The 277,069-nt window shown below is 39.8% G+C and overlaps 14 protein-coding genes, 2 long non-coding RNA genes and 2 other non-coding genes across 33 annotated transcripts; 6 read left to right on the top strand and 12 right to left on the bottom strand.

Moving 5' to 3' along the window:
- Nucleotides 1-3,481: 3,481 nt before the first annotated feature.
- Nucleotides 3,482-8,940, top strand: LOC135239937 (prostaglandin E2 receptor EP4 subtype-like). Its single transcript, XM_064308941.1, has 2 exons — nucleotides 3,482-4,720; nucleotides 7,110-8,940. Exons 1-2 carry the CDS (start codon nucleotides 3,914-3,916, stop codon nucleotides 7,701-7,703), a joined length of 1,401 nt encoding a protein of 466 aa, XP_064165011.1. The 5' UTR covers nucleotides 3,482-3,913; the 3' UTR covers nucleotides 7,704-8,940.
- Nucleotides 8,941-12,155: 3,215 nt separating this feature from the next.
- Nucleotides 12,156-30,910, bottom strand: ttc33 (tetratricopeptide repeat domain 33). Of its 3 annotated transcripts, none has more exons than XM_064308950.1 (5): nucleotides 30,791-30,910; nucleotides 29,336-29,566; nucleotides 20,511-20,592; nucleotides 15,775-15,906; nucleotides 12,156-13,187 (listed from the first exon to the last, which is right to left on the bottom strand). In XM_064308950.1, exons 2-5 carry the CDS (start codon nucleotides 29,560-29,562, stop codon nucleotides 12,828-12,830), a joined length of 801 nt encoding a protein of 266 aa, XP_064165020.1. In that variant the 5' UTR covers nucleotides 29,563-29,566; nucleotides 30,791-30,910; the 3' UTR covers nucleotides 12,156-12,827. The 3 variants fall into 3 exon arrangements, with proteins under 3 accessions (XP_064165020.1, XP_064165021.1, XP_064165022.1); XM_064308951.1 differs by having other exon boundaries at nucleotides 29,336-29,563; nucleotides 30,791-30,855; XM_064308952.1 differs by lacking the exon at nucleotides 30,791-30,910 and adding an exon at nucleotides 30,054-30,561.
- Nucleotides 30,911-32,223: 1,313 nt separating this feature from the next.
- prkaa1 (protein kinase, AMP-activated, alpha 1 catalytic subunit) lies at nucleotides 32,224-43,622 on the bottom strand. Of its 2 annotated transcripts, none has more exons than XM_064308940.1 (9): nucleotides 43,500-43,622; nucleotides 40,021-40,162; nucleotides 39,211-39,304; nucleotides 38,782-38,926; nucleotides 37,627-37,714; nucleotides 36,893-37,117; nucleotides 36,057-36,552; nucleotides 35,447-35,573; nucleotides 32,224-35,120 (listed from the first exon to the last, which is right to left on the bottom strand). In XM_064308940.1, exons 3-9 carry the CDS (start codon nucleotides 39,268-39,270, stop codon nucleotides 34,858-34,860), a joined length of 1,404 nt encoding a protein of 467 aa, XP_064165010.1. In that variant the 5' UTR covers nucleotides 39,271-39,304; nucleotides 40,021-40,162; nucleotides 43,500-43,622; the 3' UTR covers nucleotides 32,224-34,857. The 2 variants fall into 2 exon arrangements, with proteins under 2 accessions (XP_064165010.1, XP_064165009.1); XM_064308939.1 differs by having other exon boundaries at nucleotides 43,384-43,545.
- A 2,198-nt stretch (nucleotides 43,623-45,820) lies between these two features.
- On the bottom strand, nucleotides 45,821-49,134 carry LOC135239372 (uncharacterized). The gene is made up of 2 exons (XM_064307983.1): nucleotides 47,763-49,134; nucleotides 45,821-46,985 (listed from the first exon to the last, which is right to left on the bottom strand). The coding sequence occupies exons 1-2, from the start codon at nucleotides 48,228-48,230 to the stop codon at nucleotides 46,068-46,070; spliced, it is 1,386 nt and encodes a 461-aa protein (XP_064164053.1). The 5' UTR covers nucleotides 48,231-49,134; the 3' UTR covers nucleotides 45,821-46,067.
- Nucleotides 49,135-49,284: 150 nt separating this feature from the next.
- Nucleotides 49,285-53,081, bottom strand: rpl37 (ribosomal protein L37). The gene is made up of 4 exons (XM_064307984.1): nucleotides 52,922-53,081; nucleotides 51,861-51,996; nucleotides 51,479-51,563; nucleotides 49,285-49,388 (listed from the first exon to the last, which is right to left on the bottom strand). The coding sequence occupies exons 1-4, from the start codon at nucleotides 52,922-52,924 to the stop codon at nucleotides 49,319-49,321; spliced, it is 294 nt and encodes a 97-aa protein (XP_064164054.1). The 5' UTR covers nucleotides 52,925-53,081; the 3' UTR covers nucleotides 49,285-49,318.
- On the bottom strand, nucleotides 50,230-50,309 carry LOC135240252 (small nucleolar RNA SNORD72). Its single transcript, XR_010325640.1, has one exon. It is a non-coding gene; the product is annotated as a small nucleolar RNA SNORD72 (small nucleolar RNA).
- LOC135240251 (small nucleolar RNA SNORD72) lies at nucleotides 52,084-52,163 on the bottom strand. Its single transcript, XR_010325639.1, has one exon. It is a non-coding gene; the product is annotated as a small nucleolar RNA SNORD72 (small nucleolar RNA).
- Nucleotides 53,082-57,689: 4,608 nt separating the features above from the next.
- st8sia5 (ST8 alpha-N-acetyl-neuraminide alpha-2,8-sialyltransferase 5) lies at nucleotides 57,690-82,770 on the top strand. Of its 5 annotated transcripts, XM_064307761.1 has the most exons (10): nucleotides 57,690-58,651; nucleotides 62,869-62,922; nucleotides 66,705-66,812; nucleotides 67,272-67,373; nucleotides 72,312-72,404; nucleotides 73,123-73,209; nucleotides 73,443-73,587; nucleotides 74,826-74,938; nucleotides 75,153-75,245; nucleotides 78,689-82,770. In XM_064307761.1, the coding sequence occupies exons 1-10, from the start codon at nucleotides 58,524-58,526 to the stop codon at nucleotides 79,149-79,151; spliced, it is 1,386 nt and encodes a 461-aa protein (XP_064163831.1). In that variant the 5' UTR covers nucleotides 57,690-58,523; the 3' UTR covers nucleotides 79,152-82,770. The 5 variants fall into 5 exon arrangements, with proteins under 5 accessions (XP_064163831.1, XP_064163832.1, XP_064163833.1 ...); XM_064307762.1 differs by lacking the exon at nucleotides 62,869-62,922; XM_064307763.1 differs by lacking the exon at nucleotides 67,272-67,373 and having other exon boundaries at nucleotides 57,694-58,651.
- Nucleotides 82,771-83,914: 1,144 nt separating this feature from the next.
- LOC135239639 (lipoxygenase homology domain-containing protein 1-like) lies at nucleotides 83,915-139,797 on the top strand. Its single transcript, XM_064308456.1, has 46 exons — nucleotides 83,915-83,975; nucleotides 86,237-86,374; nucleotides 87,037-87,188; nucleotides 87,384-87,521; nucleotides 87,635-87,799; nucleotides 88,289-88,487; nucleotides 96,018-96,132; nucleotides 98,762-98,842; nucleotides 99,394-99,578; nucleotides 100,125-100,223; nucleotides 100,716-100,864; nucleotides 103,596-103,719; nucleotides 104,439-104,689; nucleotides 105,117-105,252; nucleotides 106,069-106,229; nucleotides 106,365-106,451; nucleotides 106,924-107,059; nucleotides 107,491-107,645; nucleotides 108,167-108,327; nucleotides 108,666-108,742; nucleotides 108,980-109,176; nucleotides 109,365-109,557; nucleotides 110,066-110,226; nucleotides 110,632-110,956; nucleotides 111,810-111,961; nucleotides 112,759-112,892; nucleotides 113,620-113,768; nucleotides 113,957-114,061; nucleotides 114,391-114,519; nucleotides 114,854-115,018; nucleotides 116,058-116,239; nucleotides 116,472-116,588; nucleotides 117,285-117,447; nucleotides 118,062-118,216; nucleotides 120,098-120,307; nucleotides 120,470-120,611; nucleotides 121,019-121,227; nucleotides 123,291-123,476; nucleotides 124,181-124,308; nucleotides 124,621-124,738; nucleotides 126,891-127,068; nucleotides 134,144-134,329; nucleotides 135,575-135,745; nucleotides 136,027-136,165; nucleotides 136,469-136,624; nucleotides 137,259-139,797. The coding sequence occupies exons 2-46, from the start codon at nucleotides 86,341-86,343 to the stop codon at nucleotides 137,737-137,739; spliced, it is 7,236 nt and encodes a 2,411-aa protein (XP_064164526.1). The 5' UTR covers nucleotides 83,915-83,975; nucleotides 86,237-86,340; the 3' UTR covers nucleotides 137,740-139,797.
- Nucleotides 139,798-144,456: 4,659 nt separating this feature from the next.
- LOC135239885 (E3 ubiquitin-protein ligase ARK2C-like) lies at nucleotides 144,457-172,604 on the bottom strand. The gene is made up of 8 exons (XM_064308871.1): nucleotides 172,279-172,604; nucleotides 154,796-155,105; nucleotides 154,006-154,131; nucleotides 153,263-153,392; nucleotides 152,805-152,909; nucleotides 151,649-151,756; nucleotides 149,246-149,406; nucleotides 144,457-147,517 (listed from the first exon to the last, which is right to left on the bottom strand). Exons 1-8 carry the CDS (start codon nucleotides 172,337-172,339, stop codon nucleotides 147,400-147,402), a joined length of 1,119 nt encoding a protein of 372 aa, XP_064164941.1. The 5' UTR covers nucleotides 172,340-172,604; the 3' UTR covers nucleotides 144,457-147,399.
- Nucleotides 172,605-183,355: 10,751 nt separating this feature from the next.
- On the bottom strand, nucleotides 183,356-205,037 carry ark2n (arkadia (rnf111) N-terminal like PKA signaling regulator 2n). 7 transcript variants are annotated; one of them, XM_064308943.1, is made up of 6 exons: nucleotides 204,766-205,037; nucleotides 200,930-201,802; nucleotides 189,143-189,322; nucleotides 186,810-186,936; nucleotides 186,339-186,563; nucleotides 183,356-185,325 (listed from the first exon to the last, which is right to left on the bottom strand). In XM_064308943.1, the coding sequence occupies exons 2-5, from the start codon at nucleotides 201,711-201,713 to the stop codon at nucleotides 186,374-186,376; spliced, it is 1,281 nt and encodes a 426-aa protein (XP_064165013.1). In that variant the 5' UTR covers nucleotides 201,714-201,802; nucleotides 204,766-205,037; the 3' UTR covers nucleotides 183,356-185,325; nucleotides 186,339-186,373. The 7 variants fall into 7 exon arrangements, with proteins under 7 accessions (XP_064165013.1, XP_064165016.1, XP_064165012.1 ...); XM_064308946.1 differs by having other exon boundaries at nucleotides 183,356-186,563; nucleotides 189,143-189,238; XM_064308942.1 differs by having other exon boundaries at nucleotides 183,356-186,563.
- A 137-nt stretch (nucleotides 205,038-205,174) lies between these two features.
- On the bottom strand, nucleotides 205,175-211,188 carry haus1 (HAUS augmin-like complex, subunit 1). Its single transcript, XM_064308949.1, has 9 exons — nucleotides 210,936-211,188; nucleotides 210,519-210,693; nucleotides 210,192-210,327; nucleotides 209,855-209,989; nucleotides 209,238-209,361; nucleotides 208,063-208,128; nucleotides 207,849-207,920; nucleotides 205,949-205,996; nucleotides 205,175-205,846 (listed from the first exon to the last, which is right to left on the bottom strand). Exons 1-9 carry the CDS (start codon nucleotides 210,954-210,956, stop codon nucleotides 205,763-205,765), a joined length of 861 nt encoding a protein of 286 aa, XP_064165019.1. The 5' UTR covers nucleotides 210,957-211,188; the 3' UTR covers nucleotides 205,175-205,762.
- A 961-nt stretch (nucleotides 211,189-212,149) lies between these two features.
- atp5fa1 (ATP synthase F1 subunit alpha) lies at nucleotides 212,150-217,645 on the top strand. The gene is made up of 11 exons (XM_064308938.1): nucleotides 212,150-212,286; nucleotides 213,297-213,372; nucleotides 213,648-213,817; nucleotides 213,997-214,170; nucleotides 214,370-214,536; nucleotides 214,832-215,132; nucleotides 215,244-215,468; nucleotides 215,560-215,667; nucleotides 216,549-216,693; nucleotides 216,783-216,933; nucleotides 217,423-217,645. The coding sequence occupies exons 1-11, from the start codon at nucleotides 212,227-212,229 to the stop codon at nucleotides 217,502-217,504; spliced, it is 1,659 nt and encodes a 552-aa protein (XP_064165008.1). The 5' UTR covers nucleotides 212,150-212,226; the 3' UTR covers nucleotides 217,505-217,645.
- A 2,342-nt stretch (nucleotides 217,646-219,987) lies between these two features.
- pstpip2 (proline-serine-threonine phosphatase interacting protein 2) lies at nucleotides 219,988-233,189 on the top strand. The gene is made up of 15 exons (XM_064307989.1): nucleotides 219,988-220,145; nucleotides 221,384-221,484; nucleotides 223,634-223,708; nucleotides 224,748-224,782; nucleotides 225,099-225,205; nucleotides 225,815-225,877; nucleotides 226,826-226,924; nucleotides 227,097-227,142; nucleotides 227,293-227,372; nucleotides 228,363-228,461; nucleotides 228,990-229,086; nucleotides 230,248-230,335; nucleotides 230,433-230,467; nucleotides 230,945-231,007; nucleotides 232,522-233,189. Exons 1-14 carry the CDS (start codon nucleotides 220,113-220,115, stop codon nucleotides 230,998-231,000), a joined length of 1,014 nt encoding a protein of 337 aa, XP_064164059.1. The 5' UTR covers nucleotides 219,988-220,112; the 3' UTR covers nucleotides 231,001-231,007; nucleotides 232,522-233,189.
- A 142-nt stretch (nucleotides 233,190-233,331) lies between these two features.
- Nucleotides 233,332-236,498, bottom strand: mcidas (multiciliate differentiation and DNA synthesis associated cell cycle protein). Its single transcript, XM_064307990.1, has 5 exons — nucleotides 236,115-236,498; nucleotides 235,956-236,013; nucleotides 235,376-235,623; nucleotides 234,594-234,704; nucleotides 233,332-234,257 (listed from the first exon to the last, which is right to left on the bottom strand). Exons 1-5 carry the CDS (start codon nucleotides 236,169-236,171, stop codon nucleotides 233,844-233,846), a joined length of 888 nt encoding a protein of 295 aa, XP_064164060.1. The 5' UTR covers nucleotides 236,172-236,498; the 3' UTR covers nucleotides 233,332-233,843.
- Nucleotides 236,499-239,448: 2,950 nt separating this feature from the next.
- On the bottom strand, nucleotides 239,449-253,047 carry dhx29 (DEAH (Asp-Glu-Ala-His) box polypeptide 29). 2 transcript variants are annotated; one of them, XM_064308792.1, is made up of 27 exons: nucleotides 252,436-253,047; nucleotides 252,066-252,145; nucleotides 251,836-251,949; nucleotides 251,504-251,633; nucleotides 251,130-251,269; nucleotides 250,696-250,836; nucleotides 250,244-250,370; nucleotides 249,694-249,849; nucleotides 249,396-249,561; nucleotides 248,865-248,985; nucleotides 247,789-248,400; nucleotides 247,219-247,362; nucleotides 246,697-246,873; nucleotides 245,795-245,935; nucleotides 245,550-245,694; nucleotides 245,123-245,243; nucleotides 244,863-244,947; nucleotides 244,636-244,724; nucleotides 244,293-244,421; nucleotides 243,982-244,057; nucleotides 243,111-243,335; nucleotides 242,705-242,841; nucleotides 242,478-242,568; nucleotides 241,852-242,169; nucleotides 241,018-241,149; nucleotides 239,994-240,090; nucleotides 239,449-239,699 (listed from the first exon to the last, which is right to left on the bottom strand). In XM_064308792.1, exons 1-27 carry the CDS (start codon nucleotides 252,605-252,607, stop codon nucleotides 239,644-239,646), a joined length of 4,122 nt encoding a protein of 1,373 aa, XP_064164862.1. In that variant the 5' UTR covers nucleotides 252,608-253,047; the 3' UTR covers nucleotides 239,449-239,643. The 2 variants fall into 2 exon arrangements, with proteins under 2 accessions (XP_064164862.1, XP_064164861.1); XM_064308791.1 differs by having other exon boundaries at nucleotides 249,396-249,564; nucleotides 252,436-253,033.
- On the top strand, nucleotides 252,705-258,053 carry LOC135239821 (uncharacterized). 2 transcript variants are annotated; one of them, XR_010325503.1, is made up of 3 exons: nucleotides 252,707-252,842; nucleotides 253,215-253,330; nucleotides 257,055-258,053. It is a non-coding gene; the product is annotated as an uncharacterized LOC135239821 (long non-coding RNA). The 2 variants fall into 2 exon arrangements; XR_010325504.1 differs by lacking the exon at nucleotides 253,215-253,330 and having other exon boundaries at nucleotides 252,705-252,842.
- Nucleotides 258,054-266,240: 8,187 nt separating this feature from the next.
- On the bottom strand, nucleotides 266,241-272,078 carry LOC135239847 (uncharacterized). Its single transcript, XR_010325514.1, has 3 exons — nucleotides 271,690-272,078; nucleotides 267,883-268,069; nucleotides 266,241-267,635 (listed from the first exon to the last, which is right to left on the bottom strand). It is a non-coding gene; the product is annotated as an uncharacterized LOC135239847 (long non-coding RNA).
- Between the last annotated feature and the right edge of the window lie 4,991 nt (nucleotides 272,079-277,069).

Below are 277,069 nucleotides of genomic sequence, written 5' to 3' on the forward strand. Positions count from 1 at the left end.
TTAAGACTGAAACGCAAGCAGGTTATGTAACACATCACGTACATTTCATTGTTTCTAATTCAGTATGCTTAGTTTTACATATATTTGAATTACATATCTCAGGCGTAAATGATACACAACGAGCCAATAATAATTATACAAAGAGAAATTATCCTGTACGCTCACATTCAAATTGGTTGGTGTAATGCTACCCTACTTCTTTTTTATTTCATTTGAATATAATTTTATTTTCTCATCTTTGGGTGTTACCCAGGTAACCCCATATTAATTTGTGGATATATTGTATGACATGTAATATTCCACTGTGCTAGACTGTGAGATTGTGTTATTGGTTTAGCCTTATCTAGTAGAATTCAGCAAGCGTTTGAAAATGAAATTCAGGAAATATGGTTAATTTCACTTTTCAAGCACACATGATACCAGTAGCCTCACAAGGCTGGGTTCTACATGCTTGGCATATCCAGGCAATCTCCCTGCAACCGAAGGTTCAGTCAACAAGATATTAACTTTGACTTTAATTTTCAGACAGCCTTAAATGAGGTGGGTCTCTATATATCTTTAAGAGTTTTACATTTAGGTTAATCTGCATTTTTTAAATTCAGAATTTGCTCTATAATCTCAAATTCTGTGAATATCTCCATGGATAACACACTGTGCCAAAAAGGAAATAAACAAAAGGGTGTCAAACACAATAGCTGGCAGGGTTTGTTTATGGGGTGCAATCATACAATAAAACAGACCTGAATGTTTCCTTTCAATACAATTAAAGTGTGATTAATTAAATTATAAAACTTACTTCAGGTAGTCAAAAATAAATGCATCAGTGGACTACGATAATTCTGAACATGCACCTAAATTAAATATTTATACACATGCAAACACCTTAGTGACCTTTTCCCATTATCGTCAGGTTTCTGATGGTCTTCTCAACTTGAGAACCATTTTGCAGAAGTGCATGTGGTTTAATGAGCTGTCAGAAACCACATTGTTCTCAGTGTAATTTCATTTCTTGTGAACTGTTGTTTTCAAGTCAGACATTGTGCAGTTTCATTTGTGCACTGCCCTAAGTGAAGACTGATATATGGCTGTCTAAAGCACTGTGGCTTGCTCTACAGACCTCAATTGCGTCAATGTGCATCAGTGACTTCAGTAGAGAAATAAATCCCTTTGAAGTATCAGATGGTATCTGCTGTCAACATTTTGACTGAAAGCTGCAATGATTCAGTCAACCTGTCCAGTTGTTTTCAAAACATTGCATCTTGCAAACTGCATTATAAGATTTACATCAGATGGAAGCTTGATATCTGATTAAACAACCACGATAGCATATTTAAATTTTTATTTTGATTGTGGAGAGTTACGTTCTTTTGAAATGAATTTTTCACCTATGTAGTCATGAAGGAGAGCGCGTGAGTGACGGTTTTAAAAGAGGGAAGTGTGAGTCACAAAAGCTGCAACTATGGGTCAATGTGATTTTTGGCTAAAACATTACAATCTCAAACCCAGAACTCACATAGACCAGAGCAGCAACTTCTAAACAGTGGGTTTAAAATTCTGTAAAGTATCATGATGAAAATCATTCTTTTTTCGACTATGCAAGTACAGTTTCATGTTGATCCAAACAGCAATAACGATACCATAGTGTCACAGGTTGCATACTGTATGATGAGACACAAGGCCAAGAAGTCCCCAGCATATACAGACTATACATGGTTTGTTAGCTGCATTGTGTTGTACTTGAGATGTGCTTTTTAAAACTGGTGATGTGGTCTGTGAGCGTCATTGTGGTTTGCAGGTGCTGTTTACAAGGATAAGTTGTTTGTTGTAAAGCATTTCCTGCAAGCTGCAGAAACGCTATTGAACATTTAAACTTCCTGGGTGCCTTCCACCAGAAGTCAGCACGTCATAAACCCAACATTTCCAACACATTTTCTCACTTGTTTGCTTACCTAAAATTGTTCATGCATCATGTGCACTCAAAAATCATATGGGAATGTTGACAACAAAGGCTCTAACTGTAAGAAACTCATTTTAAGGTTAGTTTATGTAGATTGTTCTTTTAGAAACCTCACTCTCTTTTGAAACAGACAGTGATTCTTAAATAGCATTTATCTTAAAATGCATTAGAGACCACATTCATATTTAATGATGGGTCAACCTCACTCATTCAAAATGTGACTGCTGATTTAAAAAATTAAAAAAATTAAACATTTTTAAAAGGCCTGAAAGTAGACGACTTAAATAAAATCAGGTTGCAGCAGAACATAGCTAGCAATTAGATAATCATCACAAAGCTGCAATTCACACTGATACTAGGAAGCATCTCATAAAAGATAAGTTAATGCATTGAATACCTTGCCAGAATTAATCATAGAGGGCGGGAACCTTGACGTGTTCAACACCTGACCTGATGCAGTGCAGAACACAATTCAGAGTGTGGCCAAAGATGCATTGAATAAATTGCCGTGTTCGTATCATCATGTAATAGGTTTGATCTTAAATTTCAACTTTTCGTTGTTTAATAATTATACTGCCAAGAAAAAACATGGGTCTGGTCTCCTTGGAAATAAGAGGCAGATTAACATTAGCAAAAAATTAACACACACAGTTGCCTTTATTTGAAGCTTTTTCACAGAGCTGCAAAAACTCTGCAATACATCACTGAACATACTATTCCTTCAGGTAATTCATCATGACATGTGCTCCCTGTTCAGCCTCTGATAAAGAATCCAAATTATGAACACTTGAAAGCACTGAAATGCAGTCTTGTTTTTGTATCAGACGGATTGCCTCGTTTGTTCTCTCGGCGATTTGTGTTCAGTTGGTGCGTGCATCCCAAGTTTTCTTTTTCATCACGTACGATAAGGGCAGAATTCTGTAATTCTGCACGCCTTTGTGAAGTTATCAGCGGACTTCCAATTTACCTTAATTTGTGTTGGCATGCACCTATGAGATGTACCGTTTGTCTGACTTGGAACTGTGCTGAGGAGAAACGCGTTATCTATGCTTGAAATAATACAGTTGACCTTGTCCTTGTGTTGTTGTTTTTTATGAGATTATATTACTAAAACCAACAGAGTGGTAATTGCCTTCAAAGACATTATAGAATTCAGTTTGCTTCACTCAGAACTTGATGCAAGCATTTTCACTTGACAACCAAGCACTCACCATTCCTATGAGGGGAAAGGAAGGGGGGAGTGTTCCGTGAGTGATGATAAAATATATTAGAAATCAGTTCATCAAATGTAGTTAACATACTGTAGAGTAATAGGCCTACCACAAGAGTAAAACAAATGTCAATAAATAATAAATAATTACATAAAATCAAACAAGAAAAAAAATCTGGTTGAATAGTTTAATCTTTTATACCACTTACGGTTGCTCACATTTAAGCACAATATAGATTTTCACTGGCAGGCGATCATATTACTGTTAATAATGACCATTTTGCAGACGTGACCTATGACGAAATTGGAAGATACGTGTCTGTCTCCGGGGGTTATTTAGCGGGCGGTGAAGAGACGTTAGTGGTTAGAGAAACCAAAGAGGCGGAGTCGGACACAAACTCAGAGGGGAAACTTCCACTGACAAGTCAATGTGTCGCAAATGGGAATGAGCAAGAAGACGCGCAACACCTTGCAAGTGGAAAAAATCAAACTTTGCAAATAGTATGAAGAGGAACATGATTATCTCGTGGGAAGCAAGTTAACTTTTTTTCGCATGGTAATCTGTTGTTGAATTTTTTTTTCGAGGGATTAAATTAAGAACGAAAAATTGGTACCCTATGGATTATTTATTTGAATTGATTTTAATGAGTCGCCTATCTACCCAAGCGAGGATGTTGAGCACGACCACCGCAGGATACATGCAAGTTAACAACCTGTGCTGATTTGTCAAGAACACCTCATTGAAAATGAATATAACAGACCAGTTTAACATGACAAATAATACTACGGGAATTCCGCCCAAGATCCCAACTATCCCCGTTATAATGTTTATATTCGGGGTGGTTGGCAACGCGATAGCCATCGTTGTGCTTTGTAAATCAAGAAAAGAGCAGAAGGAGACAACATTCTACACGCTGGTTTGTGGACTCGCCGTAACCGACCTTCTGGGAACCTTGCTTGTTAGCCCTGTCACCATCGCCACCTACGTAAAAGGATCGTGGCCAGATCGTGGCGAAGTATTGTGTCAGTATTCTGGATTCATCCTTCTTTTCTTCTCTGTGGCGGGCCTCAGTATAATATGTGCCATGTCAATCGAAAGGTACATGGCTATTAACCACGCGTACTTCTACAGCCATTATGTTGATCAAAAACTTGCAGGCTTGACTCTTTTTGCCATTTATTTCTCAAACATCATGTTCTGTGCCTTACCGACCATGGGACTGGGACAGGTAAAGATGCAGTACCCAGATACTTGGTGTTTTATTGACTGGAGAAGTAATGTGAGTAAGCACGCAGCGTTCTCATACATGTACGCTGGTTTCAGTTCTTTTCTGATCCTTGCAACGGTCATCTGTAACATACTGGTGTGCGGGGCACTGATCATGATGCACAGAAGGTTTGTCCGCAGAACATCGCTCGGCACCGATCAGAGAAGGATTGCAGAACTCCGAAGGAGACGGAGTTTCAGACGTATGGCTGGGGCAGAAATTCAAATGGTCATTTTGCTAATAGCTACATCCGTGGTGGTCCTTATTTGTTCAATACCCCTAGTGGTAAGTAGAACAACTTTATTTTGCAACTTTTTCATGCTCGTATCATGATTTAGAATAGGCTAGGCATGTTCCTTAAAGTTAGGTTAATTTTTTTTTTGACTTTTAGATTTTAGACTTTAAAATTTTCCACAAATTCTCATTAATGTACATTCTTTAAGGTGTATCTTACAGCTGAAAGTTTAAATATTTGAACTCCAGTACAGTAAAGTGTTCAATGTTAAATCAGCACGTACATAGTAGGGTACATGGTGGGTTCATATAGGTACTCTTTTTGAGTTGGAGATTTTACTGTATATAAATGATCTTAAAATAATATTTGTTTTATATATGACGAATAAATACCATAATATGTTATTTATAACAAATAGCTCAGTGAAACATTTCATTTAACCATCCTGATATTTAGCCTACGCATTAATGAAAAGACCCCTATTATTTACTCGAGTAACGACATATTTCGGATGACTTGCCAAAGAAAGCGTTATCTAATGTGGCCAACTTCCCTAAACGTCATATAAAACATGTTTATGCTAGATATAACAAATTACTGAAGCAAGTTATTGACAACAGTAATTTTCATTTTGATGCATTGCATAGTCGTTAGGTTTGTTTATAACTGTTGTAATTGCTACAGATAACACAAATAACAAGCTATTTTAATACCGTTAAGGTGTAGCCTGTAATGCACAGTAGCCTACAACTGTCTCAGGGCTATTCATTTACAAAAAGGAAGGCAGCTTCTAAGTATGTTAATGGTATTAAAAGTTTTAAAAGGTAACAATGTACAAACAGACTAATATGTATATCACACATTTAGCATAGATTGTAGGCGTAAGTATACGATTACAGTAGTAGTTAAGTACAAAGTGTTCGCATTAGCAAGGCAGTGTCGCCTAGCACTGTTAAATGAAATGCATTTGCATTTCTGTCCTCATTTACTCTTTTAGACCAAATGAAATACCTCCACCTTAATTAATAAAATAACTAAAATAAGGGTGGATGGTTAAGCTCCTCAGAGGAGGTAATGCACCACACTGCAAGTAGTGAGTCATTATAATACAGTCTTTATATTTTCAAACAGGGGATGTGCCAGTTCCACTGATGACACTGTCACTCTTAGTTCAAATACACATAGAATAAATATAATAGAAGGTACTGGGGCCTAGTCACAAGATTCCATTGTCTGTGATTCCTTCAAGGGAAGAGTAGTACACAGACAAACCAAGGTAGCCTATAAAGTAATCGGCTCTTGGACTTGTGCTGTCTAAAAGGTATTTTACTGGTCAGCTAGCTCATGATTCCTTGTGAAAGTAAGTCTGACATCAGAAGTTTGTCTGTAATTAAGTACTATTAAGAACATTGCTTTGAAAACACAACTGGTCCAAAAATACAGTACGCTGGAAGAGGAATCTTACATTTGAATCGATTCCCCTAACTCAGCTCGGCTGTTCTGCAAGGATATGGTCTTGGGCCAATTCTTTTTGAATGATATATGTAGCTGTTTAAAAATATCACTGATAGATATGGTTTAAGTGTCAAAATTTATCTGATAAGCTAGCAGCCAGGTTTTGAATTTGATGTGCAGTTGTGCACTGAAATGGGTAGCCAGGTATATAGGTAGTGACATAGCTGAGCCTGGGGCGGTTACAGATTAGGCAAGAAGCAGTGGGGTAAGGCGTGAGAGGTCTAATGGCAGACCGGGAGACAAAACAGGACAGAGCTGCAGTAGTCCAGATGGGGAATGACCAGCGCCTTGACTAAGAGCTGGGTTTGAGTAGCTGGTGAGGAAGGGTGGATTCTCCAGATATTGTACTTGAGTTTAAGACAATGATTTGCCATCCAGCTTGAGCCTTGTAAGCAAGCTGAGATGCATACAGAGACCAGTGTATCAGATGGGGGAGGGGGAAAAAAAACTGTCATCAGCATAACAGTGATGAGGCACACTATGGGAGGAGATGACAACTAGGACCAGGGACCATAAACCATAGGGGATATCTGTAGAGAGGTTATGAGGTCTCAAAACTGTGAATCCCCCCACCCCCCACCACCATGGACCATGGAAACAGCATCTGTCTGGGTAGGAAGTAAATCAGTTGAGAGCTCTGCCACAGATCTCCAAGGTAGTCAGAGAATACAGGAGGCAGCGGCGGTCAACTGTTTGATATTCTGCAGACGTCAAGGAGGACTAGTATGGACGAGAAAGAAGCTGCCTTTGCAGAGTGTAGCTCCTCCCGGACTGTAAGCAGGTCTGCAGTCTGGTTATCAAGCACAGTGATCATAGTCAAAAATGGGATAGTATTTGGCATCCCTGTCTTTTCATCAACTGTTCACATTCATAGGATACATGATTTTCAGTTGGCGTAAGAAGTTGTTCACTCTGTTCCTTCAGGTGCGAGTGTTTGTTAACCAGCTCTACAGAACCCCGGTTGAGATGAGGAGAGAAAACCCTGACCTCCAGGCCATTCGCATTGCCTCAGTCAACCCCATCCTGGACCCCTGGATCTATATCCTGCTCCGCAAGGCTGTGCTCCTCAAGCTCATTGAGAAGGTGAAGTGCCTGTTCTGCAGGATCGGGGGTCAGCGGCAGCAGAGGCCAGGGAACTTCCGCTGTATCGATGGCCAGCGATCATCTTCTGTCATCTCCCGCGACTCCCCTTCCCTGGTCTGCCGGGAGCTGAGGGAGGTCACCAGCACCTCTCAAACATTCTTGTACTTGCCTGAGACAAGTGACAGCTTTTCTGGCAGCTTTCAGATGGGGCAGGCGGGGCTGGGGCCGGGGCCCTCTTTGGAGCGTGGTTCTCTCAAAGACTTTGCAGGATCTATGTCCTCAAATGTAAACTCTTTAGACTGCAGGACTTCAGAAGGGCAGCATGCTCATGTGAGCCTCTCCAACCCCAACAGGCCTTCTTCATATTCAAAGGACCAGCCTCTACATGTGATTTTCACGGGAGAAACATTGAACTTGGCAGAGAAATGCATATAGCTCCCCTCAGAGTTCGACACATCGGTAACGACAGGGATGAATCTTTGGCAGCTGACAAGGATGATGCAATCATGACATGTGACTTCAGTGCTTTTGGGCCACACAGGCTGAATTGACAAAAGGTTACTGAAGCTTTTCTTTGTGGTGCCAATAAATCAGAGGTTTAAATGGAATTGCATTTGCCAAAATTTCACCAGATTTCAGTTTTGTTTGAAATTAGGATTCCACCTTGGAATTTACATAGACTGAACAAAGTTGTGTGTGAATGATGAGAATGAGAATTGGTACTAATTACTATTTTCCATTTCTCAAAGCGAAAACATATTGAAGATATTCATAACATTAGGATTCTTCTACATCAGAAATATTTTATGTTTTAGATTCTCATATATATTTTTTGTACCTGACACACACACACTCACACACACGTAAGGTACAGAATGAATGTACTATGTACTACGAATCCAAGGGAGTGAATATGTCAGATGGGAGACATGAAAATCATCTTATAGTTTCGTGTCATTTCATGAAAACATTGCACTTTTATATAACCACTGAATTGTTAGGCAATGTGTTTGTCGGAAAGTATTTGGAGCCAAGTTTCAATCATCACTTTCCAAACAACCTGTTGTTTAAACATATTGTACTGGGGTTAAAATGTGAACTTCATCCAGTTAGCTTAAATTATTTCTACATTTAAATTCTTCTCTATGAGAAGGTGTAAACCAAGTATTTGTCTGTACGTTTCAAATAGGATAAATCGCCATTTTATTCAACATTTTCACACGTTTCAACTTTTACGCCACCAATTCTTAGCAAATATACACCACATCTCTGTCCATAAACAGAGATCCAGTAAAACTAGAATATACAGTAATCATTTACAGAACTTATTCCCTAAGAATACTGTAGAGTGACCATAATACATAATAAAATAGTTTCACTTGATCAATTTACAAATAAGTGCTATAAACATTCCTTTCCAGTTTCCTCAGTATATAATAACTGTTATTTCCATAAGACTGAAGCATTTCACGGTTGCTTCATATGAGAAGGAGGAAATTCAATGACAGATATTCTGTTATCACACCTTGTACAGAGAATTCATAAGCTGATGTACTAAAATGGTTGCTGCTTCTGTGCATGTCAGTTGCTCATTGTAAATCGGTAGATTACCTGATAAATGAAAGCCAAACCATTATGTGGTGAAATAAAGATCAATTTTGAAGAAATTAAAGTGCCTTTTAATTCTGGTCTTTTAACATGCTGTAGATCAGGGCAGCCAATGGCAGGGTAGGCCTCTCTTGCTCTAAAGAATGAAAGTCTTTTATTAGCTTTTATAAGCTAATTAAATATAAAATGTGCACATTTTGCACCAGTATTTAAAGTTGATTTTAAGGTCTTTATTTGCAACAAACGTGCCACCCAGCTAGGCAAATATTGTTCTAAAAATGTTTTTAGAGCAATTGGTGAAAAAGATGATTCTGTTGGTGTCGCCTATTCCCAAAGGTGGAATGGTATGGTTTGTGGTGGTAAATAAAAAAGGAAACAGAAGTGTTGCTACAGTACAATGTTATTATTCATCAGTCTTATTTTCAACATTTGAAAAAGTTGAAAAGAAGACTGTCGGCACTTACATGGACTTCCATTTAAGTTTGAGGAATTTAGCAGAAGCTCTCATCCAGGAGTAACAGAGCTTAAATTTTTGCATACTGTACAATCCTGTTACACATTTGTAAACACAATTCAGGTTAAGTGCCTTGCTCAAGGATACACTGGCTGTGCCCTGCCTAAAAACTCACTAGAGTTACAAGCAGTTACCCGCCCATTATGCAACACTTGGCCCCTGCCTACTGTATGGAGCAGAGACAGAGAACATTTCCTTACATTTTACTCAATTCTCATAGGGAAGTCATATGTTTTCAGAGGGATTATTAACTGCCAAAGAAATACAAAGTACAATCACGTGAAATCAATCCTTGATGTTGATTTGGATTTCAATCACTGTAAAATGGGATTAGAGAAATATTATTCATCATGAATACAAACATGAGTTCAAACTACATTAAATCCATATACAGATCAGTACTATTTAACACAATAAATACACTTATATGAGATATAGAACTCATCTCTAGTTATTATCTGCTTCCCTTTTCTGCTTATGTATCACTGACAATGATTTTTGTATTATTTAATGAAATCAGAATTTGAACACAGCTGGCCTGTCTCAGCATAACACTGTGTTAATGCTGCCATATTCAAATGCACCCAGCATGCATTGCATCAACATGATCACATGCACTATGATTGCTTGTGGCTTTTTTGGCAGATATATGCAGAACTGCATCTCGTCAAGCAGTATCAGTGGTAACTCTTGCCCCTACATAGCAACTCTTAATATAACAACAATGTAGGGTTTCAGAAATGACATAAATGGTATATACTTTGCATAGTTTTTTGTGCGGAAGTTAGCTTCAATCTATGGAAATTTGAGACAGTGAGATATATCTGTCTTCATCTGCCATTTTACATAGATTTCTTGTTGCTTTATCGGCAATGATTACAAGCTTACATCATTAAAGCTTGGAACAATGGAATTACATTTAATCAGCGCTTAAATGTAACCTGATAATGAGTTGTCTTGCAGTGTCTTGAATTAGCATTTTAGAGGACCAAAATTTTATTTGCTATATTAATAATAATAAATTCAGTGTATACTTCTGTCAGTTTTATAAATTTGTTCACAGTCTGCTAATCCTACAGCAATGCACCAGTAGAATAGCTGCTTAATTCAGGACCTCCACATAGGCAAAGTCATTGCAGTTCAGTTTGTTCTCAAGCAGTAGGAGAAGTGGCATTAATTAAATGTCAATAAAAACATGTCCGATTTAGCCACATTGTGCATCATATCAGAAACTACTGAGGGAGCCATTCTGACCTGGGCTGAAGAATACCTGGATATACCACAATAACATTAAAAAATCCAACATATCTTTTTATGAAATTAAAGGTTCATGCTAGCGATTAACTACAGAAGCCGGTTGTAAAGTGGACACGGGATTGTACTTTTGTTTCTACTACTGTACCAACGTCTTAAAGTAATTAGGCATGGCAATTGGATCCCAGGCGGTCCACATCTGGACATGACCACATTTCCTCCCAACCAGATGGTTACATCTTAAGTCATTCTATCATTTCAGTTTCATCTGTCCTGTAGGCGATGTTTTATGTTCCAAAAAAAGGCATCAGTATTCAGGATCATCACAAATGCAATCCAATCCAGACTGTAATACTTTCGCTTAACAGTACATTACGGCAATAGCATGATGTGCATTTTCGCTCAAACCTAAATGCATTTTGATTGACTGCAAAATATCCTATCATTTTAAGAGGGGTTAAATTTGTGACAAGCGGAAACAGAATAAATGTTCAATGTTTCATCTGATAACTATTTCCTTTTTTTCTATCCCAGGAATTCACAGGCCATGAAGCATTTATGGTAATAGTTATGACCTGATGGCATGATGCTTCTTTCAGGCTTTTTGCAATTCCCAGCAGCCCTTCCAAAAGCCCTCCCTTAATGGCTTTCTCCTCTCTCCATTGGTGTTGCTATGGATGCCAAATATATTAATGACCTTACATATCAAAGTCTTTTAATAGGACACATATCAGAATTACATTTTTAATATTGTAATACACAGTGAGCCACAAATAATCTATCCAGGGGTTAGATCTCTTTACCAGAAACATAGTTAGAATAATTAGGCATCAGTTCATCTTGTATTATTTTATATTAATGTATTACAATTATGCAGCCTATGCAGAGAGGACCCTGACTGTGTAACTACACAGATGCTTACTGAAGCAACAAGGGGATCTGACTCATTTTCTCAATATTCAAAACAAATTAGAAGCTGTTGATGGCCACGGTGGTTAAAGCTAGGATCATTTTCCTATGCTCCAGGCGCAGAACTAATGAAATCCTTTCACTTTTAAGTCTTACAAAAACTGTTTTGAGATCTCACGGTCCAATCTAATTTGAGAGCTAAAAGCATCAAATTGTCCCTTTTGATTCCCATGAACTCCCCCATAAATCGCCTGTGGGTATGGTCTTTCGTCATCTCTCATGTGGAACACTTCCAACTGCTACTTAATTTGTTGCATTAGAATTTAAATGAGTCACTTTAATAATTTTCAAGTTAAAAACTTTCTCCATCAATTGGAGGGTGTGGGTTCAACATCCTGGTAATGTACCAAGGCCCGAGTCTTTCATGCGATACTCCCATTCTGCAATTATACTGCCGAGTGGAAGAAATTACGTGAGAATTTAAACAGTCAGGCACGGAAATGGACAAAGCACCACCATAAATGCCAGATATACTAATAAACTGAAGTACCCGGAATCCCATTCAGTCGTTAAATGTGTTTTCAATGCCAGGTACAATGATAAAGTTTTATGTTTCGTTTTTATAGTTTATGTCATAATAAACGCAATAAGGTAAACGTCCACTGAATTCAAAGGGAGGTCATCTCACAGTTCCAGGACAGTAATACATTTACCATTTGGGTTTCAATAACATGTGCTTTTAGTTTTTAAACATATAAAAATTGATTTTGAAATAATGTTGACACTGTTTATCTGAAAAAATCCATGATATTCATAATACCCTGAACATTAACCTTGAAGTGGCATGTCTAACATAACACTTTATCCTTTAGCACAAATGGATTGTTTAAACTGAATCATTCACACCCAAGATGTTTTGAGTACTTCATCCCATTTACCAAGACTGTTCAAACAAGACACAGAGCTAGGTTTCATGCTTGGAGCACTGAAAAAAATATCTCTGTGTAATAAATATCGAAGTTTTAAATGCACATTGTTTTCTGATAGTGGAACAGACGTGTATTCTTTGACAATAAAACATGCATATTCAAATGAAAGAACACAGAATACATCACAAGAGGAACACAAAAGCCATGGCCGGATATGAGAACACGAACATTTTCTCTTGAGAAAGGCCAGGATACAGCATCCCACAAGAAGCACTGGAAAACCTCACCGAACAAAAAATATCTACAGCTAAGACCATTAAATCCCACTGATGTCAGCCAATCGCGTCACAGGCACCGCGCTTTGACAAACTGGTCCTGGGGCACCGTTGCATCGTCCTCGTTGCTCACGGTTACCAGGGCGCCGCTAGAATCCACGAGCACGGTGCTCTTTCTGAGGCTGTCGTAGCGCTTCTGTCTCTCTGCGATGGTCACGCAGGCAGCCACCACCTCGCTGCTCTCAAAGTCATAGTCCGGAATAAGCTCAGGGGCATGGAGCAGCTGCTGCTTCACCTCCTCTTCCTCCTCTTCCTTCTCCCGCGCTGCTCTGCTCTGACGCTGCAGCTTCTGAGCCCAGCACAGGTCTTCTTCCCATAGGGGGCGCTCCGTCGGACACAAGTGAATTGCCACCTGGAAGCTCCTCACAGCCTGAAAAATTAGAAGTTGAAAACTTTGTCTTCTATGTTCGATGAACAATGCCGAAGTTTACATCTGATGAGATTATGAACTCATATTTGGTTTTGAGTCTAGCCATTGAGTGATTAAATCTCATAAGGATGTACTTTGTAGACTACAGAAAAGGTGTTTCTGACAAAACAAATGGAATAAGGAAAATGGCAGCATGATTTATTTTCCCCCTCCAGAACGTAAACTAAAAATCAAAACATAAGGAACACTCCATTTTCATTTTCTTTTGAGAATGCAAATCACAGGCAGGATCCAATAAAATAAATATTTAGAAGTCATAAAATAACACCATAAATGTCTGACTAAATGAATCGAAAAAGAGCCAAATGCTATTAAATTGCTAAATTTTTGAATCTGTGATTTGCAAAGGGCAGTGATCGCTTTTATGGTATAGCCAGCAGCCATCCAGCCAGTCTCAGTAAGAAAAAGTGAAAATAACCGGTCCATGCAGACCAATCACAGCTCCTCTGATTGCTAAGACTGGATGTAATGACTGGAGGTCAGGCAAACCTGCAATCTAAATCCTCATTTTACCCACTGTATTAAACCACTTCACCTGAAACTGCTCTGGCTGCTAAGTGCCAGCAACATGGAGCAGCTGAGAGCTAAATGCTTTACTAGCAACAGGGCTAAATAACAAATCCACTCAAACACCAGATCAGATGTTACCTTTAAGCACAGGGCTTTATAGAGATACTGACATCTCAAGGAACCACTAAACCCTCCAATTAAGGCCTGTGCCAAAACTGGTCACTGGTGAACAGACACATCTTCAAATCCAGTGATTTTTCCCGTTTGCCTCCACCATCCTCATCACAATGCATCTGAACAATGCAACACATTTAGCAAGTTTTTGAGGTGGTTTTGCACAGTAAAATCTGTTTGCTAAACCCCAGCATGTCTTTAAACATTATACATATATACATTCACCGGACCCTGCAACTAGTCAGCACTTTAGACAGATTATCCTGTCATGAGACAAGACCCTTTAAAATCATTTGCATCATTCTTTGTGCCATATTGTACCAGATTTTCTGTGGGCTCAGAAATAGTGCTGCAAAGCTCAAGGACAACAAGAAAATCCAATTCATAAACTCTACCCTCCTTCAGCTGCTTTCAGTTGAAAGGACTGCACATGAAGACACATTATTAAACTTGCCTGAGGAAATGCACAGTAAACTTGAAAAAATCCACAGTCTGGTGTAAACCTTGGCACCTTACCGTTTAAGAGCTTACAGGTCAAAAGCATATGTACAGAAAATGTACACTTAAACTTAAAACTATCTAAAAAAATAAATAAATAAGTAACCCACACAAAAATGAATTCAGAGAACAATTAATCATTCGCTTTATGTTATTTCATGTATATACTCGATATGCTACATCAACATCATGCACTCCCATATTTTCCAATGAGCCCCAAGACACAAATAAGCATGAAGCATGCACTAGAATCACAAAGCCATAAAGAACAAATAGTCACTGGGCTGTGTTGAGCCTTTCGCCCCTTGCTGAATACCTGCTGCATGAACACGCACGTCCAGGCCTGCACCACACACACTTACAGAGGTCTCTGAGCTTCCAGGGCTTAGGAGTGCTGAAACAGCATTCATCTCTGACACAAAGGCACGTGAAATGGAGTTATAGATAAAAGCCAGAAACTCACTTATGCATGCCAAATTATTGAGCAAAATGAGAATGTACTTTATTAAATATATAAGTTTATTCTTAATATATAAATTAAGTCAATGTATTTATGTATGAATCTCTATTCCAACATACTTAAGAGCATATTAGAAATGCTATGGAAGACACTTGCAATATATAATAATATAAACATGAGTCATGTATATATGAACTAGCCACATATACATGGAATGCCACCAGTATTGATGAAGAAAGCTGACATGTTGGGCTACAGTGATGATAAAAAAAAGTATTATGTTGTTTTTATGCTTACGATTCATATCTTCCATATTTTATATTAGATATATTATGAATATACGATAAGATATACTATAAAATCATATAACTAGCTAGAACTACATACCAGTATATATAAAACTTGAGTTGCAGAGGGCATTATGGTAATGCCAGGCACATGTAACTCTGTATATACTCTGATACATCAGCCAATAGGACCATTAATGAAGTTTGCTTAATGAAGTACCTTTCTCGTGGGAACAGCAAACCATAACCACCACAATATTAGGACGCTATATTAGTATGCAAAGAAAGATATTTAAAGCTGGGGAATCCATTTTCTGTCAATAAACCTCCTAATCCAAGTAGGGATTCTTTGGTATCGTACTACTGCAAATGTTTACGCTGATAACTCTGTCTGGATGTCTGAGAGTTAAGTCTGTTGAGAAAAGAAATGATAAAAACGCATGCCTGAATGCAGTGTTCTTAAACAGAAGTACAGTACGCAGGGAAGGTCTTGAATTCGTGGCAGGTTGGATAATGGAATTTGGAGCGTGCGTAAACAGCGCGGAGGACAGTACTGCGAGGAACAGCGATCACTCATATGTATCGTTAAGACGCTCACCAGATCCACCTCCCCCAGGCCGAGCTGAGCCCTCCCAAGGGTCTGCCAGGCCTCCCACCAGAGTGGGCGGAACTTCACCGCCATCTCAGCCGCTTGAACCGCCTGGAATACCTCCTGCAGACTAGTCAGAACCTGGTGGGAGAGGACCGAAGGGTCAAGGGTCATGGAAGGCTCAGATAGCCTAAGTTCAGCAACAGCAGGGAGACACAATAGCAGATTTTGGGCCCTTCACTGTGTCCCAAGCATGCATGGCCTTATTCAGAACCGTTTTTGCTGGCTGCTTAGATTTACACTTTGCTCCTGTGTGTTACACAAATGTTTAGAAAGTAGGTTGGCAAACAAAAGAACATACATTATTTTAATACAACCCACGCAAATTACTGTGTATTGCCATTCTTTCTGCACCACTAGCCAATTTCAGATGGGTTTTTAAAAAAACAAAAAAACATTTATATTCAATTACAGTCTTTACAGTTACACTGCACTTGGCATGGCAGTGTCTACTCTACCAAGGAATGATTCCCAGTATCCCATAGACCCATCCCAAAATTTCATACACTGCATGACTGTAGCATGCAAAGATAATGCAACAATTGTGACTATGATACATGAATTGTCATGGGAAATGTTTGTCTTTTAGAAACCCCTTCTTCTCTTATTACAGTATTTATTTATTTAATATAATGACTAAATGTCCGATGTGCACCTGGATTTTTAACTGGACGGGTTTAAGCACTTTGCCAAGCGCATTAGGAATTCAAGGGCCTACCACCTCAGAATACTGAGCACGGGACCATAGGCAGGTGACACATTCATTAAATACTATGCATGCTGGCATCAACACAAAGTACAACAAAGACAATGTGAGCTGATGTGCACCTGTCCAGAACATAAAGCGCCATGAAAAGTATGTGCCCCCTTCCTTTTTTCTTCTATTATTGCATATTTGTCACACAGAATGGTTTCAGATCCTTAGACAAAATGTCATATTTAGACAAAGTGAAACTGAGTAAACACAAAACATTTTTTACAATATAATTTCATTTATTTAATGAAAACGTTGGACAAACACACATATCACCCATGAGAAAAAGTTTTTCCACATGGGTGATATTGGGTGGGTACGATAACTTTTCATTAAATAAAATAATAATTTTATTGTGTTTTGTGTTGACTCAGGTTCCCTTCGTCTAATACTAAACTTTGTCTAAAGATCTGAAACCATGCAGTGTGACAAATGCAATAAAAAGAAATCACTGTATACGCAGCTGTCGGATTATCCAGACTAGTGCTGTACTAAACTACTACAATAGGGTCCGTGAAACAAACACTGTAAGAAAACGTACATGTTACAAATGCAATCATTTTCAAATGATGCCATTATAACTCACATTTATAATGCAATTAACAGAAGCCTCAGGTCAATAAAGACATGTGGAAAGTTAAATGAGTATATGCTTTTGCTGATTCTGTAACGTGAAGTGTAAAATGAGAAAGAAGAAAAGAGAAGTGCTGTCCTTGTGTACAAAAACTGGTGTACGTGAATAAATACATGTACAAATGGTGTTTATACTAATGAGCGTAACTTCTCTGGTTTATCCACCTACTCTAACCACAACTGCCCTTTTGAATTATCTGTGACACTCTTGTTTTTGACTGTCTCAATTCAGGGGGATTTTTTCATATATTCAGAAGTACTGTGTTCATCCCCTTCCTCTCCATGCATTCATGTAACAAAGAAGCCTTACAGCCCTAAACAGAGAGAGGTGATTTTCCACAACAGACCTGAAAATTCAATTTATGAGGCAGAGAATCTACGTAATGAGCAGTATGCCTATAAATAACATATCCAAAGGACTCTGGGAAATGACGATACCAAAAAGCCTCTGACGTCAAGTCACTGCATTCATCAGGATTGGAGTACTGTTGAAGATGATATGAAAGAACAGCTATCACATCACACGTCTTCCTTGATCTAAGCAACGGAATGCCTGTAGCACATCCCGCAAATTCTACAACCAAAACATTATTCCTGCCCATAAATGGCTCATACTCCACACTTTCTGTACAATGTAAAAATGCCTTCCATGGTCCTACAAAAAAGAATTTCTGATAATCGTGACTTTTTTAAATTTGATTTGTGTTTCTTTTCTTTCGGTACACAGAGAGAGGGAGGGCAATATGGGCAGTGACAGATATCTGCCAAATTACTATGCTCACATCAGATTATTAATCTGGATCCATTTCAGCTCCAATAAAATACAATCCTCTACACAGTTCACCTGGAGTTTTTGCTGCCTCTTCATTCCTTGTCACAGCTCGATTAAGGTAGTTATGGCTCACCTTAAATGTAACTCTCATTACAAGGGAGCTCTACTGGCTTTCTTTCACAGGAAGCAATTTCCCACTTAACAATAACTGCATTATATTCCATTCAAAGTGTGAAAAATATTCAGTCAAATTGAGACAGGATATAACAGCCATAAATCAAGGAGCAATTCTGTTTACTCTTTTTGTGTCCTCTGAAAAGAACCCTAAGCTTAAAGGAATAGTGTAACTTTGTGGGCACTGGGCAGTTTTGTTTTTTTGCTATCTTACCAATAGCAAGCTACACAAACATACTGACATTCCGTTATTTTATGTAGCCATTGAACTGAGTTCTGATAAATGGGCTTAGCAATCAGTTTCTCAGCAACAAACCTCTCCCTGTGACATTCCTGCAATATCAGAATTTACCACCTAAATGCTGCTGTGCTGGTGACCCCTCAGCAGCTACGACTGCGTTATTCATATATCATGTAAAGTATACTGACTACAAATTCTAAAACACATCTTCCTGGGCCACAAAGGAAGGGTTTTGCTTGAAGGTCAAAATGAGGAATCCTGACGGCCTTAACTAACATCTGCAGGGGATTGCCTTCCTTAGATTACCAGTCAAATGCTTCCAACGTCCATCATACAATGATATATTTACAAATAAGTGCTATCATCACTCCATCCATAAGTCCAATGTTATTGTTAGCCCATGATAGGGCATGCAGTCATACATTGTTCAGTATATAGCAGTTATAACACTGCAGACGTTCACAGGAACTTTCAGTGGAGTATATGCCTTGTTATAGTCAAGACAACTTAACAATAGCTTTAGCACTGTGATTCCATCTCTGACTCATTGAGCACCCTTTGTACCAGTGCATGCAATAAGGTACGCTGATTTTCTTTTGACTGTACAGACAGTACTGTATATGAACAGGCTTAGCTAACATAAACAATGGGTGAGCACAGGCCTTAGCAGCACCTCAAGCTCTTATTTCTGTGAGCAAAGGTTTCGCAATAACAGACACTTGTGAATTAATACAATAAATAAAACATTCTAAGACCATTACATTCACAACACAAAAAACTAATAAAATAATGCCAGGATATATGCTAATGATTAGAAAACAGCAGGCATGCTTTAGCTCTCAACTTCCTCTGCGACTAATGTGTCATTATTTAATTTTCATTATTTAATAATGTATTTCAGATGGACTGTGGCGAATCCAGAATGCAGATTGTAATTCAGATTGACTGTGCTGAATCCAGAGAGCAGTCTGTAATTCACCCCAATATTACAAAACAGGCCAAATAACCCCACCAATATTATAGCGTGAGGACGAGAAAAATAATTTAATACAATAAAGATTGCACGGGGGATTGCATGATGTGATTGCAATATAGGCAACCAGTCACTAAGGCTGGCCATAAGTCACGGAATTTCCTCAATTCTAGCTATTTTTGTGATTTTTCGGCACTGTGATTCCATGACTCATTGAGCACCCTTTGTACTAGTGCATGCAATAAGGTATGCTAATGTTCTTTTGACTGTACAGACAGTACTGTATATGAACAGGCTTAGCTAACATAAACAATGGGCGAGCACAGGCCTTAGCAGCACCTCAAGCTCTTATTTCTGTGAGCAAAGGTTTCACAATAACGGACACTCGTGAATTAATACAATAAATAAAAAATGTGACCCATTACCTTCACAACACAAAGTTGTTCAGTGCAGTTCAAGGACAGAGCAACACAAGTACTTCCTGATAATGTTCTTATGTACATCCTAAAATGATACAATATTCAAATGGCCTATTAAAATTAGTTTTAACAGGGTAATTAACACTACCTTTTCGTCATAAATATTTTTCAGTAGTGCACATCCATGCTAGATCCAGCTCAATGTCGTTCAGCTCAATCTCCATCACACAACATTAGGAAGATACCGTATCTGCAGAAGTACTCTGTTGCTATTTAAAATTTAAAAATAAAACCTTACTGTGCAATCATAAAAATAAATTCATTAATTAATAAATTAAGGAATAACAAGGCACTCTATGAATTTGTTTTTCAAGTTGTGTTACTGGTTATTGCTGCAAGAGGTTTTAAAAAAGAAACAAGTACAATGGCAATTATCAATTAAACCATAGTAACTACGTAAAACATTGCTAAAACAAGATCATCTGTGCTTGTGTTTGTTTTTGATAGGCCTATATGTTGACCCACGTGCAAGACAGATTTAGAGATGCGTGGCAGACGTGTGCTTAAACTCACTAAGTCTGTTATCTGGAATTTAGAGTGATGTTCCTGTCAGACACTAGAAACATGTTGATCATTTGCCAGGCTAAGAAATGCAATCATAAAATGTAATGCAATGAAATGTAATCACTCACTGATACAACACTGATCAGTTGGCATACCTGTGCCTTCATCTCATACAGAACAGCATCTTCTGGAGTCAACTGTATGGCTTCATCCCATCTCTTTATTGCTTCCCATTGCCTGTAGACGAACAAATGGCTGTCATTTACAACTGTAAGGTATTCCAGACCCTAGACAGGAAGAGACTGATACTCCAGGTATCACACCCGTACACACGCGCGCACACATGCACACGCACGCACACTTCACATGTAAAAGAGCACAATAGACTGACTAGGCCTCTGGATGATATCTGAGTATCAGATCCTCCACTGATCATCGGGCAGGTCATGGCTAGGGTAAGATTAACTGATTATGGCAACTAGACACATTAATACACATGGTGAAAATACAGTCCTTTTTTGGGGGTAAAATAAAGACCCCGGAACTTAATCTAGACCCTGGTCCCTGCGGTGGAAACGCAGCTTTTAAGAAAGGACGTGCGCTCTTCCCTTACACCACATATCTCAAATTGTGATCCATGGCATTGTGGTCACGTATTGCTGATAACAGCAAGTATCTGCTAGCAAACACAGATAATCCTCAACCTCAATAAGCTTCAGAAGCAGAAGAGATGCTTGTTCAGTCATGCTGGTAAGGAACAAAGCCTTTGTTGGCGCTGTTCAATCTTTAAAAATTTGAACTCCACGGGCATCACATAGCCAGATCTGAGAAGAGGCCTTGGTTTTTCATAACCCTGCTAAGCCAGCCTGTTTCACACACAAGACAAACAAAAAGCCCAGAAAGAGACTTTGGAGACAGTCAGTAGGTGCTGACTAACACATGGGGTGTCAGTTTTCAAAAGCCTGACAGCTACCCGAGTGGCTGAGTCCAGTTTGCAGGACTTTGACAGCCCTGGCATTCAATCTCCTTCCCCCCTTGGGTGAAGGTGGCCAGGAGGGTTGAAGCCTGGCAGAAGGTCAGGTCATTTTATGTGCAGCAGTCCCAAGAAAATCTGTCAGAACACTTCCTTAATAAACATGACTATTCCTGTAGGGTTTAAGTAGTGCTTGAACCCTGAATAAATGAATGAATGAATGAATCATTGCATTTATATAGCACTTTTCCAAACACTCAAAGTGCTTGACCTTGAAACATCTCTGCTTCCTGAGAGGCTGCTGGAGACAAGCCAGTTCTACTGGGGCAACTCCCCTCAAAATCCTCCATTAACACAACACCCCTAACTATCTGGCAAAATGGCACAATCTCTTTTAAATTTTTAAATCAGAAATACTATTTTATTTAAACTGGTGAACATTTTAATTTAGTGAAGCTCATATCATAAGTAGTCAACATTAGAGAGGTTATAATATAATCTACAGTTGCAAGACAGGGAAAAACACAATGAACATAATGGAGGGGTTTTGTCTGAAAGCTGCAGAATTGCCATTAAAACTCACATGTTACAGAGACATGGAAAATGAAACAGAGAAGAAATGGGCATGTGCAATGGGAAGACTACACAGCAAAAAAGATACACCAACAGGGCAAGGCATTTTTTTTTATCCATCTGAGCATCTTATGTGGGAATGAATGAGCGGGACAAAGTGTGTATCATCCCCAAAATCAGCCCAAAGTCACCGCCCAGTCAAGAAATGGATTTCTGCTGCAGACTGAATTCCTTCCTTCAGGTTGACTGCAAACTAAAAATACTTAGTGGAGTAGAGACCTTACTGGATAATCACACAGGTCTGCTTCCTCATCAGGGTCCGCGGATGCCACCACCACTGCCCATTGGTGAGCCCTCTGTAGAGCACAGACACCTCACTTCCGTTACGCATTCTGAAGTGTGGGTGTCTGTTTGTTTGTGTCTAGTCTGAGTGCAGCATGCAATAACACTGGTTAACCTCGTTTTGCCTGCTTGGCATCATGGGAAAACCTACAAGGATGTAACAAGCTAAGACGACAGACATCTACACAGAAGTTCCAGACTGCTGTGGTTAGCAAATTGGCCTGCGACCCACTGCCGTGTGATAAGGATTTTCAGATAAGAGTTTACCGTTTCATCACACCCATTCCGTCCAGTAATATTTGTTATATGACAGCATTGACATATGTACACAAAAGTGAAAAAAACATAAGACTGATTCAGTGCATCATAAAGTAGTTCAGAGTATGCCAACCAATGAGTGCATGAAGGCATTTCGCTCATAGATAGATAAGATTTATATTATCATGAATCAACACCCATACTGATAATTTAATTACGAGAAATCCCAAGCCCAACCAGTTTTTAGTGCAGGAAGAAAAGTTATATATTCACAAAGCAAATGTAATACCACCTATGACAATATTGGGAAATTTCATGTTTCGTCTTTGATGCAATGATAATGGTAGATAACAGGATATGAAGCAATAGTAGACCAGGAGTAAAGTACATGCAGGATTTTTTTTCTCCAATCTTCCTGGCGCCTGGTGGAGTTCTCCTCCAATGAAACGGGTACGCAGCAGGTGGACCGTAAAGTGAAGAGGGCGGAGCCATCGCCACATTCTTCAGAGAGGAGCACATGCCTCTCTGCACTCCACCTGACTCATGCTGCAGTTAAGGGACGGGACAAATGCAAAAACAAAAAGAAAAAAACATTTGGGGGCATTACATATTTGGGGGGTGGTGGGGGGGGGGGTGGTGGTGGAACAGGAGGGTAAGAACTGGTAGTCCAACACTCATTTTTCCCTGTGAGTACGTGTCAAGACCAAGACACAGGCAGGGCTGTGGAGTGGACAGTTAGAAGCGTGACCATAGACGGTCTGTCAATCAGCACATTCTGGAACCGTGCTAATGCCTGAGACAGCATTGTGTATTTCCCCTCAGCCACAGGGTGAAAATAAACATGAAAAAGGTGCCAAAGCCAACGTGTGAAAATAAATGAGTGGCTTAGCTAAACCTTTCCCACAGACTGAATTAAGGACACAGGAAAGGGGAGGCCTTGCTTACTTCAAATGGGGAGACAGAAGTGAGTCAACCCTGGTTTTGGTAGTCAGGCATTTCCAAGAAAAACTAGTTCCTCTGAGTGAGGTAATGAACCTGCTACCTGTTTACCTGGAACACTTTAATGATTGACGAGCATTACACAGACGTATTTGCCCCCTTTCTAATTTCCACTATTATTGCATATTTGTTTCAGATATTTAGATACAATGTAATATCAGACAAAATATTAGACTAATAATGTAACAAATAATTTTTTTTTCACGGCACTGTATTTCTCACAGTTTCTTATGGTTCTTAAGAGGCGTATGAAGCTAATCGGTACTCTGTAAAGTTAAGCAGTGTCTCCACCATGTGGAAAGGAGGCCTGTTCTGTGTCTGCAGACAATGCTCTCTGCACCTGAAGAGCAAGCACCCAGTGAGAAATAGTGAAAATATCAATAACTGCAGGCCTTAACAGACAAGCGCAATCCTTAACGCCGAACAAAAAATACTATCAGTACAAGCCGCAAATCCTGCAGGTACATCTGCATAATGTCAAAGTTGAAAAAACTACATTTGCATGCAGGTGTGCCACATTCAAATATGCCCATTAAATAGTAAGTTGAACTGCAGGATTACGCAAGAGTGATATACTATTTTGAAAAGTTGGCCTGAACACAAGTGATTTCCTTGCCTAATTTACTTGACACAGATACTACAGTAGCGGTTCCTATCCCTGTTCCTGGAGATCTAACATCCTTCTGGTTTTCACTCCAACCCTAACAAAGCACACATTCAACACTGCCAGATAACCCACTATGCTGCCAATTAGTAGAACTAGGTGTTGGGGTTGAAATTAATTAGGGTTGAAATGAAAACGTACAGGATGGTCGATCTCTAGAAAAAGAGTTGGGAACCACTGCACTACAGTACATAAGGAAAATATGGCAATATTATTCCCTTGTCGATGCACTCTGGGGTCTCCTTTAGCCGAGAGTACTGCCTAGGATGTTCAAGCCTAGAAAGTCCCAGAATGAGGAAACTAGTACGACACATTTTCACACTTAAATATTTTATGTGTTTAAAATCCATAACCACTACGGCCTCCACGTACTGTATCAAAATGCCCATCAGAAACAATCCCTATAGCTCTTATGAAAACAGTAAGTTTGTATGTAATACACATACTGCTGATATCAGAGTAATATACTTATAGGAGCCAAACCAAATTACATTCAAGTCCAGATGCTGTGTAACTCATAACCACACTGTAGCTCACTGGACCAGAAATGCATCATTTCCTTGTCTGAATTCAGTTACTTGAGGAAAATTTCATTAGACTGGGTTATCGAAAGCAATGACTATCCACAGCGTAAAGCTTGGGTACTCTGTGAGCTCTAGTACAGTGAAGTAGAGAAAATGTCAGGTGGAAAGAAAGTGTACACTCATGAAAGGATTCCATCAAAGATATGCTTGCGTGTGTGTGTGTGTGTGCGTGTGTGCGCGTGTGTTTCCGGCACTTTTACTGACAGTGTGATTTATATGTAAGCACAATCCATATCCATAAACCCACCACATTTATTCTACCAATCACTGGATCCAGGATGACACCAAGAAGCAACAACCTCCCTACCACCAAAAAATGGAGAAGTTTAAAAAGGTGTATATCTGCTATTCTGATATTATCTTCACATCCAACATGAGAGACACAAACAGACCATAAAAGTCATTCAAAAGGACCTGGTAAGAATGAATTCGTTGTGTTCAGAGTATTTAAGTGACTCGTTACATCAGATACTGAAATGACTCAAGCTCTTCTAGTAAAACAGTGGCATTGCACGGTGGTTTCCCTAGTCAACAGCAAAATGGCTGCATTCATGAGGAAGAAAATTATTTTGGCCCAGTGAGAATAACATATGTCTCATCTGAAACTGTGAGTGTAAGCTTTTCTTTTTATTATTTAATACTACTGTAAGGAACTGAAAAAAATACTTGTGAGTACAGCATGCCCTTTTTTGGTTTATATATAAAGGAACATGGGAGAAATATTTTAATCAGACAACCAAAGTTCTTTCTGTAGGGGAAATCAAATGCTTAGAAACTGTGTGACAAAATTTCCACAGAGATGAAAGTGCTTGGATAAAGAGGAAGTGTGAAGGAGAGGGATTTCCCAAAAGCAGTCCAAAACAAGACACAGTCAGCAACATGGATAGAACTTCAGTTTTAGAGATGCATAAAGATTAGATGAAAGCAAAACTCACTGGAGTGAAAACCCTTTGGAAAGTTGTGCAATAACTCATTCAATGTTAACCTGTTATTTTGGTTCAATTTCATATTAAGCTGTCCACACAACAGCACTGAAAAGAAAAACAGTAGGCTATATGCTTGCTATATTCACCATTTTAAACAAAGTTAAACTAATCACTTACATAGTTCAATTGCCATACTACCTGAAATAAGCCAAAACCAACTACTCAAGTCCATTATCAGTCATATTTCTGAGAGAAAAAAAAATTCCCAAAACACAGCGATCAGTATGCACTGGCAGAATGATTACGCTATAACAGCTCCCCTCAACAATTGATTATGTGGTTCTCAAAATATTCATCAATACATCAAAATTTAAGATGTTAAACAGAATGTCCCTGCTAGAGTTCCATGAATTATGCGGCAGCCATTAACAAGCATATAACATTTCTGCAGCTTAGGACTGGCCCAATCATTCACTGGCAACAAGGAAACGTTCAAATGTGATAAACTTATCTTCATTTGCAGTAAAGATATTTAGCCGGTACTCTTTTCCAGGACAACTTAGGCAGTTAGAATTTTCAGGATACAATTCATTTATACGGGCGGATATTTATTAACATTTATTAGGGAAAGTAGGATGTGGACAATGACACACTTGATAACCTCTGTTAGAAGTCAAGTTCCCTAACCGTTGTACCATACTGCTACCGCACTTTCGTAATTATATGCCGAAATATTTCCCCCAAAGGCATTGTGGGTTACAATGCCTTGGCCAATGTGGGTTACAAATGTGGTTTAGTACAGATTATGCAATGGGAAAACAAAGATTTATGAAGAGAATTTTTTTAATTGGAAGATTATTGGAAAGTTGCACATGTGGTGGTGGGAGAGTACTGTGGGTTCACACCCCAGGTAGAAGGTAGAACACTTTTACTGCACCCATAAGAAAATCTCTGTCGATTGCTTTATTCAGGGACAATCCACCTATGTTACAACATGTGGATGATACGAGGACGAGGACGAGGACGAGGACTACGACTACGACTACGACTACGACTACTATGCAAACAAAATGAGAATAACACAAATACAAAAGCTGTTAACGACTGCAGAGGTAGCACGCCAGCTGCAGAGGTAGCACGCTGGCCGTAGAGGTAGCACACTGGCTGCAGAGGTAGCACGCTGGCTGCAGAGGTAGCACGCTGGCTGCAGAGGTAGCACGCTGGCTGCAGAGGTAGCATGCTGGCCGTAGAGGTAGCACGCTGGCTGCAGAGGTAGCACGCCGTCTGCAGAGGTAGCACGTCGGCCACAGCCTCAGCAGCACAGGACGTGCTGCAAACCCACATGGTTCCCACCCTCATCCTGCACTGCTTCCTGTCAACAGCTCCGTGGTATTCTCTGTTGTCCACGGCTTGGAGTAAATAAGCCTGATAAACTATACAAGGGGGAGTTGAATGGCTGATAAACTATACAAGGGGGAGCTGAATGGCAATTCTTCAAAACAGACATTCAACATGGAAAAATCATGGAATATGATTTTCTTTTATAAAAGCATGATTTAGAGTGCATATTTATAGACTTGAGGATCTGCTCTGGTAAGCCAGCATTGATAGTTGATTGTTTTCAGCATACGGTAAAAATATTATTTTGAGATTATGTTGAAAAGTATTAAAGCATTTTAAAAATTATTTTACATACTTTAATTATAACATTTGAATATTTCCAGGCAAGACAGGCTGGTAAAGGACAACATGTCACAAAAATGAAGGGGGAAACCACCCCTTTAAATGTGGGTGTATTGTAACACTTACACACAGAAACACTTTCTTTTTGTGTCTGCACACAAAAGTCCATTAAGCCTGTAGCTGGTGTGGGTCACCTCATTCAAATAAATCAGAATCAAATCCAGCTCTGCCACTGCAGAATCTGCCTAGCAAACACGTGCTTTTGTAGAGGATGCACCTTTTCTGTTCCCATTCACACACAGCAGACTTTAGTTTGTACATCCTTTTTAGACCTGATAGGACATCCTTTATGCTAGATTAATAGCTTTGTTTGTGCTCTCAGCAAAACGCAGTAAAAATATTCCTGCACACAGTTTCTCCCTGAAGACATCTTGTGTTTAGCATATACTGAGGTTACAGAGCTCAGTATAGCCTAAACACATTTAACAAGAGCAACACCGGAAACTACTATTCTTCCTCATCCAGACAGCTTTGGTCAATGCTACAAGTGTTCAGCTGACGAGTCCCAAAGATGAAACGTGTAATTCTGGGATACAGAGTGAGAACTCTACACTAACGACTGCACCACCATGCTACCCTTGTATCATTATGTTAGAAATATACAATTATAGCTGATTATAACTGGTGCCGGAGGTTAGACGGCAATTGTATGTGCATTAATATCAACCTACAGGTCTTACGTTATAAAATAAACTAAGCAATTACTCCCTCTGCTGGAAGGAGAGCACATTGCTTTCTGTGTACAGATATGCTAATCTAAGGCTGAGGACAAATTTACAACCTCACCGGGTTTGCTCCTTGAGTAATGGCTTGTCATGCGGTTGCAGAATACAATCTGAGCAGCCAGATAATCAATTATGAAATGTTCAAACACATTATAGCAAAATTCCAAAATGACTCTTTTTACTGTGGTTTACAGGAAATATCGTGACAAACTCGAAAAGTTTTCCCTTGCTTCAAATCTACCGGAAAACAAGTTGGCAAGTAATTTCACTGGCTCTTGTTACAATCTGGTAGCAATCACACATCATTTACGGGCACTGAAGCCACTTCTGCAACTGATTTCACAAATGTCTCTCGCCAAGAAGAGATTAGGTGAGTTAAGCCTTCTGCACAGCGTACATGCCTCAAACTCCTTTTGGCAGTAAAGCCGAGTAGCTCCTTCCCCTATTATGAAGTGACAGCGACCGTTTCTTGTACCAAGCGAGGGAAAAACCCTTGCCTAACACATTCTGAGAAATTACAGTAGCAGCTGCTCTGAAAGTGGTTAATGAGGTCAAGCACCAGTGTGTGATTCCATCTAACTACACAAACTGAATGCGAAACGCTCCTGTAAAACCCCTGTAAATAGTCTATGCCCATTTTTCTGGTTGTGACACAAAACTAAATCTGACAAATTAATGTAGAGGCTGAGTTTTGTTTCTATTTTTTGGCTCTATAACAGATTATGTTCTTATGTTTCATATCTTGTGTTGAATTAACTTTTTTTTTTTTAAACAAGAGAGATTAGCATGGTCACATTATTATTACCTCCGAACATACTGTATCAGAGCATGCACAGGATCTTGGTAACCTAGATTGTGCATGTCAGCATTATAATTAGGTCTATATAGACATTAGAAAATAGATTTGACTTCTGCTTAAAATAATGACTTTAACAATCAAACCTCTGGTCATTCAGATTAATTTACACTTATATTATTCTAAAATATATATATTATTGAGCAGAAGTACACATCAGATTAGAAATATAATTACAAATTAGAAATCATTGAAAGAGACAAAAGTCTGTCACTTGAGTGCCATGTATCACCCTGGTGGGTGAGATAGATAGATAGATGGTGGTGTAGGTTGAGATGAGATTAATACCGCTTGACTGAATAGCACTTTGAGCTGAATGAGCCAAACTGTCACTGACCTGCCTTGCTCAGCTAGCAGGGCCCCTTCATCCTTCAGTCTCTTGCTTTTAGTCGCACAGTCGTCCAGCAGCACCTCCCTTCGCCGCTTGATGGCATGGAGCCAGTCCACCTCGTCCTCGCCCTCCCCACGGCCCGCCCCCTCCGCCTCTGCCTCTGCCTCAAACAGCTGGACCGTTGCCTTGGAGACCTTGTCACCGGCTTTCCGCTTCCAGCCAAAGGACGCCATCCTGCTGAGATGAAAATTGCCCCATGTTTACATGTAAATTCAAGGAGTCCCTCCAAAACTAATTTACATGGTACAGTAACATGTGACATGATTCAGGTTAAGCACAGATCAAAGCTCCTTGCACAGGCACTTCCACCAAACACCGGCACTATCTTCTATTATCTTTACTTGCACTAGCATAAGCTGTGTAGTTCACTAGGTGCAGCAATTTCTACACAATTACACCAGCATCATGCTCTCTTAAGTACATTAATGTAGTGAACCTATAATATATAGCTATTTGGACAGGCCTAGACAACTCAATTTGGAACACCACAGTCCAAATGCTTCTACAAGTTCTTTTCAAATCATAAACACTCTTAATGATCTGCAAAGAGGAGCTGAAGGAACCTAAACTGGTCCAAATGAGACCCCAACCATAGACATGAGTTACAGATGCATAGTTAGGTTGGCAGACCAAGGTTTCCAATAAAAAGGCAGCTCATTTTTACATTTTATTCTGACTGTCACCCTCTGTAACAAGCTTGGAGATCTTCACACCATAAGCTTCAGGCAGCAATGAAACTCAGTGGAGAATGCAGACAAGGGAACAATGTGGGGAAACTGTTCATATTTTATGTAAAAATGTAGCTAGAAATTTAGTTCAGTAATATTTTTCCTTCTTACTACAGTTAAAATGAGACTAAACTACAAGGATTCAAAAAGTGCATTTTGTGCTTAACTGTTTAAATGTGACAAATGTTACCCGGGAGATCATAAAGAAGTGTCGACAACTGCATTACTCAACCAGATATTGATAACACTTCACACCACACATCTGCTTATTTTATTGCACGTCGGTCAGGGTGGATTTCTGCTAGAAATAATGTAGCTAACGCACTTAAATATCAGACAGTATGCAGTAAGTTTGTGCACTGTACCCACCGTTCGCAACGAACTAAAATATTTGATTTGCAAAATACTGCCTACTGACATTTGCTAATTCTAAAGCGGACAACACGGCCATTTTATGCACTGGTGATATTGAATTTTGTCTGCGTTACGTTGTAGCTAGCTAGCCAGAGCTAGCCACGATCTGGAGACTGCCAAAGACAGTTTGCACAAACGGCCCAAGTGTGCTCTCACAGACGTAGACAGTGAAAGCACGTTAATCTCTACTGTGATAAGATACTAGCTATGACCAAAACCACAGTTCTGTGATCAAAACCAGCAGTATCGATATACTCACAAAATGCAGACGTTTGTCAACCTTTCAACTTTGCCCTACAAACCCGGAAATAAAACTTAGAATATTTTCTGCCCCATTTAAAGGAGCAGTGTTCATTGAACTGTCACCAATCAATGTGACAAAGCGGGGCTGTTTTGTGCGTTCATGCCACATGTAAAAGAAATACAAATACGTTATATTATCAAATTATAATAAACACCTTGGCTATGCCAAAGTCCATTTACAGGAAAATGAAGTCACACAATTTAAGCGAAGACCCCATGCTCTCAATGTGCAATAGTGGTTAACATGATTTGAAAATAAATTAAATGAAATCCAAGCATCTCCGTAAGGACCCAGAGCCAGAGACTCAACCACGAAGACAAGGTAGCTTCCTTTATAACTTGGGGGATAAATTTGCAAGGCACAGATCAGGAGAAGGGTATGACAAAATATCACAGAATATCCTTGAGTACAGTCTAGTCAATTATTTAGAAGTAAAAGGCATATTGTAGATCAGGGTATCCCTCCTAATTATGCAGCCGTAAAGAAAGTAATCAAAGTAAATCTACCATGAGGTAAACAGTGATATTCATGCACAGGATGTTCGTAAGTCAGGAACACTTGGGTCACTCTACATAATTGGCGTGTATGGAGGCTGCAAACCATGACTGAAAAAAAAACAGATTCCAAAAAAGAATATATATATAACTCTGACTTTGTGTAAATGCAAAACACTATGTCAAGTAGAGTCAGTCTCAACACAGTGCATCTGTCAACATACATACTTTTTCAGTGGCAGCATCATGCCGTGGAGATGCTTATCAGAAGCAGGGGCTGGAAATGTAATGTAATAAACATAATGTAATGGGATGTTTGTCAGGACTGATAGAAAAATAGATGGAGAAAACTACAGGAAAATCCTAGAGGAAACCCTAAATCAGTTGGCAAAAGATCCAAGATTGGAATCACAATACACCTTTCAGCAGGACAGTGACCCACATCTCAAGACGCACTTCTGTCCACCTCTTGATGCCACCAGATGATTTGTGGCATGACGTGAGAATGGATGAACGGGTTTGCAAACAATTTGTTTAACATTAAACTCATTACAGTGCCGACTCCATTCATTTTTGATCATACTTTTGGCAGTCTTTGCAGTCCTACCATTGCCTGGGTCAACTCAATCACCACATAAGGGATCCGAAGAAGTGATTTTTTTAACCCTTTCCATGATAAATGGCTTATTTTCCTAGTTCTGAGGGAAAGCAGATACTGAGCACAACATTGTATTATTTAAAATGATGATGCTTCATAGCTAGCTAGCTAACACTAAACCCAACATTACAGAGAAAGAATTGAAAAACAGAATATAATCATGATTGGAATGTCAGTTAGCTAACTATTGAAGTAACATGTGCTAGTATAACAGAAATCTAGTACAAATCTGGGAGGCTTGTGCAATGTAGCTGTTTATTAGGCATTTCTGTGTACATATGATTTCAAATATACATTTGTCATCAAGTAGGGTCCCATTACAAAAGAAAAAAGTTTAGACAATGAGACAAATGATTCTATGACTGATCCCCTTCGTATGTTCACTAATCATGTAATACTGGCATACCAAGTGAAAAGTTTAAAATGCACCATTCTGAAGGAAAACAACTGAATTACTGTCTGATATTTTTAGAACCCAGATAAGTCAGTGACTAAGGAATTTTAGATCAGGACAAAGACCAAATCAAAAAATGTCCTCCCTTGAAACTTGACAAAATTACTGCTGAATACAGCACATCTTCCATTGTGACAGCTGTAACAAAATTCTGATATTTTGGTAACAGGTGTGGCATAGCCTGGACAAGAATACTTCCACACTACCAGCCATATACAAACAGTGGGGATCTCTTCCCATTGCTTTAAATAAAATTTTAAAAAAAGAAAAGAAAAAAAAACAGTATTGGTAAGGCAGCAGAAATATTGAGGGAGCGGCTTCTGAAAACTTTATAAATGGTCATCCAGGGCAGCCGTGTTTGGATTAATGCATCCTACCCCTCCCAACGGGGTCGTTTGTCGTTGAAGAGGACATGACTTGGGTAATATACGCTGGGCGTATGCAAACACATCACTGGAGAATAACACTAATAGATTTAACCAATTTCACCAGTTTCAGGCAGTTTAGCTCGCATGAATATCTACTCGCATCACAGTTTGCATATGCATATTATGTTTTGTCCTTAAACTGGACTCAAAAAATAATGCAAGTGCTACATTTCTTGAACTCTTTATGCACATCAGCAACAGCCCCATGAGACAGAACTCACGAGATTCTGTTAAAAAAGTGACATTTCCTTACATTCCCTATTCAAAGTTAAAGGCAGAAAGCATTGTGGATGGACTTAATAGGGGCCTTAGTTTACAAATGGGTTTGAAGAATAAAAAATATTTTAAAAAATTAAATAAAAAAAAATTAAAAAAAAAAAAACACATACCCACAAAAGGCATGGAATGTTACAATATAAAATTAGAGATGCTGAATTAAATTAAAAATGAAATGTTGTGCACAGCATACTCCATTTTCTCTGCATACTCCATAATGCTCCCTCTTAACATCTGAAGTGTCTTGCTAGTCCACTGGCAGACACATCAATCAAAGATATTTTAGGGTCCAGGGACATAAATCAGCATTCCTCATTTCAACTATTTTCAAATTTAAAAAAACAAAACAAACATGGGGTCATCTGTATATACACCATATCTCTTCATTATGCACTCTCAATTAAAATATGTTTCATAAACAAACATTTGAATTTGGTCACGTGTCAAAATATCTAAATAGGCCCAAAGACCCTAACTATTTCTACTCAACACTAGAGTGAGTTGAACTAAGAAATTCATGGGTTCTGCAATACTGATAGGACACCAAATCCCCAGAACATAAGAAAATTAAACTCGGGGAAGCCAATTATAAACCCCCATTTAAGAAACACATTTTCTGCATGACCACAGTACAGCAGGTTTTTCAGCACAATCTCAAAATAACTTGAACGGTCTGAATAGTTTGCTATGTTTCATTAAGACAATCGTTAGCCCACATCATCCTGGGCCAGATCTGTGAACTGATATTGTCAAGCTGCTTTGCAAATCTCATTTTGGTTAAAATGTAATAATTTGTTCTTTAATTTTGTTACAAAATATTTATTTATGTTCACTCACATTGAGGCAGCTTTTGACTAATGAAGACATTGGAGCAATCAAGTGTAGCACAATAACTGTGCAATTAAAATGAAAAAGCACTAATGATTCAGGAAACATTAACATAGTCAAGAATAAAATGTCATCCAGCGATATAACTTGGGGGAAAAAAATCCACATTTATAGAATATGATCTAGGATCCCCTTTAAAGCATTGATAAATATATCCAGATTCAAATATTTATTCTTTATATATAAAACGCATCAGGACAAATGAATTGAAAATAAACATTTTACAAATTGGAAAAGCCATGGACAGCTAATCTTTAAAATGATTGATATTCACACAAAATGAAAATGCAACACTAACTGGAGAGATGTACAGGATCAGTGTACTTCCTTGGAATGATGATCATATCTGCATTGTGCAGCTTGTTATACAAGTTCTGCAATGGTACTCAGATCATCAAATTTTAAAATCAGAGCAGCAAGTACAAGAAAACTGTGCAAAAGTGCTTCCTGCATCCATTTCCATAACGCATGCAGGTAAACTTTGCTTTGTTTTCTCTACAAGACAAGGATGACACATCACTGAATACAGTACAGGAAATTCAGTGTATCACTCTGATGACAAATACGTAGGATGATTAAATGTGTCCTGGGGACCTTCAGATATATGATCTAGAAGTATGTAAAATAACCTAAAAATATTCTACTTACTATAAAGTGGCTTAGCAATTATCGATCGAGAAACCTTCCCAACCCGAGTTCGCCCAAATCGCAGGGAGCGAGACTGCATCAGTGCCATGGAACTAGCTCATCCAAGATGGGAGGAATTGAGCCATGAATCAATTGCATGCTTATTGCTATAGACACTCAAAGGCTAATACGGAAAATTATCGTGCAAGTAGTTTGATGAGGTTCGCGCACATCTCGAAGAACTCTATTGTGTGGCTTCCTGGTCGGGGGAAGGAGTCGCCGCTGGCCGAGTCGACCGAGGACGTCAGCGAGGACGCCAAGGAGCCGTCCGACCCCTTGACGGACGCCTCGGCCTTGGCCTCGCCCCCCTCCCCCTCGTTCTTCAGAGAGGCTCGGTAGTTCCCCACCGAGCCTGACCTGCGAGGGGTGGCAGTCCCAGATTTGGCCTCTACCATTTCATCTGAGGTACAGAGGGGGAGAGAAAGGTTAGCGTCCTTAGCTGTTCATGTGACCTCCTGCACAAGCAAATCAGACGTTACCCATTTGTAAATATTAAAATTTACTCTCTTCAGTAGTATATTTATGTATATTATGTGTAAGCCACAGGGTTTGTTCTATTTTTTACATTTTTTTATATATAAAGCAATTCATATTACTGCATTATTGTTGCATCATAATTGTCCCAAGGTTTGTAAGTCTCTGCTTCACATTCACACTACATTTCAGGCTTAATAAACTACTGGTTCTGAACATCATTTCCAGGAGGGGTGTCGGCACTGGACATACCGTCTATGCTACGAAAGTCTAGGAGGTAGGTCCTGCTGTCAACCTGATAGAGCTGCAGACTCATCTTGGTCTGCATACCAGTCACCGGGTTCTTCCTCCGCACACGCAGGTAGTATGGATTCACAACCTGGAAAATCAGAGAGTGTGAGAGCGAGAGAGCACTGCCCTGACTCTTCAGAAAACCAGAACAACTCAAATGAAATGCACGCAAGGACACTTTTTTGTTGCCTTTAGTTCTGCGTGTTAATAAACTGCCTTCTTTACAACCACCACAGCATGCAGCACACCAGTAATGTGAAGGTTAGAGGTTGTCTGCATATGGAAAACAACCATTAAGGGAGGTTTATAAATAACAGATGCTTGTAAACCTTGAGAGGAGGAAACTGACGTGGCAAGAAATGCAAACAGTAAGAGAAGCTGCCTAGTTAATATTTATTGGATTGTGGATGAACCACTCACTTTGTCTTTAACCAAGTTAAACAGATACTGCACCCCACCACGCCCCACCCTCTCACCTTCCACTCCACTCCACCCCACCCAACCCAATCCCACCACCTCACCTTCCACCTCACCCCACCCCACACCCTCACCTTCCACCCCACCCTCTCACCTTCCACTCGTATCCCAGCTGCTTCATGGCGCGGCACACCTCGGACATGATGTCGTTGGGCCGGCTCTGGCTGCGGATGCCCAGGTGCCACTTGGCCCGGCGCACGCCCTGGTGCTTGGACTTCTGGGGGTTGAGCTCGTCCAGGGTGTGGCGCGGCCGGGGGGGCGTCTCGGCCACCAGGAAGGGCACCCGTTCGGGGTGCGGCTTGGCGGCCGCCAGCTGGTGCTCGTCCAGGAAGGACTCGGGCGGGCTGCTGGCCAGGTAGAAGTCCTTGGCCTCGTCCATGATGCGCCGGTTGTCGATGATGAGGTGGTAGGCCACCGCCAGCGGGTCCTGGTGGTTGCGGCTGTACAGGCAGGTCAGGACCTCCTCCTCGGTGCACTCAAACTTCTCACACACCTCCTTCAGGGCCTCGTCGTCGATCATAGAGTTGCTGTAGGAGGGGTCTTCAGGGAACAGGTACTTGGGAAGGCCTTCTTTGAACCACTCATCCTCTCTGCAGAGGCCAACAAGGAAAGTTGTGATTCCCTCCAGGAGAGTCAGACTGATGACAGCACTCAGAACTACTTTATCATTTTAATGGATATAAGTGTGTGAGCACCGAAGCAAAATCATTCTGGGTTTAGCGATATCACTAGGACCAAGGACCAAGCTAAAATACTACTAAAACCACACAATAATTTTAAACAGATAAACAAAACACACACATTTTAGTGAAAAGGCTTCTGTTAAATAAAGGTTCAGTACTAAAATCAGATTTATGGGAGTGCACAGAAGAGCACAGGACCATTATAAGACCCCAGCGATGGGACGTGTGCAGGCCTGCCGAGACTCACTTGATTTCCTTAATGGTGGCCCTCTTCATGGGGTCCACCTGCAGCATGTGTTTCAGGAGGCTGATCACCGTGGGGTTCAGGTACTGCGGCGTGAAGAAGATGCCGTCGCAGATCTTCTTGAACAGCGTCGGCACGTGGTCGTCGTCGAACGGGAGGGTCCCGCACAGCAAGGCGTACAGAATTACGCCACTGCTCCAGATGTCCACCTCTGGACCGGCGTACAACCTGGCAGCAGGACGGCACATCTCAGGGCAGGCTCACAAAACGCTATTTCTCTACACTGGTATCCATGTTCTCTCTCATACTCGCACACCAGTATTGTATTTGCATTGATTCACTCAGCAGGTGCTCACACCCAAAGCAACTTACGAGGTGACTGGTAAAAAAAAACACGTGTGTCCCAGGAGCAAGTAATGCATCAAGAACATGGGTGAAGGACAGCACTTAAAATTCACAACTGAAAAATATCAGCGCTGTACTGTTATCCGTTCATTTTAATTACACATTTTTCACCATTCATAGATATTTATGGGAATGAAATATAGCTGTTCATGTAGATTGCGGAAGAGGCAAAATGGAGATGGTCAGTGTTCAGTTTAATGAACAAAGCACGTGAAAGAATGACTGCAAAGCAAATGGTCTTCACCAGCTTGATGTGATTTTCCATCAAGCCTGGGACCGCAGAAAAGATGATGATGCTGTTATGCAAACAATACAAAGAAAAAATGAAATACCTTCCTGAAATTACTTCAGGGGCAGCATAGTTTGGAGAGCCACAGCTCGTTCGCAAAAATTCCCCATCTGACATCATGTTTGACAGACCTGCAAAAACCAAACGAGGCAAAAGGCCGACAGAATAAGTCTCATTGTTTTGACATCTCACACACAGTACCCAGGAGATCAGGCCTATTTTAGTGAACAAGGCTCAGGTATGATTGGTATCATCTGAGGTTCAGATGACACGGTTTCCAGCTTCCACAGGGTCTAGACTTTTACCGCAAACTGTAAGCGTAATAATTGTGGAGCAATTATGTGCTGTTAGTACTGCCTGTCTGCAATAAAGTCAAAGTAAAATGTCAACAACATGAGATCAAATGTAATTGTGTTCTCGAGCAGAGGTTTCGATTGCACAGAACCACCGTAAAGGTCACAGTAGCGCCACCTGGTGGCCATACAGGGATGATGAGCGGGGTGTACCCCGTGAACTGGCCAAAACTGGTTCCACATACAGAACCTTACTGCAGTCAACACATCAGACAATTTCTAAATGTATTGGTAAGCAATGTGGTAAATTCAGACGTTGACCACTGACAGGTATGGTATTTTTGACTCAGTGCTTCCATTCATAAAGGTCCATTCTGAATTTTTATATGACAACACAAATATTTACTAATTCCATATGGCAGCCCAATATCGTACTAGAATTGCATGCTTGCCTGTGTAAGTGCTTTGTATTACTGTTTTGATCAGATTTTATACCAGTATTTATAGGGTATAAACAGTATTATTACCTTTATTGACTAACGTAGCCAGAACATGCTTCTTCCCAGTGCCCTCAAACAGCCTTTTAGTGCTGCTATCCTTCCCATTAGAAGTGCAATTAAGTGAACACAAGGCATGAGTTAAGATTTAAAAGCCATTTTAAAAGCAAAGAATGGAATATGTTTCATACTGATGCACAAGAAGGGTACATTACACATTATCACTAGGAAGGAAGGGGAAAGGGCCAATGGGATGCCATTAAGAGATGGCCTGCTTTTACTATTGGGAGGTGTGCCAGTAAAATAGTTCTGAAAATGCTTTGCCGGTAATGTGTTCCGGCAAGCCCCATTCCATAAACCCATGCCGCGGGAACCGAGGAAGCAGCCCTCGCGGGGGAGGTCGCTCACCGAAGTCGGCGATCTTGGCGTTCATGTGCGCGTCCAGCAGCACGTTCTCGGGCTTGAGGTCTCTGTGCACCACCATGTGTCTGTGGCAGTAGTCCACCGCCGAGATGATCTGCTGGAACAGCCTCCTGCTCTCCTTCTCATCCAGCTGAGGGCACAGAGGCGGAGGGAGCGGTTACAGCACACAGGGCCCTACCGAGACCCCGGGCAAGCTGAAGCTCTGTGCTTCTCCGGTAAAGAGTCACACGGCTTCAATGCAAGCGTCTCCACTACAGTGTCAAACAATACGGCAGGTTCTAACACTAGACAGAGATAAGAAACACAGACCTGCTGTGGGCAACTTATTCAATACAAGTAAAATTCTTCATTTCTATAAATTCTGAGACATCTGAAACCATTTTGTAGGTTGCAAGACGAGGATTGCCATCTTACCTTCCCATTTTTACAGATATAGTCAAAGAGCTCTCCACCAGAGACATATTCCATCACCATGAAGATATCTGTAGGTGTGCTGATCACCTGATAACTGCAGCCATTTAAAAAGAGAAAATCGTTACTCATTTCATATGAAGAGGCAGTTAAATTACTCACCATAAAGACTAACTCAATATTTAGACTAGTTCCTGTAGGTTAACGGTCGCAATCATATTCTGTTCATAAATGGGAAGCGACTCGGGGAAATCAAAAATAATAATAGCCAGTACTCACCGTTTTCTGTGGTCATTTTTTTCAAAGAATAAAAATGACTTTAACCTAAACATATTCTGAGAACTAAATGACAAACAGCTGAATGTCAGGACATGGATGACACTGAAAATATGATGAAACTCAAGAGGCCCAATTAGACCAGTAATATTTCACTGATCTGACAAGAGTTTATTGTGGTTTCCTTGTAAAGTAGCATTTCAAGCATCCCAAAATAAAATGATTGGTATGCAACTGGAGATTGTTCCCAGGAAATACCAAAAAGCCAGTGATATTTTAAGAGTCCTCTCTGTAAGGTTCCCTATAAACTCAAAGAATTCCTATAAAGTTAATGATAACTGAGAACACATGATTAAAAACAGTGGGGGAATAGCCTTTAATTTAATTACCAGGAAAGAACCCTAAAGACTGTAACAGAACAGGCTTTGGGTTTGTTTACTTCACATAGGAAAGTAATCAGCAGGAGCATCGGAGAATAATTGCGTGCCTTTAATCTTAAAGTGATGGGCAGGCTGCATGTAGTAATCACGGACTCACAGCTTAATTATATGAGGATGCCTGAAGAGCTTGAGATTCTGAATTTCCCTGCGGATCTTTCCCACGACATCCAGGCTACGGATCTTCTGTCTGTTCAGGATCTTCACGGCTACTTGGTGCTTGGTCAGTTCATGCTGTCCAACTGGGGGAAGGGAGGTGTTCGTTAGAATTAAGACAAGTAATTTCACAAAAATCCACAGCAAGTAGCCAAGGTCTTAGCTCTTTGTTATAGGCCTATATATATACACATGGCCATAAATTCATATCATGGGTCTACATTTTTTTTTCTGCCACCAAAAAAGGAAATAAAAACTGAACTACACAGTAGTGTGCTTATGACTCTCTCTTTCTCCTCCTCTCTCTCTCTCACAGACTCAGATACACGCAGTCATAACAAGCGCTTGCCTTCATTCCCTTTGCTATTTTCACAGTATACATGGGTAATACCTACTTAATATGCCTGGCACCTACCAATATGCATGAGGATAACATGATCTCTGTAGACCTTTAAGGGCCATATCATAGAACTGTCAAGATCACTTTGCAATACCAAACATCACAAGATGTGCAAGATCACAGCATTCTGGAAATTTGCTGCTTTACTTGGATCTGCTGGTGCAGAAAATATCAGAGTGGATTCCTAACCTACAAAGTCCTTTACAGCAATGATGCAGTTTAAACTAAATAACAAGGATATAAACCTACATTTTTGCAACTTATTTCCTATAGCCTAATATGGTCTTGCAATTCACCAAATTTGGAACGCATTCAAGCACGACTCTGGTATTCGCATCTCTGGAGAACATCGCCGAAAACGGGAAAGGCATCACGTACAGGGAGCAGGGGAGCCGCGGTGAGGTGAAGCGGTTTACAGGCCTCGCATGCAGGCTGGCAGAGGCTGCACTTTATCTGCTTTAAGAGCCGTCAGCGCTAACGCTGCGCTAAGCGTGTTCTTGACGCTAACCCAAACATCATGCCAGTGTAGCGGCCGCAAACGTATCACACACTCCAGCGGCCCAGGTCCTTTCTGGCGGATTGCAACAGAAAGCGCGAACCCAAGAGGCGGTATGTTTTTTCCGCCACTGTACCCTGCGTGGAGGTCACCGGAGAGGGACAAGTTCACAAATAACTGAGACTGAGTCTGCAGCGCCACTGGTAACACATTAATGGAGCTCATTATCAACAGAAAAATCTTTCGTGCAGAAAATCGCCGTGGCTGTGTTTTGAAACCGCCTTGAGCAATAGTACTGCTATGTGGGTGCGATGGCAAAGGGTTCATTTCCCTGTGCAAGGGACATACTGGTGGTGAGACAACAGTTTTCTGAATGGCAGGATTATTCCAGGGTAGGGCTAGGCTGAAAACAACTGAAAACAATAATTCACCACCCTGACAGAGCGGTTTATGGTTTAACAGACAGCAGGAGGTACAGCATCAGCTAAGAATGCAGCTTGATCGGAAGACCACAGCAAAGTTTCAGGTGGTGACATGTTCTGTTCCAGGGCAGCAGCACTGATGACACAGATAAGGCATTGTGAGAATCTGGCATGTTCAGGCCTGTCCATTTACACTAATTGTTAACTGGTACAGGGATAAGTAGCTCTTAAGACAACAAATAGGCCCGGATATAGTCCCTTAAGCCATAGGCTATATAACTTTTTAACACATAGCATGAACAAATGTTATGGAAAACAATGCGTGCGATCCATAAGATACTATCACCACTTTCAAAATCACAACTTTCCCTTAATCATCAGCACTGCTGCTCTACGTAATGGAATGGAAAGTTTAGCAGTTTTTGCACTGAATACCTCCCTTCAGTTGTGCAGTCTAACGCAGAACTTAAAGCCGTCTAAATACTCAGGTGGTTTCAAATGAGTTTACATGCAGCAATTCTCACAGTTCACTCAGGCTCAGGGTGCATATTACAGGCCTCAAGAATGACCACATAACAGAAATACACTTGCCATAGTGATTCAGTATTAATCATCATTTAGGTGAAAACCAATGCCTGACTACACAAGTGTAAATTCACTTTTACTGTCTGCTAGTTAGATGTTATCACCGAATGCCATATACCACCATACAAAGAATGTCATTATCACTCCTAGCACAGTAAACATGTAACAACAGACACAAAATAAACACAAGGCAGTGTCACAAATTGTAAACTGAAGGGATTGACATTCTGTAATAATTTTCCAAAGTGTTTCCTTTAAATGTTTTCAGGAATGATGACAGCATATGGTGAGTGTTAGCAAACAGATGACGGCAATACTTTTATATTAACAATTTCTACACCACATTGATGCATTGAGAAAACAGAAAACATATGCACGGTTATATCCACAAAACAAGCTCAGCTAGTACAATTTCTATCTGTCAAGAAATGTCGATAATACAACATTCTGCACAGTGTGGATATAGTAAATCCACACCAGTGCTTCTTGAAATCCAATACCGAGACCCCCAGCCATAGTGTATAGTGAACCTGAGTTCAATGTCACCATCCCTAAATTATACAGAAATACAAATGAAGCATCTTGACAGTCTCGGTGTGAGATTATTAACAAAGCTTATTAATGATTATTAATGGGTTAAACACTGTGTATGAACAGTCAACCATGTTCATGGGTCTCTCCATACCTCAGCTTTAGTATGTCTAACACCAAGCTCCTGAATGGGTCATGTTCTTCTCCATGACTCACAGAACAGAATAGGCTATATACAACTGGAAAAACATGGGTGCACATTTTAAATTAACTGCGTACCACAGTTCAAAAGTTCCCACTTGGAAACACATAGGACATTTCACCGACATAAAAACAAGCTAACTAACGTTAGCCAGGTAACCCATTCTAAAAACATTACCATTACTAGATAGCAAGTTAACGTTATTGCCAGAGCATGGTTCGTTGGTCCATCAGTAAGTTAGGTGCTAGCTAGCTAAGTTAGTCGGCTCTATAGCTGACTAGCTATATACGCCAGTCAGCCAGCCAGCCAAATAGCTAATTTGACTAACTCCAATTCATAGAAAATCAAATCAGTTGGCTAAAAAGCTACCAAAGTTAGCCAACTAACGTTAGCAAATTAGATGCAAAGTAATCTAGCGGTCTCCAACTCGCACACGGCTGTAAATTATTGTGCCGCAACAGTCCCCATAGCTAACGTTAACGATATTCTTCTTGGCAGATCAACGTGTTGCTGTGTTGAAAAGAAATGTCGAATTTAATAAGGACACGTGTAGTCTAGACAGCGAGAAACGACATATCTGCTGAAGCTACTTCTAGCAGCTATCTTCGTCAAGGCTGTCTTTTTCTGGCACTAAACACACATGTTCCGATCTAAAACGTTTCAACTCTTACCTTTAACTTTCCCAAAGGTTCCTACCCCAAGCGTATCCCCGAGAATGTAGTGTCCTATCTTCACCCTTCCTTCATGTTTCTGTTTATCCGTCGCCATCTTCCCGCAGGAGACCTACCTGCAGCAGCTGCAGGCTGACGGAGATGATGTTGCACAAACAGGAAGCAGAATATCTGTTGCGACGGAAGCGCGCTACAGAGCCAAGAAATCTACCTAGGCGGTGGTTGATAGATTATATAGCCTACCTAAAGAAAAAAAAAACCCGAGATGGGTAATAATTGTACTGTAGCAATACGGTGGTGCTGACCAGCAACCACGGTTCATTGGTCACTCCGTGGGTCCCTTCAGGACGTGAAAAATGCGTTATTCTGGCATGTGAAGAGAGACCACATGCAAGAGAGTGTTAATCCATTAATTATTATGCAAGCCATGAAGGCCTTAGTGAGTAGACAACGTGACATCACCACGATATAAAACCGTTGCTTGCTGGAGCAGTGCACTGATCAAATTTTGTGTACATAACACAAATGGAAACATTTTATTTCAAACTCAGCAGTAGTCCTGGGAGAAAAAAACGATTGAGTAATTGCTGGAAGGTGACCTGCGCAAGGAACTTTACCAGGGTGACTGCTCCTCCAAAAATGTATGCAGATTAGTACTGGCTTTTTCATTCTACCAACTGAGAAGCTGTTGTCCCACGTGACTTTAAAACTGATGCAGCTGCCATAGACTAGCTAAGCTCCTAACTGACCAGAGGAGCCACTGCAGGATAATGAGTCTAATGCCATAGTCAGCACAGACACATCACTGCATTAAGTACAAGAGGCACAACTAGGTTTCGGGATAATTTGTACCGTGATTCATTATCCAACAGTAGCTCCTCTGGTCAATTAGGTGCTTCTGGGCAAACTTAGATATGTTCAAGACAATTACGTTCTTATAACATTTCAATATATTTTTCCAAGAAAACTCCATCATCACACACAACTCTACACAGACACTAATGAAATGTTTACTGTAAATGATCTTTTTACTCTCCTATACTTGAATACTGAGTCTGTTTTAAAGCCAAAATGTATGGCTCCTATGAGAATCATAGGCCTTTGTATTTAATGTGTTATGCAATCTGTCCTGTGCAACATGAATGAGCATTGAAATGTTCAGATTCACTGAGGTTGTTTTTGTTTTTTGTTCATCTTTTTGTGATGTATTCATATCTTTTAATGAACCACATATTACTAAAAACTGAGTGCATATCGAATCACACTAGGCTGTCATCATCTGTGATTCATTAACAGCACTGCGACTGCTAATGGAACACTGATGCATGCACAGCACTCTTCCTAATGCTTTCACCTCTTGACTGTACGTTAATATGGAAAAATATTACTGAAACCACCAACCCAAATGCCAAACTAAATCAGGGATCCGATCTTTGTCATTGCACATTTGGCCAGCAGAGGTCATTAAAACAATGAATACAATACCAGATTGTGCTTGTGGGTACATTCTCACCAGTTCAGACCCAGCAACTCCACCAATAGTACCTGTGGTTACCCCAATACAGCAACATCAGCAAGTATATTACTTTGATTCATGTCAAATCCTGTGGTGTGTCTGTGCTAAAAAAAAAATATTGAATGCTCTTTACAGTAATAAATTCCTTTTCATTGTGGAAGGGAAACACCACTGCATGCTCTGTGTGGCGGGGCACCAGATAAATGTTAAGATCATTGACCACCACACCTGGGTTTGGCACATGCAGAGGGCACTGAAACATACAAGTTGAAACAGCTGTTGAAACCTCCCAGTGGCAATTAGGCATGAGCGCTTACCTTCAACTGAGCCTGACTCCCATTGAAACTGGCTGTGTCTCAGAGGTGCTGCACAAGAGCTGTTAACCTGGAACTTGAAGGATAGTGCTCACAAAGCCATAAAGCATGAACAGCTGGCACCACATGCGGAGAGAATATCAGACTAAAACCCACAACATCCCCTTTGAAGCCAGACATAACAGAGCTCAAACACTTGAACATGGCACCCCCTTTATGGGCAAGTATATCCGGACACCCAAAGCACTGACTGCAATGACAGTACTTCTGTAGTTGTTTTATTCTGTGTGCCACTGTTGTCATTGTTATTGTTTTGTATGCTGTTTTATACTGCTTTGGCCCTGTCTTGGCTAGGCCTCACTTGCAAAAGAGGTTCTAATCTCAATGTGACTTCCTAGTCAAATAAAGGTTTATACTTCTACTGTCCCTGCAGGGCAGCAGTGTGCCTCCACACATAAGATTCTTGAAACCACTCACTTTTCTGGGAATTCCAACACCTCAATGAAACTGTCAGAGCCAGGATAAACAGAGCTTAAGTCACCACGCAAGCAAATTTAGTTTCAGGACAGTCGGGTAATACTTTTAATGAAAAGGCCTGCGTAAGTAGTGTCAATCTCAGCAAATTTTATTTTATTAACAAAATCCTGAGAAAAAACTTTCAAACTGACTGCATTTTCCAACAATTATTCAGACAATCTGGAAAAACTAAAATGCATACCATAATCTATCTACAAAATTCAAACTGTAAATGTGTTAATCACAGCTTCAGTTCATGGTTGACACAGAGACATGGAATCACAGGAATGAAGAGCACAGGCAGAACTCCTGACAATGATCTGAAGTCTACCAGGCCCTTAAACAGTAGGATACAGAATCCGATGAGATGCTGACAATATTGGAACCCTGGTCCCTAAAAGGACAGGTAGACAGGGTTCTGTCTGTGTTGTTCTGTGGCCCTGACGGCTCTTCGTGGATATTCTGTGCTGATTGTCATACTTTGCTTTTCTGCCCAACAAGCTTGCTGCATGTGGCAGTGCGTCAGAGGAAGTGACATATCTCCTAGGGATGCCGATACTGAAAGCAGAAAGCAAATTTTTGCTGGAATGGCAAGAGCGGTACTTTGGGGTAAGACGTCCGTAGTTGTCCTCTGAGATCTTCATGTCCATGCGAGAGGCTGGTATGGCTTCCTCTCCCTCATCACACATCTCCACTGTGGCTGGAATGCCATATGATCCATTCTCAGCCGTCAAGCTGTCTGTTGTGGTTAGGCTGCAGGTTCCCATACTTCTCACTGTTAATCCCACAGTGCGCCACGGAAAATGTGCAGGGGGAAATACGATGAGGTTTTCCATAACTTCTTTTCCTTTGCCCAGTGGACGCTGCTCAGGCACGTTTGTAGCTAGCCTGGACATCGTTTCTTCAAATGCATTGGTCATTTTATCACCAAATTCCGCCTGACTCGTTGCTTTCTCTCTGGCTTTGTGCCCATGTAGCTCTGTGTTTGGACAGCAGATTGCAGATGGGGAAGTGGATGGTCTCCTCTGGTACTTAGTGTGGACTGCAATGCCTTTGTTTTCACGTGCCTCTGCTAAGCAGCAATTTGCTTCTGAAGACTCAGAACTTGCTGCAAAATCAGGCTCAGCATTCTGTGAAAGCTTCACATCAATGCAGAGGAGACAGTGGTAGTCATTGTCTCCAGTCCTCGCCTTCTTACATTTCTTCTGCAACTGAAATAAGCAAAACATCGGGGCACACCTACTCCAGCCCTGGACCTGTTGATACATTAAACGATGGATAAGGGCTACAAACCTACTGCATTGTAAAAAGCACATTAAATCTATGTTGTATGACTGCTCATGAGCTAATCTGATCATAAACCTTTTCTGATATGCTACTGGATGCAATGGGGATGATGGACTCCCTTTCCCTACAGGATACATAATACCAAAACATAGTTAATATGTTTGGAATATATTATAAGAGGAACATAGTGATTACTGGTCATATAAGGTATTATACTACTCAGTACAGGTACAGTAAATTCATACAGCAAATTGCATCCTCAATGTCCCCAAGTAACTGTGCAATGTAAAATAATAATGAATGAATGAATGAATGAATGAATGAATGAATGAATAAATAAATAAATAAATAAATAAATAAATAAAACACCTTTAACAACGTATAGTCAAGGTCAGGCCAACATTTAAGAACATTTATATGGTATTTACACATGGATTAATGTTTTATCCAAGAATTCATGTTCTGGAATTATTCACACACGTTCCAACAGGCTATACAAAACAACAAATAACTAATCGCTATTTTAGTAAACAAAATAATTTTAAAAGTAATTTGTAGGACATAGTACCACATTTTATTTGGTACGTTTTTCCCTTCGCACAAAAATGGGCAACGTGTGGCACGTAAACTAACGCTATTTAGAGATGCAACATAAAGGAGAATAACCCTATAGACGATAACTAGTCATACAAATGGGGGGAGAAAGTTACTTAAACTAATGCGGCACGGCAATAGTCATTACTCACCGCTTCTTCCCAACCTGACTCAACATGCAGCTGGCTGGAAAACTCTTTTGAAAAGCTGGCATCGCTATGATCTATAAGCCTATTGACATGTTTTCTGTCCAGCGTTCTGCAAATGAGCGCCTTCCATTGTGTATCATCCTCGGTCACCCCATTATTATCATCAGGAGTTACCGAATTGCTTTCTTCCCTCGCGTCCATTGTGGGAAAGGCCTGCGAATAGCGTGCAACCAGCATCTTTAAGTTAGCGTTGCACATTGACGTCACAGAGGTCTTCGTGATGTGGAGATAACGTAGCAAGCTTCCCTGGTGCCTTTGCCTCACTATGTAAAATACTGATTGGTTCACTTGCCTCAATATCAGAAAATAAAACCGGAAAAAAACTTGAGCGAGTATGGTATGTGCACAGATCAGTATACAATTACGTATATAGGTATAGGAAAGGATTCGATAGTTAACCACCATGTGCATTTAAAAAAATGTGTATACCTTTCAGTAAACCTCACATTTTCAATGTTGATGTTTTAATACAGGAAATAATGTAAAAATCACACGTAGCAACGTGGCGTAGTCTGACACAAAACAATGAGTTAGCTGGGAAAATACTGTAGAAATCAAATCAACCAGGTGACCTTCCATCCATAGGATAAGCTTTATCAGGAAACACTTTAATTCTGCCACTGGGCTCAGTCTATCGGAGATGCAGTGATCATGCAGCCATGTGGAGCAGGGATCCTATACCTGCCGAAAGCTCACCTTCTTGAAAAATACCCACTTGTTACATTGGTGGCTAGTGGGATATGTCCTTCTGAGTCTGCAGACATTATTTAATTGAAACAATCAATTCTGATGCAGCAAACCAAAACTGGTTTCTGTATTCCAGGTGTGTCACACGCACCAAGTACAGCACAGGTGTCAGTGGCCAGTCCTGGAGGGCCTCAGTGTTCGAAGCTAATTAATGCCTTGAGGACAAGGCAAGTACATTCTTTAGCCAATCAATTACTTCAATGAATCACGGGCACTGAAATACCCCGAAAACCAGCAGACACTGCAGCCCAACTGGGATACTGACTTCTGTGCTGTACTTGGTGCGGAATGCAAGTTGTTGAATATGTTGAGGATTTTGTTGAACCCTCTAACAATGTTGACTGAATCCAACATTAAAATCAAATGCATCCATTCATCTCTATAGACCCTGGTTGTTCGTATGATGCTAGATGTATTCATTCTAAGGGAACAAAGCCTTAATCATCAATCAAACTGCTAGCTTGTCAGGCCACACACCATAATCCACTTACAAGTATTATAAAATAAATAATTCATGCCATGAATTTGCTAATCACAATGAAAATCACAAATATGTTGCTGCCTTGTGCTAACTGGAAAGATGTACCAAGATACAAGTTCCACAAAGTTTTACTAATTTAAGAATGTCTAACCAAATGAAGTTTAACCGAATGATTATCACTTCTTGATTAATAAAACATCTTTAAGGCTGGCACAAAGACCAAGTCAAATCCAAAAATAATTTAACAGCACATTTATTTTAAACAAAGTGTCTATGATGAGCCAGAGGCCGCCACCGCTGCTCTTTTGGGCTTGGGGGCTGTTCCTTCTCGGAATCCGTTTCTGAGGTTAAGAAAAGAAAAAAGAAAAAAAAATGCGTCTGACATATGCACCAACAATCAGTATACTTGACATATTACAATAACACCTGTAATTTACCCCAAAATAAAACAAAAGTAAACAATTAGTTCACACATTTCGGTTGTGTTAAAAGGCTTTCCTTCTTTCATGTGTACTGCACCAAAGGAAACATGTACAAGCATAAATTACAACATATACACAGAACACACAATGATAATAAGCAATTAAATATGAAATTACCATATGATAAATTACTGCAAGTCCAACAGCCTTTAAATGTTATACCACCAAGTCTATGCCGTACTCTACTTGGACAACTGAATTAATTTCAGGTTTGAATGCCTAATAAAAATTAGGCCAAATATGCAGACTACCACCTGAACGGTTGTTTATTAAAGAAAAGACTCAATGAGTCAATAATTCATATTCAATAGCCAGCGTCTTGAGATACAAGGACGAGAACCTTTTACCCAAAACAAATAGCGGGGCGAAATTAACTTGAGCCCTAAAAGGTTAATCGGATATTATATCCAAAATCTAGCACGTGTGACGACATCATACAAAGGGAATGGTGAAACTACAAGCTAAGGACAATTTGAGGTCCACGTATCATAAAGAATGTAACATGTAGGATGTAACAGAAGACTTTCACCAATTGACAGATGTTACACTAACACTTTTGAAGTCACGCTTGGAACAAAACGAAAGTTACCGCAAAAATTATTCTTACAATCAGCATTACCATAAGATAATCCATAAACTAAGCATCCAGTATGATACAGGGATAATACAGAATGAATAGGGACATGCGATGGGGTATTAGGTCTTGTCTCAGTTAAATCCTAGAATCACTGCAACTCATATGTTCAGACATTTGATTTTGGATAACATCACTGACAAGACAGGTACACCAATTTTACAATAAATTGAAATCATGTCATGAAATTAAGGTAGAGGCATGAAACATCACTGTGGGACAGCAGTGTGAAGTTAAACTCATGCCTGCAGAAAGCATTCCAAATCACCTGAATCGCATCAGGACCCAAGTATGTAAAATGTGTAACATACAAAATGCAGAAAACTTAAGAGATCCGAGAAAAGGGCTTCTGCAAATTAGTGTAAACAATTTATTTAAGAGGCATCTCACCGGCTGCAAAAAAAACAAAGTTTGGCAACTTTCTAGGACACAGGGTCATAGTACAATACATAGCTATATGAAGTGCAGCTAGTCAATGTCAAACATCTAGCCAATTTTCACGAGGCACTTGGAACTGGCTAGCAACACAGAGCACAAGCTTCCCCCACTATTTTCTGCCATTCTCTCAATTCATTCTCAATAGGTTGTTTACACCAATGGCTTATTTTCCTCACCTAAATCAACATGACTCATAGAAACTAATTTCTGATGGCAGAAAATATTCCACAAAATCTTGGTTCCTCTACACCAAAAATCTCACACTAAAAGCTTGCAGGCTGCAGCATCTGAAGGTATGAGACATTTCAGCACTTGTTTAATTTCAGTAACTAACTGGCTGCATTGTCCATACACCTTGGTTCCAAGGCCTAAACTGGCTGCTGAATCCAAGGAAACCAGACATTGCAGCCCTCCTGGACCTTAAGACCCATGCTCGATACAAAATTCATCACCAATGTGTTACTTCAATAGCAACTCCGACACCTTCAAGTAGATGTAAAATGTCTGATAGCTTATCACTCTTTCATAGAATTAAATTCAAACAAACAGTTTGTACTTCTAGGCAAGCTCCTAAAGTCGACAAATGTCTCCAAGACACAGGTAGGCATTACACTAAATATAAGCCGGCTCACTTTATGTGCTGTGTGGTTTTAATAATGTGCATATAATATGCTCAGGTTAAAGCATATCAATCACTGCTAATGTTTATGTGGCACATTTTGGGTATCAATGTAAACTGAGCTGATATGATTTGAATTTAGATTTTTTTTTTTTTTTAAACACAGTTAAGAAAACCAAACCTGAAATATTTGGAATGTTCTGAAACACTGTGATTGGACAGAAACCCCGTGCCTGATTTCACCAGCCGAGTGCTCACCTGAATCTGCGGTACACAACCTTCAGATGCCTCATGCGACCTGTTCCAGTGGTGCTGCGCCTCATGGCCTTCACGCTCCAGTTGTCTGGAGAGTGAGAAGTTCAATTAACATCCAATATGCCAAAAACACGAAAACTGTTATCAATGACTGGTTTAACTTTTGGGAAAAAAAGAACAAGCTGTAATGCATTAAGAATAATTGAAAACTACTCAACGTATAAATATTTCACAAACTATAATAGAGAAAAAAAAGCAGCGTTTCTGAAATGGCAAAACGTTGTCAACTGGCGGTTGCTGACAAACCTCACTGCAGCCATTAGCATCACTTCAAACATAGGCTACTGTATTCCTGGTTACTTGTGGTTTGCCTGACTATACTCACACTTTCTCTTGCGTTTTGCGGGGTATCCACACTTTCCACAGGTACACTTTTGAAGGTGGTAAGCCTTGGAGCCACAGCGACGACACAGTGTGTGCGTCTTGTTGCGACGCTTTCCGAACGACGATGTTCCCTTCGTCTGCAATGATGAAAAACCGTAAGCTAAGCATCCAGAAGGATATAGGGACAATACAGAATTAATAGGGACACGTGAATGGGGTATTAGGTCTTGTCTCAGTCAAATCCTAGAATCACTGCAACTCATATGTTCAGACATTTGTTTTTGAATAACATCACTGACAAGACAGGTACACCATATGGCAATGTTGCAATAAATGGAAATCATGTCATGACATTAAGGTAGAGGTATGAAACATCACTGTGGGACAGCAGTGTGAAGTTAAAGGCTAAATTCATGCCTGCAGAAAGCATTCCAAATCACCTGAATCGCATCAGGACCCAAGTATGTAAAATGTGTAACATACAAAATGCAGCAAACTTAAGTGATCCGAGAAAAGGGCTTCTGCAAACTAGTGTAACCAATTTATTTAACAGAGGTATCTAACCGGCTGCAAATAAACATCATGTTTGGCAACTGTCTAGGGCACAGGGTCATAGTACAATACATATATGAAGTGCGCCTAGTCAATGTTGAATATCTAGCTAATTTGACGAGGTACTTGGAACGCAGAGCATAAGCTACCTACACTACCTTCTGCCTGTCACTCAATCAATTCTCAATAGGTTGTTTATCCCCAATGGATTATTTTCCTCACATTAAAATTTTTTAAATAAAAACGGACCGAGAAACGAACACATCAGTTACAAATGTTTATCAGGTTGGTTTTAGCAAGACAACAAAACAAGCGATGGCATGACAGCTAACCAAGGTACTTGCAACTTAATGGGTTTAAAAAGAAAAACTAAAATATAAATGTTCACAAATATCGGGAAGGTTTACATAACCTTACTTAAAACTTGGCTCGTGTTACATTAGCGGTATTCATGTATACCGCTAAGCTTCGATGTATTGTGATTTTCCCAAACATCTTTCTCAAACTCACCATCTCCCTCCTAAGCCCGACACGACAGAGACCGGAAGACGGCTCGGTGCAGCACAAAATCAACGCCGGGTTTTCCGGTGTAACAGACAAAGAAGTCGTACTGTGTTTTCCACAATGCGCATTACGCACGATTAGGCTAGGTAGTTCATAGCGTAAGAAAATCAGACGAAATAAGCACCACTCGGACGACACCGAGGTGTCTTCATGTTCCACGTTGTTTGTTTACTTTTTTAAATTTCATATTTGATATGAAATTAACTTCGTCCTCAGAGTAACTTTATACCAATCACTGACACATTGAGGCAGAATTCTCGTTCTTTATCATGCAAGTTTATTCAGAAAAAAACGTACCTACAATAAAGAAATGGAATGATTTGAAAGATAACCCATTCATGTTTCTGAAACTCCCTTCAGTCGGTGGTGTCAAGGGAGTACTACAACGTGCAGGTATTGGAACAGGCACACATTGCGGACTATTGCGATTGCGGCCATTTGCAGTCGTATGGAACCAAAACTACATTAAAAAAGTAATAATGAAAAAAGAAACAAGCAATGAAATAAATGGATAATTTAATAAATAAATACATAAATAAGCAATTAATTTACAGGAGCGCAGCACATTGTTCACCCCCCTGGGGGCGTGGCCTGTAAATGTACTGTCTCAGCGATCATTGCTGCCCTCGCCCCTTCTATGTTGAGCGACAGGCCAAGTCGTTTTGAACTAAACACATATAAATAAATACGAATAGAAATATATACGCGTAGAAATAAATACGCAAGGAAATGCCAATGTGCAAAGTGTCCGTCGGAAATGAAAACGTCGTGAAATAAATGAGACATAAAATTAAATGTTTATACATATGGAACTTAGCTTTTGTAAAGCCAAATCCACAAGTATTTCTCAGAATACTGTTTCTACACAATTGCCATTAAACGTATTCAAGTCAGTATTAGGGGAATGAGGCCTGCATTTAGTTTTGAAGTTGAAGGAATACTGACTGTATATAGATAAATAAATTCTGGAGACCATGGAAAGCTGTGGTAAGGGACACAGAGCCACACATCTCTACCAACCTGTTCGTTGAACTGTACAACATCGGAACATTACTTCCAAACAGTAATCTAGAGACACATTTCATCAATTTAAAATTTGTTTTTATTTAAATTCCGTTTTATTGTGTGGTGGACTGTTCACTGCACCCTTTGTGACTCAACATTCCACCAGATGTCTCCCTAGCTTCTATTTTGTGTTCTGCCTCATGGAGTTAATGTAGTTGCCAGATATGCAAAATTTGTTGTACTGTATGTAGTTCAAAAATCCATGGTATATGTTTGTGTGGAAACATAAATGAGTAACTAGTAGATGGGGAATTTTAAATAGGGATATGAGCAGGAAACCTCAACATTTTATACCAGAGTCAATTGCTGTTGCAGTATTTTGGGACATTTGGGGGGAGTGAGTGTGAAATAATAATGGAAGATCATGCATTAAAAACACTAGTTGTGGAATCTCATTGAGTGTTTTTGTTTCTCTGAATCCTAAGTTGTGCGCACAGTAATCCATTCTCACTTCCTGCTTTCGAGAGAGAAGCATCTGGAACAGCTTCCATTATATAACTTTGAAAGGCCTACAACTGGATGGCTAACAACTGCAATGATTCAGTCCCTTGAGATAAAGAAAGTGCAAAACTCATTCAAAATATGAATTTCATTTTTTACTACACTGTTAACTTACTTTTGCACAGCTGAAAATGGGGGGACTCAACACAAAAACAGCTGTTTCTGAAAAATAGTAAAACATATACCCATGTAAATACCATGACAAACTGATTGTCTGTACTTTTATCTCACAGTCATCTTCCTATCTTAAGTCCAAATGCCTTATAGCAAAAACAACAAATTTCACTCTTATACCTTATATAGCATGCTCCGTAATGTTTTGGACTATTTTTTATTCTTGATTTAGATTTGTAATCAAACAATTCACACTTTTGATTAAGGTGCATGTTCACAGCTTTTATTTAAGGATATTTTTATACACTTTGGTTTTTACCGTGTATAAATTACTGCACTTTTTACATATAGCCCCCCATTTAAAGGCACCATGATGTTTGGGACATAACAATGTTACGTAAATGAAAGTAGTCATGTTTAGTACTTTGTTGCATGTCCTTTGTATTCAATGGCTGTGGCCAAAGTTTGTGGCCCACAGACAACACCAGGTGCTGAGCATCTTCTCTGGCCTGTACTGTAGCCATCTTCAGCTCTTGTTTGTCTTTATGGATAGTTGCCTTCAGTTTTCTCTTCGACATACAGAAATGCACGTTCAATCGGATTCAGATCGGGTGAATGACTTGGTCAGTCAAGAACTTTCCAGTTTTTGCCTTTGAATGACTTTGTTACTTACTTACTTAATCCTCTTCGTTCCCTGTGGAACATAAGGCCGCGACTATCTACTTCCATCTGGTCCTATCCTGTGCAGCATGTTGTGCTTCGCCCCAAGTTAGGTTTGCCGTTTTCAGTTCCGAAGTCACAGTTTTCCGCCAAGTTGATTTTGGTCTCCCTGGTTTCCTCTTTCCAGGTGGGGTCCATCTCAAGGCTACTTTAGGAATGCGGTCCCGGTCCATTCTGAGGACATACTGCTGAAGCAACACCTTCTTTGTTGCTTCAGCAGTATGTTTCTGATCATTTACATCACATGCTGTATGATGAAGCACTGCCCAATGAGTTTGGGAGCATTTTCTTGAACTTGAGCAGATAAGATGTTTCTGTGCACATCAGAATTCATTCTGCTGCTATCAACAGTTACATTGCAGATGAAGACAAGTGAGCCAGTACCTGTAGCTGCTATACATTCCCAAACCACAATACCCCCACCACACAGGCGAGGGTGCTTTGGATCTTGGCCAGTTTATTATGACCTGCACATTTTACATTTTACCCTTGCCATCACTCTGATACAAGTCAGTCTTTGTCTTTATCTTTCCACAAGAACTTTTTCCAGAACTCTGCAGGCTCTTTTAGTCTTAGCAAACTGTGATCTGGCCATCCTGTTTTTGCAGCTAACTATTGGTTTGTATCTTGCAATGTAGCCTCTGTAGTTTTGTTTGTGAAGTCTTACTTAGACTGTAGTCACTGACACATCCATGCCTACCTCCTGAAAAATGTTTCTTCATTATGTTGAGAATTCTTCTGTCATCATCATTATTTTGGTGAGCCTAAGATTTGGCCTATGTCACTGACAGTTTTGTTCTTATTTCTCAGCATCACAGTGGCTTTTTTTCTTCATTTTTTTTTTTGGGGGGGGCAAATACCAAAGAAAGAACATGCATTAAACAGTACTAGTTGTCTCATTGGGACCTCATTGAGTGGTTTTTCCCTGGATCATAAGCTGCACGCACAATAAGCCATTGTCTCACTTCCTGCTTTCCACAAAGAAGCATCTGAAACAGCCTCTGTTATGTAACTTTGACAGGCCATTTTTCCTGACACTTAAATTCCTTTCTGGCTGTGGCCAAGATAGTAAGTTCCTATATTTCATGATAGAAATTTATGCCAAACAGCACCAAGCTAGGCACAGTGCTAATGATGTAACACACATAAAGAAAACAGGGTTCTTTATGTGTGTTGCATCATTAGCACTGTGCCTAGTTAAGGTAGTTCTTTTTATTTAAGTTTTATGCTATGCTATGCTCCATAATGTTGGGGACAATGACATATTTTTTCTTGATTTGGCTCTATACTTCACAATTTTAGATTTTTAATCCAAACAATTCACATGTGTTTAAAGTTCAAATTCTCAGGTTTTATTAAAGCGTTGTCAGTGTCTAGTCTTGATTCTAGGCTTTTGATTGGCTTTGGAGTCTGTTGTTTGCATCTGTCAACACGAGGACCAGAGTGTGCCAATGGGATATGCCATTATGAGGCTGTAAGAGATGTATAAAAAAATAAAAATAAAAAGCTGTTTAGAACATAATTTAGAAGAAAGAGAGTACCATGTAATCATAACAACTTGTTAGGCCAAGGAAGACCACTAAAGTTGATGACTGAAGAATTCTCAACATAATGAAGAAAAAACCCCAAACACCTGTCCAACAGATCAGAAACACTCTTTTTGAATGTGTCAGTGACTACTGTCTGCAGAAGACTTCACGTTCAGAACTACAGAGGCTACACTGCAAGATTCAAACCACTAGTTAGCCATAAAAATAGGATGGCCAGGTTACAGTTTGCTAAGTATTACATAAGAGCCTGCGGAGTTCTGGAAAAAGGTGGACAGATGAGACCAAGATTGACTTGCATCAGAGTGATGGCAAGAGCAGTGTGGAGGCCAAAAGGAACTGTCTATGAACCAAAGCCCTCCCCCCCAATCTGTGAAACATGGTGGCAGGTGTGTTATTGTTTGATTGTTTGGGCATGTATGGCTGCTACATGTACTGGCTCACTTGTTTATTCTGATGATGTAAAGGCTGATAGCAGCAGCAGAATGAATATATATGGAATTTTGCTTACAGGACAGAATCCTGTCACACAAAGACAGTTGTTTAAAAATGGCTCCAGCATTCTACAAATTATTTTAATACAATTATTCTTGGGCTGGTGGTCGAGCAGACTGCATTCCTTTGAATACCCTTTCCGGAAAGTCCATTTTTACTGTATGACAGATCCCTTCGTTGGCATCTATTCATAGTATAGTCAGCTAGTCTGAAATAGGCTACTGCGCCTGCAGTCTATATAGCCCTTCTTTGGATCGGAAAGGAAATGTCGGCACAGATGACTGCATTTACATAAGCAATCGCGATTTCCACTGTGCACAGCCCAGCTCCTTTAAATATACATCAGCATGCTGGGTGTGTTCAAAGCTGTCCTTGAGAGATGCTGTTGCGACCTTGGTTTTTGCGCTGAATCGTAGATGTGCCTGAATGAACTGCGCTGAGCCACCCGCAGTACTAGGCTACAACGCTTTTAAAAATCTCACAAACGAATAATTCGATTGGACCCAATTCATGCCGTGGAACTCTTCACAAACCAGAATGTAGCAGGTTTTGCCTCTGGCAATTTTGAAAATGCGATACCGAATTCCGGTCATGTCTGGCACCTAATAGGCTCACAGTTTGGATCACTGAACAAAATTGGACAGTGAGGACTGCGTCGTCCGTTTGAGTGGCGAGAACAACGCAGTCATCGACTAGCTTATAGTCACTACGGTTTGCCAGAAACTAACGTTAGTGCATGATGTTGGTGAGCTGTCAGGTACTTTTTTAAAAGCCATTTTTTTTGTATTTGGGGACAATTCCGTTGTTTTTCTTAGCCGAATTTCACACTCGCAGCGGGGTTTTACATTACAGATTATGTAATTTTCGCTGTGCATGTTCAGACCGTCTTCTCCACGCTGTCTCCAAAGAGAGGGGCAATGCTGCACGACCGAAAATATTAGGATCAGTGTTGCGGTCAAAGATAAAGAAAATAGCATAGAGACGTCGGGCGATGACCATTTAACTGCAGTAAAGATGTGCGACCGAGTCTGAGACGGTCGTGTTCGAGATCTGGGAGAACGAGCTGTGATTTGGGGTTTTTTATTTAGTGGATGCTACACTAAAGAATGGGCTACTCCGACCCGTCGGGTAGAGATTTGCTCGGAAACAGATCTCTTTGTTTTATATTTATTTGTGCTTTTGGACTAGTTACTCTTTTACAACAGATTCTTTATGGCAAAAACTACATTAAAAGGTAAGTGTTTTTATATTTGTTTTCTGCACGTAGACTATGGAAATGATGTGTGCTAGATTATTATTTAATACAGACTATGCAATTTAATGCCATTTGAAAACTGTTACATTTTTTTTGTAATTTACATTCAGTGACCATAGGCTATTTAACATTCTAATCCCTTGGTGCAGTGAAATAACGAACTGTTTTGCCTTGTTTATGGCACTATTAGCATTATTATTATTAGCATTATTTTATGGTGTAGCAGAAGTAGTAGTAACAGTAGCTGTAGTAATAGTTTAGTAACCTAAATAATTCATGAATCCTGGTTTTTCATCCAGGTGTATATTGAAATGATAGTGTATGTCAATCAATTTCAATATTTTGAATATTTCAGTATTATGGAAATCTGGTTGACATCAACAGTAGATGTGTAATAATGTATAACTAAGGGTAATCCTGTAAATAAATGACTATTGGCATTCTTGTTTTTACCACCAGCAATTTTATCATCTGCCTTACCGGCCAAATACTATTTCTAATGGTATTATAGTATTTTTAATGGTATATTTAATAAGTTGTTTTATTAGAGATCCATGGCAACAGATATAGCCCTGCAAACACAGAACCTAATTGACATCTACTATAAAACTGGATTCTGCATATGTTATTGTAAATTACTGTTGGTCATCCTTCATCAAGATGTTTTGTAACTGAATACAACATTTTCACATTTGGGGGTATTCCTCCATGATGCTACACATCCATCACTATTCATTTAGATTCTGAGCCCCAGAGATGCTTCAACCATTTTATTTTATCTCTAAGAATCAGTTCATCTTCTTTAAGAGAGCATTGACTGCACATGGTTTCCTTGATAACGCAAAATTATCTCTTGCCCCAAATGGGTCCTTTTGCATCGGGACCTGAGTGCATTTTTCTAATTTCATGATCCGGTACCATGAGTCCAATTTCAGGTTCGCGGTTGCCCTTCCCTAGCTCTACATATGTCTGATAGGCAAGAGCTGGGGGAATTGATTGTGCAAGCCGCTGAGCAGGCAGGAGGAGCTTCTGCTTTGCGGGAGCCATTTTCCCCCTCTGCGTCTGCACACCTCAGGTTTTTCCAAGGGGAACCATGAATGAGGTCACAATCGGAAGTGTACACGGTGCGGATCTCCTTGCCAATGCCCAAAATAACAGCAGGACCATGCTACGCTGTCTGCGTGTTCTTGACCTACACGTTGGGCACACCCATCCAGATCTCGCATTTGAGGAGAAAATCTGCAACAGAGAGAAGCTCCCCGTGTACAATGCGTGACTCCAATACACACTCCCGTGAAAAGGGTTGCAGCTCAAGCTTTTCTAGAATGCTCCCAAGCTTTTAAAGCTAACCATTAGCCTAACTATTCAGGATGCCGAGATGTCATTCATGTGTTACGACCGTAGATTTTCATAGTTGTTGCATATCTGTCAGGTGCATGTATAATCAATTTTCAGCCTCTTTGATCATGTAATGAATTATGCTATGATATTATCTGTAAATAATGGAACATACTGTGTTGTTGCTTAGTAGTATTTTGAAGACAATTTTGGACTCACTGTTTTGTTTTTCTGGATTTAAGGGAACATGACATGTCACTTGATTTATATTATAGTGCCATTTCAAGGCAAAAACCAAGATATAGCCTTTTTATTGTAAAAACAGAAGATATTCTGCAATTCATGTTGTTAACTGGTCCATATTAGGTTTTAATTCCATAAAATAGTTGAGTTGTGAGAACCTTGGAAAGAGTGTAACTTCTGATTAGTGTATACACATGTGTTGTACACATATTCTACTACAGTATGACCTGTAGTCACCCTTTCTAAGGAATGGCCGTTGGTATATATACAATGCCAAAGAGCAGGTCTTCACAAACTGGCATTGCTGCATTATAACAGAGTAACAGAGTTCCCAGTGCCAAGCAGAGTTCCCAGTGCCAAGCTTAAAATATATTAGATGTGATAGGATTAAAGAAGCCCTGCTTTTATGCTGTTGAACCCACAATAGATATTAAAGAAGATAATAATAAATAGTAGATTACATTGCTGGGAGAGTGTGTGAAATTGGCTGGATTATTTATTTTTGTGTCTCCAGCATATGAATGGATTACGGATCTAAAATATTCGAGAAGGAGCTGCAAGAACACGTCTGACAGGTTGTTCTGTTTCAGTATAATCTTCTTCCTATTCTGTAGGTATAGTGAACTATCTGCCGATTTCTCTGTTGTTTATAAAGCCTGATGGGCGTCGATTTTTTGGCTGTTTGACCATAGTCTTCAGTTTCTTTGGGGCATGTTTTCATGGATCTAATTACCTTTTTACCCTCTTATTAGATCTCTTCAGCAATGTTGTTAGGGCGATATAGCTCAGGAGGTAGCCGATGTCTGGCGTCGGGTTGTTTATAAAGCCCTGGGCTGTCGAAGTCGAATCTTTGGGCAAGTACCATACCTAAACTTAATTCTGATCTTGGGGGAGGCATCATGATGTAAAGCCTTTATAACGCTATATAATGCATCCCAATTTATATTTCGCGCTGTCAGTGAATTCCATATTCCCTGGTGAGGTATTGCATAGATTTGGATGGTTTTAGTTCTGTTAACCAGTGCTGTTGCTGAATTGGTTGTCACCTCATTGGCTTGCAAGATAACACCTGCAAGTTGATCACTTTTGTTGTTTGTTTTGTTGCTCAGTATAACTGTTTATGGAGTCATCTTTCGTGGAACAATGATACAGCGAACTAGGAAAAGGAAAAAAAAAGTGAGCTGTGATTTACCTGAGTTATTTGCATTTGGTGGTTAAGAGTAGTGCACTAGTCATTACAAACATCCTTTGAACATTTTGTGTTGCACTACTGTAATTTTCTGTGTCAGCTCTAGCATTAGTTATTTAGTGTGTTCATAGTTCTACAGGATGTCTGACAGGATGAGACAGGTAATATCTAAGGCAGAAACAGCAGGTGGAACTATACCTGCCTGTGCTGTTTTTGTTATCCTGGTGTCTGTGTAACAAGTAATCATTTTGTGGGGCTTTTCCTTATATAGAGAATTGAAACCAGGCATAGTTAAGGATATGAGATGAATGCTAAGTGCCTATGTGATTTTTTTTTTCTTCATGTTCCCTTCCATCTTATGTTTTAGACATAAAGATATTCAGTCTGCTGTTGAAAAACTCTGCAAGGAGCAATGATAAATGTATTCATAAATCATGCATTCCTGCATATTGAATTTAATCTTTGCATAGACGTTCCACTTATGAAATGTTAGTACATCCAGTTATTATCTGGAAGGGATCATATAAAATGTATGAGGCTATATAACTCATATATAAAAGCTGATATAGACATAATTATACTTTAAAAAAAGTTAAAATAGCGGACAGAGATACATGCTTAATATCTTTAGGCATAGCTTTGTTGTGTGAACAGATAAGCATGAAATTAATGTGGGCAGGAAAGGCCGAAGGTTGAAACGCTCTATATTGTGGTCATGGTTTCTGTTGCTAATGAGTTTTGTTATTCAATGTGACACAGTCACTTCAGATCACAAACACAGGTTCAATCACATTTTCGGCTTCAGATATGCAGAGGAGGGCATATTGCTTATTATGTAGCCACTCAATGTCTTCAGCAGAATGTCAAGTGTAAGTGACATTACGAGTGAGCAACAGATACTATTAGTTGAGAAAGACTGGATAGTCAGGCAACAATCTCTGCCTCAACCTTTATTTTCTCTTTCTTTTCTCCTCTCTTCCTTTTCTCTTCCTCCTCTGCCACTCATATTGTCTACCCTAGCAGTGTACAGAGTCACAAACTTGATTAGCTAGTCAAGAAAATGCAAGGTATGTTTCAAAATCCCCCACAAAGCATCTCATTTATATAGGGGAAATGCATTATCTTTTTCATGAGGGTGAAGAGGGTGAGGATCTATTCAGAACACTAGTCTCTCAGTGAAAGAATAGTGATATTTCTAAATGGAAATAGGAATAAATATGAGCATGGGTATGAATGATTTGGAAAAGCAAAGCTGTACTCTGTTTATGGGTTCAGGTACTGGCAGGAGCTGTTGGAGTTTTGAACAATATGCATTCTTAGGCACTGGGTTTTTATATTAAAGGGCAACTTTTTATCATTTAAGATGTGTTTTCAACTTTTCACAGCGCTCAATCTGCAGAGTGAAAATTTATCTTTTTTTTCTCAGAGAAATGCGTCAGGACCAAATATTTACATACACCTTGTCTGGAATGAAGACAAGGTAGAGTAATCTCCTTCAGTGTTTGTTTGGGGCATTCCTGCTTGAGTGCTTTTATTTTTACTGAAGTTAATTAGCACTCAGGATGTCTAAACAGATGTACTGTGTTGATAAGGATTTTGCCCCTCTGTTGATGGACATGCCCAGGAGTCTTGGGTTGGCAGGGTATGAGGGTCGCTTTTAAGATGCTATGCTGTGCCTCCAGTTCTAAATGAACATTGGAGGCAGGATGTGTGTCAGAACATGAAGGTGGCTGATAGTGACATGATGAAAGAAAAGGTGGAACAAAAGCGGAACGTTTCAAAGATGCAGAACATGAGGAAAAGTATCCATATATGTATTCTTCCTACCCCCCTAACCACCAGTGGCATCGCGTTTATCCATTTAACTTCAATATAATATTTAGGCAAATAAGGAAACAGACACATGAGTGAATAGTAAGAGAGTAGTTTTCTTGTAACTATATTTCAGTTATCTGTGTAGCATTTGAGAAAAAAGGCATTACATTGGCACAATGCAGATTTATATTGAATTATATTGTAGCATATAAGGAGAAATTAAGTCTTTTTTTTAAATCAAGGATGATGTACAATTGTTTGATTAGCTTGGTTTCATGTACGTTGATTCATATGCTTGCCCCATTTGATTTAAATAAATTGACTATAAACAATAATAAACATAGCCTATACAAATTCATAAGCCAGGTATATAATTCTGAAGAGTCAAACAATTGTAAAGCACTGCCAGAATTTCAGAATAAGACATTATCATATATTTACAAATTGTAATTATGATTTACTTTCAGAATGTTTTTTAAACAGATTGTTCTCATTTAGTACATGGATATTGAAATAAGAGAAAACAATGTCTAACTTGTGTCATTGATATAATTGTTGGCTTGAAATATTTATGCAGCATTTACCTTTATCCATTCAATTTATTTATTCCTTTTCACATAAATGTCAATTTACTATAAAATTATGAATGATATTTCTTAAAAAAAAAAAAAAAAAGATCATTAAGAAGTTAAATATTTGGAATGTTATGTGATATCCAATAAAATGTTCAGTGATTAATATTGGTTTATCATACTGTTTGTTGCTGGTTGTGAAACAGGGTAAAATTACCTTTTAAGGCTTTGTGAAGAGCATTCTGAAGCCTTGAACACACATTATGATTTCTGCACCATAGCCCTGAAAATAGGAATTTTGTATGCTACTAGTTAAAATTCTACACATACCCACAGTTTAGGTATTAAAGCATGTCAGATGCTTTTGTGCTACAATAACTGTCCTTGAGTCAGTTAATAGCACCCCAGAGGTTTTCTACGGAATCATGTTTTGCATTGGTTTTTACAATGTGGCAAAGAGACTACAAACAACTATTAAAAAAGCACCAATTAATATAGACTGTAGAAGGCCTACATTCAGTCAGCATGGATTCTTAACTTTCAGCTGTGAGTCACAATTATATACACATGCTTGCTTTCAAGTGTTTTTTTCACAAGCACAAATATGTAGAATGGATTCACAAATCTGTAAATTAATATGAGAATTCAGGCAAGAACTGTTGCAAACTTGTACAGCAGGAGCAAAGACAACCCAGTAATTGGTTTCAAATCTGAATTCAAAATGAGTACGTTAGCCGTGCCACACCATACCGCATTATACCACTGTAGCTATCTTGTATAGTGTGTCAGGTGTAGTTTCAAAAGTGCAAGTAGCACAAAATTATATTGTGTGTCCTAGGCATCAAAATGAAAATGCAAGAACTGCTTTTTTATGATGTGACAAATATAATATAATGTTGAAGATGAACCTGATTTATATATGTTTCATTACTTTAATTGTTTAATGAAACCGAATGGTAAGTTATTACTGAAATCATATCGTATGTCAAAAACATTGTGTGCGCTTCTGATGATTAACTCTGACTTGCGATAGTGATAACTTCACTTTCTCTACGTAATCTCAGAGCATGTTTTGACATGTTTGTAAAGAACACCTTTGTAACCTCGGATTAATTTGGCATACATATAAAAAATACATTAATCGTAATATAATTATTTTCCTGATTTCATTCAAATGGCAGTCTGTGACGGCCATTTCCTGCAGTGAATAATTTGAATACTAAATGAGTATGTTGAGTTGTTATTGAATTTAGTTTTAGGTTGATAGATCTTATACTGTTTGAAAAATGTGGATTACAGTCGGCCTATAAAAAGCGCATTTCCTGAATTCCCAATCTGCTCAGTCATGTAGAACCTGTCCTCACCAGTAGGGGGGTGCTGGCTTTGACTCACAAATGCTATTGACCCTGGATAAGATGCCAGTCGGTCAAAGTTATGGTAACCCACTAAGGGCCATATTTACTAAGCATGCGGGCTGCAAAATTGTGCGTCACCGCATGTTTTCACATGTACATTTATGGAGTCTCTTCCCGACTCTAACATGCTGACGATGTCTCCTCTTAAAAAAACAGACGCCAATACCTTCACCACCAGGGCCACCTGCCGTGATAAATCACAGGCAGCAGGTCATGTGCATGCATTTCCATTCTCTCCTCCCATAATTTTGTGGTCTACTGCCAGAGTGCCATAAAATACATATGCATTAACAAAAACACAAATTTTAGGGATGCCACATTTCTCTCATTTTACCAGTGCGAACCTCCAGCTTAGTATATATGGGGGAAAAAAGCTATTTGTCTCATTAGCATCCATGAAAGCCCTGCAAATCCTTAGTAATTGTGACCCTAAGAATTTATATTGTATTTATTATTCTGTAGATTAACTAACAATTTGTAATAACAGGCAGGTATACAATCATGTGAGTGATTGCATTAACTTTATGTAGCATGACCTGATGCACAAATGATAATTGAATAAATATATAGAGCATTTTTTATAATGCATTGCTACTTGTATAAAAAAATATTTAAAAAATAGCTAGTAATAAAAAGACCTAAATGCCCTCATTTTAAATAATGTGTACATCTATGTAAATGTAACTGTTATAAGTAAATATACATTTTAATTAGGTTTTATTTTGTGTATCTTACAAAGTTACAGCACATGCTTTAAACACAGACAAGAAAATGTAAATAATTAAATGTTAAATTAATGACTGTATTGTTTCCACAAGGCTTACAATAGATTACTTATTTAGTTACTCTAAAAATGAATAAAATAAAATGTATTTCTAATCACGAAGTGATCTTTTAAATACAGTGTGATTACACAGCTTGTAAACAGATTTTACCCATTTGTTGTGTCTGTTGTATTTCCATAGCTGCAGCAAATGTGACTTGCATACTTATTTAGTGTTCAAAAACTCAGTATTATAGAATATTAAATCTCTAACAGTTTTACACTGGTAATTGTGTGTTAAAAACATGTCTATGCATGATCGGGCTGAATTTCTCTCTTACTATTCACTCTCTGATGATAATCTGCTCCTCTGTCTTTACCACTATTTGCTATAGTCACTGTAGAGGGAAAATTAAATGGATAATCTTTGCATTACATGCAACCACTTTCAGATGTGAAATGGAAGGGTTACACTGCGCTCTTATTTTGTTGCTTGGTTTTCTTGGACACATGGGCAAAAATTACAATTCATTCATATTGTATTTTCTAAGCCCTTGCATCTTTCTTTCATCTTTCACGTTCCTTATTTATTTGAAATAAACAGGGGTCCGATTATGTGCTGAATCACTGTCTGTGTGGAGTTCTGAACACACTGAAGTAAGTCAATCGCAAATAAACTGACTCATTTTCTTATTAGTGGGCAACAGTTTAGCCGAGTCAAAGGAGACGAAACAGCCAATTGGACGGGGCCAGTTAATTTCTCGGATGATGGATCACTGAAGCCTGCCAGAAATGGGAAGAAAAGGTACATTTCCAAAGTGATTGACTGTACAAACTCATTAAAAAAGTTAAAAAGAAAAAAACGGGATAGAGGGACAGCATGAGATTTGGTGACTATTATTATTATCATTATTATTATTATTATTATTATTATTATTATTAATTATTATTTTGAGGGGGGGAGGGTCTTCCTTCTAATGTATCAAATCCATGCATGCTTGTATGCATTAAACCAAACCCCTCTGAACAGTAAGTGTACAGATATGTGTGATGCACAATATTTTTTTCTCAAGGATTCATTTTCTTTCAGAGAAAATGAGCTAGCGACAGGGAAACGCTCATTCATCACAGGTTGTTTTTATTGTTTGTTTTTTTTTTTTTCCAAAGGCAAGGCTCTGTACACATTTTCAAGGTGACAGGGGGTGATGGTATCACAAGGCAAATGATCCATTTAATGCTAATTTACCTGTCTGCATGTTGACAGATGTGTCCGTCAGAATTTTCAGCGTCAGAGCGAGTCACAGAACTCTGTTATTATCACTCCCTGCCTAGCCGATATTCAGAAGAAAAAAAAACGCAATCAAAGGTAGGAGAGTCTGGAGGGATTTTAAGTCTTCACAAACAGGAATGCCTTTCTTTTTCATTGCTCTGAAAATTCCCAACTCTCATGATTTCAGTGATCGTTGCACACAAAAAATCCTTCTTTGCATGTCTTTTAATTTCTTCCCCCTCTCCCCCTCTGTCCCTCCCCCACCCCTGGATTCTTTTCCCATGTTTGGAGAGGCTAGGATGGAAAGAGGTTTCCTGTGGATTGTTCTGGCTTTCTTGTACTGTATCTCTGTCTCATTCAGCCACCCATTTGTACATTTCAGGAACACCTTGTGTCTCAGTTGTGTCTCTTCTGTGTGATCTTGCCTCCTGCTATTGCATCAGCATCGTTTCACTCTAACCAGAAAGATGAGGGCAGAGGTTTCTTTCATTAAGGACTTCTGCAACCCAGCAGATACTAGTTTAGCATCTGACAGGGCTATGGAGACTGGATTAGGACCTACACTCATAAATTCATACATAAATATACACACACATATGTGCACACGCATGCAGCACACACGCACACACACACACACACACGCGGATTGCTAGTGTTCTTTTCAGGACCAGCACGGTAAAAGCATTTCTGAGTAATCTATTCTTGACAGCTTAAATTGATTGAAGATACAGTATGATTGAGTTTTATGGATATTAACCATCACACTGTAATTTAGAATATACTTTTTTTCCTGGTTCTTAACTGTTTTAGAATAGTCTTATGTGAGATACTAATATGGGAGATATGTGGCTATTCTTTTGATAATTTATAGTCTACTAGCATGTATTTCTCAAGAAGCAAAATACTGTCTCTTGCCAATAATAAAAAATCTTACTGTAATACTGCAAGCTGTTTTCCAAAACTTTATTAAAATAGATGGTTTATCACAGGCAAGGCCCAAACATAAATATGTTTTGTTAATTTGGTTTCTGGGAACATGCTGTTAAAAGGCCCCTGATCATTTGTTCCACATTTAGAATTTGTTCTTTGTTTCACTTCATTCTGCTTTCACCTGAATGTCAGCTATTTTCTCAATCAATTCTGTTCTGTACAAAACACCAGCATTGTCCATTTTTATGTAAACATTCCCTACTCTTTTGAACTGATCTTATCTTGTTTTATTTTCGCTTGAAAGGTCTGTGAATTATCTAACTATTCTTTATTCCCTGTTTGGCAGTGTTGTCTGAATGCAAATATGTGTTGTACATCTCATAGAACTGAGAGGGAATGGATAATAAGCTATTCAGAAATTCAATTAATCAAAATCTCAATTCAGGCATAAAACAGAGGTTGTAATGTATCCCTTGGGGAATCAATGTATTGGTGCATGTGTTCGAAGATTTTGTCCCACACCAAATCCAATCATTGACCAACTGTTTATAGTAGACTGCAATTCATTTCTAATTTATAAAAAAAAATCTGCTTTGTATGTAGAAGAAGACCCGTGATCCAGTCTGGCAACCTGCTTCTCTGGTCTTGATCCGTTTTGAGCAATTTGTTGTAACTACAACAATATTATGCACAGAGAGGAAGACATATCACATGTACAAAATGGTAATCATAGACAATTTTTCCATCAACTGTAAATATACGAGATGGATTTACCCTTCCACCAATAATAACTGCAATGTATAATCTGTGAAACATAGAGAGGATTCACACCTCCCCCCTCCCCCTTGGAATCTTGCAGTTGTTCCAGGAGCTACATTGCTGTCATGTGATTACCTCCCGTCTTCTCTGTGTGGGAGGAAGATACCTAAGTGCCTGCAGTAAAGATGCTACAAGCCAGGCCTTGGACATTCCATTTAATTAATGGAAGAGGCTAGCTTGTTACTATCACAATTATACTCTCAGATGCTGCTGGACCCTGGAAAATAAGGTTTGGGTCCTGGTCACAGGAGCATTATCTGAATTATTTAAGGACTGGTTTTGTGTCCATGCCAAAATTCTCTGAGGACCATCCACAGAATATTTTCGGCAATGATGGTAGCGGTTTTCAACTATATTCCTTTGTAAATGACTGTGATGTTCACTCTGACATGTCCAACCATGTTTTCAACCACTACTCCAGTGTGAGCCTGTACTGGTCTCACTGATAGCAGGCACTGGCTGAGATGTAGCAGGTATAATTTATATTCCATAATATAATAATAATTTCATCCCTCTGCAAAGTATGGCAGGTGAAACAGTGTTGCTTGAGGGACGAGAAACCTGCAAGCTGGCCGCTCTGCTATGACCACCACCCTCAGAAAGTCGATTTCATGGGGTTATGATTGTTGCAAAGTATATATTTCTAAAAAGCCTTAAAAATCCACTCTACTTCAACTGAGTTTGGTTGGAGTCATTTTGATAGCCCTTCTTTGGGGAACAACCTATAGAGTTGACTGCTGCTAGAATTCAAGTGAAAATTATTACACAGCTATACCACAAAAATAATCAACATATTCAAGTGAATATGATATTGTTCTTTTAAAGAAGGACTCCATCCAAAAGCTGTGCATGAAGTGTTCATTCATACTTAAAGAGTGGCCTATATCATTTGCTGTGTGTTTTGAATGGATCATGAATCAATCTATGAATTGATGATGAATTCATCACTGTTAGAAGGTGGATTGATCTTAGCTCTACAGTAGGGCAACGGAAGAGTCGTCTCTTTCCAGGTTGCCATTAATTGAGTGATAATGGCCTGTAGAGATTGGTTCTGACAGTGTTTATGTAGAGGACTTTTTACAATTATGATTCTAATACAAAAGCTCAATCCTAATGTAAAAATTCAACAAATCCTTCTACCTTGTTTACATATCCATTTTCACAAAACAAGTTTTTCACTTCTACATAGGCAAAAGAATGTTCCAGAATTTAAACTGGGTTGAGTTTAATAGATGTATACATTTTTTTTTACTGAACCATTTATATTTCAGTAATATTAGTATATCTCAGCTACAGAAACTCCCTTGGCCCATTTTGCTGTGAGATAAATATTTTTTTTGCCATACATGTGGCATGTACATAAATACTAAACAAACAGTTGTCATGCCTCTTAAGCTGCCATTGTTGGTCTACTTATAGGCATCAAAAACAGGAGAACATATTTAACTCTTTTACAGGCAATAAATGCATATTTTGTATTCCTGTTGTTTAAACCAGTCCAAGGCAGAAAGGCTGATATACTGTACTTGTAAGGTGCAGTGTTAAAACTCCCACTGCCCCAATGTCTGACCCCTTGTCTGTGGTGAATGGGAGGAGTGATAGTTATTTCCCCATGGATAGTGCACTAGGGTAAGAGAAACTGGTCACCTGCCAAATAGATTCCAGAAATAACCTGTCAGGGCACCAGGCAGCCCTGGCACATATTAATAGACCAAGCCAATTAAAATTCACAACACTGCAGGCCGTGTCCCTCTCCCTCTCTTTTAATTTTTTTTTTTTACATCTGCACATCTGGGTTTCTTCCGGCCCTTGGAAAACGTGCAGTTTTTAGTGAAAAGTCGCAATATATGGTTCAATAAAAAAGGAGCATTTTCAAAATTGAATGGTGCACTTTCTTTGCAAAGATGACTTCATTGATTTTCTCTGATTTAAATGTACATCGTAGAATACCCAGTAGGTGAGTAGAGAATTATAAAATTGATGCTGAAAAAAACATTTCCCAGCTTTCCTCTATTTTTTTCCAAGTTTTCTTTATTGCTGATTGATTCAATGCATTTTCTGGCATGAGACACATTTACAACCTAACCTCCTACCCTGATGTTTTTATTTTGTTAATGTCATCCCTTTGAAGTGGTTTGTTATTGATTTGTTTGACCATTGAAGCCATTTCAGTATGAAGATGCTGCAGCCCCTCAAGCATGTTGAGATTGTCTCTCACCACACAGGATACTGTAACTATATAGAAGCATAAGAATGATAATTTAATTTATTAGAATGCATTTTGCAAGGTTGAAGGCTAAATGTGTAACAGATGAACGTGTGTATGCATGTGCATGTGTGTGTGTGCATGCTGTTTCAGAATGATAAAAAGCTTTCAGAAGCCATTGCTGGTTCTATAAAAATATATATGTACATTATACAGACAAATCAGTTGATGACAGATGTAATTTTTGAGGAAATGTCACCATTAGCTGTGGGGTAAAACATGCATTTGCTTTAGTCAACAAAAGAAAATACTGGGTGTGAAGAGGCATTTTTCCATATGTATATGAGACAGCTATGAATCAGCTTTTGGTCAAATATGCAATAATATGCTAAGCACTGTTTTGATATATCCTATTGTTGTACTGTATTACAACAATAATTAAATGATTAACATGTACAGTAACAGTCTTCCATGCTGGCTATAGTTGGATGTCTTCCACCATTTGCCTTTTCCACTTTGTATTTCCATCTCTTTATTCATTTTGTTTGTCTTTGTAGAGTCTTACCTGTGTGTTACCAACAGTCTGTTATTGCTATTTATGTATTAGCCATTTATGTATGAGTCCTTGACACTATCTTTTCCCCTTAAATAGCAGGCAGGAAAAATAAAGCAAATTGGATGCAAGTGATAAGACAATATTTTATAAACATTTGCATTAGATCTTTTCAGAGCGTTATTGAGAATTTTGTTCTATATTCAAATTTGACCTCTTGAAACTTGTGATGTTCATAACCCTTTGATCCCATAAACCCTAATGTAATATGAGTTTAATTAGTATTATCTACGATTATAATATTTTAACATGATCTTCTGTGCTTCTTCTAACTAGGATATAAAAAAATAACCTTGATTATTGGTATGTCTGTTGAAGATGGCCCAGTGGTTTAAAAATGAATGCTTATATTAACCATTAGATAAATATTGTATATGCATTGATGACAAGTCATCTAACTTGTATTCTGTTTTAAATGTAGAACACAGAATGTACAGTGTTAAACTGAATTTCAATTTCCCTGCAGGTATCTTGAGATGTATGATGGTTCTTATGAATTCAACTCCACAACATGCAAGGAATTCAGACAGGAGATCATGGACGTGAAAGTCCTCACAATGTGAGTAGCAGGCACTTTGGAAGGCAGACCCATTCACTCCCTCCACCACAAGGAACACAAATGCATTTGCTGGTGTCATTTTTCACTTCTTTTGAGTTTTCTTGTCCGACCTGTTGTCCTTGCATGGATTCACTTCTCTTGTGTTCTTCACGCAATGAATTTGCGGGTTGTTTTATCATTCACTCATCGTTCTGAGTGGTCTTTATTTGTTCTGTTTGTATGTGTTGTCACAACCTTTCCTGTGTTCGTTTTTTAGCGTGTTAGTCCCAGGTCTCTGTGTTTCTCTCATTCTCTTGAATTTTGAGGTAATGCTCATTCTATGTCTCCTTTGTCCTACAGCAATATGATCACCCAATTAGAAGTCCTATTTCCTTGTGCTGTCTGAGTTTGTGAGATCATTGGATGGCTGCAATTGGATAGGAGTGGAAACTGCTGAGGGGCACAGAGCTGAGTGCCTCGGCCCGAGTGTCCTCTGGCAGCCTTTGCCAGAGAACAATGCATTACACAGCCAGCAGTACCAACGCCATTACATTAGAGCGATCCTCTCCCCCCAGTGGGAATCACATTGCCCAATTAATTGAAGGAAATGTCAATTCAAGGAGACCTATTCAGAGCTGATCTATTTCTGGGTGCCCAAGTCATTTGTTCCTCCAAGGCGAAACCGAAAGCACAATGGCACTGAAACAAATGTGGATGACCGACCTTTGGGTGTCCTCAGGGTGAAGACGGCCGACCTCTTCGATCGATGGAGGAATCTGCAGATCTGCAAGTGGGAGCAGAGCAAGGCGGAGACCAACGCTTTCAAGTGAGTATCGTCAGACGGCGCCCCTTGTTGTCTTGGGCATTGATCAGGCCCTGAAGTGGCTCACACAGGAAGGAACAATCAATGGTGTTCTCCCATATTGCTTTTCAGCATTATGAGTATGCGTATGCATTTCCACATACCCCGTGACAGTCTACATAGTTACAGCACGCAGCACTGAAGGGGGTGCTACCTGCAATGGCTAACACTTTGTCTGGTTTCCTTTCTTCATCCAGGAGTTCCTTGTCCCATTGTTGCAATGCGCCCTCATTCCTCTTCACCACCAAGAGGAACACACCCTCAGGGACCAAGCTGAGGTATGAGGTCGACACCAGTGGAATCCTACACATCAGCTCTGAAATCTTCAAGATGTTCCCAGACGTAAGTTCTGATGCCCTCTTCAATCCAAAGCCAAGGGAGTGATATTATTATATTACGCATATTACGTCATTGCTAAAGCTGGCTCCTTACACTGTTTTACATATCGGGTAATAAAAACAATCACGTCCTTTTGTAAAATCACCTTTGAAAAACCTGGTCACAAAATTATTTGACGATAAGTAATGCGCTTCTCAGTGAGTTACTTTGGATTTTAATCTTTCTTTTGGATAAAGTAGATTTTTCTGTTTGTCAGAATCTCAAAAGTTTAAAAAGCATATTAATTTACATTTCGAAAATGTAAGGGTTGTAATTTTTTTAATCCCTTGTTTTTATCTGCATTGACAAATCATCATTCATGTTTGCAATATCATACTATTATCAAAGGCCACCCGACTGATATACTGCAACTGAGAGATTTGTTTCTGCTGAGTTGGTATGAGATCAAGGACTCACAAGGGCTTAATTCACCTTCAGACTGTAAGGGCAGGGCAGGAAGCCTTGTGGTTTTTAATTTCACGGCTCTGATTAGCCCCTGTCAGCTGATGAATTACACGTGTAGTAAGGGCAGCAGAAAGCTGGCAGTGCAGTGAGCAGGTGTACTTGCCTATTTTTTATGCTTCAGGGACACCGAGAGACTTCTCCACGCTGCTGCTGATTAGTGAAAGACAAACACCGTTCAGTTCATCAAGTGTTCAGTTTCATCTACAGCAAGTGTTAATTTAGAGAAAAAAGATTATCAACTCCTAACAGATCACTGACCATCAAGGCTGTAAAATATTTGTAAATATCACTGGCTTTTTCCAAGGATGTTTACCCAAGAAAGCCTGTGCTTGAATGAAATCTGTAAAATATAGTCAAGGGCAGACCGAGCACCATAAAACAGCATAATAAAATGTACCTGTGTAAGTACCCTAACTGAATAACTGAATGTTGACAGGCATAAACATATTTCACATATCAAATTTGTTGATAACATGACCAATTTGTAATTTCCTTGAGTGCCCACTGCAGTGATCCTTAGGGAAACACAGGTTATAGACTGCAGAACTCTCTGAACATTTACTTTGAAAGAGCTTTCAGAAAACCCAAAACAGCAGCATGCACATTATGAAATGATTTAACCTTCAAAACTAAAAAGAGATGCTTAGGGTATGAGCACCATGATGAGAAAATACCGAGGGGTTCAAAGTTGTAATGCTTCCTTAAGCAATAATGTTGTTTTTTTGCCTCTTTTGAAGGACATGCCATACACCAAGTCCCAATTCAAAAAATGTGCAGTGATTGGCAATGGAGGAATCATCAAGAACAGCAAATGTGGGAAAGAGATTGATTCTGCTGACTTTGTCTTTAGGTGATGATCATTTTTAATTTACAAAATTGCACTTTAACATACAGTACTGTTTATACCACAGTATAGATATGGGGGATCATCACATACTGTGATATCCATCTGTAACATTTCATATTGCAATTTAACAACTATTTTAACAATTATTAAAACAAACATTTTCTGCTTTACTATACAAGCTTGATTCTTTTGTATTTTCCCCAATTTTATTCCAAAGATGCAACATACCTCCCATCTCTGACAAATATGCTGAAGACGTAGGGTACAGGACCGACATCGTGACAATTAATCCGAGTATTATCACTGAAAGGTAATGCCACTATTTTTGTATTTACGTGGATGAAAAGGTTCACTTGATCAGTGCTTTCTGTATTAAACATGAGTGTATGACAAAAAAAATCATAATATGAAATATTAAAGACCAGTATTAAAATGGGTCATTATGGTGTGATAAGCTTATTAGAGGATGACTCATTAATATTCCGGTTCCTAAGTAGTTAAGTAAAGCTTCTTTATTGAGACTACAGTAGCTTTTAAATAACCCAAAAATGGTAGCTTGTTTGGTTTCATTATTTAGTGTTGTGCATCAAGAGCATCCATTATTGGTCGTCTCATACATTTGAAAGGGTCAGAGCAGAACTCTGTCTTCATGTAAGCTTAGGGTTGTAACTAGGTAGCTGTTTCATAGGTGACTTAGTTAATGCAATTGTCTTAACTACTGCTTGTATTTTTGCATAGACTGCGTTGTTGCTGTTCTCGTTTGTGTTAGTGTTAATCAGTTTAACCTTCAGGGTCCAAGTTGAACTATGCGGTTGTTCCCTGCACTTGGAACGGTACTTCTCTCTAGGGTTTTCGACATACTTGTTCCTGGTTATGGTTATACACTTTGTTGTACGTCGCTCTGGATAAGAGCGTCTGCCAAATGCCTGTAATGTAATGTAATGTAATGTGTGACTCATTCTGATCCTTTCCAAGCTCCTACAGGGCAGCTTATGATTGGCCAGGATCCACCTGAAGAACAGGGAACCCTGCATCACTGTTACTGTTAGAGATTTTGTGTTTTAATCTATTGCTATACGAAAACTCAACAAGCATTCCTACCCGAATCTTTATGTAGACTCTTCAGTGATTTTTCCTTTGTTAAAATCTACCTCTTTCTGCTCTTATCTCATATTTAATATTCTGATTGTTGGATTGCCCATTGTTGGAGTGGAATGAAACAATGCTGCTATGGAAACCAAAAGCAAGCTTTTACATGTAAATGGGTTTCAAAAGCAATTTCCAACTTTTTCTTATTTCAGTTCACTGGTTCATAAACATTTCCTGTGGGTGTGCAGGAAACATTTAGTTTTGAAATTTTAAATGACCACAATACATATAATATCAAATTCATTTTTTACACAATGGTGCTATCGAATCATATGTATGATTTTGCTTTTATAAATGGGTAAAATACATATTAACAATACAATAGCTATTTTTTGCTGTGGCATATTGGTGGACATGTGTTCCCGGTATGCAACCGTGTTGGAATCACTCCAGCAAAGTCAGTGTGGAGCGGACTCCCCACTGAACTGGAAAACAGTGGACTTGACTGCCTTAATGGCTGTTTCACTGTGTTGCATTTTCCTTTTTCTAGGCCACTAAATAAATAGGTCTATAAATAATATGTAAGAGACAGCCTATATATCTCCATGTGTGTTCTGTCTTGGTTGGTTTGAAGTGCAAAGAGTACTGAATAGGTCCATACACTCTTCAGGGGTTCCTGAGCGACAGTCTCTAAAGAGTATCCCTTTGTTTGTGTGTGGGCCTCCTGCATCACTGCCCCTGCTGTAGCAGAAGGGCAATTCATGCTAAAGAGAACCTCAAGGCTTCACTGTTACCTTTTGACACCGCTGAAGAGAGTTTTTATATGCTCTCAAGTTTGGTGTCACAGGTCTCCAAACAGATGTAGTCACACAGTTAAAAAAAATAACAAGAAGTGTTAAACGCAGCCTTACTTTAAATGGCGGCAGCTCATTCCACTATTCAAAGTGAGTGATTCTGGATGCAACAGTAGAGGCGGTTTATTTCTGTAACCTTTCATGCGGTGTCATTAAGAGATCACTTATGCACTGCAGACACAATATAAATCAATATTTTGCTTTGGTTTTTTTCAGTTGTGCCAGAAGCTTATGTTAGAAATGGAAATGCTCTGCTGACATGTAGTGCCTAGCCCTGTTGACAGTAAGTGGGCTGGTGTAAAGCACAGGTGACCTTCACTCTGCATTGTACAAGCTCACAAAGACACGAGCTCAGAGACCTACCCGTCCTCCAACAGCAGGCAGGTCATGGGTCTGAAATCGGAGCAGTTGAAACTCAGTAGTCTGCTCAGGCGTCAGAAGAGACACAATGATAATGCAGTATGAAAGCACATTTTATGCTGTTAAAACTGGGTTTCGCACTGAGCACTGTGTTCTACTCTAAATGTGGTACAACGCAAGTAATTAATCTGTGGAAGTAATTTCAGTCCTCAAGGGCCTAGAAAGTCATCAATCCGTGCATTGATATAATTACATTTTTTCTTTCTTTTTTTTTTGGCGAGGGTGGGGGGCGGTTCTCAAGGAAGACACCCACACAATTCGGCCAAGTGCCATTTTCATAGCACATGCAGATCAAGGGCTCCAATGTTAGTTCATATTCTATATTTGTACGGTTGTTTATGGAGCATGAGTATCTCACTGTCTGAAGGTCATTCTATTTGCAACGCCACTTGGCTTATTTTAAGAGCTTCTCAACCTTCAGAACCAAACAGTAGTGATCAAATGACAGTTCCGAAAATGTTCCAAAACCACGGGAGAACAAAGTCACCTTGTTTCTCTATAACAAAATATTCATGAACATCATACAGATAGCTAAATTAATATTGCAAGTATGATTATATAAACCATGTGCTTATATAAAGGAGGAGGCAGATAGGGAGACATGTGCATGTGACTCACTGCACTTAATCTTGTTTTCTGTATGTGGAGTTTTAAAGCTAGCCTCACCTCATCTATCAGCATTATGCATATTAACTGACATTTTCAAGCATGCTTTTTAAAGCATTTGCAGAACTCCGTAAGGGGTTCTTGGTCAGGTAATGACAGAGGAGTCAAGTAGATAATCCGTTGATAATTCACTGTGGCAAATTAAACAAATAAATAATTAATAATGTCTCTTGCGAAATCAAAGTTTCTGCTGTGCACTGTTTGAGTGCTGGTAGAGGACACCCCACTGCAGATTCTGGCTCAGGGAGACACATGGTAGTTGACAATCTCCCACAGACAAAAACACTGCCATTACTCTATACAGATCATGTCTGCATAATTATGATCACCAGCAACCCCTTTGTCTACTGGAAGGCTTTTCTGGGCTATACCATGTGAGCACCCAGTTATTTTTAGCACATAACCTAATATGTAGCCCAATTACCAGATGAAAGATTCAGACGTGGTTTAACATGTTTAAGTCTATTTAATGATTGGTGTTTGCTGAATTTACAGAAGAGATCACTGTATGTATACACTTTGAGTTACTAATGTTAACTTCTCATGTTCTCCGGAAATATTTAACATTTTTTTTCTTAGGTTCTGAGAAGTTCAGTGTTGGTGTTCTATTTTATTAGATCTTTAGTGCTGGTCAAATTTAAGACATCTATGTCCCTTCTTAAAAGCAGGGACTGTGGTTAAAATAAAGCTTGAAGCTTGTTAAATTTAGTCTCCCTTGTTGTAGGTTTCAGAAGCTGGAGAAATGGAGGAAGCCATTTTACGAGGTGCTGCAGAACTACGAGAACTCCTCTGTAGTTCTGCCGGCCTTCTACAACACGCGCAACACCGATGTCTCCTTCCGCGTCAAGTACATGCTGGACGACTTTGACTCACAGAAAGGCGTATACTTTTTTCACCCACAGTACCTGCTAAATGTGCAGCGGTTCTGGTCGCTCCAGGGTGTCCGGGCGAAAAGACTGAGCAGCGGCCTTATGCTCGTGACGGCAGCAATGGAACTCTGTGAGGAGGTCCATCTTTACGGCTTCTGGGCATTTCCCATGAACCCCGCGGGAATTTTTATCACGCACCACTACTACGACAACGTCAAGCCCCGGCCAGGCTTCCATGCCATGCCCCACGAGATTTTCAACTTTCTGCATTTGCACAGCAGGGGAATCCTCCACGTCCACACCAATCCATGCAGGTGATGATGTGCGCGCTTCTGACTTTGCAGCGCGTTAGTTCAGTTAAGTTATCGGTTCGCCACTTTTGCATAAAACTAAACGATGCGTGGATATTTCTTTTTTTTCTTTCTGTCCGATTCCCTCTAGACACTTTGTTTAGACACAAGCGCGAGACTTTAGGTACTCTTCTGCTAATTGCCTTTTATTTATTTCTGCGGTCGCTTGCTTTCAAGCCAAATATGTTTTCTACTTTGAGTTTATTTGTTGCCTGCATATGAAGCAAGAAGATTTTCGCTGGGACAAAGAAAATTTAAATGTGAATTCATTGTCTAAATGTAAGTGGTTTTATGAGTGACGTCGTGTTTGTGCTATTTCTTAGTGATACTGCTGTAAATAAGTTACTATCCATTTAACTTTGCACGAAGCCATTGTTCAGCTTAGATTTTCTTCAAATTCCTCTCGTGCATTTTCTGAGACTAAATGTGCATTTAAGTTGTGTTGCCAGTTTGAATTTAGAAGTTTATAAACATGTACATTTTAATTTGTAGTAACCTCCGCCAGTTTAGTCTTTACTCTTGTCATTCACCTTTTAATTTTAAATTGGTCCATCCATGTTAATTAGATGCACCATTTAGTCCCTTCTGAATTTTCATTCATTATAAGTGCACATGCTTAATGCTTTACTAAGCATAGGAATTATGTCACATCACATGGACGTGTTCCTAATTAAACAGGCCACTTTGAGTTACGTTTGTTTATAGACTAATATAGAACAATATCTGACTGAAGGCCTGTTTCAAAAAGCTGTTTACATCAAAGCACACAGTAAAATGTCCAGTGTTAATTCAACTCTAAGAGTAGGCTACATATTGCTCTACTCTGGACCTGAGCAAGACCATATGTACTCTATAAGAATTGATTTAACACTATACATTTTACTGTGCAAGAACCAAATTTTATATGTATTGTATGAAATCCAGAAAATAGCCTACTTTCGCTTTCTTTCATATATTAAACCATACTGCCTTATATTAAAAATGTCCAAGGTAATAGTGTGCAGAGACCTACTGTTTTTAAATAAGAGCAGTACAAATTATGCTACATGTATGCAGTGTAGTATCACATTTATACACATTAACTAACATAATGCATTTTCATACAGGCACCTTGCTAATGATTTGCTGAAAGCTATTATCAAAGTTGCTTGACTAACACCTGTCTTGTAGTTCCACAGATTGTATTCCCGAGGGATAAAATATCAATAGTAAAAAATGAAAAACAGATATGAAGTGAAATGTTCCTGACATGACTATGAAATATGACTTTAAGGACAATGTTGCCTTTAAATTACAGCTTCAGAATGCACATTGCACAGATGCTAGGTTATTGAAGCCAAAGTGTATTCGCTCAATTATGAAGAATAATCTTTGTAATGATTATAGGCTTTCAGGGGACAGTGCTTCTAAATGGTTTTATGGTCTGCTGAAGAATAATCATCCTTATCTGATGGTACTTGCAATGTATAGTATTTCATTTATTTTGTAATATACCCATTGTCACCTCAGTAATGTTTGCATGCATTCCCTTTTGATACTTGGCTTTGAGTGTACTGTGGCCTCTTGATGAACAACTGACCAAGTTTACACATTTTATTTCAGTTTCTGCTGGATACAAACCGATATTTGTAGTGAAATGTCCTTGTCATTTGAAGACATAAGAACAATATTTTAACATGTTTTTAATTGAGTTCTGCATTTTAGAAAATGCAGTCGGATGGCTTTCGTGTTGTACCCCATCCTGATTTTTCACATTTCTAGATGTGTATTTTATTACTGTAGTACTGTACACAGTTGTCTTTTTTAACTGAGAGTGTTTTTAATTGTTTGAAATCTACTTCTGATCATAACAGTGTATCTGCGTTTGAGAGATTCAGATCAGATGACCTTTAATAATTGAAGTTGTGCTTTAATAGGGGAATCTGTACTTATCTGTACTGTCTTCTATAGAGAGGAGCATCAGATGAACAAATACAGGCCCCAATATTTTAAGGGGCATGCACTCAGATTGAGGCTGTGGTGGGCTAGGAACCAGAGTAGCTTGGAAATATGGTCTGTCTCCATTTAGGAGGCTATAATTCACCAATACTTAAACACTAGGTCTTATTGGTATTTTTCCAAAATTATGGAAAAATACAAATAACCAACAGAAGTAAATTGACATGTTAAAAGTAAACATATGCAAAGTGTTTTTCTTTGTCCTCCTCAGTGTGCAAAGTTGACTTGTATAAATAAATTACTCCAAAGGGAATTTACTGGTAGTTGTATTTACATGCTGAAAGTGCTTGAGAATTTGCTAATATTAAGTGATCATTTTGATCCACACACAGACAGACACACCATAGAAAATAAAGATATCAATAGTTGTTTGAACATTTATGATGTTAATAATATCGAGGTCTAATTTCAGCCTTATTTGCTCAGTCCACCGGAACTTAGAAAGACATTTCTGACCATTTATAAAAAGTGTGAAAAACTGGATATGCACCCAGAACCACATACTGTATCTATAGTCACACAAATGGTGTGAAACACTTCTTAATCATAAAAAAGATTTTTCCAGACAAACCATTCTGTCATCCTTTGTAATGTAATTAATTATTTAAATTCTGTCATGCCTCTGTTCAAGAACAAAACATTTGAGGAAATTGAATCTGCTCTGCCAGTCTTGTTACAGTATTAGTTGATTCGAGACGCAGAACCAAACAGACTGCATAATGAAATTTAGCACATATTTTCATGTTAAAAAATGTAAAAAATTATCATGCATGACCCTCATATAAACTGATAAAGCCAGCTGCAGGTATGAAATGCTGGTCATCACTGTCAAAAACTAGCACCTGCACTGAATAAGTATGTTACTTCCGGATGATGCCTGTACATTCCAGTGATAGCAGCTTGTACCAGTAAACTTTCCCGCTGACGTTTCTAGGTACTGTTTCTGTAAATAAATATTTTTGTCTGCATTTATTTAAATGATGTGGACACATATCACACTTATGAAAACCAATGGAAGAATCGCATTACAGACTTTGTGTCAAGAAGTTCCAGATTCAGGTCCATATTCAGAGGCATGGGCTATGAAATACAGGTTTAGATTGATTTTAAAAAAAATAAAATAAGTTACACAATTAAAAAATATTTCAGGGATTAAAAAGAAACAGATACGGACAATATCATTTGAGTTTACTCATTTTGACACTGAATTAAAATTATTTGAACAATTGCAATTGACATGCAGTGTCACAAGTTCTCTCTGTACTCCTGAGGTCTGCAAACACATTATGTATAATATTTGACAATGCATACACTGATTATTGTTTATGCTTGTAATTAACAGAACCATGTAAGCAAATCATAAACTACATCAGTATGCATTGTATAAAGCTCCAGTTTGACTGCTTAAACTGACTTCACCTTCCTTTTCATGTGGAATTTGGGGAGCTTTATAAAACGTGTAATTTTAAGCAGCAGAATTTGAGTTGCATAGGAATTGATAGTGGAAATAGGCAGGGAATTCAACTGGACTTCTTTCGTGGAACTGAAAAACTGTGGGTCATTTTGTAAATAAATTTGGATTTTGCCTATTTTGTCTTCTCTTTATTTGATTAGGCTATACTCTTGTCAATGTTTTTGTCAATAATCCGATTTGAATACTACCGAAATAAACATTTATTATAACAATTCTACACAGATTTTTATGGTTTAATATTCATGAAAAATTGTACTGTCCTCACTGTCATTTTACACAGACTTACCCAAATAAAAGAATATTCTGCATCTAATTACATTATACTACATAATAATCATGCAATAATACTAACACTCCAATCATTTTTATGGTGCTAACCCATTTTTGAGGCAGTTGAGATCCTGGTAAATAACAAGAACAGGTCATTGCTTGTATCTGCATAACAGCCGTGGGTGCTGTTGACAACCTGGCCTGATACTTGGCTTGTGTTCTGACTCATATTCCTCACAGCTGACTGTTAAGTGGGCATGACAGCAGCTGTTGATATGTCTGCTTTTTTGAGTGTTAATCAGTTTCACAATCTAGACTCTAGAGAACAACATTTTAATAGTTCTATCATTAAAATCACAGTTTCAAAATCCCTAGTTTAACTGGTTAATATGACCCAATTATTGTATAGGCTAAATATTTTCAATGAATATTAAGGATATTTAAAGACGCTGATCAGCTACATGGCTGAACAGTTATTGGCTACAGGACTTCACATACGAGGTCCCTTTTTAATTCCTGCAAATGCAGCAAAAGATAAATATCTCAGTGGTCTCATTTGTAGGACTATGCGCAGGTTGCTGTATTTGGTATTGCAATTTGTAATGAAACTGGTAAGGCATTTCTGGGCTGTTTTATACATGATGCCTAGGCGCAAACATCAGCTCTAAATGTCATTTAACCGAATGCAAACACCGTTGCGTTTACCTCGGAGAATTTCAACATGTGTTCATGTGAAATAGTAGCTGATAAATTATATGACGCACTGGCAAAAATCAGGAGTTGATTTGTCAATTTTTGGAAGCGATACGCATGGCATGCCTATGCGTATTATCTCAATTGTGTTAAAATCGTTAAAATCACTTGAACATATCTGACAAATTATCCTGACTAGAACATTTATGTAATATGAAATCAACACGAATGCAAAACAGCTATGGTAGCGTGGTAGGCTACAAGTACACACCCAGTTTACTAGGTGACCGGAGAAACAACAAAGAAGAGTAGCCTACAAGCAACGCATAACAATCGCTACGCATGAAAAAACAAACGGTAACTTCATAAAACAAATGATATGGTACAGTTTGGGGAAAAGATTGATTAAGATGGTCGCGCAGACTGCAGGTTTGGACACGAATATTTTGAAATCTAGTTATGTTAATCAATTTAACAGTATTTAACGAGATCTAACTAAATGAATCAAAACATAAAACGTTGCACCGTTCTAGACCCAATGCTAGCTAGGCTTGTGTCTAGTTCAAGCAATATTGTAACGTGAAATAGGCAACACGAAAAGGAAAAAGTGGACGTCTCCAAACGAGGTTAAACGGTTAACAAGCCTGCTCCAGTTGCTTATCTGGTCCTCCATAGGCTGCTTCACCTACAGCGTTATTCAGTTTCGAATGTACACCTTCTATCAGAAATCCATCAATATGTTAATAAAGGCCATGGGTGCAGAGTTCTGTCTAAAGGTCTGCTAGGTTCATAGCTCTCCGTTAAATTTTTTATAGACCCATAATAAGAATTCGTATATGACGATTTTTAAGTTGATGCAATTTAATGCCACGTATAGATTTACCTGTTGTACCTCCGAAATTTCCTTCTACAGCCTACGGTGGCCTATTCATGTTGAAATGGTGGACGCAAATTCTTAATATTAACACAGAAGATATTTGACACTGTGGTTTAGAATTGATCTGTAGTCTGACGTTATCTCTATGGGTTTTACAGAGTTTTTAAAGTGATAAAATGTCACAGAGCCGACGTCCACATTCTTCCCAATTAATGAGTGGAATTCTTCAGCCTCAGACAAACTTTAATGTGCCCGTTCCCAAAATTTCCCCTGCAACAGGTTGGTACCAGATTATAAATTTACAAGTTTTGGAATTCTCAAAGTGTAAAATGTATGTAGGGATATTTAGCAATAGGCCTAGACCTACAATTTACTATTCAAATTTGCAGACATGCAGCAATAAGACCTTTTTTTTATTTATTTATTTTGAGCCATTTCTTGTGCAAAGCAATCGTAGTGAAGGTGCAAATGACATGCTTTGATTTTGGTCCCCAGTTTAACATTTACCGTTATTTAAAAAGAACCACTCGAAGTATAGTGAAAACAAAACGATCTGGAACATGTTCTGTGGAATATATCACCACAGATGTGCTACATTTCAGCACAATTATATTGTAGTTCTGTGCCAGAGACATCTGTTAAAATTGCTGTTCAAACCTTTTCTTTTTGGAAGTCAGCACTGCCTTGTGATATGCATACTAAAGACGAGGCGATGATTTGCTTCCTTCAGTTGCATATGCATACTTTCAGTTTTACCAGCACTGCCTTTAAGGTTATTTTTAGAGCTGATTTTCAACCTGCAGCCAGAAGTCCCTACTCTTGGGTGCAAGGGCTTTGGTGAGCAATCACGTGTTGCTATGGTGATTCATTTGGCTTAAAATAAGTAAGCCTGGATTGATTTTTTTAAAGTGATAACTACTGTGCACAAGATAGGATCATTAATGAAGCAAAAGCAGGGGCATAGGCTATGATTGCGAATCCTGTCAGACTATACATCCATTTATGAATTTACTAAGGTATTCGTCATGGCTATCATGACCAACCTCTGGGTCTTTATTCAAAATTCTACTTGAGGTTTTCATGATTAATTTACAACCTTGTAATGGTATTGTCATTTTGTTTACCAAGCAGCATTTTGTCTTTGGTTTACAAACAAGCTTATACCTTCCTATTTACTTGGCTTCTGATCTCATTGGGAATATGTCCAACTCCTTCTATTTCCTCCTTATGGCCAGAAGATGTGATGGCTTTAAAAATGAAAAAGGAAAAACAATTACACTCTAAACATGTAAGTTGACCTCTGAAAGATATGTAAAATAAAATAAAATAAAATAAAAAAATAAAAAAAGGTTTTACCCCAATAGTAGTCATTTGGGTAATCTCTTACTTCTGCCTGAAGATTGAAGCTGGTCAGGGTTCAATAGCATTGTAGGTAAGAGGGAAGGGACTTTTTTTTCATAAGGGAGGTTTTAGATTTGATGGAACTAAGTTGTGATATTGGGTTTGTGGGAAAGGTAATGGCTTGGTCAAAGTTAGAGGACTGGATTATGCTTTATGTCTTTTATCATGAATATCTGAACAAATGTATTCTCTGATAAACAGTTATCCACATCTAGGCTCTAAAGTGCAATCAGACTTTAAATAGTGTGACTTGAAACTACATTAATGGAACAGTAAGGCTAGCAGACCAAAAAAACTTAAAATGCTAAACATAGACGTCTTAAATCTTCTTCTTGTGTAGGCTTCCAGTTTAGAGAACTGTCACATCCTCAGAGAAACACCTCAAGGCCATCTTCTAAACCTGCTCGAAAGTTCAGGGTGAGCCTCAATGCCAAACGTCCTAGGATGTCTTTTGTGGGCAAGAAGGCTCCTTTTGCAGGTAAGAAATGATCTAGATAGTACCACGTTTAGCCTAATCATTTAGCAGAGAACTGCCAATAGGAACAGCTTCCTGAACTTCACATGTCCGAAAAAAAAAATATCTGCACAGGAGATTCCTAAAGGGATAGTCAGAATTCTGTGAGCAATAACTGACTTTGTAATATAATCACACAAAATGCAATGTTTAATTAGGTGATCTCTGGCCTGTTTTATGATATATTGTATGTGGACATGTATATTATGAGCTTCCTGCATAGTTGGAAGCCACGTTTTCTTTCTATTTGCAATATGAACCACTCTTTCTTTCATTGCACGGCAGTCTCTTATTGCTTACGTACAGTATACAGAGAATGTGACAATATGGTCGATTACTCTCACATTCTAAATGTGTTTAAGACTGAGGAGACAGACTGGGATGGTCACATATCAAAGAAAAAACCAACAAGAAATCAACCGTTTGCTTCCTAATGATTTCAGTGATGCTCAGTGATTTCAATGATCGGGCCTGTGAGTCAGTCATCAAGATGTCTTTCCAGCAAATTAGGAATTAATTAATCCATGTATTCCATTATATTTTGACCTGAAGCGCCCCTTTAAAATTTTACCTACAGCAAGAAAGGAATAATAACGTGTCTGTTGTTGTGGCTGTGTTCTAACCAGAACGAACAAAAACTCTAAGTGAGGGAGGACCCCGTGGGAAACCTGGACCAAGGGACTCTTTTCCCAGATACAACTCGTTTAATGACCCACACTTATTGCGTTATTATGCACGGAAGTTTGGGTTTGAATTAAGCCCCCCATCCACCCATTCTGTAAGTATCACATTGTGTAACCGGTGGTAATGAGTGGGCTGACAAACAAAATGATGATTAAATATGATAAAATATCCTTACGCCTAACCATTGCACCTCCAAGAAGTACATTAGTGCATTGGCATACTTTGCTGTTTGTCTCTGTTACAAGACTTGTTTTATTTATTTATTTATTTATCTATTTTTGCATTGAAGGCAAGCCGTGTGAAGCATGTACTTAATAAAAGAAATGGTGGCAACCTGTCAGGAAAAGGGCCAAGAAAGGAGACGAAAGGAATTTACAAAGTTAAAGTGAAGACAGGAGACAAGATAAATGCAGGGACACTTGCCAAGGTGCTGTATGAATACATCATATTGTGCAATGAACTGTATAAATGCTTTATGCTGTTGCACATATGGAGAGATGTAGAGACCCTATGGAGATTTCAACATTAACCTTCTTCTAGGTGTTTTTGATGGTGAACGGATCTAAAGGAAGGATAAACAAACAAAGACTATGTGAGGTCTCAGGGTCGGACCCGTCCACAACTTTCCAGTTCAGCCCTGGATCTTGTCACACTTTTGATGTGGATGGACCAGACATTGGTGATATTAAGAGCATATATCTAGAGGTACCTAGTTATTCATATTTTCACTTCAGTTGCATCAAACATTACGCTGTTTCAATAGCTGATGAATGTTCCTTATTTTTTGGATTAGTTTACAGGCATGGAGTTAAAAAATGTGTTTACCTTTCTTTTTTTCCTACATATATGTCCATTCACTTTTTCAGTTACTGTTAATTCTAAGTTCTACCCTTGATTACATTTTAACAAGAGCTGGCCACAGAATTTCTGTTCAGTTGACCCCAATTTACAATTACTGTAGCTCCTGTTGCAGTTAGCTCCTTAAGCAAAGTGACTGTCACCATTTCAATAATTAATCCAGCAGCGGTGTCAATATCCTGTCATTGTATCCCTGAAGAAAGTCCTGCAGTTTTGTACCATTTTCTTTAATCTAACGTTTTACTGTGTTACTTTTCACTATAACTGCTTGGGGGGAAAAAAGTGCAACCCCACTTTTGTTTGCCAGCTGTGAAGTTGACTACCCTTTCGTTACAGCATGATGGCCTACTGGAGAAACACGCCTGGTTTGTGGAGGAAGTCTCTATTTATAGTGTGACGAAGGAAAAAAGTTGGCAGTTCACGTGTCATAAATGGCTGTCCCTTTTCCATAACGACTGCCAGATTGGGCGTACCTTCTACCCGGCATCCACCACCGACCTCCAGACCCTTTCGGGCACCCATACAAAAAATGCAGGTGAGTCTCCACCTTCTGTCTCCCCCTGTAATAGCTATGCTTTCGGAGTCAGCCATGTTCAAAGTGAATGGTGGACAAGCCTTTTTTGTGCTCTCCACCGCATGCACTATTAATGGAAAACCAAAGTGCTTTCAGCTACGGTACCTAGAAAGCAGTTGTCTTTAATATACAGTTTTTTAAAAATCTTTTTTGTTTAGAATCACGGAAACACAATTGCTTTTAGTTTCTGGTATTGCCATGGATCCTCCTCTTAATCTATATTGTCTTGGCCTTATATCAATGATATTTATATATATATGGTGAAAAACACTCTTTTGTCTGACAGTATTGCACATTTTATTATCTGTGCTTTGTCTACTACACCATCATATGGGTGTCCCATATTCTGTTTGGGGCTGAACTCATTTGGAGTTGACAGAATGTGTCTTGAATGCAAAACTAACATTACATGTATTGCAATACTAAAGATGCAACAATTCAAATCCATGAATGACAATCAAATATAATTTTTTTACCAGTGTGAACTTTACCAAATTCACTATCTTTGATTTCAATACAGTACACGGGAACAATACACACAAAATGCAAATGGTCACATGTTGTTTTTTAACTTCTATTCTTACAGTGATCGTTCTCAGTTTTCACATTTTACATTTGTGTCCAAGTTCCTTTAATACTACTTGATGGTTTCATGCCTTTTTAAACAGGGCCGATTACAATGAAGGGCTGTCTATTGGCCAGGATTAAGTGGTGGAGCAATGGTGCATGGCCTTCGCAGGGTATCTGCCTTTGAGAACCAGTCAGGAAGCCACAGGGCAGGGCATCAGTTGCAGATTAATGTAGATCATATGTAGATAAATCAGTGTGGATAATCTTTAGATAAATCAGTGTGGATCATTTGCAGTTAAATCAATGTATATTACCTGTAGATAACTCAGTTTTACATCATCTATAGATAAATCGGGGTAGATCATCTGTCCGTCAATCTGTGTGGATGATCTGTAGATAAATCAGTGTGGATGATCTGTCCATAAATCAGTGTAGATCATCTGTAGATTATCCATGATTATAAGTATTGATCAGTGAAACTCAACTGTACTGGCGTAAGTCACTAATATGTGGCGGTGGAGACAAATCAAGTCATCCAGTGCTGATACTGGTAAGTGTTCAGGTTTGAACTGTTACTGATTGGTTTGATTTGCCTTTAGCAATGGCTCCACTCAAGCAGTAATCTCACTTGTTTTCCACCGATTTGGAATAGAAAGACATTGTTATTCAGTGAAATATATTTTTTGTGAGCATCCTGATGCCAGCATGTGTGAAAGCAGCCATTTGCTTATAATTGCTGGAAGTTTGACACATTTGACAAGTGTATCTTTGTGATTTCAAGCTCTGAAAGTTTGTGTGAACATTTAGCTTCTGGAATGTATCCAGCGACTTTTTTTTTTTTTTTTTTCTGTGTACTTGTGAACTCGTGAAGATCTAAAATCCCACACACTGATTGCATTGCTTTAGAATTAGAAGAGGGACAAGATATCATCAGATGAAAGCTGTCTTTACATGTTAGACACTTTCATTGTTTTATGACTATGAGACAAGACTGATATCATGTCATACATAAACCAGTCTTTTAATTAAACAACACTAATTGAATTAATGAATTATAGTAACTTTACTGTCAACAGGGTAAATGACAAACCTTTTTAAAATGATTTAATACAGGCACTGTATTCATATTAGTCTAGATGAAGTCACATTTAGTAAGTATTTTTTGTTCCACCTACCAAAGCTGAATCGGGTAACATTGTTCCTGACTCTTTTTACTGCTATTTAGTTCTCTAGTCCTGTTCATTTAAATCTTAGTTAGGTGACACAGTTACCAGGTACAGTGCTGTGAAAAGGTATTGTCCCCCTTCCTGATTTCCTCAGCTCACGGACAGATGAGTGAACATTCTCCTTAAGTTTAACTTTCTGGTACAGCGCAGACTTATGATGGCAGGTCATCCAGGTCCCAAGGCAGCAAAGCATCCTCACACAATCACACTAGCACCACCATGTTTGACTGTTGGTATGATGTTCTTACCATGAAATGCTGTATTTGCTTTACGCCGGACATAATGTGACCTGTACCATCCAAAAATTTCCACTTTTGACTAATCAGGATCGGGGCAACTATTTTCATTGTAGGTCTTTACAGACAATTTCTATGTCCTCTAGGTAAACTACTGGGAAATTGAAACCATTTGCACTCTCCTGTCAGTTTTTTTCTTTTTCAAGTGTCTGCTATCTATCTTCAAAATGCTTTTTCTTTTATTTTAAATTACACTCAGATGATTACTTCAGAATGAGATTTGCTTCATTTGGGAAATTAGCTCTATTAAAAAAAAAAATAATAATAAAAATTGGTAGTAATAGATGGATTTTGTCTCTAATTCTCTTGAAATCTCTCATCAACGATACAATGACCAGTATTACTTCAGGGAGCAGATTTATTTTTACTCTAGTGTGAATAGCCCTCTGTATATGATTTAGTATAGCTTCATTTTCCCAGCAGGTTTGCTATTGAAAAGGGATACCATAGCATATTGCATGTTGAGAAGGAGATACAGTATAAGACACTCAAAGCTTTTGTTTGTATTTTTCAGTTTTTTATAAGATAAAACTGGCAGTATGAAAACTACCTATGTCTGAAGTGAATATGCTTGGATATGCATTAAAATGTATATAGAGGACATATATCTTGGCATAGCCTCCTTAAGACCTGACACATTAGTTTCTGTCCTCTGCATGGGGGCATGCTCTGGTCTTAATATCAAGAACCTTATTCCACTATGCTGAAACCTACACTACCTGGGTCATTCATTACAAATAAACAATATTTGCACTGCAACATGTTTTTTTCATTCAAGATACTTGTATTATCTCAAAACATGTAAACACGTAAGCTTTACTTTGGCTGAGTCTCAAGAGGATTTAAGATTTCTAACTATAACCAGTTCCTTTGGCTGACATAAAACATTAGATCATGGGTTCCATAATTGTGCACTGTGACATGCAGCTTGATTTTTTAAAAACAAAATAGGTATTTTGTACTACATATTACCGTACCAGGCTACTATATTAATGCAGCATCACAAGATTCTCTTTAATAATACAGTTTACTATTAAAGATAATTGATAGTTCTTGCTACCATAAATAATAGGACTTCCGAATCTCTGTAGATGTAGATAATTTTTTGATTTGAGAAGTAGTCTGTGACTTTGCAATGGACTTTTTGTATATTTTATGCTAGGGAAATCACTCTGAAACAGTATTCTGAAATGTAATTGTGGTAAATGTAAAATGTAATTGTGATTTTGATTATTTATGCAAATTTGCAGTTATCTTTAAACTTTGATTTCACCTGTGAAATATGCTACTTATGCTTTTGTGTTTTAATATCCACAGTTACCAGAACATTGTGTTTACTGTACATTAAAAACAGTAAGCGCATATAAGGTAATGTCTGTTATTATGGAAGACCCGACTCTAAAGGTTTGTAAAAGCTTTTCAGAGCTCCAGTAATAAATATAAAATGTACTTATTTTTCTCTCTAAAAGCTCCAGTGTCACCAGTGTTGACTTCATCATGCTCAACATTTATTTGTTGTGGCAGAAAATCTTTGCTTTTGAAACATAATTTGTGGGTAGCTGCCATTAACAAAGGGAGATACCATTGCTTCCCCCATTTCAGGGCACTGAAATACCACGTTAGAGTTCTAGCCCAATCAATGTAAAATGGCCTCCTCATGATTCACAATAGTTTCATTTTTTATTTTAGTTATTTTTATTTTGCATTATCATGACAGATGAGAATATGAGAGTAAAACTGAGACATCCCTTCTACGTAAAGCGATCCTAACACTATGAATAATGAAGGGCTGCACAGCCTGTAAGATAAGTTCGCCCAGCAAGTCTCCTTTTTCACTGGGCTTTCTCTTCTGGTCACATGGCTCATGCAAGTGTAGTAATTTTTCATGAGCTTGCAGTGACTGCTGCAGCCGCAGGTGGAGAGCTTAGGAGACAGTTAGCCCTGGCTATCCCGACTTGCTCTGGTTCACCAGGGCCATACCCAGAGGCCCATGCGCGCCCGTTTACCCACTCTTGGTGCTTGGCAGCCATGGTGTCACAGGTCAAATGAATTGTCTTACACTTAGAAAAACAGGAATTGGTTACGAAACTGAGGCCAAGGAAGTAAATGAATAAAAGATGGCCCAGAAAAAGAAAAAAACAGCGAGAACTGAGGAAACTGAGGAGGCGGATGATGACGTTGAGGAGAAGGTGCTGAAGGAAAAGGGCAAGTCGGCTGCAAACGGAGAAGTCGCTGAGGAGAAGAGGAAGAAGAAGTCCAAAAGCTCAGAGCAGCCAGATACTGAGATCCCGGAATCTGGTGAGAAAAAAAGCAGGAGAAAAAGAGAAACCAACGGAAAAGTAAAAGACAAAAAAAAGAAGGAACAACAAGAAGAACAAGAGGTAGAGGACCAAGGAGAGGACAATGATGTGATTGAACATGCAGCAGAGGACCAAGAAGAACAGAATAACAATGACACCAAAGCCAAGAACAAGAAAAAGAAAGCAGAGAAGCTTCCCGAGGAAGAAGAGGTGACTGGACTTATCAAAGAAGACAAGAAGAAGAAAAAAAAGAAGAAGCCATCAACTAGTGAAGACCAAGGAGAGGACATGGGCTCTAAAGACAAGAAGTCCAAGGATGGCAAGAAGCATAAGAAGAAGCCTGCTGATGAGGAGGAACTTATCCCAGAGGAACAGGAAGAGGAGGATGACTCAAAGAAGAAGAAGAAGGCCAAGAAGTCCAAGAGAGGGTCAGCGGGTAGCGATGAGGACAAGAAGAAGGGCAAAGGCAAGAAGTCCAAATCCAAACAGGTTAACTATGCGGAAATCTATGAGAACGAGCTGTTGAACTACCACACTGATTCTTCAGATGGATATGAGGACGAGTACCACAAGAAAAAAGGTAATGCTATGCCATTATGTTCATGCGTGAGGCCCCCTGGCAGCTGCCGGACGAGCCTGGCCGAGTCTGTATGACTGCATTTGAATAACATCTTAATATGCCCCACATGGATAGCAGACTATAAAGGCATTGGTGGCTACAGGTGATGGGAGCAGTGGTGCAATCCACTAGAAATCTGTGCATCGTGTGTTTCCATTGCCTTGCTTGTCCTCTTTGATGCAAATAATTATTTTCCTTGATTTAAATTGCTAAAAGAATCTATGTCTTGTGGCATTTTATATTGCACTTTCGCAGCACCCTTTGTATATTCAAAGGTGGTGATTATAGCTTTTGTACTGTGTAAATATCTACTTGTTCCTCTTGCTTTTTTAGGAGAGGTGGCATGTAAATGGTGGTGTAATCTTGTGCAGCAGCAGTGAATTTGTCTTGTTTGTAAAGGGATTAAGGGTGGTGCTTTAGAATGTGGTACATGCTGTGAGACTGGCATTATAGTAGGCATTGCTGATAACTTAAATCACTTCAGTTTGATTTTTCGTTATGTTGAGAAATTAAGGAATGAAGCTCCCCACTGAGTTAAATGTTGATAAAAGGCTTTACTGGAACAAGTCTGATTACACTTTGAAGTATGCAAATATAGTAATCCTTTATTTCATGTTTTTGATTATTAGCGAACAAGCCATTCAATATGACAACAGCTAACTCTTGCTCAGGAATAGCTAGCCGATTACATTGATACATGCACTTTGCAATTGAAGCTGTTGTGATATTTATGCTGGGGAAGGCAGATCAAATGAACATGTGTATTTTGATATGAGGGAAACTTTTGTCCTTCATCTCTTCTCCGGCTGTGCTGGTGTACTGTAGCTTTGTGCCCATCTGTGCCCGACTCTCTGAACGTCTGGTTTTATAAACTGAACTTGTGAACTTAGACCACAGGCTGTTTCCTTTCTTCCTCTTGAGATTCTGGCCACTTCTCTTAAGAGGGCAGTTTAGTGTAACTTAATGAACATCCAAGATCATTTTGTTTTCTCCACCTGGAAAACACTGCATTTGGGATGTAGATTCTTGTATGTTGCTTTCTATAGTCAGTAGTCAGTAACCAGTGGTTGGTTTAGTCCTAAAATAAGTCATCTGACTCTTTCCTCTGAACACCTGGTTTTGAGGCTAGTGATTGGCAACTAGGTATGGTGATCGCCATATTATTTACAATCCAATTTTAATGTGAATTTGTACCAAAAAAAGCCACAGAATTATCTCTGCATGTGTTTACATGTTTGCCTTCCTCCCTCTTGCAACCTGGATATTGTAAAATAGTGCTCACACAGTGAGCTTGCATGTCAACTGAAAAAATAAAACATTTAAAGAAGTGTAAGCAACTTCTGCCTGTAAGAAGAAACCTAAGAACCTATTAACTTCTAAACACTCACACACACAAACACACACACACACACACACACACACACACACACACACACACACACATACACACACTCACGCACGCATACACACACAGACACAAACACACACATGCACACATGCATAGAGCTAGAGGTCATGCTTATATAATACAATTGTACTGTATATGCAGCATGCAATTCCTCAGTTCACAGATGTGAAGTACATTAAGCGGAACAAAATATTTTTTGGCCCGCTTTCTGCTCTGAGCTGAAATTCAGCTGTTACATTGACAGAATGTATAGCCTGTGTGTCCTGCTGGTGTGCTCTTGTGAAACTGCTCAGATTGGCCAGCACCCATTTCGTAAATCAGCTGTAATTGCATTACATGAGGCAAAGCTGTTCCTGCTGTCATTAGACTACACGACTGTCCACCACTCTTCTTTCAGACCAGTCTTTTCTGTCAGTTTAGCGACTGTCAGTGACAAATCCTGTCCTCAGACAGAACAGTGATGACAGCTGGCTGGTGGCCACTGTGTGGATTTGTTGCAGATGCGCTGCATTGAGTTCCCTGGCACTGCTCTATGGAATGAAACATAATGCTTCTATTGTTACATGCTGAAAATGACCAAGTATATTTGGATTATTCGAGCCTGCCTTTATTACTTAGGTGTTCTGACAGTGTCAATTCCATTTGTATGAACCACTACTGATTTGTAACTGAACTGTGGATTGAAACAGAATGAATAAAGTTACAGATTATTCATTAGATGTAATTTATGCTACTTCATGCTATGCACAGGTCTCTAAAGTCTTTCTTTGAATACTGTATGCAAATATTGATAATAATTGTTTCAGTTATAAAGCAGCTGTCATAAACGACTGTCATACCATAACAAAGCTATGGTATTACTGAAACGCACGTGTTAGCTATATAATACAAAAACTAAGCCCGTGTCAGCATAATATGAATAGGACAACCATGACTCATATTGCCAAAGCGACACATGCTACACACAGGAACATGGAAACCACATATACAACATGTAAACAAGTATGACCGGCAACACTTATCAGAAGCATATTAAAATAAACATCTCTCTATCTCTCTCTCTCTCCCACAGTGTATGAGGTGGTGACCATCACTGGCGATGTTAGAGGGGCAGGGACAGATGCTAATGTTTTTGTCACTCTGTTTGGAGAATATGGCACCACTCCCAAGGTGCACCTGGCCAGCAAGTGAGTCTAATTATATTTTATCAAAGTACTGCGACTGAATGTAATCATAAGTAATGCATTGAAATGTTGACACACAATTACCGTGTGTCTATATAGCTTAAACTTGCATTAGTCTGGAGAAAAAGACAGAAGCTACCCACCTACAGTGGTAATGGTGTATGAATTATTACATATACTGTAGGTGTACTGTAACTTACTCTGGTAAGCAATTGATTTGCTCTTATTGAAAATTTTTTACTTCAAGAAACATTTTTGACATATAATAAATTTTAAATCCAGTCTAATGAAAGGAAGGTAGACTTCTAAACGAACTGAATTCTAGATTGCTCAACTGGATTGTATTATGTAAAGATATTGAATTAATGGACTTACTGAATTAGTCTATAAACCTTATGACCACATGTGAATGTGTATAATGTATTCTTGCTACATTCTTACTTTCATGTAGGAAACTTGAGAGTACATTGTCTCTGCCAGACTTTATACATGACATTGTCTCTTGTTCACTGTCATTATCAGGAATGTTTATGATAAACCTTTGAATGGATTGTGAATCTTTTCATCCTTTGTTTTGGTATGAGTATTATAAAACCTGCAGATGCTCTGCAGTGATCATATGAATTTTAATTTTGAATAAATATGGACATGTGAAGTGAAATTAAGGTCATAATTATGTTCTTGTAAAATGTAACTTGTGGACTTTGCATTTCTCCCCCAATTCTACAGCACAGAAAAGAGGTATTCTAATATCACTCTGGGGTGGACTGTGGGGGCAGGGAAAGTGGTCAAGGATTACCTCCAGTGTTGAGTTTCTGCAATCATGCGTTATAAGAGTAAATGGCATTCAACAACCTTTTACCATGGTGTGAACAGACTATACTATTCTTATTACAAACATGGCCAAGCATGTGAAAAACTGCCAAAGCCAGTTGGTCCTCCAGTTAAAACATCTAGGCCTATCTTTCTTTGATCTTAGTTATTATCTAAACCATCATTCTGTGGCTAAATTCACAATTACCCAAAAGACAACTTCATACACTGAGTTAGGTTTTGTAGCTAGCGTATTCATTTTCAAATGAAAAAACCTTTTTTAACGTGGCACTTAAATCTTTATGGTTCCAAGTGATTTTATAAATAAAACAAATGTATACATTTTTTCAGTCAGAATACTGCACTGCACAGCAGAAAAGTATTTCAGTAACATGGTAAAAGGACAGAATAGGCATGCACCTATATGCATTAAAAAGATATCATATTTGGGGTAGTATGGAAATGCATTGCGTTGATGGTCTTTTTGCATTCAAGATGGATGAAAAAAGAGCACAATTTTATGCAATTTCCAGACACTTGTGTTTATCTCTTGAGACCTAAATGAAGATGTCATACATGTCATTTCATACTGGTGTTGCGTGTTGCCAACTGCACTGGAAAAACCGATTAAATGACATGTGTAACTCCCCAGCGTACCCAGTATAGTTCAAAATTCATACTAATACATGAAAATTTATCCCTGTTTATTGTATTATTTTCTAAAGGCTTATTTGATAGTATGTATATGTGCTTTACATATAATATATATAAAAATTTATGATATGTTTAAAATGCAATCTGACCCTGTATGTTTGAGTCACAAGCAACAGGCTGCTCTGCAGTTCTAACACATATCCAATAGTTTTATGATAAACAGGATAAAATTTCATGAATTTTCTCAAATGGTACATGATCGATTTCATTTGATTGGTTTTGTTCTGGGGTATGTCAAAATGAAGGCCTTTTGGAAAAGAAGGTGACAAAACTCTTCTTGTTTTGATCTAAATCCCAGAAATGAAATGATTCAGATATACTAATCAGAATGTGGATAGCATTTGCTCTCAATGGAAACTTCTATCTTGAAGAGTTTTGTCTTACTCAGATGAATGTTCAATATATCTGTATAATAGATAGATAACTGTTGACAATTGCATTTGCTGGATGATACAGGTAAGTAGGGGTTCTGTGCTCAGTTTTGTCTGGGTGAACTGGTTGTCTGAATGCAACATTTTGGAACTTAAATGGAATTAGACACATGGTTGTCTAAATTGCATTATTTCCAAAGTTTGCTTGTGGGTTGACTACATGTTTTACATAAACATTTTTTTTCTTCTGCTGTGCCTTTCATATTATTTTTAGGCATATGTTTTGTGCAGTCATTTATAGCTATGGACTTTTTAATTCATGTATATGGCCCTTAATTAGCAAGTGTGCCCTGGCATTGTTAGATGGAATCCAATATCATCCTTAATTGTAAGAGGAGGGACACAGAGAGATATGTCGAATCAGTGACAATGGCAGGCTTGCCTCCCATTGTTGAGTCAGGATATCTAATTCATGGCATGCAGAAGGCTTCCCTGGATGATATGCAGTAATGTAGTTCTCTGCTGCACATGCAGAGCAGAGTTTTCACCATAGAGGTTTCACCACAGAGTCACCAGATGCCTGTGCAGGGGTTTGTGTAGGATTCCATCACACGCTCAGACCCCTGCACTTCCAGGGTTCCTTGCACACGCTGTGTTCCAGCTCAGGAGGAATTTCCTCCATGTTCCCAAGCTTGGTGCTCACACACCTTGTCACTCCTCTGTCTCCTTTGCAGAAGCAGAACGGCGTTCGAGAAAAACAAAACCGACGTGTTCCGAATCAAAACGCACAATGTGGGACCCATTAAAAAGCTGAGGTGCGCCATACAGACATTTCACACCCACCATTAGAGTGGCTGTGCTATACACACAGTGTTCACACCATAGCAGATCATTTCTAGCACTCCTTTCCCATCAAACCAAAAATAACTTTACTTTCACACACAAAATTATTTTGACATTATCACCATCTGTACACAGGGAACTGGCTGTCAGTGCAATGCAGCAGATTCTTTTTTAAGAAGTGCCAGTTTCCTTATATGCATTGTGAAGTAGGAAGTCACTGAGTGCTCAACTCCCCATATCTCTCTGTGTAAGAGGCGAGAGTATCCTACCTGCTTGTTCATAGAAAGCTTTGATTGGAACCAAAATTAAAAAAAAACAGATGCATCGGGAATGGTTTACACCAGTCGTGAAAAATGAAGTTCCCCAAGGCTTTTGTAGTAAAATTACTAATTTATTCATGAATTAGTATCCTATCAAATAAAAGGTTTTAATTTACTATATACACATTTTCCACAAATACCCACAAGGCTGCATGTTATTTCTTGCACCGGTAATGACACTGACAGTGGTGCCTATGTTCCAGGATTGAGCACGACAACACTGGCATGAGCGCCAGCTGGTTCCTGGACCGGGTTGTGGTGACTGACATGAACAGGCCCCACCTCCGCTTCTACTTCCCCTGCAACAACTGGCTGAGCAAAGAGGAGGGTGACGGGCTGTATGTGCGCGACCTCCTGGGGAGCCTCAACCCCATGGATGTCCCCAAATGTAGGCCCCGCCCCTCCCCTCTAAGATCAAAACAGCACATCCTCAGTAGTCTTCCCTACATTCAAAACACAATCTACAGCCCTTATGGAAATGAATGTAACAGTGATCTGCTTTCTGTTTTTGCAAGGATCATGCATCATGCAAGGATCATGCACATGCACATTCAATACATACTGTACAACAAAAGGCGCTGAGAGACACAGTGGAGAGTTACTGTTATTCCAAACCCATGCCTTAAACTGTTCATGAGCAGCAAGAAGGTTTAATTAGCAAGAGTGCTTGTAGGATTATGGTTGGTCCAGGGTCTATAATGTGCATGTGTGTAGAGGCAGGAGTGGCCTGGCTGTGTGTGCTCGTCTGTTTCAGACCTCACAGTGGAGGCGGGGGGCTGCCAAACGTCGGGCTGCCCGATTGCCTCTCGTGGAAGTTGATTTTGAGAAAGGACAGGCAACGCTTGAAATTTTGTCCTGCAGAACTTCAGGAACGCGTACTCTGCCTGCTCGTTTAATTTACTGAATTTTCTCAGTCATTTCTCTCAATTTGCAGTCAACAAGTACTGTGTGAGCGTATTCACTGCTGATGTGAAGGGCAGTGGGACCGACGCAGATGTCTTCCTCAATATCTTTGGGGAGAATGGAGACACAGGTAGGAATCAAAGCAAATATCCATGCAGTAAACAAAGTATTCTGTCCAGATGGAATTCCATAACATATCAAAACATAACATTACATGGCATGGCATAAGGCATTGTGTAATTAACATACTAGGAAAGCATTTCCAGCCCCCAATCTTCATGAAACTTTAATTCTGTTAAATGTGTCAGGTAATGCCAAGGTATTATGTGGTTCCTTATCTAATTTAGTGTTCAAGGCAAACCTTTGCTTAAGAAAAATTAGGATTTTAAAATTTTTATTTCTTATCTATTTTTTCTTATCGTGGATTATTTTACTAATACTGGGAGAATATATATTTCCACTTTGACAAGATAAATAATATCTCATTAAAACATTAAAGTTTGCCATGTTAAGTATTTGAAGTTGTACTCTACCACAAAATATTATCCTGTGTGTCATCTTGTTGCTGTTAGCTTGCAATGAGGTGTGCAGACTTAGCTGCTCTTAATTATGATTCTTGCAGGTGAGAGAAGGCTAGACAATGACAAGGACAACTTTGAGCGGGGCACAGAGGACAAGTTTATCATGGAGGCCCCAAACCTAGGGAGGCTGAGGAAAATAACCATTGGCCACAATAACAAGGGCTCATCTGCGGGGTGGTGCCTGGATAAGGTATCGCTCACCCAATGCTCCATATATACAGCATCAGTCACTTACATTATTATCTGCTATCTGTAATCAGTAAACATACACTCACAAACACAGTGTCACACTTCTCCTTAAATCTTGCTACTGATGAGTGCCCCACTAAAAATCCTTAACCTCTAGTCTGAGCCTATGGTGCAGCAAGAGGAACAGAACCCTCTTACCTGAAGTCTATTATCAAATTTTTTACCATTTTATTGAAACAAAGGCAAGAAATAAGTTCTAAAAGATCGAATTGCGTATTCTGTTTGCCCTGCCTTCCTTTATCACCAGTCTTCAGAATGATCACCTACGGCATGTGTTGTGACGTTAAAGGTGGAGAAAGTGAGATACTCTCAAATTAGCATTGTTAGATCTTGTATCCTGACTGCGAGGGAACATTTTACCAGAATAGGTAGCCCTATTTTAGTGAAAAACGTACCAAACTTGTCTGAAACCCTGAATTACAGCAGCTCACCCCCTATGCAGGTAACTTGTTATTAGAACACCAAAGTTGTGACGAATTATGTGAGCCATTATTAGTAGCTATGCTAGCTCACTCTACAATTGACTTGTCTAGTTAGCCTATGCTATCATATAATTTCTATGCTACTTCAATGACTGTCATAGCTATAGATGAATACCATAATTAGACACTGAAGCAACACGAACAGAGGAAATTGTCCCCAGACATATATTACTGAAAATAAAAGGTTACAGGCTTCAGGCTCTAGTTGTTTGCCTTGCAAAGAGTCCTCCGAATCCTCTGACTCCAATCCATGCACCTCTGGCTCAAGCCTGAATGGTTGTACTACGGAATCAGGATAAGTTATGTTTTCTTCAGTCTCATCAGAGTCAGAGTCATCTGAGTCATTGATACTGTCCTTTGATTCAGAATCAAATATGTAAATGTTGTCTATTTGTGTCACATTTTCAACCTAGAGGTATAATAGCAGAGCTGTTTGTGTACCACCTGTGATGTCACGCACCAAAGTAGTAATTTCCCAGCGTGACTTTGGGTGTGTCCATCAGCAGTGATCAGTTTGCCAAATATACTAACAATAATTTCCTCCGAAGGACAGGAAGCCCAGGGTGTATTCCTGCCTCTCACCTAATGCATGCTGGGATAGGCTTCAGCACCCCCCGCACCCCTGAGCAGGGATAAGCGAGATACATAATGGATGGATGGATGGATAACATCAATTTCTGCTTAATTTAATGAAGAACCTCTAGAAAATAAATTGGTCTAATATCTTTGGGGGACGTCATTGTGTGGTGCTTACCCTTTGAAGGTCCAGGAAACTCGATTCAAATTTACGTTATATTCCCCAGAAGTGACCATTGATTGTCTTCATAAAATTTCTTTCAACCCAATTATAATCATTAAATTATAATAAGCACTACTTGATTATTGTGACCTGTTCAGCAGAAAAGGGCAGGGTGGATGTGTATCCTCCACTCATTAATATTCATATCCATAAGACACCTCATGTAAACCATTCCTCGTCGCTAGGTGAGAGGAGTAACATTATACTACCTGACAACACAAAAGAAAGCAACATAAGCTAGACGTTATCATCGTATAGTTAAACATGCAGATCACCCAATGTGTAATAATGCTGTAACACTGAGTTACTGTACACTAAAATTAGACTTGACAGCAGTCTCAAACTTTGGCCATTAAACCAAATAAATAATAAAGAAATTCTTGAATTCCACATATCTTGAAAGCTTGAAAGCCCTTTAATCATCTCTAGCTAAAGGTAGGCCTACTTACTGATCCATCACACATCTGCTTTGCAAGCACCAGGAGTGCCACTAGTAGTGACAGTTGGGAGGGAGGGAGGGGAGGCACTGCACCATGTACCGGCGCTAGCTTTTTAGCGAAGCCACATTGTTTTTGTAGATAGCTGGCGAAATCCTCCTCGCTAAAATTGGCACTGCAAATATTAACTGCTGGAGTATTTACAGTATTGCAGTGCCCGTGGGACTCCGGCAATGAAATACATTTCTTGTGGGTCTAGTGGAAAAAAAAATAATTTCTGTAATATCTGGTATTTTATCTTTAATTTATCACCTGGCCCCTATAAGCTAGAATTGTAAAACTGCCATTTTTCTTGTAAGTTATGATATTGTAATTCCTAGCTAGAAATGCCAGTGAATGGCTACCCATAGCTAGAGTTGTAAACCCTGGAGAAACTGTACGATACTGTGATTTATTTATGAAAGTCCACACATACTGTAATTTCAATTAATTGATTGCGTGTTGTATTTGTGATTGAAGTGCTTGAAAAACCATGGCAACAGCTGTTAGTTTGGCGGTATTTAATCACAGTCTGCACATTGAGACCTGGCTCTGCTGCTGCTGACGTGAGATGGGGAAAGGGGAGGGCTCCATTAACTGCACTTTTCCCATAACCACTTCCCTCATCCATTAGATTGCCCTCAGACGCACTCACGTGCACAAAAACGTCAACATGCACGCACACACACACGTATATAAAGTGCATTACCACATCAGTTCAGTTACAGTTATTAAGTTATCAGTTAAGCTAAGCCTTACCCACCCAACACCCAGGGCCCTCCGTGACATTGACATCTCCCAGCACAGTTCAACTGCAGCTCACTGCACAGGTGATGTACAGCATAATGGAAAATGCGCGTAATAAGCAATTGAAATGGAGGCTTCTTCCTCATTTGTGACCCTTGGCTTCCCCAGGTGGTGGTTGATGACATGGGAAACAAGGAGGTGTATGAGTTCCCGGTTAACCGCTGGTTCGCCATGGATGAGGACGACGGGAAGATCCAAAGGGATGTGCTAGTAGGGGGTAGTCAGCCCACAGGTGAGAGCTGGAGACACACTGCTCTTACACACTGAAACCCACTCTGGGAAATGATGGCTGCAATACAAACGCCATTGGTTTGGTTATTATTAAGCATTTTGTTTAGTAAAAACTACAACATTCAAGTGTGTTTAACTTAAAATAATTTACAATGATCATTTTTAAATATTATATGAAATTCTTATTCTGAAATAATATGGATTCAAATGTAAATTGACACCATGTGAAGCTATGTTTGGCAGCCTAAAGCCTTCCCAGATGCCAGGCTCAGACTGCAACGCTGCCAAACTTAATCGTCTTTGTTGTGGCCTCATAATTTATGCCTTGATTTACAAAAATAACTATTGGCTGCAATGGTATTATATTAGTCGTGCAGTGAGACAGTAGTGTAGTATAATAGGGCTTGAGACTTTGCAGTCGTAGGTTGAACCCTTGTATGATGTTGTACCCTTGAGCGAGCTATTTAACTTGAATTGCTTCAGTGAATATTCAGCCGTATAAATGGATAGTAAAATGAATTTGCTCAGGAGAAAAGCGCCTGCTTAAATGGCTCAAATGTAAATGTAATGTAAACGTGAGGTTTCGGTAAAGCCCATCCTTCGTTTGAGCCGTGCCCTTGCTGCCTTTGGCCAGTCCCATTTAGGTTTCCCACTCCTAATCAGAGCTCCCACTGCACGGGCTGAATCTGACGGTGCGCCGTGTCACCCGATCCCCCCCAGGCATTGTGTACAATATCCAGGTGATGACAGGGGACGTCAGGGGCGCTGGCACCAACTCCAAGATCCACATCATCATGCACGGCACCAAGGGGCTGAAGAACAGCGGGAAGGTGTTCCTGGAGGGGGGCCAGTTCGAGCGGGGGCTCATCGACATCTTCAACGTGGAGATCGCCGCCCTGATCAGCCCCCTCAGCCGCGTCACCATCGGCCACGACAACTGCGGAGTGAGCGCCGGCTGGTACTGCGAGAAGGTGCGCCGCCGTCCTCTCTCTCTTCTCTCTCTCTCTCCCCTCCTCCACAGTCTGTCTCTTTCTCATTGTGACTCTTACCCCAGCCGTTCTCAGGCTGCCCTCTTAATGAGCGAACTGATTTGCTCTAGCCTGTACTGTATATGTTACAGTAAAAGAACATCTAAAGCACATTGATTGGTAAAGCACATATAAATAAAGTTGTGCTTTGATGTATATATGAGATATTCTTGACAAGAGCATCAAATTAAGCAGAGGTGATAAAATAATAAATAATACAATGTGTGCACTGCCATATAGCACAGCAAAACATGCATTTGAAGGACATATCAACACACGTGAGTGATTATGAATGTGGATTTCTCAGTCTGTTTAGGGGTCTGATAAAGGCATTGCTTGACCGGCATAATTTCGTCTTACTGTGTTTCAGGTGATAGTGTACTGCCCCTTCACGGGCATAGAGCAGACGTTCCCCTGCGGGAAGTGGCTGGACGAGGACGAAGGGGACGGACTGATTGAGAGGGAGCTGTACGAGATGGTCTCGCTCAGGCAGAAGAAGCAGAAGAGTAGGCGCCCCTTCCGCTCTTTCTGCCACTTCCCATTCTGTTGTTTCTGCTGGTTACATTTTGCTTCGGTTTGAAGAGCAGAAACAATGATTACAAAACTGCAAAGTTGTCCCTTTCAGTAATAGGCAGACCTGTTTAGAAATGGAACTGAGGTTCATCCCAGGTAAAGGTATTTTTGTTCTGCAGCAAACTAGAGCCAAGAGCCGGGTATCATCATTACACAGATGATGGACTCTTAATAACTAACAATCATGATCAAAAATAATAACAAACAACATCCATCAATTGTAAACTGGGATGGCTGACAGTCTCCTTCTGTGCATGATCTACATAATTTTATGTATTGCATTATGTCTGCAAATTGCTTTCTTGGTTCAAAGCCAATTGAATAATTAGACAGGGGCTAAATAATTTCCCAGTCAGACATCATCAGGTTTGTCGTTGTACTTTTGGATTGAATTCACTGATAGGCTGTTACCTGCAGTCTGGTGTATGACTGATCTGGGCAGCTTCAGAGGGATGCTTTGCAGTGCACCAGCCTGAGAGGAGTCAGCTGTGGGATTTGATTTACAGTTTTTGAGAGTTAAAAGTCCATGTCTGATCTGAGCAAATCCTGTTGATATAATATTTAGCCAACTCTCTGCTCAGTACTGTCCCTGACAAGCGTAGGAATGGTACAAATTTAAATAATAATAATAATAATAATAATGATAATAATAATAAATACAGCTAGAAATGGCAGAAGTGATTTTGTGTATTTTCTGACTGATATTCACACGAGGAGGTTCCATTCTGTGTTCCTGTCTTCCTCCCCAGAACATCCTTGGTCTTTGTGGATCTGGACTTCTGATGTGAAGGGGGCTGGAACCGACGCTCAGGTCTTCCTGCAGATTTATGGGGACAAGGGCAAGTCTGATGAGATGAGGCTGGAAAACAACTCAGACAGCTTTGAACAGGGTCAGCTAGATAAGTTCATGGTGAGTCTGACTGTCTGGAGGGCGTACCAGTGATCTTGTTTGTTACATATGTATATTTGGACTGAAGACAAATGTGCCCTTGTGAGTTGTCATAAGGGTGGATTGCATTTGCTTGTTTGTTATGGATGCCCACAGATTGAGATGCCTGATCTGGGGAAGATAATGAAGCTCCGTGTTTGGCATGAAAAGAGGCACCCATTCGCTGGCTGGCATTTAGACAGGGTGAGAGAAGAGAGAATTGTTAAATCCGTCTCGACTGTAACCACGGCTAAAAACACTCAATAAGATAAAAGCAGTTAATGCAATAACTTTGCCCTCTTTAATGTAATAACTGATGGTTAATGTAATATCTGCCAAAATCTTGAATGGTTAACGTAATAGCTTTTGCCAGTTAATGTAATTACTTATTACATTAACCAGTGGTTATTAAATTAACCAGGAAGCATTTTAGAGTGCTGAATTCTGAATACTGTTAAGTATTCTCTTCAAATCTAAATACCATATCTGTGTAGCAACGCTATTGCATGTTTTATTTAAAAATACCGTTCATATAATAGTGTTAAGAGAGTCACTTCTTTGCAAGACTTTTATACCAATTTTTTATGTAGCATGAAATTAATCAATAAAAATAAATAAAATAAAACAAAAAAATGTAAATAAGAGTAAATAATGAGAAATCCCCTTTTTCATAAAGGTCTCAATAATGAAGACACTGACGAAGGAGAAGTACTCATTCAGCTGTGGGCGCTGGTTGGATATTAACGAAGATGACAACGAGATTGTTAGAGAGCTTCCCGCTACAGGAGATCTTATTCCCGAACCCCTGCCATGTAAGTCAGCGAGACCTGTGTGTTCCCTAATGCAGTGGCCTATCATAGTTGATAGGTGTGTGGTTGCAGATTGTTGTGGAAAAAGAGATAAATCATTTATAGGATGGAAGTTCAGCTGTTATGTGACGGTTGGAAATCAAGCAGACATGGACATGGACAGGTGAACCAACATCCTCCTTTTAAAATGGGAGATCCATACCAATTTAGGGTTTGAAGTTTTACACTAACAGAAATAGACAGAACTGTCATGCAAATTGGCAAACTGGAATAATGACACCATAGTAATCTAATTACAGATGTCTTCGTTGTCCACAAAGTCCTCTTTTGCATAGTGTATGTGTGAATCGGATCTGTTCGTGTGCAGATTCCTAATTATGTCTTTACGGGAGTCTGTGATGTGTGTGATGAATACTTCATGTCTGGTTCCCCAGTGATAAAGTACCGCATCACCATATGCACGGGGAACGTCAGTGGCAGTGGGACAGATGCCAGCGTCTTCCTCTGTCTGATCGGAGACCTGGGGGACACCGGGGAGCGCCTCATGTTCACCAGCAAGAACAATGTCAACAAGTTTGAGAAGGGGAACGTGAGTATGGACCCAGTCTAAGCCCACAGGGCGTGTCCTTCCCCTACCTCATTATGTATCTCAGCTTTCTTTAATTTAGTTTCTGTGTTACGTTTTAAAGTGTATACAGATTGACCCAAAGTAATGGGACACAGCCTTGTACAAGGTCTGTAGGTTAGATATGTGTTTCAGTTTCTGAAATTGTGTTCTTAAGGCAGCTGTCACTGCAAAGCTTCTAAACATAAGACTGGCCTTCAATTATATGACTGTATATTATATTATATAAGATTTTTGCTTAGCTTAGCTGTAGACTTTAGCTTAGTTGTTTTAAGCACTGATAATAATATATGGCGGAAAATTCTGTTTTGGTGTATAGATTTATGGAACCAAGGTAGATATGTAGAAATGTTGCACAATGGCATTGAACCTTGTTTTTAAAAAAACGCCCAACATATTCTCTTACAGGAGCACCTGTGAAATCCTAATACATTGCTGTTTGCAGTAACTGAGATGAGTGTGTTCTCCCTGGGTGTGGTTCACAGGCAGATGAGTTCCTGATCGAGGCTGTGACACTGGGGCAGGTGCGCAGGGTGCGGATTGGGCACGACGGACGGGGCGGGGGCTGCGGCTGGTTCCTGGACAAGGTGGTGGTCAGAGAAGAGGGCCAGCCTGAGTCTCAGGCGGTGGAGTTCCCCTGCTACCGGTAAAATGGCCGTTGAGGGCCCAAGTACCTGTCCCCAATGGCGGTATTTCGATATCCTCGCTTAAGTACTGCAGTTAGCTAATGAACTAGCGTCCTCTTACAAATGGGAACAAATGCACAGTGGCAGGGCCACTGAAGCTGCGGTTGTAACCAGAGCTCGGCTTACCTCCCATCTTGGACGCGGGAGTCTGTTCCAAAATCAACCTAAATTCAGGAATTCTGAATTATGAGAAAAGTGGATGGCTTAAATGTGTGTTTAAATGAATGTGTTTAAGTTAATGCCTCAAGCATTAATCCAAGCACAAAGTGCTGCATATTCTAAAATGATTATTTTCCAGGTGGCTTGACCAAAATGAGGATGATGGCCAGATTGTTCGGGAGTTGGTGCCATCAGGGGATGGGCAGCGTCTTCATAGTGAGTGTATTTGCTGATCGTGCCTTAGGTTTCCCAAAAAGCTGTAATACGAGCTATTTTGAGAAAATGTGATTAGAGATTAGAGAATCTTGCAAATTCATTTTGGTTCCTGAGCCCTTTTCTGGTATGTATTTGTTCTGTGCTCTGGATGTGGTTTGTTTCGGTGTTTGTGTGGAGATAGCTGATGAGGTGTTGGTGGCAGGGGAGGGCATTATTATGATGTCACTCTGCCCTCAGACATCAGTTACCACATCTCGGTGAAGACTGGCAATATCAGTGGGGCTAGCTCCGACTCCAAGGTCTTTGTTAAACTGTATGGGGAGAAGGGTGACACCAGCAAGATGATGCTGGTGGTCTCCGACAATGACCTGCGCAACTATTTTGAGACTGGCCGGGTCGACGTTTTCACTATCGAAACATTTGATATCGGAAAAGTAAGTACTTTTTTTCCAGTGTAGGACCATTAAAATTTTAGCTTTATTATTCTTGCCATATTTTACCATGTTGTTTTATTTTTGTTCAAGTTCTAACTCATTGTCTCTGTTGTCTGTAAGATCGTTTGAATCAAGACTGTTCTTTCTCTTTTTGATTGTTTTTCCCCACCGTTGGTCTTTCATGACAGATCAACCGTCTCTTGATTGGACACAACAACGAGGGCTTGCGGGCTGGCTGGTTCTTGGACAGTGTTCAGATCACGGTTCCGGTCCATGGGCTGCAGTACATGTTCCCCAGCCACCGCTGGCTGTGTAAGGACGAGGCGGACGGGAAGGTGGAGGTGGAGATCTACCCCAGCGAGATTCTCGAAATTGAAAAATGTAATAAACCACACTTTAACTTCTTGGTGTCATGTATGAAGTCCAGCTGGTGTCAGATTACACACATTTTAAGGAAGCCTGTATGCAGACCAAGACTGGGCCCCTGAAACACACTCAAGCTTTCCGAGCATGTCAAGCGTTCACCCTTGTAAGGACCGTCTTGGTGTTTGGTGCATCCAAGCAAATACTTTCACTGGGATATATTTGCAAATGCATTTGAGAATTTTTTTCTTGTTTTTTTTTGCAGAGAATTTCCTACATATTATTAAATTCAATTTTTATAATAATATTTTAAGTGATAAAAATGAGGCTAAGTATTTCTTTTCATAAGCCCTAGGATTTTTCTGAGCTGTCTGTTATGAAAAGATGTCAAAAGGTTAATAGAGAAGTAATAAGATATGCCACATTGTGTTAGCAGGAAATTTGTAGACTGAATTAATTATTGTGTCTTTGCTGGATGACTGGTAAATGTACAGACCCTAACATTCAAGTTCTGTCTTGTTTCTAGTGGTTAATTATGAGATAACAGTGATCACTGGGGACGTCCGGGCTGCTGGCACAAATGCCAACGTCTTCATTCAGATCTATGGAGAGGAAGGAAAAACAGAGCTCATCACTTTGAAGAGCAGGTCTAACAACTTTGAAAGAGGAACCACTGAGATATTTAAGGTTGTTATTCTTTTATTATGGGACTGCATATTCCATGTGATCCTATGAGCTTAGCACTGGGTTGTTATGGTCTTGCAGTAAAATGTTTAATTTTGAAGGAAACAGTTCATTGTGGCTCCTGCAAAAGCGAAATATAGCAGAGGTCAAAAATTCAATAATGAATTCAGTTTTGACTCGCAATCAAATGCATGTGTTTGTTTTTCTTTGCATTTAAAAAGGAATATTTATTTGTAAGTTAAGGGCAAATGTTGATTCAATCCAGGTTCATGGTTTTGATGCGGTATCAGCGCAGTCTATGGCCCAGAAATGTCCTATACAGTATCCATAATGTGCTGTTTCTTTTAAATGATGAATTGCCCACTGTCTTTCCTGGAAACAAGCTCACAAATGCAATGGTCTTCACAGATTGAAGCTTTGAATGTTGGCAAGATTGTGAAGGTCCGGATAGGTCACGATGGGTCGGGCATCGGCGATGGCTGGTTCTTGGAAAAGGTGGACATCAAGCGTGTGACCGTGGCCATGGTGCAGAAGGAGGCCAAGAAGGAGGAGAAGAAGGACAAGAAGAAAAAGAAAAAGAAGAAGGAAGAAGAAGAGGAGGAAGAAGCTGTGATGGAGCTGCAGGAAGTGGTGGAAACCTACAACTTCCCATGCGAGCGATGGTTGGCCCGGGATGAGGAGGATGGAGAGCTGGTGGTGGAGCTGCTCCCTGAAGATGGAGGAGACTTGGAAGGTGGGGCTGTTACCCTATAGATGAGGGACTTCCCACCAGTGCCCCAAAGGAAATGGTGCAAAGACAGCTTTTCAATTACTTGCCTATTCCATGTCCGGCTCAGAATGTACTCTGAAATCACTTACTGTTCATCCCACAGCTTGTACTTGGCCAATGAGAATATTCTGTCCAAAAAAATCCCACAACTCTTCTGTTTTGGTGAAGAGAGAAAAAGAAAAGACAGCTAATAGCAGAAGTGAACAAGTTGACTACTGCCTATTTGTTACAAAAATAAATAAATGTGGCATTGTTTTAGATGCATAACCAAGATGGAAGAGTGTCGTCTAGGCACTGTGATTGAAAGTACAGTACACATTCAGAGCATAGCCAGGCTGCCATTTTTACCATGTGCTGGTCACCACCATGTCCAGTGAGTTTTTTCACGTGGCCCTTCTGTATCTGCAGTCTAATAATAGCCTGCTACATGAGATTGTGCTGTCATAATTACAGAACAGTTGCTGAGGCTAATATGCTAACTGAACTGACACTTCCCTCCCTAAAGGCTTGTCTAGTGAATTTACTAATTGATTTCAATTTATGCAAGAAACATTTGGCATATATAATATCTCTTATAGATTATTTTATAGTTCCCATAAGTGTCCTACTCCTCTTCTCACTCGATCCTGATATTTAAGTGATAAGGCAAACATTTAATGTTTGATTCAACATGGGAGCTACTTTCTAATTGTTCCCCTTTCCAAATATGTTGTAAGGGGATAATCTTCTAGTTATACAACAATATAAAGATTCACTGGCTGTTCGGTGTGAGGTTTTGAAATTGCACCGCTCAAAAGTGCTTCTTGTCATCTCACAGACAACACATATGAAGTACACGTCTTCACGGGAACCATGTGGGGAGCTGGCACCGATGCCAATGTTTTCATCAACATTTACGGGGAAGTTGGTGACACAGGAGAGCGGCGCCTGAAGAAGTCCAATCACCTCAATAAATTCGAGAAAGGCCAGGTAGGGTGGTCCCAGAGTCGGTGTGTGGAGGTGTCTGTTACGCTGATTTGCTGTGGCATTGAGTCACATTGGTTTTTGGGGTTGAATGTCTGCTGAGGGGTCTGCTGCTGTACCTGAGAACAGCAGAGTTAATCTGAAAGTTATTACAGTTGTGTAAATGGACTGAACATGAATGAATGACCTGTGAATTGCTCTGGATAAAGATATCTGTTTCTGGAATTAATGGGCCTGGCAATTGTGATATTGGAGTTCTTAGAAGGTACAAAATACCCTTTCCTAGATAAATTCAGTTTCTTGTGCGAGTAACTGTATTGTAATTTAAGTGGAAATGATTTTGAAATGATTATTCAGAATATGCTTGGTGAAAGTTGATTATAACTGTTACTCTTGATTGAACCTGTATTTTTCTTTCAAGAGATTTTTTTTCAATCTGTGGTTGAGTACCATTTTTTGAAAAGACTGAATGTATGCATAAATTGAAAATCAATTGTGAGATCAAGATGATGAAAGGCCTTTCTGATGGTGAAGTATGCACAGATCCATTCAATCCTGCTGCTACTGTGAAGTGCATTTTAAAGTGATGTAGAAAAGTAGTCTTCCGAGGTTTTAACCTTACTCCTCAGCATGTGCTTACCATGAGATCACTGTCAATTAGCATTTAGAATGTCGACCCTTTGTGTAATGATTAGTTTTGAGTTTAAATGCAATGAAACATCCTGGGTTAGTGTGCCAGTTGTCTACAGGTTTTCAAAACGGCTGAAATGGACACCTCCCTGTACTTGTTTTTTTCTGCGCAGGAAGACATCTTCTCCATCTCCGCTATCGATCTGGGGCCGCTGAAGAAACTGCGGATTCGTCATGACAACACGCAGGCACACTCCGCCTGGTTCCTTGACCGAGTGGAAATTGTGGACTGCAAGGACGATACCATGTGAGTGCAGAATAGCGGGAGGCTATCGCTAATGCAGCGGGGAAGAGGGGGAAGAGGGGGGAGAGGGGAGGAGGCTTCCAAATGCTGTTATACACAAAAGGCCCATCTTCAGAATAATATCTTTGAGAACCACGATAAATTGAGGCAGTAGCTTAGTTCTGTAGCAGCACTCTTTATGTCTAATTAAAGAAATAATTTTAAAAATTTATGCAATATTTTGAATGAACAAACGTCTTTCCTGATAGTATTCCATTCTTCCATAAGAATGCAGTGAAATATTCTATTCAGCCAACAGTTCCATGTCAGTGGAAAAAGGAGTCTTTTTTTCCTCCTGTATTGAAGCAAATAGCTGGAAGTGTCAATGCTGGCCCTTTGTAAGCAGCATTATTCAGATACCTTATGCGACACAATTATTGAGAGGTCATAGTTTACCCCCTGGTGGTGAGAAATAAAAATGACATCTTTGCTCTTTTTCAGTTTGTACTGCACCAGTAAAAAAAAATCCTGAATCAATGATTTTATAATATCAAAACCAAATTGCTATTAGATATGAGTGCATGTAGGGTATAACATCTGCAATTTTAAGGTAAATGTGTAGATTGCACCACCATTTTTTAAAAACACTTAAATTGCTATTACATGAGCTGAAAACGATATATTTAACGGGTTGCAAACACAATACAGTGAATCTCTATGTGAACCACCAGTGAATCTCTATGTAATGTAGGTACTACTTCCCCTGTAAGCGTTGGCTGGCCATTGATGAGGATGATGGACAGATTGCCAGAGAGCTGGTGCCAGTAGATGAAGCATTCATGAAGAAGGGTGATGACGATGAAGAAGATTCCGGGGCCACGCTGGGACTGGAGCAGAAATGTAAGCAGAGATAGCATTTTACACAGAACCCTGACCGACTGAACCCTCCCGTTCTCTGGATAATGCAATCGCCAATTGGAGCTACTGGCTACAGTCAGAACTGGCACAGTCCGGGTTCGATCCGAGGTTACTGTACAAGGTTCATAGTTAAATATATCTTTATGCGTTTGTTAATTCATTTTTTACAGCCATGTCAACAACATATACCCTAAGAATCAAGACCGGGGAAAAGAAATACGCTGGTACAGATGCCAATGTCTTTGCTATCTTGTATGGTTTAAAGGATGATACAGGTAACATTCCTTATACTGTCCTTATTGCATTTTGATCCCTGTTCCCTTTCACTCAAGTTTAAATGCTTGCCATGTCATTATTTCATTGAAATCATGCAAGCAATTAATTGTCAGTAGCCCTAAGGAACTAAATAAAAATGTCACTGCAAAATTGATTATGGTAACAACATTTTTTAAAGTCATTTATAAATGCATTGTATGTATGTTGTGCAAAAAACTGTGCATCACATATATTGTATTTTCAAATATTTAATTGGAGACACTTCCTCCAGCAAATCATAATGCATAAGGTTGTTTTCAGTGATAATTCATTTTGGGTTTCTCCATAGGGATAATAAATCTCAAGGCTTCTAAGACCCACAAGAACAAGTTTGAGCAGGGGATGATCGATGTGTTCACAGTGGAGGCTGTGGATATTGGTGTTCTGAAGAGACTGCGCATTGGTCATGATAACTCAGGTGAGATGCACACACTGAAGTAACTCGGAAAAGGAGAGCTTCACAGCTCATGTATTTCTGACAGACACACTGTGTTTGCTTCAAGGACCAAAACGCAAGTTTGTTTGTGTGTTCTCCAGGGAAACCCCTGCATACTGTGTCTTATGCCATAAGGCAAAAAGGTGTTTTAAGGCTCACATTCTATAACAATGCTGTAACAACTTCTTATTATTCATGATTTATTCATATATAGACCATGATAATGGCAGTTCATTTATCTATCTACAAAGTCCATGCTTGTGTTATCTTGCTGATTCTGTCCAGTTATGTGTTATGTTTATCTTTCTGCTACCAGGGGGCTCAGCGGGCTGGTTTCTGGACTGGGTGGAAATCGACGCCCCCTCCGTGGGTCAGAAGCTGCGCTTCCCCTGCGGTCGCTGGCTGGACAAGTCAGAGGACGATGGCGCCATCGTGAGGGACCTGTACCCCGCCGAGCTGCAGACGGAAGTCTACATCCCATGTAAGATCCCTCACTCTGACCTTTCACCTTTTACACCACACCCCAACCATGGGGCACTCTCACACTGGTACACTGTACCTACTCTACATACGTCAGTGCTTCTTAGGGTGGTTTAGAGTTTACGGTACATATCTGTTCTTATTGAGTTGGTTTATTACGGTGATAAACAAGTTATTGAAGAACATGACTATACATGCTTATGTACACGGGCGCATTCAATACTGATGGAAGTATATACTGATTGACAAACAATGTTCTCGATGTATTTTGTTTATATAGTTGCCTCATAAGTATTTTCAATGTGGTGCGTAAATGAGGTTTTCAATGAGGTACCTTTGAACGCCCAACTGAAAATGTATCCAGAATGAATGAAAAAGAAATTGGTCAGCTGGGCATTGTCATGTTTCCAGGCAACAGTATTCATCCTTACATCACCTGTCTGCCTCAATGACCATTCCCATTTAACTAGTTTTGTGAGTTCACTCTGAAACAGACATATCTATTCATCTCCTCAATATTTACACTGCCTTGGACACAAATATTGGAGGTTGCTTGGGTTGGCCTGGAATATTAAACAAATATTCCTGTTGATAGAGGCATTACGTAAAAAATGTTTAATATAACTAACACACGAGTTGAAACTAACGGAACATTGCATAGTTCAGGCAGGCCACGAGAGGTCAAGGCCGTAGTTTAAGCCCAGCTCCGGCTGAATCAGCTGATGGCTCGGATAATTAGTGATGTTCGAATCCATTCACATAAAAGAGGTTCAAGTCCATTCACATAAAAGAGGTTTGAGTCCATTCACATAAAACAGTGGTCAATTTAAACAGCCACCCACCCCTATGTGGCTGCTTCCTCCTTTACGCTGCTGCACACTGCCTGTCTGAGCCTGCTTCAATGTATTATTTTCTTATTAATTGTAATTGAAATATTCATCACAATTTATTTCTATAAGCCTTTGCAAGTCATTGTAATTCTGCTGATTTTTATTTGAAGTACGAATAGTGCCAAACCCTATATTTATTATGAATTTCAGTTGTGCCTTACGAGATTAAAACGTTTACGAGCGACATCTTTGGGGCGGGGACCGACGCGGACGTGTTCATCGCTCTGTACGGCCGAGACGCTGTGTGCACCCAGCAGAAGTCTCTGTGCGTCAACAAGAGGGAGAGGCTCATGTACTTTGAGAGGGGTGCTGAAGACATGTTTATTGTGGAGGTGAGCGCCTGTCCACACTCTGAAGGGAAATTCTGATAATGATGTGTACTAATTGGAAGAAGGTGGCACTGGAATTAGGTCTTAAATTTGGAGCAATAATTCACTTTCAGTTTTTTAATATTTTAAAAGTAAAATGTTTTTGGTAAAGGGAAGATACATTTTCAAGAAAAGTGCAGTTATGTTAGCACGGCTGAAAGGATAAATCTGAGCATCAGTCTTCTTAACTTTCCAGCTGGAGGACGTGGGTGATGTCATTGAAAAGATCCGAATTGGACATGACAACCGAGGCGTGAATCCTGGGTGGCACCTGGACAGGGTTGAGATCAGAAGACTTCTGAGAAAAGGAAAGGTACCGCATTCCTTGAGTTTACAGCGATGTTTGTGCATGCGTGCAAAAAACGTATCGCAATATAAAATTAATTATTACAATGCATGAGCAGTTATTTCAGTTGGTTATAAGAATGCATGTATTCCTGTCAGAATGTTTCTAGCATATTGTCAAATTTGTGAAACTATCACATTTCAGAAAAATGTCCTGTAATTTCTTGTTCCTGGAATTTGATCACTAGCTGTCTCTAATGAATTGTAATTACAAAGTTCAGTGCCCCTGTGTCTTATAATGAGCAATTCACATATTCATCTCATTAAAGGAAACTTGGCATTCACCATATCTAGACCAGAAGGCAAATTTTAACATCAAGCCAGTGCCTTTGTGCTGACAGGCATTAATAACATTTAAATAACCACCAGCAGAGCACCACTCTAAATCCATGATTGAATGTCTTTATCAGATATTGAATTAATCTGTAATTCAAATGTTTAAAAGCTGTTCACATTAAGCAGTGACCTCAATTTCAAACCGCAAGAAAAAACCAAAACCAGGTGGGAGCAAGAACACAGGCATTTATGCTGTACCACTGCAGGCCACATGGTGGCTCTCAGCTCAAGAGGTGGAATGATGTGAGCGATTGGGATTCTGCGGACCAGGTGTCTGTGCCTGCTGGGGTTTGGAGGGAATTGGTTTCATCTGCTGTTTAATTGAAAGGGTTCAGAGACCGTCATCTTCCCCTGTGAACGCTGGCTGGCCAAGTCAGAGGACGATGGGGAGACGGTGAGAGAGCTGGTGCCTTCTGACATCATTCAGGAGAAACTGCTGAGAGATGGCACACTGAAGCTCACCGAGACCGAGGTGGAAGATGCCCTGGAGAGTATGTGCCCACCCCCACCACCCAAAAAAACCCCATTGCATTAGCACTATAAAAGAACCCACGTGCACACTAATGCAGACATGTAATTCATGTGTGGGTACTGAGAATCCGGCCACAATAGCAGTTGATTAACACTCCAGCAGTGATTTCTCTTGCCTGCTTCTGTGAAATAGCATAGATTATATAAACCTAAGTCTCATTAATGAATGTTGCACCATAGGTCCTTTCATGTTATAATAATATAAGAATAAAGAGGCTCGAAAGCATTTCTCTCAGTAGGGAGGATATATTCTCAGGATTATGTGTGTAGTGCACAGTGCCTAGTTTTATGCACAGTCCTGTTAGTATTCTATCAAAGGTGATAGATTTTTCAAAAGAAACTTGTTCTTGTGGCTTTCTCTGGGTGGACAGATGGAGCATTTGTGAACTGAAACAAATGGCAGAAAGTCGCTGTACTTCTCAAACAACAATGAAAAAATTAATTGCAATTTTGCTTTATTTTTGGAAAAGACTTTTTAAATATATATTTGTGAAAAACTTTTCAAGCAGTGAACATAGCGTTTTCAGTCTTGTGGGGGAAAAAATGGCATTCTTTGTGCCTATCTCTCCCCCAGCGCATACCTACAAGGTGTCTGTGATGACTGGGGATGTGTATGGGGCGGGCACCGATGCCACTGTGTACCTCACCATCTACGGAAACCTGGGCGACACCGGGGAACGCAAGCTCAGCAAGTCCGAGACCAACAGCAACAAGTTTGAGAGGGGATCGGTAAGAGTGGGCCCTCGTGGGGCATAGATTGTAGTGTCCTTGCGCAGTTTGGAATGGGGTTACGTTAAAGGGCACACACGCACGCACACACACACACACACACACACACCTGGTCCTCCACTTGCAACCAGACACAGTTTTATGTTAAGTTGCCTTTAAGGAAATGTTATGTTCTCCACTGCACGAATGGAATATACTATAGTAATATTATTTTGGGCTGGTGTCAAACACAATAGAGTACACTATACCGCGTGCTAATACAGCAGGTATGGAACCAATTTGTGTAGTAGGGCGTCTCAAGCTATCACAGGTTTATGATTCGTCACGATGATTGCTATGCTATGCAACATGCAGGTAACGTTCCAATTAAATGTAATTGAGTCCCTCAGAGACCCAGTCCAGCAAGCCCTGCTTCTTGGTTACCACATTCAGTCTGATTTGTGAGAAAGAACCAGTGTGGTGTAAGCCACAGCACCTCCTGGCATTTGTATTAGATTGAGCTACGATGTAAATGTCAGGACTAATGAAGAGAGGTGGCGCTAATTCTCTGTTAGCGGTTGGTGCTTTTGCCTCGCATAACCCTGTCTTTATCCAGAGTGGTAGAGTTTTTCTTAATGCGCACTGCTTTCTTAATGCATGCTTTTTATGACGGCTTGCATGCTGTTCGCTGTGACGGAATTAGAACTTCCTTCTGTGTTGTTCACCTCTGGATGAATCTTGTCCTATAATTATAGCGTACTGCTGTCGTAACCTTGAACAAGTTGGAATTGTATCTGTGCATATGAAGCCATAATATGCAGACTATTTATATTCTGCTGGATGAGGGCAAGGAAATATTGAACAATATTCCATGATGCCATACAGACCTATGTCAAATATTTAATTTGAAATAGTTTAAGCATTTATACACAAACAAAATTACTGCAGATTATATAACTCATCTGTTTTCACCAAAACGCAGAAGGACTGTTTTCAAATTTTACCAGAATCCTAAGAATTAAAGCCTTTAAAATATGTAAATGACCAAGTCTAAGGACAGAATTTAATTTATGCATCTACTAATTGTAAAGTACAGTATAGGATTGGGATAGGAGTTCTGCATTACAATTCAAGACATTGAATTGTAATGTGAAATTTTTGTATTTGTAAGACTCTACTTTGGCAGTAGAATCAGAATATAGCGAAATGCCTTTGTGTCTGTCTGCGATGATGTGGGAAAAAACACTTTGTCCTACCATGTCACAGAAACTAGCTGATTTAGCCATTTCAGTTCAGCAGTTAAGTTATACCTAGGGAATGCTCTCACATTGCTTTAGTATAGCATTTCCTCAGTATGACTTCCACATTTGTTTTGCACTGAAATGCAAATTTGGGGGTTGGGGGGAGCATTAGGTTCTGGAGCAGCTGTGGCAAACTGGCTGTTCAGTGTGTCGGAGACAGACTGTGACAGCACCTCTTTCAGTCCCACTGCAGCTGTCTCTTGGTCCCCTCTCATGAGGAACAGACACCACCGCGCAGCTGCAGGCTTCTGGCAGGGCAGTGCAATCATGGCTTTTACAAACGGCCTCACATTTTATGAGCCTCCCACTGCCGGGTCATTGTCAGAGTTCATTAAAGCGCTTCTGAGGCTGCTGGACGCTGGAGTGGACAGGATATGACATCATAGCCTTCAGTGTATTCTGTTCTCAGTTGCTGATAAGTGCTTTTCGAATGAATTACAATATTTCCATTTGATTTAAACAAGTTCCTGTTCATTTTAAAAAGATGTCTGGATTTATGTTTTTATTTATGTAATCAACTGTCATTTAAGTCGTCTGGTTTAAATCATGTATTTCTTACATGCATTAGTTCTCCAATAAGGTGAGCAAATCTGTCTCCCAGGTGGACAAGTTCACCATCGAAGCGGTGGACCTGGGCCAGGTCTTCAAGATCAAGATTCGCCATGACAACACCATGATCAGCCCGGACTGGTACCTGGACCAGGTGGAGGTGGTGGATGTGGAAACGGAGGAGGTTTACCTGTTCTTGTGTGAACGCTGGCTGTCCAAAAAGAAAGAGGACAAATGCATCGAGCGGTTCTTCTACGTTAAGGTAACACCGGGTCCAGCATTCTGCCTCTGTTGGGGTCACGCAGTGCTTTTGCTTTGCCTGGGACAGATTATTTGCTGACAGCGCTGTGTGCCGACTTTGATATTTCAAATTGGCGAGCCTGCTGGCGTGGGTTTATTGCACCATACATCACTGTTTCCTCAGGGGTATGAGGGAGAGAGAGAGAGTCTCCACAGCTCCAAGAAGAGTCTGAAGGGTTCCTCGATGAGCATGAAGAGTCTGGACAGCAACATGAACAAGAAGAACAAGAAGAAGAAGGATGAAGAGGTCATTGAAGATGGGCCTCGTAAGGGAGTCTGGAATAGTATAATTGATTAATTATGTTTTTTTCACAGACCCATAGTATTCTCTCTCTTCAATTTATGTGCGCACTTCATGCTTACACTGTTTGAAATGTGTAGAATGTTCTCTTTGTAGGTCTTTGTAGTGTAGGTATGTGAGCATCGGAAGCCTTCAATGTTCCACTGCTATCACTCGCTGGAATTTAATCAGCTTTTATCCTTGACTTTGACCTGCAAGCAAACGCAAGTCTGAGATTTTTTCTGCATAAACTCAGTGTGGCGGATTTGTTTTAGTGCTAGCTGAAGGACAAATGTTGATTGAATCCCAGCCTCAGTGTACCATGTAATACATTGCTAATTGTAATTGAGAAGTCAGCTCCAGCATATCAAGCTGAAATTTGTCTGTCTGCAGTTATCCCGTACCACTTCACTGTCGCCACCGGGGTGGAGCGCGACGCCAGCACCACGAGCCGCGTCTACGTCATCATCATGGGGACAGACCAGGTTGAGACAGACCGGCTTTGGCTGGACCTGCCAGATGAGAAGAAGTGCTTTGCCGCTGGCTCCCTCGAGAAGTTTGAGATATATGGCCTCGATGTCGGGGAGATCAAGAAAGTTGAGGTGGGGCTGGGTGCTAGTGCACGTTCGGAGTTCGGTATCACAGTGGCCATGAGTTCTGCTGTGCTGGGGCTCGTTTCACAAAAGCGATTTGGAAGGATTTTCACTCACAGTTCAAAATATCTTGTCAGAATTATGTACGTTTTTTAAAAAACCATTTACTTCTGGAAAGTAAAAAGAAAGTAGCCTACACTCTCCAGTATTTAGTTCAGAGAAAGTGTACTTTAGGCATATCATACATTTTAGGCATAAACTTCTGTTTTGGGAAGGGTTGACAGGGTTGTGCAACCGACAGCTTCCTTGCAAATGACAGCTTTCTTGGGTTTGCCCAGCAATGCAATGGAATAAGAAAACCCTCAATCTAGATTTGTCCGTAAAGCCATTACACATTATAAATACTGATTTCATTCAGTTTCCTGAGCCCCAGCACAGACATCAACGTCTGTGCACCATTTTGTCTCCCAAACGTCCTTGGTGCTATTGATAGTTCACAAATTCCCATCAGGGCACCGACTGTGAACACTTTTGTATGTAGAAAAGGGTACCACTCAGTGAACATACAGTACAAGCGATATGTGATGCCAGTTACAGAGTAGGCTATTAGATTCTGTGGTTAAATAACCCGACAGCACACACAACAGCTACATTTGGAGGTAACAGTGGGTAGCTTTAATTTGAATATTACAAATAGCAAAGAGCCTAAAAATGATACAGCCCATGTTGCATTTAAAAACTGTGTTCTTCATTAGTACACTTGGCAGTACACTGTATATACTTATCTGCATGAACTTATCTGTTTAGGATGAAGTCATAGATGTAGGCTGTGATAAATAGCAGTTTGAAAATGTAGGAGAACATTACCTTGTGCCAGATTTAAGTTTCACTGAACAAAAGAACCACTGACTTATGTATATATTAAACAAAAAGAAGACTTACATCAATAATTTTGAGAGTATAATAATAACAGGGTAGCATTAATCATAAAACTGAATCACTAACTATAATTGCCTTTGCTCACGGTAATGATTAAACATTAGCCAGTATAATTTTACTGTGTATACCAGTTGATACACAAATTTACTTTTATTAGACAAGTTATGGATAATTTATGAAATTATTTTTTCATAACATGAATTTAACATAAATTTAACAGGATTTAACAGCATTTTCATTCCCAAAAGTTACATTTGAGCAATTGTCCATGTACAATATATGTAATTTGTGTTTTAGAGAGAATACATGAATTATTGATCAATGCTTTTGTATTTAGTACACTGTCTATTTCATTTCCCTTCAATATTTGTCAAGCTATGTGGAATTATTTTTTTTATGAAAGTTAAAACTGATATGGATAAACGTTTTACTATAGCAAGTTATGTATGGTCCAATTCTACAGGGGTCAGTTATACAGCAATCTTTTGCTCTATCAGTCCGTATGAAAATTGGGAGTAGCTGCGTGTAAGTGTCATATTGTCACTGTTCGTTATTCATCGCCTATATCTTCACCTATAGAAACACTAAGCTCTGAGCTCAGGCTAAAATATTCTGAATTTTCAGTGATCCTCAAGATGAATCCCAGAGGTCCTCAGAGTAAAAATCAATACACGTGGAGGAAGCTTCAATAGCACAGTGTAATCCCTGATGATTGAGTATGAGTGGTGTACATATATTACACCTAGGCTGTGTCTGAATCTCACTGAGCCCTCACTGAGAACACACACACACACACACATGCAGGAATGCCAGACTAAATCATGATTAAAATGAATAGGTTTTAATACAGCTTTTTGATTTGCTGAATGCCAGGTATCACCACTTACATTACCATCGCCACATAATTCTACAAACCTTGAGCCCTGTCTTTGACTTAGAGATTAATCATCCATTACGCTCCTGTGGTTAGTGGCAGAGCTCCTCTGGGGTCAGTCCATGGACCCTCTGACAAGTGCAGCAATGAACTGCTGTCAGTGTCAAGTTTTGTGCACTGTGATTGGCAGGTGGGCCAAAGCGTGGGTTTAAACACAACTCGGACGCATAAATAAGAGTTGACCTGTGACTCTCCGCAGCTGGGACACGATGGAGCTACACCTGAGAGCTGCTGGCTGGTGGATGAGCTGTCTGTCGCCGTGCCTACCAAAGGGGTCATGTACGTCTTCCAGTGTAAATGCTGGCTGGCCAAAGACAGGGGGGATGGGCTGACGGCACGGGTGTTCAACGTGCTGGATGCAGACAGCGTCACCATTGCCCAAAAGGTAAGCAACTGCAAAAGGCCCTTAGGCAGAAGTGTAAAAATGCAGTAAGTAAGTTTAGTTCATTTTGGTTTCGCTTACACATTTTTGGATGTTCAGGGTTGAATATTGTCAATTATTTGAATTACAATAACTGGTTATATTATATTAATTATATTATTATACCAGTTGTATGATTATAATTTTCTGAAGAGTACTTGAAACAGACACAAAACAGACATTGTTTTGGATTCATTCTTCTTCAGAGAATGATCCTGCTTCCTTTTCAGATGGCTGGACTGAGACTGAACTGGATGTTACTGTTGCATACTATTATGATATCCATCATATATTATACTTGTACTTTTTCACTATTTTTACAGCCTCCCTATATTTATAATTCTATTTTATATTACATATTCTATTATATTTATAATATCTATCACATGTATCATGTATGCAAAGCCTGATTTGTGAAGGTGAAGTTGTGTGATATTAGATTTTTTTCATGCCCTTGGGAAAGTGTTCTTCCCAGAGACCTGTCTATGTACATCCTCTGAAGATGCATTTACTGTATTGCCATATTTTTCCTTCCATGTTATTTCCAAGGAATTAATACTGAAACTTATTTATATTATTAAGTCCCTATAAACATGTTTGTGAATTGGAAATTGTAGTAGTAGAGAGAATGGATAAGGGATTTTGATTGCAGTATTTCCTTCCTACAGGTTATCTGTCAGGCCACAGTTGTTACAGGGGATGTTCAAAATGCAGGGACAGACACCAATATCTACCTGTCTCTATTTGGGGCCAATGGGAGCACAGAGGAGATCCTTCTGCAGAAGAATGAAGACAGGTGACAGTCCTCTGACATCACACATGCCAGCAGGGGATAAGTTTAATGTTAGGGCTAATCTATAAAACTGTGCGATCTCATGATTGAAGTCCATAAAAGCTGTCAGTTTGTGTCCATGTCAATTTATGCTCAAAAAGAGCTCTTAAAATTGGCAGGGAACATACACAGGTACGGGTAAGTGAGTGCGATTTTTGCAGCCGTTTTTGAAGGTTAATTAATGTTGAAACTCAATGAGCAGGGACAGTTTTTTTGAGCCGTGACGAAGCCCCCAATTGACAGTGCAGAACCCCTTTGCGTTCCAATGCTTCTTAGGTTTGAGAGGGGCCAGGAGGACACCTTCAATCTGGAGATAGACGACATCGCTCCGCTGAAGAAGATGAGGGTTCGCATTGATGGGACTGGAAGCCGTCCTGATTGGTTCCTGGACAAGGTTGGAATTGATATTATTATTATTAATTACATTTATATAGCACTTTTCCAGATGCTCAAAGTGCTTTACAGTGAAGGGGAACTCACCTCACCCACCACCAATGTGTAGCACCCACCTGGGTGATGCACGGCAGCCATTTTGCGCCAGAACGCTCACCACACATTAGCGAAGGTGGAGAGGGAGAGAACATTTATTTAGCCAATTAAATCTGGGGATGATTTTTTTAGTGGCAAGTTTTTGCGAAAGCCAGATCTGGGATTTGACCAGGACACCGGGGAACCCCCTACTCTTAGCGATAAGTGTCATGGGATCTTTAATGACCACAGAGAGTCAGGACCTCGGTTTAACGTCTCATCCGAAAGACGGCCAAACACTGTACAATGAGAACCAAATATTTTGGAATATATGGGAATAAAAGATTATATGCATGGTGAGGGGCCTACTGTTTTACTAGTTTACCAAACCGTGATTCCTAAAGGAAAAATATCTAGTTTCAATCACTGTTATGTACTGTAGAAGTGATGTAAATGCATCTAATGACAGCGTGATCAGAGCTGTGCATGATCATTTCTGCAATGCGGGTCTACCACTTTTCATAGTGTTTATCTAGATTGTATTTGTAGTAATTTGGCTTTTGGGCTGATGAACACTGAGCACACACTTGAAGAGGGTCATAACTTGTGTTAAAAATACAAAAGACGGAGATGACATAACATTGACATACTGTAGGGAAGAAGAATAACAGAGCTCCAAGGCTGTCCTGCTGATTAGAAAAGTAGGTCATTAATTATGTACCAAGATCACTAGCTTGTCAGTTTTGATAAATTATCGTGCTCCTAAAGACTATTTATTGTTTAGACTCGTTTAGCACTGAGGACACATTTCTCAATGGTTTCCCCACACTAAAACTGGTCTGAACAGTTAAAAAAAAGTCATGAATTAATATGCACCAGAACAAGCAGATGAGCTCTAGTATGGATTATGAAACACTGTTATTTAAATCACCAATGCTGCTGTGAGCTGGGATTTTAGCTACATGATAATCCTTTAAAATGAATATATTGATGTGACGTAATGGGTTTTTGCCCAGGCATGCCAACATTTATGTATGGCATGCTGATAATGACATCTATTTTTATAGAACTCGGGTGAAAATGTGATTTTAGTCGGAATATAGTAAGGATAGTGTGTGTGTGTATGTGTGTCTGTCTGTCTGTCTGTCTGCCTGTCTGGATGCGTGTTTCTGCAGATCATTAATTTAAAGCCATGTTGATTCCTGCCCTTAAAAACAGGAAGTTTTTAAAATGAGCTGCTACTTTAGGCAGAGTGGATGTAGATTAATTTCCATGTGATAACGGTTAAGACAGGATAAATCCTCTCTGTTTTTCCTTATGGTTTAGTTGCCAGATGGCCCACTGTAAATACTAGCTAGCAGGATGAGACCCGAGACTGAATTATCAACCCCTGTAATTAGCCATTTGTTCCAGTATGGCTCCTGTGCCCTTCCCCCTCCCCTCCATGCGTCTGGTCACATCTTCCCAGGCTGGGGCCTAATGGTCTCTCCTTCTTTATTCACACTTTTATTAGAAATTGCAGCTGTGTGCATGAGATTTGAAAGCAGACATTTCCATCCCTGCTAACAGTATAACCAACTGCCCAGGGTCACCATTCATCTCAGTGGTTCGGCGCTGCAAGCGAGAGGGCGCTTACTGCAGTATGTCAATCAAATAACACTGGAGAAACCACATTTAGTAGAAATGTTTCATTCGCAAAATTCAAGTTAAAACCTAACATTTCTTTAGATAAACAGAAAAATAATCCGTAGTACCTTACCATACCATTTTACTCTTATCATTTTGATTTGTGTCTAACTAAAGTTGAATTAATATTCTGAAGTAAACTACTGATTATTCAAATTTATTTTAAGTTCTCTGGGAAGAAGCCCATGGGCATTATTATTTTGGTCAAACCATGCACACACCCAAGTCTAGACTGTTTTATGAATGTTTTTTACATTCAGCGAGCAGTTTACCTATGATTTTTATTGCATTAACCTTGGGGTGACTTTTACATACTCTATATTTGGCCACACGCATTTTCACATGGCTCTAATGTATTCATGGCATTGAATATAGCACTGCTTTGGCTCCAGATCATCTTGCGGAATTTGACCACGGAGGAGGTGTCCGTGTTCACCTATGAAGATTGGTTGTCCAAGACCAAAGGGCCCAAGCGGACCCTGACTTGTGAGATGGCTGCTGTGGTGGACGATGAGGAAATGGTGGAGAGAACGACCTATATCATACAGGTCAAGACCAGTGATGTCACAGGTGGGTCCAGCGTGTGGAATACACAGTATATTGTAATGTGCAGACCAAAGCTTCTGCTTGAGTTGACCAAGATCCATAATTTTATTAATTTTTATTATGATATGAACACTTCTTGCTAGACAATATCAGGAAGAATATTTTTTTTTTTGCAAAGCTAATTAGAGAAGGTTTTTGCAAAGCTAAATTAAAACAGGACTAAAGTGATTGAATAAAGAAAACCTTAAGTGCTTCCCCAGTGTTGTATGAGGACTGCTACCACCTTTAAAACAGGCAGGCAATGGGGAATACGAAATAAAGACCCCTAAACTGACAGCCAGCCCCACTCCAAAGCGTGTCCTCATACTGTCTGTAGGTGAAAGCAGTTTGGACACACGTGACACGAAGAGTCAGGCACTGACGCATATTTCATAATACCTTTCATCCTGCCAGTTTCATCAAAATTCAAACAGCTCTCTTGACTGAGAAGTGCTGCATTCTGCATTTCAATGAGACAGCACCATTGCTAAATTAGCTGTCACTAACAGTACCAAAAGCAGTTCTGTTTAGACAGTATATGCTATGAGCGTACACACACAATCACACACACGCACACATATACACACACATGCACCCAAACACACACACACACGCACATACACACACCCACATCACGCACACACACGCACACACACCCACACACACACCCACAGCACGCATGCACACACACACACACACACATATACACACACGCGTGCGCGCACACGCACACACACACATATATGCCTTTCAGGCATGTTGGTATTGACCGAGGGGACAGCGCTTCTGCACATTCCACCCTGCCAGAAGACAGGATCTGTCCTGAGGAATTCTGTAGGGAAATGGAGCATAGAGAGGGTGGAAATGCAGAAGGATTCTGATCCTTCACTGGTAAAGGTTATTTCAGCTTGGAGGTAATTGGCAGTCGATGGAATGAACAGAATGAAGGAATACTTAATGGATGGGAGCACTCTCCCCCCTCCCCCCTCTCCAGCTACACCACACAACAGAATTAGAGGAAAACAACCTCTTCTTCTTTCAAGGCGAGAAAAGCGTTTCCTGCAGCTGACGGTTCATCAGAAAATATCATCACATAGATCATTTAAGCACATATTGTGGCTCTTTTTTGTGATTGTGATTACAACCGTGCCTTTTGATCATCATTTAAAAAATAACTGGATTTTCCAGTTGGAGATCTTTGTAAGGGGAATATTTTAATCAAGCGGGTGTAATGAAGATGTTGTTGCTGTTGTTTGCCCGTGTGGAGTCTGGCGTGCTGAGCATTTCTGCTCTTCCTCATTTCAACCTGGGCGTCTGAGAGGCTCTGACTGGCATCACACATCCCCTCAGGGGCCTGTGCTTATATGTAGATCTCTCTATCGCTGTGACTGTAAAGCAGGAGATACTGTGCAATGTGCTTTCTCGGGGTGGGAATCTCAGAGTAACTCACGATATGATGCTATCACGATACATTTCCCGTGATACGATAGTATCACGATACAAGTGATTCCTCGATGCGCGATACATTGAAAGACACATCCTGATACATCCTGATATCTGTGTAACTGAAGAAGAAAGAATACCCCCAGGCAAAATACTTTTTCAAAAAGCGTGATTCAATCATGTGCTGTATTTATTCACTACATTTGGAAGGATTAAATACTTTGTAGTAACTCAATTTTTAAAAATCTGTGCAAATTAAGTTTAACGGGAAACCCTAAATAGCTAAATAAATTACAGCAAAAACAAACAAACAAAAAAAAAAAAATTGCTATGTGAAATCTATCTAAAGTTTCAGATGGTGCATACATAACATTTATCAACAGTTTATGTTGAATATCTTAGCTACATCAACACTGAGCTAGCTAAGCAGTTTGGTGTATATATGTGCCGTATTTATTCAATTTAGCAAGTGTTATCACATAGGATACCTAACTATCCATGATATAAAACATATGGTGAGACTATTTTGACCTGAAATCAAATTGAATTTTAATACTAAGTTACACGAGTGACAGCGAACCTTGCTTAAACGAGAGGGACTAGATTGAGTGTCTGGTTGCTAGGTAGCTAGCATCTGTGGTTTGCAGTATTTGCTGAAATCTTGAAGCAATGTTTCCATTGTATTGTAAACCAATTTTTATTACGAGATGCCAGTGGTTGTTTTCTGGATATTACTCTGACCCTCATGTGCTGCCAGGGAAACGGCACTTCTCTTGCTAATTGCCTTTTAATTTTGAATGCAAAAAGAAAATAAATGTTTTAATTTTTTAAATAAGTTTAACAGTTCACAACTATGGTATAAACAGGATAATCCATGATGAGACATGGGTTTATATGATTTTGAAAGAGGGTGATTCTTCACCACCACGTCATGCAATAAAACATAAAGATAACATGCATTATAAAATGTATGTTTAAATAAAATATCAATATTATATCGTAGAAAAAAGTTCAGCAATACTATGCTGTAGCGATGTTTCCCCCACCTGCAATAATTTTCCTGCACCACCATCTTAGATGTGGTTTTACAGTCACTCTGCCGGTGGAGAACTTAAAAAAATAGCAGCTGTAAATCAATAAAGGTTTGCAGCCATCTTTAAAAAACCAAATAATCTAGTGTTACTACTATGGTTACTCTGGTAGTCAATGAAAACTGAATAATATGGTAACTCATGGATTCACCAACACCATTTTGACAGGCTGTTGGGTGTATTTATTTATTTATTTTTGGGGCTTTTTAATCCTAGGAACAGGGGCCATGATCGAACAGCTGCACGGAAGGAAACTGTTTTTGCTCTAATCTGGTCTGGGGGCCAAAATAAGGGGATAAAGCCACCAGTGTAAAACAAGGTTTTCCTAATCTGAAGATTGTGCCCTTCTTCACTGAGACAACTCATCTTCTGTTGCATGAAATGTCTCGGTGCGAACGTGTATCTACTTGGAAGACTCAGTAATGCAGACAAATGGGAATACAGGGCTTTTTTTTGGTAATTCCAGCTATTACACATCTTATGCCTTGAAGGGTCTGGATGACCCTTGACCCCACCGTTTCCTGCAGAGCCTGTCGCCCAGGGCTGTGTTCCAGTTCAGCTCAGAGCCATCTGCTCTTTCCACTTTGATGGTTTTCAGCATGTAATATGAATGTTCCATGGTCCCTGGTGCCAAATTCAGTAAATGTGCAACTTGGCAGAAGCGTACAGTTGTGTTAATGGGTGACAAATGTGTATTTACTACCTACTAATAATAACGGCATTGCACAGAGCATACTCCGATTACTTTCTGTTTAGGGAGGACATTATTTATGGCAATTGTTATGCAGTTGTGTTAGTCTGTGTGTATAATCATGCATCACAGAAATCATCAATCACTGTAAACATATGAAGACCGTACATACCGGGCTACTGCATATTTTTCGCAGTTATTAAACCATATAACAAGTAAGACACACACATGTAGAGAGCAATTAACGGCTGATTTGTGAGGGAATTATTTGCCAAGTCCACTAGGGAGAAAGCACTCTTTAAAGAGAAATGAGGAATTTCATATGTAGCTTCATTCCCCTCCCCCCCCTTCCCCGGACAAACAGTAATTACAAAATTACTGTACACTTGTTAACTTGGCATGCCAATCGCATTGTCTGAATGGTTGCTCCGGCTCCGGATCATTTTAGTGAACTCCAGAGCAATCCAGCAGGTTTTATACATTAGAGCTCCTTATCTGTATTCATGGGAGTCAACATTGCTCAGTTTTTTTTTTTTTTGTTATTTGAGTCTTGTGATTAAAATGTAGTGAAACTACAATAATAAATAAATGCAGAGTATGTGTTGACTTTTCTTGGAAAAGCCATTTTTTTTGCTTAATTGCTGTGCTGTGATATGCAGTAATCATTAATATGATTGCATAACAGTAGTCACCGAAAGCTGTTTTTGTCTTCATGTGAATTTTTCATACAGTGCAAGTTGGATGAAAAAAGGATAAATAGAGTTAATTGAAACCAACAACAAAAAACTGCCAGCAAAATGAAGAATTTTTAAATGCGTTCCATTAATTTCTACCTGGGAAGGCACCCTGATGATAGGGAGTTTCTGAGGCCACTGGCTGCCAATACTAGTGCCATGTCTGTTCTCATTAAAGCCATGCCCTGATTGAATTGCCTATTATGGTTCAGTGATATAATATGTTATACAATAGCTGACTGTTCATTGAAGTGATTTGTTTTGTTTGTTTGTTTGTTTTTAGAAATTAAATTAACAACGCTGAAGATAGGGCCTGTGGCCATTTAGGTAATAAGAAACCATAAATTCAGTGAAATACAGGGTTGATCCAATCACCCCAAAACCACATAAGTGTCTACAATCACAAAAACTCCATCATTCCAAAAACCTGGTTAATGGCAATACAAAAATCTCCTCTGTCAGTATTCATGATGCAATAAAACCATAAAAATGAAACAATAACAGAAAAAAAATAAAACACTGGAGCAAAGAGGAAATCTAATCTGCTGTTATTTAGAGGGAGTTTTACACAAATAGAGACACCTCGTTTCATTTGTTGCTCAGGTGGCTTCAAGCACAAATGCAAATGTGATTTGGGAGCAGGAAATGTGAATGGGAACAGCGATAGGTAACAAAAGAAATGTACACTAATTAGAAACTCTGATCATAAAAGTCTTAAACTCTGAAAAGAATATAACTGAAAAGAGCTTGGCCTAACCGGCAAAGAATTAAAAAGGTGGGCCCCATAATTACAATCAGAGGTTTGATTTAGTCCTGTCTCTTGTGTTTCTCATATAATATTCCAGTGTTGATTGATTAAGGGCTGATTCATTTCTGGATTTATAGACCTCATCACATCAACTCTTGTTAAAGATGAAACCCAACTCATTGTCTTGTCCTTTGAATTGCATGTCTGTAGGTATATATATGATTAGTCTGTGTGAAAGCACAGGGGCTTAATAGATTCTGTTTTCCCAGGGCTTATATTGCATTGTTTTGCTGTCAAAATTTGAAAAGTCGGAATACAAGAGTTGTGAAAATGAACTTCATAGCAATAGCACAGGAATATAGAGAATGACAGTTGCAGGACAAAGTTGTGAAGTAATCATATTAAGATTGCACTATAAGGTCGATGTCTAGGTTGCAAATATTTAACTTCTAGTTTAATAAGTTGTTCACTGAGCACATGACTTATGACAGTTCTCTTCCTTGGGAAATATGCTGCCAGAATAACTCTGCCCAATAGCATTGTGTGCTCTGGTCTGACCTTTGCTTAATTAATAAACTGTTGCTCAGCTGTAACTCCCTGAAACACAGCACAAAATCCCTTCTCTGGTTCTATGCGTATCTACAGTTGAATACAGTGTAGGGCAGAGCAACAGAAAATCCTGTTTTATGAGCCATTTCATCTCATGCTGTCATATTGAAATGCACTGAGCCTATCGGGTATTATCATAAGGATGGTACTTGTGACCTCACATGATATTTTTCACAAGCCCTTAGGCTCTGTTTGGCAGAATATGTTGGATCCTTAACTGCAGCTACCAGTGTGCTTTGCTTCCATATTTTATTCTCTTATTGTCACAACTGTACTATGCGTATTTCTCAAATACTGCAGTAGGTATGGCATATTTGTACAACATCCTTTTTTCTGTATTAACCTCATTGAATGCATGAATTATATTTTATTTCATGCAGAAACTTAATTTAGGGAAAAAGGAGAAATGTGAGAAATAAGTACAAGTTTGAAGGTACATTGTTTTATAGAATTTTATACACAACACTGAGCATGCTTGGATGTTAATCACTTAACTCAGAAAGCACACCTTTGCCAAAGGACCATTTTCAATATATCTTTTATCCTTCATTTATGCAGGTGTTTCTTTTATTTTGGCAGTTAATATAGTAATATAGTAGTATCCTCTTCATTTTCCCTGGTTTAAAAACAAAATCCACTTTTTAAGGTCTGAGATCTATTTGAATCCTTAATCAGCTTGGCATTTTTACTTTGATCACCTGACACCAGGCCCTGAGGACTAAATAAGTCTAAATGAAAGGTGTATTGCTTTGGTAACTTAATATCAAGCCACCTCTCCAACCAGCCCCCCCCCCCCAAAGCCTTCCTTTTAGTGATCCATCAGGGACATCTCTCCTTGTCATGAAGATGTGAGCATGAAGGGAAGTGGTGAAGGCCAAGCGTCACAGTTAGTTACTGCCTTTGCACTCTGTCGAAACTGCTCAGAGCCATAAGTACAGTGCTCTCAAAGAACCCACTAGACATCTGTAATCGGCCCCTAGTGGAGTCATACTGCCTGTAATTGATTTATTTATTTACTAATGTAACCTTTATCCAAGGAATTGTCCCATTGAGATTATAATTCTGTTTTCCAACTGAGCGCTATCTTAGTAGGCAGGCAGACGTTCGAATAACAAAAAAAAAAGCATTAAATTTACAAATAACTAAAATTAACACTACAAGAGCCATGACCAAAAATAAAAAGCGGAGCATGACATTGATGTACAATTTTGTATAATTGCTTTTTTTTTCTTCATAAGCGTAGATTTTCAGGCTATTTTTGATATTCCAACAGAAATGATTTCTATATTTACTCAGCACTCAATGGTGGAGTAATATATACACTTGATAGTGTAAAGTCAGAATTCTCACCCAATCCGCTGCTGTGCTGGACTTTGACTGTCTTTGCTTTTTGTCTTTACATTCTGTTGGTATTAAAGGGCTAAAGTGTTTCCTTATCTCTGTTCCCCATGAGATCATGCATGCTTGACTTTTGGCTCGTTTTGCCTTGTTTTGCTCGTCTGCGGGAGCCCTAACATGGCCATGATAATGGGAAATGTCTCACGTCAAGTGGGCGTGCTGCTACACCAGAAAATCTTTATTAAATTCATATGGGGGATAGTCAGCTAGCCTAAGATAGTGAAAAGCTCCATCAGCTTTGATAAAGTGTCTGTCTGGTAAACTGCACAGCTGACTTCCTGCGGAGGCACTCCGCTGTGCTGGTGATGTAGTGACTGGCGAGCTGCGTCCCTCTCTTTTCCCTCAGGGGCTGGCACGGACGCCAACGTGTGCCTCATCGTTTTCGGGGAGAACGGGGACACGGGCACCCTGGCGCTGAAGGAGTGCAGCAACACCAACAAGTTTGAGCGCAAGCAGACGGACGTGTTCCGCTTCCCCGACGTCCTGAGCCTGGGGGACCTGTCCAAAGTGAGGGTGTGGCACGACAATACAGGTTAGCCTGCGACATCCTACCTGTGCTTACAGAATGAGGCTCGGACCGAGGTCAGCACTGGGCTTAGTACGGAGAGCTCTGTTTGGACAAATTCACATAAACCTCTTTCATATCAGTGTTTGCTCAGAAATGTAGAGTTGTACATCATAGGATGCCTCGTGGATTGGCAAACAGACTCGGGTTGGTAGAATTAGTAAGTACCGGTGTGTCCTATTTTAGAAACACTTGTCAGGTTGTTTTGCCTGATGTGTGAAAACAGAAAGCCAGCGCATGAATAATGCAGTCCATTACAGCTCTGCTCCTGTCTGCTGATGTGAGCAGCGGAGAGGTGATGTGACAGGCCCTCTCATGCCAAATTTCCGGAGATTTCCATGCAGAGAAATTAAACATCATACCCCGTCGGCCTGATGATTATTTCGAAATCTTGCGAAAAATTATCTGTGCGGCATTCAGTGCACGTTTCAAGCAGCAGCTGTCATTCCTTATTTATGTCATCTTCAGCCTTCATTATAGCCAACCTTCACCAACAGTCACAGGAACACTATAGTTGTATGGCATGAGACAGTATGTATATATCATATCTTTTGGAGGAAATTAATCTTCTGGAGCAAAGCTGTAATATAGGGAAAAGTGTCTTTATTGCAATAAATCATTATATTATTACTAGGCGATGTCCTAATCCAGGGTGACCCATGCGTACTTTTTGAATTAAACTGGATTGATTGTGATGAAATACTTCATGCCACAACAGCAGTGCATTAGCCGAGGTCATTTATAGGAAAATGATAGTAAATGTGTTATAGACATAACAAGTCATGCAATACTATGGACATAAAACCTTGTAATGGAAGGTAGAGTTATGTAGGTTGCGATTCTATAAATAATGGTGCAGCCTCAACTGGAATATGGGATCAGAGTGGCATTAATGAGCGACCCTCCCGTATAGACTCTATATTTACTGAGACTACTATGGTCATGCTCGATCATGAGTGGCCCTGGTTCCAGAGAGCCACTGTGTCACAGTGATGCTATTTTCATCCTTAAAATCAGTTCAGACCCATGGAAATAGGTGAAGTGGGTTAACTGTGTTTATCAGCTGCTTCAGAATGCCAAGGAAGCTGAATAACAACAAAGGAAGCAGACTCTTTGGCTCTCCAGGACCATGACTGAGGCCCACGGGCCATGCCTTGGAGATACTCGCGCTGTATCACTGCGCTTGTTTGTGTCGTGGTGTGTGACAATCAGGTCCAGCTCCGGGCTGGCACCTGGAGCACGTCGATGTGAAAGACGAGCTGCTGGACAAGACCTTCCGCTTCCCCTGCGACCGGTGGCTGGCCAAGAGCGAGGACGACGGTCAGATCATGCGGGAGCTGCCATGTGCCAACAACGACTTCCTGGACCTCAACGAAAAGACGAGTGAGTCTGCTTTTGGCATGCTTCGTTTCAGAGCGTAGATACTGAAATGGGTAACGTAAGTCACTGAAATTGTATAAGCTTGTTTGATAAGAATATTGTAACAGAAATGAGAGACAATAGAGAGAATGACAGGGAATGATTGTGGAGTGGAAGTATTGTTTTTGGAAAGCTAGACAGTGTTGTATTAAGTTAACTTTTTGTATTTGTATTTGTATTCACTTAACTTCACCAAAACCACTCTTTGAATTTAAATAACGCTTTTTGTTACATTTCTTTGAAAGAATATGAAATAGTCGTCACGACGTCTGACATGGATGACGCAGAGACCAAGGAAAATGTCTGGATTATACTTGAGGGGAGAAAGGGACGATCGAAGGAATTTGTAATGGAGAATTCATCCAAGAAAAAGCGGTTCTTAAGGTAAGTGTTTATTTCTTTGACAATTCTATAATTGCCCACTTTTAAAAGCAAATTAATTTATGAGAATAATTAGGATCTTATCTCTTTATATTCATGAAATGCTATCATATTTACAGTTACAATACTGCATAAAAAGGAAATTACAGTTCAGAAACAAGCATAGAAGTTTGGTCAAACTTAATGTGGTGAAGCATTCTTTTCCACGACATAATTATAACAGAAAAAAAACTGTGCAATAAATGTTTAAGGTACTTTTGTAAATAGAATTTTAACTTACTGAATGTGCGTATTTGTATCTTTCAGGGGGAGCACTGATAAATTTGAGTTTTCCTCTAAAACCTTGGGTGACATTGCGGGCATCTGCCTTGGGCACACTCCAAAGGATGGTAAAAAGGTGAAGAGCGAGGCCTACTGGCACGTGGAGGAGGTCATCATCACAGAGAAAGAGCTGGGGAACAAGTGAGTACAGCTCAGTCCAGAAGGAGAGGTCACTGAGATTTCTACAACGCAGGATATGGACTGGCTTTGCTTGCATTTTATTTTTAAAAAATATTAAGGGTGTGAATAATTGTGACGCCTATACTTTTATGGAAATATATCACTTATTAAACAAAAAATATTTCTCTGAACAATTGTATTAGTATAAAATTTATAATTTTTTCCCATTTTTTATCATAAGAATGCATGTAGCCTGTATTGTTCATTTTATGCAGCCTGTTTGTCTTGATTGAGGGTGTAAACTGTTTTGGGGGGTACTATACCAGCTGTGCTCTGTTTTCCACATTGGCCTGGATTCAGTTAGCATTCGTCCTTAACTTCACCTCACAATTAAATGTGAGTGTTGACTTCATTTTATAACCACAAACGTTTCACACCAAAATTGACTCACTAAACTGTGTTTAGCTGTGTTTCTGTTATTCACAGTTAATTGTGCTGTTAAGGGTAAGGACAAATCTTGAATTCAGTCTATTGTAATAGATGTGAATATATTGGAATATGTTTAATTACATGAGCTTATATTTATATTTCATTTTTCCATTTGAAACATATGACCTGACCAGCTCATACCATGGTCTCTTCGTCTCTTTATCAGGTTTATTTTCCAGTGCAACGCACAGATCCCACTGTCGGCCAAGAGGGATGAGTTCAGGACCTTTGAGTGCACCAAGGCCATAGAGAGCTTTGCCAGTAAGGCCCGCAGCCTGGTGCCAGTCAAGTACGAGATCATCGTGATAACGGCCGACGAGAAGGGCGCGGGCACCGACGCCAACGTGTCCATCACCATACACGGGTCCAACGGCGACTCCGGCCAGCGGCCCCTGCGCCAGAAGTTCCGGAACCTGTTTGAGCGGGGGCGCACCGACCGCTTCCTGCTGGAGATGCTGGACATGGGCGACCTGCTGAGCGTCCAGATGGAGCACGACAACTCCGGCATCAACCCCGGCTGGCTGCTGGACCGCGTGGAGGTCACCAACACCGCCAACGGGGTCACCACCATCTTCCTGTGCGGGAAGTGGCTGGACAAAAAGCGGGCAGATGGGCAGATCAGGAGAGTCCTGTTTCCCAAATACTAAAGGCGCCAGGCTTCCACCATTACTGTTATGGCCCAGTAATTCACTTTTCGCTGGAGTTGATGGGTGGTGTGACTCCAAACTGATTCCTTTCCTCACCATTTGATTCCTGAAACTGATTCCTTTTTTTATTTTTGGTATTATTAAAGGCCAGGTTATATGAACAGTTTAAAACCTTTTTTTAAATTTAAATTTATGTTCTGCTTTTTATTCTGGAGATAACAACTTGCAAAACTTGGCAAACTAAGCTGTATCAGACACTGCCTCTCTCTCCAAATCCCATCAGTGATCCTGTTATATCCTGTGAGCACACGTGGGATGAAGAGTCTCTAAAGAGGATGTGTGAATCTAAGCAGCTTCTCTTGAAGCACTTTGTCCATCGCAAGGCTAATTATTTGCCTAAAATGACTGCGTGAGGGGATGTTCCACTCCTAAGGTTAGGCCCACCCCTGGCTTCACCTCCCCTCTATTAATGTTTGCCAAACATCCTTAAACAGGAGACACTCCAGCGGGTAGAATTTCTCATCGACTCAAAGCACAAGGCTAACAGTTACTGACAAAATGGCACCTCTCTCGTGTTATCGATGTATGGTGACTTCAATGAGACAGGCATAGCCTTTATGTTTTGGAACAGGAGACTGCCAAAGGAGCGAGCCTTAAACAGTCAGACAAAGAAAAAAATGCAGACTGACAAAAGACAGATGTGACCTTGTGCACGTAGTCTCCGCTTACGGTTAAGCTGGTACCAAGTACCACAGATTCTCTCTCCCTGGGACTTCTTAACCACACATACCTGATGTGACCTGAGACCTTTAAACCTTACCACCATAAGCAGCCTAGTATTTCACATTTGCAGTAGAGGATGTGCATTTGAACAACACTTCCTGGCAGTGCTTTTCAAAAAGGTGAAATGGGTTTTTTGCCTAGTAATAACACTGTAGTCATGTAGTAGGTTATATTTAGCTGAAAATGTATTTTTTGTTGCATCTGATTTTCCAGGATACCCCTAATTATGGGGACTTGTCAGGGGACCCAAAATGTCAGAAGGCTCAGCTTGGGAAAACTCCTCATCATTATTCAAAGACATTACTTAAACAGAATTACAGCTAATTATGGAATCTCAGGTTTTCCAGGCACTACAAAGGGGAATTATATTGTATATAGGACTACTTAGTTCTTAAAGCTTTTGAAACACTGGGCATATGCCCTCGTGCCACCAATTTCTTTTTTTTTTTTTTTTACAAAGGGTAAATATAAGCTTCCATTAAAAATTTGAAGTGATGCTGATTTTATTGAATACGATTTTATATAAAAATGAAAAGTCAGTTGCAAGATTGTTGTAAGCCCCCCTACCTCAATCACCTCTTTAGCACTGGTAATTATATATCTCAGGCATGTACTGTACAGATGATTTATTCATTCATTATAAAGGTATACACATTCAATGTTTTGTGTAAATGATTGATGTTGAAAGATGAAATTATACCTAATAATACCTAATACCTAATAATAATTTGGAAAAAAGAGGGGAATATAATTTATTGATGTTTATTGGTGTAAGTTTTTAGAAGAAGAAATATATATGTGTTTATAGACATCATTGTATGCTTATTTTATATAATGGGAGTCTTTTGTATCAATTTGTGTGGGTAAACCAGATTGGGGCAGCTACAATTGTTTTACCTTATCTTAAATCAGGCATCGCATGCAATCTCTCAGGAGCTGACCTTATGTCACCAGAAGTAATTTATGTTTCTATTTGCATTAAGAAACTCACCCATGTTTTGCTTACTTTATAATTGTACTGTCCTCACATACAAATGATTAATTCACTAATAACAATTGCAGTTTCAGTTGTCTGTACTGATGAGTGTTGGTGCCATTAGAGCCGATTGTTCTTAACACTCCAAGACGACAAATTCTAATGGAAAATACAGTAGTACAGAAAAGAGTAGAAGAAAATGATCCCCTGTATATCAGTAACAGAAAAGGTGATTTCAGTTTGATGAAACAATGATCTGGTTTTGGTGATAAATCAGTGGTTAAAACAGTGTGTTGGCTTATTGTGGCTATTGTGTGTTTGTGTGTGTGCGTGTGTGTGTGTATGTGCGCGCGCACGCACATGCAAATTGTAAGGAGGTAGCTTTGCACTGGCGACTGAAAAATTACTACTGTTTATTGACATGCCTGTGTGACAATACCACATGCTATAACTATAAATACTTAAACTTATAGAAATTCTAATTATATAAGGAGTTATTTACTAAATATGACTACTCAAAATACTACTTCTATCCTATGAATAGCAACGAGAGCAGTACTAAAGTTGTGTTCCTGATTTATTTCCGAATTAGTTAACAGTTGAGTTTGATTTCAAGAATGTGCGATTTTGTTAATACAAAAAGTGTGCTTATGATTATCTAGCATATTTCCGTTATATGCACCTATGATGTGTTCCAATTTCTGCGGCTGAATTATGTTTTTTTAGAATATGAAGTGGAAACTATTCACGTAAAGATGTGTTAGCTATTTGAATGGTAATGGAAAATGTTTACTAAATTCACGGTTCAACATATAAGGGAAGCTAGGCAGCTTGAAAAGCTATTTAGAAACTGTATTTATTTTCAATGATGGAGAACTGTATTCGCTTTTAAAACAGGAGATGGTAATCTACATCATGTCATTGTACAAACCAAAGATTCCTCACAATTTATTTGATGTCTGTCTTTATCTATTGCCTTTACCTATCTCCAAACCTATTGCTATTCATGAGATATATTCCCTTTAAGTCAAGGTGTGGATGAAAAGATGATGAAAAAGAATGTTTTGATTGGTTTGATTTAATTTTACATTCAGATTGTAGTAAATGGATTGCTTTAGCCACATCTCTGCTTTTAAAGACAGTGCCACCTAAGTGTGCCTGATGGGTTTTTCCGGCATTCCAATGAAACAGAGTCTATCAATCTTAATGAAGGAGTTTTCTCACTACCGAAAGAAGACTGTTTTGCACTTATCTCCCCTACGCCCAACAGTGAAAGTGCCTACTTCCTACTTCTTACATTTTAACATTTACTCTTAATTGATAGTGCCAATAATGGGAATAAAATGCATGACATAATGACTGGCAATTATTTCCTTATGGTCTTTGCTGCAGTAAAAAAAAAGGCAAGAACTCAATCTCCAATTCACATCATCAGGCACAGAAATTAAGTACTTGTTCAGTTAATGGTCACATTTACACATTTCCCCCATTTGTCACAAATTGAGTGAAAGAAAGGATTTGTATTTTGCCATTTAAATGAAATTCAAACCAGTGAATGAAACAGAACCTTTCAATATTTCAGAGTGATGGAGATGTACTGTAGGATCTGGTCTGTTTCTGCACACAAAAGGCTGGCACAAGACAATGAGACAGCAGACAGAGGAGGCCATGTGTCAATCAGATTTTTATGCGAAATGTTCCTCTCTCTCCGTCTTGCAGCTTTAGAAATGAAAGCCATCGCTTATTTTGTTTTTGGCTCCCCCGCTGAGCAGTTTCTTTACAAAGCCTCCTTCTGAAATTGGAACAAGAGTGGTTTACTGGGCTGCAGCTTGTGTGGACAGTGCCACATTCTACTGTTCAAAACAAAGTTTTTCTGCTTCTCATTTGTCCTCTTAAGACTTGGTCTGGTCTGATGAATTACAGACAGAGTTACATCTTGAGAGAGCCTTGTGCCATCTTTGGAATCAGCTCTTTTGTCATGTCTGTGCTTGAACTAAATTCTCTTGGGCAGTAGCTAAAGGAGAAAAAGCTGGATAACATTGGATGAATAAACAAATTTGGCAATCCTTTTCTGCAATTAAAAACTGTCCTTTCTATGATGCAATGCCTGTCTGGTTATTTGTCAGCATTTTTACCCAGATTCAGAATAGCTGCATTGTGATTTCTGCTTAAATCTGAACAGAAGCTTTACACAACTGTTTTGTCTTCTGAGAACTTGCACAACACAGGGGCTACAAATAAATATGGAGCGAAATACAGAACACTTTCTTTCCTTGCTTTCGCAAAGTTAGGGACAAATGCCTGTGGCGGTTTGATTTAATCTGGTGCTCTGTGTCACTGCATCTTTCTGGATAACCTTGAAGATTTTAGAGGGCAGGCCGGTATGTCTGTGAGAGGGTTTTTGGTGTAAATCCAAGCGAATGCGTCGATTCTGCCAGTGGTGCCTCCGACTGCTTTAAACAGCATTTCAGAGACGGAGATTATCTCTCCAAAAGCAGAGATGTAGCAGTTGTCAGTGCTCACTCATGAGGAGGAGAAAAGCTATGCAAAATCACTGCAGTATTAGGTGTATTAGGTATATTTTTGTGATGGAGGAGCGCTTACTTTTCCACAGTTTTCATTTAGATATGTATCTATTCGACCTGGTATCCCAATTCATTTCTATCTATTCAAGGCAAGCTTATAAAGCCTCTTGGTAACACATCATGCAGGGGAGCAGCAAATGAACTTGCGAGCCTTCAGGAGTAGGGACATATATCTAAAAGGCTCAGGATTTACTTCATTGATGTAAATGTAAGACATTTTACAGTGTAAGTAAACTACAAATTGCTTGATTGTCTTGCAATGGACACTAGTAGTCTCAGAGTTTTATAACAAAAGAAGGCTGAGTGTGGGACTAGCCATTTATAATGGTACTTCACCAACTTCATAAGCATATGCAAGCATATAATAGATACAATGTTAAGGATTACGTATATGGACAAGACATTTTAAAACATTAACATGTGCGCTTTCAATGTCATATATGCCAACGTGGATTTATGATTTTAAATCATAATGTGACAAGTTTTTTTTTCATTTTATGCAATTTATTACAAAAAAGAACACATACAAAAAGGATAATGTACAAGCCTTGAAATAAAATAAAAAACGGAACAGTTTGGGTTTAGCGATGCAATTCTTTAAAATCATTATTATTAGTAGAAGTAATAAATAAGGTACAAAATCCACCAAAAGTGAATCTAAGATTTTACACATTATACACGTCTAGTTTTTCATCATCATCAGCATCATCATTATCATAATCCATTAATGCACTATTGCTTTAATATTAATGATAAATATTTCTATTTTTCCTATAAAATATCCTATATTGTAAAACATTGCGCAATACAGCAAAACAGCAGTTTCTCGTACAAAGGGGAAAAGAATGAGGGCCTCCCTTTCACTGGCATCGATTCATTTGTTTTTTAAAAGCAAGCAGCAGCAAATAATCATCTGTAATATTCTTTGTATATTTGCAATTTAACAAAAAAAATCTTATATTTATACATTATCGTGTATATATTTAAACCTGAGAAAGACATGCATTTATATAGGTTGTGCTTTAAGATATACTGTTTTGTCCTGGTTTTCCACAATGAGATAATACTATGGCAAACAATCTGGCGGTTTCTAGAGCAAGGGAGGATGCAGAGCTTGAGGTGGAGGGTGTGAGTCAGAGAGACAGAAACAGAGAAGGAGAGAGAGGGGGGGTGTCTTGTGCAGAGGAGGCGATACCAATAACACAGCCTGAAGGATGAACCCCATAAGCTTGGTCTCTTTTGATTACATGCATTGCTGTTTTTGACGCTCTCAGTTTGTGATGAGTTTCCAGTTCAGGTTTTGATTGACACAGTAGTCAATACGTGCTTCTTCTTAATTGATTTGAATAGGTTTTGGTTTACATACAGCAAGCAGAGACCGCATGTGAAAGAAAGCTTTCCTGGCTTGACTGAGGTGGATGCACGTGTCAAGCAAGTGATACAGGAGCCTGAGGGAGCCATAGTTTCTGGGTAAATGCCCAGCACATATCATGTCCCCCAGCAATGGAGCCTCTCTTTGGCTTGAGGGCACACCTGGCATCCACAGCCTCACAGACTGTAGGAAATAGGTCATAATGACTTAGTGGCAAGAAATGAGCTCCAATTTGTCACAGAAGGAAGCAGCATTATGAATACATCTACAGGAGAAAATATTTTTTTAAAATACAGATAAACGAAATAAAGGAATCTAGAAAGGAGTGCGGGTGGGGCTTTTGGAAAAAAAGATGAGATAATAAAACTGTAGACACCAGTAAATAGTTTTACCATTACTTACATTAGCCCAGAATAACTGCTAGCTTTTCTGGGTACCTGTTGGGGCATCGCTATGGTAGATTAAAATGGAGAATGGCATACATACAATAAAAGTGACTAGACTGCAGTGGATTGAAAATAAATTTGCAAGTGAGCACAGTACAACTAAGAATTTGTGCCTAATATTGTTAATTTAGTTTGCTAAATTAATAAACTTTGCAGAAGAAAATCTCATTGCTGGGAAATAGTTTGCCAATATAACTACTGTCCTTTTCAAATCAGGACTAAACAAGCTTGACGAGAGAAGTCAGTATGGTCCACCATGAAAATCCTCTTGCCACTGAAGTTGAGGCACTTAAGGGATGGTCACGTTTAATATGGTTAATTCTATAATGGAACACAAGAGGTTGCAAAATAATAATGTGGGTCAAAAAAGGAAAGAGTGGGTTGTAGAAAGAGCAGAGGTGGAAAATGGATGTGGATACAGAGCACATTTTATAATAATCGCAATATGCCAGTGAGAGGGTAGCCATGATGAACTAAGAGTGCAAAACAGGAAATAACACGTACTAAAACCATTTCCACTCTATTGCAGGTTGTCCACTAGTTCACAGCATAGGGGATCATAGAAATTGCATTTAATGGAATGTAACCAAGATAGACAGCACCACATAAATACACTTTTCATCACACAACCCAGATCTGGTAAATTAAAACATGACTTTTTTTTGCTTTTTTTGTGTGTTTGTGTTTATGTCAGTTTTCTAAAAAATACAACTGCATGCGAAGCATTCCCATATAACAATGCAAAATGAGGTAATAGTTTTTTAATCATTTTTGTGTTATTTCTAAATAAATAAATTATGATTCAAATTGCAAAAGAAAAACTATTAAAAAATTAAATACGTACCCACAATATCTACAGTTAGTAATAAATTATGATTGTTAAATACTTAAGGCATTTCAACTCACAACACCCTGTGTAAACTATCAAAAATTCCCATAGAAAACTCCACGAAGGAGGAGGCAGGTCATTTTCTCTTTATATCATCGGACGCGACTGTAGTGGTGTTTGTAGGTCATGAAAAGCTGGTGGGTTTGGAACATTGCACGCTACCTATGTATAAAGTTTCCATACCAGTATGGGAGAATCCCAAAGAAATCAGCATCTCTACCATGCAAGTCACACGTATGACACCTAAAATTTCTCTTTCAGAATCTCTCTCAAAAATAATTGTTCTTTTCTTCCCAGATAATAATTTTTATGTAACAGCAGTATCAGCTACAGAAAATCACTTTGAAAATGATGGACAACAGAGCCATGCCCTGTTTTAGTGCAATTACAAGGCAAAGTTCCCATTGCCTTAAGAATTTTTGCAAATATTTTTTTTGTCTGTTTGCTTGTTTTCTGGCAGCATCATACGAAAGCATTCTATGTGTAATCTGGTGTAATAAGGATAGTACAGGGGACCTTACAGGTTTGATATTTCTGGTCTAAAAGGAGGCTAAACAAATGCTACATTCCTCCTAATAAGTTAATCATGATCGAGCATGGCTTTACTGTGCTGTTTGCTTTGAGAAGATCTCCAACAGGGACAGAGGGTCAAAGACAATATTTCCATCCAAGGTTGCCCTGGAATGAACTGCAATAAAAGCTACTGGGCACAGATGCATTAGCAGAGTCACAAATACCCTTACAAAATCATATAGAGGCAAATTAAGACTATAGTGCAGTTACACAAAAAGCACACTCAAAAATCAGTGATAAATAGAATAGCAGCGTCATCACAGCTATTTCTTCAGATTGGTTTAAAGTGAACATGGAGCTGCTTCACCAACTTCATGTCCAGTTTGACATAACAGACAGACAGACAGACAGACAGGGAACAATACATACAAGATGACCGACAGATACATTAACAATCTCATAGCTAAATGAAACAGACACAGATGAGAGACATTGTTTGGTTTTCTCAAACAGATGGCTTCTTTGTTCCCAATCGTGTCTCTTTAAGTGACCTGCGCCCACACCGCTCTACTGTCTGTGCGCGATATAAAGAGAGGACTGCTTCCGTCACAGAACATTCTACATTGTTTTTCTAGCAATACAGCATAGCAACCACGGGGAAGATCTGATACACCAAGACACAAGTTACACACTAGCTCATCATTCTCTCGAAACACTGGATGTTTTTTTTTTCATACCTATTGAAACCAACAGAAAGGAAAAGAAGAAAAGAGGTTGTTGCTATATCTATCACATGTGCTTGTTCTTTAGGCAATAAGGTATACATCACAAGAGGGTTCCACCAGTGGTCACTGAAATGACAAGATGAAGACACGCTACTTCATGTCAGTGATAGCCATTTACATCGTGCTTGTTTTTTTTTTTTTAAAAAAGGTTTTGTTGATTTGTTACTTTGAGAAAGAAAGTCACGTTGCTCGGATAACTAAGTCATGCACAGACAACCCCTCTTCATTTCACGCGAACGAAACAGCCCAAGCCAACATCGAAACATGCATTTGAGGGCACTGCTCCACAACGCAGAGGCGCTAAACGGGAACGCAGCAAATTTACGTCGCCCGGACGACTGCCCTTCCGTCGCCACTAATGTGTACATGTGGTCTCCAAGAAATCCCTTTTCCCTCAGCACTGTGTGCAACAGGGGGGTCAAGGCCAGTGTTTGTCTGGTTCATTTCTTTTGTATGTATTTGGCTTTTTGTACTCACTCACTGGTAAGCACTAGTAAGCACTCTGACACACCATAAACTTCTCCAAAGCCCTCACCCCGATCACGTTCTCAGCTCAACATCAGACACATCGCTTCTTCCTTCTTCGGTGATTTGGCATTCACTTTCACTCCCGTCCTGAGTTTCTGCCATCCAACACTACTGCGCTGAAGTAGTCCTTGTGTAAAAATACCTGTGCTCACGAGAACATGGTGTATATCCCACAACACCATCAGGCTTAAGCTAATACAATATTGCAGTAAGTAGTAACTGTATGGAATTTGAGAACCCAGCGTAACCCCCCTCCCCATGTCCATAAAACAGAAGCTTCGAAATGCAAAACCATTTTTTTCACAACACTATAGCTACGAATGCTCTGTAGGCAAAGATGGCGGCCAGCCTTTTTTTTTAGTTCTGACAGGAGGTGTCATGGGAGGGGGGAGGTGTCAGTGCAAATCCTTATCAGACTTCGGACTGCATGATGTGGATTCCTGTTTTTGCTTAGTACCTTCATCATGAAATGGCTTTAAGAAAAGATGTGCTACTCACCCTATTCGGGGGGAGTTTAAACCAGTTCCCTCAAAACACTATGCCCCCCCCCCTCCCCATAACAGTATCAGAATATATGTCCCATTTCCCTTTTCAATCAAAAAGCCTTCTTTTTTACATTTTTTGTTTCAATTTCGACAAGTGTGCTTTCCCCCCACCCTACTGCAGTTGTCTTGGGTTGGCTCAGAAGGCAGGGTCAGAAGTAATGAAGACTAGAAACATTTGGCAACATGCCTGAGGAGTGGGGGAGGAAGGACAGAGCCAGGATCTACGACAGAGGAGACCTCAGCTGTCAGGCGTCAGCTGGGTCTCAATGTCCACCCTGCAGATGGGACACTTCCTGCTGGTGGCAAGCCATTGGTCTACACATGCCTGGTGGAAGAGGTGCATGCATGGTAACCTCCTAGAGAGAGAGAAAGGGAGAGGGAGAGGGAGAGAGAGAGAGATTGAAACTTGTGAATAATGCACCCCTTCACAGTCACAACATATCTCACAATGATGTCATTTGTCTCTGTTTTTGACTGATCTCAACATGAGTGCTTAACATGGCTTCTAATGTTGTAGTTGGATATGCAAAAGTAATCTCCACAAAGCTTAAATGAAACATAATTTGTATCACAGAGTATATCATATTGCATCTATTGTTTAAGAATCAGGTTTCTAGCATGGCTTGTATATTCCTTCGTACCATTCACAGCATGCTTTAAAGGAATGACCATGAGAGCCTCTCTTTTAGCAACGACACTATATCCTCATTATAGAACATTAAAAATGTACTTCAAATGCAGGAGCAACAGCAGGACTTAAGGAAAATTGAGCTTTGTAATGTTCTAATGAAGATAAAACTGTGAAACAGTTGTCTGCATACATCAGACTTATTTAATTGGAATGCTACGTTTCTTCCTCTCACGGAAGTCATTTTGTCCTGAGAAAAACAGAAGGGATTCCTTTCCCATTTTTCTTGCCCGGCAATGCCAGCCCAGCTATTCTGGCCCCTCCCCCATGTCACAGGCGAGCACATTTGAGATGGCCACATGCCGAGCTCAAAGACAGCTGGGAGGGGCAGGACATGGAACCTGATGATCACACTGGGACAGTTGGCCAGCCAGTATTCCTTTGTCAATTTAGCCCTCCGGTTGTGTCCTGGTCAAATATGACCGATTTACTTTTCTTCATCAGAAATCAGGTTTCTTTCATCTAACTGCCAATAATTTTTCCACAGTAGGCATCGGAACATACAGCATAACAGTAATGATAACCACTTAAACCTTGACAGATTTGTGATAATCACTCAATATGTTTTCCATGTGTCTTTACAGAAGTCAAAATGATACATAAATTATGCTTATTTTACTCAAAAACTAGTATATTATAGACCAAAAATTCCAAAAACAAGTGTAAAGCTTGTGATAATGACTGGGAATTGAATTGGTTAAAATGTATGACACAACATTTATGCTTTATGATTGCATTATAAACAGTTCAAACAAACCGCCTGCTTTATGTTTGCTTTATAAACAGTTCAAACGAACCGCCCGAATTATGACGGGAACACAAACAGTAGAAACGTGGCACAAACACACCCCGGGGGTCAGGCTCAGTGTCGGATTCCCTGCCCGGTCAGCAGTGCCGCACGCCCCTGTGTGTGGTGGCTCACCTGGGAGCAGCCTCACCTGGCATGTGCCAAACATTAGGCCCCAGGGTCAGAAATGCACACATCTATAATCCCTGATTCCAAACAGGATTTAGAAAAATATAGTATTGATAATCATTGTGATACATTAACTGGCTCACTTCAGCTGTATAGATTGAATTCAAGTAAAATTAAGTTGGTGTGTAATATGGTGATATACGCAGTGTGCTAGTATTATTTTTTTATGATTATGCTTGCTTTGACTGTTATTGGCAATTTTTTGTATTTTTGCTGTTGTGAATCCAAACATATTATGAGCACAGTGAGCATCTACTCAATGAATATGAATGGAGTCTGTTCATATTCCTTCCATGTAATTAATTAAAATCGCACAATCCATCAAGAAGGAATAAAGCAGTAAATTATGAAGATATTTGCTGTGAGCATTTGGTAAATGTTATTTATTCTTCCATTTTGGTAACATTGCGAATGAATTACCTGACATCCTCTCCGTCCTCCAGCATGGACAGACAGATTGTGCATTTCTCATCCATGTCCGACTCTTCCTCATCCATGGCTATTTTCAGCTCCTGGGGTCTCCTCTGTGGAACAGTGCAGAAACACTGATTGGAAATCCCTGTAGAGTTTGCTATGGCATGCTAAATGTCATTTGTACAGATTTAATCTTACTTTAAGTTCTGAGAACTGAAGTTTCTGTATGAAAACCAAATATACAACAGGGAGGTGTTCAATAGTTGTTAGACTGCAGTTGGGTGATGCCATTCTGTGTAATTCTTCCATCAGAGGTGCAAAAGTTAGCCTATTTGAACAAAAGCACAGCCTCTTCAATGTGTAAGACTGAAGGATGCTGTGTAATAGTTACAGCCCAACATTCATCCATCATTCTTTTTAACTAAATAAAGAGGCAGACAGAGAAAGATGGATATGCATATTGTAAATCACCAAGGGCAGCCTTTAACATTTAAAATTTGGGAAGGACAGAGGATGAATCCTTGTGTCTCCAGAGTAGGAAGCTAATGCCTAGGTCACCAGCACGCACTCATGTTGCACATAATGAGGGCCAATGTAATGTGATGTAAATGAACTTGTCTCAGCTGATTAAAATGAGACAAAAATGACACCAATGTGCCTTGATTCAACTCTATGATGTTCTGCGCAGAGCATCAGGCAAAGCTTAATCTCAGTCTTTCTTTTCCTCTCGCTTTCAAACTCTCTCGCTGATTCTCTCTCTCTCTCTCTCTCTCTTTCACACTCACACTAACTCACACACACACCTCCCTTGGTGTTTTGTTTTTTTAAAGAAACTGTCAGGCTATGTCTGTCCGTGGTAATGTGCCAATGATAAAAATAAAAATAAATCTTCCTGTTTTTTTATTAAGGTTCCCACTGCCCTTAGTCATCATGTTTCCTGAAATCGGATGTAGAGAGGACTTGATTGTTTTTAATTAGACCGAGGAAAGAAATCTTTATTCCCCATTCTCTCTGTGAACACGGATGCGGAAGAGCTCTTTGATCAGGGGCAGCTTCACGCTTCTTTCAGTAACCTTTTGATTAGCCTGCCTCAAGGAAGCACATCATCTTTATAATCTCTTCAAAGTCACACAGGTCCTGAGGCGGCAGTGTTTCATCACTTCCTTTCAAGCTCGGTACCCAGATATCTCACTGCAGACCGTTCCCTGACAGGCTTTCAAACGATCGGAAAACAGCAATTTGAGATGATTGAGATTCTCCAGCAGAAGCTAAAAGATTTATGCTGAGAATGTGAAATGGCTGTAGAAGCGGGGAGGAGAGGGACTTTTAATTATGTCTGCGCCCAGGTCTGCATGAGGACCACTTGCCAAAATAAAAGCCCTTGCCCCTGAAAAAAAGCAGCTCACACATCAGTGTCTGGGGCTGCAGCATTTATTGTAACACGGTAATCATCAGTACCTGAAACATAATCACTTGGTCAAAAGGCTGTACTCTGCCATAATGACGTTGCATAGGCTGAAATCAAATTTCAATCAGGACGTCAAATTGAAAGGTGATTGCCGTTTTTATCGGCTAATCACAGCATGCCAATATTCGTTGGTACTCTTATTCAATAGAGTAAACGCATGAAGCAGTCTGGGCACAGGACTATTATAGAACATCTTTGTTTTGGTCCGGAGGCAACAGCGATGAATCACCGTGGGTCCTTTTTGTGCTCGACGTGCATGGCTGGACTGCTGTCACTCAAACGCGTAAGCCGTTTGAGCATTTCCGACACGCTAATCACACACTGTGCTCCAGACCACAAATTGCGTTTTTACTCAAAGAAAAGGGTGTGGGTGTTGCACTAAGCTGTAATAGGCATGACATGCTGTGACCTCGGGAGAGATAGACTACATCAAAGGCCCTGCAGCTTATTCAGGGAAGCTCCTTCCACAGCTCTTATTTATAAATATCTGCGGGTAGGTGTGAATGTGAATGGTTGCAATGGCTGAGGTAAAGAAACCGGTGTGTGAAGCGTCAGTGCTGAGGTTAGCGCCGCGTATGCGAAGCGTCAGTGCTGAGGTTAGCGTCGTGTGTGTGAAGCGTCAGTGCTGAGGTTAGCGCCGCGTGTGCGAAGCGTCAGTGCTGAGGTTAGCGTCGCGTGTGTGAAGCGTCAGTGCTGAGGTTAGCGTCGTGTGTGCAGCGTCAGTGCTGAGTAGCGCGGTGTGCGACGTTGCTGAGTTCGCGCGTTGCGAAGCGTCAGTGCTGAGTTAGCGTCTGTGTGTAAGCGATGCATTAGCTCGGTTGTAAAGCGTCAGTGCTGAGGTTAGCGTGCGTGTGGAAGCTCAGTGCTGGTTGCGCCGCTGTGCGAAGTCAGTCTGAGGTTAGCGCTGCGTTGCGAAGCGTCATGCTGAGTTACATCGCGGCCTGTGATGGACCCCCTTCTGTACTGTGAGGGAAGGTGAACCTCTCAATGGTGGTCTGAACGGCTCCTCGGTTCACGCTTCCTAGCCTGTCCTCCAACTGCAGCAGCTCCTGCACCCCCACCCATCCCAAGGAAAGTGAAGACAGAGAAGCATTTTACGTATGTTTTAACAGTGTCGGATGCCTACTCGGGCTGTCCGTCAGCATCCCGTGAGTTTAGGGACAGGCACACAATGCAATTTTATGATTCTTAGACCACACACATTCCCCATGTCTTCTATTTGTACTGCTTGAAGTAATTATAGGAAGGGCACTGGACACACAATATCAGTGCCACCTAGTGATTTCACATTAGCAAACCTTTTGTGTGTAGGTCCAGTTTCCTATCAGCCATACTACCTTGCCTCTACAACATTTGCTGAGGTTGTAATATGTGTCATAATTAACAGCGCCAGGGCCATAATAACGTGGGCAGAGGAAGTTCTGCAGTCTGCCAGCACTTCAACTTCAGTTAATTTTGTCCCCACACAGCAAACTGCTCCAGTCCGTTTGACGAGACAGTGATTTGAATTCCTTCCTACAGCCTTCGCCAAGGTGAAGCAGACCTTATCAGCATTTTAAATTTATGCCTTTATATCCATCAGTGCATTTCGATGCCGATAATTCCTTGTATTAAATTCTGTCAACATGCCCCTTATGTTTACAGGGAGAAGGTTTTCTTTCAATACAGATTAGCATGAACTCCACACCACCCACACCTACACTTCATCCTAGCTCGCTTTGGCTGTGTGACTGACATGCTGTATCTCTGAGCTGCCAAAAAAAAAAGTCATGCGTTTCAAGAGCCATTTGTAGTGAAGGCTTGGAAATGTTTGATAAGGCAACTTGTCATACGTTGGCTTCCAAATACTGACGCTCTCAGCTGCTGTCATTCCGTGAGTTTATAAAGGGGATGCATGACAAATAGAGCTTAGCAGACAAACACAAAAAAAATCTTAATTAACCTAAATTCAAAGCAGAAAAAATTTTAGGCAAGTTTTCAGTGCATCTGATTGGGGGATTTTAAAAAAAGACCACACTGCTCATAGTTACCCATAATCCTTCATTTAGCGTTGGCGGCAGGCAAGCAGAGGCGAGGGGAGACGGAACTGTAGCCTACCTCATAGCTCTCTCTAACAGCAGACGCATGGCGTGAAGGACTTAGGCCCTGCAGTGCCAGGAGGTGCAGCTGAGGATATGGGTAGTTTCTGATCTCGTGGACAACCTGTGACAAAGAAAGCATAGGTGATTAACTTTAGTAATCTAACCTATTACACACTATATGGAGCACAATGCTACTCAGACATTGTGTGAACATGATAGATATTGTAAAGAATTTTCATACTTAAAAATTGTGTAATAATTAAGACTATAATTATTGGAGATTTTTGTTTGACATATCCTTTCAATTAACTCTGCTGAAGTGTTGGCTTTGTTTTCAAGATTACACTTTGTCCTTCTTCTCACTATGCACCTGTTTATTCTCTTTTGAAATGTGTTTAAAAAGATTAGTTTAGTTTTCAGGATGCTGCAAGAAATGACAAAACAATTTTAGAACCACAAAGGCAATGAGCTCACCACTTGTGCTGACGAGGTGTTTCTGGGAAAGTGGTGCATTCTGGGAGATGCCAGGTAATGCTGATAGTGCTGAGGGAGCTGCTGGACTTGATACTGATGATGAGACAGGCCCGCATCCACGCTGAGATCCCTACGGAGGCCACAGGAAGGGGAAGGACATTTTTTAAAGCTGAAGCGAGCACACAGGAGAGTACAGTAACCACAGACAGCCTGACAGGTGAGACCTGTCACATGCTCCTGTGGGAGAAGGTACTAGAATAGAGGGGTCTTCAAACACATGCTCTACATTTGACTTCTAGTGGTCAAGTGTAGTATCTTTGAACTGTAGTGGATGTATCATGCTGTACATGGCACGAAACGCAAGCTTAACTATACAAACCATAAATAGTAATTGCTGATTGAGTTCCGGCCAAAAAATCTACCGTATGTTTTATTTGTTTGGTAATTTACATTATGCTTGCACATATGTTTCTTTATTATAAAATAAAAGTTTAAGGCTGTAAAGAATCACATGTAGAGGGGAAAGCTGCGTATGCAAAAAAAAAACTGTGAAAGATGCTCCATGCTTTTTGTAAGAGCATTAAATCATTGTCTGTATGGCCCAGTCTGCTTCGCCATTTATTTTAATAAATGAATCATCATACAATTTTGCACTACACATTGCAGAGCTCATTACATGACACCAGCTTTACTTATCTTACTTCCAACTCATTCAAACGAATAAACACCAGTTTGCAACTGACCAATCAGTGCCTTCCGCCAGGTAGCGGGGCTGCTGTGTCATTGGTTGAGGGACGTGCATGGAGGGGGCGTAGTCGTAGCCCGAGCGCAGCCGGTGAGGATGCAGGGGGACTCGCTCTTGAGTGCGTCTGTGCAGAAGGAGTATACTAGTATTTAGGAGTAGAAGGGGTATATAAACATACAAAAAATTTTAACAAACCAAAAATCCAAAATAACAGTATAAACAGGACAAATATTGAATGGAATATAATTTCTATAACTGAGAGACATGACCTTCTTAAGAAGGGGTCAATGGGATTTATTGAGGTATACTGAATATTATTTGTGTACTTTTAGTATTATTTATTCATCTGCTGCTAATGTTTTTTTTTTTTCTGGAAAAAGTGACATATTACATTTGGTTACATAGTTACATATAGTCCATATCACAAGAGCTTTCATTTTGGCTGGGTGGAGCACTGTAGGGTGGTTTGTTATGAATGGTGCAACTCTACACAGATTAGGCACTGTTCAAGGTTCAGTCGACATTTGTTAACGAATAAATTCAAGTGTTAAGTTGTAGATTTGCAAACACATGAAGAGATAACTTTTTTAACTGTTAGAGTTAAGGGGAAATGTTGGTTGAGTCCAAGCCCATGTTCATTCAACACCTCAACATATTATACAGCTGTAAGAAACCTCATTATATCACTTATTATTTTCAAATATTCCAGTGGAAATCATTTCTGCATTTATTGAGTGGTTTCTAAATGTTGTGTTATGGTTTTGGGCGAAAGCAGAGCCTGCCAGTACCTGGAGTGTGGAAGAATCCGCCGGTGTTGGGCCTCCAGGAGCTGCTGCTGGATGAGGTATTGCTGGTGTAAGGCCTGAGGTAGGAAAGGGGGTCCTGGGACATCCTGGAACTGCGGGGTGGGCAGGGGTGCGAGGGGCTGATGGAGCTGCGTGGCATGCTGGTGCGCGGGGGGCAGGTGGGCGGTCATGCCGGGCTGGGGCTGGCCCGGGTGGGGGAGAGGGAAGTCAGGTGACATCTGGGCCTGGGGGCCCAGGTGGAGGTGCCGGCAGGAGGTAGCATGGCTGTGCTGATGCCTGTTGAAATGGGCCCCTAGAACAATGAACAAAAACAGTTAAACTATGTGAGGTATAGCACCATAAATGTTAAACTACTCTTATCCTTCTGTTTATTTTAACCAGATATATGTCTTAACCTGCACCCAGTACAACTGTGACCCCCCTGTCATTTTCTGACCATTAAACAGATATTTTTTTAGTAAGCTATAGCATCCCAATGCACTCACTGTGCTGCATATTTACACTCATGGTTTCTATTAATACCCATATGTGCAGTGTACTTATGTTCATATATGCTCGGTATGATACATGGTATTTATATGCATGCACTGCAGTCTGTGTGCTGACTGCCACTGTCTGTGTGCCACATTCAGGCCCTGGTGTCAGCTTCTCACCTCTACAGGAATCAGAAACCTCAGGAGTGGACACCATCATGCTATGTGCCACTCGGTGTGTATTTAAAGCTAGCCGAGTTGACGGGATGGATGTGCAGGAGCAGCTGACCAGCGGTCTGGAGAAGCTGCCTGCACCCCCGCGAGCACAGCCTTAAATCTGCAGATTGACACCGGTGTGTGTCTCCAAGATGTGTGGCAAATGTATTTTTGGGTAGACGCATAACAGCACTGAACGTGTCATGAATACTACGTGTTTTGTGCTGACAGACAAGTTGCGGCTACGTTTAACACAATTTAAGAAAGTGATCAGGAGACAATATGTGGCTGAACATAGGAAGATCAGATTATGCTTTTTTCTCTCTGAAATTCAGATTGGAAGAGCAGCCTGGTCAACCTGAAGAGCTGTTGACCAGGCCACCCTTCCATTAGTGAGGACAAGCATAATTTCTTTCCAGTTTCACATACAACAGATTTAATGCATTTACCTCAAAAGCGCTGCAGTTCAAAGAAAGATGTTTGCCTCTATATGGCAGTCCCCAAGAGCACTGCAGTCAAAGCCTTTATGAGCCTTGGGTTTATCCGGCATAGCTGTGGGTCCCTCTCTCATTATAAGTGCTGTCACTCTGATCAATATCTCCCATTAGTTACTGATAGCTAATCCTGCTGTTTTAAGAGGGTATCATCTCTTTCACGGAACCTAAGAAAAACAGCATCTGTACCTGCTGTTATTTTTGACTGGACCGCAACAGCGGGGCCAGCCCTACAAACGCGAATGTCTGTGACCGGTCCAGCCATATACTAGGTTTTGACCTGGTCTTGTTATTGTGTATCTAAACGGTGCTAGCAGAGCGGAACAATGGAAGATAATTCAAAGGACTGAGATGGAAGCTGCAGGGGATGGAGGTTTTGCTTGACATATAGGGGAGTCCTTTAGTCTTTGTGACTCACGGTGCTTTTATATTTGATGTTCATTGGACGAGAGGTGCTCAGTGGCCTTGCCAAATGCTTTGTCTGACATCCTGTCATGTTTGAGAGTCAAATATCTCGGTGTAATAAATTAATACAAATGAATACAAACCAGTACGCTATTCTGCATTGTAACACTGCCAGAATTTGCCTGAAAATGAAGCTACATTTTCTATTATTTTTTAAAAGCCTGCACAGCACTTCATTGGAAGGGAAAAGGTCATTTGTTGGAGTTGGAGTTCTTTTTGAGGATGTATTGTTTAATATATACACACTGTGGATGCAGAGTGTCAACATGTTTTCTGTTTGGGGTTGTTTTTTTTTTTTTGGTACTCTACGTCTGCAATGGGGGATTTCACAAACGAAGAGTAAACATTGACTCGACACATAAACCTCCAGTCCCACCCCAGAGCTAACAAAACGGATGATAACAGCTCAGTGTTGATATTTACTGCGGAAGAATGCTCTCTCTCTCTCTCTCTCTCTGTCTCTCTCTCTCTCACGCACACACACATGCACACACACGCACGCACACACAAAGGTCTTGAAATTAAGGTCACAGACATCCCGTTACGCACAATCAATTACACTCAATGATTTAATGAGGCTTCTCTCATATAAATCCATAGACGGCTTCATAGGAACTCTATTGAATATAACTCCCTCATAAAGGAGAGTGAATGCGAAGCATTTAAGTCTGGGATGGTTGGCTTTGCAGTTGTATTATTTCTGGTATCTTATTAATTTCCCTATAAATTAGGAAATGTATAATACATTTCCATTATTTGAGAGTACTGCACAAGGTCAAAATAAAGGCAAATTTGGTGATGATTTTGGAATGAAGCGTTGCAAATAATCATAGAGTCAGTTTGCAGTCCCTGCCCCCATTTCATTTCCCCAAGCCCTCCTCCTTCCCCCAGACACATCTCTGGAAACTCTGGGTAATTGAAGGGTAAAGCTTCATTTAATGTGCCTATTCAGCAATACAGCACACAGCCCTTGTCAAACAATCAATAGCTATTACTGCCAGGAGCCGAGGAGAAATGAGCAGCTTCTCTATCAGCACTCATCTGAGCTCTTCAGCTGTTTGTGCTCACAGCGTCAGAAACGCCACACAGCACTGCGACACAAATCAAAAATGCTGGAGCTAGACTGAAGCCAAAGGGCTGGCTGGTCTGGTTATACTGCTTTAGGAATGTGTGCCAGTAGGATGAGTCTAGGATTAGATGAGTTTACTGCAATGTCCAGGCCAGGGGTACATTTGACGATCAAGATTTTTCTATGTTACACATTGTACATGTTGTCTACAATGCTGGGTTAATACCTATTATATAATTAAAAAAAAAATCTATTATACTAGATAAATCATTTTTGTTCAAAGGAAACGATTCATTTTTATTCACCCTTCAAACCTAGGGTATGCTGGCCAAACTACCTCTTTACTCTCTGGCCCATACACAGAGTTGCGACATGTAAAATTTGGTCCGAATAACAATACTGATTGGTGACCTTGAACACATTGCTCTGCTGGCCCCTCAGAACAAGTATTTACAGAAAGGCATGCACGGCTGTTTTATGTATTCCTAAACACTTGGTCCGTTTTCAGGCAAATCCAATCAAACCAGTGCTTCTGGCTTCTGTTCTCTCAACAGAGAGAGCACACAAATGGCACGACTTCATTGAGACCAAACTAAAAAAGAAATTCTTAAAAAGAGACATATTCACTCAAGGATTTGAAGAAATTACAAGCTACCTATTGACAACTACTACTTGGGACCATTCAGCATTGTGTATAATTAGAAGCAAACATGTTGATTGCTTGACTCTAGATGCATTTAGTCTCTCAGTCTACAGATAACTGTGATTTACTTGAATTATGCATTGTGGCAATGTCTCAGTTTAAAGTGACAATTTTCTTCTGATTTGAGCTGATCTGAAGTTCGTCTGAATTATATCTGTTGCTGACCACTTCACTGATTCATTTAGCAGCATTTCAGAATTCCCATTGGCTGTCCATCTCAATTCATATGTTCGTTAGGTTCATTGGCAACATTTCAATAAAAAAATATAATAATTATAAGGTGAGCCCATTGGATCATCATGGTGTCAAAATCACCACATCTAGTCGAGTAAATATGTCAGAATAAATCTGGTTAATTCTCTCTCTCTCTCTCTCTCTCTCTCTCTCACACACACACACACACAAAGAGCGAGAGAGTTGCCTCGATGCATGCAGTCAGCTTAAAATTCAGCAGAAACTGTTGTTTTACCTCTGTAGTTGTATCAGACAAGAATGTGACAGCTTGCCAATGCATTTGTCATTTCATGTGCATCGCTATCCAATATAGACATATAATGATTAATCTCATGTAGTCCATCATGGTAGTCTTATTGATCCTCTATATACTGCATTTCAAACTATGGGAGTCCCCGTGTAGATGTAGATGAGAAGTCAGATGTTCATTGAAATTTGTAGCCACTGCCATCACACCAACATATGAGTCCTTAAAGCATGGTCCTTAACATAAATTATAATTAAATTAATTATGATTCAAGCAATTTCAACCAGTTGTAGGGCCACAGGGTAGCCATTTTGTATGAAACCTTGTATTTCTTCTAGCAGTCGACCACACCCCATATTACACACCTATAGTATATCAATGCACAGAAGGGTTCACCTTGCACAGAGTGACAGCCAAGCTCTGCGCTATTTGTGTTTTGTCATCAAGGGTCACGATGGCCCTCAGCCTTTTTGACAGCCACAGTTAAGCTGGCCCAGTGTTTGGCCCAGGCTTTTATTTATGATTGTTTTTCTGCTGTCACTCAAACTGGATGTAGGGGATTAAATAACTGCCGAGATTCACGAGGATAGATATTTTCATTTATGAAGCAGCAGATTTATATAATTTTACATGATTCCAAAGGCTTGTTCTTGCATATTGTCACATGGTATATATTAGATGCATTTTGTCAATTATTTACAATCAATAAATATACTGAAATGCTTTTAAAGTGTCTCCATGGGAACTGTCTCCATGGGACGGGAGGTATTGGAGAGGAAAATCTGCAAGTGAGAATTTGAAATGATATCGATGTTATCTTGACTCAGATGGGGGTGTCACAGCAATGCAGATAAAGGAAAAAAAATACACATATGAATGATTTTATAAAATTCAAATCCATTGACCATAGAGCCAGATTACACTATGGAATGATCACATAAACTAATTTAAGCAAAATTCAGACAGGAAATCCTCATGTTAAATGGTTATTACACAAAAAGACTTATTTCTTCTCCATGTATTAGTCGCATTTTATGTGACTAATACACATTATTATGGCTTGATCACATGACATAGCACACTGTGGTTTGTTGGTAATAAAGCCAGCCATGGAACAGTACGGAGATTCTTGTTTGTCAGCCAGGCAGGCCAGACAAGCAGGGAGTGCGATGATAAAAATAACTTTTAAAGAGGAAGATAGACTTGCAATTCTTTAAAACTAACTACCTAATAAAACACTGCATTGCATTTCCTCTGTTCATAAACAAACAGAAAAAAAATATAATGGGCCGATATAGGCTTAATTCCATGTATGTTACATATTAGGCTTTCTTAATATCAATTTTGTTTGCATATTGTTTAGACCCATAGCATAAGCGGATAGAACTTGACAGTACCAGCATTTGAGCTCAGCTTGTTTAGAAATAGATAACTAATTAATCTAAGAATAAGTGAATAAAACTACCATATTCTGGCAGAGCACAAAAATGAAAGACGAATAATGTGAGTGTAAAATATCCACCAATTGCCATCTAATTTGATAATAAAGGAGAAACATTGAACAGAGCGCAGTATCAATAAGCAAAGCAAACTCTACTTCGGTGCCTTTCAGTTATCTTTATAAAACGCATTGCACACTAGGCCACTTTTTATTATGCAATGTAAGTAAAGGTTTCACTGCCATTGTAGCCAAGGTCAAACATTGGTTGTAAAATAAAATCATTGGCTATTAAATATAGGCAGTCGGATTACAAACGTGTCATCTGAACTCCATTCAGGGACACATCTTCATCATTACATGACACAAAACACTTCTTCATTCATAATATAACATCTAAATACTTGTAACTGTTGCTGCAATTGAGGGAAATAGGACAATAAGAAACATCTTGTTTCTATTTTGTTTGTTTATTTTTATTTTATTTTATTACTGGATATGCCGTTTGTTTAAAAATCCTTGAAAGCACTAAGTATTTTGCAAAACCCTAAACTTAATTTGACATGCACAGACGACAAACTAAGTTTGAGATTATGCTTGCTTCCACCTTGTGGAACCCCTATAGAATTATAATGCCATTCCACAGCACTAACAACGTGTACAGTAAATAAATGCTCATTAGTGTAATGAGTGAAATAGCAACAGGTGCGTTTTAAGTCATGCAGGTGTAGCCAGGACCCTGCAGTATTTCTCTGCTCTTGCTTTCTGGCATCACTTCAGCTCTGTTTCACTCCGCTGGGAGACAGAACTTCCTTGACTTCCATTCCAATGCATTGCTCGTCTCAGTCACAAAACTCCCAGAGGGCACCAAATAAGGCAACAGGAAGACACAGCTGTGCCATATTCCCATTACACTAACACATTACCTCAACCTGTCTGTGGATTTAGATAAGAGAGCACAGGCAAACTGGGAGGTAAATTAATTCAAGATTTTCCTCAAACATAAAAAAAGAGAAATAGTGACCGATAGGATAGTGAGCTTGCCAACAAAAAAGGCCAACTGATCCCAAAAATGATGCTAAGCGTCTGGCTCCTAATTTAAGCAGCAGATTTATTAAATATTTGAGGAGCTGCTGCAGAAGGAAATAAAATATTTTGGGAAAACGTTTAATGAATATGAGATATTTCTTCCATCCCTAATTCAACATGAGTGGAATTTGAAGAGTATCGGAAATAATTATGCCATATGACCTATTTTATAATCACATGGACCAGACAGAGGGGACAATAATGGATGCATCTTAATTGCATATTTACATTTCTGCAAGTTTACAGCAGGAGAACAGCCTTTGAGATTCATAGCTAAAATAATTGCGTGTTAATATGAGGAATGAATGGATTTGTCATGCTGTCATTTTTAATTGCTATCATTGCCATTATTTTAAATTTTTTGATAAATATTTGCAATATTATTTATTTTATTTTCAACTGATAAAATGACAGTAAAGCAATATCATATGTAAAGCAAAAGTTGCGCTGAATGGTCATTAGCCACCTTATTTCTGTTGTAAGGAAAAAATTACATTGGATTTAACTTCTTTAATTACTAGGTTTTCAACATGTAAGTCAATGTACCTCATCAAACCTCCATGTACAGTGTTAAACATCCAAGGTCTTAGGCCTCTTAATTTAATTCAAGTCATTATTTTCACATATTAGATAGCAGTCAGTATCACTGAAGCAGAAAATGAAATGGGGGGCTATAATTTGTCGTTAGACCAGAATAAAATGCACTACCTCCCTGTACAAGGAGGAAATGTGTTAATAATGAATAAATCAGATGCAAATGTAATACAACTCTCCTTTTGATAAGAGATACACTCTAAATATTTAATGAATCCACATTCTTGTCTCTTAACTCTCCGGCTCAGCCATGGTGCTTTTTTCAACCACATCACATAAGAAGTCAAGGCTATCTTCTCTACAGGTTATCATTTGTGATGTGCATATGCTTGTATATTTGTTAAATGACAAGGTGTGTGTGTAAAGGATCAGTGAGGATGATAATGTGTTATATCTTGCTTTGTTCGAAAAGCATTGCAGCTACTGATGCGTTCCTCTTGTGAACAGCGGATATGCAGAGACTGTCTTCCCTCTTTCATTCCAGGACGCCTTGTTCTCGTTCACACATATATTCCTGCTGTTTCATAACTGTCAGTAAGCAGTTCAAGCTGGCACAGTATAATACCAGTTTAATTCTCCTGAGCCAGTACCAGAGGAATTCTGTTTAAATACAATTTTTCTACAGCTACTGACCCACAACTTTAAGAAATTCAGTCAAATTCTGAAATGTTTAAAAGTCACCGTAAAGCTGTTCTGAGGAATTGACACTTTTAATGTCCATGAATTGTATATGTAAAATTGTTTTTCATGAGCACCTCCAATTGTGTTCTGGAGGTATTGCTTCTGGAATGAAAGACGTAAATGCAGAAGATTCAGTTATCATGACAGGCAAGCTCTGCTATTTCAGACTCCCTTTATCTCATGAGCAAATTCCGATCACACTGGTGATACACAGGGAAGTTGTGTTTGCTGTGGGTTTTAACTTTTGTCTGGGTCTTCAGTTGGATGAATAGTTGCAATCCAACCTAATATATGGAGAGAGAAAATTGAAGCCAATAAACTGCACTGGTAGTAAACTGCTGCCAAAGACCTACCATAAATTATGCACATTCCCCACATGTCTGTATGAGAATGAGTTTACGCTATATATTGCGCAGATACTGTAGTTTATCAAACTACATTTTTGTTTGAAATGGAAACACAGTGCTACATACAAATACATTATTACTTTTGGTGTAGCCAGTTTGCAAAAAGCATTAATGCTACCATTGAGCATATTTTTTTTTTAGAATGCATGGCAGTTCATTTTCATTATGTTTGTTTTAACCCTTTAAGGTATAAGATCATCAAATATGGTTCAGAATATTTTAACGAAACCAAATGTGTTTCAACCACTACTGGTAATTGAAACAATGGAATTTCTTAGATTATCTACCTATAATTTGATGACTCAAAACCTACTCTTCAAAGGGTTAACTAAAGTTGACTGTCACTGTTTTCATTTGCATAGTGAATATGAATAGAAATCATTCTTATCTGTTATGGACACTCATCTTTTACTGACATGGTTACAGCTACTGGTCCCCATTTTAGCCCATGACCTTTCTTCACCACATCCTCTCTCTCCCCTGGACTGTACTGGCAACCCAATCGGGTCCTTCGGCGTTTCCAGTGTGGAGGTAAAAGACTGTCTGCAGGTGGAATTTCATTAACTAACAGCGCTCAGCTGAGAAATGACATGCCCGGTGTGGCCCTGCGCACACCCTCCCCTGCACTGGCGGATTCTGAGCGTGCCTCTCTCCCTCCCTGACCCTCTGTCAGTGGCCCTCGTCGCCGGTCACCTCCCATCAGCCCCGCTGGGAACGCAGCATATGTTTTGCCTCGTGAAGCGCACACTGCGCCCATGCTCTGCCCTCCCGCAGCACTGGCCAACCCATTCTCCATCGGGCAGTATTGACTTCAATAGTGTCCCACTGCACTGCAGAATACATTGCCCTGCAACACGAGCACAGTCTCTAATAGACCTCACAGCTCCGTATGATTCTCTGTATACCAGAATCAGAATCAGAATCAGAATCGGGTTTATTGGCCAAACTTAAGCATAAAATTAAGCACCACAATCTGCTAGTTGGGTTGTACCATGTACTACACACTCCTGCACAAGAGACCATACCGAACATGCTGTTACACAATTAGCACCTATTTACTTCAACGTAACTGAATACACTTTAACACTCGCCATAGATAGAACTGACCAGGACTAGCACTACTACACACTAAGGGTAGTTCACCATTGCCAAACGAATTGCACTTTGCAATTGCACTAAAAACTCCATTCTACACTTACCGCAGTTCTGCTACAGAACTGACTCCACTGTACAGGTGTATTCCAAAACATTTCTATTCTACTTATAACATTTTACACTGTGTACAACCGACAATCCAGCAGAACTAACCACATGGTACATTTCATAATGCTTTTAGTACAATACATTCCTGCAAAACTCAGTATATACAATTTATATTAAATGCTCAGCTACAGGATTTGCATTTTTATGTTGTGTTATTCAATCTGCTTTAGAGAAATTAATTGGTCAAATGCAGAAGCAATATTTTTATGACAACAATAAGGAGGTGTATAATTTCTGACCAGCAGTATATAAAAGTGTATGTAAAAGAGTTAAACTGAGTTTTCCTAAGTATCATTTGCCTAAAACATTTTTCCCGGTTTCCACTTGCACTCATATAAAATTATCAAATATAAGCCTGCATTCAGCCTTTTGATCCAACTAGTTCCTTTCCTGTTAGCATGCATCTGATGAACAAGTGATCTGAGTTAAGTACTGCATTTGCTGTATTTAATCCACACAATAACCCCTACCTGCAGGACAACTATAGCAGCCAGACTAAAACAAACTGTACTGGCAATGCATCGTATTGCAGGGACATTAAGAGAGAGATCAAATAAGTCCATCTGCAAAACACCAAGAAGACTAAAAGAGACAGAAAATGAGTAACTTCAAAAGATGGAGCCATGTAAAAGATTAATTTGAAAAGCCCATTCCTAAACAACATTCTCTTTCAAAGGCCTTCATTAGGACAACTCTTGCTGTAACAAGGAGATAACGGTTTCAGAATCTGATAACACCAACAACGTATTACAGAGCTTACTCATTTAGCTCAGGATGGCTTCATTTGGCTTTGTTTTGTGCAGCCTGACATTCAGACAGTGAGGGGGGAGGGGGATCCTGACGCTAGCGGAGTAGTTGCTGGAATGCGTCACATACCTTCCCCAGCACGTTGCACCTCCCCTGGCCACAACTATGAAGCAGCAGATGCCCGGCACTGTCAGTGAAGTTACAAATGCGAACAGAGGTGCCGCACAGCTGTGCTCGGCTATCCTTCCCTCTCCCTCCGCACCGAGGCTCTGGCTTTGTGAGAGAGGTGAACGTAGGACTGAACTGGGGGGCTATCGATTCTGCATAACAATGTGGCATGTAATTACGCTGTTCAGTGTCAAAAAATGGCTGGGTGGAAGGAGACGTGACCTTGTTCTTATGCGCAAGCTGTACATTCAAAGTTTTATGGTCGGTATAATTCATCATACAAGCACCTGTCATAATTTATCAACGCTTTATTTAAGGACTGTATCAATTTGGGAACATGAAACCATTCAGAGCTGCTTCAGCCAGGAGGGAGAAGAAGAGTCTCCTCTGAATGGGTAGCTAGTTAATGAAGCATATAGACTTTACTGCTATACCATTCTGCCAAAAATGGTGGAATGAGTGATTTAACTTTCATTTTAGGAGAAGAATATAGCTGCTCATGTGGAGAAACCATTCAACTCAAAGCACATTTTACCATCATATTGAGCCAAACAGGTGTCGCTTCCATTAGGAAGGTAAAGATTGATGCTCTGACAGACTAACCTATTTTCAATGTCCAATGCGCAAAAGTAAATAAAAGGATGGTAATACTCATTTTTTAGACAATGGATACTCAACAAAGCAGGTCTTCAATGGCCATCAAAACCCAATTCTTTGACTCTCAGAAGATTGCTGTGGATCAGTTGTGTTCAAAATGTTTTTAAGAGAAACGTGTCGTCCTTTTTTGATCTCCTTAAAAACATCTGCGGTCATCACATTGCTTTTCCTCCAGTTCTGCCAAACTACATTTTTGGTTACATGTTTGCAGTTCTGAGGCTCCATAAATACACTACATGGCCAAAAGCATCCAACATCTCAAAATGATGGGCATTAATATGGAGTTGGTCCACCCTTTGCTGCTATAACAACTTCCATTCTTCTGGAAGGCTTTATACTATATGTTGGAGCATCGCTGCAGGGATTTGCTTCCATTGGGTCAGAAGAGCATTAGTGAGGTTGGGCACTGATTGGTCAATTAGGCCTGGCTCGCAATTAGCTTTTCAATTGATCCAAAAGGCATTGGATAGGGCTTAAGTCAGGGCTCTGTGCAAGCCAGTCAAGTTATTCCACACTGATCTTGACAAAACCATTTTTATATGGACTTTGCTGTGTACCCGAGGGCATTGTCCTGTTGGACAGGAAAAGTCTTTCTCCAAACTGTTGTCACAAAGTTGGAAGCCAGAATTGTCTAGAATGTCATTGCATTAAGATTTGCCTTCACAGGAACTAAGGAGCCTAGACCTAACCATGAAAAACAATCCCAGACCAAGGGGTGTCTAGACACTTTTGGTCATATCGTGTACGTTGTTTTAGTCTAAATGTGATGTGCATTTAGAATGATAAGCAGTGTTACTGTTCTATTCTATAGATCTCATGTTGAATGTTCGATGCATTTGCAAAAAAAAAAAAAAAAAAAAAATAGATCAAATTAAATTATAATAGCAATAAAAAATTGAACGTATTGATACAGCTCTACAATGACTCACCATAGACTCCCCTGACTGCCCCAATCTCAGAGCTGTGAAAGAAGCGTCTAAGAAAAGCCCAGTCAGTCAGGCTCATTTTCCTGCGCACAGTTACCAGTTGGGGGAAATCTTAAATGCAAAATGGAGGCAACAATGACAGCTGAACAGTGTAACATGATCTGCAAAGAACCTAAATGATATTTTTTATTTAATGTTTCAAATAATTGTGATGATTAAATGGGTCTTACAAATTATTGCATATAAAATAATTAACAAATGCAATGATACTGAAAAGTCTTTATTTAGCCTACCCTGAATTTAAAATGTACATGCTCCATATGTTGCTGTTGTCTGTAACTCCCAGGGAAAAAGCAAAATAACTGGGAGCAGACAATGCTTATTTGCGATTGTATGACAGGACTGACACGGTTTCTCATCGCTGAAGCAAAAGACTGAAGCTAATTTAAGCCTTTCAGCCAAAGCTTGTACTTGACAAAATACCTTATAATAGATAGTTAGGTTTAGGAAAAATTATAAATGGTACAGGACATATAGATATCTTCCTGCTCAAGAAATGACTCCCCGTAAAACCACTTTTCAGTTCACGGCAACTAGTTATCAACTATTAATTTGAACATTTCATGTTGAGCATAAATGTTTAATGACAACGAAATTCATTATAATTGCATCCAAATAATTGTAATACTTTTTCTTATATGGTTATGAGGCATTTTCTGCAACAAGGAATTCAACATAAAGCTAATGTCATGTTGCCAGTGTTTTGAATGAACACTTCACAAAAGTGAGAAATTCCACCTTGAGATTCTGTAAAAACTGAAGAAACCCATTTAAGAAACTAATTGTCTCTAACAGGTGCAGATCAGGGAGGGGGAGGGGGCAGCTAGAATAGACTCTGAATACTGAAGCTTAATATCGAAAGACTAACCTTGAAAAGGTTAAATGAATCAACAGACATCTTTGTGAAATGACAACATGGAGGTCAACAATGGGGTCCAGTTTCAGTTTCGTCTGATTTATTTGCAGACTGAAGAATGTTGCCTAAATTGTCTGTGCTCACATCAATATAGAAAACAAATCAAATTGGCCTCTGGTGTACCCATTAGCCAAATTCACTTTTTACCTAATTAATATTAAAAAGAACCCGAGCTTGATTGTAAGACCCTTGCAAGAAATTAAATAGTACTGTACTACCTGCGATCTTGCATTTTTTGTTAATCCACTCATTAACACATTTTAAGTAAGATTCTCTTCAGATATAACAGATTTGTACTTGTTTGACCCTTTTTCCCCCAAAATATAAAAGAAATGATGCAAGAGAATTACAACAAGAATAAAGCATGTGTCCAGTGACCACAATGCTTCAGCCAATCATAAAACTGCAGTATTGGCCTACCCTTTATAAGAACAAACTTCAAATGTTGAAATGCATGTCACATGTATTTTCACAGCTGTCAAAACATATCAAATGAACACAAGTGTGAAACACAAAGTCCCTTTAATCCCAATGCAGGTATATTGGCTACTCGTTATTATACTCAGTTACACCTATGCAGCCCTAATTAATCAATACAATGTAGCTTGACAGTTAAGTTGAAGGTTCTTTTGTGGTACCACTTTGTACTAGGTTTCTAGCTTGTTCGTTCACCTTCTGGTAAACAAAATGTTTGTAGGATTCAGATTTGTTATAGACAACAGACAAGCTAAGCTACTTGTAAAACGTTTTGGGATCTATTTAGGGCTGTTGCGTTAAATTAATGGGCAAAGCTGAGAACCAAACAAATGAACATTTAGTCTAAAAAGATTGAAAAGAATCCCTACAACAATTTCAAGTACAATTGCTAGATTGCACATAGATCATTGATAGTTTAAAAAAATTAAGGTTTCTGATCTTCAGTTCTTCTCAGGTCAGTCTGAGCCAATAGTCTGCAGAAAGCTCATAAGCTCAAAGAAAATATTTTTTGTAAAATAACTTAAATATAGCCACACAAATCAAAGAAATTTTAAATATTCAGTTCCATGATGAATACTGTTAATGTGAACAACTGTGCAGCTGTCTGTAATCACTTTGAGCTACAAAAAGACACACTCACAGATGAGTGACCAAACGACAGCAAGGAAACGTGAGATTTCTCACAATAAAATATTAAAAGCCTTTTCAGCTGGAAACAGCTAACAACAGACTGTTCTCAGGGGTTGCCAAAGAGTAAACTTCAAATCATTTTCAAATAAATCAACAGACCTAAATATTTTAACTGCCCTGCCTTTTTGCTCTTCCCCTCAAAGAACTCCTATTGCACAAAGTCCACCAAACAGAAATCCTTACGCTACCAAGCCGAAAAACACACAATAAACACTGAGGTTGATGCTTAATATAGGCCTACAGGCATCCAGACTTCTTTTTTAATCATTAACAAGTAGAAGAAAAAAAACTAACCCAAACAACTAATGTAAACAGGGCCTATGTTGGCATGGCTTAAAATAATGACTGTATCCTGTTAGACGTGTTCAGTATCTCCATCGTGAGATTTCAAGATTTTAGATAAAATGTTATTTTGTCAACAGTTCAGGTACCCTTATCCCTATTTATTTTTGCTATAAACATTCAGAAAACCCTACCTATCCTAAAAACTGGTGAAATTCCATGATTCTGGTATCCTACATTTAAAACGTACAGATATAGGCAAACTTCTACATTGCATTTTCATCAGTGTTCAGATTGTGTCAATTAGAGAGACTTAAAGGTGCAGTCTTTTTTTTTTTTTTTTACAAAAACCAAGCAATTTAAAATGAAGCCAATTTATGAGCATCAGGAATGATCATGCAAGGATGTTCTGCTTTATACAATGATCACACATTGCACTTAAGTAGCGTTTCGGCACAAAGCACATACCCTTTAAAACATCCATACAAAATAAACCAAAATTCGGACAACTGGATGTATTAAAAAAACGATGAGATGGCTCAAAAGATTCACAATGGTTGAAGCAGAAGTGGCTGCTTGGCTAGCTAGCACCGATGTTTACTGAAAGGAATGACAAGATGGCAATTTGGATTGACTGGGAGGCAATGAACAGATGCCTTCACTAAACACATTTCTCTTTGTTCTGATTTTTCCAATCAAATAGCTTTGCTTCTTCAAACGCAGATATTTTTTAAGCCTGGGATTTTAACTCGGGGATAAGTGCTGCACCTTCAAGTGCCTCCATACAATTATCACAGAAATGACTGCAGATATTAGCTCATTCAGGCCTTATGATGGAAAATGTGAGGAAATAGTCTATCTTTGTCACAGCAGGGGGGTAAGACAATAAATGGAAATCAGCAAGAAGCACACTGAAGGTTAGGAAAAAATACTATATTCTTTATTGAAAATATTAGTATGTGGAACTGTGTAATAATAATTCCATGCAAAAAAAGATCAAAGGCAAGGCCCACCATGCTCCGTATAGGGTTAACAGAACAAAAGCGGCATCCAATGAGCAGATGTGTATGCTACAGCACATTACAGTACAGCAGGGTACATCTTTTCTACAGAAAGATTACATTGGAATTTGCTATTCAATGTAAAACAAAAGAATAAAAACATGACCATGCATTAATTTCTAATACAAGAACAAAAGGTAGAGAACCACAACCAAAGAATAAAGACATTTTTGATTCTAAAAGAGAGGATTTCTATAGCAGTGCAGGAAATAAACATATCCCTGTGAAATGGATAGCATTTTGTACTTTGGAAATAGGTGGAAATTTGCATAGCAATGAATCACAAGGGAAATAATTATTATTGACAAATTGTTTAGGTGTTATCATGCCAATTATCTTAGCTAGCGAGCTACGCAGCTTCATTCAATTTCAAGGGAACAAAGGGTTGTACACCATGGACAGGATTATGACTGGCCGTTTAACCGTTAAGACAGGTGCAGTGTACCATTGTGAAATGTGAATAGATCGTTTTGGTGGCAAATGACGAAAATGATTTCAAAACAGCTCACTTTGTTCCAAAGTCAAATATCGATAATACCGCGGCTGCATCGAATTTAGGCTAATGCAAATTAATGCAGTATAATTAAGTGCTACGATTACCGCCACTTTTGGCCAAATCGTGAAGTCATATTGGCACAATGCACCTTCAAAGGGGAAATGGAGACGAAAATCAGGTGTGTTCGATCAAGCACGGCTATAATCGAATCGAGGCAAAATGTATCCACTTTACAGGAATTTACAGCATAATGTACTCTATTAAGACTGGATGGGAGGTACACAATGACATTTGTTTTAATTTCTAGTGCTACAAATGGGTTAACTATACAGCAACTTGACAGAAAAAGACAAAAAGGTTTCTATTGGTGTTATTTTTAGTCTGTTACACAGGAGGAACTGTATGAGTGAGTTCTCTTTTTAATGCCAATGTCGTCTTCTGATGGAAAGAGGAAATGGGGAAGAAGGGATTCACAATACAGCTAAATGCAGAGTACAGGCAGAGGCCACACCACACAGCAGCAGATGATCATTAGCTACACAATGGAGGGGAGGACAAAGATCTGATAAATGCAGAATGTAGAGCCAGCCTCGATACTATGAAACAGGAAAAAAGAACAGAAATAAAAGCACAATGAAATCATTGGTGCTACTGTATGCTTTTTAAAAAGGCACGTCATATTATTATTACATAATCAGCAGATACTGCATTAAAATTATTGGTGTTCTGCAAATTCTGTTTACTTATGTCAGCTACACTGATGACCTGAACAATGACAACCAAGTCGTTCCCATGTAAATTTTGGGATTTGTTTTTCAATTATACGATTGTGTTTTTTGCATAGTTGCCAGCCAGCTATCTTAGGCACACCGAGGAGTTCTCTGGCGACATCAGAAAAAAATCGAATTTACTAATTTATTACTCAATAACTGAAGGTTCACTATACCATCTCTTTTTTTGTTAGCTGTAACGATTTTTGCTTCGAAATGTTAGCCAGCTAACGTTAGATAGGCTAAGTTATATCGTGTAATTACGTTACGATTCTGGGCATGCATAAACTTAGCTTGCGATCCAATGTATTTTGTAGTTGTGAATTTGTTCAAAACTATCCAGATGAATATTATAACGACAAATATAACAAGTACATAATAGCAAGGCCCACTATTTTGCTTAGAGAAGAATTCAGGTACTGGCTAGCTTTCTAGCTACTCTAACATCGTAAGGAGTGACACGCTCAACGACTTAGCTGCTCGCTATCTTAGCTAATTAGTTAGTTAACGTTAGCTGCCAGGCTTCAAAAACTGTAGCGACGTAAACCTTAATGCGAGTATCTAGCTAAACAACCACCAAAATATTAGCTAGATACAAATCAGCCTATCCACTATGCAAATAACTTGTCGCATAGGATAACAATTAGCTAGTAGCTAGCTGAAGATGATAGACAGCTTGTCTCTGATATTTTGATACACTCCAGTTAGCTAGTACCCAGTGCAAACGTATTATTGCTTAGTTTGTTAGCTAACGTAGCTAACAGGCTAGTTACTTCTGTGGTTAATAAATAAGACAGCATATCTAGGTAATCGTGAGGAATAAATAAAAAAATAAACAATACCTCTATTTCTTACTGAGCCAAAAACAGGAAGAACCAGATATCCAACATGCACTAAAACCATCCTGGGATCCTTTTGTTAGTGCTGCAGCCTGTGAGACAGATGGCCCATGGAAATGGTCCCTTCCAATCCCCTATACATTCAAATGTGAAGCAGATTCTGCAGCTGCCTCGTAGACAAAGAGAGAATGAGCCAATCACAGAGCACCCATGCAAACATACTGGCTTCCTGTGGCAGTGAGGCATCCAATCACACAGCGTATCAGGTGGATGGACTTACGTGCACTACAAGGGGCTTTCTTTTGTCAAATTGCGCCTATAATAAATCACACCAGAGCGTGCATTTCATTAAGAAGAACATACTGTTTCTTAAAATAAAAAATAATAAAAAATCACATCTCTACTCTGCTTAATTAAACACGAATGTGACAAAATATGATGCACCGGTTACACATAAGATAATTGAAAATAGCTGAATGAATAATTACACTTTAGGCAAAACAGATATTTCTTTATGTAGGGATTTCAGGTTTAATGTGCAATCCAGAAATTGATATGTCCTCTGGTTTTAAATACATAAAAATAATTTTACTTAATGTTTAGAAATAAACAAATATCATTTTGCGATTATAGATAACACTTGAGCAGTTTTAGATGAGAAAAGGTCATTTTGGGTCACCTTACTTTTAAAAAATGACAGATGTACATTGGCTGCAGTTATTTGGCTTATTAATTTTAACCTAAATCTTTGATAATAATGAGCATAACAAACACTGGTAAGCAATGGCCACATCTAATCTGAGGATGAGTAGACAGAAAACTTTCCAACTGTGTGTATTTCTGTGATAGCTGCATATTTGCAAAGTACTCTGGAAAAAGTGTTAATCCATTTAGTTGTATAATGGACTAACAAAAGCTCAGCCAGATGCTGAAATATTAATGTTCATGAATGTGTAACACTGTCAGGTCAGACAACTGCAAAAACAAAAAGCTTAACCCATCATCCATAAACAGAAAATTGGTATGCTCTGTAAATCTGATTTAGTTTGCTAAACATTTCCCCAAAAGTTTCTCTCAATTTTCTCTTCTTTGTTTTACATACTATGTCAAAGACATTTTGAAATAACCTATGATCACTAGACAAGCAACAGTAATTTAAACAGCTTTCATACTTTAAAAAGTATCAGAATTGATGTGTCATGTTGGCCCAGTTTAACAGTGCCAGTCTACAGAAGCACACTGAATCCGGTTTCACGATGTAGGCTACTTACCAAGTGTGGTTTAGAACAGTTTTACATTTTTAAATTTAAAAAAAAAAATGCCTGATGGTGCTTTGTTAATACGTGAATTGAGACCACATTATGGAATTGTTGGTTTTCCGGTTTTCTTGTTGGAAAGTGTCTTTGTGTTGTTATGAGGACACTGCAGTCTTTTCAGAAGAGATGTGAATTTGTTGTACTGACCAACTCAACATCAATATGGTCATAAAAAATTCTATGACATTTGCTAGAAAGATTAGGGGGCTCTCTGTCATTCTGGCCACATTCTTAATCTGCCCTTAATCTGTGCATCTAATCATCCCCTAGTATAATTGCCTGAATAAATCCCACAACCTTACCTGAGCTGATGCATAATGGTTATGATATAAACTGACATTAGTAGTGTTAGTGGAGTTGTGCTGGTTATCAAAGTGCTTGAACTATTTATTTATTTATTTATTTATTTATTTAATAAGTATCACAATACCACAGTGCATGGGAATCCATATTTAGTAACTTATTGGAATGTGTAATTTCAAATAAATGTTATTAAAAATAACTAAAAAAGATTATATGATTCTTAAATGTATTTTATTAATAAATATTAATTATTAGTTCAATTAATAACTATCTCAGCCTTGAGCCTATGGTATATAAGGTAAATTGACAAGGCTTGGTGGATATAGGTGCAAGGACTCAGACGTACCAATTTAGTAGAATGCCCTGCCTTTCCTGCTTCACTGGTTTCATATTTAGCAATGAAGGGCATAAGTAACACTTCATTCATATGGCAGCAATATATATATATATATATATATATATATTGTGTGTGTGTGTGTGTGTGTGTGTGTGTGTGTGCTATAGATTTCTGGACTCATAAAATCAAATGACAACATCTCTGAAGGAGTCATGAGACAATGAAGGTTCATGGACCCCATAGTGGGTGGGGCTACCAAATGCTGTCAATGACTGACATGTGAAACGGTCAAAATAAGTTGTTCACCATAGAAAAAAAACAATGTTTCATTGGTCACTGAGTCACTGATATGTATGTCAGACCGTTCTAAGAATTATGAAGCCTCACTCTTCCACCACTACTTAACCTGTGATGCAATTTGATGCTATGATTGTTTCTGACTGATCAGTCACCTATATAACATTAATTTTCTTGGTTTTATATTTTTAAGAAAAGTAACCAAAAGTGGGTGCAGGCCTTTGCCTTCTCCAGAGCCCTTGCAATCATCAAGATCATCAAAACGGAAACGGTGTTAGCTTGCTTCAGTTACGGCCGTGGTTAATAAAATGGAGTCATTAATCGCTCATAAATGCGCCTCCGGGAACAGCAGCCATCCAGAACCAGGGCATGTCTAGGCGAGTATTTCGCAATGTTAAACCTCCGCAATAATAAACCCAGCAGTGCCTGATATGCTAACAGATGGGCTGGTTTTGGCTGCTGAGGCATCAGGCTGGAGCTCAGCTCCATATGCCACTCTCCCTGCTCATTTCCATCACTCAGACAGGAAAGCAGTGTGTCGAGCCATCGCTCAAACACAAAAGAGTGGGGGGAGGGAAGAGCAGTCTGCTTATCTCTGCGCTCTCTGTCCGCCGTGTCAGGGCACCCCCCCCCCCCTCGCAGCACACGGCCACGGACTCCATTCCGATTCGCCCGCAGTGCAGAGCTTAAACAAACCCGGACAAAAGGCCTCACACCTCTAGTGCGCCACACATCATCACCCCAAAGTGCAGGGTGCTGGAAATGAGGCCCAGTTAATGAGACCTGAAATGGCCGTTGTGCCCTCTGCTCCGTTGTGTACAAACGTGATATCAGTTGGGCAGGTTTCTTTGTTTAAAAGCTTGCTTTGTATTTGAGGGCTGGTCCCAGCATATGGAGCACATTCAAATCTGCTCCCTCCTAATGAGGCCTTCCTGTTATCCAGCACCAGTGCTCAAGGGGCTCATTCTTGAAAATGGATGCATATAAACCTTTCTGGTGCGGGCTGATTGGTAACATATCAATCTACTCGGAGACTGAGTCTGCGGGTTTGGAACTGGTGATTACCTGTTCAGGATGAGAAACCAGCCTAGGAAAAGAATCTGTTCATTTGTTTGTAAACTTCATTTCACCAGGCAACTATTCTAATTTTTCGGCTAATTTGACTAAATGTGGTCCATGATGATGTTTTAAGGGTGCCACATTCATTCCAAATAGCCACTTTCAGTGTACCACAGGAACTAATGCTTTATATGTTCAGGGAAATTAAGAGCATAAATATCAGTGTCAAGATTATTGTACTTAAATAGCCAAATTTCTCTGCAAAAACACTTCACTCAGCACACATTAAGTGTGTCCACTTATAATTCATACATATGGAATATTTTTCTCAACATGCTTTGGCTGCGATTTGACATAATGTCTAAATTCAGGTCTTTATGCTTCTTTGTTTATATTCTTTTTCTCTGACTAACTGTCAAAGATGGAGGTTGACTCACATTCTTGGGAAGATAATGTGTTTGAACAAATTTTCGCTTATATTATACAAAAAATGGTCTTCTCTATGTCTAAATACATTCTGATCTGAAGCACACAGAAAAGATGCTAAGGATTGTATCAGTTGTGTTTTATTTAGACCTCCTCAGCTCAGTTTAGAAATCTCCACCCTTCCACAGCGTGACAGAGGCCTGCTTCACAGTGCTGCAGCTCACGCTCACACCAGTGTCTCAGCCGCCTCCACCTGTCTACACCTTCCTGATTTGTCACGCCCAGCCGATTTAGTCTTTTAACACGTTAAATTTGAGCCCGACGGCAAAACATTAAAAAGAAAACAAAACAATGGAGCCGGATGGGTGAGCTGTATAGGTTGACGTGGGACTTTTAATGGGGCGCCCCAAAATAAATGAATCTGGAATTGCAGGCTCTGCAGTTCCCACCACTCTGCTTCCTGCACCCAGTATAATTGCATGCTTTCAAACGGCTGGAAGCTGTTTACACTGCAGCATGATTCCATTTAATGCTGCCCAGTCACAGCTCTGCTTTCCCACCCAAATGTCTCCAAGTGTCAGAGAGTGACAACATATATTTATGTATTAATAGGCTATAACATTATTTCAAGGCAGGATAAATAAACAGAATGAATAGTTGTATTATTTCACATCTATAAAAGCTCAGTTTCTTGCATTTTCTGGTCAATTGCACTTGCCACCTGAACGTACTTATAGTCGAGGAAGTACCAGTCCCGGAGAAAAGCAAGAGAAACAGCAAGCCATTGTGTGACACTGAAGTGATCCTGGGAGAAATACCATAGAACCACAGAGACCAACAGAGATACAAGGACAAAAGCTCAGAGAGGTCAAAAGCATACAGCTGAACAGGCCTCCCTGCGTGAAAGCCTGCCATGACTGGAGTATATCTCACTTGCCCCTGGGAACTGTGGAGGCTCCTGAAATGACTGAAGCCTCTATGTACTGCTGTGACGCTGGTACTGCCATTCTTATTCAGAGCGAGCCATAAAACGCAGAAAGTATGTAATGGGCTTTGATGGTCATGTCATACTCTTTGATTGGTTTGGGGGCATAAGTAATTTTAGATCTCCACTATGAGTATTTTAATTCTATTTTTTTTAAAAGTAGTTTTATCAGAGCAGCTTTACTTGAAGGGAATGTTGGCATCTCAGATCCTAAAGCATGAGTGTGTGACATAGCAGATCAAAAATCCACTAGTCTCCAAACAGACTTTTTCTCCCCATTTTAATAAAAGACATTTTAATTGTGCAATTTTTGCAGGGCGCAAATAGATTTTTAAGTGCTATCGCTGTTGCATTGGTTGCCGGTCCCTGATCCCCAACAACCACCCACCCCGGTTCATTTTTCACCAGGGCAACCAAAATGCTAGTAGTCAATCCTTGCACTTGTTGCATAGGAAATAGTTAATTACTGCAAAATTCTGTAAGACAATATTTCAAATAAGCAGGATGTGTTCATTATGCTCCTACTTAATCCCCAAGTCTTACCTTAACGTCGGTACAATATAAAATTAGCTAAGCGCATCAAATTGACGCAGAACACGGACATTAAACACGTCAGCTTCCTACGCATGGTTTCCTCAAATAAAGAAGAGGGAAGCAGTCCGCCTCCGAGCTCAGGTTGTGACTCTGCCTCATCATTGAGCCATCTGGCCCAGCGGTGAGCGCATCTGCATCAGCCAAGCTGTACGAACCCTGGAAACTACCATACAGATGGCAGGCTCGCAGAGAAATCAGCGGCATGAAAAATCTGACTTTCAGTCCAAACCTGAGGCTAGAAAGGAAAGACACTGTTGAGCTAATCTACCGCCCTGTAGGCTTTCACTACAACGCAAACAAAGCACACTTCATTCAACAGCTAGAGATCTCATTGAGCTGCTAATTCACAGAATCGGGTGTGCCAAATTAGGGTTGAAATGAAAGCCTACAGGACGACAGATCATCAGGAACAGGGTTAGGCAGCCCCGCATTAGAAACAGCTTGTAAGTTGCACACATCTCCCTTGAAAATGATTTCTGACTCACAATGACAGACGTTCTACAACTCACAAGGCTGCGTTTGTGTCTTAAAGGAGCCAGGAAGCACTGTAGAATGTACTTAGTAATTATCATAACTTTTTGTTGCCCGTGCAAGTAGGTTAGTGCAGCCGAGTGAGAAAGGAAAGATGCTCCCTTCGCTGCGCTTGCTGAATGCACACTGCAGCATTCCCAGCCTGGGGGCCTTGACTCACGTCATCTGTTCATCTGAGGCGCCCTCCCCTGACCCCCCACTTAGGCAGTGTGTGACTGCTGCACATTCAGAGATCGTTTTACTGTGGTACAGCAAAATATCACTGGGCCACATGCGACAGTAAGCGTGGTCTGCCAATGCCCTTGCTTTAAATATAATGAACAACGGATACTAACGAATGTCATTTCATCCTATAATAACCAAGGTGTACAGAACAAAAAAAAAAACATTTGAATGAGTTCATTAAAAAAAAACGAATGAGTATCCCGGTTACCCCCAGTACCTGTTCACATGGCAGTGCATTTCTCCACACTTCTGATTTTCATTCTTCAAATCAGTTGCTGCAGGCATGTGTCATGTGTTAAGAGAGGCAAAACAGTGGATCTCATTGTTAGGAAAGCACTTCTAATCTTAGAACACTGCTACAGCATCACATCACACTATTTTGAGACTTGCATTATTCCTTTGTTCAATGAGATGCTTACAGGTTATTCATATTGGGCATAATTGCATATGTTTATATATATAATTTGTAGCCATTCATCCTGCTTATTGTGAGAGTGCTGCTGGGATGTTCTCAGAAACATTTAAATTAGAAAGCTTAAATTTAAGAGTCATAAACATTTCTTGGGGTTTGGAGCAACAGTATGACTCAAAAATGTCCTTACATAATATGAAGATTAAAAACACACTGTGATGAGCATGAGACATTACAGAATACAATGATGAAAAATGTAAATGACGTCTAAGCTCAAAGAGGAACACAGTTGATCTATAGCCAAGTCATATTTATGTTCTAAAAACAGCATAAATTTAAATAGTTGCAAATGAACCTATCATCGTCTAGTTCAAAAAGCAATACACAGTACGTTTTCTAGCTCAGGTTGTTTAAAAAAATCAAAATTTTAAACAAAAATGTAAACAGACCAGATAATTTCAAATGTTCTAATGTTCTAATGTATATTGTGTGGCACCTCTTGCTGCTAAAAGTGTATTTAGACTGCTCTTTTTTATTTTATCTGAACCCTTGGATCAGCTTTCCGCCTCCCAACCCCAACTGTTTCCACAGTGTGTGAAAGCATGACAAACTGACCGAGAATTTCATCAATTACGACCAACAAAGAGAAGATCTGAGCAATTATATGAGCAGACTGAACAAAGAACAAGGACATTCATTGAAATTGTTATGGCAAAACAATAGTGGTCAAATAAATTGATTTTTCAGTAAGTAGATTTTTTTAAAAGATAAATTGTACATAAACAGTAAAAACCAGTGTTTTTTTTATCATTTTGTTACAGCTATTAATACAATTCTGGGTGGATGTATGAAGTAGTCATCTCAGATAATCACAAAGCACAAAAGAAATGAAGCACTAGCAGAATTGAATCATATCCATTTCGAGGGCTGGGTTTGTTTTGGGCTTGAATAGCATTTGTGTCCATTCACAATCAATTGGAATGTAAAGGCCAGGCAGATGCACTGCTGCCTGACATAAGGCTATTCATGTGATAGCAAACCCTGCATGACCCCCATTGTGATTCAAAATGACTCCATTTCTTACGATAAGTCGCCCTCTAGTGGTGATCTGATCACACAGAAGGCTTAGTAGGCAAAATTCTTTTTAAAGGTTTTAACTATTTTTGGTCATTAATTGAAATTATTTCTTAAATTACTTTGAGTCTCTCTCTGTATGACTATTCATAGGCATTGTTTAGCCTCCTGTGCAAACTACATTGGAACACTAAGCAGATCTAAGCCTTCAGGACAAAATCTTTTTTGCTTCACTGATTGGATGCACACAAACACGAAGCATATCACTCAAACATGTTGTGATCCCAAATTTGCTAATTTATATTTCAATATTCACCTTCAAATGCATCAATATAAATGTGCTTTTAGCCAACCATTTTCTTTCACTGAAGGACACCATCTCATGACAAACTTTTATGGCTTTGTTAGAGAAAAATAGATAGCACTCGCTGGAATACTTCTACACTATTGCTTTATTCTGTGAATGTACGAGGGCAAGATATGCACGAACGCTTCAGCACAAGCCTTCTTCAGTATGCTTAACGAGCAAAAAGATAAAAGAAAAGGTCTGAACACACATCCAGCACTTGACTTGATCGCAAATTGATTAATCCATTTAAGCACTGGGCATTTTTTTTGCACGTTGAGCACACTGAAGGCGGCTTGTGATTAAATGTTTGTGCATATAGTGCCGTCTTACATTCATGGAATAAACAATAGAGTATGAGTATTCCAGCGAGTGCTGTCTTTTTCTCTACCATTTATAGTGTGGGATTCAGCACCATAAGTTTGAGTTGACCACGTTCATTTTCTATCGATTCAAAATCTGTTGCAATTTATTTGATCTTCAACATCTTGACACCGCGTGAGTAATCAGAAATTTACACCTGTTTATATACAGGTATGCAAATACATATTGAAATGAGTTCCATGATATCAGTCACCTCTTATCTTAACTTCAAAGCTGCAGGTCTGAGATGCATAGATTTACTTTCATCAATGTCTGTCCACAGTAGGTTGGACCGCTGTTGAAAAGAAAAAGCATTTACATGATGAAAATGATCAATACATAATCTATAATTCCTAGAGATAACGTTTATTAATAACATCAAGGAATGTGCCCAAACGTGTTTTTAAAAATGCAAAAGCAAATGAATGGAAAGAAAAAAAAATGGATGCAGATGAAATACTTGATTTGGGTCTCCAAATCTGTAAAATACACCTTGGCAGACAGCTGCATCTTCTGTGCAGTGCAACATAGCTTTAAACCAAGACAGAGTAAAACTGCTAAAAACTTGAAATAAAAAGAAAAAACTGTCACAGTGCATTCAGTTATCACTGATCTTGAAGGCTCATAGCTTATTGTGACATAAACAAATGAGCACAGTGCAAAATTAAATGCAATATAATGCGTCAGACTGGCAGTGGTGCACAGTGCCCAGAGGTTGGAGTAACAGTAAGTGACATTGCCCGCCCCATAACTCTTCATAGTAGGTTCCAAAGTATGTTCTGTGCTCCACGTGGCCCCCTAGTGCCAGGTGCCCGTCCTTACCCCCTGACCCCATTCCCTTTGTGTCCCCACAAAGCCTTTGTCTCCGCTGCTGGAGCAGTCTAGACAGCCAGGCCAGCAGGCAGCGCGAACAATGGCCCAGTCACTCCGCGGGGGACAAAGTGCCGTCAGACCCACAGATGACGTACACCGCAGTCCGAGGGAATCCCCGCTCGGCAAGAAACGTCCACGGGCGCTGGTCTCGGCCAATTATCTCTTCCCAAAGCACAAGGGCCATATGCTGGTGTAGCTGAAGCGTCCCTTTGTCACCATTGTGTGATGACAGAAAAGGCCGACCAATGGAGATGTACCATTAACACAAAAAAATAAAGTTATATGTGCAAGCCTACATACACAATATAGCTAAATATGTTTTTAATTCAGCCGTGGCGCAAATCTGGATACATTCCCTTTGCATTCAAATAAAACGTAAATGGTAGGCCCAGTTGTTTTAGCTGATTGTCTGCACCGACACTCCAAGGTCATTATTAAGATGATGCACTTCACCCAGTGATGTCATCAGTATTTCCAGAAGGGAGCGTGTTACTTCAACGCACTGTATTGAATGCACCAAATGTATTATTAATACACATGTAACCCACAGCGACTGCTGCAGGGTGAGCTCAGGGTCCCTGAGCTGTGTTTGTAAATATCACAATATTACATAAAGAAAATTGATCAGATACAATTCCAGTGCCATTGATAATCCTTAAAAAATCCAACTGCACATATGACATGGAATTGTATTTGTGAGCACTGGCTTCAGTATTTAACCGTATATAAATAGCAAAATCATATAACTGTATTTGCATCATATTAAATAGCTCTGTAAAAGCCAGATGGCATTTTAGAACGTTACGTTCGAGTCACACGCCCATGGGCATGTCACTGAACAATGCAAATAAGGGTTAGTTGCAATATGATCTGTCAAGGTGGTGTTCCAGTACAAAGAAAATAACAACAGTATAACACCAGGGAATATTTCACTTCCCAAGTGCAACAATGAGGGCTTACATTAGGCAGACTTAACACCGCCCGGAGGTCTGACTGAGGTAAAAAACCTGATCAGCACACCAAAAGGGCCGAACAGAACACTGAAACACGAAAGCCCTTCTGATGAGAGGGGTGTAAATGCCCTGGAGCTCCAGGACTAAGCAGACATGACAGAGGCCATTAACCGCACGGCCCGGCCCAGGCCACGCTTGACCGGCGCAGGGTTACCGACACCCGGAACCTCCTCCGCCGAGCGCTGGTAACCGGAAACCGCCGCGGGTTCGCGGCAAGAGGGTCATGTGACAGCGGCGGCGGCGAGAGCCGTCAAGTGGAAAAGCGCCGGCAATTACCTTATCCTTCGCTCGGCGCGTTTCGCACCGGCAGCTCGCCGCGGGCTGCTTTCAGAACGAGCGCCTCGGCCCCGAGATTAATCCGTCAGCATTACGGAGGAGGAGGAGGATGAGGATGGCACCCTACGTTCAGCGTAACGACAAAGAGCTGCGCATTTAAAGAGAGCAGTCGCGCGCGGTGAGATTATTATGCCGTAATGAAAGTGAAGCAAACTAAGACCTTGAAAGACAATACCTTGGACAATACCGTTTTGGAGTGTAAGGTTACAGAAGGGCACTACCGCTTATTACTAAAGCCTTCGGCACAGCCGTGTAGAAAACGCGGACGAATGAACCGACGAAAGACCGCCTCAGCCTTGTGTAAAATGCTCTCTGACCCCCTCACAGTATTTCTGCCCAACGAAAATATCTCCCAACGCATGTGGTGCAGACAAGACATCCCCATCAAGAAATTCATACAGACAACCATCTTGCATTTTAACAAAAAACATGCACACTGAGGACTGGTTACTTTAAACAGGTTATCACCACATTATTCAACCAGGAGACATTTAAAACAATACACTATACATTATTGTACACCCCATGTCATTGCATGAAGAAATATTTCTCTTAAAAAACTAAATAAAAAGAAGAAAACAGACAACCTCTTTAGTCTTTAAATAATACACTCTATTTATTTTGCCTTAAAATAGTTCTTTTTATACTACAGACTTAAAATTTCAAGGAAGTCAGGGACTTGCGCAAGCAAGAAAAAATATTAACACTCAACATTTTGTTAATTTTAAATACTTAAAAGTAAAAATAAAAACAATGAGAATAACATAAAAGGACTGCGTTACGAGGGGAAATGCAGAAATTGCGGGTGAGAGGATAAATTCAATTATAACTGCCTTTAAATGAACCATGCTTGAGCTTAACCATATAACCTAGTTTCATATGCAACACAAACTATAATATCTAAATGTCAAACTAGACAGAACAATTTTACCCAGCATTCTTATTGCATTTTGATTTTTTAAGGGATTGCAATGCTAGGTGACTCATTTTATAATATATTTGGTTCAAGTCAAACATTCCACACCATATTTAGAAGTTTGAGGACACAGACAAGATACCTCCCTTATTGTGCATAAGGTTGGGGCCCAAGGAAGTGTATTACAATTATTCAGGTCAGTAGAGTACATACAGTCTTCCATGAAAGATGATGAGGTCCAGGCTAAATTCAAATGAAGCATTTGGTGCATCCAGTGGTTTAAACCGAACCAAGTAAAACAGTCTGGGCATTTATGGTAACCAAATTTGAAAACAAACCCATTGCATGGGGGGAGGGGAGGGGGGGGGGTATACTAATGAAGCAGCTGGTTGAACATCTGCTCTGTGGGGGTAGTGTTTCACATTCAAGTTTTGATTTTATTCATTCCATTCAAAGACCCAAGTGAAGTACCGAGCAGAGCATTTTGTCATAATCAATTGTCAAACAATGAAACAGATTTAGTCCGTGAATTCAAGGAATTTCATACTTCCAAATTCCATAATTTTACAACTGAGGACAAATATGTTGGCATATACAGATGTATTAACAGCCATGTTGAATAGAAAGAGGTTCAGTTTGGACTTTGGTGAACTCAATTCCCTTTATGAGACCAATCATGCTAAATCAGGGTCTCAGAGTGTTTCACGATACTCTTCATATGCATGAAGTGGCTTTTCAATGTCTTCTGAAGCAAGTAACAAATTGAAATGAAGCAGAAGTGTTAAACGTTGAAATATCAGTTTAAAACAGTGCCCCAGCTTATTCTAGCTGGGATAAACATATAGGGACAGCACAGTGATCACACCGAAGAAAACAGTTTGTTAAACTCAATCATCAAATGCCTAAAGCATAACTCTGTGCCCCTCAAACATTAGTCTCACACACCAGCATTTTTTCCTGATATTCATGTAACAAATTCACATCTATTATTAAAATATCTTTTGTATATTAGGCAAAGGATGCCCTGTTAAAGGTAAAAGAATATACAGGATTCTGAAACAAAATAGTGCACATTCTGAGGCATACAGGCCATGATGCTTTGCGATTAAATCTATGATGAAAGTTCCAGAATATTTTCAGTTACAGTTGGGGGTTATTAAGGGAGTGGAAGGAAGGCTCATCATTCTCGCTGGCATTTTAAAGACAGCTTGGCTTCGTTCCTGTTGTACTTACACCGAGTTGACGGTTTGAAATGCACGTGAACACGTCCATAGTGATTTAAAAAATAACTGCTGTGCCATTTCACTCAACATCTGGACTAAAAGCAAAACCATTGAATGGAAGAGGATAATGTGTTTATCGGTTTCTATTACAACAATATGGAGACCCACGCAGAGCACGTGACTGGTGCTGCAGTAGTGAAATGAACGTTTGCCGTTTATTTGCTGTGAAATTCTTGTGCAATTTTTGGATCCCTTTCATCAAGGCAATTCACAAGTGGTCTACAAATCTATGACTTCAGTCATGTTCTGAGATTGTGACATCAACAGTGCCGTCTTGGGCAAGGAGCACTTAGAGCCCTGACATGCAGACCTCACACACGGGAAGCCATGTTCTCCATGCGCTGATGGAGGTGCTGTGAGTCTGCAAAAAGCATATGGTGATGGACTACATGGTTATTCTGGAAGCACAAAAACATTATAGCGAACTATATTACTGACTAAATCAAACAACTCAATTCTGGAGAAATTCAACAGCACAATTTTACCGTGTCTGTCTGTCCACCTCTCTCTCCTTACAGTATATGCAGTATGTATTACGCATATAGGCTATTGTCACACTACAGCACTGTTACAAGGATGACTAGAAAAATCTGGAAAAGTGGAATTCTACACTATTTATGACATGACATTCCTTGCAAAACAAAAATGAGTGAAGTGCCACTGAATCCCATGGAGCAACCTAGGTTTGTACGTGGAAATTGCATCCACTTATTGCTGCGGACAGTATGAACTTTGTTACTGGGCTTAAGAAACTAAACAAATGTACCACCCTTGAATGTCGACTAACACTGATAATGTGTGACTATAAAGCCAGAGGTGCTCTCAGAGGTTATATGAAACATCACAGCTGCCAATTAATATTCAAAACAAATCACTGATGATGCAACAATGACAGAGTATCAGTAGTGAGCAAGCAGCAATAAGTCTATAAAAACAATCCAACATTAACTAAGGTTGGAACCAAGAACTTTGACAAATCTTAAGGATTATAGCCCCTGAACAAATCTACAACTTTTCAGAAGCCTTGCAAGTCTTTAAAATGCAGCAACTTTAAGTCATTATATTTACTTTATAGCTTGTTTAAATAATGCCTACTGAAAAACATGCCTCTGGGTCAGAGAGGTAAAAAACAATATTGCTATATTTACCATAAAATCTTGTGCATAAGTATGTCTCTGATTATCACACGACCATCTTAAGAAACAAACTCCAGGCAAAAGCAAGGAACGGTCTTGTACACAAGATTTGACAGTAAGGTAAAAATAGACAGCACTCAGAAAAGGAAGTGTCCACAAGTTACAAGTTTGTCTGTAACACCAGGGAGGGCCTCCAGGAGGGGGCCGGAGGGGGGGGGGGGGGATTTCTTCAGCGCACTTCGAGGGGGACAGGCTCATCAGTGCATCGCTCGCTCACAGTAGGTATTTGCGCCTGGCGTCCTCGTCCAAAGTGAGGTCCACCACTTCTGGCGGGGACACCCAGTTGGGCTGGGGTGAGACTGCTGTCCACAGGTGCGACTGCCTTGTGCTGTTGTACTGGGCAACCGGGCCATGTTTCCAGGACGACATGTTCTGGATCACACCTCCTCGGGGATGGATGCATCTGGACACAACGACAGACTGTCAGACAAAGAAACATATTTCTGCTACAGCCGAGCAGCCATGATTCAGCAATCATGTAATTTTCCATTTGAGGTCAATGGTGAGCGAATGGTTTGGCAACAGCATATCTCATAAAATCTGAACATTGATGATTCACTTTCATTGTCAATTTCTGCCTGTGGGCAATAGCTTCTGTCTTAGCTTATCTAGAAATAAGATTTTGCAGTGAGAAGAATGTTCCACCAACCTCGTGTTTTCTTGCACGCCAACAATTTCCACCTCGCTATCCGAGGAAGGGATGTTGATTTCCTCATTGATCTGAAGAGGTCCACATGTGGGCGTGTCGCCTTGTGCAAACTCTGCCTCTGCATGACCTGCAACAACAAGACAAGTGTACCTCAGTGTTGGAGGGAATCGTCTTCATTGGAATGGGTGCCATTTGAAACAAAGGCCTTCACAGACACCAGGCACATTCTGTGGACTTGAACGTGAGCCACAGTCCACCAAGTGACCGAAAAAGAAAGAAGATGCAAATTGACATTCCGATCATCAATTCGATTCCAGGTTCTTGCAGTTGAACTTTAGAGCATTTGGGATGCACAGATTCTGCTGCACGCCAGCGCTAATTTTCAGTCAGCCTTCAGCAGCTGGACTGGGCGGTAATGCCGCTGGAGGAGGGCTCTTCATGTGCAGCTGGTGTATGCAGAGCACAGATGCCTGAGCAGCCAGGCCTGCTGAAGAGGAGTAAAGGCCAACTACGCCTTACCCCAATGGGACTCTGACTCAGTCAGCTCTGGGGTTGCTGGGATTGGTTTTTGGTCTGAAAGACGCATCAGCGCTTTAGCTGGATCCACTGCCCAGGACACTTCTACAAAGACATGAGTCCTGCAGTCTCCGTTCAACCATTTGCCATTTGAAATGAGCCAACCCCCGCAGACTAGCAAGTTTGCAAGGGTGAATCACCATCTGTTTAGCTATGGGTGAGTAAGGCTCATTCACAGTGTGGGAGGACGTTCTGAATGAGCTGCAGCACTGCAGGGAAACCCATTTTCTTTGCGTTTTTGAGCAGTGGGAAAATACAGCTACACAGCTGCAGTCTCCAAGGGTAGATGTCTGCTGTAATTTCAGAAGCAAATTATACGGTGGGGGAGTGACATGTATACTCCTGTGACTATGACCTACAAGGATTAAAATAGGATGAGAAAAGAAACCCAACTTAAGAGAATAGCTTTACAATTGGCTCTACGCGTGTATTCACCAGGACATCAAATACTGTGACCACAGTTTTAAATGGATGAAAGTCAAAATTACGCTTAAATCCACTCAAACATTCAATACAAGACACCTTCAGCCATGTAGAACAAACTGAGAACAGCCATTTAAAATGTTCATATCCAGGCTTGTAAAACATTTATTACTTTGATTTAAAGCTAAATATGCTACCTAAATCTCCTTTAATCAGATAACCAGCACAGTTATTTTCATCTACCGCAGTGAATTCTCCAACTCACAAGCATAATAAAGTCAGAATTCACTGCAATATGATGTGCGCCACAGCTGTGAACTCGCAGCTTGCAATACAGTCTCAGCTGCCTGGCAGATGACGTTACTGAAATGCTAAAAATGCGCAAATTTGAAACCAGACATGCAGCCTTTTTAAAGCCATTTGCCAAACACATTCTTAGAGATGGCAGCTTTCCACAACTGAATGAATATTACAATTGTACAACTAGTATCTGATGTACTGTTCATTGTTCAATTGCTCTTGTATGGTTTCAAGACTGAGGAAATTAAACATCAGCAGGTGTCAGTATTTGGCAGGAAAACATTTGTCCTAGAGAACCTGAGGTAATAGGTCCATTGCTTATAATTACAGGTTTAGATACTTTTGAAATTGACAGGAAAGGGCAAACTGAACATGATGTGAATGGCATTATTCAGACTATGTCAGAAAAATGTATTAAAGAACAAATAAATAAATCTGGAGACACAGAATCATTGACCACAGGCAACATAGTCTTGTTTTTTTTCTGACCCACCCAAAACTCATAAAGTGAAAGTGCTTGCAAACACACATGATGAGTTAGGAGACGAGGCAGGAAGTACAATATTGAATGACTAACACCTCAGCAAATAATATTTTTCCAAGATATTTTGTCAAAATGCTGCTAAAGTTACCAATATATTCCCATAAGCCATAAATATTTTCACAGTAGCTCACAATTTCAAAGAAAATATACAAGCAGGCAAACAAACAAACACAATTATGGTACAATGGTAGCATGCCCAGTTCTATGTATAGTAGCCCTCTAAGATTACAGATTACCTATATGGGTGAAATTTTACACTGATGAGATTCTATTACCCACTCCAGACCCAAGTGAAACTCAAGTCTTTTATATTCTCTGTGAACTGAGCTTGTATGTCCTCATCTCCTTGACATGAATAAAAGTATTTTGAAAAAAGTGTTTTTTTTATTTATTTGTTTTTGTTATTTTTTTTATTTTTTTTTATCAAGGCATTACAATTCACCATGTGCGATGGGAAAGGACAGCTTGATTTGCCACATTTGAAACTAACCTGTTTGGGATCCTGAACCAAGATGCCCTCTTTCTGCCAAAGAATTTGCTCCCAAATCCTGGGTTCTGAATGTTTCTAGCTCCTGAGCTACAGCAGCTGCAAGCAGATTGTCCACACTTAAGGCCTCCTGGTCAGAATTAGTGTCTGAAATATCACAGTGTGCAATTACTGGAGGCCCATCTGTAGGAACACAGAAAATACTACACGTTACTCCACCTGGCCCCCAGAGTTCCTTACAAGAGCCAACAAGGATGAATACAACATGGAAGCAGTCAGTTAGTCTTGGGTGACCTCTCTGACAACACTGTGAAAAACCAGCCCTGTTCTGCAACTTCTTCAGGTTATTCAGTGCCTGCACCCCAAAAATTACCCCATAGAAGCACTGCCCAACAAACTGTCACAGCAGAACTCAGTGTGCAAAATGAAACATTCACTACCACTTTCATAAAATAACCAACACCTAGGAGCTACAGCAGACAGGGAAAGGAATATGAAAAAAATCATGCCTTGAAAATATTCCATGATCAGTACAAGACTCTTACTGAATAACAAGTAAATTATCTATGTTTGAACTCTATGTTCAAACTCACCTCACCTAAAGCATGATAGCTTTATGGGGGGTTGCATACATTTTTCTAAACAAACTTCAGAGCCAACCGTGTTAAGATATCAAGTATCATATTCAAGCATGCACACATACATGAAATTTATCTGAGCAAAATCTTTGAAAGCAATTACTGTCCAGATTCAAACCACATGACTTGGAGAAGTCATGCTCTCACTTGCTCTGCCCAAATGCTGGGATACAGCTCAGGAAAATCCCAAGTATATTTGGTAAACTCAGCAGATCATTCTCAGTTAATTTATAGTACATATGATATGCAGAAAGGCAAGCAACATGAAAATCAGTGTGCAGCACCAAAAACATTATGGGGCCTTGCAACTGCAAAGGCAGGCGAATACCAGTTTCCATGCTGAAGTAACATCACATCAGTGTTACGATGGCTGGATTTCACCCCTCCCAGCACCTCAATGCATCAGTTACTCATTTCAGATGAATGTTAATACACTGAAGCTCCATGCTTTACAAAAATTACCATCACTTTTCACACATTTTGCATACAAAGATGAACACTCTTCAGAGTAAATATGGTTGGTTAAAAATAGTTAGTACTGAGCACATAAGAACAGCACAATTACTCTGAACTGTTCTAGAATGTAAGGTGTGAATCATGCTTTTTCCAATTAATGATACACATGCAGATTAATACACCAGCCACCTACCCATGATTATATCTGTGTTTGGACATAACTTCAACTCTTCATCAGTAGTAAAAACAAGCAGCACACTGTAACATTGCCCAATACAGCATTATACAGTTCAGTGAGAATTATGTGCAATCATTATTGTGCGTAACGTGTTGAGAGGATTGGGGGCATCTTCAGATAACAACATGCATCAAAAAAAGTTTGAACCAACTGTAAATTACAAAAAGAAAAGGTACAGCTGAAAAAAGAACATTTTGACTTGCTTCATTTAAATACAGTATTTTACCATCAGTGGATGGGCCACTGCATTCTCTCATAAGAACATCATAGCTACAAAGTAGGCTAATTTGTTTGCAAGGCACAAGTACATACCACAACCACATCAGTTTTGACATGTTTTTGCTTAAAGAAAAACAAAAAACAACTTCTAAAATAAGACGTGTCATTTAACAAGTGCTTTTTAATATCAAAAGCCTTGCGAAATAGTTTGTCTAGCTTTTGTTTGACTCGCGATAAAAGGCATCTTTACACCATGATATAGGTTATGTAAAAATTTTTTCAGGAAACATATTTTTGGGTATGCTATTGAAATAGCTTCTACCTGAGTGTAGGGGACATTTAGGGCATTCTGAAATTCATTAATTTAAAGGAATACATTTTTATGAAAAATTACTAATAAAAACCACTACGGTTGTATGAATGGGACTACACATCACAGTGAGGGCTATTTGCTGGAAAGGTGACATGGACCATTCACCTGGAGACTCTTGGTTGCTAGTTCCTGTATTACAGTGGGTATCCAAATGAACGTTCAGGACCACAAAGGTTCTTTCAAGCATCGATACAGCTCAACCGTAAATTCTGAGGAAGAAGGTTTGGACAAGCTCAAGGATCCAGCTTAGATGAGGTTTGGACAAAAATAATTTGAACTGTATCATTTAGGATTTTGAGTTGAATATTGCAGAATACCATTTTTAAGAAAATATAAATAGGGGCACTTGTCAAATTAACTTACATACAGGCTTTCCAAATAAGTGATAAGTGATAACTTTCCAAAAACAGTGATAACATGCATTAGAATCAAGAGGTAACTACTTTAATAACAGACTACCATGCACGTCCCTAAACAGTGGCCAAGGTCATGACAATTTGTTGAAATGACTACCAGATCTGTCCTACTTTCTACATCCAAATTGTCCTGGTTTCTTCAAGAAAGTTTCATCTTTAAAGATTAAGAAAACAAAAGTGTACTTGATCCTAATTAAATTACCACCTCAGGCCATCTAATATGAGTTATTAAAAGAATATGATATCATATTTCAATTATAACATTAAATTATTATGGCTTTTATGTCACCCCCTTCATATTCACCGGTTGAAAAACAACATTCAATGTTACATTTCAAAATGAACTTTATTTACTGCGAGTCAGTTTTACAGGTCTATACACACTGCATGAAGAAAATTAACTAGCCAAATAAACACACCTTAATCTCCACTTGCAAATCAAAAGCAAGTGGTACACTCAAGTGTTTTTTCTGAAACCAAACAAACTTAATGACCCCTTAGATGTGACCTAAACCAGCAAAAAATCTTATGGCACTGCAACAAAAGAGAAGGCAGCATTCCCAACACAGTTAAAAAGTCATCCCTTGTAAACACTTTGGTGTGAACAGGACAGATTACACAACTGTAAGGATACTGTAAGGGTTTGCAAATAAAAAGGCGTATTTCTCCCTAGTACCTACCAATCACTGCCTGCTGTACACACAGACTACCCCCTGTTCACTTGCAGGCATGGTCAGTTCCATGTTGGAAACGTGGTAAAAGTTTACCATGCCTTGGGGTAGACCAACACAAATGGGCCTTGAATGAAAAAGATCAATTTGCTACAACAACATTATCACAATTCTGCCAAAATTAAATGCTCGACTGCCCCACCTTAACATAGTTTGTATTTGCCTTTAAGTGATTACTGGGTAGAACATGAAGCACTGTACCAAATTAACTGTTTTGTTTGTAACGCCTTACAGTAGCCATTTAAATGGACAAAATGATAAGTACTCACAAGCATAAAATAGCATTCAGTCACCTCAGCTGCATATGAAAAACTATCCAATGGCCATGTAAATCAGAGGTTGTCCAAAGAAAAATAAAGGGAATTCAAATAAATGGATGTCAAAGAAAGAACCTGCCCATGCCCCCCACTCCCCACCCCTCACCTAATGAAACTGTATTTCACATGAATTTCTGAATGGCAAAAAAGCTCACAGGGAATGGAATGCAACAACAGCTGTAGAGTTTAAAAGACCATCAAATAAAATAAAATTTAAAAAAAATCAAGTATCTACATGTGAATAAAGATTAAGCAGCTTTTTAGAACCGATATCCAGGGCATGCTTTGGCTGTAGCAGTCTATATATACCCTGTTTTAGGAATCCCGTTGGATTACAAACCTAAATTAGCCATGCCTTTAAGCAGACTACATGCCTTAAAGTTCTAGAAGTGTGTAGTAGGAGTCAGTCTTGCACAGCCGTTTTGACACAGAGGCAGCTTAGCGTTGGAACCGAACGCTACAGTTCATTACAAATTTATCCACAGAGCGAGTGAAACTCCAGTTTGGCAGCACTTCTTTGGTAACACCAAACATCCGCAACGAGAACGGATAAGAAACCAAAAGGGGACTGTGGAAACCATTATGACTTTCCCTGGCATTCAAAAGGGGACAAGGCATTCATCTGAGAAGACGTATTATCTGAAAAACTAAACACAAAGAACAAGATTGCTTTCAATCCATGTGCCCAGTAGACAGTTACAATTTTGGCACTATGGTCCTTAAGTGAAAGTTGAAATTTAAAGCAAAATAGCATGCCACATTTTAAGACAAAAAAAAAATGCATGTGTGTTTCTCTCAGCTCTGCAGTGATGTGCAGTTATTTCTCATATAAATAATATGCTTTCCTTTCTTTAAAAAGCAAAACATAGCTGCAGGACATACTGTGTCTCAGGTGAGCAACCAAAATATTAATTTAGTTATTACTGAACTAGAATGAAAAGTTTATCAATTGAAAGCCATCAACCTAAGTACATTCAAATGAGCTGTTCGTCTGGTCGTCCTTTTAATCGGATGTCAATTTCATGATGGCCATAGAGCAGAGGATCAGAGACCACATTGTTCACTTTGAAAAAGTTATGAAATGCACCATTATAAATTCTGAGGCAACATGACCTGATAAATCATTCCTGTCCTATATGGAAACCCACTGGCTTCACTTAAACATGCAGTTATGAGAAATGTGCTTGAAGCTCTCATCTGACAAAATAAAAATATGCCAATCAATGCACAAAATATATACTTCCTTTCTAGAAGACAAGTTACATTTTTTCAGTGTATGTGTTCAGTGTTGATTAACATATATTGGACATATTTTTCAAAAATAAATCAGTCCCCTAAAATCTCAAACTGTCACTCTGGCATAGGACAACTCATGCATGCCACAAAAACCCAAAAGGATTAAACATTTAAGGTGATTTACCTGCATTTAGAAGCAAATTGACCTACAAGCAGTGATTTTTGTTTTCCATTTTAATAGGTCAACTATACTTGCATATGTTCCACAATGTGCAACACTGAACATGTGAAAGGGTTCCGAATTACGGAAAAGTCAGAGCCATCCAAGGCTACAGTTAACGTGATTTGATTTTTAAAAATTTAAGCGGTGGACGTTTTCTTGGTTTTACTTCTGCATGCATTGGCCAAAGAGAGGAACACTGCCAAAACTGTAAAACATATCTACAGTAATCTTAAAAAAAAAAAAAAAATTCAGTGTGGTGCAGAATCTTTCAGGATTAATTTAAAATGAAACACACCACTCCCTCTTATTATTTCACACCATACGTACCTACACAGACACAAATCGAAATGTCCCATTTCTCCATAAAAACTTACATGCACCAGTGGGGGTTAGTGCATAGAGTAGGGCAGTCCTCTTGGAACCTTTCATCATCTCTATTCACAAAAGCTGTATAAATTGCCCTGGACCACAGTGACCGATACAGTACATAATTAAGGCTTTAAAACTGTTTTTATAGTTTTGATGAGAGCAAATATCAAGAAAATGCTTGGCAAGGTAGGCCATAGGAGACAAAAAAAATTAAAGGGTCATCATACCTTTTAGGTATCTAAACAACCAAGAATAATTCCAGACTCTGAAATAATTCACTCCAGAGATTGTGTTCTATATTTGGGAAATATGGATCAAAACAGGTGGGCTATCAGCGATGAAGCAGGTCTAATTTTATTTATTTTATTTTTTTAACACAAATGAAAGTAGGCCTACAGTTCAGACTACAGCAGAAAAACAACACTGATGGATAAGGCTAACAATTCTTGACAAGGCTAACTGAAACACTACTGCAGCTTGAGAGAAACACACACCAAATGACGAAGCCTAGAAAGACTAGAACCGAATGAAGATGCAGTGAAAACAAGTATTGACGGCAGTCAACCAATCGGTGGCATTAATGCAAGTTGCAGCATTCATGCAGTCTGTTATTGGCACCTGGACTGTACTTCAGAATGCGATTGGTGTAATGTGTCAGAAAGCACACTGGATTACCAGTATGAATACAAGAAACAGAAGGGGGCCTGAACCTTAATTCGTTCAGAAAATATCTTTGTTACATAAAACACAGAATTTGAGAATATACTGCCGACACTTCAAGGTAAATTCAGAAATTTATCATTTTAATAAAAAATAAGAAAGAATCACCAACTATTCTATAAATTAATCTAACAAGTGACTTTTTAGCTAACAGCATCATTCTAAAAATACAGGATTGCTGCCTCAAAGCTCAGTAGTCAGTGAAATGCTTGAAAGTAATTCTTGATTAATGGCACACTTATTTTCACACATTACCATTGGGATTTTCATTTAAAAAGGCACGTGCAAAAAGTGCTCACCCACACTACAAGTTGGATTTCCCCCAGCCCCCCCATCTTCCATTTAGCTGCAAGTTTCCATGTCTTTGAAAATCCCTTCTTTCTTTTTCATCCAAAGTATAAAGAAGATGGGACTGAAAACCTTTCATTAGCATCTGATGAATCAAAACCTGCCAGAGACACGAGTCACCCACAGCAGGTCCTTGCAACAGCAGCAGCTCCAAAAAGATATTTGCATCCATCTTCAGATGAGCCACTGATTATTTCTAGAAAGATGCAAAGGCCCTTTTCTGGCACAAATGCAGCTTTCTCCCTATTGATTAACGTTTTAAACTGATATTCATCCAATTCAGAAGGGGCACAGGGATCTTGCCATGTGTATTTAAATGCCTGAGCAAGCTGAGTAACCAATGATAAGGTGTATTCTGAATTTTTATGTCAAAACAAGTGTTCTCTAAAGACCCAAAACACAGTTCCAGTTCTATGGTATGAAATGGTGTGAAACCTGTAATAGCAATAAGGTTTTACCATTCAGCTGCAAAAAAACAAACAAAAAAAAAAACAAACAAACACTTAAGTAACAGAAAATGCCTTCTCTAATATACGATTCCCATCTGTGTTACTGTACGGTGACTATGCATTATCATCACATTCGGAAACTACGTCAAACTATTTGCAGGACAAAGGTGATCATTTTCACGCATATACGTTCCTCAACTTCTGCTGTCTACAAAGAGAAGGAACTGTAGAATATCACACTGTTGGAAATCTTATCCTGGGATACTTGTTTACTGAAAATTAGTCTAATCAGTGGATTTTAACAGATAGCATTCTGCTTTCAGTCCAGCAGATTTCATTGTTAAATGTTTAAAAGATTAGGGTCTTCGCCAGAAGGGTTTCCATTTTGGGAAATCATTTCGGGGGGGTTGTTGTTGAGGGGGAGCGGCACCACGGCAACATTCTGCCTGGTTATTCCATATGACGCCAAGGTTTCCTGCGATTCGGAGGACGGCAAGAAGGAGCTGGGCGGGGAAGGGCGGGGCCCCCTCTGGCGGCCCGAGTGTCTTCTGGGCTCCCTGGGGTCGCTGGAGTTCTTGGACGAGTCTTCGTCCGAGTCGAGCCGCGTGAGCTTCTCCATCCACACGCGGAAACGCTCCTCCGTCTGCCGCTGCATCACAGCAAAGCGCGTCATGGCCTCTTCCAGAACATTCCCAATGCTGTTCCGGTCCCAGGCTGCTCCGCTGTCCAGCAGGCCCTGAATTTGACTGGTCACTCCTGAAGATCCCTCGGCACGGCCAAAGCCAGCTTTAAAGACATTGAGGCCATTCGATAAGAATCATTTCAGAACTTTTTTTTTTTCATGCCTGGTTTGGAGTTCATGTGAATTTACTCTCGCATGCGGATGGGGGGAGAAAAAAAAATCATGCAATGCTGAAAATATATTGCTGAACATTAAAAATCATAGAAGGTAATTTCAGTAGAAATTAAACATGAACCATTCTAAATCGGAAACTGGTCAAATCATTGATTAAAACACTGATGAAATATCACCAACATTTTTAAAGGCATACTATGCAGGATTTTTTAGCCTGTGTTTACCATCAAAGAAGTCTCATTCTCAGTCTTTAACCCCGCCCACTCGCCCACAAATAACCAACCCAGTCAGAGAAATGCAAATTCATTAGAAACTACTGGTAAATTTCTCCCATCAGTTACTCGTACCAAACATTAGGCTGCATAGCTAGCGGTAACATTACTTACAGGTGCAACAGAAAACAAGCCAGCACCGCATCACTTTTCATCCCCGAACTTCAGCTGACGCCACAGAGGAAAAGCAATTCCAAGGTTATAAGAACTAGAGTTCCTGAACAAACCCCGTCGGCTAGTCTTTTTGCTTCACAGTATCAGGTCCATTACAGCGGCTAGCTAGCTATAGCAAACACTCCACTGAAATCTGATCCCAAACCACAGGCTCTGAAGCCACACCTACCCCTGCCCACACAGAAAAGCGCTCCAAGCCCAAAAACAATCCTTAGTACATTTAAGATTAACAAATCCAGGTAAAGGTGCACAAATTTGGTGAAAGTGCATAAAAACAGATTGAGGGTGTATCACAGATATGCCTTTTCGATTCCCCGGTAGGACGCTGCCGTTCTACCCTTGAGCAAGGTACTTAACCTGCATTGCTTCAGTATATATTCAGGTGTATAAATGGATGCAATGTAAATGCTATGTAAAACGTTGTGGAAGTCGCTCTGGATAAGAGAGTCTTCTAAATGCCTGTAATGTAATTGTAATGAAAGTTACAAGAAGTAGGCCAAAGTGCATGTGTGTTCTTAGCCTTTATTTATCACTGCATGAGGTCAGTCTGACGTAGCCAAAACAAGCCAATAGCCCCAACCCATAAAACTGATTTTTAGAGGCAGACTATGCAGGATTTCTAAGCCTTGCTGATTCAAATAATTTGAAAAATGGGCATTCCAGTGAAAAACTGGACATCTGGTAACCCTAGCTGTACAGCTAGAGGTACTATTATTTTCAGGTCCAACAGAAAGCAAGTGAGCTCTGAGTCGCTTTTCACCCACTTGGCAAACTTCAACTGTGTCCACTGAGGACAAGCAATTCCAAGTTAACTAGTTCTTTAGTGTGCCCTGTCGACTTGTCATTTTGTCTTTTCTGTATCTGAGCCGAAGCAGCGGCTAGCTAGCTAGCAAAAAACACTCCACGTTGAAATCTGATTGCAAACCACAGGCTCTGTAGCCACACCCACACCCACCCACATAGAAGAGCACCATGACCAGAAACGTCCAAAACACATCTTAAAATAACAAGTACAGGTAAAGATGCACAAAGACAGAGACTGCCAGAGCATCATAGATATGCCTTACCATGGTTATTTAATATTTTCAAGGTAAAAATGCTGCATGGTATGCCTTTGGTTGCTATCAACAAGGCAAAGCGATTTGAGTGTACAGATGCAATGTAAATTACACCAGAAGTACGCAGACCAATGTTCCAAAACCCGATAAATGTAAACTATACTTGGTAAAATCTATCAGTTTTTCGGTAGCTTCATGGTCCTACTCTTACCATTGATTAAATGGGGAGGAAAATGTGAGTGAGTTTAAGTCACAAAGTAGTAAGTTGGCAATATCACACCAAGATGTTTGTCCACAATACATTAATTTAAAGTTAAACTGATATTTTAAACCACAACATTTATTTTGATTTCTCAAAGTACACTTTTTGGTTGTCCATCATTGCAGGAGCACTAGGTTACTTGTTCGCCATTTCACTTATTCTCCCATGCTGGTAGGTGTTTGCAAGTTTCCCAGCTTTCTTAGATGTCTTCCTCTGCTTGTTGTCAGACAAAGAAGTGCAATACCAATTTTGACTCAGTACTACTGTTACCTTAAAAAAACTAGCACCGTACGGTTTTCTGAATTTTGGCATCAATGTGGTACTGAAGTATCGGTTCTTGTGACATCCCTAAACTATAAATATAAAAAATTAAATAGTAGATTTAATTATATAATAAAAATGATAAATTACAAAATCAAGCATTCATACTAAATGTTACAAATAAACTCTACTCATAACTTACTCTTATACCCATAGTTTCCAAATTCAGCTTTCAGAGTTCTCAGTCTAAAGTTTAAAAAGATAACTTTTTTTTCTACTTTTTACACTGGAGAACTTTCAAATTTCATTGACTTACAAACTTAGTAAAACAAATAACCATAAATCACAACAGACCAATGGGTGGATGCATCTGAACCACACAATACAAATGATCAAACCACCAGCCCTACCCCATAAACATTTGCAGCCAGACCTCCAGAAAATTTCACAACTACGTAAAAAAAAACCCAAAAAAAACAACAACTGCAACCTATGGAAATATATGATTTCTAAAAGTCACCAGTATATTGAGGTGTCCTAGATAGAAAATGTGAGACTGCTGCACTTTCCAGATGTCCACAAGTCAAATTGTGTGTGTTTCTGTATCCAGAATGGACCATTTCAAATAAAAGGCTTTCTTTGCAAGAGAATATTCATATTTGATCAAGGATTTCCCCCTGGCAGTGTGTATAGATGAGGCAAAAAAAAAAAAAAGTCGAACACCTCAAATGGAGGTTTCATTTCTCACCCTAACCTGTGTATAATAAATCAAATATGGAAAGTAGAAGCCGTAGGTCAACACAAATAACACCGGTAGGGTGATGCCCACAGAAGTTTAAACATTCGTGGAATGTATGAGGTAGCTCATTCCATCTATCTTAAAATGTTAATATAATTTGGAATACTAAAAATAGGCTTGCTAAAAATTCAGGTTTTCATTATTCCTTTTAAATTAACTGAATAACTGGCCATTTTCAGATTTCAATGACCTCACACACATACCACGTACAAAAATATATCCTTTTTTTTTTTTTTTTTTTTTTAAATTAACACCAAAATAAATGAACCAATCATTGGGCCTCATTTATCAATATTTTCGTAAAACGAAGCATTTTGCGTGTAATTGTCCTGTGCCAGTGTCAGAAGGTGTCTGGGCAGTCAGAACCAACTCGGGACCCATTATCCTTAGCAAACAAATTGGCCTGGTCTTTGGAGATCAGGTCAGCCATAGCAATGGAAGCCAAGGCTATGATTTCTACCCTATTTACTGCAAACTTCATTTACATGTTCTATGGAATTTATAGGCTATTGCAATAGCAATTAAGCACTACTCAGATGAATCAGGATTATGTAGGCTACATGACACATCACCTGTTTTAATGTTGAACAACTGATTTTTTTTATATAATAATTTTAATAATTATAATATCCAATAATAATTTTGCTACTGTTCTCAAATCAAAATAAAAGATGAATGAATGGAATAATAAAACAATTAATCAAAGCAAGCTTTACAACCGTGTTCTCTCATTTACAGGCACAACACGAACAGTTTCAAGCACTCGTGCAATCTGTCCGGATGCTGCCGTTTGGCACACATTTGATAAATGAAGCCCAATATCTTCACATTGCAGGGACATCATTCTAATCAAAGATACCCCTAATGGTGAATCACGCTGTACTAAATGAACTTCAATCATATTGAACAATCTTAACAGTTCAACAGCTCAACTGCTAATGAGCCAGCAGGTTTCTGAATAAATTCAGTTAAACCTAACTAAAGCAAAGACATGAAGGGCAAGCCATTTAGTGCTTACATGTCAGTTTCAGCTTTGGCATAATATCACATTGTTGTGTGCTTCAAAGAACTGCCTGTAAGAAGACTGCTCATTTACATTGTTCTATGCAATATGCAGAGATTAAACGTGAAACCAATACACTGGATAATGCCATATGTATCAGTAATAAGAAAAGCTAACCCCAGTGCAACATTCTGGCTGAGCCATTTAAAATGAAAATGTTCCAGAAAGGAAGGTGGAAAGGAAAGAAAGGTACAAGACGATGCAAATCTATGCAAAAGACTCGATGTAAACTTTGATTCTCGAAAAGCAAAAGTGCACTTGCAAGGTGAGGCTTCCCGTGGGAAAGCCCAGGTTTCGTACGTGAGGATATACCTGGGATGTTAGTGGTGATTGTCTTGCTGCTCCCTGACACCTCGTCGTCGTCGTCCGAGGAGCTGGTGCTGGAGTCGCAGGTCAGGTCGCTGTCGCTCGTACTGCTGTCCTGCAGCAGGTTGTACTTCTTACGGGCCGCCGCTTCCCTCTTCTGCCGCAGCAGCCTCATGCGCTCCTTGTGCTTCTGGCTCTGGTGACCCTTCACCTTGGCTAGTCGGCCGTTGGGCTGCTTCTCCGCCCCGCTTGGCTGGCAGCGGTTCTTCTTTGCCGCCATTGCGCTGGACATTTCGCTCTCGGACCGCAACCGCCTGGACTTCCTGGCGCCCGCGGCGGCGGGGCCCCCGGCCGCCGCGCTGGGGTCCCCCTCTTCGACGGCGCCGCCGTCGCCCCCCGCCCGCGCGCCGGCGACCTCGTCCCCGGAGGAGAGCGTGTCCGAGTCTGCCAGGTGGCCGCTGGAGGACGGCGAGAGCATGCAGGGGTTGGAGGAGTCGCTCTCGTAGGCTCGCCCGGAGGAAGGCTGCTTCTCGCTCTCTGTGGAGGCCTGCTGGGACTCCGGGGAGTCTCTCCGCAGCTCCATCAGCAGGCAGGGCATGGACAGCAGGCTGGGCTCCGACTGCAAGGGGCTGCCAACCTCCTTCTCAGAAGGGGAGGTTGTCTCCGTCTTAACAGGCTCGTCCTGTCCTGCGCCGGCCACGCAAGTCGCCGCCGATCCTTCCGTAGGGTGCTCTGGTGGGGTCTCTGAGTCTGCAAATTCCTCAGCCTTCTCCGTGTCTGCCATCTTCATGTCAGGGAAGTGCAGAGCCTCTCTGTCTCTAGTCCGAGAGCACAGATTGTCGGGGCACGCCAGTTGAACGGGTCCGAGCAGGACCAAACCTGAAATGCAGAACAGTGATAAGCTTGTCGTCTTTGTTATCCTACGACTTCGAACACTGCTTTGTTCATGCAATGTACCGGCACCAAAGCCAATTATTCCATTGTGTTTCGCTAATGCAATGTATCAGGGAGTGAAGCCTTGGTACAGATAGTCAGCTCCCAAAAAGTCTAAAAACCCTAAGCTATGCATTCATCAAAATAGATTTTATAACAATTTGTTAAATAGTGATTTTAGATAGCAAGCTGCCTTAAAGAAAGCTAAAAGCATTCTATAGCTCCACAAGACATGTGTCTAGCTAGCAAGGTCAAGACATGGTAGCAGCACTTGGCATTTATTAACTGTAAGGTGAAGTAGCGGGCTCACCAACATTAGAATGTTTATTTATTTTTCCTAATGTCTCTGCACTCCATCTTCTGGTCAAATATAGAATTCACTTCAGAATTCAACCATATTGTTGGACTCCAGAACTAGCCATGGCTATTTTAGGTAGCATGTGAGAGATATTAATAGATACAATAGATATCCGAATAACTCAACAATTTAACAAGAAAATGTATTATTTTGTTCAACCTACTTAGACAAATTCCACTATTTGACTTACTATCTAGCTTAGACAATGCTGAAGAGCTTGATAGCCAGGACTACAGCCATCATAACTTTAACTGAATATTTAAAATTAATGAAGGGTGAATGTGTGTTTATAGTCAACACTGCCGGGAAGCTAGTGAATGTTGACTTTCATCTTGAACTTTTTGTTTCTTCCAACTTGTAAACTGGAGTCACAGCAGACAATGAAATGGTTCACATCTTACACCATTTTAACATTTAACTGTAAATTGACTTGAAAATGTTGCAATTAAAATATGGTCAGCAGCCTTCGCCATTAAATCTAAACTAAAACTAAAGTACACGTATTGCTTCCAAAATGTCCCTAATGTGGCAGGTATATTTCTATCTTGTACTCAAGTTGACTAAAATACATTTTATCCAATACAGCTGACATTTATTTGCAGCACTGGTAGGCATACATCTAACGTGGACACCATTGCAGGTCATTCACCGAATTCCAGATGAATGGCATGTCTACGACTATGCCCGTTCTGCTACCTTGTCTGTGACTATATACGTTTGTTACTGTCCATTCTGTTAAGTATCATTTCTGGATGCTTGTAACCTGTGGAGTTACAGAACTATATCAACAGCTCCACAGAGGACTTTCGCCTAGTTTTCACTGTTGTAGATGGTTTGTATGCCACTAAGCAAGCATAGCCTCCCATCCATTAACGTTACACGTTGCACCCAAAACAGTCAGCTAATTACTGTTTTCATCCAGGGAAAAAATGTTCGTGAGCATGGTGGTAAAGTATTGCAAAAAGTAAAACCACTAGAACATCACCAGAGATGACACTGCCTGTGAGTTAGCTAGTTAAGTAACCGAGCGTAGGTAATCAGCGAGCTACTGTCCTTAAAAACACGTTTATGGAGATAGCTAAGGCTTATGCCATTCCGAGACCGTACATGACTACTACAGTGAAAATGACGCAGTGCTACAGAAATCCGCAACATTTACTCTAACGTTAGCTGGCACACAAACGCTAACGTGCCAACTACTTAGCCAACAACACCTGCAGAACCATGACAGAAAACGCTGCAGCCAACTAACCACTCGACCCACCGACTACAACGGAACATTCGTCAGAAACTAACTTTAATTTCAACCAACTAAACACATGCCGTTAGGTAGGTTGCCAAGTTAGCTAGCCAATGTTGAGGTATGTAACGTTACCTTCAAATATTTCAATCTAGCGAACCAAATGCATCCGAAAACGTTATCACGACATACTAAAAAAACTCGCAGAACTGCAACTAGCCCAGTTCGCCACCCAGCCAACTTCAACATAAAGTGCGCCTTTCAGATTTCTCACTGCGCTACCAAACGATGTGGCTAGCCGGCTAGTCAGCGTAGGCGCGATATGCTGCGGCAACAGATCCCGAGGCTCAACTTCAGTAAACAAGGAGCCTGAAATATGGATATACAAACGGGTTACAAACAAAGTAGACAATAAGACTTAACTGAATGCACAGCATGGGATACATTGTAAAATCATGTTTAGTGGAGCTTGCAAAGACCTATCGTTTTAGCTAAAGTTAGTTAACATAAAAGCAGGGGCTGCTCCGTTACCTTCTTGCAGAAAGCTACATTTTCAGGCCATCATCGAGACTAGACACTCATCTAGCATGCATGAAAAACATAATAGCGGCAACCATAAGCTTGTTTTATGCAATCGTGGTGTCTGTCATAAAGTCAGATTACTCAACGTTAGCCAAAATAACCTGCGTATTCATACAAAAACGAGAACGCAAATACACTTGATACAATACATTTCGACACAACAGGCGATTGCCTTACGCGACAGCTGGGTGCATCGGAAAACTAACTGGCTACAGCGAAGGATAGGTTAGCAAAGTACAAAGTAAAAGTTTCGTTCCAAACAACTTCGTTTCTGTTACCCTGACTATAACTTCACAATTAACTTAAAACAAATCTAGCATTAACAAGTAAGATAGTTACGCTATCGTTATAGCCAAGTGGACAAGTTAGCTAGCTATCCAGAGAACTATTTTCACATCGTGTTCTATACTTGTTCCAGGAGCTGGCTAGGTAACGTTGTAGCTCGGTTAACGTTACGATATTCCGCTAGTACTAGTTAATCAGTCTACTAAACCAATTACAACTCTATTCGATTAAAAACGGTTAATTGGCCAACTATGACAAGCAATTAATGTTGTTAGCGGTAAATCCAGATATGAAGTAAGCAAGCTAGAAGTCGTGGCTACAAAATGGAAGGACATAGCTACCTAACGTTATAGCACCCAGCATTACTAGCGAACTAGCTGGATAAAATAGCTAGGGTCTAGCTGAAAATGGACAATCTTTTAGCAGCTTATTAACGTAACTTACCTGGATGATAAATGTTCGTCTTCAGCTACGTTCCTGACTTCTTTAACATCTTAAACTGTGTACCACTCTAAATTGGTACATAGTAAACTTTATGAGAAATTATGGCCAAATCTATTTTCCCCCTCTTGCTAGCTACCTAGCACCTTCCTGTACCTTATACTACTTGGCTAGCTAGTTATTTTAAAATGTCACCACAAGCCGTTGTTCGGATCAAAATGCTGTGCGTCATTTCCGGTCAATGTATCCACATTTATCCGAGAGAAGACAGCGTCCTCGTCTGCTGCGGCGGGCTATAAACAACCGAGAACCATGATATTCCAGCTCAACCGTGCTTCCAACCCATAGGTTCCAACCGCATTCACAGTTCTGTTCCCAACAAAAAACCGTTTCAGACTTCAGAGCTAAAACGTGGTATTAACAGACGTTTAACATTTTATTAATACAGAACTTCGGCGCAAAAGCACATGTAGTCTCAGTGTTCGCAGCAGATTATTAAAGGGAGTGATATTGATGTGAGAGCTGATTTTACAGACACACAAACAGTTATGACCACTTTAAGCTTAAAGTAACACTGGTGTTCGTGAAGCTATGTCTAAACTAAGCCAATTAAGAAAGTATGTTGTTAATTTGACATGGTGTTTCATTCTAACCCTCTAACAAAGCACACCTCATTGAACAGCTAGAGATCTTGTTGTGCTGCTAACAACAACATGGCAGATCTCCAGGAACAAGGGTTGGTCACCACTGATCTAAACCATATAATCTTATTTCAACATCAGTATTATTACAGCACAGGCTAATATTCTTTCGTGATATAGGATACACCACTAATCTTAAGGGCATTTTTAAATGAAAAAACTCAAGAACATCAAGCAACATCAAGAAACACAAAGTGGAAAATGAGGGAGGAAAAAAAATGGCATACATGTTTGTTAAAGATCAGCCTATGTTCATGTTTATTACATTATACAGCACCACCCGCCCCCCAAAAATTAATTTATTTTAGAGATCGTCCATGCTGTTTCGGTATTGCTGTGTTCAGAATGTCCACTTTCATTTCAAGCTCAGCATCAATTGCAGCCTTGGGGATGAAAAAAAAAATCAAATAAGTATAGCCACAAAACTTTTATTTTTTTATTTTTTTTACTGTTCATGGCATGGTAAAGATTATAGACATACTGACCAGTTCTCTCTTCACTTCTTCAATTTTGACTCGGGCAAGAGATGGACTCTGATGGGGAAAAAAAGGGTTTCAACTTTAACATAAACTTTGAAATTCAGTGCAATAATATATCCATTACATTGAGACTACAGTCATAAAACTGAGCATTTTTATCTAGAAATACCTGCAATTAATTTAAAGAGAGCCATTTCCTTCAAGCAGGGTATGTAAAAAAAAACTAGATTGTTAAAAAGTATCAAATAATTGCCAAAATAAATAATTTTAGAAAAATTCTAACATTTGAAAATGATTAGAAGGAAAAAGGTATCAAAGTTTCAAATTGATAGCATTGTGCATTCTTGCAGTGTACTAGAACACCACTGGGTGTCCTCATGTATTCAGATATGTAATCAAACCATTCACATTTGGTTAAGATGCACAATGTCAGTTTTGTTTAAGGGTATTTATACACTTTGGCCATGAAGAAATTACAACACTTTTCTTACAAGGCCCCCCATTTCAGGGCACCATATTAATGTTATCTCAATGAAAGTAGTCATGTTTAGTGTTGCATATCCTCTGCATGCAATGACTGGTTTAAGTCTGTTGCCCGAGACATCAGGAAGTGCTCAGTATCCTTTCTGGTGAGGCTCTACCAGGCCTGTACAGCCACCATTTTCAGCACCTGCTTGTTTCGGGGCTAGTTGCCTTAAGTTTTCTCTTCAGCATATGAAACACATGTTCAATTGGATTCAAATTGGGTGAATGACTTGGCCAGTCAAATATTTTCCAGATTGGCTTTGAAAAACTCCTTTGTTGCTTTAGCAGTATGTTTGGGACCACTGCCTTGCTGTAGGATGAAGCGCCATCTAATGAGTTTGGAGGCATTTGGTTGTAGTTCAGCAGATAAGATGCTTCTGTATACAGTACTTAAGAATTAATTCTGCTGCTGCTATCTACAGTTACATCATTAATGAAGACAAGTGAGCCAGGACCTGTGGCAGCCATACATGCCAAATGCGGGTGGTATGGATCTTGGGCAGTTCCTTTTGGCCCCCACAATTTGCTCTTGCCATCACTCTGATACAAATCAATCTTGGTCTCATCTGTCCACTAGACCTTTTTCCAAATCTCTGCAGGCTCCTATAGGAACTTCTTAGCACTTTTTAGTCACTGTCACATCCACGCCTGCGTCCTGAAGTGTGTTTCTGATCTGTCAGACAGATGGTTGCAGGTTTTTCTTCATTATGATGAGAATTCTTTGGTCATCAACTGCAGAAGTCTTCCTTGGCCTACCAGGCCCTTTGTGATTACTGAGCTCACCAGTGCTCTCTGATGCTCCAAACAGTTTTTTGTAAGCCAAAGATTGTTTCTGACTGTTTTTTTTTTCTTCTTATCTCTCAGCCTTATAATAGCTTCCTTGACTTTCATTGGCACAACTCTGGTCTTCATGTTGACCAACACCAATAATGGACTCCAAAGGCAAAAATCAAAACAAGATACTGAAAGCTTTCTTATACCCGCACTAAGGAACCAACTGAACACACCTGACTTATCCGAAACACCTGTGAAGCCATTTGTCTGGGCCATTATGGTGCCCTGAAATGTGGGGACTATATAAAAAAGTTCTGTAATTTCTATTACCAAAATGTTTTATCATGTAGAAATAATGGTTTTGCATTTGGCAATACACTTAAAAGGCATCCCTATCATCTAGCTAAATACATGACCAAACAAAGAACACATCATTCAAACATAACTCATAATCAAACATTCAAACATAATCTCAAACCACATGATGAATCAGTCAAAGGCTGATTCTTAAACCTAAAACAATGTTCTGAACATTCTCACAACCAATAAATCTTACACAGAACTCTCAAGATGAAATGAATAACAAAAATATTTTTTTTAAACTTACAGGGGTCAGGTCTTTGTAAGATTCCAGTTTCTTTTTTAGTGGCAAGATCTCTAGTTTCAACTTGGCAATTTTCTGGGAAAAGGGAGGGAAAGGAAGAAAAAAGTGAGCATTTCTCACAACAATTCAGAGTGTGGAAATACTTAAATCTAAGAACAAACATCTGTGATGCAAACCCTATTTCTGAAAAGTGAATGAACAAGATAATTTTTTTCACCTCTGAGACTTCTAGTACTGCTTGGTGGGTTAGGGACTCATCCATTTTCCTGGAGGCCAGCTCCTCCTGAGGTATAAAGAGCATATGCTGGGATATGTACATCAGTTTGTAAACAGATTCAGTTAAACCACTTACAAATGGACACATTCATAAGTCAATGACTAACTCTTCTAAACACTCCAAGCCAGTGAAATTGCAAACAGTTCCATTTAAACCCCTGGAAAATGTGGTGGTTTATCAACTGGTTCATCAACCTAAACAGAAAAGCTAAAGGAAAGGCAAATATTAAAAAATGGCAGTCAAAACTCTTTACTAGGTGGTGTCAAACTAAAATCTTAGAGGGTTGGAGTGTCTACACACTACTGACTAACCTGTGTCTAAAGGAATCATTGGTCATACATCACATTACAGGAAAGTAAAGCGATAGGCGATATAACTGACTTAAATTCCTGGAATGTGAATGTGGAATATTTATTCTTTGTGGCATACATAGCTATTTCTGATATAATGTGACCTTCAGAGGGCAAGTCATCATTCATCTAATTAAGAAGGGTCTAATTAAGAACAATCAAAAGCTCGCTATTAAGAATTGTAATTATGCTAGGAATAAAATATTATTTGGTAAATGAAGCCCCACCAGCCCCAGGGCCACAAGATACTCCAGAAAACTGCCCTATCCATGTACCCCAGCCCCATCCATCACTGTTATTCACCCAATCTCACATTTTATAATGTAAAAATTAAGCAAGAAAAACAGAAACCAACATGTCCTGCTGAAGAGCAACGCTACACTCCCTTGGTATGCTGGAGGGAGGACTATGTCAGGGTGCCCTTGCTTGCTGTTTGCCAGGTTAGTCATTTCAAAGTTTGTAGAACTTTATAGACAAAGCATGTTCATCAATCCATAATAACCCACAAGTTAGAAACCACATATCTCAACAACTCAACAACAGGTATAATGCTCCATCTCCTGTTTTTACACTGTCAGTTCCACAGCATCAGTATACTTAAGGTTTGAAATAAAATTAAACTAGACCAAAGCTTATATTTATGAATCTACCACAAAACACTCCTGCCCTGATTCCCATAACTGGGATTATCAACGACTGGCCCACTTTTCAAGAAGCTGACATGAAGAGAAAAATGATTCATCCTGTTCTGAATAATTCACTGACCTCGGCCATATTTATCCTGAATGAAAGGTCCTTGGATTTTGCTTTGACAAAGTCCATGTTGAGGAGTCTTTCTTCAGCCTGTGCATTCTCCACCTCTTGGCTTTTCAAATTTTTTTTGAGGTCTCTGTTAGAAATAAAGTACCTTGATCACCTGAACCACCCATCCAGCCTCTATACATGCAATACATAAAAATATATATGTCTGTGTTCATAAAGAGCATACATTTAACATCATATACATACATCATAAACAAATCTACATTTGAATAATCATGACTGGTTCATCTCACCTTTTGCCAGAATTATTCCCTTGGGACTATCTAGGTCAGAACGTAGTAATTCATTTAAAAGAAAATAAACCTTCAAGGGGCCAGTTTTTCCAATTCTATTAGTGTTACATCTAGAATTACATATTCACAATTTTGCAGTATACATTATTTATGAATTCATCATTCAAATGTTAGATTCTGAACTCAGATACCAGTAAGTAACTGGAGACAGTAAAACTGTGTGAGTCATTACTGATTAATTGTGCAGATGCTGCCTTTAACATGTCTGCTGAATACTGTTCATCAGAGCTCATGTGTCTTCTGTGATGAAGTGGCAGTTCATCTTACTCCTGTAAGGTCCTCCGTAGCACTAAGCTGGAGCCCAATTTCTTCCGGAGGATGGTGAGCTCCCTTTCCATTTGTCTGTCCCTTTTCTCTGCTTCCAGGAGCTCATTGGTCAGGTCGTTTATCGCAGGCACAAAACTAGATGCAGAACATATCTCAAAATCAGTATCAATAGCAGCACCGCAACTGAAACAAACTATTGCACAATTGAAACAAACTACATTGATAGCTTGTTTACTATACATTATAAGAACAAATTGCAAGATAATATTTTCTCACCCTCGCATGGACCCTAACGATAGCTATGGTTCTACATGATGAGGTGTCTTGCCTGCATTACCTTGACAATGACGTGTCCCTGACTTTGAGTACCATGGCACAGGCTTCAAGCGCATTCAAGTAATCCGAGGCTGGTTTTGCCAAACTCCCGGAGGACAGACCAATTCCTTGCAAAAGAACTTCCTGGAGATGGCAACCTTCAAAGAAAGCCAGGTCAAATCCATTCCGAGAAAAATTAGCATATGAAAGCAAGCACTCGCGACTGCAAACGCCAAATTAAATTTGTTAGTTAGCTATATAAATAACCAGACACTACCTAGTACCAGGTAGTATATATGTTATTTATATTTATGTCTGGTTGAGTGTTTGCTGGATACGAATCACTCACCATCTGACTGATACTCAGTGGCTTTCTGTTTATGATCTTCAATAAGTAGAGAGACCTCGTTGCATCTGGCCTCGCTGTTATCTGCCAGTTGATACAACATATCTACAGTTCGAGTGTTAACTTCATATTCTGGAGGAGTTTGGTCCCCGAAGATCTTGGTGAGCCACTGGTTAACCTGAAACAGCGAAATGAAACAGTGAAACAGTGAAATTCACTCTATTTTCTCTCGCTAACTTCATTGGCTAGCTTATGTAGAAAACACTCTCAGTAGGCTAGTAGCAATGATTTTCAGCACAACAGCTGTAGCTAGCTAGATCTAAAGTTAGCTTGCCAATGTTGCTATATGGTTAAAGTTGTAGCTATTAGAAACACCTACCAAAATTACCAGTAAAAGCGCTAGATTAATGTGCGACATACCTTCGTTATTTTTTCACACATGTTCACAATATACAATACGAAATCCAAAATTTCTCGTTCAGTCAGCTAGCTAGTTCACGTGAACGGTTAACGTTAATAACACCATTTTCTTCTGCCCGCCTAAGTATGGTGAAAAGTTTTGATTATGTCTATTGGTCGTACGAAAGCTGGTCCACCAATGAGTGTTCCCTCTTTGAGACAGACTTTATTATTGGTCGTCAACAGATCTCTTTGTTTTTACTGGCCTCTTCCTTGATAAAGTGAGAGACGAGCTTTTCATGGAACATGTCTGTATAAATCAGGACCAGTTATATAAATCAGGACCCACTACCACACAGTGGACGTGTTCTGGTTCAATAGTGGCTCATTCATGCAGCTGCTGCACATTTGTGGTTGAGTTATATTTATGTATCTTTCAATAAATGCCTTGCTTCAAGAAGCTTGAATGTGAGATTTACATTTTATTGTTAATAATAAGCGTAAAAGTAGGACAAAGTGAAAAGAAAACGTTTCATTTTGTTGTGGCTACCCCAAATATTATATTATCTGGCCAATATTTGACATTATTGTTAGCCAAACAGTTGTACATAAATCGGTCTGCAGTCACCAATTTGTGTTTCATAGCCGTTCATACTGCGATCGCAAAAATGGTGCTGTGCCATTCTAGCACAGCAGAGTAGCCTACGACCGCTTCCTGAAAACACATTACGATGAAAGATTATTTTTAATGTTCCAGGGTGAGTAAAATTTAATTTTTTATGCACATATCCTTTAGTGTAATGGAAAATTAATTTTGATAAAGTTTGGAAATGTAGGCTACATCATGCGAAGAGCTCTGTCCCAAAAGTTTAACCAGTGTCCTCTCTACTGTACTGTTGGTTGTCATGTGCGTCATTTGTTTCTTTCAAGTCCAAAGCCATTAACCTCGCTCTTCAGAATGGTGATGGAAGTTTCGCTAGCTAGCTAACGTCGGGATCAATCGTCGGGATTATGGATGCGACCTGAAACGGAAGCAGAAGTGCAGGAGAGACGTCAAAACTGTGTTATAATTTTAAATGCAACTACGACATATTAGTTCCTTTACTAATACTACAACTAAAGTGTATTTTATGAGTAAGTAATCCGATGTACCCATAATTAAATGAGATAAAAGACGCAAATATAGATTTGCAGAATGTCTTCCGGGTCAGAAGTGATATTTCTATACCGAACAGGCTGTGCCCTCCATCTTCTTCACTCCGCTATACACCCGGCCGGAGGAAGAGTGCAAGACTGCGTGTTTCACCTCAAAATGCTGTCCGTTCGCGTTGCTGCGGCACTTGCCCGCACTCTGCCTAGGCGGGCAGGATTTGTAAGCATTTTCAATATATTATATTCGCTTTTCAAAAGGTGTAGAAAAACTACGTTTGCAACCTGCTTTATGAATGTCAGTGAATGGCGAGGACGTGAACATGCAGGCCGCCATCTTGCACTTGGAGGGCCTCCATCGGATTGCTAGTAGCTAGACAAGCTATCTAGCTAGCTAATACTGATTTAATGTACGTGCACACTTGTATGAAAGGGCAGTCAAGGTGCACATTCTAATATTGCACAGAACTGACATTCGCTTCGCAATCTTGAATTGACTTACAAGTTTACAAGCGCTGGTTCTGCACTGAATGTCATAAGTATGAAGGTCAGATTTTGATTGCCTTCCTTTTCATAGGCAGGTCCAGTACGAAATGTCTTCTGTGCTTTAACTTAACGCTATATTTTTAAGATGCTCGCGTTGAGGTTTTATTTTACGGAATTGTTAGGTGGTTCACGTTTCTCAGTTGACGAGACCTCGCACAGCAGTTTGCACATTAGCTAGCTAGTTAAGGCTTGCTAAGCTACCTGCCAAAGACGACTCTACATGTCGGTGACTATTGGTTAGCTTGTGTGCTGCAAGCTTACTTTTGCGTGGTAGCCACAGGAACGTTTAACAAATGTGCACTTGTGATTGAAGGCGATATCGCAGCTCCTCTTAAGTCACGAAAATTGGTTAAAACAATGTGACTGAATTGAAGTCTGCAACATGGGCTGTTAAATTGGTGGTTAGTAAGCTAGTAAGACTGATAGTTAAGCCTTTACAGTTGGCCATTGTCTGAAGGTCACTTGTTTCGCGTTGTTAGAAATAAGGTCAGAGTTAGCTATTCTCGCTATGCTACAAAGACAGACTTATTGGAATTTTCCTATGCAGCAGCTGAGAATGTTTTAGTCAAAGGTTACATTTTACTTTTGGTCTGGGGTGCTATGTTTCACATGGGGAGTGATGGGCTTCAAATGTTTTGGTACAGTTGCTGCAGAGAAACATCATATCATGGACTCATTTTGTTGCAGGTGTCCAAGAATGTTGCTGCGGCCTGTGTAGGTACCAGGAACCTCCACATCAACAGACCATGGCTGCAGAAAACAGGTTTGTGTGTGTAGTGTGCAAGAAATTGAAATGTTGCACATGTAATTGCAATGTCTTGTCTTGTAATGTCATGCATGTAAATAAATAATAATTTTGTATTTTTTTAGTATTTGAGAACCCGGTTGGTTTCTGCCAAAAGCTTATGTTTGATCTGAGCAGCTGATTTGAAGACTGGAAAAATCCTATATTAAAGCGTATCATAGATATTTGATCCGACTTTGACATACTTTGGATACTGTTTCCTGTGGCTTTGACTTGGGTATTTTTGCTTTCAGGCACTGCAGAGGTGTCTTCCATCCTGGAGGAGAAGATTATGGGAGCTGACACCTCAGCTGACCTGGAGGAGACCGGCCGGGTTCTGTCCATCGGTGACGGTATTGCCAGAGTGTACGGACTCAGGAACGTGCAGGCTGAGGAGATGGTGGAGTTTTCCTCTGGCCTGAAGGTAAGCTTGAGATGGGTCTGCACTCTTTGTGAATATGCTACTTTTCTTGTAAGTGAATGTGTATGAGCAGGAGTGTAATTTCATACACTTGTATCAAGCAGTCAAATTTTTTTTTAATTAATATTGCACCAGATAGTTTGTTTTTCAAGTTCAGAATGCTTAGCTCTTCTTCCTCACAGGGTATGTCTCTGAACTTGGAGCCTGACAATGTCGGCGTGGTGGTGTTCGGTAACGACAAGCTGATCAAGGAGGGCGACATTGTGAAGAGAACAGGCGCCATCGTGGATGTTCCCGTTGGTGACGAGCTGTTGGGCCGCGTTGTGGATGCTTTGGGCAATGCCATTGATGGGAAAGTAAGCACCTTTTCCCCAGCACTTTGAGATGGGTGGCATTTGTCATGAAAAGAACTGGTGGATGGCCCTTTAGGTTTAACACCAATGAGACTCGCACATGCATTGGAATTGTTGCAAAGCCCGTGTAGGTGGTGTGGTCTTCTGGTGAACTGGTTTAGTTTCAAAATTGCATCTCAGTTATTTCCCTCTGTTCCTTCAGGGGCCCCTGGGGTCTAAGATCCGTAGGAGGGTGGGCCTGAAGGCCCCTGGTATAATTCCCAGGATCTCTGTGCGTGAGCCCATGCAGACTGGCATCAAGGCTGTTGACAGTCTGGTGCCCATTGGGCGTGGCCAGCGTGAGCTGATCATTGGTGACAGGCAGACTGGGTAAGGCTTTTATACATTTCAACAATTTGCACTAACTAGATTTAATGGAAGTCTTGGCCTATTCAGGGCTCTACACTAACGCTTTTTCCAAGGAACACGTTAATGTATTCTAATACTCCTAATTCTCCTTATGTTATCAGTTTGCGCACATTCTTTACTGTGCTTTTGTATTATTTTACCAGCGGGCATGCATTTTTCAGGAGCAAATGAGCCTAAAATGGGAGCACTGTAGAGCCCTGGTTATTGTTTTGGTTTTTTCTATTACTATGGAGCTTAAAGTACCAAATCATTGCAGCAAAACCGCCATTGCCATTGACACCATCATCAACCAGAAGAGGTTCAACGAGGGAACGGACGAGAAGAAGAAGCTGTACTGCATCTACGTCGCCATTGGGCAGAAGAGGTCCACCGTGGCCCAGCTGGTCAAGAGGCTCACCGATGCAGATGCCATGAAGTACACCATTGTGGTGTCTGCCACTGCCTCAGACGCCGCCCCCCTGCAGTACCTGGCCCCCTACTCTGGCTGCTCCATGGGAGAGTACTTCAGGGATAACGGCAAGCACGCCCTCATCATCTATGATGACTTGTCCAAGCAGGTCAGTCGAGATTTGAGGCTGCCCACTTTTGTCTGCTTTGTTAGTTTAGGAGGCTTCTTGTGCACAGACTCGAGGGAAGAAAGCATCTAACTGTTCCTTGTTTTCCTCCAGGCTGTTGCCTACCGTCAGATGTCTCTGCTGCTTCGCCGCCCCCCCGGTCGTGAAGCTTACCCTGGTGACGTGTTCTACCTCCACTCCCGTCTGCTGGAGAGAGCGGCCAAGATGAACGACAACTTTGGCGGAGGCTCCCTGACTGCCCTGCCTGTCATTGAGACCCAGGCTGGCGACGTGTCCGCCTACATTCCAACCAACGTCATCTCCATCACTGACGGCCAGGTGCGTGTGTACCGGACTGTGCCAACTCTGGGGGGGATGCACATTTCAAGCTCATTTTGAGTGTCGCTCAACTTGTAACCTTTCTCTGCAGATCTTCTTGGAAACAGAGTTGTTTTACAAGGGTATCCGCCCCGCCATCAACGTGGGTCTGTCTGTGTCCCGTGTAGGATCTGCTGCCCAGACTAGGGCCATGAAGCAGGTTGGTCTTTGCCTGTGATCGATGTGTCGCTTGCTTGTTCTCATAAAGGTAGTACTGTTACGTCCCCATTGTGGTCTATGGGTACAGGGGAGTAACAAAATGAATCATTAAAGATTAAATTTTATTTACACAATTAATTATCTATACAATGAACAAACAGGAGGGGAAACACTGGGCGGTACCAAACAAAAGAAGATAACCAAAACAGAAATATATAAGCTACTAACAATTCTAGAAATGAAAGAAACTAACTGAAACCCGAAAATCTTCCGAACCTAACTAACTACACTGACTATTCTAAACTGAACAAAAACATACAAGGGTGGTACACGCCCGTATCTATATATATATATATATATATATATATACACAAGTGAAACTAACAGTGACAGTTAAGAAAACAAACGCCTACCTAAATCCCACTCCTTATATATATATATATACAGAAGTGAAACTAACAGTGACAGTTAATAAAACAAACACCTACTTAAATCCCACTCCTAACCCAACGCAAAACCAGCAACCAAACCAGAGACGCAAACCCAAACTCGAAGTCTTTTCAGAAATTACGATCGATACACAGAAGTCAAAATAGCACGAAGTCACAATAGTAATACAGGAGTGAACTAACATTCAAATCCAAGTCACTGGGGTGTAACTGACAATATTCGCTATATATAGGTGTGGGTCTGTTCCTCATTGGCCGCCAGGCAGGTCCGCAGAAGAGGATTGGGGGGGAAACAGCGCACTCTTCCCTCTTCTTCACCAATTTCGGAGTGACCCGTAGCAGACTTGATGGAATAATGAGACCGAAAGAAAAAAACAAACCTGGCACGTAACAGTACCAACAGGAGCACCTCTTCTTCTTTCTTCGCCCACAGGTGGCTGGTACCATGAAGCTGGAGCTGGCTCAGTACCGCGAGGTGGCTGCCTTCGCCCAGTTTGGCTCCGACTTGGACGCCGCCACCCAGCAGCTGCTGAACCGCGGCGTGCGTCTGACCGAGCTGCTGAAGCAGGGCCAGTACTGTGAGTGTCTCCTTGCTGAGTCCTGGCCAGTCTTGTTGTCCTGCTTTGCCAAATGCTCTGACCGCCTTCCTCCTCTGTTTTTGCCTCAGCTCCCATGGCCATCGAGGAACAGGTGACGGTCATCTACGCTGGCGTCCGGGGCTATCTGGACAAATTGGAGCCCAGCAAGATCACAAAGTTTGAGAAGGCCTTCCTGCAGCACATCCTCAGCCAGCAACAGGACCTGCTGGCCACAATCAGGTAACGGTCCCACTGCGTATCTTCACTCTGCCTCTGGCATGTTTTTAATGCTGTTTTCCTAAAGAACCAGTTATAGTGTACCTATTTTATGCTCTTTGTTGTACGTCTAGTAGTGATCATTTTGCCCATAAATATGTAATGTCAATATATTCATGCACATAGTATCCTCACCTGCACCAATTAGACCTGCCTTAGGTTTTTAATTGACTGAAATAAGTAATGGAAGTGGAGTTCAGCACATGGGTACACCGATTTAGATGCAGTTATTTAATTTGTTTCTGAAACCTGTATTGCACTTCCATTTGCATGTATGAGTATTAGATGGTTTGTGTTCTTGGGCATTTAACCTTTTCTTTTTTTTAGTTGCAATGTCTGATTTATTTGTGAAATTATTTAATGACAGTGCACTTAAGTTGCTGTTTTATAACATACGTAATGGTAATACATGGGCATATAAACCATTCCAAAAACAAATTCCTTGTATTGCAGGACTGATGGCAAGATCTCAGAGGCTTCAGATGCTAAGCTGAAGGAGGTTGTCTTGAATTTCCTGTCTAGCTTTGAAGCATAAAATATGTTGAGTTATGGTCGACTGTTTCGTCATGTTTCCACAGTGCTCCAGTTGAACTTTGTATGAACTTTAAAAATGAAAGCAGCACTTCATCTTTAATGTACAGATATCTCCAAATGAGAATAAAGTGTTCTAACCCCATATGTGCAATGTTTTTTTTTTTTTTTTTTTTTTTTTTTTTTTGCGCTGAACACGAACACATGTAATCTTTGGATATACAATATTAGCCCTTCCATCTTTTAGTACACACCATGTTCATGCACAGTACCGTCTTACTCATTGCTAGTGTCATAAAACAATTTGCTACTGGAGCCAACCATGCACCAGGATGAATTTTAGATGCACAATGCACATGCATACACTAACTGGTAAAACTGGCCATTTGTGTTTTAGCATTTCACATTTTTTTCATGGATGTAAGGAGACCTTCTCTGCGTCAAGAAATGAGGGTGTTCCCCTCGCTGCACAAAATTCTGCATAACCAATAGATTTCAGTGGACATTTATTTTCTTCTTTCCCCCAGCCTCTCTAAATAATGGTCAACAACTCATTGTTATTTATGGTTCAGTAAAATTTAAATGTCTCCTCAGTCAATGACTGGACCCTCAATTTGCAATAGTTTAACTTTTTGAATATCATTTTTGATCATATTGAAGTGGGGGCTTAGCACCAAATGGCCATGATTGGCCAAAGCAGTCATGTTTAACACTGAGTCTTGATTTAATTTATATTGTTCAACTTTTTATATCGGACATTACCAATGACAACTAAATAGGTATGTTGACATATCTCTTAACCTTAAATGAACATGTTAAATTATAACATTGTTTTCTCAAAAGTTAATATTTTCCAACATTAACCATGTTTTTGGACAATTATTCCTTCAAAATGGAGTTACATCCTTAAGTTTGTACTTGCTAATTGTGAGAACCCACTTAAAAATGCTTAAGTCACAATTTGCATTCTCATGGTCCCCTGTAAGCGTCTGGCTCATTTGCATATTCATTTGTAAATCATGCACTTTGGTTAAGGCATGCTATCAGCTACCCTCAAAGTGTGAATTTGGAGGATGGAAGGGAAGCCATATGAGCAACAGTGCTAAAAGGCAAGCTGTCTATTTGAACTGAGTAATTAGCCAAATAGTTATTCAGCCAAAATTTATCATTGCTACTTCTAATTTGTCGCAAACTGCAAGACTAATGCAAATACCATCCTTACCAACGTAGACCATGTACAGTGATATTGGTACAAAAATTGATACTCTTGATCTTACTTTGTATATTTAGAAAATTTTAATAGAGGCTGAGTTTAAATGAGCTATGGTCAAATATCTTTCCCACAGTTTATGCATATTCATATTTAATTATATTTAAGAATCTTGGACTGAGGGGGATGTCCTTCTCAGGACTCTTGGAGGGACATTTTCTGAGGGTTCAAGTTTTGTAAAAAGTGCATTATACAAGCCATATTGCACTATAATACTGCAAGCCTGTGCATGCTTGTTCACAGTATGGCTGACTGCCATATTCTGAAGTACTGTTGCAATCAATTTGTAGACCCACATATTTTGGGTGTGGCAAGCCATTTTTGCTAAATTGAAAATACAGCCATGCAGCCATCTTTGGAAATAACAAAATGTCCTTCACAATTTTACACAGGGACTTGCTGTAGATCATTTGTGCAACCATTCTAGGATACGTATGTAAAAAAAAATTATAAAAGCCGGATATGACGTACACCCTGGGTTATATAGAATTATTTGTTCAAGGAGGAGGTAGACATGTGGAAGAAATGTTATGCATGTACGTGAAATGGGATGGCAGTAATAACTTTTGCAATGTTGCAACTTTGCATGTGGTGCTGCAGCGCCACCTAGAGTGTCAGTTACATGGGTAACATGCATAATCAACTGGCAGCCATACTGGACATGTCTGCCAAAATTTTGACTGTTTGAGCATGGGAAAAGGGGTGAAAGAGGGAGGCAGAAGAATAATAAGAAGAAGATGAAGAATCCTAGCAAAAACAATGACCCCCTAATTATAAGCCTAGTCACAGCATATGGAAAAGATGGTTTAAAGGACTGAACTATTTTGAGATGCCTTTAATCAAAATAGTTTGAGTTTAACTTTTAGTACAGAAATACTTCAGTATTATCAGACATTATTCAGTCTGCCACAAAGCAAGATACCACTAAGATTAAGAACAATATCGACTATATTTCATGTTATAAAAATGTTGTTTTCCCTCCATGTAGACTGTAACAAGCCAGACAATTAATACGTGTGATTTGGATATCACGAATATTGTTTACATACATACTGCTACTCTTTATAAACGCCTATGTTATTTTATTCGGGCTTATTTATTTGTTTATTGAAACTGGCTGCGACATTTGGAATCCGTTTCATCTGTCGTTGGTACATCCGTGAAAAAAGTTCTTCTAGTCTACTTCGTTGTGACGGGCTTTAGGACCTTGCGTACCTATTGCCCACTAGGGTTTGAGAAATAGCCACTTGTGGCTTGTCATCCTCACACACTAGTCATCGGTGTAAAATAGATCCGCAAGGTCTCAGCGATTCCTTCTGCAGAGCCGCTTTCCGAATTAAGAATGAAAGAACTCCACTTTAAGGACAATTTTTGGGTACGCAAGTTTTAATGAAATTTTATGAACTGTTTGGATTTTAGGCTATCTTCTAGAAGCGCCTTTATTATTATATATGCGAAGTCAGCTATTGTGTCAGAATAGAGAGAAGTTCAGTATCACTTCAGTTTGCGTGTAGGCTGTAGGTTTGTCCTTTCTGGTTTTCATTGTGAGGTTGCACTTTGTTTTCGGTCGCATAGTAGGACAATAGAACGTTCAAATCAAAATAAGTGGTTATTTCTAAATTCATATAAAAATTCTGTGTTAAATGAACTATTAGAGATTATGAATCCAAAGGAGACCAAATGTATTCCACTTTTATTCAATAGGCTATAAGTTCTGCTGTGTAACTGACTGATGTGCAGCCTACTTCGCTTCTTTTGAGACGGACTGTAGCCTGTCCATTTTCTTTTCTGCTTCAACTTTTGAACTCAGTTCTTGGACCTAGGGGTAGGATTGATAGGCTATTTGTCTTTAAGCTGTGCAAAAGTCAAGTGAAGACATCTCGCGGATAGGGTTTTCACTGTTTCTTGCGGTCCAAACTCTATAAAATGCTGATTCATTGTTTCTGTGAACTAAGATGATACAGGAACACTAAGATTCTGGTTATTGCATCTCATGCAATGAATGACATGTCTTAACGTGCTATCTGATTTAGCATAGTATGCGGGTACAGTATTTTCACTTAGCCCCGATCATTTATTCCCACGTTACTCAATTTAAGAGCAATTAAGTTTAATTCTTATTTTGCATTGAAAGAGGCGTTGATGTGGTTGGGGGTGATGATTATATGTCTGACACATATTACAACATACGTAAATTATAGTGATTTGAGGAAAACTATGCAGCACAAACATTAACTCAACATTCAAAACCATGCAGTCATTCAGACACATTTCTTAGAATTGAATGACTGGTAAATAATTTTCTCAATTTTAAAATAACCAATCATTGATTGAATACTTTCATTTGATTATATGTTATGCTTAGTAATGTGTTGTGTTGAAAATTCTCAGGGATCTCAGGGAGTGTTTAAAATTATACAGGCATCTAAAGGGTGAAAGGATTTCAAATATGTCTTAGACCCAGGCCTGCTCTGATGGTATGTTTTTCAGATGACCATCCCTAACTGTATTGTATGCGCCAACCTGCTAAGCAGGGTCAGATGGTTTAAAGCATGGTGCGCAGTGGGATAGCAACAGGCACACCCATTTACCTTGCTCTCTTTGTGTTGACAGAGTCCTGACATCACCAGCACTCCGGGATATGACAGCATCATTCAGCATCTAAACGATGGAAAGAGGACATGCAAGGAGATTGAGGATTTTATGAAAGCCAGGTAAATGTCTAATGCAATCCATCCGAAAGACACCATGAATTTACACAATACAACAACAACAACAACAACAACAACAACAACAATAATAATAATAATAATAATAATAATAATAATAATAATATTATCATCAACATCATCTGCAGGCTTTTCAGTGAAGCAAAGTAACCGATTCATTTTAAAATGGTTGATATGTCCTTCATATCTGACATAGTTATTTTTTAGTGACTTAGTCATGATTGCTGGGACACATTTTTCAAAAGGTGACTGATTGTGGTTTGAAGTCAGGGCCACTATGTCCTTGGTGTATTACTGACTTGTGTTGAACAATTAGGATTATGTACTGGTGAAATACATGCCATTTTCAGTCCATATTCTGATACATAATCACTGGATTACAGCTATTTTCTAAAATTAAACACTGGTAAGAGACAGTATACATTTATGTAATTATAATAACGGAACCTTCATAAATTAAGACATACAGTACAGCAAATTCCTCTTTTTCTCTCGCAAGGAAATGTAGCTTAGTTGATATTGCCACTAACTTCATGATTGCAAATTTGCTTCCTGTTTTCATGACAGTAGGCCTCTGTACACAGTAAAACTGCGGTTAATGTCCTTTGCTATTCCTCATGTTACTTTGTCAGTGCATTGCTTGTAAGTATTATGAATACTTTCTGGTTTTGAAATGCTTTCATAATTACACTTTTAGGATTCATTCTATTTAGTCATTTCCTCTCTCAGCTTTGGTGTGAGGAAATTGAATTCTTACAATAGAAAAACCCCTTACTAACACGTAGTTAATAATTAGTTTATCACCTCCAGCATAACCTTAGAACCTTTTTTATTGTAAAATGGTAGGTCATAATTTCATTCATAAACAAAGCTAGGTGTTGTACTCCATTTTTCTACTCTTTACAAAGAGGTCAGTTCAAGAAACAGGGTACTGTCCCCTATTAAAATGTGAACATGTTCTTTATTTATCCATTTATCTCACGTGTTTACTCTGGCCAAAGGCAGGCTACCTCTTTCTGCTATTGATCAGAATGTGTTTTTGTCAGGGGAGTGTATGTTTATACGTGGGTGTGAGTTATGCCCTTGCAGAAAGAATCTTGAGGCTATTTTTATTTGGTGTAAAATGTGCACCAGTCACAAACAGTAAATGATAGGCCTGAGCTGTCTTGTCTGCTTTTTGGACTTTTCTTTTTGTTTTTAATAAGTTCATGGTGCCATAATTGCGGTCTTTAGTCATAATTCTAGCATCTGCTAAATAAACCAAAACACTTATTTCAAAACTTTTAAGTTTGTTTATTATGCATTCTCCATCCATACAGACTGACAGTTTCTGGCTTAAATCAACGTGTTTGGCGTCTCAAACAAGGATATAAAAATCAGAGCACCAGCCTGGTAGTGCATCCATGACAAGCGCTGAAACTCACAAGACCTTTACACTCTGTATCATAGCTCTCCACTCTGCTTCCTCAATTATTAGGCAATCAGTATGGAATGGCATGAGGAAACTGGAAACCTTGTGGAAACCTTGGTCAGGTTACAGTCCTTATCTTTTCATAAAGTTAATTTCAGTACAGCATTTGTGTGTTTAATCTGTCACTGTACAAATATCACCCATAATAATTTCTTCCAAACCTTTCTTGACCATCCCAGTAAGTGCTTTGGGCCAATGAAAAGCAAACCAGGCCTTTTCCATTGTTCAATTACCTTTTTTCGACTTGGAGGAGATGCAGTATGTTTCCTGCTACTGATGACAGCTATTGATGACTTGTGGGTGCAAAAATTGGCAGTGGAAACCTACCCATAACGCACCTAACCATACCTTTTGTGGGACAAGACCAATTGTGTTCTGCCATTGCAGAGTCTTGGTCAATATCAGCTAATGACATAACCAATGATTAAGCCTAAGGCTAGAGGATCAAACTTGTCCAAACTGGTGACGTTATTGTAAATGTATTGCATATTGAATAGATATGAGATATTCCTTTGTTTTATGACACAAACACTACACATATCATTTTTATTATCTTATTGTTTTAACACTTACAAACTAGTAAAATTAACATTACCTTTTGCATGACTTTGCCTTTTGCTGTCTCATTGTGTCTGCACAAGGTCTGTTTTCGTTTATTCACAGGGCCTCGATAGAAGAGAAATATGCCAAGGATTTACTGAGTTTGTCTAAGAAGGTCTGTGGCCATAATGAAATGAAGTAAGTACTTCTGCTCTTGCAGGGTAGAATCTGCACTTTCTAGCTCCAGATCAGCTGCATTTACTGCTATCAGTGGTGGTCATTAATGCCATCCAAAGTGATTATCAGAGGACAAAAATCCCTCTATTACAGTTTGTGTGAGAGAAAGAGGAAATGCAGACATAAACAACTATGAGCCGGATTCGGCTCAGGGACGGTGCACTAACCCACGTCTGTCATCTTGTCATCACGTCTGGGCTCATGCATGGTGATGCGGTGGACAGTTTGTCATAAGCTTAAGTTGCAGTGGTATTGCATTTTTCTTTTGTTTGGAACCATGTCTCTTCCCTCACTGTTGAAGGTTTGTGTTTCTGTTCTGTCCAATAGGGGAAGTGTGTGTCATGTTACTGTTTTTTACTGTCGTGTGCTACTGTCTGAGCCACGTAAACCAACAATTTACCTGTGTCGGTTTATGTGGCTCAGAACCATATTCAATAATTTCTCCCAGGTTTGGGACAGTACCACAGATTACATTTATGATACTGACATATACTGTAAGTACAGAATGTGAGTGTCCAGTTGCCTTTGTAGTTTCAGTATCTGTCACATGTTGAGCAGTGGCGAAGCAGCAGTGCCATTTCCTGTTAAGGCTAGCAAAATAAGAAAACATTAAAGGACACTGAAGGAGAGGAGACTAGAAATGCCTAGACTATTGTGGGGCAGAGAAAAGTCTCCCTTTAGAATAACCAGGCACGACAAGAAAACTATTTGTTAAGTTTATGGGTCTCCTTGAGTATTTATTTTACAAAAAAGCACGGAGATGCCACCGCAGTATAATCATAATTTATCTTGCCCAAACAGGGAACAGCTTGACTGAGCAGTGCTATACGTGTGCAAACGCGTGATGTAAACTGTAAAAACCCTCACAGTTTTTGAGACATGTACCGTAAGTGTACGTTAGGGCTCGGAAGGCCTAACTGTTACGCATGCGCACTGGTTACAGTGAAGGTAAAGTGCACGTGCTGACCCAGACAGTCTAATCTCAATGTCTGTCTTTCAGCACACTGAAACGCTCACTGGATGTTTTCAAACTGCGTAAGTAAATTAGTATTTTGTGCATCTTGGAGTGTTTGCAGAGTTGCACAGTGTTATGCCATATATGCTAGAGTGAGATTGCTTTGTCATAGCATTAAGATTCAATTGCTCAGCACATACAGGGAGATTGTATCGTGTTGTTGGCAGGTCTCAGTGATGTAGGGTCACGAGCACGCTGAAATGCCTCCCCCTTTTTGGAGGATTGTGCATCCCAGTCAGGGCCTAGTCCTTTACCCTCTGTAGTTCATTCCTTGTAGTTGTTTGTGTGTATTTATGCATGTGTAAGGCTGGAAACCCGACTGTTATCTTCCTGCAGAGACAGAAAACGTGAGCTTGTCACATCTTCAGCTGGCACAAGCAATGCGTGATGAGGCGAAAAAAATGGAGGAGTTCAGGGAGAAGCAGAAGGAAATGAGGAAAAAGGTAAGGCCTGGAAAAGACCATCATCATGTCCTGCTGAGTGGCTCGGTCAGTGAAGGCTCTCGGCATGAGTGACGGCTGAGCCCTCTGGGGGCGGAGCTGACTGGAACTCTTGCGTCATAGGAAGTTATAAGCTATACATAGATCAGATGGGTCTGATATACAGTGTATTCTATTGCCTGTTTTCATATTTTAATGTTTGTATTTTTATCTGTCTTTTAATTTTTTCTCCAACAGTATTTCGTCGACTTAGTCACATTTTTGGGACTTTTTTGACTACTATTTTTTGACTACTATTTCTGTTTGTGCGTATGTCTGTTTTAAATATGTGTATTAATTGTGTTTTATGTCAGTTGCTGGTGGTAATATGAATTTCCTCACTGGGGATGAATAAAGTACATTATTGATAGCTTGCAATATAGCATATACTGTTTTGTCTATTCTGTTCTCTCTACCCTGTTTTATTCTGTTTTCTACTGTCTAGACATTGCAGGTTTGATCGTCCCAGTGATATTACAGTGTCATTGTCAGTCTGCTGCTGGAGCCACAATTGCAGCCTTTGTGAAAAAGTTACTGTACATAAATGGCTAAATAGCTTATTGTTGGATGCAGGTCGAACAGCAAATGGATGCTTTACACAAGCAGAGGGCAACACAATACAAGAAAACCATGGATGTAAGTGAAAGTTATCCTTGTGAACACTTGGTCGTAATACAGGAGTACCACACCTTTATTGATGCTAGATTACTAATAGGATTCTGTACTTATTTTCACATGTATGTGCGACTGTATTTTTTTGCATTATGTAATGTAATTTTCCAGCAATAACGGCATCATATCAGATAAAAAATAAAAAAAAACTGATGCAGAAATGAAACACCATGTACAGAACAGGACGTTTGGGGAGATTTTTGTGCTTCCAAATGTGGAAGCACTTTGCTGTAGTTAAATTAACAGAAGTATTAAAAAGTGAAGCAGTAATATATACTTTGTGTTCTGTTTCCTTATTTTAGCCTGACCTGGTTAAAAAATTGATAAGGCCAACATTTAGAAAGCCTTTGTCTATAAATAATACTAGCACAAGCGTTAAACAGTTGGAAAAGAGATTATAATCTGAACGAGACAAACCTAGTTAAATAAAGATTATGTTAGTTGCATACTTTTTATAAACCTTCCATTGAGGTTAGACCAGGGTTTGGCACTGTATATGTGCAAGAGTGTCATTGAATGAACAGATTTAGTATTCATTAAGGGAAAAGTTAGGGGATCCAGTAAAATACCGTCCACATTAAAAGACTGTATGAGAACCCCTTGCTCAGGTTGTAATGTAGTGCTTAAAGATACAATACGTGCTTGTAACCCAGAGGCTGTAGGTGGAAATCCCAGGTGGGGCAATGTGTGTGTACCCTTTGGGAAAAGTACATAACCTGAATTGCTTCAGTAGTAATATCCAGCTGCATGGATATGATATAAAAAAATAAGCTGACAAGCGTTCGGAAATAAGCGTTCGGAAAAGTGCTATATAGATGCAATGATTCATTCATTCATTCATTCATTCATTCATTCATTCATTCAAATAATAATGTAATGTGTTGTGCCTGTGTACGATGTCTAAAATTATAGTCAAAGAAGTCCTACGAGCAGAAGTGCCGTGACAAAGAAGAAGCTGAGCAGGCAATGAACCGGAGTGCCAGCAGCAACAACACCAAACAGCAAGAGAAGGTGTGCATCGTCTGCTTTATGTACAGCTCACTTGTCTCACTGCAGGACACATCACAGTGCAGCAAAATGACTCGCCAGCAATTAAGCTGCAAGACAAAAACTTACAATGAATTTTAATATTGATTTATTTCACAGTGCATGAAAATAGTAATTTGGTGCTTCCATCTTCTAGCTATTTGCAAAAGCACAGCAAGCAAAAATGGCCGCTGACGAGGCAGGTAACTGGTTCTAAATTTTGTCTGTAGTACTTAATACACATTGCAAGAGAATGCAGTGAGTAAGATTTATTTATAAAATGATTTATAAAAATGATTTATAAAATGAGTGTTTGCCTGGATAATGCTTTATTATTGCTTGATCAATTACAGATAGAATATACAACCATAATGTCACTGTACTGGGACAAATCCGTGAGGACTGGCTAAAAGAACATGTCAAAGCATGTGAGGTAAGCTGCTATGTCTCCTGGGTAAATGTGAACTCCACACGTAGTTCAGCTAGCGAGTATATTTCATTCCTTCTGTGATTAAATCTCGTCAGCAGTGTATTGGCCTTGTTCACTCTGTTCCATTTCTTTTTATAGCAAGAGCTGCAATGCATCTGCAGTGTAGGTATTTGTGCCCTTTTTATCCATGAAGTGTGTAACAGTAGTTTTACAGACAGTGGTGCCAACAAATGTGTTCACTGTTAGACCTTGGTAAAATATTATGATAGAAAGGTATGCATAAGCATTTCTGGCATTGTGCTTATTCTTCTGATGATAATTAGCTGCAAATTAGCTGCAAACTCAAGGTGGTAGCTTATAAGCTTACAATAGTCAAAACTGAAATCCTAACTTAAATGAGTCATTGCTCTTAATTAGCAAGCGAAAGAATTATCGGCACTACATAGGGTGCTGCTGGTTGGCTCATCCTGTTAAGAGTACTATTTAAATCCAGAGAATCAAATACAGACTGTGCCAGCGCTGACTGTGGCCTTAGCACAGGGCAACTTACAATTGGCGACAGCGTTGCCCATGGAAGGACAGGTTAGTTGGTTAGGATGGCAGGATCTCATCGCGCACTAGTGACCCCTGTTGGCGGATCGGACACCCAGTCCGCCTGGAGGTCATAAAGACTCTCTGTGTCTGTGTGAGCACAACTTGCAAACTGTGGTGTATTAAGAAGCAGCGGCTGACATCATGTGCTTTGGAGGAAAACACGTGTTTGACTGCACTCCCAAATTAGTAAGAGAGGCTGCAGTAATGAGCACTGAGATAAATACAACACCTCAGGGGTGAATAAAGCGTGAAAAAAGGAGCTGCATCTCAGTTCCCCAGAAGACCCAGTGCCACATGACAGGATATGCAAACTGTAGTTCTGAAAAAGGTGTGAATTCCTGTTTCTAGGTCCTGTATGGACTAAAGGCAGTTGAATGGTTTGTGGTGTGCTTGTTGCAGGCCTTTGAGAAGCAGGAAGTGGAAAGGATAGGTACCACGCGGAACATTGTGTGGACTCACCTCAACCAGCTCTCTCAGCAGTGTGTCACCAGTGATGAGGTATGATCTGTCAGAGGCTACAGAGGGCTTGCCTGTCTTTTTTACAAATTTAAACTCAATGACTTGTTCTCTTTGGCCATGATTAAGTGTATATGACTCATATTGCATTGGCTTAGGACCATTTCACAATGGTGTCTGTAACTAGAAAGAAGAAAAATGTTGAAACTGAAGAAAATAAAATATTGTTCCCCCGCTGGTCTGCACAGATTTGCATGTATGTTTAACATCAATGTTGCCAGAGAAATTCTTGTTGATGCTTGTTAATATAGCAGCAATGAAATCACCTGTTAATGGCATTTGTGTTCAGCTTGACATTAGTACATGTTGTACATGCATCTTTCTCCTTTCTCCTTCATCTGCAGTCAATAGTTAACTGCCAAACAACAGCTTTTTGGTAATATATTGCCCATGATTTGTTTTAAAATGAATTAAACAAGCGTGTAGGTGCTGGTTACAATGTATGGCAGTGGCAGTTGAAAGCTTTTAAACCCCACACAATGATTGAAGTTGCATCTATTGTGACTCCAGCTGTATGAAGATGTGCGAAAGTCCCTGGAGCAGTGTGACATTCAAGAGGACATAGAGCACTTTATCAACCTCCGGAGGACTGGGGACAAGCCACCAGGTGGGGCTCTCTGCTCGCACTGGGGACAACCCGTTATCATCCAAGCTTTCATGTTTCTGTGGTCTCAACATTTCAATGGAGTTCCAAAGCAAAGCAGAGGTCATGGGTCATTCAGAGCAATCATTATTGCCATTATCAGTGAAATTGCTTGGACCATGTTATTTCAGCGACCTTCCATAATTCTGAATCATCTAGCAGTTTTTTTTTTGGTTTGGCTGACATCCCTTTCCATACTGGCTGTCATTGCTAACAGATTCATTTTCTTCAATATTTTGTAATGGTTTTCAGAGTACAGTTTTCTGAAAGCTACAGTAACAGTGCCTGATTTGGAATCTAGGCAGACATTATACTTTGTAGGCTTAATTTGTTGAATAGCTTCTAAGTGGGGTTGGGTTTGATTCATCCAAGAATTGGGAGCCTCTTTGGGAGAACTAGGCTGTTCCTGAAAATGATGTTTCTGGACCAGTAGGGGGTGATCGATACACTAATTACTACAGTGGTGAGGGTACTATGCTGTAAAAGTTGTCATCCTTGAAATAAAGAAGACATCTTTTGATGTTATTGATGTTATTTTTCAATTCTAGGATGACAGCTTTTCCCAAGGCCCCCTATTCATGTACAAATTATCATGCATAGAGTATAATGTCTGTCTAGAGTCCAAATCAGACACTGTCACTGTTGTTTTCTTGTAAAGGTGTTCTGGTCATATTTCCAAGCTGCCTCCCTCCATTTTTCCACCTAACCGCTCTACACCCACATTGAGCCCCCAAGGTTAAATACAATCACAGTTAGCTACACAGCAGCATGTTCTGTGTAACTGTGAACTCTAATTGAGTATATGTGGCCCCCACTGGACTAATATAAACTCTGTCCTGACCTGAAAAATAATAGGAGATAATGGTGGATTTTGACTTTAGAATTTGCCATATTGCACATTTAAGCCAGGTATTTGTCAGACTGTCCCTAAGTAAAAACGTTAATGTTTAGCATAAAAGGCTATAATAAATATATTCATGACACAATATCACTTTCCAAAAACAAGCTGCACAGAACTGAGTTGACGATCTAAAGTCACATAATGTAAGCCGATGTAAGCGCGTGGCTATTGACTGCAGATGCAGGGGTTACACCATGTGAATATCGACTCTGTTTCTCATGCAGCGCCCATCCTGTATGAGAACTTCTACAGCAATCAGAGGGCCTCGGTGGCTCCTGGACGACCGGGGCCCCCAGGACCTGTGGGTGGCAGGTAAGAGCAGCCAGCGCTGAGCTATTGTGCTGATAACCATGCCTTCAAAAAGCTCCGTGTGGTCCTTTGGCTTTCTAACCATGTTCATGGTTTTCAGGAGAGGTCCACTGCCTACACCAAGGAATGCAGAAAGTATGTACTTTTTAGAAATTTTTTTACCTCACCAGGTGTTATCAGGAAATTTGCTGATGCTTCAAGATTTGTGTGTACAAAATGTAACGACAGAAAGTACCCTTTCATAGTTTTACCCCCAGGTCAAAATAATAAATTGAGTAAAAGCTGCATATGCCTGAACTGAGTTCATATTGGGATTCAGGCAACATACACATTCTTTTATACTAAGCCATAAAATTAATTCTGTTGAAGTGGTGCATTCTGACAGCTGAGTGACACCTCATATGTAAAGTGCAGGCATTGACATAATGGATTTGAATTGCTTGTAGGTTGTGTTTTACAACTTTTATGTCATTCTTTGCAATTTAATACCAGAAATTTACCAGGTGCTTTATGTAGTCCACATATATTGTCTACTATATTTTCACAGGCTCTTGTTGCCATCTATTTGTATTTATAGTTTAAGCTTTTGTCTTCTCTTTTTTCTTCCTAAAGGTGATGTGGCTTATTCAGTTATCCACGATCCTGGTTACAGTGTAATACGATACTAGTACATAAGTAAGTGTTTTTAAAAATCTTACTTAATGTGAAAACTGTGAAACTTTGGGTGTGTGTGTTTGTGTCAATGTGTATACACATACACACACACACACACATATAATGAGCTCCATAATGTTTAGGACATATTTTTTCTTGATTTGTCTTTGTACTCCACAATTTTAGATTTGTAATCAAACAATTAAAAGTGCACTGTCTCAGCTTTTATTTAAGGGTATTTTTACTCATTTTGGTTTCACCATGTATAAATTACAGCCTTTTTTTTATAAATAGTCCTCTCATTTCAGGGCATCATGATGTTTGGGACAAATAGTCCCAAACAGGTGTCAGGTTTGTTCAATTGCTTCCTCAGTGCAGGTATAAGAGAGCTTTCAGTATCTAGTTTTGAATCTAGCCTTTTGATTGCCTTTGGAGTCTGTTATTAGCATCTGTCAACATGATGACCCAAGTTGTGCAGATGAAAGTCAAGAAAGCCATTATGAGGTTGAGAAATAAGATAAAAACTGTCAGAGACATATGCCAGACCTTAGGTTTACCGAAGTCAGCTGTTTGTAACATCATTATAAGAAAAACAATACTGGTGAGCTCACTTCAGAATTCATTCTGCTACTGTTATCAGGAATTAACATCATCAATGAAGACAAGTGAGGCAGTATGCGTGGCAGCCATACATGCCCATACCCTAACAACATGTTTCTTAAATGAGGTGGTATGCTTCTGATCTTGGGCAGTTCCACACTTTGCTCTTGCCACCACTCTGATACAAGTCAGTCTTGGTCTCATTTGACCACAAGGTCTTTTTCCGGAACTCTGCAGGCTATTTCAAGTACTTTGTAGCAAACTGTAACCTGCCTATCCTGTTTTTGTGGCTGAGTGTAGCACAGTGGGTAAGGAACTGGGCTTGTAACCGAAAGGTCGCAGGTTCGATTCCCGGGTAAGGACACTGCCGTTGTACCCTTGAGCAAGGTACTTAACCGGAATTGCTTCAGTATATATCCAGCTGTATAAATGGATACAATGTAAAATGCTATGTAAAAAGAAGTTGTGTAAGTCGCTCTGGATAAGAGCGTCTGCTAAATGCCTGTAATGTAATGTAATGTAATGTGGCTAACTAGTGGTTTGCATCTTGCAGTTAGCCTCTGTAGTTCTGTTTGTGAAGTCTTCTGTGGCCAATGGTCATTGACACATCTGTGCCTGCCTCCTGAAGAGTGTTTCTGATCTGTCGGACAGGTGTTTGAGAGTTTTCTTCATTATGGTGAGAATTCGTCAGTCATAGAGGTTACAAAAAGAGGTTACAAATCTAAAATTGTGGAGTACAGAGATAATTTTTTAAAAGTCTTCTCAAACGTTATGGTGAACTTTCTAAACCAGCTTTGTATTTCAGAAATGTATTTTTCAAGTCAGTACAGCTGAAAACCTGTTGTTATGGTTACATTTCTTTTCATTGCACATGTAACTCTTTAGCAGCTAGTTTTGGTTTTCCTCCTAATTTTGACTGTTCATATTATTTGTAGTGGAGATGGAGTATGCATGGATCTATTTCTTCACTGGGCCCAACCCTACGCTCAGTATGGCCACCAAACCGGTTTTGCATCAATTTGAATAACTTTCATTCTATGCTCTCATCCATCATATATTTGGCACATTTTTCCATGGTTCTATAACTCTGACCACACCCAGCCCCCCATTCACCATGGTACACATTACTCCTGTGTCATATGCATAAATTAATTTTCGAAACAATTTGGTCGCCCACAATTTTTCAGCAGTCACGTGTTGTGCTAATTCCTCCGATGTCTCTTGAGGTAGCAAAGACCATAGCTTAGAGTCACCAGCCTTTGAAAGCTTTTTGGTTTCCTATAACCTACAGTGTGTATTTATTTTTTATATACTCAGGGAAATGCATACATTCTCAGAAAAGGACAGTTTCATATAATTATTAAACATATTCAGATTATAGGCTTTTAAAATATTTTCTTGTTTCCTTCGGCTTTGTATTGTCAATATGAATTTGTATTGGATGCTATCTCTTGGATAGCTCAACACATATGATGTGAAGAAATAGTATTGGGAATTGTGCTTTAAATGGCTTTACAAAGGCAGAATAATTTATTATTGTTTAATTTCCTTTTAAATGTTTTGAATGTATGTTATGACCAATGGAATAAATGAACATGTGCCACTGCTGTTTCTCTTTAGTGTACATGATACCCATCAACTGCCATTAACAGCATTATTTTCCTATTGGGGATGACCTTTGACACTGTTTACCAGAGCAAACATCAAACAAAGAGAAAGGACAGATACAGCAGATGAGTCCTGCCCATGTTCAAATTATTTTTATGTAAAAATAACAGTCTTCAAAAGTCATTACGACCGCTAAGGCTTACAAAGAGTCCTCATTAAAATTTAAATATTCATACATTACTTTGGCATATGTGAATATATTCAAAGTCAGTTCTTTTCAGATACAATTTTACAAATTATTAGATCACCTTATTCACCTCCTTGTAAGATGCATGCAACGACTCTATTTATGCATAAATCATACATATAACCATTAAATTAAAGGGGTAGATGCAACGCGGTAAGAAAGTTATATCAGGCAGTGGTCAGTGTCGTTAGCGCCAAGCCTGCAGGCTCGGGTTCTGCTGATTTGAGAGTTAACATTCAAGCAGTAACTATTTCACACCTGAAGAAAGGTGGCTTCCTATCTGAAGATTGACTTCAATCAAGCAATTAAAAGAGGAGCTTGAACAAAGAACAGAATGCCTGCAGCCCTCGAGGACTGGAATTCCCCCACCCGCAAATCTCTGAAGTTAGCTGACAGTCTGTTTTAGCATGGCACCCAGCGAAACCTGTAGCCCCCACTGTGAACTTTTGAGGTGAAAGTCCTTCCCTGTGGAAACACCAGAGTCCTGATGGTGCAGTGGTCTCGTATGGAGGTCCTGAAGTACATTCCTTCCTCTGAGCAGCTGCTGTCGGCAGAGACAGGGTTGCAGAAGGTGTTCACCTGTAGTCTTCTGAAAGCTCCACACACGTTTATCCTCTCCTCTACAGCGGGTTCCACATCTTGGTGCAATTTAGGCTGCTTTGAGTCCCTATGCAAGTCTAGATTTCTGTTATTTATATTGGCTCTCGGGACCGCACTGAGTGTTTGCAGATCGTCCTGCCTCTGCCTTTTAATTCCAGTCCTCTGATTCGTTGCTTCTGTTGTGGGGAAGTCACTGCTTGTTGATTGTGTCAAAAGCTGCAGAATAGAAATGAACTGACTTTAAAGGCACATTGTGTCATACCTGGATAATGGCTTTAAGTTATATCACCCCCTGTAAGTTGATTCACATTTCACTGTCCAAGAAACAGAGGATCATTCAATATAAATATTCAATATAAACAAACGTGTATGTGAGGTAAAAATAAATAAATACATAAATAAATAAATAATAATAATAATAACAATAAATTACATATTTATTGACTCACTGTCAAAAAATGTAATTCCACATTTCATGGAAACATGAAAACAATATGAAATTAACATGACTAATTTTATCTATTTTGGAAGATACTGTGAAATTGCACTCACATCAAGTATGGAGGCCAAATGTTTGGCCTGGCTGGCAAGCTCCTTCAGCTGGTTATTTCTTTCCTGTAATGCTAGGATCTCTTCGTGCTTCTTGTTTAGACTCACACTGAGCTGTGGACAATGAGTCTCATTACATGCTTACAGTATTAAGAATAATTATTCACATAAAGCTATAAACCTATGAAGTTACACCATTGCATAATAGCCCATTTAAGACTTCATTTTTTCAACTACAGTTATTAAAATAGTGAGAAACCTAAAATCACTAATTTATCACATGTAACTATGTATTTAATTTCACTCAACAAAACAACTTGCACTTGAAAATACAATGTAGCATTTTGCAAATCTGACAGTTTTTCCGCTTGCATTAATTCTTAAAAATATTACCAATAAAGAGTTTAAGTAAATACATAAATAATCACAAAACAATCACTGACACTCACTGTCAAAAACATGTCACAGTTTTACATTTGTACACAGAACAGCACACTGCAAAGCTTTCACATCAAAGAAAACACACTTCAGGGCATGGGTGCCCAGTCCTGGTCGAGCAGGTTTTCCAGCTCTCTTTAAATGACTAAGAATCTAAGAGCTGGGATGAGAGGTTTAATTTCTTCAAATGGGCTCATAAGTGATTGAAGTAATTATGTAAATGCTCATCAAACAGGCTGGATTGGAGCCCTAAGGAACAACATTCCTTAATTGAAATGCTTCTGTGGTTCAGATACATCACTGCACTAAACTAGGCCACTGTGGATATTCCCCAATTCTGCACGCACCTGGTCATTGGTCTTTAGTGCATCTCCCAGGGCCCTCTGGTTGAGGTCGGCCTTATCTCTCCAGTAGCAGTCCACAGAGGAAAAGGCCCCAGAGGGTGACTGAAGTGGGGTGGGGGACTGAAAGGCAGGGGAGACATGCAGGTTGTGGCCCTCTAGTGTTGAAACAGGAGACACCGAACTGGAGAGCTCAGTACAGGACCACTCCAGCCCAGATAGGTCCAGAGAAGACTGTGGTAATACTGCTAAATCTGTAAAAATAAGGCATGCAATTATCAAATCAGACTGATCAGCTGCGAAACAGATACGTGGACAAACTTGCTATGTGTCAATAGATATTTACACATTATTTTTTAGAAGTTATTTGTTTGCTGTGATATTAAATTTTAAATTTATAGTGATGGGGTGAACATAATATATCAACGTGTCCATATGGTGTAATTTGTTCTCCAGTTAATATTTTACAGTACATAGGCTACACCACAGTGGATCATACCAGTAGCGATTATTTAAACGTCTACAGTAATTCCATTCGATAATATTTATAATTGCGGAGCCCCTAAGGATGGTTCATACCACTCACCAGGAATTTCGTGAACAGCAACACTTGAATCTTGAAATTCATAAAATGTCCCAGAATTCTAGATAGAAAAAAACAACCGTTTAACTGCAGCTTAATAGGCTAATGTGGTATAACTTTTAGCACGCAATTTTAAAAAAGAAAATGCTAATTTTATCCTACCTTAAAATCATAATCCCAAGATGGAAACGGCAAGTAATTGCATGTCTGCATTGCCATAGACTATTGGGGGAGAAAAAAATAAATGAAATAAAAGAACCAAACAATAAGAAAAGTGAACAGATTCCTGAAGTTTTAGCGTTTTTGCTTTTGGGCAAAGACGTTGAGCCTTGAGGCGTGCGTACGAGTCAATCAGTTCTATTGAAGCAGCGACTGTGCAAGTGTCGCGTGGGCTGCCGACTGTGAGTGGCCTCGTCATGCAGCCTCAATACAAGGCTGGCTCTCTGGCGTCCCATAGGCTCGCAGCACGAGCCATCCAAGACCACACCCAGCACATTCCAACACAGCAATGTAAACTGTCAGATACACCTGAACACATTCAAAGGTGAAGGTCGCCACAACCACAACCTAATTAAGGCATGGTCCAATTCTTTCTTGCATTAAAAAAAAAAAAAAAATTAAAACCCGAAATAGTTTAAAATGCGTTGATTGATGCTGGCTAACTGCATTTTGCCAATCATAGCCAACTTAGCGGTTTACATTATATGGAATTTTATTAGAGCTTGGAATGAGTTGTTGGTATAAAAGTCCACTCTGTAACTTCTTCATGTACAGGTGTTTAAAAAATATCTGACAGAAAATGTAAAAAAAAAAAAAAAAAGGTTATCACCTAGAAGGTAGCTCATATCTACACATTTTTCAAATCTGTTCCCAAAAATGAATAAGTAATGGTCCTCAGCAATCACAAAAAGAGTGCTTAACTCTTAGCCATCTCCTAAGAGGAAACCCCAGTGTGTGTACAAATAGATGCTTTGCAGGGACAAAGAGTCCTTCACTATGCTCGTGTGTCCATTCACCAAGTCTCCCAATGCATGCAAAGGACCCATTGTCTCTGCAGCATACGTGGTCTTTCCTCACAGATAACCTCACGGGTCCTTCCACCTGGCCAGAGTTTGTTTGGCTTGTGAATCCTGGTTCATAACCCCCAAGTGTAAAGAGTTGCTAGACACGAGTTGAATGAAAGACCCATTGCCTGAGGTGATCACCTGTCATTGTCATTAAAAGGTATTCGGCTATCCGGTTGACTTTTACAGTTTGAACTGCACACATGCATTATTTGTCCAGAGAAGAATATATTTTCTATTTAACAGACTGTAATGTAAGGTATCAAATTTCCCTATAGTATTTTCTCATGAGATATACTGTGTTTTAACATGGTTCCTTCTTTCATTTATCTTTTTAATCTAAGGCCAGAAAACTGCTAGTTACGTCCTGAAAAGACTCAATATTAGTGGCTCTTTCAGAAAAGATCCACAATGGACTTTTCCTTATCTTAGTTCCACAGGTGTTGCAATCAACTTTCACTAATGAGTGTTTTGCCAGGTATCAAACCAAATGCTGAAGGCATTAAGAACACCCACATCTGTGTTTAGCATTTTCTAACCTCAAGAAGATTGTTTGTCATGAAGAGGTCGATGGGGGATTAGTGAGAGCTGGAGGGATATGACCTTTGTTTTGTTGTTTGCTGCCCTGAATGCTTTCAACCATTCAGGAACTCCAGGCGGAAGCGTAAACCACATCCCTATTTCAGAACACACACAGACAAGTGTAATCCATCAAACAGGTCAGCATGAAATGTCACACAAATATACATTGGTTTACTTACATTGTATACATTTTTCATTGAGATATTCCTGTGAAATTTACCATTGTGGTGTGCATTATGCAGTACATGAAGGAATTATCACATCTAAAGAGATTTCATTTCTATATGTGTGTATATATATATGGAAATTTCAGTGGAACAGTGGATTAAAATGCACGAATGCACCATTCAATAGTATAGAATTTTCTGCAGTTTAAACTTTGATATGTTTATTGGTCATGAGGTGAATGTCCCAAACCGGCAGAACTCAAACGTGCATCCAAATGAACACCTCTGGGATTCCAAATCACCACTGTCACTCAAACTAAAGTGGCTAAACTTGTCTTTAGATAGAGGGAGTGATAAAGATGCTAAAATGGCATGCAGATATTTCTTCTTCTGCAGGAGCATTCCCGCCACTGTGTGAATAATGACATGGCTCTTGTCAATGATTGTCAGTTACGGCGTGCTCTTCTTTAGAAAGCAAGCATTGTTCTTAAAATGTGTCAAGACATTAACTGATAACCTCTTCTGGCTGGCTTTATGTATTTAAAAGGTAATTATTGATAAATAATTATCACTGGATTGTTGTCATTTTGAATCCACCATATCTACACCTCGATTTGAAATAAATTGGTTCTACAAATAAACCAAAGAATAGCCCTCGCTATAGTGGTTAATTATACTGTGGATACCACTCTGGTCTCAAAATGCACTATGCTTGAAAAATTACATACAATGCATTATAGTAAAATGGAAAACCACAAAAACCTATTAGCTCTTATTTTCAGTTTTAAAGGTAGTCAGACATTTGTGCACATGTAGATAAACAAAGCTTAATTTCAGTTTTGTATACTTAACCATGACTGATTATTTTTTTATTAATTTGCTGTCAATATAAGTTAATCTTCTTACAACCATAAAATTTGAGTGTGCAATAAATCAAAGTCAGGCTCATTTTTAAATGATTACTAAGAGTCGTATGTACAGCCTTTTTAACTTGCTTGTCTCACATTAGACATAACATTTCACAAAAGGCTTTTATCAATTGATCATCACAAGAAAGTTACAGTTCATTAAAAAATAAACCATTTTAACTTATGTTCATCTAAAGCATTATTAAAAGGAAAATATTTTATCTAACAAAATCACACCTCCAACAAAATAGTTTTGAGTAGTTCAGTATAGAAGCAGTTGTTGCAGTATGGCTATAAAGAACATAATTTTTTTTTTTTTTTGGTTTCTGGATGACTTAATATAACCAAGTTTTTGAGAAAACAGAAGTAATGTGTTGAAGATGGAGAGAGGAAGTGGTGATAAATGATAATGATAAAATTATCTACCCAGAGACAGATCACAACTGTGTGGTGTTTATTGTGTCCAGGTGAAGCCTGGTGTATTTAGTGAATATTAAATATAAATAGTGTATTTTTGTAAAATCCTTTGTTTTTTTTTTTTTACAATGAAAAACATAAGTTGTGTCATTTCTAAAAATAATATTTTATTATGGCATTTCTTTGATAAAGTATTGCTTCTTCAGTTTTGCTGTGAATATAATAAAATTTATCGAAGTTCTTTGCAGCATCGGCTCAAAGTTAAATACTTAAATACTTAAAAAATTGAAAACAATAACAAAAAAAACAATGTAGCAAAGGTAGCAGAGTAAAAAATGAAAACAGTTTGCACAGAAAATGACAGCTGAGAGCACACCAGTATATTTATTGAAGTTTTGGCAGCAGTATAGACGATGCACGAAAAGCCATCTTTTCTGTCAGTTCATTCTCATTATATTTTATGAAGCATTTCTTCCCTCGTTTCTCCTTAAGCTTGGTCAGCATGCTGTTGCGATCCTGTTGAATCTCTGACACATTCCAACAGAAGCCCCTGTCACACGGTGTTCTCCATTTTGATCAGCTCCATTATTAACTGTATCGTTTTTTCATCTGGAGGTCAGGGGAAAAATAAACAAGATGTTATGAACCAATGCATAAGGTACGGCTAAGTTGCCACATATCCCTGGGGGATAAAACTGTTGATGAGATACAATACCAAGTGAAGTGTCAACATTTTGTGAACATTTGAATTGGGTTATAGGGTCATATTCCACATAATGAAGAACATATTACTTGGGGAAGAGGGTGGGGGCAGGGCTTCTAAACAAAAACACGAGAGAAAGAATCTTTTGGTTTCCAAGTCTTTTGTCTACCACAGGTCTGCCTGTCATTCAGGCCCATTACCTTCAAGGTTCATCTTGGGGTTCTCCAGTTTTTTCTCCAGAAGAGAGTCGATTAGCTTCCTGAGGTGCTTGAAGATCACCCCTATTCTCACAGGAGCCTGTACAGCACATATAGAGCATTAGGGAAAGGGGAATGAAAGGCAAGCACTGCCATTATGGCTCAGAAAACTGAGTCTTAATGGCATACAGCAGATGCTCCCACCCAGAGTAACAGAGTAACCAGTCATTACTTTTCCAGATATGTTTGGCCTGATGGCAGCACTACAGGAAAGGTCATGGGATTACCAAAATCACCAGGTTTCATCCTCTGGAGAGCACGTATATGTACAGTAAATTTCATGGCAATCTGACCATGACATTTCCAGATATGTCGGTCATGGACAGATGGACGTCATTACATAACCTCCTTGGTGGAGGTTATCATTGTGCTGGAGCATCAACCTGTACATTACGCTTCATTTTTAACTTTCTATGTAACATTAAAACTTCCACCAAGGCTTTGGCGTATCTAGCAACTGTCCCCAGTTACTCTTAAATCTTCTGCATTTATATCCGCATTTTATGCATGAGGAACTATAAAGAAAGCTCATTATCCACACTCATCTTAAACCTAGACTGTGTCAGACATCCATGCAACCTTTCCATGTCAGAAAATCAGAATCCTAGGTTAAGACTGCACATCTGGAGAGGCCCTTTAAAAAGCTACCAAACCCTTGGTCAACATGAGCTGGAGATAAAGACTGCTAACTGTCAGAGATAATGGAAGTGGGCACAAGTCCCTGTTCAGCCTCTTCCCAAGTCATTCCCAGTCAAATCTAATCAGACTGCTGCACTGACAAAGAAAATCATTAACTTATACGTGATGGAATACACTCCCACGAGATTAACGGTAAGATGGGCTACACCTGATATGAAAACAAGAACACGAACAGTTGGAATGTTCAAATTTGCTATGGCAGGTTCTCTCTCTGAACACTCAAGAGGAAATGGCTCTGCCAGTTCCGTTCCTTTGACGACCTCCTGACCTGGAAATAAATCCATCCGTCCAGGGAGATGAGTCTCTCGCGATGCTGCACGTCAATGTCTCCCCCAAACAGCAGCATGGGGAAGGGGGAGATCAGGGTAGTGTCCCGCAGGTAGACCTTTGAGTACTTCACCTGTAATCACAACACAGACTTACTGTCTTCAACTGTCAAACAATTCTGATGATTAATTAGGATATATATTTAGATGTCCGTGCTCAATAGGGCTCTGTGAAATATAAAAAAATTGGAGAGCAAACTTTGCAATGAAACAAAACTGATTATTTTGTAGATGCTGAACACACTCAAATAACTCTCCTAAAGGGTTATTATGCAGGCACACATGTAATGCATTCGGCTGGACATGTTCAGGCGCAGCCTAATATTTCTAACTATGGCATGTACATACATGTACATGTCAAAAGGCAGTGAAGACCCTCAACAAATAACATTAAATTAATAACAAGTACAGACAGATCCAGTTTGAAACAGAAAAAGAAGATTCAGAATGGTATAGGTTTTCAAAGTGAAATGCATTTTCTTCATTACATATATTTGCACATTTTACCAAAAAAATCTATTCCCACTCATCATACAGATAACTAACAACCGGAGACTACGTCTGTACATTTATGTTGAAGTTATGATATGAACTTCATAATATCAGGCTGAAATTGATCCCCAATGATAGTTTCACTGACTCAATCGAGTTGACTATCACATCACCACATACCACCGCTTAAAAAGTTAAAAAAAGAATAAGAAGGAAATGAAAATAATACAAAAAAACGAACCAGTAACTCCCAAGCAACTGGAAAGGAAACGCGCAGGGCTCACCTTTTCCTGGAAGAGCAGCCAGCCGTAGGTCTGCAGGGTGCGGTTGACCGAGGAGGGGTGAACCTCGGCCTTGCCCTGGGCCGTCTCCACGGTGCACACGGCCCGCTCCAGGACGTCCACGGAGGGGGTGTACAGGACCCGCCCCACGCTGTCGTACAGCCCCGCGGTCACCACCGTGTTCAGGATGGCGATCTCCTTGGCCGTCAGGGGCCCGCTGGGCCTCGGGTCGGACCGGTCCCGAGGGCGCTGATCCCGCCTGGGCTTCGCGGGGACGAACCCGACCTGCTCCATCATACGCATCAGCTCCTGCTTCACGTCCTACAATACAATACAATACAATGTACTTTATTGTCCCCGCGGGGAAATTTGTCTTGGACTCAAATGCTGCACACATATAGCTGTCTCCATAGTAGTGTAATAAATAAACAAACAACATAAGCAAATCACAACCACAAATTACACACATTGCAGATTACACATATTGCACATATTACACAACCAGTGATAAGACGTCCTGACGGTGACAACCACGTCACACTGACATTCAGAGAGCTTCCGGAGTAGCGTCCAAACGGGCTTTCAGGCCCACAGACGTTATTCTTACTTTGACATGTCATAGGAAATACCTCTATGGTTAAAAGGGCAGTGCGATTGAGGAAGTGCTTTCTGCAGTAGGCCATCTCAGCGCGAGTGCCCTCACTGCGAACGTTCTTCCACCTGAAAATGGGAAGAATCCTGCAGTTCAGTAGCAGCAAAACATCATTCTACGTAGCCAATGACATCAATGAAAATCTCAGCTGTGGTCTTTGAATTATTTAAAAAATGTTTTAGACACAGAACAATCTATACTTACCCCAGGTATGCATTGTAAATGGTGAGGTGGTCTGAATTGGCCACGGCAAAAGCTGCTTTGGCCAAATTGGCTTCCTCTCTTCTGTTCATTGGCGTAGCAAATGGAGACTTCTCAGAGATGGCTGCAGCTATAGTGGCCTGTCACACAAATTGCACCGCAATAAAAAAAAGAAATAAATAAAATAAAACAAACAAACAAACAAACAAACAAACAAACAAACAAACAAACAAATAAATAAATAAATAAATAAATAAAACTTATTGTGACTGATTCTTGCATTTACAGCATACCAGAATTGGCCTGAAAACGCTATATTGGGAGGTGGCTAATGCTGCTAAGCCCTTTGATTTGTTCACAGCAGTCAGTGGTGTCTGTGCCCGTTACAGGGGTCAGGGGACGTGCTTACGATGGGCTCCAGGCAGCCGAAGATGGCGGCGAAGACCAGCATCTTGCCAATCTTGACGTTGACGGGCAGGGCGGCGAGGTGGTGTCCCAGGGGGGTAAGCGTGGGACTGTCCGGCTGGCAGGCACCGATCCGGCGCAGCAGGCTCACCGCGTTGCTCACGGACTGGGGCTGGGGCGCGTCCAGCGCTCGGGACAGGAAGTCTTCAGGAGAGCCGTACTCACACTTCTGCGGGGCCGCACACAGTGAGCTCAGACCTGCCTTTCTGCCCCCTCATACGGTTTACTAGACTGGGGTGAATCTCAGGGATTCAGGTTATACGTGTGTCTAAAGGTAGAGGCAGCACAGCTTAAAAGGCACTGAAGAGCTCTTAAAAGTAAAATGAGTTTTTTTGGACATACCAGGTGTTTTTCAGGTACATGCAGAACTACTTAAATACACATTACTGCTATTTATCATTGTACTTATCATTTACTTACATAGCATACATGTGATCCATTTACAAGGCTGGATATTTACTTTGGCGAGTCAGGCTAAGTACCTTGGTCAAGGGTATAATGATAGCATTCCACCTGGGATTGGAAACTGCTCACTTCCTTAACCACCATGTTACCTCACAAATCCATGATTATGAGCATGAACATGAATATGTAAATGCCTGTGTTCAATTCAAGCCACAATTAGATGAAGTGGTAGCGAAATGATAGTCATATTGAAGTTGTAAGGAAAATTACTGCCAGTTGAAGTTTGAAAAAAACTTTCTTTTTTTAACACAACACCTGGTCTTTGGGACACCCATAGTATATATTATTTAAAAAATACTGCAAAAAAGCCAGTAAAATAATGTAAGAAAGAATCAGAAATGCAAATTTACCATGATGTGGAGACAGAGCTCTTCCAAAGGCACTCGAAGTATCTCCGGCACAGAGTAATCCATAAAGCTTTGAAATCTGTAACAGGAGAATTTATATACTAAAACAAATCATCTTCAATGAATATTAACATAAATATTATATAATCATATTTCATACATGTATACATTACATGATATATACCAGCATATAAATTTACCGGCAGATGATTTGTTACTGTGTCACCTGCTGGCTGACTGCGACATAACAGGCTAGGCCCAGTGCTCAGAGACCAAGTGTCCACGGCAACAAGTGTCCATGACGAGACACCCACCTATACTTGGTGAAGAGACGAAAGCAAAATCCCTCTCGAACCCGCCCTGCTCGACCTTGCCTCTGGAGGGCGCTGGCCTTACTAATGAACGTCTCCACCAGGGAGCTCATCTGACTGCTCTCGTGATATCTGTGGACAAGGCAGAGTGTAGCACAATGCAAGGGGAACCATCACACACCATACAGCAACAGCATAACATTCCACACACACCACTACTGCACAACACAGCAATTTCATTCTATTTCAGGCACTGGCAAGTAGTAAAGATATTAAATGTACTGCTTGAGTACATTTGATTTGGTCAGGACAAACTTATTATTCCACGTTATGTGTTACACTGTACCTGTTCTCTTTTGTTTTTCCTGTGTCAATGACAAAAACAACATCTGGTATCGTAACTCCAGTCTCTGCGATGTTTGTGGATAACACAATCTGAAAGAAATATGAAATTTTCACAAAAGGACAAGCTTTAACACATCATTCAGGTCTACATTACAATATGATTATAATTTTATAATAAAAACTCAAACAAAGAAAAAAACTAAATAAATAATTTCCTAACAGCAGTACCTTCCTTATGCCAGCAGGAGGCACTGTGAATGCAGCAGCCTGGTCCTGAGTGGACAGTGTAGAGTGCAGAGCAACCAACATATACCTGCAGAAAATGAAATTCATGCATGCTTTTAGTGCTCAAACACAACAGATCTCCTAGTAGGATACACTAGTAAACTGACTGAAATCAGCTGATCCACTGAAAATCCCTCAACCTCCCAGGCCCACCATTCCCTGCAGACCAAACCCAGCTTTCTCTGTAGAAAGTCAAAGTTCACCTCTCTTTGACCCGGAATCTTCTGTCTGTGGACAGGAGATCGTAGAGCTGCTGGATGTGCGCAAGACCAGGCAGGAACACCAGAACAGCACCGTCGACATCAGCAAATTGAGGGGATTTATCTGTGGCCGGAAACAGCACAGTGTTAATAATGTACATATTGGCACAGACTGCAGCAAAGCCTGTAAGTCCCTGTGACCCTGCTCTCTCTTCAGAACTGTTCACTCAATAAGATATACAAATATCTTTTATTAGCCTATAATCATTTTTAGTTACGAAATAAATTAACTTGTGTAGTGTGTATTCCTGCTTCTTGCTCACTGCATGCTGGCATAGGCTCCAGTTGCTCCCCCCCCCCCCACCAGGAGTATGCAGTTTAGAATATGGATGGATGGATGGATGGTATCTGGAGCCTTGTGGAAGTTTACCCAAGTAATCCAGGAGCTCCAGGATGAGGTCCATGTTGATTTTGTTGGGGTTCATGTACTGAAGTGCGTGTCGTGTACGGCTGCTGTAATGGTCCAGGTCAGGGCCCCCGTCCCAGCCGGCCCCTGGGTCTCTGATCACAAAGTCCTAAAACCAGGGGGAAGTGCAGAGGGATTTTATAACGAGATCTCACTGCAGAATCGGCGTTCGTGAGCAACGCTGCAGCGAAACCACGACCGCGTCTTACCTGGTGCACCCGGGTCTTCCCTCCTTTCACCGTGATGTTGACGTTCACTTCCTCCTCTTCCTCCAGGAACTTCTGGCTGTAGTCGGAGTCCTGCTCCAACACGTAGCCCGTCTCCTCCACTATCTCTTCTAGATGGAAAACCTAACGGCGCACAGCAGCCAGGAGGCGAGGGTCACGTCATCACCTGCTTGTGTTTTTGCTAACAGACGGGGCAGCACAGCTCAGAAGGTGCCATGCCTGGACCTCCGAGCGTGTGGGGTGGGGGGGTAGGGGATATGGCTTAACAGTCGACTGCCGAACAGACTGTGCCACACATCGCACCAGACAGCAGACAGCCCCACTCTTTAATTACCAATTCGTTATAAATCTCAAAATAGATTGTGGTCGTATTAACAGAACAACAGTTACTAAACACTAGAAAGAGAACATTAAAATAAGCAGAAAATCTTTTTACCCCATCCAAATTTCAGTGAACATATTTTGGTGGTTTGGTCACCAATGATCATTCACAAAAAAGCTATTTCCTGTCAAAGGTTCATTGCTGTCAGAAATTACATATGTATTTACTCCACAAATGCAGTACATATATAAAAAATGGCAACATTATTAACATCATCTATATCTTCATAAGGAAACTGAATCTCACACTTGCACCAGTTTCTAATACGTCATAGCTGCGAAAGACCTGCATTCACACTTTCCCTTCAGTATGGCACTTACTGCAGGCAAGACAGTATGTTTGTTACTCCTACGTCTTTCACGTTGATACTTGGTTCTTACTTTTACAGTGAATTCCTGATGTCCTGATGTCCCTCTAACCTCACTGTAACCCATGTAACTGCGAGTCGCTCTGGGCAAGAGTGCCTGCAGAATGAGTGTGTATGTGGGCCCCCGATGCTCACCTCCACGGGGAAGGTCCTGCCCGGGACGGTCACCACGGGGCAGCGGTTGAAGTAGGCCGCAAACTTGTTGCAGTCGACCGTGGCGCTCATCAGCACCAGGTGCAGGTCCGAGCGCTTCTGAACGATGTCCCTCAGGATGGTCAGGAGGAAGTCCGACTGGACGCTGCGCTCGTGCACCTGAATCACAAGCAACAGTCGGGAGAGCTCAGCTCCCAGTGCTGTACTCCAGTACACTTCCAAAACAAGACCAATGCGCAGAACACAGTTCTTTTGCATCATTTTCCATGTAAAAGCATCACATCTCAACAAACAAATAGAGAAAATAGTTCAGCGCAGAACTACAAGGAGTTACAATCAACTAATACTAAAATTCCTTGATATTCCTTTGTGTGGTGCTGCAATTCGGGATATTCAACATTATTAACGAAATCCTTATTAAGAATCATTGGTAAGCAAGGGTTCTAAAATGGGAATAGAGTTACGAACGGATTATATCTGAAAGGGATGCCGGTCTTTCCCCACCTCATCGACGATGATGTGTGTCAAACTGCTCAGCAGGCCGTCCTGCTGCAGTTTCCTCAGCAGGACCCCAGTGGTGCAGTACAGCAAACGGGTCGAGTCGCCCGACCGGGTTTCCATACGGATCTGATAACCGCACAGCGACGTCTGCAGGCAAAACATCCAGCTATTTCACACTCAAATACATATCACACACTCAAAATTCAGAACTAAACTATAATAACATCGTCTTTATTGTGCTGTGCAGTCTGTCTTTTGGTGTTTGTTCCATTGGACTTTTGCCGATTTGCAATTAAATATCTGTTCTGTTCAATAAACATATCTTTATTTGCTGCACAGACATTAAAGTTTGAGTGCTATGTGAAGGTAAAGAACAAAATTCCTATTTTATTCTATTATTAACCCTCTGAAGTACAGGGTCAGTGTTCTAGAACTCCATTACTTTCTATTACCAGTCGTGCGTGTTACATCAGCACTAGAAAGTCCAGTTAAGAACATTCTAAACACTTGTGATCTTACTCCTGAAAGGGTTAAAGTGCCAGCGGGTGAACGGCTGTGCTCCAGGCCTCTCACCTTGGCCCCTGGCCCGTCCTCGCAGCCCAGCTCCTGGGACACTCTGGTGGCCAGGCTCATGGCGGAGATCCTGCGGGGCTGGGTCACCACCACGCTGCAGGGCTGGGCCTCGGGCCCCCCAGCCAGCAGGTCATCCAGGATGAACTGGGGGACCTGGGTGCTCTTGCCGCTGCCGGTCTCCCCGGCGACCACCACCACCCGGTGCCTCCGGATGGCCTCCAGGACGCGCTGGCGATGCTGGAAGACGGGCAGCTGCTGCCGCTCCCGCAGCAGGCGCTGGGCTAGCGGCGAGCCACGCAGCTTCAGCAGGAGGGCGCGGCTCGCGCCCCAGCCCCCGCCCGCCGGGGCCGCCTCCGCCCCCGGGCCCTCGTCCTCCTGAGACAGGAGGTTCTCCCACGAGTCCTCGGGGTCTTCCGCGGCCTGCGGGCCCGACCGGGCGGGGCACGGCGGCTCGTGCGGCTGCTGCTGCTTGAGGCGGCTCAGCAGCCGGGCGATGAACTGGTCCCTGGGCTTGTTGATCTCCGTGCGCGTCTGCTCCGCCTCCTGCTGCTCGCTGTCCCGCCACTCCAGCCACACTTCCCGATACGTGGACGGCAGCAGCTGGTGCACCGACTGGGAGAAGAGAGGAGTGACACAGGGGGGGGACAGCATTGAGCAGAGCATGATGGGAGAGGGAGAGAGAGAAAGGGATGAGAAAGGGGAGATAATGAAGGAGAGAGGGAGAGAAGGGAGAGAGACACAGGGGGACAGCATTCAGCAGAGCATGATGGGAGAGGGAGAGATAGAGAGAGTGGGGAGAGAAAATGAGGGAGAGAGGGGAGAGAACATGGAAATGAGAGAGATGAGAAAGAATAAGAAAGACAAGGTGTAAGGGGGACATGGAGAGGGTGAGAGAGAGTAAGAGAGTGAGGGGTGAAAAAAGGGAAGGGGGAGGGAGAGAGCAAAAGAAAGAAAAAGGAGAATGAAAAAATGAGGGTGAGAAAGAAAACGCCAGTAGTGCTGTGACTTAAGTAAATTCTTCAGTGCACTCAGCATCCTGACGCTCCCATTGGCAGATGTGAGTGCATTTTCCATACCTGTCCCTTGACTAGGTTGTAGAGGGCCAGGGTCGCTCCCAAGTGCTGTGCTTGCATGCCGTCTTCGGTCAAGATAGTGGGGCAGACCTCCAGTACGTTTTCAACCCTTTGAACGCGCACTCTGGGAAAGATCAACACGTATTCATGCTAATGCAGCATCCATTCAGTTCTCAACCACAGTTTAAACATATGAACCACAGGGAGCCTACAGTTAATGTTCAATTCAATTGTTAATGGTTCTACAGTATTAAGTCGGTAAAACTTTCTGAAACTACTTACAGCCTAAACATCTTAAGTACAGTTTCCATACTATCCATGACAACATCCAAGAACTATTTTTATCATAAAAGATCTGAACATTTTATATTTAATAGGATAAATCATTGCTGACATATCACAACATCTCAAAACGGTATGATCCCAATATCCAGACAAAAGACTTTGGGCCTCATTCACAAGACATGCATGCAAATTTTATCATTAACCGTGCTTACAAAATGTATCCACAAACATTTAAGCACGTTTACAAACCTGCATTTCCAGTACTTGCCCACAGGAACCTTCTGGAAGGATGGTGGTGGGCTTTTGGGGAGGTTTTTCCTGCACCAGTCGATAAGAAACTGCTTGGGAGACTTGCCTGTCCAGCTCCGGGATGTATAGTCAAAGTTTCTGATGTCTTTTGGCTCATTCTTCTTCACTGCTGGATACACAGCGTTGCAAAATGCCACATTACCACCGCTGATCGACATGTACAGTAATTCAAAATGCAAAGCTATGATTAAAAGGCCAGTTTGTGGCCTGCCTTAAAGTAGCGGTTTGAGTGCCTTACTCTTTTCTGCTGGGGGTGCTTCAGATTTTTCAAAAAGGCTAAAGTTCAGATCCTCCTTTCCCTCCAGAACAGGAGCTGGTTTCTTCTCCTCTTTGGGAGCTTCAGTCACTTTTATTGCTGGATTAAACATTGGATGTGATTCCAATGGCTTCATTTCTGAAACATGAGTAAAATGACATTCATATTAATTATGGCGGTTATGATGCACACTATATCCTAAATTTCAGGCTGTGATTGTGAAGTGGGCCGATATGGGTCGATCTAGCCTCACCCTCCCAGTGTGAAAGGTCCTGACTCAAGTCTGATTTTAGAGACTGCCATAATGTGACAATTGCAATTCTTTGGCTATGGTTGTTAGTTTTTACTGAGGCGGCGTTATCACACCTATGATTTAGTAATTGTACAAATAATTTTTTGTTGCTGTTCGGACTGCCAACGTGAAATCCCTGCAGAAGGGTCTCATACAAAAATACTTCACAAATTGCATCTAAAAGCAATGAGTCAATGTACTGAGGCAGAGCCTCGTGGAGTCAGTGTCTCTCTGGCAGACCTTGCTGGATGACTCGGATTCTGTCCTGTGCAGTCCTTTGGCCGGCTTTGTCTCTCTTTGCTTTTGCTGAAACGGCCATTTCTCTCGCGTCATACAGCTGGGCTGTGAGCACCAGGTATCTGTCATTCTGCACAAGACAACACACATTTCAACTCACCCATGTTACCATGGCAACAATGTCACTCAAACAAAATCACCGTTGCAAAAAAAGGGACCACACTTCATAACAGACCCAGATCAACATGCATTTGAAATAATACACACAACCACAGAAATAAAAAAGATTCTGTATCCTCTTGATATTTGAAAAATAAATAAATAAAATATTTTTTTTTAAATTGATATCCAGAAGAAAGAAATTCTTACAATAATTTGGTGTTATCTATCAGGCCACCATACTCACTCACTCTTTTGAGAGGAGTGTAAGATGGTTCTAGATGTTAACAACTTACAGGATCAAACTTCTCATTCAGCTCTGGGTTTCGTGGTTTCCCTCTGTTCTCTTCTTCCTCACTTTCATCTTCGCTGGACTGTTCAGCATATCTCAGGATCCAATCCTTCATGCTTGTTGCTTCATCCTTTACAGGAGCCTTCTACCATAAAGACAACCAACAAAACACTCAAAGATCAAGACAGGTATTCCAGGTGTTACTCGTGTTCACTCATTCCCTCCTGTATAACCGATAAAATGCACTGAATTTCAAATGCTCTGAAATATTAAATATTGTATTTTGTTTTATCTACAGTGCTCTAAGTACTTCCTCAATGTACAATTTACAAGTGCTTCTGTTGTAGGTAGCGGAGAACTGACCCAAGCAAAATGAAGTGGATGTCGTTTTAGGGTAGGGGTAGAGCAGCATTACTATAGATAGTAAATGAAATGTACCTTTGCATCTTCTCGGTCTGGCTCTTTGGGAACCTCTGCTATAGGCTGCTGTTGCTTCCTCTCTGTCGGGTTCTGAAATTTTGGCTTGGTCTTATGGTTCTCCTCGTGCATCTTTTGACTGAAACCCTCAGGTAGCTCCTCTGCTCAAACAACAGGAATCGAACATTTGGCAGCAATCATACCAACACAGAAGGCATATTTTAAGTATAGCACTGCTGCTCTAGTGGTCAGGGGACTAGACAAGAGTTAACAGGAATAACAAGCTCTATTTTCAGATTCAGTGCAATGCAAAGAAAGAGGGATTTGTGTAACAGGTCTAATAACTTAAATGAGTAAAATGAAAAAGGTAAAATAAATCTTTGCTCTGCATTTACCATCCTTGAGATTTAGGCAAAGCCAGTCGAGTGCAGAGTGCAGATCCCCCCCATAGAGCACGCTGGATTTCATAGCTTCCTCTATGTGCTCTGTCTTAAAGTGGAGTTTCTGCAGAGCTGTGTATAAGTCCTGTAGAGAGAAAGCATGAGGACTGACAGCTCATCTTCACTTATTCTGACTGCAGGGTATCATCATGCAAATGACAAAATTAAAAAACAATGAACCTATATCACAATGACCAAAGCTTGAAAATTAAGGTGAAACCTTAAAATGCCAATTTCATGTTGAAAGGCAGCATTTTCTTGCTTCGCCATGTAGAAAATCCACCTACCAGAAGCTTTTTTGTTGTCAGTCTCCCTGATACTGGTCCTTTATCACCATTTTCTTGTCTATAGTCATTGATCAGCTTGATTATTTTTTTCTCCAAGTCCGCTTGTATGAAAACCTTTAAAAAACAGCAAGCATTGGCAAGGGCATTAAAACTCGATGTTCAACAGGCTCATTCTAGCTTTTGAATAAATAGAGGCTGTGCAAGCCAGAACTAAGAAATGTCCGCCTTACTTTGAGAATAGACTTGTCATGTATTGGCATTCCCCCTGTATCTACTTGTGGAGTACTGGTGAAGCTGTATGTCTTCGGCGCTTTGATAAATAAAATAAAAACAATAATATTATACATAAGAACAGTAATATATAACTATTTTTGGAATTATACAATTCCACGGAAGTATATGTTAAGGACATCGGAAATGTGCAATAACGACATTTATGACATGCAATCAGAGTGATAACAGGGACAATTCTGCAATAACCAAAGACAATTCTGCAATAACCAAATGAAACAGCTAGTTAGCGAAGTTTGAATTATCGATAACTAGCTATGAAGACTTTCTTGCGCAAAAGGAAGTTAATAAGTCGCTACATCAACACACCTTTGGATTTGTTGTCCTTCGCAGCAGTTTTAACAGAGTTTTGTTTCTGCTGTGGTTTCTTTCCAGTAGCATTTGCGTCTGGCATGTCATTTCCAGAAGGAGCGTTATCATTGCATGCTGCAGCCGGTGGCACCGCAGTTGAATTCGCCGACTTTTTCTTTTTCCCACCCATTGCGAGCTAGTGATTATTTGACCGTAAAACCAGGGCTATATATTCGAATCGGACATCTGCCTGTCACCGTGAAGCTGGATCATGCACGAAGCCAGCTATCTGTGTGGCACGTTGGCATCAACCGGCCTAGTTTCCACTATGCTAGCTAACTAGCTGAAGAAGTTAGCCAGACAGCACCAGCAGTAGCCTTTCACGTTCAACTTGAAATTGAGACGATCTTCGAAATACATTACACGTAAGGGTTTACGAGCGAATATTATAGATTTATTTTCTTAAACAATACTAGCCTTCTTTCTACAACGTAATATTTTATATGTCCTTCCATTACAAACTAAAAGTCTCTGTAGTCCACGACAATTGTCCTCTCCCGCTTGCCATACCGGAAATGCGCTTGTTGTTGAAAAGTGCATTTTGGGTGTTGTCGGCTATTTTGCAACAGGTGAGAGATTCCTTTTGCAGTTGCTCTCTGCACCCGTATACTCCTGTGTGTAATGTGAAGCACTAAATATGTCAACAAGGAAGACTGAGCAAGCATATGGTAATAAGCCGTATCATAAATCATGTATTGGTCGTGCCAAATGACATGTATCCTGCCTTCCACTCATAGACTGTATAAAAATGTACATGCCTTCCTGCCTTCCACGATGCTTCCTGCCTACGCCACGGCTGAGCTACATCTTTCCAGCAGGTGGCGCGGGACTTCACTTTCTGGTGCCTACTATCGTAAGAAATTTAATACTGTACCTGGACTGTTTAATAGTTTCCTTTAAAACGTGGAATTTCGCACTATTCTTAAAAAAATTATATAGGGTCTCTTACTAATTTATGCACGGATTTGACTCCTAATATTTCACAATGGATACATGGCTATTGCCTGTGATTTAGAATATTTAATCAAAAATATAATTCATTTTAAAAAGTGAATTTATTTATGATTTAATAAGCTACATTACATCAATTTAATGACTCTTCATTTTTTCCATATCTGGGGGAGTAAAAACATGTAAGCATGCACACATGCAGAAGAGAAGACTTGTTACACTGCTGATAGACCAGCATCTTCTCTTTCCTTCCATAATTCAAAGGGAATCCTTGACTTTCAGTATCTTTTAAAGCTGAGCTCCACTGGTGAGAGCATTATCACACAGCACTCAGTGCAGATATATTACACACACACACACACACACATATATATATATATATATATTACACTGCCAATTACATTAAAATGTGTGCTCAGGGTGTGATGTAGAATACAGCTCACCAGTTGACACTGTTTTCAGTGGTGGGATAATGGCTTTTGACTGTCTTAGGGTACGGTGTCTGCACATTTGAACAGATTATGCATGCATTCCCAATGTGCTAAATAACGTCTGGATACAGCAGATCTGCTATTGAACTTAGGTTTTCCGATCTGATAACACCTGCAGGAGCAGGCCATAAATTCAGTGCAGGGGATATTTTCCAGTATGACACAATGATGGGAGACCTTCTCCCCATCTCCTACCCATGCACCCTCATAGCATTGTTAAAGTTATTGTGGTCCTCATTGAACAGCTAGTTACATCTGCCTTGCAACCCTAAAATAAAAGTTTTCTTTGGGTCTGAATTTTTACAATGTGACTCAATGGATGGAAAAATCTGGCCAGCTCATCAATTGCCTAACACATATACCAGATATACCACTTAATATATTTGTAACCCACAGATGTATTTGATTCATATGCAAATTCAGTTTCATTGTCTATAATTGTTTATAAATTGTGCAAAATGTTCAATGCTGAATAATATGGTATACAGCAGGGTGTCCTAACCCTATTCCTGGAGATCTGCCATCCTGTAGGCTTTCATTTCAAACCTAATTTGGCACACCTGATTCTACTAATTAGCAGCTGAAAATCTTTAGCTGTTGAATGAGGTGTGCTTTGTGAGGGTCAGAGTCCAAACCTACAGGATGGTAGCTGTCCAAGAACAGGGTTGGGTGGCCCTAGTATACAGAATCACTCATGGACTGGTTTGAGCAATCAAATGCATATGAAATGTTTTTTCATTTTATTTGATATACCATACCAATGAAATCGTTCACTTTGGCTCAGTGTGTTTTGTGATAATTCTCAATCCTTTGCTGTGTTCTATGTCTGCTTGATCACAGAGGAATCAGAGCATGCGATGCCATTGAGTAAGCAGTAAAATAAGCACTGCACAAAGCTGGTGAATCTGTGGTTGGATGCTTGAGCAGTTGGGGAGAGGGGGGTATGTCGGTATTGTTTTCTGTATTTATTTTAGTGTATATAAATGATGCATGGTGTGTTGTTTATTTTAGTGCATAAATGTGATGAAAGAATGAATATTTGGATATTTTTTCCATAGGACTATCAGCATTATTTAGATGGTTGTAGAGAAGAGATTCCGGCTCGTGACCCTCTGTCATAGGAAGAGGAAATGAGGTCAGCTACAACCCAACCCACACAGCATAGCAGTGAATCTGTTTGACATTTGAGTCAGTTCACTCAATCAGTCAGTGAAGAAAGAAATTCACATTATTCAGTGTCAGTATTTTTACCTGAATCTTAAAGCGGTGTGGTTGTGCCGTTAAATTATTATAACAAATGAACAACAAGAATACAGAGCTGGGCATAACAAATACAGCAATGCTTTGTTTTGTTTGTGTGAAATAAAAAAATTAAAAAAATGGATTAAGTGAAACTAAAGTCTGCACATGGAAATCATACAGAGCTGTGTCTGGCTTGCCAATATTTTGGGGATTGCTCATGACAAAATGTGGTTTCATAAAAGTTAAGCCATCCAAATGGCCGACCACTCAGGAAATAAGATGTGGCCTTGTTACCTAATGGTTGATTTACATCCTGACCACAGATTGACAGGACATTGTGACACATTCAAAATAAAATGGTATATATAAACAGGGAGTTGAAAAACAACGGAAATGTAGTAAAAAAAAAAAAAAAAAAAATACACACCCCATGAGTTTTTATTTTTATTTTTTATTGTGCTTCAAAAAAAAAACAAAAAAACACGAGGATCAGGCAGTAATTATGTTGAGAAACACATGCTGTAGGTTTGTCAGTTTTTTTGTGATGATCCCTTTTTTTGCTCACTGAGATAAACAAGGGCTGTGAAACAAATTATAATCTATGATGTAAATTATGAGCTTCAGAAGGAAAACAGTCCTCCATTTAGACAGCAGCTTTGACCTCATGGCAACAACAGTAAGATTAGATGACTGCAAAAACTACTCTTGCACACTGAATGTCCAGTGTTTTTCTTTTTCTTGGTCCATTCTGCACCAACATCTGCAATCTCCATTCAATCCAAAAATAAAAACCATCATACATTAGGTGTTGTGGTGTAATGCATCAAAATAATTCTGTCTAGTCTCACAAGGAAACCAATGTGTACAGTATAGCTTGAGGACACATTTTTTCCAGCTGAAAAGATGCAATTCAATTGACAACAATAACAACTCTCATATTTTTTTAACCAACCAATTTTTGTATACAAACACTGAAAAGAGGATGTCTGTGTGTACCACAGCATGTACATGCTTTTAATCTCCTCCTGAACTTGATTTTATCTGAGGTTTTCCTGTTACAATGCAGAGTAAAGAGCAAAGTTAGTACAGGAAAAATGGACAGTGGATCTGCTGTTCTCAGACTTAAGGTGCTGGAGGAGGGAGAAGCTTTACAATCAGTGCCTCTCTGTCAGCTGCCTGGTGCTGGGTTTAAACAGGATCAGCATAAATAGTAACAATTTAATGGTTTCAGGGGCCTGTGTTTGTGTCTGTATCAACATGTACCCCCTTGCCTCTATCTGTAGTGTACCTTGTTACAGTTCATCAAGGAAATGAGTCTATGATTACAGATTAGAGATGTGAACAAAAGCATCTGACTTAAAGAAACAAAGCACTGCCTACTTACTCTAATACGTACTGTTTGTTTTATACATTTCACAATCCTGTAAGGATTTCTTTTTAATTGCTGTGCAATTGGCCGTTTCATAGCTAATTAGTGCTGCTCTGTGATTACAACTAACTATATTTTTAGAAACTACAAGCAGCAGGTACAAGCTGCAAGCTTGTTTTTGCCTTAGATTTCTCGACTACATAAATCTAATACTCTGCCTTCCCCCTTCTGTCCTGCCGCCAAAATGGAGAGAATTTGGATGCCACGTGTAGCATTTCTCTAATGCACTGCTGTTGAACCTTTTGAAAAAAGTTTCCCTTATGACACAGATTTTCTAGGCACTCTTTCTGGAGAAATTAACCTGTCTTTAGCAGTTTGATTACGATCGGTTTGGCTGCGCCAAACAGTCTTGAGTTTAACATCCTGTCCGCGGTGTTTGTCGAAACAGTCACTTTGAGTTCCTGCGCAGCGATGGGGACTTTGGAGGGTAGCCTATTTCCCGCTTTCTCCTTTTGATCCCACAGGCCTTCTTCGGAGGGGGAGTGCGCAGCATGAGTCGGGAGCCCTGGCCTTAGCGCTTTCGCTGCTCTTGGACGGAAGGTGTCAAGTTCTAGCCAGATAACGCCAGTGGAATGATATGCCGGTCCAGCGCCAAGTCTCACGGCAGCTCCATCTCCAGTCTGCTGTCTTTCTCTGGGCTTTCGTAAACTGAACCAAAAAGAAGAAGAAGTTTAAGGGCCAATTCATGGTGCAAGGGCCGGTTTTGCATTTTCCAGCTGCTAGACCCTAGAACCCTTGTAAACCGTGTAAAACCAACACCCCCTCCTCCCAGAACATGAACATTTTAACAGATTTTTAGATATGCCTTACACTTTTTGGGGGTCAAAAAGCCCAGCCACGTTTTCACTTCTTTTCCCTCATCTGATCTGTGAAATGCTTTCAAAACCTGTCCAGGCCATCAGATCTACGCCCGTTTCGCGCTAATTGGTCCCAGCGCTTCCTGCCGGATGTTGCAGAAGCTCCATTGGCATTCACGTCACAGCTCCCTGTTCCTGCCAGCGCTGGCGGACGTCTGCTCCAGACGTGGCTCTCTTTAGAGGGCGGCAGGGGGCGGAAGCTTTGAAGAAACCTGCTGATTGGAGGGAGCAGAACTGAAGCAGTGCAGGAAGAGAAGCATCCTGGCTGGAAGATGGAAGAGCAGGCAGGGGGAGCAGAAGTACACTGGCCAGGAAAGCATCGATTTTAAATCTCAGGGCTTTGCAGTTTTGTGGAATGCACAGTGTAAGGCCTCTTAAAAACAATGTCTGCTGTGTCATTGGAAATCACCAGAAAATCTTAATATGTCCATGTTTAGATAAAATATATAGAATGAATAAAAAACCTTTCAGATAGCAAGCACATGTTGTTTGCCAGTGCATTTCTTTGCAATTGATAGATGCAAAGCCAAAACATGAGGCACTGGATCTGAGACACTTTTTGCAGCAGTTAACATAATTATGAACCTTTTAAATGTATTTTGATGCCGATTAACATGAAATGATCCATCAACTGTAACAGTATGGAAATAAAGCGATTAATTTTACTGCATTCAAGACTGACTGACCAGTCCAGGCCTGGGCCCTGTGTCAAGGCAGTTATTGCTTATTAGCGCCACATGTAGCATTGCAGCTTCATCCAAGCGCAGGATGCAAACCTAGAGGCATATCAATATGTGAGACTGCTAGACTTCAGGAATGGCACTCCTGGTGGAAATGATCCAAATATTCCATTGTTTGGTCTCCTGCTTTCATTGATTTCCTGTTCTCAACTCTGCCTCACTACAAGCCAATTTGCCAGGTCCCTTCTAGGATAGAAAATAACCCCAGCGGTATTTTTTGGCTATCACTGTTAGCTAGTAGTTGGAGAGAGGGACGCAAATGCCTTTTCCTATGCTGCATGATGCTTCAGCTGCATGACCAATAGCTATCATCTCCTGTGAAGCCTGTGAAGTCATCTGTGACTTTGTTGCAAAAGTCAACATAGCATAGTTTGATTGTCTACTCCGAAACAGAATGTGTCTTTGGTTAAATTATAGTTTTGAGATTCTGAAACCTGTCGTCATAGCCAAATGTTGCCTCTCATTTTTCAGTGCGCTTGTAAGACATTTCCTTATTAAAGATTAATTGAGCAGTATATTAAGGAATAATGTGGCTTACTGTTTACAAGCTCTGACCAGTTCTAAGTGCTTTTGACATTCATAGAGGAAGTTTTTAACATACTTTTGAGTGGATGTTAGATGAAGACAAAAAACCTCCACATTTTACAGTGTCAATATATTGTAATAGCGCATGCATTTCCTCATAGGCTGTTCTGAATGTGTTTCTGTTTCCCAGATTCGATCTGCTGGCGCCATGAAAATTGTTTATAACTTTCCTAGTTTCCTCATATCGCCCTTTTATTTATGAAGTCAACTGTCATTATGCTAGGATTCAAAACATGATGACTTACAGTTTTAATTAGCTTCCTTTTATCACTAAAAGTGGCTAATGTGGCTTTTAAATGTGTCGGTCTCCAGTAAATGACTTTATTAAAATGGAACTTCTGTATGTTGAAGAAGTCATATAAGAACACCATACAAGCCACAACAAAGTAAGGAGTGGAAATATTTGCTTGTTGTGAATCTGATTCTGAGAAAGTTTTAAGTGAACAGTTAGCCTCTCTGAGTACTGTTTGAACAAGGATAGTAATATTTTCCACGCTGCTCATGGCTTCGTCCCGTGTGGCTTTGATTAACTTTTCTTCATTCATTATGTACACAGGCGGCTTTGCTCTTTGATATATTTGTTGCATGTTTCTGATTGTAGAGTTTTAGGCTCGGCTGTTGAGCTGGATTTGTAAAAACTGCAGGAGATCCCCACATAAAAGCTTCACGTGTTTTAATGCTGCTTTCATTGCAACCCTTAAAGCCTGTTTAAATGGGACTGAACGTCTGTGTGGACATTTGTAAAGAAAGAGAAGTAGGCTTGAGCCTTTTAAAATGTTTGTCCAGGAGCACTCTTTCCAGTATATACTGTACATCCATCTCATGATCTGTATGCCTTGAAGTACATGTGAACATACATGTATATGTAATCATTTTATATTATACATTCAATGGAATGGCTGCTGTTCTGTCATGCCCCTCTAAATGTCTGTATGTTTTTGAAAGGTGGAGCATGTCCTGAAGAGAGGTGTCGGGATTCACCACAGAGAGCTCCTCCCTGGTGAAACCATAGTGATCCTGTTCTCCAAAGGCACGCTCAAGGCCAGCAAGAGCTTTCATCTTCTTCCCCTGCCACCCTGACAGGAAATCTTTCAATGCCTCCTCAAAGCCTCTGTAAGTGTTGAACCTAATGCTGCTTTTTACAAGGGGTTCACAGATCAACACTAGCACAACACTGATAATCTAGAATAACTGGGCACCTCTTTTTAAAATCTGAGGAACATGATATCAGTGAAATATGCGGAAATTTGTGTTTTTCAACCGAACTGTATCATGGCTTACTGGCTTTGAATGCTACAGAGGCATGCAGGCTGCTTGATGTTTGGATGTTAGGAGGTAATCGGAAGGTTAAAAGCAGTACTACAATTCCCTCTCAGTCTAGCTACAGCTCTGCTTCAAAGAATAATGCAGTTTTGGTCCTTTTAAGGCTTGCTTTCTAAAGAGCCTTTAGTAGTTTTCTTTGGAAGACCTGGAAAATACACATGGTGCATTTGCTTTGCCAACAAAACAACAGTTTTCAAAAATGAAAAAAATGAAAATAAAAATACAAAAAACTTAATGTTTTGTGACTTGCAGCAAATAAACAGCCTTGAACTGCTCTAAACATTTTTGTTCCATCACCGAGTTGCCATGTTAGACTCAACAAAGTTGACTGAAGCAGTGCCAGCAGCCCTCTTGTGCTTTGCGTAGTGATTTGCAGCCTCTTATGCCCTCTTAGTAAATTCCCACAAGGCCTTGTGTGCCATCCAGAGCTTTGGGGGTAAACATGCCAGTCCACCAATTGACAGCACCCAACGCCTGTACTGGTGGCTTGTTTCTGAAACAGAGGAGCCGGTGACAGATGTTTGCAGTTTAAACGTTTGTATGTAAATTGTTGCCATTCATTTTTTATTGCAATAGTGCTGTTTAACCATTGATGCATTCTACAGTAACAATAAAAAACTGTATCATGATGCACAAGTGTGGCACAGAAATTGTGCGTTGACCATGGTACTATCCTTGTGTCGCTTCTCTACTAAATACCAGTACATGTGGAATTTTAGCTGTCTTAGTCGAGTTGTGTGCTAAAAAATGAAAGTTCCCTGAAACTCATTCTTTTTCTTTTTATCTATCAAGGCAACAAAAAATGATTTCCGTAAATCTGAGACTTAGCTCATGTACTCTGAATAATGCTTGTCATTTCACAAAATCAGGATTTGACATTAAACAAACAGACACATATTGTTTACGTGAGAGAGGAGCTAGGAGTCAAGCTGTTATGAATAAAGGCTCATTTTCTGCTGGCATTCAGTGAAGTTTAGGAAAGGAAACTGGTGTCCAGAGTGGCTGTTTTCAACATCTGGTGATGATAAACGTGCCAAGAGAACATGCATTCAAGGACTTGGAGTTTTTAAAACAAAGAAATAAAAGTTTGGGCTTTGTTCCAGTGTGCGACTGTTCTTCTTGGGTAGCCAGAGCAATCATGAGTTCTACCTACTGCAGAACTATAATAGGACCTACATTGTATTAGGTGATGTATAGGTTTATTAAATAAAGTGAGCAGAAGACACAGTGACATGTTGGTTGGGCATGGTGGTCACCTTACCCATACTTTCATAGAGCAGCATCATTCTATAGCATGCTGTATTAGTGCCACAGTTAGCAGCACTAACACACTACGTGCCTTATGTTAGTGTCTGTATCAATCTGTATCGATCTCAGCCATTTTCTGCTCCAATGTAGCCTCTGGGATCTATATGGCAGAGATACACTGCACTCTGGGAAAATAATCTCAATGTTTTTAGAGTTCTGTCAGGCTGTCAGAGTTGTGCAGTCTTGTTGAAGATGCAACTCTCACCTGAAATATAGGACTTAAGTTCCTCTGATCACCACATAGCACTGCCCTAGTATAACCACATCTCAGTCTGGGATTCTGATACAGCGGTCTGCATATTTGTGGAACTACTACTCGTCTCTTATTTTCTATTGTACCCTGGTTAGGATTTTCTGAATGACTGCACAGCAACTGTGTTTACACTGGTAACGTTCATGCTTTGAAAATCCCCTAATACAGGGACTTGTACCTTTGTCTGTCTATCTTCAAAAAGTAAATTTGTGCCAATTGTTTTGAAATGACCGAGTCCACTCTTTCCCCAGACAACAGAGGGAATGTTCATTTCCTGGGGGAGAGTCAAGTGGTCTGTTGCTACATAAATGTGGTGTTGATGCCAACAGTCAATGCTCTGTTGGAGGTATTTGTGGGCTATGGACCTATTCAGTCCCTCAATGTCAGTGCAATCAAATTTGGATCTATTTGAAGGGGTGGAAATAATGTTCATCTTGGCACAATATTCATGAAGATTAATTGCAGAAAAGGGCAAATTTGTCATTGAAACTAATTACATGACATATCTGTGGCCTTTCATTATTCACAATGCCCCATTGAATCTAAACCCTTTGGAATTGCCACACCTATCGAGCCACAGAACCCTATGGTTCTCTCAGAAAAAATGAAAATGTATTTTGAAATGGGTTTGTGTGGTTTATCCTTGAGATCTGTACCTTTTTGTTTTTCCATTTTGTATGAAATAGTCAAATTAAACAAATACCAGAACTACACCACATTTCTTGGATCTAAGAATAGGCAATAAAATCTATTTTGCTTTGGCTGCAAGTGAGCACATCCAGTTTTAAATCCTTGCTTTGAATATTACCACATTTTTGTGTCCCATACTGCTTTCAAAATTGTGTAATGCATTGCGTGATTGTGTACTAATGAAATATACTGTAGCAATCTCTTGACTGCATTCCGATTCTGAAAATATATTCATATATATTCAAGTGAAGTGGCAAAGGAAAATTCTGTACTGATGTCAAGAAACATTTTTTAATACAGTGTCATCACTACATAGAGCAGTTTGTCCAGTCATGCAGTTTGTCCTATGGGGGCGTATTTGTAACAATTGCTTGTGAGATGCAGTCATGTAATGCACATTTTTTTCATGAAACTGCTGTATATGACCCTTCATGTTTAATATTGCAGTGTAGGATAGACACACACACATTGCACACACACACACACACACACACACACACACACAAACACAAACATATTCCACTCCACTAGTTATATAAGAAACAAAATTTAAACCACAAAATGGCAAAATGGCACAAAATGTTCCACAACCGTGTTAGCTTGCATGTTAAAAAGTACAGCTGACTGTCAGTTATTCATGTCAGAAATTCTTCCAAAGATAATACATTTTTTACCATTTTTCTGGTATAGCTGTCCTGTTGAGCAAAAGCTGGCCTACTACACTGTACTGAATCTGTAATGTTCGAGTGATGCACTCAGGGTATGTGCTGGAGAAGCCCAATTATGTATTGCACTACATTGCTGCTCCTAGAGTTGTTGAGAGTTCAACTCCAGCTCATTAACAGAATTTCATGCAGAAAAGACTGTGGGCTCAGACAGTGATTAATGAAGACCTTGTATATCCAAAACCACCATTTAAAAAAAAAAATGTGGTATCAACATTTTTTTCTAATTGTTGATCTGTTTATGGAGCAATCCTCTGATGAAAGTAGTTCTCAAAGGCAAACAAACTGAATAACATCTGTTCACAATTACAGTTGTAGTGTATTAATTATTCACAGTTTTTCTTCAACATGCAGAGCATATCTTACACTATTATTTATGAGTACAGCTTGGTTTTACCAGTGCTATTCGGGTTGGTACCTACCTTAAAAGTAGTGCAGTGTCACATATGGGTTTGAACCGACAGTGCTATAATTTGACTACCCTCTTGCTGCAGCCATAACAGCATTACTGATGCCACAGGCCTGCACCACTATTTGGAAAACTTAGTCTTGTGCTATAATTTTCTGTACCCTAAGGTTTTAGCAGGCTGGTAGCTGAAATGGAGAATGTATCGCTTTTAGGTTGAGCTATCTGTCTTTTGGGGTGTTCACTATACCTCCAGTCTTAGAGCAGCCAGATATACAGGGATTTACAACACAGTGTTTCACTGGTCTGTTGTTTCACAGTGAGGTATGAACAATCATATTCTCTGTCTCTTATCATGGGCTTGGTGAGTGCTGTACTGTGTCACCATAAATAGACGACTTACCAAATTCCATTACAGAAATGAAGAAACTAAAAGCTTGGTACATCACCATAAAAATCCATATTAAGGAGGATGTTGTGATGTATTTCACAATCTTGCAATATCTTGCCAAACTGGGAAAGGAGGCTAAAGGACTACATATAACTTTTGACATCCAGAAAATATTGGATGCTGCTCAGGTTACGGCCAGAAAGAATAAATAAAGAAAATCTCACTTTGCCTTACTTTCCATTCTTTGAATAGTTTTAAACTCTGATTTTTACGGGTCTTTCCCCTCATTTTCAATATCCGTTTGTATTTCGAGGCCTGTCTCATTGTTGGAATGGGCTCATTGCTGTCCATTTGAGTGCAGCTCAGTATGCTCCAAAGCATGTGTTGCCAGAACTTCTTTTCACTGACCTGCGCAGTCATAATGTTGGAGGAGTACACTGTAAGAACAGCTGCTTCACACAGACTGCAGGTGCCTAATTGATCAGATGAGGTCTGCGATGCACGGAGGCGCAGACAGTCTTGCCGTATGAAATCCTTCCTCCCTTGGTGCCAGGTATGCAGGCTGTGTGCCTGCTGGCCATGGTTGGTGCTGGCACGGTCGACACTGGTAAGATCTAGACTTGACACCAGACCATGGGACCCAGACAAACCGGAATTGGATTTTCACTGCCTTATTTTACATTTTGTAAATATAATGAATAGTTATCTTTAAGAAAAAACCATCGAAGAAGTTAAAATGTGTAGGTGGGTTTGTGAAATCTTTCAGTGCATGATGTTATTGAGTTGTTGTTGTGACAACTTGATGTCTCCTATATTACACTGGGTTCACTTTGCAGTGCTCCACCACTCATGGGGTAGCATTAAAAAATATTTTTAGAACATTGATACCCGGATCAGTCATTCTGCAGTTTTTATTCCCACAAAAAAATGTAACAAAATTCATGAATGCCAGCATCCATTGCATGCGTTCTCTTTCCTCATCCAATATTTTTAAAAAAGAAGGTATTACTCATTTTAGATTGTCAATCCTACTGGTAATAATGTACAGTATAACCCCAACTGCATGTTTTAGCACTGAAGCTATATTTTGTCCTGAGCTATCACTTTTTATGCATTTATAAACAAGATAGTATTGAATGCAATATGTTTTAATATTTCATATTTAATACTGTATGTTTGTACTGAAGCTTTGTTTTGCTGAAGCTTTGTGTTGCTCTGTAGATGGCTAAAACAATGCTGCTAGAGCAGAGGAAATTCAGCCCTACAGTGGCTCTACAAGACTGTGTGTGTTTGATACCACAGAGAGTCCACCCTGACCAGGTTTACAAAGAAAGGTAAACTCTTTAGCAGCATGACTCCAAATAATCACCACAATAAAAGCAAAATATCGATAGGATAAAGGCTCAAGCATCATTAGGTAGAGTGTGAGGAAACGGGAAAAGCAAACATTGTTAACCTCTCATGTGCTAATCTTCTGAAACACCAGGAAACTCCTGTTTGCTGATTGCTTGCCATTATTAACCTGCCACACAAACTTTCTGCTTTGTAATTTGATTCACATCAAGTGAACATTTTACTGCATGTGTGATTACGTCCTTTGAGTCATCAAGGGTGTTGGATTTTTACTAAAAAGTATATATTTAGTGGAGATCTGAAGAGCTATTTTAGTGCTAGATATGAATGGGTATCATTGTTTAAATGAAAGTTCTTATAATAGAATAATGTTGTTGTATAATATCGAGTGGAAGAAAGACGGTCTTTCTTCCTATTGCATCCTGTACAAACACAGACTATTCCTCTGATATTCAACTGCCCTGCCCCAGGGAGAACATCCTTATTTATACTGGCTTATAGAGACTTTTACCAGCATTGAGCTTCTTTCTGTGCTGCTTGTCCAGTCTGTCCAAGTCACGGGAAATGGCCAGCTACCTCGACTGAATTGTGTATGAATAACCATCTTACAGTATCATATTACCATTTTTATAAATGAAAGAGATCCCCATCTGCAATAAAATCCACAAGCATGCATTCAATGGTTCAGTTTCAGAGGATGTGGGGGCCTGTTTAAATCAAGCCAAATATGAAGTTTTAAAAACAATTGCAGTGGAGCACATCCACATCCATGATGACCACTTCTGTACAGTGTGATTTTGCCCTAAAACATTTTTAAAAGGCTATCATTTAGCTCCAATCATTACAGTCAATGTATGAGCAGTGATCACTATATTCAGTTTTCAGATTTCTGGAAACTTTGAGGCTACTGCACAATTATACAAGATTTATGGTCAGCAATGAAGAATGTAAGTGTAAGCAATAAATTCATCATACACAATGTATCATACACACACAAGTCTTCTCTTATTTCACTGGGGTTGAACAAGCTCTGCACTAAATGTTAAGTAGTTAACTGTAGCTGAATAGCATGGAAACACACCACCACGCCCAGCATTGAAACACCATCTGCCCTTCACACACAGACCCCAGGTTCATCAGGTTATCTATCAGGGGAGTGAGTGAACATTAAGCTGTCTTGTCTATGCACTGTTATCCAACATACATTACAGGGAGACATTCCTTATACAGTAGAAGTATGGTAGTGTTTGGAAATGTAAGTTATTTAACTTGGCATCAATGCTGAAAGATGACATCAGTGCTTAAACACTTTCTCATAACTGGTGTGGTTTGGGTGTGAGGCACACTCGGTTTATATGTACACACTGTTTCTGCACGAAACATTTTAATTATTATTATTTTTATTTATTTACAAAATCTGATTCCCAGTTCCTCTGGATCTGTCCTACCTCCGAAGTGTCCTCTGTCAGTTTGTCCATCACTTTCATGCTACAGTTCACCTGCTGGGTTATACAGATATTGCAGTAAAGGGCACTTCACACTGTTATTGCCGGCATGCTACAGAAGCCTGACCAGCCAACACTGTGGCCAATAATGTGCTGCATCTGTGGGCTGCAGCTGGCCACAGTCAGCACTGGCATGGTCAGATTGTGATACTAAACCACAGGGCTTGTCACTACATTGAAAACCAGTGCTGCAGCTGGACAAGTCTCCCATCACATATAGTATGTTTTGCTTGACGTTGTAATAAGAACTGAATTATCAATTTTGTCATTTGTAATCAGGTACTGAAAATGAATGTGACCAATCACCCTGTTCCATTTCAACAGACTAATTTTCTTGCAAGTCTTCAGATATTTTAAACATGTCTTCATTAGAAGTGATCCCTACACATGAAGCAGATTTTGTGGTTGAATTGTATCATAGTGGAATACTGCAGACAGAGCCAGAATATACTTGGTTGCTCAATCCCCAGATTTATTTTTCCACTGTATTTCTTTTGCTCCTTACCAAATTCTAGCTAAATAATAAATTAGTGTGCAAATTCTGTTACACCTCAAAATCCCTTCAAATTCACACATAGCTGTTTACTGAATTCAGCTATTTGTTCGTCTCTTTGGGAAAAGTGAAATGTGAGAAGCCGCAAGTTTTCTCAATACCTCCCTGAGACTCCTTAGAAAGCTAGTTCTCGAATCCCTGTGGGTTTCTTTCTGGTAAAAACATTTAGAAGGGATCACACTTAAGCCTGAAAGCAGATGACATCTCCAAGTTTCCTTTTTTTTTGTCATTCTGCTGCATGCTGAAAAGCAGACCCAGCAGTCGGTCTACAGTGGGCTGCTGGGGGTATGGGCCTCTCTGAAAGCAATTATTCACTTAGTTCCCAGTATCCCTCTTCCAGATGAGCTGCACTGCCTCTGTAATCAATAAAAATGAAAAAAGTGTCAACGTGTACCCAGGGTTATTTCTTAAAATACGTATGGAGAACTTATTGTCAGAATATTTTACCATATATATAAAAAAGCCTTGTACCTGTATTCATAGTAGAAAGTAAAGCAAGGATTTATTTTGGGCAGACTGATTTATAAGGCTGCCTTGCCAATTCAGCCAAACACTAATGCATGTTTGGATGGTCCTGAAGATGGCAACGAGAAAATGACTTACACATCACTCCAACATTTGTTTAGGTTTTGCTTTCCACGATCAACTTGTCCGCTTTTCATTGACCAAACAATTGATTGTGATGTAGATGATGAGATTATGATTGGCTGTTGTTTCACATGATGAGATGTGTTTCAATCAGGCTTCAGCTCACACCCATCTCTTCTCTCAGTTGTCAATCCACAGTGCCCTGTAACCGCTTGATACATGCAGACAATGCAAACACAATTTATTAAACTTAACGAGGAGATCTCTGGATTTGTCAAACTGTATTTTGGATGAAGAACACAAAATTATTATCCTGATTAAATATGAGTCAGGACAAATCTTAATAGAATGCAGCAGACAAATGTATGCTGAAATCCAGAGAGTGGATAACTGCACTCTTTTGTGAACTTCTATGTTTCTGTTCTCTTGTACCGTGCTCAGATTTGCTGTGGTCTGGGAGGACAGTAATTCAATCTTTACCATGCATTAATTCATCATTTTCATATAGTTGTGTTAGATTGTGAGCCATTGTTGACTGGCTACATATATTCATTTTAAATTATGTTCCTGCCCATTAATACATTACATTACATTACATTACATTACAGGCATTTGGCAGACGCTCTTATCCAGAGCGACGTACAACAAAGTGTATAACCATAACCAGGAACAAGTATGACGAAACCCCTAGAGAGAAGTACCGGTCCAAGTACAGGGAACAACCGCATTTCCGCAGTTCAACTTGGACCCTGATGGTTAAACTGATTAACACTAACAACGAGAACGGCAACAACGCAATCTATGGAAAAATAAAAATAAATAAAAATACAAGTAGTCGTTAAGACAGGCGCATCAACTAAGTAACCTATGAAACAGCTGCCTAGTTACAACCATAAGTTTAGTCATTTACAGGGGGGAAGGGAGGGATGGAGAGAGGTGCAGCCTGAAGAGGTGGGTCTTCAGTCGTCGTTTGAAATTGTTCACAGTCTCAGCTGTTCTGACCTCCACAGGGAGGTCATTCCACCATCGTGGGGCCGGATAGTATGGGTATAAAATAGCAGGAGTTACATTATGTTCCTGCCCATTGATGGTATGGGTATCAAATAGCAGGGGTTACATTAATGCATGAGGAAGGTGGAGGCTTTCAAGCTCAGGATGTCCTCCACCCAGTAAGGCAGACGCCAGCCTGGTGTCTGTCTACTCACTGTGTGAGATGAAAGAACAGATGGGCTCGGTCACTTCCCTTAAAAGCATTTCAATGAACATGGAAATACACAAAGGACTATGGATAGAAGTGCTTTTCTGGGTTTGAAAATGTTGATACTAAAGTCAAAAATGTTAAAAATCATAACCTGAAGCAATCAAATAAAATATACATTCAGATTATGTTTTCCCTTTGTTTGGGTTTCTTTTCTCATTGTGGAAAAAGCGGGGCAAAGACAATTTTGGAGGACATTCAGAGGTGACACAGTTCCAGTAAAGTTTGTCTGGAACTATACAATTATTTAACATTGAGGCAGTCAAATGCAAGTAGCTAACCTATGAAAAGTATAATTGAAATATGATCACATATACTGTATAATGTCATTTGTCTATAAAAAAACTTCACACATTCACAGACACTCATTGGATACAACACAAAAAATGTAACTAGGACTGTGGTAGGTTAGTCACTCCATTAACATTTGAAGTAAATGGTTTTATTGATGACAGAATATTAATGTGCCAATGATTTATTGTATTTGTTCATGATAAAGTAATAGATAGCAAATAGATTCACATTTTATTTTACTGTAATTATTGTGGTAAATATCAGCATATAAATTATTCAAATCCAGCTGTAAAGTGGTTTGTCCTAAAACAGGATTACACTCTCTTTAATTCATTAGCCACGACAAGGGATTTACATGTGCTCTAAAAAGATCTTAAATCCTCAGCCATCTTTTATCCATCATTTTAGCCATCATTTATCTCTTAAACATCAATGACAATGACAAATAAATGACAATTTCCATGACTTGTTATTAATTTTCAACAAATGTTGTCTCTGAACATATCTTCTCTACTCACAACTCCTCAGTAACTTTATAGTTCTTTTAGAATTGTGAATTATTTTGCTGTCTGTGATGCATGCATATTAGAAACAGAAGAGTCACCTCTTCAGCCTGCACCTCTCCCCATTCCTCCCTACTTCCCTGTAATCTTTAAATTGACTGTAAGCTTAGGGTTGAAACTAGGTAGCTGTTTCGTAGTTGACTTAGTTAATGCACTCGTCTTAACTACTGCTTGTATTTTTGCATAGACTGCGTTGTTGCTGTTCTTGTTTGTGTTAGTGTTAATCAGTTTAACCTACAGGGTCCAAGTTGAACTATGCGGTTGTTCCCTGCACTTGGAAGGGTACTTCTCTCTACGGTTCTCGACACACTTGTTCCTGGTTATGGTTATACACTTTGTTGTACGTCGCTCTGGATAAAAGCGTCTGCCAAATGCCTGTAATGTAAATGTAATGTTACGTAAGAGCCTTCGTTAACATTTTGTGTAACAGGACCTCTACATAAATGTGATAAAGTTTTAATTTTACATTCAGTCATGTTACATAACCTGGTTTTATTTGAATAATTAAATTTATATAATTCAGTCACAGGGTACAGTTTGACATGACTGTCACAGATGTTTGAACACTGAACTGAATAGCATGAATGCTATAGTGTGCAGTAAGATTGCTGATACAGCTCTTTGGGGACGCTGAATGATACATCCCCCCTCTGCACATCTTTCTTTAAAACAAATACATTTCAGCTGTGGTGCCAGGAAGGGAGTTAGGGTGCTGTCCACCAGGAGGCAGCACTGGCCCCACACACAGGTATGGCCACAGCGGCAATGCATTGTAATCACTGCAGCTGTGGCCCATTACCTAATCACCGGGCCTAATAAAAGGCCTGGTTCGCAGGCCTAAAGGGAGAGAGCTTTGGTGAGCTACTGTATGAGATGGACAAGAGCTAGGGTTAGGGTTAGCGTTAGGGTTAGTTTTTTCCTCTTTTCCTCTTTTCTTTTTCTTTTTTCTTTGTAGTGTTTGGTTGCCAGATTGGCCTTTTTGTATTTAAGATTCTTATTGTTTTGGGATTTTTATACCAATAAAAGGCAGCAAGCCAAACACTTCTTTTTGTGTTTTTTCCTGTCTCTTGACCACGTGAGCTGTGGTCACCCCCGGCCCTTCAATTTCAAAACAAAGCTAGATCAAAATAATTCACCAACAACATTTATGAAATATCCACCAGACTCATTTTTCAGATAAGGTTAAAGATTCAAACTACCTACATCAGTTTCATAGTCTTACTGTATAGTGTTAAAGGCCTGCCCACTGCAAAAAAAGTGACTAGACTTAGGGAGTGGTTTTAAACAATGGGTTTTACCATAGAAAAAAACTTATCCTTTAAAAAGTAGACAGCAGATGTTTACATCATCAAGCTCTCGCGTGCCATCAGTGCTGCGGTGAGCATGATGACATAAACATATATTATGTAGTTTTTTTAAACAATATCAGAAATCAAAGAATTCTATTTTTTAAATACAATTTGTTATAATCATCTGATATGAAAACATGTTGTTTAGAGAAAGAGGTTGTGTAATTGTTTTCTCATGAGAAAATGACATGACAATGTTTTTCCACTATGGGATATCCCATTGTTCCAAAGCACTTTCCAGGTCCAGTCCCTTTTTTTGCAGTGGGTGGGACTTTTAATACATCGTCATAGATTTTCAAGTCAGAGTAGAAATTCCAGTCAGAGCATGCTTCTATTGAAATTGTTAGTTCATACTTACCTCACAGCAACAGATATACAAGACCTCCCATCTACAACGGTGTCCCCTCAACCCTAATCCTAGAGATCCAGCAAATCAGCTGGGTTGCACTTAAGTGTGTGACAGTATGGAATAGCACGTTTTTGCTGCAGACAGAGATAGTAGTTAGTGGTCTCTTTTTGTATCCAGACTCCTGAACAGAAGATGGTTCTGCTCAGCAGATTTTTGTTCCAGGAAAAGGAAGCTTTTCTCCCTTTCCTGCTCACTTTTCAGTGCCATATAATGAGATAAAAATAGTATGAACATGCAGCAAAGAGATGTGTTTATCCCAGTATTCACATGGTATGTTTTAAGAGCTTGACTAAGCACTGTATTTAGTTCATGGGCACTTTAGTAAGATGTGTATCTTCCTCTCCCTGCTGCATTTTCAGTTGAACAGACTTTTGCCCATACAGTCTCCTGATCTCACTGCACAAGTTACCCATGAACACTTCTGTTTTCTGTGTTCATGTAATCACGTTTCCCCGGTTATCAAGGACAGTGCCAGCCCTGGGGAAGGGTGGAGTTGAAAAGTGTTGGGTCTATTTTTAAGCACTCTTCATGGCTTTGCATACCTTTTAAATCTTTCCAATCAGACAGGACAAGACCTGAAACCTCTCTGTCCATCTCTGCTCCAGCTTCTAAATTGGCATTGTACATTTATTTAATAATACTTATGGAGTCAGGGTAACGCTTAGTCAGAACGTATATTGGGCCGCTGTAAAGATTATGGATTGCAGTTGCTGTTTGATTTATGAAGGTCAGCCCACAAATGAACAGGTCTTGTTTTTCAGTCAAATGGAAAGTCACTACAAATGCAGGTTAAACATAATGCAGATCCAGAAACAATTTAGAAAGGTATGCAACACTAATGTAGTGCCTCAAGTTTTAGTAGAACAGAGCAGGATATGTTATTGAATACATTTGGGTCTAGTATAGTAATTCCAGCATAATTCGCCACTTTGATTACTGAGGACATGAAAGGCACAGACCAACTGTTGAGTGCTTTGAGAACATAAGTGGCCATTCCCAGCCCAATATAAATAGTGTGGGTTCAGGCAGAGGGTGGTTGGAGAGGTGACTCATAGCATTTCCCTACTGACCACAGGCAGCCACTCAGCATTCTGGGATTGGGGGCTCTCTCTGGTTGGCCCAAAGACAAACTAACTGACCCTCTGTGAGGACTGGCACTGTGGATCTTAATACCCAACACGTTTGTGCAGCTGGAGTGGACAGTAGGGCCAGAGAAGAGCCTGGGAAGTAGGGGAAAGCACTAGTACAGGGTCACCCTTTTGTCCCCTTTTGTACGCTATTGTAAATTAGTTCTTCAAGTGCAACTTGTAAGTGACCAGAGAGTTGTGTTTCAAGAATTTATCTACCCATACTAATGATATCAAACAAGCCATGATAGTGACATAAGAAAATAAGGTACTAAGATAAATCTATTTATGATGAGCAATATGGTTACATTTGTACTGAGAAATGTATAGAATAATATATGAAATATATTGCAAAATATACCAATTATTGCCACCTTGGTCTCAGGCCTGAATATAACCACCAGAATGTATTATTACATGATAAAAACAATATTTTGGTGGTGTTATATGTTGCATGGTTTGACCCTTGCTGGCACCTAAACACTTATGTCACCATAGACCGAAATGTATTATAAGTTATACTGTAATATATTTTTCAATATATTTTTGTTGCATATGTGTGTGCCAGACTGTTTGGTGACTATTGGAGTCTCCTCAGCATCAGTATAAAGGCGTTACTTATGGTGTTTGTCCCCAGTGGCTCAGGAGTCCTCACTTTTCATTCTTAATGGCATGGTCTTGGTTCCCCCCTTTCCAGAACTCTGTTTCGTGTGTTCTGTTGGGAAACTCCAGCAGGGAGGGAGAGCGGGCTTTGAGATGTGCTATGCACATGTGTTGTAGTCTGTCTGCGGGCTTGTGAGGACCAAGGGCACTTCATTGGGAGAATGCACAGCTGCCTTGTCACTCAGCTGCCAGAGTGGGGCTGGCACAGCTTCCCCAACTGGAGCTCTGCCCTGAAACTGGAGCATCAGGCTGGTGAAATCACGACTCATTTACACAGAGCCAATGGGGCTGCATAGATGATAGGGCAGAGCCACCTGACTAGTTGACCAACCTAACCAGACCGGCAGATGGTGAACCGAGGGCGTGATGTGAATCGCTGCAGTTCGCTTAGGCTAGAGCCTCATATTCTTGAACAAGCATGCCAAAAATATTTTTAAAAATTGTAAGTGCACTTCTTTTATGACTGTTTATTTTAAGATAGCTATTTGAATTCATGATGCTTTAGGTTTGGAAACAATCGTTAGAATTAAATGTTTTCTTTGTAACAATGACTAACAAAGCAGAACATAACACCATAGCAATAAAACGTGATTCACAGGTTGGAGATTAAAAAAGTAACACATATTTGGAAAATTTGTGAGACGACCCCCTGATGTATCATTTGAACTGTTTCCATGTTGATTGACCCATAACATACCCATCTCGTCTTGAACCCAGTTTCTCAGCTTTCCAAAACCAATCTGCTGAATAACTGTGAAAAGCAGTGACCTCTTTTTTTTCTTTCTTTGAGACCCTGATCTCAAACAGTAAGGGTATAACAGTAAGGCATTACAGGCGTTAGGAGTGTTTTCTTGACTGGAGCAGATTAAAGTGATTGCTCTGATGCTAATGGCAGGAAGTGCTGTTTTTGCTGGACAGATACTGATGTGGGGGTAGGTTGGAGATGATGGATGGTCAGTGTCTCTTGGAGAAGACACCCCGTGCACAGTCAGCCTTTTCTCGCACCTCCCTGCCGAGTCGACCGTCGGGATCGGGGCTGGGGGGGTGGGGTGGGGGAGACAGTGCAAATATTGACTTCGCGCGAGTGGCCAGGTCTCCGGCAGGTCCGAGTGCGGATCAGTGCGGTGTTAAAGGTCGGGGGCCGGGACGCTGAAGAGATACGCCAGCTGCAGGCGAACAATGGCCCAGTGCTTGCCTGAGACCGCCTCTCGCTCATCTCTGGCACTGTGCTGTTTTGTCTCTGTGTGAGTCTATTGCATGACATGCACTAACACAGCTGGCTTACTTTCCCTCCCTCCCCCACAATGGCTTTTTGTAGCCTCAGCCAGCCTGTTTTGTTGACCAGGACCACTTGACATAGAATTTCATTATAAAGGGAGTTCATCTCATATCTCTGTTTCTCACTTTGCCAGTCACTGCTTTTGGCTTTGGGATCAGTGAGAAATCTGGCTTGGGTGTGCAGTGTTTATAGTTTTATAGACTGGAGAATGACATTCTTGAACAAGCATACCAAAATTATTCAGAAACGCTTACCTTTTAAGCCAAGCTTAAGCTTAAGGAAAGTGTGTTCCACACACCATCAGCATGTAAACCTCACTCCGCGGTTGCATTTTATTGCTCTGCTAAATGTTAAATTGAAACTTTGCCCCAGTAGCTTTACTTGCTAATACTTGTGGCAAGCAAATGTACAAGTATACTTTACAAGTACAGCTCAAACCTGTGCTGGGAACATAATTCAGCCTTGCTTAAAAATCTGGTCAGTTGGCCCCAGATGTACATTGAGGACGCTGATGTGATTTACCATGCTCTCCCTCTCTGAAGGGGTGCCAAGATACACAGTTGACTTCACTGCTGGCATAAGGTGCAGGTAACCTCAACGTGACTGGAATAGGTCAGTGCTCAGAAGCAATCTGTGAACGATTCCCAGTTTGTGTATGCAAGTTAACAGTGTATGCAGACAAGTAAACAGTAACAACACATCCCATTGCCAAGTCAATTTTATTCCCTGTCTCCAAGCACCAAAGCTCACACCCACACGTCTGTATAATGAAGATATTATTGAGCTTTGCTACCATTTTTAAATGTGTGTGTGCGTGTGTGTGTGTGTGCCCGCACGCTTGTGCATTTATATGTGCAAAAACGGTAAATGTGCTGTTGCACATGCTTCTGCCTCTTTTCAAATTAACGTTTGGTGAATCAGGAATGCACCTTTGTGTACACAGAGGCCAAGTTAGATGAAGAAGAGGAGACATACCTCAGACCACACCCACCCCAGTGTTCGTGATATGACACTTTTTATAGTGTTCATGTTCAGTCAAAAGTGCAAGATGATGAAGTTTTACAACACAAACAAAGAGTATTGACTGCATGTCAGTTTCATAAGTATACAAATATAGGTCCAAAACACTCGGACTCTATTAATTAAGAAAAAAAAATCTAACTCTAATGTTCAGTTAAATGTAGAATCCTGTATTCATTTAACCTTGGAGAAAAGAATTCTGCTGGCTGGTGTTTCTGCCAACAAAGCTTGCCCTTTGCTGGCAGTTTCTCGATGTTATTTAGTGACACCAGTGGATCCTCTTGATGTCATACTTTCAGAACGGTCTATGGTGATTATTCTTGGTGCCATGGATTTGACTCTCAAGGTTGGTTCTGCTGCTGCTGAATCAATTAAAGCCCCTCATTCTCCAAATCTAATGTCCATGGCCTTCAGGTACAGTCTTGCCTTTAGCAAGTAAAACGCATGTTCATTTGAATTCAGGACGGGAGACTGACTTGACCAGTCATGAGCATTCCACTTTTTGGCCCTGGCCCAGTTTTTTAAATGTACTTTTTTTTATGAACTCCTGGCTGTTCTGGTTGTGAGGCGTACTAGTGGTTTGCATCTTGCTGTAAACCCACTGAGCTCTTGCTGGTGTAGCCTTCTCTTTATGGTAGCCATTGACACATCTATGCCTATATCCTGGAGTTGTAGATGTGGAGACTCTTAGACTGTTGGCTAGTGAAAAGGGGTTTTTCTTCACAATTGAAAATATTTTTTGGTCATCCACTACAGTGGTCTACCATTCCTTTTCTATTCAGGAACATTGGAAATACATGAACTTTAAAAATACCCAACAATATTTAACTACATGTAATAGTTGGTTGTATATTTTCATCAAAAAAGATGGGCAATATAATTCTTAGATTAGTGCTGAAACTGTTGTAAAGCAGAAAAGGGGTCAGTTGATTCATGCATCTAGGAGGTGCTTCTAATGAGGAGATCGTATCAGAAACAGTGGAGCTCTCATTTTACACACCAGCTTTCCAGTAACTGGCCATGACGTCAGAGGGCAGATTAAGTAACTGTAGGCCTCATGGGTCTAATTAATGAAGCAGATTCCTGGAAATGGAAGTAGAATAATCTCTCTATTTATGCATGTCTGTATGTTGGTCAGTATTCAGGCCAGAATGTGTTTATTTGCATTAATTCCGAAATTTTCAATCTCAGAGAACCTGTAGAATGTCTATCGTTTACTTAGCAATTATTTGGAGGAAGT

The sequence above is a fragment of the Anguilla rostrata genome, chromosome 14, assembly GCF_018555375.3.
Source record: "Anguilla rostrata isolate EN2019 chromosome 14, ASM1855537v3, whole genome shotgun sequence".
Lineage (NCBI taxonomy): Eukaryota > Metazoa > Chordata > Actinopteri > Anguilliformes > Anguillidae > Anguilla > Anguilla rostrata.

Coding starts and splice junctions, on each gene's coding strand:
- LOC135239937 (XM_064308941.1), top strand. CDS start 3,914: ATGAATATAACAGACCAGTTTAACATGACAAATAATACTACGGGAATT. Junction 4,721..7,109: donor TTTGTTCAATACCCCTAGTG/GTAAGTAGAACA, acceptor CTGTTCCTTCAG/GTGCGAGTGTTTGTTAACCA.
- ttc33 (XM_064308950.1), bottom strand. CDS start 29,562: ATGGCGTCCTTTGGCTGGAAGCGGAAAGCCGGTGACAAGGTCTCCAAG. Junction 20,593..29,335: donor CTGCTAGCTGAGCAAGGCAG/GTCAGTGACAGT, acceptor GTTCGTCTACAG/GCAATGGGAAGCAATAAAGA. Junction 13,188..15,774: donor GCCTGGGGGAGGTGGATCTG/GTGAGCGTCTTA, acceptor CTAATTTTTCAG/GCTGTGAGGAGCTTCCAGGT.
- prkaa1 (XM_064308939.1), bottom strand. CDS start 43,480: ATGGCGACGGATAAACAGAAACATGAAGGAAGGGTGAAGATAGGACAC. Junction 38,927..39,210: donor ATATCTGTAAAAATGGGAAG/GTAAGATGGCAA, acceptor CTGTGCCCTCAG/CTGGATGAGAAGGAGAGCAG. Junction 35,121..35,446: donor AGACTTTCGTAGCATAGACG/GTATGTCCAGTG, acceptor TCTGTACCTCAG/ATGAAATGGTAGAGGCCAAA.
- LOC135239372 (XM_064307983.1), bottom strand. CDS start 48,230: ATGCACATGGTGGTTAACTATCGAATCCTTTCCTATACCTATATACGT. Junction 46,986..47,762: donor AGTCAGGTTGGGAAGAAGCG/GTGAGTAATGAC, acceptor ATGTATCAACAG/GTCCAGGGCTGGAGTAGGTG.
- rpl37 (XM_064307984.1), bottom strand. Junction 51,564..51,860: donor CGCAAAACGCAAGAGAAAGT/GTGAGTATAGTC, acceptor CTCACTCTCCAG/ACAACTGGAGCGTGAAGGCC. Junction 49,389..51,478: donor GTTGTGTACCGCAGATTCAG/GTGAGCACTCGG, acceptor TCTTAACCTCAG/AAACGGATTCCGAGAAGGAA.
- st8sia5 (XM_064307761.1), top strand. CDS start 58,524: ATGGGCTACTCCGACCCGTCGGGTAGAGATTTGCTCGGAAACAGATCT. Junction 58,652..62,868: donor GGCAAAAACTACATTAAAAG/GTAAGTGTTTTT, acceptor TTTTTTTCTCAG/AGAAATGCGTCAGGACCAAA. Junction 62,923..66,704: donor TTGTCTGGAATGAAGACAAG/GTAGAGTAATCT, acceptor TTTTCTTATTAG/TGGGCAACAGTTTAGCCGAG.
- LOC135239639 (XM_064308456.1), top strand. CDS start 86,341: ATGTCTTTTGTGGGCAAGAAGGCTCCTTTTGCAG. Junction 120,308..120,469: donor AGCGGTTCTTCTACGTTAAG/GTAACACCGGGT, acceptor CTGTTTCCTCAG/GGGTATGAGGGAGAGAGAGA. Junction 136,625..137,258: donor GAGAAAGAGCTGGGGAACAA/GTGAGTACAGCT, acceptor TCTCTTTATCAG/GTTTATTTTCCAGTGCAACG.
- LOC135239885 (XM_064308871.1), bottom strand. CDS start 172,339: ATGGTTTTAGTGCATGTTGGATATCTGGTTCTTCCTGTTTTTGGCTCA. Junction 155,106..172,278: donor TGGCTCAGTAAGAAATAGAG/GTATTGTTTATT, acceptor TCATTGTTCTAG/GGGCCCATTTCAACAGGCAT. Junction 153,393..154,005: donor CTGGCGGAAGGCACTGATTG/GTCAGTTGCAAA, acceptor TGGCCTCCGTAG/GGATCTCAGCGTGGATGCGG.
- ark2n (XM_064308943.1), bottom strand. CDS start 201,713: ATGAAGATGGCAGACACGGAGAAGGCTGAGGAATTTGCAGACTCAGAG. Junction 189,323..200,929: donor AATCACCACTAACATCCCAG/GTATATCCTCAC, acceptor GTGTTCCTACAG/ATGGGCCTCCAGTAATTGCA. Junction 186,564..186,809: donor GGCGTGCAAGAAAACACGAG/GTTGGTGGAACA, acceptor CGTTGTGTCCAG/ATGCATCCATCCCCGAGGAG.
- haus1 (XM_064308949.1), bottom strand. CDS start 210,956: ATGTGTGAAAAAATAACGAAG. Junction 207,921..208,062: donor CAGTACTAGAAGTCTCAGAG/GTGAAAAAAATT, acceptor CCCTTTTCCCAG/AAAATTGCCAAGTTGAAACT. Junction 205,847..205,948: donor AAGAAGTGAAGAGAGAACTG/GTCAGTATGTCT, acceptor TTCATCCCCAAG/GCTGCAATTGATGCTGAGCT.
- atp5fa1 (XM_064308938.1), top strand. CDS start 212,227: ATGCTGTCCGTTCGCGTTGCTGCGGCACTTGCCCGCACTCTGCCTAGG. Junction 213,373..213,647: donor ACCATGGCTGCAGAAAACAG/GTTTGTGTGTGT, acceptor TTTTGCTTTCAG/GCACTGCAGAGGTGTCTTCC. Junction 215,668..216,548: donor AGACTAGGGCCATGAAGCAG/GTTGGTCTTTGC, acceptor CTTCGCCCACAG/GTGGCTGGTACCATGAAGCT.
- pstpip2 (XM_064307989.1), top strand. CDS start 220,113: ATGAAAGAACTCCACTTTAAGGACAATTTTTGG. Junction 225,206..225,814: donor AGAAGGAAATGAGGAAAAAG/GTAAGGCCTGGA, acceptor TGTTGGATGCAG/GTCGAACAGCAAATGGATGC. Junction 226,925..227,096: donor ACACCAAACAGCAAGAGAAG/GTGTGCATCGTC, acceptor TCCATCTTCTAG/CTATTTGCAAAAGCACAGCA.
- mcidas (XM_064307990.1), bottom strand. CDS start 236,171: ATGGCAATGCAGACATGCAATTACTTGCCGTTTCCATCTTGGGATTAT. Junction 236,014..236,114: donor CTTGGGATTATGATTTTAAG/GTAGGATAAAAT, acceptor TTTTCTATCTAG/AATTCTGGGACATTTTATGA. Junction 235,624..235,955: donor TGCTGTTCACGAAATTCCTG/GTGAGTGGTATG, acceptor TTATTTTTACAG/ATTTAGCAGTATTACCACAG.
- dhx29 (XM_064308791.1), bottom strand. CDS start 252,607: ATGGGTGGGAAAAAGAAAAAGTCGGCGAATTCAACTGCGGTGCCACCG. Junction 244,948..245,122: donor AGATTCCGGGTCAAAGAGAG/GTGAACTTTGAC, acceptor CATTTTCTGCAG/GTATATGTTGGTTGCTCTGC. Junction 242,569..242,704: donor ATTTACAATGCATACCTGGG/GTAAGTATAGAT, acceptor TCCCATTTTCAG/GTGGAAGAACGTTCGCAGTG.